This window comes from Cyprinodon tularosa, unplaced genomic scaffold, assembly GCF_016077235.1.
Source record: "Cyprinodon tularosa strain WSP-4 unplaced genomic scaffold, ASM1607723v1 ctg308, whole genome shotgun sequence".
In the NCBI taxonomy this organism is placed as follows: domain Eukaryota; kingdom Metazoa; phylum Chordata; class Actinopteri; order Cyprinodontiformes; family Cyprinodontidae; genus Cyprinodon; species Cyprinodon tularosa.
Genome location: NW_024039017.1, coordinates 204,028 through 445,129, shown reverse-complemented (window position 1 = coordinate 445,129; position 241,102 = coordinate 204,028). Strand labels below are relative to the sequence as shown.

General features: G+C 41.0%; 5 protein-coding genes across 6 annotated transcripts; 2 read left to right on the top strand and 3 right to left on the bottom strand.

The window, feature by feature from the left end:
- The first annotated feature begins 12,707 nt into the window (after nucleotides 1-12,707).
- LOC119788000 (tomoregulin-1-like) lies at nucleotides 12,708-61,540 on the top strand. The gene is made up of 10 exons (XM_038292108.1): nucleotides 12,708-13,423; nucleotides 43,968-44,077; nucleotides 44,273-44,402; nucleotides 51,113-51,139; nucleotides 51,247-51,337; nucleotides 51,413-51,561; nucleotides 57,506-57,553; nucleotides 57,630-57,750; nucleotides 57,960-58,121; nucleotides 61,005-61,540. The coding sequence occupies exons 1-10, from the start codon at nucleotides 13,285-13,287 to the stop codon at nucleotides 61,087-61,089; spliced, it is 1,062 nt and encodes a 353-aa protein (XP_038148036.1). The 5' UTR covers nucleotides 12,708-13,284; the 3' UTR covers nucleotides 61,090-61,540.
- A 6,126-nt stretch (nucleotides 61,541-67,666) lies between these two features.
- Nucleotides 67,667-72,346, top strand: cavin4b (caveolae associated protein 4b). Its single transcript, XM_038292109.1, has 2 exons — nucleotides 67,667-68,236; nucleotides 70,892-72,346. The coding sequence occupies exons 1-2, from the start codon at nucleotides 67,874-67,876 to the stop codon at nucleotides 71,456-71,458; spliced, it is 930 nt and encodes a 309-aa protein (XP_038148037.1). The 5' UTR covers nucleotides 67,667-67,873; the 3' UTR covers nucleotides 71,459-72,346.
- Nucleotides 72,347-74,599: 2,253 nt separating this feature from the next.
- LOC119787996 lies at nucleotides 74,600-219,903 on the bottom strand. The gene is made up of 15 exons (XM_038292103.1): nucleotides 219,587-219,903; nucleotides 216,480-218,229; nucleotides 211,871-212,053; nucleotides 209,422-209,592; nucleotides 129,039-129,042; nucleotides 108,928-109,070; nucleotides 99,810-100,706; nucleotides 97,437-97,669; nucleotides 92,003-93,791; nucleotides 89,804-89,989; nucleotides 88,126-88,299; nucleotides 86,514-86,690; nucleotides 84,862-85,038; nucleotides 81,611-81,784; nucleotides 74,600-74,938 (listed from the first exon to the last, which is right to left on the bottom strand). The coding sequence occupies exons 1-15, from the start codon at nucleotides 219,894-219,896 to the stop codon at nucleotides 74,929-74,931; spliced, it is 6,378 nt and encodes a 2,125-aa protein (XP_038148031.1). The 5' UTR covers nucleotides 219,897-219,903; the 3' UTR covers nucleotides 74,600-74,928.
- Nucleotides 129,058-170,152, bottom strand: LOC119787997 (NACHT, LRR and PYD domains-containing protein 3-like). Of its 2 annotated transcripts, XM_038292104.1 has the most exons (13): nucleotides 170,142-170,152; nucleotides 166,597-166,710; nucleotides 164,533-164,643; nucleotides 160,721-160,831; nucleotides 156,808-156,918; nucleotides 154,421-154,593; nucleotides 148,019-149,795; nucleotides 144,980-145,153; nucleotides 139,992-140,165; nucleotides 136,594-136,770; nucleotides 134,158-134,331; nucleotides 132,073-132,246; nucleotides 129,058-130,541 (listed from the first exon to the last, which is right to left on the bottom strand). In XM_038292104.1, the coding sequence occupies exons 2-13, from the start codon at nucleotides 166,638-166,640 to the stop codon at nucleotides 130,508-130,510; spliced, it is 3,234 nt and encodes a 1,077-aa protein (XP_038148032.1). In that variant the 5' UTR covers nucleotides 166,641-166,710; nucleotides 170,142-170,152; the 3' UTR covers nucleotides 129,058-130,507. The 2 variants fall into 2 exon arrangements, with proteins under 2 accessions (XP_038148032.1, XP_038148033.1); XM_038292105.1 differs by lacking the exons at nucleotides 156,808-156,918; nucleotides 160,721-160,831; nucleotides 164,533-164,643; nucleotides 166,597-166,710; nucleotides 170,142-170,152 and having other exon boundaries at nucleotides 129,383-130,541; nucleotides 148,019-149,791; nucleotides 154,421-154,443.
- hus1 (HUS1 checkpoint clamp component) lies at nucleotides 172,670-181,144 on the bottom strand. Its single transcript, XM_038292110.1, has 8 exons — nucleotides 181,044-181,144; nucleotides 179,804-179,931; nucleotides 178,738-178,914; nucleotides 178,090-178,197; nucleotides 177,902-177,976; nucleotides 176,250-176,349; nucleotides 173,954-174,088; nucleotides 172,670-173,116 (listed from the first exon to the last, which is right to left on the bottom strand). The coding sequence occupies exons 1-8, from the start codon at nucleotides 181,093-181,095 to the stop codon at nucleotides 173,034-173,036; spliced, it is 858 nt and encodes a 285-aa protein (XP_038148038.1). The 5' UTR covers nucleotides 181,096-181,144; the 3' UTR covers nucleotides 172,670-173,033.
- Nucleotides 219,904-241,102: the final 21,199 nt, after the last annotated feature.

Below are 241,102 nucleotides of genomic sequence, written 5' to 3'. Positions count from 1 at the left end.
ACAAATCATTCATGAAATAAAAAAAAAAATGAAATTAAATTCCCTAACTGTAAATAGAACGATATAATAACACAATGTAAATGAAAATGCAGTGCAACTAAAGGCCTGATTGAACAAGGAAGTTTTTTTCATACAGACAGTAGAAGTGATGCTGAAGCCCCCCATTTTTTCCTATTACCACTCAGAGTACATTAACCAGACATTTTGTTTAGAAAAATGATTATTTTGGGGGTTGATGTGACGAAAGATCTTTGTCTGAGCTAACCAATTTTAAAAAACAAAATGGGTGGTGTCAATTTATCCATCCATCCATCTTCTGTCATGCTTATCCCAAGCAGAGTCGCTGGTTCTTATCTCCACTTGTCAAAGGCAACACATTGCAGGGCAACGCAGAGACAACCATTCACTCACATCTAAGGAGAATTTAGAATAACCTAACAGTCATGGACTGTGGGAGGAAGCCAGAGTACCTAGAGAGAATACACGTATGGTCAAGGAGAAGATGCAAAGGCCCAGAATCGAACCTGTAACCTTCTTGCAGCAAGGTAGCAGTGCTACCCACTGCACCACTGAGCCGCCTGTCATTTTATCAATGCCTCACTGCTAAGCTGCTCATTCACTGTTGAAAAGCTGCATGCATCGAAAATTCATGTTACACTCTGTATGACAATAAAGTTTGTGTCAGTCTAAGTTATTTATCTCTGGCACCTACAACCATTTAACACCAACCATTGGAAAAGTATTCTCTGGGAAAGCATAAAAAGTTAAAGAAACTTGTACACTATTATGATAGAAGACGTGAATCAAGGGCTTCATCTTTGGGTTTTCAGTCTCCGTCTGACTGGCACATATAAGATGAGTTCCCCCACCAGTTTCAGGCCTGAGGGGAAACAGCCCTGTTCTTTGCTTCTGTTCATTCATATCTATCAAAATGAAGCGCTATTTTTCCTGCTGAGGTCTGAGCACCAAAGACTAAGTTATTGTATTAATAAATTTCTTCTAATTGTCTTTTCTTTGTGTGAGTTTTTCCAGATTGAAATGCTGCATTAAATGTTTGACTGAAGATTGGTGCAGCTTTGCAGAAACCCACATATCCACTTTCTGCTGGTTCCTCCTGATCACCTGTGGCTCTGTGTAATCACCGCAGCTCGGTTATTATCTGAGCAGAATGAGTGATGGTTTGTTTTTGGTTTTGCAGATTAGTGTGATTATTTCTGTGATGGGAGCGGCAGGTGGAAGAGCTCCGATTTCAGTTCTGTGTCTTCCTTTTCATCACATCTAAAGGTCACAAAAACATCATGTGTTGGTAAAGGATGACACTTGGACGTTTCTGACATGAGTTTTATTCTGAGTTAGAACATTTTACATGAGAGTAGTCAGAGAATAGGTCAATGGAAATAAACCGCTGACTAAATAGAAATAAATCATGTGTTTCCTTATAACAGAGGATCTTATCACTGTTATCAATTTATCAAGACGAAAGGTTTGATCATACAAAATAACTTTGATCATACAAGCATGGAAGGGGATTAGAAGTAGTTTTCTGTAGAACAGGAAATAGAAAACATCTCTAAAAGCTAATCAGGGAGAATACAGGATTTGCTCAGGTGCGTGTTTGATTTTTAAACTGATTTATTTCTGTTTTGATTAAATTTTCCCTCTAAGGCGCCATGAGATAACCTGTGATGTGAATTGGTGCCATCAAAACAAACAGCATTGAATATAAATTTTGGGATCGCAGTAGCGAGAAAATTGATGCTGTGCAATAAGCTGCAGGAAGTGTTGTTTCAAAGTGGTTAACATTTTGTTTAAAATATTAATGTGAGTTTTCCAAAAAAAACATCACCATAAGAGCTCAAACAATATGAAAGTCCATCTGAATCCAGCCCATAAGGCAAATCAGGTGTAAAATATCACATTTTGATTATTTTTTAAGATTTAATTTTTAAAGACATTTATTTATTTTTTGTTATATTTATAACAATATATCAGTGCACTTGTCTTTCATTAAAGAAACTATAAAAAAAACAACACAAAAATTCACATATATGTTTTATTTCTTGAAAAAAAAAAGCTTTTTGTTTGCAAGTTTTTGTTTCTGTAATCAACAGTTGTTGTACCGTCATTAATAATTTGAGGAGTTTTTGGTGTATTTATGTGTTTTGATCATGACTATGTATTTAATACATTTATTTCCCGTGTACATAACCTGGGATTCATTTTCAAATAAAAAAACCCATTAAAAAAAGGCAACAGGCAAAAAAAAGTTAGTTATTTTCTATTTAAATCATACTTTATTTTCTCCTTGTACGTTTTAAACCAAATAATCTTAAAATTATTTCACAGAGCAGAATTCTTCATAAAGTAAAGAAAGTTATGGACAGCAGTGAGCATCCTTTTCAGACTGTTAAACAAGAAAAGAGTGACTTCAGTCAGAGGCTTCTCCAGATCCGGTGCAAGACAGACCTCTACAGGAGATCCTTCCTGCCTACAGCTAGCAACACCTACAACACCTGGTTAAAAAATAACTAATTAGTTACTGCAACATTAATTTCCCTTAGATAATAAAAAACATTTTTTTAATTGAAATCAAGGAATCAGGTCTCACACTGCAAAAAACCCATCTACAGTAGAAATAAGTAAACATTTCTCATACAAAGTGTATTTCCCCTAATATGAGTAGATAAATAAGATGATTTGCCAATAAAATTAGTATTTCTACTCATAAGATACTCATAAGACTTAGATAATTCGATGATATGCACTCTAAGACAATGTAACTGTTTTTTCTTATTTTAAACTAAAATTGTCTTGTTCCATTGGCAAAATGTCTCACTTACCTCAATTCAAGAAAAAAAAATGCACTTATTCTATGATATAATGACTTCATTAGATTTCAATTTTTTGCAGTGTACTGCCAGCATTTGGTGCCTACTGGAAGGTAACACACACACTTTATTTTCATTTTAGTTTTTTCATTTAAGGAATATTGAAGATGTTATTATTCCTGATTGTGTCAGGCTCAGAGCAAAAGAACCCGGTTTTTAAGGTGGAGAGACAGGTTTCAAAAAATGTTTATTTAAAATGGAACTGTAGAGAATGGCGTCTACGTCAAAAGCAGGAACTGCTGCAGGAGGAGAACACAGGTTAGTGACCACGTCTATCTGGAGGCGGATGAGCCAATGCTTAAGTCACTAACCTAATCTTGTGGTTCAGTCTGAGCCCAGAGGACAAAGTTAGTTCCAGCCGGTCGGCTGCTAACTAGACGCAGCATGCGCCGCCTAGAGAGTCCCAGACACTAAAGTCCCGGAGGTCGGGGGGCAGGCAGGAGATCAGAACCGAGCAGATGATGGAAGGCAGGATAATCCAGAGGGCGAAGCCAAAGCTGGCGCCGAGGACGTGCTCAGTAGCCAGGGCCAGGAGATCAGAGATCTGAAGAGGTATCGAAGGGAAACCCAGGACTGTGTCAGGAATCAGTTCCAGGTTCGGTACACAGGCAGAATCCAGCAGGAGTCTGAGGACAGATCAGGCAAACAGACCAGAACATGAACAGGCAGGCTCATAAGGCAGATCAGGCAATCAGAAACACTCTACGCTAGGCTTGAATAATCTGGCCCTGATGACTGGTTGAAGGCTGGTTAAACAGAGGCTGAAGCAGGTGGATCAGATGAACGGTTAAGAGAACTGGGCAGAGATAGGCAGGTGAATGAAATGAGTATTCAAGCCAGTATCAGAGCCAATATCATTAGAGATTGATCTGTAATAAAATATTGTAAACCTTACATTTTGTAAACCTGGTCTGATACTTCTGGGCCCTCAGGGCTTAATGATGATTAAACTTTATTGGCAACTAGGCAACAAAGACATGCAAAAAATTTATTTTTAAGAAACATACATGTACGACGTACATTTGGAAACTTTGTTTAAAGCAAAAAAAAAAGCTGCGGTTCCTTTGTCCGGTTTCAGTTGGTCTGCTCATTGGCTCTTCTCTTATCTTTAGTAGCACCACGTTTCTGCTGCTGTTTTATTTTTTTAATGTTTACATCGGATCCTCTTCTTTTTTTCTGAACTTTTTATCATCGATCAAAAGGGACTAAAGATTGTTCCACAGTTAAATAGATACATAAAAAAAAAGGTCTCCATGATTATGTTCGGGTTATATGCTACATGAGACGTTTTGTTCTCTGGTCTCATATCTATTCCAGATCCAATAACTTTATGTTTATCTAGAAACTGTATCTGCTTTGTGTTCAGTTTAATACAAATGGAAAGGGTTTCTGTTACGGTTTGAAAATATCTGACATTTGATTAAATGTTTCACAAGATTTCTTTGTTTCTTTTGGACATTTTTTGTGTTATCTTGGGTCAAATCAAACTTTATTAATATAATAAACTGTTCAAATTCTCTGTAGAGCTAAGGGGGATGGTGCTTTTCCTCTTAGTTGTGTTTATATAAACCTATTTGTCCCACATGTGGTTTCATGCTGATCAGGTCAGAGATTTTATGCACTCGTCAGCATTTGCTACATTCATAATTAATCCCACTTTCTGCTCGCAGTTTGGTTTATTTACCTTCAAATTCATCCATGTTGCTGCAGTTCACGTTTTGCAAACAAAGCATCTGAACGCAGAAAAAAACACACTAATGGATTTTCTTGTTCATTTGTCCCTAATAGGATCTGACACTGAAATCGCTCTGCTGGCAATAAACTATGACTTTCAGGTAAATGTGAATCTGAAAAGAAATCAGGCAACATGATTTTTCACACTGTGCCTGTGAGTAAATCATTTAGAGAATAATGAAAGTTGGACTTGAACTAAAAAGCAGCCAGAATATAAGAACAAGCTGCTAAAAACTGGAAAACTGTTGACCAACAATGATTTCTTGCTAAATGAAAGGAAAATTGGAGAAAACGACGGATTGATCCAGATGACTGGACGCATCATCTTTTATATTTTCACATTCATCTTATCATTCAGAAAACTAAACTCAGATTCCTTGTTTGTGCACAGAAAACCTGGTGATAAATCCTCAATCTGTTTGTTTGTTTCTGGGGAAACTTTTCAGTCAAGCACTTATCCTTAAACCTTGTCCTTCATGTTTGAGCTCAGAGTCTTATTCTAACTAAAGCAGGCGTGCACACACTCCTGATAGTGTTTCATCAGCGTTACATTGTCTCAGCATGCCTTTCTTAATAACACAGACAATGGGAAAATACCTGAATCAGTGACACATCGGTGTCTGCAGCAGGTGAAGGACAGTTTCTGCAGGAATTCTCACAGTTCAGCTGAAAAAAAACCCCTCCTAAAAACAGTTAGGTTACATCTCTCTGTATTTCTGCACCACTTTAATCATACTGACTGCTAATGACTGCAAAAAAATAAAAAATAAATAAAATATGAGCATCTCCTGAGAAAACTGAGCCTCAAGATCTGTAAAAACCCAATCTGCTGCAGTTATGAGAGAAAATAATCTGATTAGAAAACATGCATAAGCTTAACAAGCAAAACTAGATTTAGATCTAGACTAACAGTGGGATAAAGTTAAGAAAATATTAAGCACTGAAGTGCTTTACAAAATAGAAACGACAAACAAAGGGGGGATATTAAGATAAAGCTGTGAGGAACAATTGATGAGAAGGTGGGTGGAGCTAAAAACCAGCCTGAAAGAAGATCTAAAAAAAACTTTAAAAACATCTAGAATCTGTCTGCTACATCCAGCAAGAAATACAATGGATGGTTTAGATCAAAGCAGATTAATGGGTTAGAATGGTCTAGTTAAAGCCCATGCCTAAATCATGGTCAAAGTCTGAAGCAATACTTGAAAACCAATGGAAATCATAGATATTTATGAACTTTCTGAATGTAATGAACTGTTAGAATTCTCTGCAGAGCTAAATCACAGATCTAGTCTGACTAAACAAAATAAAAAATGGAGGAAACTTTAACTTCTTAGATGTCTGAAGCTGGGAAACACATAAAACTATTTTAAATCCATGAATCATTTTCCACTTTACAATTCTGATATACATAAGTTTTGTTCTATCGGTATAAATTCCATAAAAGTATGCTGATTTAAAAGTAAACTAATTCTTTAGACTAGGGATCAAACTCAGTTTTATATCAGGAATCACCAAGTCTTGATGATGCAGCCGTTTATATGAACATTTAGTTTTTTTCATTTAATTCATGAAGCGCACCCTGCTCTGGTTTTATACATTTATTCCCATTTATTCTGTGGTCTTAAACTCTTTAAATGTTCTTTAAAACATTTGCCTCTAGTTCATGACTAACAGGCCTCTTTTGGCTCTTGAGGGCCAGTGTTCGATCAGATGAGCGTACCCAGTCAGAACAGCACACCCATTGCCAAAACCCATTTATCTCTTTAGTTTAACCCTTTAGTTTTGTATGAAAAATAAACTTTAAACTACCTCGACGGGCGTTATATCCCTTGTAATGTGCAAAAAAAAAGATCTAATTACTTACTTTTTGTTGTTTTTTGAAGCGTACGGCGGTCTGACCATAAATTGTTTTTTTTTTTTGTAATTGACTAAAGGGATACACGCCTGTTGAGGTACTTTAAAGTCTTTTTTTCAAACGGACTAAAGGGATAAATGCAAAATCTGAGGTCTTGCCCCCTGCACATTGACTATGGGTATGCTGGTCTGACGGGGTATGCTCATCTAACACCGGATAAATTGTGAAGGACCAGATTCAGCCTATAGGCCAGGAGTTTGACACATAACTTCTGGGTACCAGAAAGGCTCTAATATGAGCTCAACAACTTTTCATTTCTTTATTTTACAGTATGGTGGACGTGTACACCTGATCAACACAGAGTGTAGACTGTTCCTAGACTGAATGTGAAGACCTGCAGCATTGAAGTTTCCTATTCGATCGTCCTTCAAACCTGCAGGGTCTCTGCTGCTCTGCAGATTTAACTACAAGGTGTCTACATGTGGCAGCTTTGAAGTTCCTGGAGTTCCTGGTTTATTGACTGAGAGCTTTCCTGAGAGGCTTTGACAAAGGAAAAATGGAAAACATGCTGCTGTTAATGTCACATTAACCATTCAGCCACAAAAGAAAATGAAAATGAGGAGAGGAGCTCAGCTGAAGGATTTCACTTGGTCTGTGTCGGATCAATAAGTGGTGTTTATCAGTGGGAAAGTCCTCAGGCTGAAGCCGCACACTCCTCTGCTGCTGTCGGCTCAGATGATCCGGATCGATCCATTCAGGCTTACAGAGATAAAGGCTTAATCCACATTTACAGAGAAGGAAAAACACCCAAAGCTTTGGTTCAGTCATAACCTCTGCGGAGAACCTGACCTGTTTAACACAGGTGAACATCAGATCAGCAGTAAGTAACTACTTACTGTTACTTTAAACACTAAGTAGATAAAGTAACTGGGCAGTTACTTTTTATGATGTAACTTAAACATAAAATGATAAAAATCTAAGCTCTATCCATCCATTTTCCATCCATTTTCTGTCACGCTTATCCCAGCTGTCTAGCGGGGGCGTGACGGGTGCTGCTGCCTGTCTCCAGCTGTCTACGGGTGAGAGGCGGGGTACTCCCTGGACAGTTGGCCAGTCCATCACAGGGCAACACAGGGACACACAGAGACAAACAACCATTCACACACTCACACCTAAGGACAATTCAGAGAAGCCAATTAACCTAATGGTCATGCTTTTGGACTGTGGGAGGAAGCCGGAGTAATAGTACCCGGAGAGAACCCACGCATGCACAGAGAGAACATGCAAACTCCATGCAGAAAGACCTGGGCCGGAAATTGAACCCGGAACCTTTGGATTTTGTGCTGGGATTTTCACAGCATTACATGTTTAAATCTAAATGGACTTCATGATCCTGTAATTGATTAATGAACTTTACTCTAGAACCATTCTGGACCAATCCCACACACTCAGATGCTGTAACATGTGATACATGTAAACAAATCCAGATTTATGAATTTACAAATCAACTTCCTGTTTTCATTTCTTTCATGGTATGAGTATAGCAACAGACAGAGTAGAAATAATATATGTATATTTAATTCTGACTTTGACTCACTTTGAAACTGTATTCACCGCAAAATCAGGTACCTTAAAGCTGGATTAAAAAAAAATTCATTCATACAGGGAAAAAAAAGTAACTTGGGAAGATCTCTTGAAGTAAAGTTAGAATAAAAAAGTAACATCTACATTATCTAATGCATCCAAACCCAAGATTATTTTTTTAATCTTGGCAAGAGCCAGAAACGTTGCACTAAAGTTTAATGTTTACAGTTGTCACGGTAGGGTGGAGGTTTGACAGGACGCAAATACAGACACTGAAGCTGAAGAGGTTTCTTAACAATTTAATAACAAAAAAGGGTAAAAGAAGCAAAAATCCAAAAAACGTAAATACACAAAATCCACAAAAACTGGGAACTAGGAATACTCAGAACAAGGGGGTAAAGAAATGACAAAATAGCAGCCACAGTGACCGAGCAGGAGGTGCAAATATGGAAGAGAAACAAAGACCAGGCTAATTAGCAGATTCCGAGCAGGTGTGGACGGAGGAATCTAGAAGGGAGCTAGGGAAAAGGGGACTGACACAAGAGGGCAACACAGGGCAAGCAAGAAAAACCTAAGAACTCAAATACATCCAGAAAACACCATAAAATAGGAATTAAACCAATAAAATTAGAAAACAAAGAAAAACATGGACCAAAGTGAAACTGAAAACTCAAAAAGAAAACTTAAACAGAACAAGACAGTGACAACAGCTTGTGGATGAATCATGTTTAGGTTTGCAGGTTGACCCAGTCAGGTTCTACCTGTTGGTAAAGTTTCCACAGAATGCAGAGAGGAGTTTAAACAGGTGTAAACAAAACAATACAGCAGACAATGAAGTCCAGGGAAGAAGCTGAAACTTTTTTTTTTTTACTCTAACAAACTACTATGAAGCACTACAGGGAAAAAAATGGACCTGTGTAATTAACATCTTCATTCCCTTTCAGAGAAGAATGGATTGGTTGGAAAAACCTATCTAGTTGGTTAAACCAATTTTAGTGAGATTGACCTATATAATGGTCAGAAACTGACCAAGCTGTTGGTTTCAGCTCAACCAAAAGAATTGGTTAACCAAACAAGCAATAAAAATGGAAACAGATGTGTGTAATCATTTTGGCAGTGGTGTCCGATGCAGGAGTTTGCCCAACTGCAGGATTGATGGTTCAATCCCCTCTCGGTGTAGTAAAACAATTTAACCAATATTTTGGTCAAAGTGACTGATATGTATTGGCTGATCGTTTCCCTCCTGGTTACTTTGACCTTTTTTGGGTTTTATGTTGTACATCTTTATTCACTGTATGTATCTATAGAATTGGTACATTTGTTTATTTGTCTGGTTTCTGGGCCAGACTGACACTCTGGTTCTCATTCAGGTTCTTCTTTTCCTCTTGTTTTAATGTATTTATTTCTGTTTTTACTTAGTTTCTATTGCTTTCCTAAACTTTTCTTTATTTGAAGCTATGGCTCAAAATAAGTGTTTTTGTGTTTTCATGATATTTTCTTGTGAATCTTCTTTGTTAAAAATATGTATACATTTCTACTGACTGTGACGTCAGTATCTTTCTTTAGGTGCTGAACTAGCTGTAGTTGTGGAAAAATATTCTGCTTCACGGTGGCGCCATCTGCTGGCTACAGTCGGTCAGTGTTTATACATGACAGAGAATTACTTCTGTATTTATCTGCTTCAGTTACATTGTTTTGTTTTACTGCAGCTTTATCTTAACTATAACAGCATTAAGCTTAATAATCTTAATCTATTGTCTATTAAGATGCATTTTTAAGATAAATTATGCTTTTTTTTCATCCCTATTTGTGTGATATATTATTCTGATGGAGGGATTTAGACTTTTCTCCTCCTCCTCTGTCTGTTTGTTTGTTTTTACATCCCGGATAGAAAATAAAAAGGAACAAAAAGAAAAATAAATAATTAATGAGCAGAAAACAGAGTCAAATCCTGTCCTCCTATTTTACTGGGATAAGTTTTAACCTTAAATGCATAAAATAAAACAAAGGCCATTCAGTTATCTACATATCCTTCCATATGATCGTCCTATAATCAAGGTTAAATTCAAAAAGCTCGGGATATGTATTTGTAAAAACATTTAGTGTTTCTATCAGATGATGCTTGCCTGTGAGTTTATGGACTACAATACAAACACATATTATTTTTAATGTGTGAAAAAGATGCAGAAAAAAATGACAAATAGATGAAGAAAATTATAATTTTTTTTCTATTTGTTATTTGCATGTCCAGTTAATGTATTTAATACACTAAAGCACATATGTCAAAGTCAAGGCTGGCGGGCCGGATTCGGCCCCCAAATTGTTTATCCATGGCCCCCTGGATGATATTTAATTACCATTAAAACCGGCCCACAGGCCATGGCTGCTTATATGCGCTGCTCTGACTTTGCAGGCTACGGTTGCATTCCTTTTATTTTGGCTTCAATCAGCCTCTGCTGACACCTGTAGTCTGCAGTCTTTTTCTATTCTTCAGTCCTTTTTGGTATTGCTCTGCTTTTTGTTTAATAAATTCCTTTTTTAAAGAACCTCTGAATGAATTCTGGGTCTGCTGCTGTGATTCATCAGAATTACGTTTCTTTTTGCAAGACATGATTTTTGTTTATTTTTATTTTATTTTATTTTATTTGACTATTTGAAAGCAGTGATCTGTAGAACCATAGAGCAGCACAGTAATGCATTTTCGGGTTATAATGCATGCACTTTCATTTATGTATTTATCTTAATAGTTTAGTTTATCAGTATAACAAAAGTTTATTAATAATATTGATATTAATATAAAAAAACAAAAAACAATGTGTTAGCTCTTGGTTCAATAGGCTACGTTCATTTTAATATGCTTTAATAAACATTCAACCAGTCTGGCCCTCGGCTTGTAGCAAAGTAGAAATTAGACAAAGCATAATTTTAGTTAAAAAAGTGCTTCTTGGAAGAAGCACTTATTCTGAAATCCATTATTTATTCTCATAATGTTAGGACCAGGCTCGGACTGGGAACGATTCGTGAAAATAGAAGAAAAATAAATCTCTAAATCTCTAGCACTAATACTCCGTTGTATAATAGAATAGAATAGAGTTTGGTTTCTGGTGCTATTAAATCATTTAATCAAATCAGGGACAAGAGCAACATTCCTCACAAAGATCTTTATAAATATCTTGAAATTTGGCATTTTATGGATTCATTATTTCGGTCTAATGCATTCCGTAGGGAACTGACAGACTTAGAAAATGTTCTGGTTTCACCCAACTATCCAAAGGGTCTGATTTCTAAATTCTATGCACTCTCACTCAGCTCAGTGCCATCAAGCTTTGACTCTGTCAAGCGGCTCTGGGAGCGTGATCTAGATATGCAGTTCAATCCTTCAGATTGGCTTAAGATCTGCAATGAAACCTTTCATCAATGCACTTCTATTTCTATACAAGAACAGAATTTAAACTTTTCTATACTTCCTACTATACCACTGTTCATCTTCAGAGAATGTTCCCCGACCGTTCCAATCTGTGTTGAAAATGTTTTAGGCATAGAGGTACTTTTTTTCCATCTACTCTGGTCATGTGATTTATTAAGGACCTTTTGGAGGGAAGTTTATTTGGTGATTGAAAAGGTTTAGGGGGTTCGCTTCTTTTTGTCTCCTGGGTTTTATCTTTTAAATGTCTCCCCTAATCCCATGGGTGCACACTCTAAATCCTTGTTTACAATTCTTCAATTTCTTGCCAAGAAATGTATTTTGTTACAATGGACGTCTCCTTCTGCTCCCACAGTAAATATGTGGTTCACACAGATATCTGTTATTCTTCCTGACCCACAATCTCAATCACAACTCAGACATTTGGGGTCCCTAGGATTCTATTTTTTTATTATTTTGTTTATAGCACTATTTATGTTTGCTTGCTTCTGTTTCTCCTATCTTGATGGCTAAAGGGTGATGTGGACGTTAGAGGATTGACTCCTTGTTCCTTGTTCATGTGGGGTATATTTTTCCCCTCTCTTTTAATGCATGTATGTGTAAGGCGGCACAGTTTTGGTCTTTGTATGTAACAAATCTAAAATGAATAAAAATAATAATAAAAAATGAACAGAATAGAATAGCAATTGTCACTCAGAGGAAAATATTACTACATAAAGGGCAGTTTAATGCTTCTTAACTGCACTTTAGTATAAAATTGGAAAGATCTAGCAACCAAAAAACGATTTAGTTTATTTTTCATCCTACAGGTGTGACTAAATGAATGCAGATTGTTTTAAATTGTTTTTTCCTTTAGTAACTGGTAAACTGGGCATTTATTTTCACCTCTATTGTCCAAACTGTTCCTATTTGGTGTTTTAATGGTTTCTTTATTTGAATTGGAGATTTTTAAAAGCCTTCCTTACCCGCAGGAATAAGGAGCTAAATCTGCCCAGATTAACTCCAGATTAAAGACTCATTTTTTAAACTGGCTTTAAATTCTTGTTTTATGCTTATGATTTTAGTCTTTTTTATTTTTTGTAATGTTTTTATGTTTCTGTGAAGCCCCTGGCGTTGTTGTAAAGTGCTATATAGATAAACTTTGATGAGGCTGTTCTCTGTGGGGATGATTGTGGCGTATGTGTGTGTGCGTGGGGCTGTGGATCTTCTGTCTGTGGGAGTGGTCTCCTGCAGGTCACATGGTACGGGCCTTTGTTGATGTGATCCGGGGGAGAAAGACCAGGAGCCCAGAGAAAAAGGATAGAAAAGTCCCGTTTCTGCCCACCGATCGTTTCCGTCCAGGCTTCCCCGGCGCCCAGACGCTCCCGCCCGGCCTGGATGCTGCAGCTGCGGCCCCTCCGGAGCTCCACCTGGGTCTGTTGTTCCGCGGCGCCCCGCGGTCGCTTCTTGTGCCCGCCGGTTTGAGCAGCGGGGGCTGGGGGATGGAGGCTGTGTCCGGGCTGTGAGGTGTGGGGGTCGGTGTGTGTGCAGCCCCCCCTCCAGGCCCTCTGCTGCTTTGTTGTCCCTGGCTGTGCTTTAAAGCCCTCCTCCAGGCTTCCTGCAGCCTGCTTCTCCTGGAAACCCAGAGGACCTTTAGGGAAACGAATGGACACAAAGAGGATCTGAGGATTTCATTTAGACGCTGATCTTTTCTTCTTTTTGAAGAACATTCCTTCTTAACCTTTGAAACCAGTTTCTCTCAAACCTTCCCATTCATCCTTCAGTGGATCTCTCCTTACTCCTCCCTCTATCCGTCCATCATGGCTCCTGTGCTCCGGCTCTCCTGGTTCTGCTGCCTGCTGCTTCTGTTGGGTCTCCCCGCAGCTCGGAGCTCGTTCCCCCGGAGCGGTGGCGGCGGAAGCGCGGAATGCGGCCCCGGAAAGACCGCGGATTGTCCAGGTGAGACCCCCACCTCCACACACACCTGAGGCTGCAGGTCAGAGGTCACTGGATGCTGCCTTATTGTTGCTGTTTCCCGATCACGTGAGCCAGCTGTAGTCATCCCCCGGTTGTCATGACAACCAAGGCAGGTTCTGTTGTGTTTGTGGGGGACAGCAGCAGGTCAGTGATGCAGTCAGAGCCAGCAGATGTGTGTGACCGCTCCTCAGTTCAGGCCGGAGATCTGTCAGACCAGCATTCCCCATCAGACCAGCATACCCAATTAGACCAGCATTCCCCATCAGACCAGCATTCCCCATCAGACCAGCATTCCCCATCAGACCATCATTCCCTATCAGACCAGCATTCCCTATCAGACCAGCATACCCCATTAGACCAGCATTCCCCATCAGACCAGCATTCCCCATCAGACCAGCATACCCCATTAGACCAGCATACCCCATTAGACCAGCATTCCCCATCAGACCAGCATTCCCCATCAGACCAGCATACCCCATTAGACCAGCATTCCCCATCAGACCAGCATTCCCCATCAGACCAGCATTCCCTATCAGACCAGCATTCCCTATCAGACCAGCATTCCCTATCAGACCAGCATACCCCATTAGACCAGCATTCCCCATCAGACCAGCATTCCCCATCAGACCAGCATACCCCATTAGACCAGCATTCCCCATCAGACCAGCATTCCCCATCAGACCAGCATTCCCCATCAGACCAGCATACCCTATCAGACCAGCATACCCTATCAGACCAGCATTCCCAATTAGACCAGCATACCCCATCAGACCAGCATTCCCCATCAGACCAGCATACCCTATCAGATCAGCATACCCAATTAGACCAGCATACCTCACCAGACCAGCATACCCAATTAGACCAGCATACCCCATCAGATCAGCATACCCAATTAGACCAGCATACCTCACCAGACCAGCATACCCCATCAGATCAGCATACCCAATTAGACCAGCATTCCTCACCAGACCAGCATACCCAATTAGACCAGCATACCCCATCAGATTAGCATACCCAATTAGACCAGCATTCCTCACCAGACCAGCTACCCCATCAGATCAGCATACCCAATTAGACCAGCATACCTCACCAGACCAGCATACCCCATCAGATCAGCATACCCAATTAGACCAGCATACCCCATCAGATCAGCATACCCAATTAGACCAGCATTCCTCACCAGACCAGCATACCCAATTAGACCAGCATACCCCATCAGATCAGTATACCCAATTAGACCAGCATACCTCACCAGACCAGCATACCCCATCAGATCAGCATACCCAATTAGACCAGCATTCCTCACCAGACCAGCATACCCAATTAGACCAGCATTCCCCATCAGACCAGCATTCCCCATCAGACCAGCATTCCCCATCAGACCAGCATTCCCTATCAGACCAGCATTCCCTATCAGACCAGCATACCCCATTAGACCAGCATTCCCCATCAGACCAGCATTCCCCATCAGACCAGCATACCCCATTAGACCAGCATTCCCCATCAGACCAGCATTCCCTATCAGACCAGCATTCCCTATCAGACCAGCATTCCCTATCAGACCAGCATACCCCATTAGACCAGCATTCCCCATCAGACCAGCATTCCCCATCAGACCAGCATTCCCCATCAGACCAGCATTCCCTATCAGACCAGCATTCCCTATCAGACCAGCATACCCCATTAGACCAGCATTCCCCATCAGACCAGCATTCCCCATCAGACCAGCATTCCCTATCAGACCAGCATACCCTATCAGACCAGCATACCCAATTAGACCAGCATACCCCATCAGACCAGCATTCCCCATCAGACCAGCATACCCTATCAGATCAGCATACCCCATCAGATCAGCATACCCCATCAGATCAGCATACCCCATTAGACCAGCATACCCCATCAGATCAGCATACCCAATTAGACCAGCATACCCCATCAGATCAGCATACCCAATTAGACCAGCATACCTCACCAGACCAGCATACCCCATCAGACCAGCATACCCAATTAGACCAGCATACCCCATTAGACCGGCATACCCCATCAGATCAGTATACCCAATTAGACCAGCATACCCCATCAGATCAGCATACCCAATTAGACCAGCATACCTCACCAGACCAGCATACCCCATCAGATCAGCATACCCAATTAGACCAGCATTCCTCACCAGACCAGCATACCCAATTAGACCAGCATACCCCATCAGATTAGCATACCCAATTAGACCAGCATTCCTCACCAGACCAGCATACCCAATTAGACCAGCATACCCCATCAGATCAGCATACCCAATTAGACCAGCATTCCTCACCAGACCAGCATACCCAATTAGACCAGCATACCCCATCAGATCAGCATACCCAATTAGACCAGCATTCCTCACCAGACCAGCATACCCAATTAGACCAGCATACCCCATCAGATCAGCATACCCAATTAGACCAGCATTCCTCACCAGACCAGCATACCTCACCAGACCAGCATACCCCATCAGATCAGCATACCCAATTAGACCAGCATTCCTCACCAGACCAGCATACCCAATTAGACCAGCATACCCCATCAGATTAGCATACCCAATTAGACCAGCATTCCTCACCAGACCAGCATACCCAATTAGACCAGCATACCCCATCAGATCAGCATACCCAATTAGACCAGCATTCCTCACCAGACCAGCATACCCAATTAGACCAGCATACCCCATCAGATTAGCATACCCAATTAGACCAGCATTCCTCACCAGACCAGCATACCCAATTAGACCAGCATACCCCATCAGATCAGCATACCCAATTAGACCAGCATTCCTCACCAGACCAGCATACCCAATTAGACCAGCATACCCCATCAGATCAGCATACCCAATTAGACCAGCATTCCTCACCAGACCAGCATACCCAATTAGACCAGCATACCCCATCAGATTAGCATACCCAATTAGACCAGCATTCCTCACCAGACCAGCATACCCCATCAGATCAGCATACCCCATCAGATTAGCATACCCAATTAGACCAGCATACCCCATCAGATCAGCATACCCCATCAGATTAGCATACCCAATTAGACCAGCATACCCCATCAGATCAGCATACCCCATCAGATCAGCATACCCCATCAGATTAGCATACCCCATCAGACCAGCATACCCAATTAGACCAGCATACCCCATCAGATTAGCATACCCCTGACTGGACCGGAACAAAACGAGCCATCAGCTCCAGGGCTGGTCCGGGTCTGTAGCCGGCCGGGGACGGAGTGACCGAACCTGACCCGGTGATGGCCCAGTAAGGCTGATTTTGTAATCCCCCCCCCCCCCCGACGCTTTTTAGGTATGAAAAGTAGGACATGTCTGGGAAGAAGAGGACGTCTGGTCATCCTAGTTTATCCCTTTAGCTTTGTATGTAAAATAGGCTTTAAACCACCTCAACGGACGTGTACCGCTTCAGACATGTACATAAAAACTATTTAGTTACTTAGTTGTTGGGGTTTTTTGACTCATATGTCGTCTGTCAGCATGCCCCAGCTCATCTGTGGCTACAGGGTAGCTTTCCACCATCGTGTAGGTATATTTTAACAAAAGAAATTTGTGTTTTTTTTTTCATAACTAAAGAGATACCCACCCATCAAGGTAGGTTAAAGTCTATTTTCCATGCAAACCTGAAGGGATAAACATAAATCTGAGATCTTGCGCATGTGTATTGACTGTGGGTATGCTGGTCTGATGGGGTACGCTCATCTGACAGAACACCGGCTCTATTCTGGGTTTAATTACAGACTGGGAGGAACTGGGCGAGGCCGGACAGTTTTCTGTGACAGATTCATCAAACCGCAGCGCTGCACGCTCAGATTGATGGCTGCATGGCTGCAAACAGACAAGCGGGGCTCACACAGGCCCTCACAGCTTCATCCGACTGAACAGAGTGAAGGACAGGGAGTTAGACTAAAGATGTAGGGAGAAACGCTCTAATTTAGTAGGAGGAAGATCGGTGGTCTTCATCCAATCAGCATTTATTGACCATTGCATAAGAGAACAAAAGCACTCCTGTTTATGCCAGTGCTGCCTGTGAAGATTCAAGAGGCCTGGAAATCCTCAGCTTGGCTCTAATAAACACTATTTTATTGATGCTGCAGACTAACCCTTGAACTTAGGGCAGAGTTCCTTCCTTATCTGTATCTGGCTCCTGCTGGCTTCTGAAAACACTGCCCCTTAGAGAAGGTACAACACAAAGGTCTCGGTTATAAACCTGGCCTTGAAGCTGCAGCATGAAAGGTGAATAATATTTAAAGCTGTACAGAAACCAGGCTGTCTGCATGCATGTTGCAGTTAATGCAGATATGCCCTCGCCTCTTCTGCAGACACTCTGATGCACATCTCCAAAATTGTAGGTGACCGCAGACAGTGCTGCAGACAGGAGTCGTCTGAAGATGGACCAGCTAGAACAGGGGTCGACAACCTGTGGCCCTGGAGCCGCATGAGCCCTTGTGGCTCCCTGGAGCTTTTTCAAAACTTTTTTGAAAATCGATTTTTTTTTTTTTTATATATGGTGTGCAGGAGGTCAAACAAAAATTAATTTATGTTTTCCAATGCTGTAAACATTTGTATTATAAATAAATTTAAATTAATTGCGTCATAGCCATAGAGATCATTGGTCATAACTTGGAACCATCGTGGAGCGGTGCCAGGAAAACAAAGTGGTGGGTCTGTCTCGGAATATGAATCCCAAAGGGAAAAAGTAAAATAGTTGATAAGAAATGAGGATTTAAATAGACCAAATCATTTGTTTTTATTATCAATGCAGAAGGATTGCCTGCATTTTTGCTTTGTAATGAGAGGGTGTCAAAAAATAAAAATAAAAATTTGGAAAGGCATTTCCAGGGAAGGCTAAATCTGCAGCCCACCACCAAGCTGGGAGTGAGAGAAAAAGTGCGATTGCAGGATAAATTAGAGGAGCGCAAAGATAGGTTTAAGAAGTGGATTGCATTTCCAAACTCCACTACTGCTGCTAGTTTTGTTGCGAGGTTGGAAAACCGTCCACAGATCAAACAGGCAGCGCTTTGATGCAGGTATCTAAACTTTCTTCAATTTTTTCCCCAAATCCTAAAAATATTAATCAGACCAAGGAACGATGGTGACAGAGGATGTTGGATTTCAGGGTTAGAGAGCTCTGCTCTGATGTCACTTCCTGCTTGGTTCCTCATGATTCAATAAACTCCTCCTAACAGAAACATGTCCACCATAGAAAGATTTCTTTATTGTGTTTCTATAATTTCATCATTACAAGAAAACTTAAACCGCGCAGTGAAGGTGGTGAAGCGGCGCTCGGTGAAGAGGTGCGCGATGGGAGCATTCACTGTTCCTCCATCACCTCAGGCTACTATGTGACATTTGCTTCAGGATAAACATTTAATTGTAAATGCTTATTATATATTAAGCCCATATAGTCCTTTTCTATAGTGGGATAATACACTTAGAGCCCGTGTTGCTATATGAGGCTTATATAAGGCTTTTACATTTTTGTGGCTCCAGACAGATTATTATTTTTTTTTGGTCCAATATGACTCTTTGAGCAGTTTGGGTTGCCGACCCCTGAGCTAGAAGAGCGAGGTGCACGAGAACGTTGGGACCCTTTTTCCACCTGGATCCCCGCTCTTTTTGGCCCTCATGTCCCTCCGTTGTCGTACAAACTTGCCCCTTGGGTTTTTCCACTTCCTCACTGCTTTGACCGTACCTACACCCACAGCTAGTTCCTCATTGTCTCTCTTACATTGTGGCGTGGAATAATAGCGCAGACTTCAATATTGGGCATACATCAAAAATATCTGCATCATACCTGCGACACACTGCTGCGGGGAGTATAACCAGCCGTTGACTAGGGCTCGATGAGGAAGCTTCACCCACACTGACTACTGATGGTGGTCAGAGGTGGTGTCTCTGTGTATAGTTGCCTGGTTTCTGTCAGCGTGCCCCAGCACATCTGTAGCTACAGGGTAGCTCTCCACCATCAGTGTGGGAATATGTTAATGACTGAATGTTCTATGCTGCGTCTCCTTTGACTAGATAAATAGCTATATAATTACAGGTCATTTAAAAAGAGATACAAAAAAGCTACTTTACGTTTTGCCATTGCAGAGAAATATCAGCTTCAGCTTTGATCAGTTGCCTCTAAAATTCATCAGATTTACTGTAAACAGGATGAAGCATATAGTAATAAGATCAGTAGGATTCACTGAGGTTTTTATCCAATCTGAGCCGATAAAATATTTATTGGAGGACAGTATTAGCTGAGGTGTTAAACCGCCTGTTTAACCTTTTAACATCTTCTTTCTGTTTGGTCATATGAGCACAAATTTCTATAATTTGTTTGGATTGTATGCGGCAAGGCAAAACTAAGTGATGCATAAAGATGTATTAGTTTAAAATCTTTCCCATGTAATAATCAGTTTAGTGTAATTCATATCAATTGGCCTTTAGAGACCAGCTACTGACTTCTTATGACAGACTTTTCCTCACTGAAAATGTCTTCCTTAGCTCTATATTTTTTCAATAAATAAATGTAAATGTATTTATTTATGGCTTATAGTTCTGCAGTATATGGAACCTGTAAAAAAATGTAGACAGGAGTAAATAGTAAAGGAATGATCCACATGTTTGCCATCTCGGCAGCAGGCTGGGAAATATAAACAGCTTTTAATACTAAGATGACCTTCTGGTTCTGAGGTTGTTTTTTTCCTGTCTGATGAATTTATTCCCAGTTCTGGTTTTGGATCAGTTCCCTTATATTTAGAAACCAGCAGCCTTCAAAAAATGCTGAATCCAAACCAATACCAGAGCCTTTTAGAGGTCTCATATCTGAGCTGGAGGGTTTGTACGGTGGCTGAAAGAGCTCAAACCAAAGGAACCATCCAAACACCAACTGATAAGGTGCTATTAAAAATGAGTTAAATGAATACGGAGGCTTTGGGATGTAAGTTGTTAGTAGGTTGTTTAGGAGGATGGTTGGAGGTTGTGACTAGGGGGGCTGGTCAGAGCATTTTAGTGGAGCAGAGCGTGGAGCAAGCAGCGGAGCGGAAGAAATATGGTGGAGGGTAGAGCGATTTTCAATTCAAATGCGAGGATTTTGGTCAACTCCAGTTCGCTCCGATGTGGATAAAATAATCCTAAAAATGTACTCTAACTATACATAACAATACAGAGTGGGTTTACATAAAGTTATTGTTGTGGTTAGAGCCTGTTTTTGAAAATGGATCACATATGCATTATACACTATTATCTCATATCTCATTGGGGCAACATGAATGGAGCGAGGTTGTTATAATTTACCAGCTGTTAAATAAGACAGTACACATGTATTGGTCACATCATTAAATGAAACGCTGTGTGTCCCAGCGCCCTGGCATAATTACATGAAGGATAAATGTAAAAAAAAAAAGCCTCCTGAAAATTTGAGCGAGTGTGGAGCGATTTCGCCGGAGCGGCAGGAAAATTAAGATGAACGCAGAGCGGATTTTGAGTGGAGCTTCCTGGAACGACTTTGAGCGGCGGAGCGAATAAGCAAACATCCTCCTGAGTGGGAATAGCGCGGCGCTCCGCTTTATTCACAATGCTCTGGTGCTGGTGAAGGTTCTCAATCATCCACTCTCAGTTGGACTGACCAGGGGTGTTGGAAAAGTAATTGTTTTGACAATATATCGTGATTTTTGGCTGCCTGATATAATATCTATCTTTTAGTTCCTAGTATCGATTTTTTTTTAAAGCAAAACATTTTTATCTAAAACTAAGGAAAAGTGGGCTACCTTTGTACCGCCACTCTGGCAGGTGGCGCTGTGGAGCCTTTTTGCGGTGCGGTGCAGCACCATATCTGTAGTTGAGGCAGTCACAGTGAAAGACATAGACTGCAACATTGATACCAAAATAACTGAACGATCAATATCATCTTATGAACATATACAGAGGTTGCTTTTTTATCTATACATTCAATTTTGATATTGCAATATAGTGATAATATTGTATCGTGATCCAATTATCCTGACATGTGTCGTATCGCAACACCCATACCCAATACTCACTCCTAGTTGTGACTGTCTTTGTGTCTTTCCAGATCTGGATACATATTAAATATATAAAATAAATAATAAACGGAAAAATGTCTGTATTTCTGTTTTATTCCCAATTCCAAAATCTGAATTTAAAAAACGTCATTACCGTAATATGTGTTTTAATGATATCCTGTGTTGTTGATTTGCTGCATCAGAGGATTTTTGTGTCTTAGTGACTAAGAGTCAACAGATAAAAGCTTAATCGTGTAAAAATCCTAAGCGGAGCAGCTCTCTGCTCTTTAAGCCTCCAGATCGGAGCTGCCTGACACCAGTCCTCCATTAATGTGATCCTGCCTCTGATACCGACCCCCTCCTCCTCTATAAATGCATGTGTTCTCCAGGGAATCCAGGTCTAGATTGTCTTAGATCAGGGTTCACCAATCTACTGCCCCCTAGAGCCACATGAGGCATCCTTCAGCCTATTCTAAACATATCACCACTGACCAGTGAACCATGTCCAAAATGTTATTTTATTCCTTTATTCTCCTGTCTAACATGATGGTTTTAGCGAAGCTGGTGGATTATAGCTGTGCTGTAAAGCAGAATATTCCGCTGATTCCACCTAATTTTGGGTAATCCTTGCCTTTTTGCATACCCAAATGGAAAAACAAATAACTAAAGAACTTTAAGCCCAAATTAAATGTGTGATACATCATTTGAAAATAGTGTGACTAAAACACAGCCTAAACTGCATGCGTTCAAAGTTTTTTTTTTTATTAGTTGTTTTTTTACTAAAAAATAATTGGTCTCTTTTGAATAGCAGTAACAAAGACATGCTTGAGAATAAGCATGTTTCATATTATTGCATTTATTCTGCATCATGTCAACCTCAACTGCAGAAAATTTTAGACTTCCAAGTATAACAGTTCAAGAAATATGGGACTTTTAACTTCTGGAGTCACCAGCATCTCCCAATGTGCCTAATTATTCCAGATTGTGCTTATTGCTTTTTTTTTACTGCACAAAATCACACTGGAGCATTTTAATGGCCACAAAAAAAAATTTCCCAATTTTTTTACATCTTTACTGAGCCCCTCTGATGACATGGTCAAAAAAATTTTTTAATTGTGGCCACGAAGTAGTATTTCGTGGCTACGCAATAAGTATAACGTGCGCACGAAATACTACTTCGTGCCCACGCAATAAGTTTATCGTGCGCACGAAATACTTATTAATAATATTAATATCATCATTCCTGGACAACTGGGTAAGCAAATCGAGCGTGCCTTCTCTAAGGTCTAGGGCGCGCTCGATTTGCTTACCCAGTCGGTCTCCGCCAGTCACATGACATTTGTTGCTAAGGCGCCATTTTAGGTGGAAAAGGCGTAGTGTAAACAACCGCAGCATAGCTAAACGAGGGACTAAAGGCCAGTTTACATAGCAGCCTTTCCAAGATAAGTCATTACAGTTAACATAAGCCTGAAAACAGGGGCGGATTTATTGATATTATTAATAAGTATTTCGTGCGCACGTTAAACTTATTTTTTGACCATGTCATCAGAGGGGCTCCGTACATCTTAGTGTCTAACAGTGTGGAATGATCCAGGATCTGCCTCTCTGCTGTTACGCCCTGCTATATATCCGGGCTGCATTATTCAAATTAGCCATGTTTAGCCTCGTTATAAAGGTAATTTCATTCGCTAGAGAGCCAACCATTGCGCGTGGATATAACCAATAGCAGCCAGACTTTATGAGCCATAATATGAGGGGAGTCATGCGTAAAAACAGCAGCTGAGAAGGAGCGCTTTGGCGCTTCGACAGCTGTCCCGGTGTAGGTACCAGATCTGCTCGGGGACTTGCCCCTTCTTATGACGTCATCATATGGCAACTCCACTCAGACAAACTATGTTGAACTCGTTTCTTAAGGATCAAATCTCTTTTGGAGTTTGAACAGATTATTACCTTTATTTGCTATTATTTTAAATTTCACTGGCAATCTTAAGAAGCTGAAAGTAGTAAACAACCATTGTCAGTCTTGAAGGAAATTACTGCTTTTTAAGACAGACTAACTCTTTTTTTTTTTATTCTTTTTATTAAGATCTAAGGCCAGGGGAGGAGAAATGGAACATCCCAAAAGAATGACTTTCATAGAGATTTTAGATGAAGAGAACAACAGTTATTCTACCTCTAGAAAACGAACGGTTGTTGTTGATACGAATTCAAAAGTAGTGTAGCTTAATGTGGCTAACCGACAGTGCTAAAAGAGGCTAACCTATTAGCTACTGAGCACAGATAGCTTCAGCGCTACCTAACTCCCCCCTTTATATCATGGTCCTACCGTTACTTTGTTCACCATAAACAGATTTTTTTCAGTTTTGTTTTCGATCAGGTAAAACTTAATAGTTCATTAGACACGCTAACGGATACTGCGCGATGTTATTATCCATGTCTGGGCAGCCACTATGTATTACTTCATGTGGCGACATTCAGCCAATCATGTAGCGTAACGTCACTGGCATGAAGCACGACCTGAGCAGATCTGGTACCTACACCGGTGTCAAATATCAAATTGGAATGGGTGGGGACAATTTTGTGTTGTAGGCTAGAAGGTGAGGAAAATAAACATACCCAACATTGAGCGGATTTATCTGCGTAGCCTATGGTAATTAGCAAGATGGTTAGCATTAGCTATAAGAATAGAAATTTTTCTGATGGCAGAAAACGGACATTATGTGGCAATTTTCTCATCATGGAATGTTTTTATTACAAATATGCTGGATTGATTTTAATCTGTAGAGCCTTATGGACGAGTGGCGTATAAACAATTGAAGATTTGATTTGTAATATGACGTCTCAGCTCCTTTGTTTTACCATGCTGCTATATCTGTGTTAATTGTGCTTCGGTGCTCGCCGTGTCCATAATATGAACTTGGTGGTTGAATTGTGGAGAATATATCTTGGTAAAAATTTTACCACATTTTTTTTTTCTGCGTTTCCAAGTTGTTAGGTGGAAATATATGAAACCACTCGCAAGTGGATTTTATGATGTTAAAGGCTCATCTGCTACATTTCTAGATAGAGCAGGTTTCCATCAAGCTCCTGAGGTTGAATCCAGCTGTGGTCTCTTAAGAACACACATTAAAGCCAAGTCAAGCTTTTGATGGCATATGGGAAGAGTATAAAAAAAATTTATGGAAACTTCTAGTCTGGGAAAGTTTGAAATTGAAGATTTTTAACCTGCATTTAGTTATTTTTTTTAAGAAGGCCTCAATTTGACAAAAAAATAGAAAGGAAATTCTCAGATTGAACCATTTAAGCTTCTCAGATCAACAACAGCTGGACAGAACAAACTGTTGGTTCGACCTAAGTAAAGAAGTCCTGGGTCTTCAGGAGTAATGAACACCCTGACTTTTTGCTCCTGTGGTTCTTTCTCTCAGCAGCAGAACCCCGACTGCTTTCAGATGTTTCTGCTCTTAAAAACGCCACCAAATGCTCTGAGGTATTTTTAGTTCTTCCCCAGTTTGCACGGTTCAGCAGATGAGGGAAACTTTCCTCTGAGTTTGGCTTTGATGAAGCTTCTCTGATCTAAATGTAGAAACGTGGAGCTAAAATAACCAAGTTCAGGCTGTGTGACGGAGGCTGGATGTTTCTGAGCTGCTACAGAGACGACGTCCTTAACAGATGTTCCCTAAAAGTACCTTAGATTTTAAGCTGGTTTGGTTTGAGATGAAGAACATCAGGAATGATTTGTTGTGGTGAAAAAAGAGGAGAAAAATCAAAAGCTTTAACCATCTGAGACGTGTGTCTGTGCAAATTAATCTGAGTCATGATAAAAAAACAGTGATTAGCCCATTTTACACTACCCTTTTGAAACTGTGCCGAGATCGGTCCGATCACGGTAACTGAGATATATATTGTGTCGTTTTTGGGACGCAAAACTGACCCGGACTGTGCCATAAACAACTAAACCACGCTAAATTTGTACTAGTTCATTCATGTCATCTCCTTACAGTCAGCATTCGTAATCATGAAATTTCAGACATTCATAAAAATATTAACTTCCCTACCGTGTGACACGATTTCCAGTGATGGTTCTGCTTACCAGTGTGATGCGTCTATAACTCCTGATTAGATTATCGTTTATCCGCTTCCCAAAAGTGACTCTGTTAAGTAAATTCACCAAAGGCTGCCTTCTTGGCCTGACTCTACAAAAACAATGAAATATCACAAATACAACCAAACTTCCTGAATGTTGCGTGCGCCACCATGTTGATTTGCTTGTTTCCGTCTAGACAGATCGCCACTAGGAGGAGAGGAACTGCTCTAGCGTGGTGTGTAATCGGTCGTAAGGAACCGAGCTTTGCACGGTTGACTGGTCCAAGCTCGGCAGGGATCGGTTTTCAGAGGGCAGTGTAAATAGGGCTTAAGATTGAAACCAGTTTCTTTTACTCCATTTTTCTGAAAGACTCAGATTTAAACACTATTTGTTGTGGATTTATGACTTTAAGGAGACATTCAATTTCACTAAATCACCAAGAACCATATACCGTATTTTCACGACTATAAGGCGCACTTAAACGTCTTTTTTTTTTCCTCAAAATGTGCGGTGCGCCCTATGGTGCGGTGCGCCCTATGTGTGTTGTAACTGCGACTTTTGAGACCACCTCATTGAGGAGATGATGAAAGAGTGGCTGAATGTAAGGAGACCAGGTGTTTTTTTTCCACTCATCACCATCGCTGTTAATATGTGACTCCATGCGTGCCCATCTCACAGCTGATGTGAAAAACATGGGGAAACAAATTAACGCTGTGCTCGCTGTTCAACCGCTCGACATCGGTGTGAACCGGACCCAGCAGGTGCAGCAGAAGCAGCGAGTTTACATGCAAAGTCAATGGTTGACGCGCGTATAGGTGCAGCAAAAGGTCCTGCAGCGCGTTTTGAGCTGCAGGAGCGTTTAAGCCAACGCGCTGCTGCTGCTGCTGCTCGACATGGAAAAATTGAAGTTTTGCTGCTGGACGCGCCGCATCAACCAATCAGAGAAGCTGATCTGGGAGCTGACAGCGAGACAGACACAGCGCTCTGATGACATTAACGCAAATGAAAAAGGCTGGAGATGATGAAAGGCAGGTGTATGTGAGGAGACCAAGTGCTTTTTTCCACGCATCACCATCGCTGCGTGCCCATCTCACAGCCGATGTGAAAAAAAGGTGAATCAAATGGACGCTGTGCTCGCCGTTATCCCGGGGGTCTGACAAAGGAACTTCAACCGCTCGACATCGGTGTGAAGCGGCCGTTCAAAGTAAGGCTGCGAGCGGCGTGGGAGCGATGGATGACAGACGGAGACCACAGTTTCAGGATAAGTGGAAGGCAGCGCCGGGCAAGTTATGCCACCGTTTGCGGATGGATTGTAGATGCTTGGAATAACGTGTCTGCTGGCTCTATTGTTCAAGCTTTCGCAAAAGCCAGCATTATTTCTGAGGAGCCGCGCTGCACGGAAAGTGACTGACAGCGAAGAATGGGAAACTGGCATGTCTGATTTAGCGCAGCTGTTTAATTCAGAAACAGAGGATGATGACTTTGATGGGTTTGATTAATACTTTGTAATAAATACATGAATAAAGCACAAACGTACTCAGTTTTGCTCCCGCTCTATTTTTCTCCCTGAAAACTTAATTCAACAGCAGCCTCTGGGCGGGTCTCCTCCTCTTCACCGCGGCTGCTGGCAGGTGTTTTTCATCTAAATAATTTAAACTGCAGGCACCAGGATACCGGTAATAAAAGCGAACATATTCCGTCGGCAGGTTTCAGGATTTTAAGTTAATTTAGGAGTGATCACAGCGCTGTGTCATCTGCGATGTGTCTGTCTCATGGCCAGCTCGCAGGTTTGATTAATACTTTGTAATAAATACATGAATAAAGCACAGTCATACTCAGTTTTGGGCCCGCTGTATTTTTAAAATACGCAGTAGAGCTATTTAAAGGTAGTAGAGGACATGTACCTGTATATAAAAAATGCGCCCTATAGTCCGGTGCGCCTTATGTGTGTGTTAAATACAGAAATGGGACACATAACTGAGACTGCGCCTTTTAGTACGGTGCGCCTTATGGTCGTGAAAATACGGTACTTTGATTTTCCAGTAAATTAGAAAAGAAAAGTTTTATTGCATTTTGAAAAACATTTTACAGTACAAAATTGTAGGAAATCGAGCAAACAGTTTTTCTGATTTTACACACAACTGGAATTTTTTCTGCAGATCTTGAGTCGGACACATTTCTTGAAAAGCAAACACTTTGTTTTATGCAAAGACATGACCTGCATTGAATCAGTTCATTTATCTAAATTATGTTTTCTACCTGCGGCGTTCTCCTGGACGACATTGATTGTCAACATAGTGCCTGTTAGGTTGGATGTACGATAAGGGGCATTAATGATGGGTCATTTTTAAACACGTATCGTATCAAACCAATATTAACACCAGATTTCCATCTAGCTGCAGTTTTTACTTCAGGGGATAAAAGCATTGGGTATTTTGTGTTTGGTCATGTGACAGTGAAAACGAAGCGGGGGATTGTGGGTATTCAACTGAAGCAGAGAAGCCAAATCTGTACTGTCCAAAGGTTCATTATTGGCTCCAACAACATTATCATGTGGGTGCATCCCTAATGCAAGGCTCACCAAAATGGGGGGGATATATCCACATTAACTCCAATGTCACTTTAATTAGAAAAACTGGGCCGATAATGACATCAGATTGTTATTTTTATTATTTCATCAGATTATTATTATTTCCATCCAGTTTCTGTCTTTCAGGATGAGGGGGTGATTGGGTGTGTCAGTTTGTTTTGTTGTGTGACATTATGATGCAGCAAAGGATTGTGGGTGTTTATCTAAAACAAAGGAGCAATGTCAGCACTGTGGTCAAATTATTGTGTTGTCAGAAGGGTAGAGATGATTAGAGTGTCAGTTAATATTATCATCAAATATCAATATCAGCCTAAATTTAATTCGGGCTGCAACTAACAATAATTTTTCAAATCAGTTAGTCTGTCAGTTATGTTTTCAATTAATTGATTAATAATCACATAGTAAAAGGTTCCTTAAAGAAGACTTTATTAAATTAAACAAGGTGAAACTAAAACTTTTCCACTTGAGGATTTCTTGATAGAACATATTGACAGACAAAAAAGATTTTGTATCTAAAAAATTCGAAATGTTTGCATAATTTGTTCGGTATAATTCCTGCTCTAAGTGGGTCACTCTGTCAGCTAAAGGCATGTTTTAGAGTCTCTTTACTCCAGTTAGCGATTAATTGATTACTAAATTAGTTGACGATTATTTTACCAATCGATTAATTAATAACGATTAATGATTAATTGTATCAGCTCTAGTTTTTACATAAAAGGATGTAACATTTATTTATTCATCAACTATATATATGATTCAAATATTAAATATTGCATAAAATATTTTTAAATACACACTAAACATCTAAAACATATAAAAAATTATCAATTGCAAAATGAATACACTTCAATTAAAATTGCATTTTTATGGGGTCTCCATTTGGATGCGTTGTTATTTTTTTGGGTCACAGGTAGTAATGTTTAGGAATCTGTACCCTAGATGGATGGACTGAGGAGAAGGGAAGGCAAGGCAAATTTATTTGTATAGCACAATTCAGTACAAAGACAATGCAAAGTGCTTTACATGATTAATATATAGGAAAATAAAACAGAATCAAAGCAAGTATAAAAAAATGCAGAAACAAAAGATGGATTAGAGTCAGTCTGACCGGATAAACGGATCGGAACATCTCAAAAGCTGCAGTTCTGTTTGGTGTTTGCAGGTTACAGTGATCAGAATCCATAAAACTGTTTCAAGGATGGAAAAATGGGGACCCATTGACACAGAGCCATTAGCAACCAAGGCTTAGTGAAACATGTGAGGGTCTGAACCAAATAGAACCACACATATGAGCATCAGAACTGGAGCATGCCGCAATGAAAAAAGGTGGTTTTATCTATTCGATCATCTTGGTGATGAATGTTTTGATGAGCAGCAGTCACCTGGGGAACCACAGTCCACCACAAAGCACAGTAACAGACAAGGCTGCGGAGGTGGTATGATGGCTTTGTTCTCCTGGGAAAGTGTCCTGCAGTCCATGAGGATGTTTAGTAGGTAGCCTTGGATTAAGCATTGTTGCACCACTTTCACACTCTTCTATAAGAACTGCCGCTAATGGAGGCCACTGCATGTGGTTCTAATGCTCTGCCTGATCATTTTAAATCCCAAAGGAGAAAACCAGAACACCACAGTTTGATTCATTCCTCATCTTTAAAGCTGCATCTAAATCAGCTGCAACATGACAGCAATTCTGCAGGAAGACTAATGTTTCTAAAGCCTGGTGCAAGGGCTGCACCAACGGTAGTGTCTGCAGGGTATCTGTCAGATCTCCACTATCTGAGACCCTCTGCAGAACAAAGGGGAGGACTCTCACTTCCTCTGGATGGGATGGAGGGGGGGAGGAGAACGAGCAGAGCGATAATCTCCCATCAGAGATGCATCCATCGCGCAGCTCAACCTCTGCTCTCTGCTTCAGCTTCAGGCTGACCTGCTTTTGTTTCTGACTGAACTGAGATCAGCAGCTGGCATTAGCACAGGTTCTGTTAGCGTCACGCTGCCTCCGTCTCCAGGTTAAATGGAAACGTGGTTTTATTAAAGATTCAGGAGGTGGGATCAAAGCTGCTGCAGATGTTTGTTTCATGCTTCACCTGTTAAAAGATCTGCCAAGGGAGCAGCACCATAAAGGAAATTCTGGTTCAGATGAAAGCATTAGCTTAGCATAAATGATGGAGGTCAAGGGAAACTTTTAGCATATTCTATGTTGGCTCCATACAAGCTAAAACTGATTAGATTTTATAGGATTGTTTTTTCATACACTAGTGTGCCATGTGTTTGTATCTGGTCATGTTCACTCCGATACCCCTAAATAAAGCTGCCTTCAGAGGCCACCTGGCTAGTAAACACAATCAATGTGTGTAACTGAATCTACTGTAGAGATAAGGGCTGACTGTTTTTTTCCAAAAATCAAAATTACAATTTTTCTAACCAGTATTGCCATTAAAAAAATCCTCTGCACTAACCAGAAACATATTAATGTTTCATTCCAGGTTTTTGCTGCTTTCAGGAGCTTGAAAGCTTGCTTGTGCACCATCCATTGTCACAGGAATTCACAGCTACTGTTCCTTGGAAAAATTTTAACTTTTAGTCACATGTAACGTTCCAGGTATTAGTACCCGGTCCATACAGGCAGTACGATCAGTACCATCAGCTCATTTGAGCATGTGCAACCAGGCATACATCCATAAATAATGTAATTATTAGTGTTGCACCGATACAGTATCAGGTAGGGCCCGGATCCAGCACTAAATGGTGGTATCGGTATCAGTGAGTACCAACAAATAGGGCACCGATACATTTTGAGAGCCAAAAGTTTCTTCAACTATTGTCACCCATTCCAGGAAGGCAATAAAAGGTTCTACTGGATTCACTTTGTTTTAGCCTTTTTCCTGCTTCACAAAAGTAGGCAGCAGCTTGACAAAGCCATGATGGCAAGCTATAAAAGCCAAGTCGGTCAATACTGAAAAGCCAGGTATTGGGCCAAAAAATGGCATCGGCGCAACACTAGTTATTACAATACTAAAAGTACTTATTTCTATCCTTAAATTAAAAAAAAAGAATGTTAAAACATTTTTTATGACCTTTCAGAGACAATTTAAGGATTTCTACATTTTTCTCTGTTAAACTGATGTCATCATCGGACATGCTCAGAGTAGTCCGGCAAATTGTAATTAAACCATTTTTATCTGCATTTTAGTTGTTTTTTTCTTTAGATTACAGACTATACACTATAAGGTTAACATGAAAGGAAAAAATAAAACTCAAAAAGACTAGATTTATTTTAGAATCCAAAGCCTAAAAAGTTAGCACCCGGAAGTAGCGAAGGATCGCATTTCTAGTGCAGGGCTAAGACAACTGATTAAACAGAAAGGATTTAACGTTATTTATTTTCTCAGGAAATACATTATTTACCTTTTAACATATTATAATTTCATACATTTACTATTTTTAAGAAGTGGAAAAACTTAATTTTTTCCAAATGGCCTGATGGTACGGATCGTGCTTCTGGGACGGATCGGATAGTGACAGTGCGCACCAGCTGCAAATCTCTCTTTCCTTCTGTGAAGCAAAAAACACACTTTAACAATAATACCGCCACCTAAAGGCCAGAGGGATACAATTAATGTCTAAGTAATGCTAGATAGAAAACTTCGTATCAATTTGACTGTATGATCTGGTTGAACTGTAAAGTGCCTTGAGATGACATGTGTTGTGAATTTGGCGCTATATAAATAAACTGAATTGAATTGAATTAATGTCTTGGTTCTGTTATATCCAATAGGACCAAACCTGAGATCCTCTGCTATTGGAATTTTTATTTTTAACTCTATTTCAAATGCAGTGCATTGCCGATCCTTTTTATAAATTCACGGTTCTGTTTCTGGGCTCATGTTTGTAAAAGAACACCAGAGAACAACAATAATGCAGACCAACTAACCCGACTGACAGGTCAGAGATGGAAGTTCTGGTTCAGTTTAAAGCAGACATCTTAAGCAACATCTGAGCAGCTCCCAGAGCTCTAATCAGTCCATCATCTGAACATGGAGAGAGGATGGACCCACCGAGTCCAGTGAGACTGATAGACTGGACATGGAGAGCATTAATCAGAGAAACACCCAACAGAACCATGGAGACTCTGGAGGAGCTGCTCAGATGAACCGATATGTTGACAAGACATCTAGTATTTGTGTGCTGCACAAATCTATTTACATTTGTTTTAAAAATTTTATTACTTCTTTAAAAATCCTACACCGGTTTCCTTTTTTTTTTTTTTTTCTCTGTTTGTCTCTCATAGTTGAAGTGAATCTATGATGAAAATGACAGACCTCTTTCAATTATCCAAGTAGGAGAACTTGCACAATCAGTGAATGACTAAATACTTTTTGGCCACACTGTATATGAGCAGGTTAAGCTAATGATCTGCCAACAGATTGATTGTTTTGCCAATAAAATTGGATTATTAGATATTATGCACTAGTGGTTACTCAGGTACCCAGAGTGGTAGTCTGAGTTTTTTAACCAGCAACCTCTCAATGGCGCCAACATCCATCTATCCTAAAGTTTGGCCATAAGAGCTCCTGTATGCTGCATAACGATGCTCTGGTCAGTTAGTCTTTTTTGTCCTGCATGAAAATAAGTTAGGTGGAAATAATCTAATTGGATGGACATCCCAGATGTTAGAGTCTGGCAGATTATTTGGGAAGCTTCTGTTCAGCAGAGACAGGTAAGCCAGGTAAGAGCTGAAGCAAATATCCAAGACATTACCGGACCTTCAGAGGCTAGACACTGAGATGAAGTTTCACTTTCAGCAGGAAATACAACCAGAGATATAATGGAGCGTTTAGATAAAGGTAGATTCATGGGTTAGAATGGTCTAGTTAAAGTCTCGACTTATATATTCATGTCCTGGTTGATACTAATTTAAAATATCTTAGAAAGGGGGCCATGATTCCCATTATCTCTTCTGAGATCTGCAGTTCAGAGATTCAGCTTCTACATTTCCCTAGTGTCTCTAAAAGCGTACTCTCTCAACACTGAGCGTCTCTCTCTGCAGACCCATAACAGCGTGTAAACAATCTGCTGAAATGGCAGTTACTATAGCAACGGTGCAGCATTGTAGAAGTTGTGGCTTCAGGGACGAGTTTGAATCCCTCCAGGGGGAGATAAAGATGCAGAGAGTTTTTATCGGCGATGCTGGAGAAGTTCAGGTTTTATTTGATCCTATTCTCTGCTGAAAAGCGGCTTTAAATAAATACGCAGAAATGAGGGGCAGCAGCACATTTGGTCATGTGGTGATCAGATTCCTGAAAACCTAGTTTGTGCTGTGGTGTGACGGAGAGAGGGAGAGCAGGTGGATGTGGCCGGCTCAGCACTCTGTGGTATTTACTAATTACAGGAGAAGCTGAGGTCATGGCCCCTGTAATTACAGCTTCTAATTGGCCAGCCTGCATGCCAGTAACCAATCAGCTGCCATCAAGAAATTACAAGCCTAGATAACAGAGTTTGTGTTTCTATCGTAACGGCTGGATGGTTTCTTTTAGCTGTTGGTTAGAGGCGACTCCTCTGACTCTGGACTGAATCCACGTCCCCTCAGAAATAAAATCGCTGACATTCTGAGCATGGGCGTAGGTTTGCATAGGGACCATAGGGCCATGTCCCTACCAAGATTTTAGACCGACCTTCTTGTCCCTACCAATAATTACATGTGAATAACATGTTTGTAATTTACAATACAGTGTTGTTGCAGCAATAGAGGACTTCTGGATGGAAAATATTGACAGACAAAAACAATATTTATCTTAAATACAAAATTTTTATATTTTTTTTTTACAATTTTGGTATAATTCCTGCTGTAAGTGGGTCGCACTTTGAGCTAAAGACATGTTTTAGAGTCTCTATACTCCAGTTTACGATAAATCGATTACTAAATTTGTCAATAATTGCTTAATCCAATGAATCGTTGCAGCCCTAGATAAAATACATGAAATGGGTTAAACAGAGTAACTACAGCTTAGATATATAACTTACATATTCAAGTTAATATATTAAATGCTTTTCTCTTTAAATGAAATACTCCCTGATTTTCACATCAAGCATAAATAAAATGAGCATGCATGTTTTTGCATAGGACCGATGACATCATACCAATAGTGTCCCTACCAAAGTTGTAATCAGACTTACTCCCTTCATTCTCAGGGAAATGGAGCAACCTTAAAAATTGAAGGAACTAATTTATTCTACATTTACTCTGCTATTTTCATATAGACTCTTAAAATTTCCAAATCTGTCTTCAAAGTTCCATTTCTTTTCATTTTAGTTTTTTTTTTTCCAGTTTTGCCTGATTTCTAATTTATTTAAAAAGTAGAGAAAGTGTGCTGCAGGGTTCATCATTAAAAGTTTAAACCCATTTGTTGCTCAAAGCTGATGTTCCTAAATAGGGATAAAACAATTAATTGGATTGATTCTAGATTAATAGATCATTTAAATAATCATCAACCAATTTAGTAATCAATTAATTGTTAACTAGTGTATAGAAACTGTCTATGCCTTTAGCTGACAGAGCAACCTACCTTGATCAGCAATTATACCAAAATAGTAAAATAAACAAATGTAAACATTATTCTATTAAGATAAAAATCTTTTCCTCAAGTGGAAAAGTTTAGTTTCACCTGGTTTAATTTCGGAAAAAATTCTCTTTTAAGGAATCTTTGGGTATTTGATTATTAATCTAAAAAATTATGGGAAGATAAATCGATTTGCAACATAATCATGAGCTGCAGCCCTATTCCTAGTTTATCTGCTCTTCACTCAACAATGTGCGAAGGGATGTGTTATTCATTCATTTATTAATACAAACGACCGAGGAAAATTAAGCTTCATTGTCTGATTCTCATCTGTGAGCAACTAATTGGTGCATCTCTGCCATAAAAACATCTAATTATTTGATAAATCCTGCTAACATGGAAGAAAATGTATGAACTGAAGAATTCAGAGAGAAAACAAGATGAGCTGGTAATAAAAAATAGAAAAACAAAAGGAGACATAATTAAAAAAAAAAAAAGAAAAGAGGCAAGATTTATTTTTGAATATTGTCTCTAATGATTCACCTTTTAATCTCACCCTCACTTGTTTACCTGATTGGCTAATTGGTAGAGCACATGACCCATATACTGTTGCAGGTTAGATTCCCCGCACTTCTGACCTTTTCTAAAGGTCTCTCCCCTGTACTCTGACCTAATTTCCTGTCTTCATACTTTTGAAAATTAAAATAAATGCCATTAGAGTCTAAAAACAAAATACATATTTTATTTAGTTTTTTTTGCATCATTTGTGAGACATTAGACATTTCTGTGTAATATTTTCTAGATGTGCTGTTCACTACATGTATAAGTCAGATGATGATGATGTCACTGAGTTCTCACTAACCCATGTATTGAATACGATACACCTGGTTTCGAAGTGTTAGGAGTAGGGCTGAAACAATTAATTGGATTATTGTAGATTAATCGATTATTGAAATAATAACACATTCAGTAATGGATTAATCATTAACTGTAATATAGAGACTCTAAAACATGCCTTTAGCTGACAGTGACCCACTTAGAGCAGCAATTTTACCAAGATTGTAAAAAAATATATACAAATTTTGCATATAAGATAAAAAAACAACTTTTTTGTCTGTCATTATCTTCTATGCAGAACTCCTCAAGTGGGAAAAAAATGAGTTTCAACTGGTTTAATTTTGTAAAAAGTCTTCTTTAATGAACCTTTGATTATCTGATTATTATCATTAGTTGCAGTCATAGTTAGGAGTAGAGGTGGGTACGTATCTCTTTAGAGGGAGTCACATCTAAAGGAGCCGTTCTTCCAAAGAGTCATTCAAAGCACTAAATTGTTGATACCATCATTCATTTCAGGTCAACCAGAGGTAAAGGAAAGAAATCCCTGGTAGGAGTTATAACACACTGTATGGCTAAAATGATTTAGATTTACACAATCCAAAAACATCCTGCTGATGGGACTTGATCTGAAGCATATTAATTGTAATTCAATTTGTTTTCAAAGCAAATATTCTACTTGAGCCCCGACAGGTTTTGATTTAGTCCTCACCTAAAAACATTAGTAGGTAAAAGGGCCGTTCAAAATTAATAGTAAGGAAAAAATATAAAAAGAACATTAAAATCGAAAGTTACGTATGTAACTACGGTTCTATGAATCCCGGATGACCCCCAGAGGGCGGTGCTGAAAGCACTGAATGTTCCCTTCGGGCATGCGCAGTTCGAGTAATTATACCAACAGAGTCACACCTGTGACACCGGATGACCACTCAGAAGTTATATAGCCTGGTGTCATCCTTTGCTCTGCTCCTACAGAATCTTCTCGCAAAAGCAAGGATTCTGAGTGACAGAGAAGCTCTGGCGGTCATCCGGGATTCATAGAACCGTAGTTACATACGTAACTTTCGTTCTATTTCATCCCTAGTGACCGCCAGAGGGCGGTGCTGAAAGCACTGAATGACTAATGCCAACGATGTCACAAGGAATCCTGAGCACATACCTCACAGAGGAGGCCCAGCAGAACCTTGTAAAAGGACCTGACCCAGGGGATGAGGGGCAGCCACATTGACACTGTAGAACCTGGTGAAGGTGGTTGGGGAAGCCCATGAAGCAGCAGCACATATAGCTTCCAGCGGAACCCCTCTCAAAGCAGCCCAGGAAGCGGTGACGCTCCTGGTGGAATGTGCTCTCACACCGACTGGCAGGGAGCAGTGACCTGCAGCGTAGGCGTGGCAGATGACACTCACAATCCAATGGGACAGACGCTGTTTAGAAAGAGGACAGCCTAACCTTGGACCCCCATAGCATAGGAAAAGCTGGTCCGAGCGTCTCAGATTGGCGGTGGCTGCAATGTATGCCTCCAACGCTCTTACTGGGCACAACAACTCCGACTCATTCTCAGTTGTACCAGATTGAGGCTGAAACCGAGCGAGCCGCAATGGCTGGTTACGGTGAAAAGGAGACAACACCTTAGGCACAAACGCAGTATTAGGCCACAGGGTAACACCAGAGCCATCTGGATTCCACCTGATACACCTAGGGCTGACAGAAAGAGCATGTAGCTCGCTGACCCTCTTAGCTGAGACGATAGCCATCAGGAAAGCAGCCTTGCAGGAAAGCCACTTGAGTTCTGCTTGTGCCAAAGGCTCGAATGGAGGGTGGCACAGAGCTGTGAGAACCAATGGCAGATCCCAATCTGGGGCTCGTGGGGCTGGCCGCTGGCACAACCTACAAGCACCACGCAGAAAAAGTGAAACCAGTTCATGGCGCCCCACTGTACGGTTGTCAACAGTTCGGTGAAGACATGAAATTGCTGCAACATACACTTTAAGGGTCGAAGGAGAGCGGCCCTTATCAAGGAGAGACTGGAGGAACTCCAAAATAGTGGGCACCGAGCAGGAAAGCGGGTTCTCATTGTGGGCAGAGCACCACTGAGAAAAGAGGCGCCATCTGTTAGCATACTGCAGCCGAGTGGAGGAAGCCCTAGCACTCAATACGGTGTGTCTCACGGTGTCTGAACACCCAGTCAGCCTCCCAGGGGCCATGCCCACAGCTGGAGACGTTGAGGGTTGGGGTGCCATATCTGTCCCCCCAACTGAGACAGCAGATCCCTCCTTGCTGGAAGACGCCATGGAGTACCGTGACACAGACTCCAAAGCAGCGGGAACCACGGCCGCGCTGGCCAGAACGGAGCTACCAGCGACACTCTGTGGCCCTGCTCGAGAACCCTCCGTAGAGTCGGCCAAACCAGTGAGAGGGGTGGAAAGGCATACAGGAGAACCTGCGGCCATGGATGAGCCAGTGCATCCTGCCTGCCCAAAGAGGTTCCAGATTATGCGCACTACGTCGGGGTGAAGAGACCACTCTCCCGGAGCAGGTGCCTGGCGGGATAGAGAGTCCGCAACCTGGTTCTGCCGTCCTGGCAGATACGCTGCGCGCAGGGTACACAGACGGGGATACGCCCATTCCAGGAGATCCCTCGACACCTTCAAGAGACGTGCTGACCTGGTGCCACCTTGGTGGTTTATATGATAAACAACAGAGGTGTTGTCTGTCCGAATAAGCACGTTCCTTCCCTCTAGGTGGGGCAGAAGGCACCTGAGGGCCATGTGCACAGCCCGCAGCTCCAGCACATTTATGTGTTCGGTGCGCTCCCTTGGGTCCCAGAGACCCCGAACAGCTCTGTGTTGCCACACGGCACCCCAGCCCATGAGGCTGGCATCCGTGGTGACCACCTCCCTTCGACACACTACTAGCCCCATTGGAACACCACTGGACAAAAGGGTCCCGTCTCGCCAAGGAGCTAGGGCATGGAGGCAGCTCCTGGTCACCATTAGCCTGCGATGCCTGTGCAGCCTGGCGTCTAGGCGAAAGCTGTTGAGCCATCGCTGCAAAGGACGCAGAAGGAGCAGCCCTAAGGGCACGACACGAGTGACTGATGTCAGTTTGCCCAGCATTCGCAGGAAGGTGATGTAGGGAAACTCCCTGCCCAGTCTGAATCGACGGACAAGCTGGAGTATGTCGTCCACCCTGTGAACAGATGGACGGGCCATCATGGTAGCAGAGTCCAGATGCATCCCAAGAAAGGTGGTTGTCTGAGATGGAACCAGACAACTCTTTGCCAAGTTGACTTTAAGGCCTAACATTGACACATGAAGTAGAAGCTGGGACGTATCCCGAGAGGCAGCTACCTGAGAGGGAGCACAAAGAAGCCAATCGTCCAGGTATGGCAGAATCCTGACTCCGGAGGCCTGTAGAGGAGAGAGGGCTGCTTTCACGCATCGAGTAAACACCCTCGGGGAAAGGGAGAGCCCGAATGGGAGCACCCGGAATTGCCAATGGCGCCCCCGATAGGCGAACCTGAGAAAACGGCGATGTTCTGCTGCAATAGGCACGTGAAAGTAGGCGTCTGTCAGATCTACTGATGTAAACCAATCTCCCGCCACAATGGTCTGAAGGACCTCTGTTATGGTGAGCATGTGGAAGGGAAGGACCTTCAGGTACCGATTCAGTCCCCTTAGATCTAAAATGGGGCGAAAACCGCCGGTCTTCTTGGCCACAAGGAAGTATGTGGAGTAGTAGCCTCTGGGTTGCTGCAGAGGATCTACAGACTCGATTGCCCCCTTGCCCAGGAGGGCGGAAAGCTCCTGGTCTAGTGCCTGAGATTTCACCGGGTCTGTGATGACAGTCATCTTGACCCGGTGTGAGAGGGGGGGCCGCCGTCGGAACTGGAGCCTGTAGCCATTGGTTAAAGGAGAAGTTCGGGTTTTTACACTTTAAGCCCATTTTCTGTAGTGTCCAGGATGAAATCGAATGAAGGACACCAAAATTTTGACAATTGCTCCTGTCTCTGCTTTTTGGCTCATTTAGAATCAACCCCTGGCTGCTTTAGAATGGCTAGCATAGAGCATGTCCGATAATGTCCTTAAAACAACCTTAAACGTTCTTTTTTTTAAATATGCTACTCACCGTGTCGTCAGCGCTGTTCAATGACGTTCCAAAAAAAGTTTCGTGAAGAAAAAACGTTCCTGTAGTGTTTTATTTAACATTTTGTAAATCCCATTGAGTTCTGTAGGAATAGTCAATATTCCGCTGCCACCGGAAACGGAAATGGGGCCTGTTTACACAGTTGTAGTCTTTTCGCTTCACTCTGCGTACTCCGACGTCGAGGTGCTAACGTCTCTGTTAAACACTTTAAAAAACTCTGAAAATGGAATACGAAAGGTGGATTCTTGATTCTCGACGTCGGAGTACACAGAGTGAAGCGAAAAGACTACAACTGTGTAAACAGGCCCCATTTCCGTTTCCGGTGGCAGCGGAATATTGACTATTCCTACAAAACTCAATGGGATTTACAAAATGCTAAATAAAACACTACAGGAACGTTTTTTCTTCACGAAACTTTTTTTGGAACGTCATTGAACAGCGCTGACGACACGGTGAGTAGCATATTTAAAAAAAAGAACGTTTAAGGTTGTTTTAAGGACATTATCGGACATGCTCTATGCTAGCCATTCTAAAGCAGCCAGGGGGGGATTCTAAATGAGCCAAAAAGCAGAGACAGGACCAATTGTCAAAATTTTGGTGTCCTTCATTCGATTTCATCCTGGACACTACAGAAAATGGGCTTAAAGTGTAAAAAACCGAACTTCTCCTTTAAGGTGGCAACCACCCATGGATCTACGGCATGAGCAGCCCAGAAATTCAGCTGCTGATGGGAAAAATGTCCGACGGCTGGCCCGGTGGCATCATCTTCTATCCCCACGGCCCCTGGGGGCTCTGGGGGGAGGGCGTCCAGGATTTGAGGCCCGGGTCTGTCTAACAGGGCGGCAGACTGGCTCACGAAAGTCCCTTCTCGGTCTCTGCCGCACATCATGGGGATAGGAACCAACAGGTCTGCCAACGGTCTGAGGTCGTGGCTGAACGCTGGGGGTAGTGGCAGGGCGGCCCGAACGCTGGGGAAAGGCAGGTATGCTCCTGCGAAGGCCGGAAAGCTGCTGGCTAGTCTGACGTGCCTGAGCAGTCCGTTCCAGCGCCTCCAAGGCAGCTGATCCAAACAGCTCCCCTGGTACAACCGGGACACCCCTGAGGGTCCTACGGCATGCTTCAGTCAGAGGAGACTGTGCCAACCAGACCTGTCTACGAGCTTGGACAAGGAAAGACATGACCCGTCCAAGCTCTCTGGTCATCAGCGCGAAGGCCTGCAGCGCTGCGTCACTATAACCAATCGCCGCACTTGCACCACCAGTGTCCTGAACAGATGCAGACAGGGCAAACATGAGGTGCGCCAGGGAATTGCCAAGGCGGCCAGCACGCGCTCCTGCATTGTACGCCTTACAGAGGAGGTCATCTGTAACCCGACATTGAGTCCGCGGGCACCGGACATCAGGACGCAGGGCTTCATCTGGTGACACAATCAGTGAAGCAACAGCTGGTTCAATTGCTGGCATACGGTCCAGGCCGGCCTTCACTGACTCATGCATGGCAGCTAATACACGACCATCCGAGGAGAGACGCGACAGCGCTCTCGGTTCCCGCCAACAGGCGTGTAACTCCTTCAGGTACTCCTCTGATGGAGGTACAGAAAAAGGAGTAGGAGCCCTTCCACGTCTGAAAAAAGCACTGCCAGAGCTGGATGCCTCTCCTTGTGGGAGTTCCAGCTGCAGCTGCTTCAGGGCCATAGACATGACCTCCCGCATGGAACCGTCACCGGCCTCTCCAACCGCACTCTGAGATGAAAATGAACCAGCCTCAGAGGCTTGAGAGGACCCTGCCTCCTCCTCATCTCTAAAATGAGAAGCGGAGGCAGCCAGAGAGATAACGTCATCCTCTACAACCAGCTCGGGCATTGGTGGGGAAGAGAGCCCAACCACTGGGAGCGAGGGATCAGATTGCCGTGTCTGCAACAAGGACTTCATCTCTGCCAGCTCTGCTGACAACTGCTCCACCCTTGTGGACAGGCCCTGGTCAGGTTTGGCCCGCTTCCTCCGGGGGAGGGGCACAGATGCTGTGGTCCCACCACGGCGCTTAGAACGCTTGGGGGGAACCACCTGCCCAGAGGGCGGAAGGTCCGAGCCCTCCTGGGGGCACAACTGGGCCAACCGGGCCACCCTCACTGCATGGGGCATAAAGCTGCAGTTCATACAGGGGTTCTCAGACAGCGCCTCCAAAAGGTGCTCATGTCCAAGGCAGGTAGGGCACAGGTCGTGGCCATCCTCTGCCTGCAGGGCAGCCCCACAATCTATGCAGCTGTGAGAGCCATCCATGTCGAAGGCCGACAAGGCTTAAAGAACAGAAAGTTATCGAAAATCGGGAGAGGGGGCGCAAACGCAGCCGTCACCAATTACAGCAGAGAAACGAAAGAGGCTGCGAGCACAAGGCAGCCGATACTGGGAGAGGGGGCGAGAACCGCTACCGTCACCAGGTATAAAACCAATAAACCAAAAAAGCTAACAACGTTAGCTGTATGGAAACTTAAGTTGGAAGTAGGAGCGAACAACGCTGCCGTCACCAATTATAGCGGATAAAACAAGAGAGGCTGCGGACACAAGGCGGCCGATACCGGGAGAGGGGGCGAGAACCGCTACCGTCACCAGGTATAAAAGCAATAAACAAAAAAAGCTAACAACGTTAACTGTATGGCAACTTAAGTAGGGAGTAGGAGCGATAAACGCTGCCGTCACCAATTAAGAGAGCAGACCAACGAAAAGGCTGCAAAAAAAGGTTGATATTGGGAGAGGGGGCGAAAACGCTGCCGTCACCATTTATAATTAAGCAGACCGATGAAGAAGGCTGCAAACAAACCAAAAAAGGCTAACAACGTTAGCCGTCTCCAACTTCGGCAACGAAGTAGACCACACTTGGTTGGGAGAGGGGGCGAAAACCGCGGCCGTCAGTAATTATAGCAGCGCAGACGGGTGAAAAAAAGGATGCAAAAGTAGGAAATATACTGGGAGAGGGGGCGAAAACCGCTGCCGTCACCAGGTATAACACCAACAAACTAAGGAAGCTAACTACGTTAGCCGTATATAACTTCGGCAGTGAAGTTATTCACACTGGGAGTAGGGGCGAAAACGCTGCCGTCACCAGTTCGGAACAAAACAGCACGAAGCTGTAGGTAAAAAGCTAAAGTCGTGAGCCGGGAGAGGGGGCGCGGACGCTACCATCACCAGCAAACAACTCACTTACCTTCCGTAATCTTCAGAATCGACCCGTTGCAGCCCTGGGAGGGCGGAGAATAACCGCAACTCCGGTCAAGAGACAGGGGCTTCAGACAACGGGGAAGTTAGCGAACCGCTTGCGAGAAGAAAAAAGGAGCAGAGCAAAGGATGACACCAGGCTATATAGCTTCTGAGTGGTCATCCGGTGTCACAGGTGTGACTCTGTTGGTATAATTACTCGAACTGCGCATGCCCGAAGGGAACATTCAGTGCTTTCAGCACCGCCCTCTGGCGGTCAGTAGGGATGAAATAGAACTTTCTTCAAGCAGAGGAGCTCTGAGGCAGGTTCCCTAAAAAGAGGCTCATCATTGTGAATCTAATCAATCTAGTCAATAGAGACAATCTAATCAAATTTAGTTGAGTTATTAGAACTTAATGTTCAACTTGCACGTATTGCAATAGATGAATTACAGATCCATAGGTTTTCAAAAGTAAAGCTGCTGTCTGGATGTGTTTAGATGCCAGGGTTGCCAGCTGTGCCTTAAAGAGGGAGCTGTCCCCTATGCAGAAACATTAGGTGTCTAATTTAATTTAGATTTTATTCAAATCCTAACACACTGGAAAAGAATTGAAATCTAAATGAGTCATTTTATCTTAAAATAAGTGCATTTTTTCTTGAATTGAGGAGGAAAGTGAGACACTTTGCCAATGGAACAAGACAATTTACATTTAAAATAACAAAAAAAATATTTCATTGTCTTATTTCAAGTGTATATTATCTAATCATCTTATTTACCTACTCAAATTAAGGGTAAATATACTTAATTGAAGACATTTTGACTTATTTCTAGATTATTTTTGCAGGGCAAAATTAATTCACACACAAAACAAGTTGATACTGTTGGTAAGAAGTGTCACTTCTTTGTAGTTGGCAGCCCTATCAGTTACCTGATCAATAATCTGATGGTGGAAACAGACCAAACCACTCTGACTCCTCAGACCCAGAGACCAGCTGTCACGTTTTTATGATTTAAAGTCCTGATCCTCACTATGACCTGCATTTTTTTTTCTTTTCATTTAGATTTTTCAGACAAGAAGAGTGACCTGCGTGTCTGCGACGCTGGAACGTGTCGTTTCGGAGGGACGTGCCGCGAGAACGGAGCCGACATCAAGTGCGTCTGTCAGTTCCATGTGAGTCTCCCATACGCAAACAGAATGTTCCCTGCAGGCCACAGATAACAGCACTGCTTCAAACAACCATCCAGATCAGTTTTCCTTCATTTCAGACAATGAAGAACAATAGTAGATCTATAGATCTACCAGAGTTAAAGAGCTTATCAAAATGTTCTTCTCTAATTTCCTCTATGTTGTTGTTTGCTGTTTCAGTGCAGTAAGAAGTACGTCCCTGTGTGTGGCTCCAATGGAGACACGTACCAGAATGAGTGCTTCCTCAGGAGAGCCGCCTGCAAAAAGCAAAGAGCCATTAGCATCGTGTCAGACGGAGCCTGTTACCACGGTAACACTCTCATCCACTCATACTCAGTACTTTAACTAGAAGGTAACTGTAATTATACTCGTCCTAAATAATGCATAAGTCGGGATCATCAGCTCTGCTGCTAAATGATCATCTGCTCCCACAGAACATCCATGTAGTTAAATGGGCTGCGTTTCATTGTTTCCCCACAGAAACAGCTGCAGTAGAGATAAACCAACACGTTCAGGAGAAAATTCACAGCAGAAAGACTCATTTACTGAAATACCGCTACTGTTTTCATAATGTTCTCTATTTGGTCCTTTCCACACAGTTCAAATATCTAATACATGAAAATTAGGAAGGATGTAGAGTTTTTAAATACTCTAAATAGAAAATATAAATGTATTGTCCTTAAAGTCTTTTAAAATCAGAGTGAAACACCAGAGACACGATGGCCCAGTTTGGGTTCTTTAACTGTTGGAGAAGCAGAGAAATTAGAGAAAGGGAAGAAGATGAATCCTTCAAGGAAGGGTTTGGTTTTATAGCCATTTTTCATCAGACCAACTCCAAACATTCTGGTTTGGTAAAGAGACATCTTAAAGTTTTTAGCGGCTCCAACTGACCTCAGTAACACAGAGGTTGTCTTAAGGGAGCAGGACCCTCATGACGGAAAAAGAGCTTAATCAGAAGTTCAGCTGCATGGAACTCATCAAACTGTACCGTCTAGCTCTAGCAGTAAGAGTTCTGCTCAGCTGATTCCTGATAGTTTTGAAGTGACGGAAACACATGGCTGATGGTAGGCAGATTGGGACCCAGACAGAAAGCTGCGCTCTGGGTCACATGACTGAGGCTCATTTAGTCAGATTGTAGCTCCGCCTCCTGTTCCTAGATTCTAACCTTTCTGTTTTTATTGGATCGACAGTAGGAGCCTAGATGATGCGATAAAACTAGGACTACAGCTTTCTGGAAAAGAACTACAAAAAATAAAGTTAGTTAAATAAATGTAGTGCTGCATTATAAAACCTAAAACACATGAAGATGTTTAAATAAGCATGTTTCACACAGAGTAGAGTGAAGAAATAGTGGACGTTTGTGAAACTCAAGGATAATAATCTATGCCAGTATGTTAATAGTCTAGTTGTAAAAAAAGAAAAAAAAAAAAAAGGGTGATGGTGATATTCTTTTTTTTCTTTGGAAGCATATATAGCGTAATTAATTAAAGGAATAGTTCACCCAAACCATGATTAGCCTTTATTTTCTACTCACCCCCATGCTGAACAACACTCTGGAGTACTTTTTTGATATCTCAAATGCATCTGGAGATCTGGGAGGCTTCTTGCTGTCTGCTGACATTCAAATAATGGAGGTCTATGGTGACCGAGACAGAAAGGTCCATAAAAGTCCACAAAAAACGTGTCAATATTCCTCCATACTGCTCGTCCAATGTATTCCAAGTGTCCTGAGTGGGTAGCGTCCATAATTTACTCGAAACAAAGTCATTTAGAATGCTTTTAGAGCATAAACAGTAGTGTATAGGATTTCCTAAAAGCGCGCGCCTGCGAGTTCATGAGCCTACGGAAACCGCGGCAGACCAAACCAGATGAAAGTGCGCATTCATAAAAGTCCACAAAAAACGTGTCAATATTCCTCCATACTGCTCGTCCAATGTATTCCAAGTGTCCTGAGTGGGTAGCGTCCATAATTTACTCGAAACGAAGTCATTTAGAATGTTTTTAGAGCATAAACAGTAGTGTATAGGATTTCCTAAAAGCGCGTTCACGAGTCTACGGAAACCGCGGCAGACCAAACCAGATGAAAGTGCGCATTCAGCTCGGCAAAGAACTCATGCTCTTCCTCAACACTGAAGTCCTCAGACATTTTTCTTTTGTTGTTTCTTTCCTTGCACAGGTAAACAGCACATTTCTTCTTCTACGCTTGCATTATCGGCAGAGCAGACGCTGAATGCGCACTTTCATCTGGTTTGGTCTGCCGCAGTTTCCGTAGGCTCGTGAACTCGCAGGCGCGCGCTTTTAGGAAATCCTATACACTACTGTTTATGATCTAAAAACATTCTAAATGACTTTGTTTCGAGTAAATTATGGACGCTACCCACTCAGGACACTTGGAATACATTGGACGAGCAGTATGGAGGAATATTGACACGTTTTTTGTGGACTTTTATGGACCTTTCTGCCTCGGGCACCATAGACCTCCATTATTTGAATGTCAGCAGACAGCAAGAAGCCTCCCAGATCTCCAGATGCATTTGAGATATCAGAAAAGTACTCCAGAGTGTTGTTCAGCATGGGGGTGAGTAGAAAATGAAGGCTAATCATGTTTTGGGTGTACTATTCCTTTAAGTCTATTAACCTAAAGCAACATGCATGGTCTGGTTGTTACATGTCAGGTTCGCTGGTCATTGACCTTGAACAACCTTACAGTAGAGCTGCAGTTATTTTCCCACTAAGATCAGCTTCATGGTCATGGTAGGACACTTCTTTGATTTCATTTAATTTGCTCAGGCAACTCATAAGCCCACAGCCCATTGAATGTTAAATTTGCAATATTATTGCCATTACTGTTAATATATAGTAGAAATTTTTCACATTCAGCAAATGAATGTCACAGAGGATGGTATGAGGGATGCTCATTTAAAAAGGGGGATGTCATCCCCCCTCACCCCCCTCAACTTGAGTACTTGTCATAATACAAAAAGGATTGTGGGATTCCTGTTAGCTTCCAGTTAGGAATGTTGGTAGGTCCCTATGTTGAATGTACTATTAATAGGAAGCCTACAGGTACCTTTTCCTACCTCCTTCTTTACGCCTGGGACCTCAACCAAAGGCCCCACGGGATCTGGAAGGGGTGTGTTTCTACCACGTACCTATTTACACCAAGATTTTCTGTCGGTTTTAGAAGCATCACACTAAAGTCTTGCACCTTAAGGCCTGAAACAGAACAATAAACCTGTAAACTGTAATCTGTAATCTGGCAGTATTAATCATGTCTTACATGCCTGCTCTTTATCTTAAAGTTATCTTCTTTTCTTTGTATCTATTTTCAGGGGACATATTTAGTATAGCTAAATATATATATATATATATATATATATATATATATATATATATATATATATATATATATATATATATATATATATATATATATATATATATATATATATATATATATATATATATATATATATATATATATATATACAGTGTTGGGCACGTTACTTTGAAAAAGTAATTAGTTATAGTTACTAGTTACTTCTCCCAAAAAGTAACTGAGTTACTAACTGAGTTACTCCACAATAAAAGTAACTAGTTACTAGTAAAAGTAACTATTGCATTACTTTTGCATTTCTCGCCCCCGTAACCCTTACCACCCAGCCCCCACCTTCTCGCGGTGTGTTTCCAAAGCCAGCTGAATAGAGCGGACGACAAAGACAAGAACCTGCAGAGAGTTGTGCATTTCTTGTAACTCAACGTAAATGACATCAGGGGGGAACGCCATGTGAAGTTTTTTAACAGGGCATTCAGATCTGGTGAGTTTATGAAATTAATAACTGGGGATGTCTAATTCTGAAATCCTGTTTGTTTGGGTTGTTATAGATGCTGCAACATCTATCTATCATCTATCTATCTAGATCTATACTCTGTGTGTGACATAAAATATGGATCTCCATCCCTGTCACAAAGGCCATCAAATAATGTTTAAAATAAAAAATACAGTAGGTTGAAAAGGCAGAGTATCCATCCATCCATCCATCCATCCATCCATCCATCCATCCATCCATCCATCCATCCATCCATCCATCCATCCATCCATCCATCCATCCATCCATCCATCCATCCAGATTTCTCCCTTTCTCCATATAGGCTATCATTTCTGGCTGTTATCAGGTTCATTTGATCGTTCACGCTCTCCGTAGTTCTCCTGTGGCGCGAGCACAGGGCGGCTGTTGCGCGCCTTTAGCGAGCATGCGCGTTTCCTGTCGCTTGCGCGGTGAATCTTGCTGCCTGCGCTGTGCGGAGATGCAGAGGAAACCGTATCTGATGGGGAAACGCAGCTCGACGTTTGCTGCTGGATCCTCCTGACTCTCCATCTCTCTGTGTTTGCTGTACGTTAACACCCGGCAGCAGAAACACCCACCTACCCAACTGACAGACGGAATCTCACTATACATCAGCCATTCTCATCCTCCCCTCTCTCATGACAAGGCGCGCACCTCTGGATGACCTAAAAAAATAATCTTTAATATCTCTTAAACAAAAGTAGCACAAACAATATTTTTTTCTGCACAAATCTGCACTAACGTTGCACTAACCAGTCAGTCTATTTGCAGAGTTTTTTTGACGTGGGTGGGGTGTCAGCTTCACGCAGCTGCGCACGAGTCCTATCATGAAAAAAGGTTCATTGTGCGACCTGAGTAACGTGCAGTAACGGGGTGTCTGCAATGGTAACTGCGTTATAGTTACAGTCAAAGTAATTAGTTAGATTACTCGTTACTAAAACAAGGTAACGGCGTTAGTAACGCCGTTACTTTCAACGCCGTTAGTCCCATCACTGTATATATATATATATATATATATATATATATATATATATATATATATATATATATATATATATATATATATTTAGTATAGCTAAATATATATATATATAGTATATTATATAGTATTTCTAAGCCAAAACTAGGCTTTGTTTTTTATCCACTTTATAAAGCCAGGAACTCAATGCTATTTTTGACATTTTCAAATGAAAAAGCTTCCTGGATGGGAAGCGAAACATCTTCAAACTTGGAAACAAAGTCTAGTGGATTGTTTTAAATTTTTTTGGAATGACTATGACCTGAATGACTGAGAACCTTCACCATCACGCTGTCCCCACATGTTTCCATCTGCTTCACCAAGGTTGCAGAAAACTGTGTGTCCCTGGCACTAGTGTTTCCTTAGAGAGAGTATTCTTCACTGCCGGAGATATCATCAATGCTCAGAGAAGTGCACTTCTCCCCAAGCATGTCCATTATTTTTATTTTATTTTTATTCCTGAGCAAAAATCTGAAGAGAATGTAGAGAACTTGGAGAGGAGAGTTTCTGTTTAGTGTTCATTAAAGGTCTTGAGCTGCTCTGCTGTAGTGGGTACCATTTAAAGTATGCTTTAATGTTGCTCCTGTGGACTTGAATTACTGGCTGCCATGGTTTATTTTTCTTTTCTGATGGCTGGACTAGCGTCCCCACATACTAATAGGCCTACAGGCCCTAAACTACTCAGCTTAGACGGGTACATTTTAAGTTCAATGTTTAAATGTTCTTCTTAGCGACTTTAATGATTGGATGTTTTGGAGAAGCCATGTTACTGTTTACTTAACTGGTAGCTAAACTTGCTTCCTCACATATTCAGTGTTGTCAAGATAAAAGAAAAGCTGTTTTTGTTGCTTTACTTTTTAACTCTCTTGTTACAGTAATTGTAATACTGCACTTTATTGACTTCAAAGACTTGTAAGCTACAGTTTGAACTAATCTGTGATTCATTTTATCCAGTATTTGCAAGCTATATGCTCTCTGTCCGTTTAGACATATACTATGCAATTTATGTTTTTAGTTTTTGGTTCATTTAATTAAAACCAAGTAAATACAACACTCACAAGATCTCACCTAAACCCCTCTGTCCCTTTTACCCTCCCAAAACGTTTTAAACCGTTTACAACTGATAAATGAGAATGCATGAAAATTACACCAGTAAGATTTTTACCAGTATAGAGATGTTAGACGTCGTTGGAAAGCTTAGATTCTCCACAATTCAACCACCAAGTTCATTTTATAGACAAAGCAAGCACCAAAGCACAATTAACACAGATATAGCAGCATGTCAAAATGTAAACGCGACAAAGCAGCCACAACAAGAAAGCACGTCTTAATTACTGCTGTTCAAAAAAGAGCTATTACTTTCAAGAATAAAAAAAAAACATTGAGTCATGTTTTATGTTATGCAGCTGGGGTATGTTACTCACCCAATGTATAGATTCAGAAACTAGAAGGTGTTAGCTTTCAAGTAATGCATCACACATGTAATTTGGGTTTACAGTTCCTAAGTTATTTGCTTTTCCATTTGGGTATGCAAAACAGGCGAGAATAACTGTCAGAAATTATGGAAGTGTATCGAATTATATCGAATCAAATCATATTGTTGACTGAATATAACAAGATATGTAATATATCATATCATGAGATGAATATCTATAATATATTAGTGTATCGCTACAAGCCTACTGTATATGTTGATTTTAACTGACACACTCGAGTGGATCCACCATGTTCTTCATCAGCTGACTTCCTCCTTGAATGAGCCCCTCTGCTCTAGATTACAGTGGAGTTGGTGCATCGAGCGGAAATAATAGCCACATATTTAAGAGAAGCAGACGGAACTGCAGACACTATTTAAACAGAGACTTGATGTGTAACAGCTGCAGCCTTCGTCTGCCGAACAAAATTGCTGCTTTCAAAGCGCTGGATGGTTCAAAATAACTTTTGCTTCCAGAGACGACTTTATCTACATGGAAAATCCAGCTGCTGAAACATTTCCATCCGTGATCACTCGCTGCTTCACATTATTTATCGCTCCACAGAAAAGATAGATTAAATCATCTGTAAATAAGAATAAACAGATGAATAAAATAATAAACATCAGCATTAGGTCTAAATCTAGCTGCTAACTTCAGATCTGCTCTCTTTGTTTATCAGATGGAGCTTCTGGGTCTGGAGATGGAGGTAAACAGTCATTTCCTGGTTGATTTTCTTTAATAATAAAAATCAAATACAGAACAAACTGTGTTGCTGTAGAGGAGCTCATGAAGTCTCGTTTCCTGTGTCTGCAGACGATGAAGGCTCTGGTCGGGGGAAGAAGGCCTCCAAATGTGGAAACTGCAAGTTTGGAGCTGAATGTGACGAAGACTCCGAGGACTTACTGTAAGCGCTCACCAGTCCAGCCACTGGTGCATAAGTTAGCACACAGGCCTTACGTGTTGATTTTGGTGTCTGCAGCTGCATGTGCAACATAGTGTGCAACGGACACAACGACAACCCGGTGTGCGGCAGCGACGGCCTCACCTACGACACGCCGTGCCACGTCCGCGAGGCGTCCTGCCTCAAACAGCTCAAGATCGACATCAAACATGTCGGACGCTGCCAAGGTAAACCGCCTCAAACACACAGGGAGGGGGGGGGGGGGGGGGGGGGGGGGGGCAGCGGGAGAGAGGTGGGTGGGAGGCGGGATCCGGCTGGGGGGTGAGGAAGAACAGAAGAACAGAAACGTTTCAGTTTATTTATATTTCATGATGACCTGACCTCAATCTACTAACACACCTATCTTCCTGTGAGAACCCACCATGATTAATTCATTACCGGGAATTCAGGTCTAAAAATCCTAAAGTTGGCCTCAGAGGGTCAGAGTCGCCATCATTTAGTCTCGTCCCTCTTTAATGGCGTCCCTGTATGTCAGACTAACCCCACCCTCTGAACAACCAGCTGGTGTCATTTAAAACCAACCTCTTCATTATCTGCTGAGTTTATAAACTGGGAACAATGAGGCTGAAAACACCTTTTTTACGCCTCTAAATATTTTAACATAAATTAAGCACAACTTTGAAGCCGTTCTCCCATTATAGCAGAAAGCTGCCATCAGCACCTGAAGGTGTTTTAATCAAAGAAAATCAGATTTTACATTGTTTGAAATTAAGGGCAGTGGTTTAATAATGAATTTTATAACACATAAACTGAATTTAATGGTTTTAAATGGAATTAATTTAAATTCAGTTCAGTTTCAACACATTTCATCTCAAGGCACTTTACAATTCACCAGATCATACAGTCAGATCGGTTCAAAGATTTTTATCTAAGGAATCCCCCAAACTAAGCATGCTTGTAGCGACAGTGGAGAGGAAGAACTCCCTTTGAACAGGAAGAAACCTCCAGCAGAACCAGGCTCAGTGTGAGCGGCCATCTGCTGAGGCCGACTGGGGTTCAAGGAGACAGAAGCAAAGATACAAAATACAAAATTAGCTTTGTCAACATATTTAGTTGTAAGTAAAAAGTAAAAGTTTTTCACCTTTCAGGTCTTGAATTTTCCTGAAAAATATCTACTTTGTGTCAGACATCAGTAGGTCTTTTAGACAGAATAATTAAACACAGATTCAGCAATTTAACTTTCACATTGGGTAAACGTATTTTACAACTTGATTTGAAGGAGTGAGGATCTGTTTGGTTCATTGGTGGTAAATCAACAATGTCTTTCTTATTATTTTCATTTTTTCCATTGACATCCAGAATCAGGCTTAACATCCAAAACATCAAATACTTGATGCATCTTGCTTCTGTTGGCTGTCCTAAATCCTAAAGTCGTATTACATCAGAACAACGAAAACTACAATATAAGAATCAGAATAAAAGCTATGTACAAATATGGATTCATGCTTTTTATATAAAACAGTCAATGGTTTGTGAAAATAAATGCAGGTCTATGGGGTGTGACATATTTGACCCAGTTTTCCCATTGCGAAGCAAATACTTCCCCTTTGTAACAAATACTGTAATCTTCTCCATTTTATATATTTTCACAGTAATGCTTTGTGTTTGTTCTTCATGTTGGTAAGAAATCAGGATCTAATGAAAGTAGCAAGAAAATTAAGATGTAAAAAAAGGCAGCCAGAAGCAGAGACGCTGAACGTCTCCATGTTGCATCCAGGCTGCTCTGGTTCCTGATAGAAAACAGAGAACCTCTTTTTAAAGCTGCAGTCGGTATCCATAGTTACACCTGATGAAGACCAGCTCTGATTAATTTGTGTTGCATAATTGCTGCTTATACAGGCACCAAATCATTAGAGTGCTGCTTCCGTTGTAGCGTTATTTAAGCAGGAATGAAGTTGTTTCTGAGTGACGCGCAGCTCTTCCTTAGTATGCAGCTCTGTCAGCTCCTTTAAGCAACAATCAGAGGAAATCTTTTATCAGAGCTGAAGGATTTCTGGTATAATTAGTTAGAATAGAGCTGCTATAGTAGTGGCTGTGTGTGAGGTCTATGCAATGTTTTTAGTTTAATCTCCATCCACTGGAATCTTTTTATTATGCAGTGAAGGAAGGTTTAAAGTTTAAAGTTGTTTTTTTTCTTTATATGTATGAAAATGGGAATGTTCAATGAGGTTTAATAAAATCTGAACATTTTCTGAATCTCTTCGACTTTGCAGCAGTTCACTGATTTATTCAAGCTCATTGTTTGTTTACATTAAGATATTTCTGATGTTTAAATTGAACTTTATTGATCTCACACTGGAGAAATTTACCTCTGCATTTAACCCATCCTCTTTGGGAGTAGTGGGCTTTCATTGTGTGGCGCCCAGGGGGCAGTGTGAGGTTAAGGGGAGTGTTGTGCCGATGCCATTTTTTGGCCCCGATACCTGGCTGTGCAGTATTGGCCGATACCGATACCATCTGTTTGAAAGTGATGTGTGTGTATATATGAGGAACTGCATACTACTTGGATGTAAATAATTGCCATCATGGCTTTGTCAAGCTGCTGCCTATCTTTGTGAAGCAGGAAAAAGACTAAAACAAAGTGAATCCAGTAGAACTTTTTATTGCCTACCTGGAATGGGTGACAATAGTTAAATAAACTTTTTAGCTCTCAAAATGGTAACAGTGCTCTATTTGTTGGTACTCGCCGATACCGATACTACCATTTTAGTGATGGACCGGGGCCCCGCCTGATACTGGTATTGGTGCATCACTAGTTAAGGGTTTTGCTCAGGAACCCAGAGTGCAGGCTGTGAGGATCGAACCGGGTACTTGCAACCTTCTCAGAGCACAATCACACTGCTCTAATCACTAGGCCCACATGTGAATATAATATAAATCAGCTTTTAAATACATTAAATCACTTCCATGTTTTATCTGGACTCATCTGAAGGAAAAGTTAACTGTATACAAACACCTCATGGACTTTTTGTTTCCCCCTTTTTGTAGATAGATTAGAGATCTCACATTAGAATCAACACAGCTCGTTTCTGCAGACATGTCCTGGCCCTGAGGCAGCTCTGATGTGTTTGTCAGCTCCTCTGTAAACGTCTCCATCACATCACATTAAGCTGCACTCAGGCCTACATGTCTGTGCTGAGGGAGGGGAGGCTCTGTGCGTTTAATAAAGTCAGAGGAGTTCATCCTCTTGAGGAGCAGATCTGAGATCAGTCAGGCAGCAGATAATGTGACCCAATTCACCTGTAATGTCATCCAACAACCAACAAAGTCAGAAAAACCAGTGAAACAGCCGAGAATCTCCACTTCAGATCAAACAAACATCATAAACATGATCATTTAATGAAATACTGGAAAATACGCAGCAGGCTTCAGAATCAAACTTCATAAAGCAACACTGTATGTTTAAGCCACCAGGGGGCGGTAGAGCTGTCCGGTTTAGCTCTCCTGAAGGCCAAAGGCGTCTCTGCACTGTCTCAGATTGAACCAGTCTCCCTCAGTGTTTCAGGATGTGGTAGCAGGAGCCTTTGACCAGCAGGTAGAGAAGTCATAGAGTTAAAACAAGGCCGCATTTACCCTCTAGATCAGAGACTCCCAAATGTTTTGGTTTCTAACCCACAGAATGGAACCAGGTCTGGATCTCATGATCCAGACCTTTGGTTAGAAAACAGATTTTTCTAATCATAAATATCATAATAATTATAGCAGCTTCAACAACCAATGTGTTGTTGGTTTAGTCTATTTGTAAACTATGTTTTAATATCTTTGAACACATAAAGAAGCTTAATCATTATAATTTCTATTGTTTAGTTACATTTTTATAAAGGATCTCATCAATGGTGAATGAAGAATTTAGCAGTAGTACTTGAGTAAAAGTACTGATACTCATATTTAAATCTTACTCAACTACAAAAAAAAGTTATGTTTAAGTGTTGAAGTACTCACATTCAAATAAAATGAAGTACTCAGAATTCAAAATGACTTTTCATTTTAAAGTGTATTCACTCTTAAGTATTCAAAAATACAAATAAAATGTTCAAATATCAGTAAATTTCGGTATCATTTTCAAAGTAACTTTAAAGAAACTTTAAAGAAACTTTCAGAAACCACCTGATGTACTGATACGTAGAACCACATTCTATAGATTCTACACCACCTGTAAAGGACTTCAGCATTAAAATGCCATAAAAAAAGAACAGCTATTTGGGTCTTTATTTATTATTTAAAAAACAAACCAAGTAGAAAACAGTAGTCTCTTGATTCTCCTCACTCTTTCACTATGAAATACAGGTTTAATATTAAATTTATTACCACAAAGATATAGAATATATAAAATTACAAATAATTTGTAATAATTTGTGCCCCGAGTTTCTTACATTTCTAGAATGTCTTTAAAACTCTCAACAGTGGAGTCCCAATTCAGTCCTAATGGCTGCTATCTGCCATTTTGAAACTGGATTAAAAAGCTAAGCTGAACCAAAAGGGAAAAGGAACTAAGACCTTGAAATGTAGTGAAGCGAAAGCAATCCTTCTTTCCCATCGCCCGGCTTGCCACAGGTTTGCCTGCTGTGTTTAAAAGTAGCAGCAGCAGCAACCCAGACTGACAGCAGCTCATTGGATCATTGGATCACATGTAGCCTGGTGCCGGACACTCTGTGTGGCTTTACGGTATTAACAGGAGAAGTGGCACGAGTGAAATTAGACACTGCTGTCGGACAGCATGCTGTAATTAATAAATATTTTAAATCAGGTTGGGTCTAGATTAGCCAGCAGATGGGTCTGGATCCGGACCGCGGTCCACTAATCTGTGACCTCTGCTCTAAATCAAGAACTGATCAGTAAACCTTTAATATGTTTGTTCAGGTCTGTTTTGTTGACTAACAAAAGTCTCTATCTTAGTTTGATCGGGTGTTAAAGGAATAGTACACCCAAAACATGATTAGCCTTCATTTTCTACTCACCCCCATGCTGAACAACACTCTGGAGTACTTTTTTGATATCTCAAATGCATCTGGAGATCTGGGAGGCTTCTTGCTGTCTGCTGACATTCAAATAATGGAGGTCTATGGTGACCGAGACAGAAAGGTCCATAAAAGTCCACAAAAAACGTGTCAATATTCCTCCATACTGCTCGTCCAATGTATTCCAAGTGTCCTGAGTGGGTAGCACCCAGAATTTACTCGAAACGAAATCATTTAGAATGTTTTTAGAGCATAAACAGTAGTGTATAGGACTTCCTCAAAGCGCGCGCCTGCGCGTTCACGACGCTACGGAAACCGCGGCAGACCAAACCAGACGAAAGTGCACATTCAGCGTCTGCTCTGCCGATAATGCAAGCGTAGAAGAAGAAATGTGCTGTTTACCTGTGCAAAGAAAGAAACAACGAAAGAAAAATGTCTGAGGACTTCAGTGTTGAGGAAGAGCATGAGTTCTTTGCCGAGCTGAATGCGCACTTTCATCCGGTTTGGTCTGCCGCGGTTTCCGTAGACTCGTGAACTACACTACTGTTTATGCTCTAAAAACATTCTAAATGACTTCGTTTCGAGTAAATTATGGACGCTACCCACTCAGGACACTAGGAATACATTGGACGAGCAGTATGGAGGAATATTGACACGTTTTTTGTGGACTTTTATGGACCTTTCTGCCTCGGGCGCTGGGCACCTCCATTATTTGAATGTCAGCAGACAGCAAGAAGCTTCCCAGATCTCCAGATGCATTTGAGATATCAAAAAAGTACTCCAGAGTGTTGTTCAGTATGGGGGTGAGTAGAAAATGAAGGCTAATCATGTTTTGGGTGTACTATTCCTTTAAAGTTACAGTCAGCCTGCCTTAAAGCGGCGCTCTGGGTCCCATGACTTTGGCTCATTCTCAGTTGAGCAGGTTGTAGCTCCCACCTTCTGTTCCCCCATGGACACCGTTCACATGGTCAAGAGTCAGAAAAATAAAAGTCTCAGCAAAAATAGAAACTGTTTCCATTTAAAAACATCCCAACTACTGTATTTAATTAAAATTACAGGCTGAGGAAATCTTTAATAAGTTCAATAAATGTTCTGCTGTTCTGCTTCTCTTTTATTTTGTGCAAAAACAAAACTTCTCCTTTTTTATTTTCAGATAAAAGCAGGAAAGATGACGGCCTGAAGGGAAAACCAGACATCTATGGTGCGTTGCTTCTTGTTGTGTTCATTTGGTCAGCCAATCAGAAATCAGAATTTTATTCTTCTCTTCTTTTATCCAGCTGTATCCAAGCCTGACCAGCGCGATGGTTTTCTGGACGGCGCTTTGCCCTGCCCTGAGGATTACGCCCAGTTCTGTGAACACGGCCAGTGTGAGATGAGACACAATCTGCCCACATGCAGGTGAGTAAACACCTGGAAGTTTTATCGGACCAGTCCAGAACCAGACCTACTCCGGTTCTCCCTGCATCTTTTAATGTCCCACTTTCTAGTTACTTTATTTCTCTTAGCTATTCTACCGCTTCATATCTAGATTTTCTCCAAACAACAATTGTCAAAGTGTGATTCAGCAAATGTAACCATGGTCACGAACATGTTGTTATTTGGACCAGGTGTGACGCAGCGTACGGCGGCCCTCAGTGTGACCAGCTGTTGGATTTTAACATCCTGTATGTGGTGCCCAGCGGCCAGAAGCTGCACTACGTCCTCATCGCCGCCATCATCGGAGCAGTCCAGATCGCTGTCATCGTTGCCGTGGTGATGTGCTTTACCAGGTAAGCACACCTGCTTGAGCAGGGGTCTGCAACCTGTACAATCCAAAGAGCCATTTTTGGCTTCAGTCCAGCTAATAAAACTTGTTTGGAGCAATTTTTTTATTTAACAGATATTCACTACATGTTGCTGATATTCTTGGAGAATCATATAAAAAAATTTAATTAAAATGTTCCAACTCGAAAAAGTGCAAAAATATATTTCTAATATACTAAGAGTCAATTGATTTTGTGAATTGAAAGATAAATACTTCAATGCAGCTAATCAAACTCATTGACAAACATTATTTTACCTTATTTAAACAAAAAAGAAAAATATAATTTATGTCTAATCTATATCCACCACAGAAAATGTGACTGCTTTAAAATAACCACAGTGACATTTAAATTCAAGGAAAGATTTGCAAAAAGAGAATAAATACATTTTCAACAGGTTGCTTCTATTTTAAGAAAATCCTGTTAAAAAACTACAATTTCTTCCTACTTTAAACATAAATTTCATAATCAGAGTCATTATGTTTGGGGTATTCAGTGCAATCACTTACTAGAAAATGCATTTGTTAAGAATAAGCTGACTCTTTATCATCTTTAGCCAATTGAACAAGTTTTGTTGAATGTTTGAAGAGCCGCCTGCAGCTCTGATGCAATTGGCTACCATGCAACAGCAAAAAGCTCATTAAACATTGCTGAGTGAGTAACGGAGCAGGTAGCAGGTCCTGGATTTGGTAGCTGAGAAGGAATTGAACCCTGAAGATTCAATACCATTTGTCTACCAGCAGGGGGCAGAAAACTCATTTCCCAGGAAACAGACCAGATAGTTTGGTTTAAACGATATTAAAAATGTTGGTTTAGAACATTTTAATATTCAATTCATAGGGAAATAATATTTAAATGTTAAATCATTCATGCTTAAAATTTTATATAAATGTACTCTTTATCAGACCATATCGTCCCAACATGTAGAAAATTTCTATTTAAAAAAATAATCCTGTCTTAAAATCTGTGTTTTTTTTGTTATCTTATGCCAGCCAGTTAGTTATACGTCAGTCTGAACACCTAAATTCGGCCAATCATATATCAACGGTCATCTGTCAATCAAATTTTTTCGGTTATAGCATCTTGATTCATATGTTGCAGCTAATATACACAACGGTTGAAATCAGAAATCAGAATCATTTCCTTTCCCATTGAGTTCCGTCCCAGTGTTCACGGGGATGGACGTCTGTGTCTTCAGCAGGCGTAGAGCTAACAGAACTGGCAGCGTTGCGAGGCAAGGGCTCAAACATGTACGGCTGTAAGCCTTCTACACCAAACCAAGCTTCTGCCGCCCTGGCGTCCTCTTCCACAACATCTTCGTCCCCACTTTCCTCCTCTAAATAAAAAATGTATGATGGAGGAGACTCATCCATGACCTCCGACACTAAACTCTCCTCCTCTTGCATGTTTCCTCTGTCCATAGCGTTCCTTGACAGTGTCGTTTCTAAGTCACCAATTTAGTGCTACTTGGTCCCAATGGAATTTCCCATTGGAAACCTGCTAGCACTAAGATGCTAACTGGTTAGCAAGATGCTTACGGCAACAATCAAACTTGCTTCCGCCACAAAATCCCGCCCCCTTGATGATCAACAAATCACATTCACTTTATTCACTCATGTAAAGCCGTGCACCACTCAGGAGAATTCAGAAATGCAACCGTTGGAACAGCCGCTTCTCTACGGCTTTAATAATCCAACGTAGAAATTCTATAGGAATAAAATCTACTCAAACTCTCATTTGTAGCCTTTCTCTTTTTTTTCTTCTTGGTTTGTCTCCAGGATTTCTGGAGGACTTTAAATATTTTTTGGGGGACTAAACATATTTTAACTTCTAACTATATATTTGCATGCAATTTATTAATAGAAATTTTTATTTTTTCTTCCTAAACTTCCTGTGTTTGCCTTTTGAGGATTTAATTCTTTTATTAACTTTGTTTACAAGTATAGAATATACAATTGCAAACAGTCATATAATCGAGGTGCGGGATGACAAATCCACAGAATTTTAAGAGAAAAAAAAAAAAAACTGTTTACATATTAATTGCTTCACTTAGGGTTGTAAGTTTCACAGCTTTAGAGTTGGTGCACTTTTCTTAAGAGTCTAAAAAACATCTTGCATAAGCTCTAAAAAAAGTGAGGTTGTTTTTATTTCTTTAGCAAATTTGCAGGCATGTATGTGGAACTTCGCCAACAGAATAAAAAAGTTTAAAAGATATTCTTTCCCAGACATACTGTTATTGGAAATGCCAAAGAAAACATGTTTGACATTCAAAGGAATAAGTATATTTCATTCTCGACTAAAGAACATGTTGAAGTCACACTGAAAGAGCATTCCCACAATAGGTGGGTTATTGTTTCTTGTTTGACGTGACAAAAGGAACAGCGAGGATCAATATTTGGAAAATATTTATAAATTTTTTAATTCAACACCTGTGTATAATTTAAAGGGACACCTCCCTTACTTTATTTGAAAGAAAAAATGTTCTTGGCCACAACCATGTATGTTCCCAATCAATATCTGAATAAAGATCATTCCAAAAGAAGATTAATGCAGGTTTGCTAATAGTATTCCTCTGAATGATTTCTCTAATTTGTTTATTTCTAGTTTTAATGTTAAGAAATGGATCTGAATTACCAATAAATAACTCTGGAAATCGAGGATATTGGACATGGTCGCTACCTGAGGTTGATATAAGAAATTTCAAACCTGCTGGAATAGCGCCAAAAACAACCGCAAATTTTTAGGTGTCACAGGGAAATTATATTTATAAAGAAATTCACCATAGACTTTTGGGGATTGTCTGCATTCACTTGCTTGCTGTTGATGTGCACTTCCTCTGTTGTCCTGCAGGAGGTGCAACAAGTCAAAGCGCGGCCGCAGACAGAAGCAGCACCTGGGCCATTTCTCATCAGGGACGTCCTCCCGGATGATGTAGCCACTGTCATTTTTTCCCTCATCATGTTTTTATATAAAAATCCAACCCGTCCAATTTTTCGTACCACACAGACAGACTGCAGTTTTATATATCGACTTCCCGGTGCCTCGGTTATTATTTCCGTCCCTTTTTTAATGTATATGAGTTGAGATTTTTTAAAGGGGCCTTATTTGTAAGATTTCCTTTCATATTTCCTTGTTTTTTTCTGCTGATCTGAGTTAACCGTGTCTCTGTCCAGCTGCTTCACGCTCTGAACACTGTGGATCCAACAGGAAGCAGAAATGTATTTATCTGATTGTATCATTACTGCATAGTCATCATCAGGCTTCTTCTGTTTTGCCCTGTGGGACGCATGCTGACGCTGTGTAACTGGGTTGCTTTGCCTTTACCTTCAGAATCGTATTTCTAACTGTTTTTATGGCCTAAAAGAGGCAACATAGTGAAGCTAGGAAACCTTTCATCCCCTCATGGATCAGGTTAGTTAGCAATGGCTAAACACAGATTTTCTTTCACTTCTGTCTGACCAATTAGGATTGGTGGCTGAACCTCACCTGCTCATCAGATTAAAAAAAGGATGCAGATTGGAAATATATGTCATTGACTTTAATGAAACATAAACCTTATATTTTCAGGCCATCTTATTCAGATCCGCTCTGCTGTGTGATCTGATGATAACTGCACTGATGTAGGCCAGTATGAGATCCTCACATTATGCCCAGCTGAAGTGAAAACCAAGAATTCACCAACTAATGGAGTTTGACAAAAATAATTTATTTCTTCATGTTCTCAGTGTGACACATTGAAATGTACACCCCTCATATGTGCCGGCACAGGCGTAACTTTCTGAAGGACTGGTGGGGATAGTCCCCCCACCAATAATTTCAGTACATAGACTTTGGCAATATGTGGGACACATTTCTAAATTAGATGTTGCTGCTTTTGAAGGAGGATATTCACTGATGTAGCTGAAAGGGAAAACTCCATCATTCAATCCACATTTGCCCCAACTTTCAGCCTGATCGTGCATCGTGTAGTGTACCGGAGATAACGAGGGGCGATCAGCCTCTGACACCACCTCCCGATCAGGAATTGTGAGGTCTGCAGAAAATCAAACGTTTGATTTTCAGTTGAACGTCATGGGCAAATTCAGTAGGCAAACAAGGATTCTTCTTCTTCCTCTCAAATGTAAACACAGAAGCATGGCGGGGTGCGGGGGAAATGGAGTTCTTTCTGTAAAACGGACAGACCGTAGTAGCCACATTTGCTCAGCCATGCCTTTGTCCAAATACGTCGTCGCCTTTTTCTTTCTAGGGATTTCAGCACAAATTGCCAAGGCAGAGCGTTTCACTCTCGTTTGGCTTCCGGGTAGACGAGTCCAAAGAGCGCAGACGTGGTTTTTAGACGTACAGTGTGAGCAGGTAGATCGCATCAGAGTGTCATGCTGAACATGCATCGTGAGCTGTGAACTCACACTGTACAACGAAACCCCACGGTTTTGTCGTACAGTGTGAGCTGTAGCTGCGTGCAAAGATTGAAAAATGCACAGTGTATGCCTGGCTTAAGCTAGTTGATCTGCAGTCCACAGCAACAGGTGGGGGAGGGACTGACATGTATTGCATATGGCAGGTCGATCAACCATTTGATCCCTGTATTCCTTCAGTCTATTTAATGCCCTGTTGGCATTAAATCTGGCGTCATTTGTTTTTATTTTAAATCCAGTTTAGAGCAAACAAGAACTGCTGAACTCTCAGGAACAGGAATAATGAATCATAATCCGATTTGGTTTAAGGGAATAAAGAATTAAAATGATTATTTCCATCTTATTAAAACTGGTCATTGGCTGCAGATTTTGTTTTTGTCCATTTTCAGTTTAAATTATTTTCTTCCAGAAAGTAGAATACAAGTTTTTGGTACATATTCCAACAGTTTTCTTTTAAATTTAGAATAAAAACAATATTTGGTGAGAAACTGCTCCTGTAAATCATTTTGTCCAAAGTTTTTATTCCAAGCATGTTGTAAAGCCTTAAATCTCCAGGGGCCACTTTGCATCCGTACCCCAGGGTGGTCAGGCACCAACGGCCCCCTCTGCTGATTGTTTTCTGTGTTGCTGCGTCTCACAGGGTCAGAAATAAATAATTTTACATTTAATGCAGACTTTCAGTTCGTTGTTCTGTGTTTATGATGAGATGCACCTGAAAACCAAAATGCTGTTTTTTCTACTGCCTAAGATTTAATGAGGTACAAGCTGACCTGTACAGGTTGTTATTATTATTGATTGATTTTCAGATATTATGGCTTCATTTTCTTGAAATGGATATGGATGTTTTTGTGCTGGTGTTTGGAGGAGCCGAGGATAATTTAAAATGTTCTTTTTTAATATTCTAAACTTCAACAATGGTACGAAGTGTCAATGTTTAAATGTGTTAGAAGGAGTAGATGGATAAGCTGGCCAGAGGTTCCTTCCGGTGTCGCCGACCTGAGATCAGATGGTCTCTGGGAGGCGGCCCCTGCAGGAACTCCACCTGATTTTGCTGTAGATGTTGCGTCCTGCATGAGCCAGTGAAGTTGTTAAGATTGTGATGTAGCTGAACTAGAATTAAATTATGATGTTGTAACCTCTGTGTCCTGGTTTTATTTTCTTTATCTTACTCTGCTTTAAGGAGTCTGCATTTAAAATGCAAGAGCCGTCCGACTCGGGGTGGGTAGAACATACAGGTTATTTATTTAAATGTTAAGATTTTAAGCATCTTTCCAGTATAACATCTTAATCCTTAGATTGGATGTCTTCACAAGGTGGTCCGCGACCCCTTTGGGGTCCACGGAGGTACTGCATGGGGGTCGCAAAAGTTTTGGTTGAATAGACTTTATTTTTAGATTTCCCCCCGCGATTTTTCCAATAATTGAAATGTCTTTAAATACACATTAACATGAATTCAACACACTGTAGTAAACAGATAAATGGAGGCAGAATATGTCTTTAAAGGGGTGATAGAATGATTCCATAGGGTATTTGGTGCTGGTCTTTAAGGCCTCTGAATAGGGTGTAACATTGGCATATTTGCTGTTCTATGAACCTTAATACAAGCCTGGTTAAAAGCCCTAGAATGAAACGACAGGTTTTCTTCCTTTTATGGTATGCTCATTAATATTTAGATGAGCTGTGCGCTGATTGGTTGGTTTGCAACGAGCGAAGCTTGAAGACGCATCATTGGGTCCGGTTCAGTCAGCCCACCCCCTTTGAGCCAGTGAACCAGTGGGCTGGTCTGTATGTCAATTTTGGGGCGTGACAAAAGTACAGGCCAGAACCGAATAAGGCAACATCCCCAAATTGATGTAAACTTGGTGCTTCATTTTTATTCCCCCCATTTTATGATGGAAGTTTAGAATTGTGAGATTTGCAGAGAAAGGAGGTGTTGATGGGGTTTGAACTTCTCTGTACGTCCGTTTCACCCACTGAACTATCGTTATTTATCTATGACAATAGAAACTCGGTTTTGCATTCTATGACCCCTTTCAGTCATCAATGCACACATTCAGCGAAACACAGGAGCTCTTTCAAGCTGTGTGCCGTTTCATTCACAACACCTGTCCCATCAACCAGGAATCAGAAATACTTAAATAATTCCAAGGCGAAATTACTTTCATTACATGACTCCATCTGTAACAGAGTGACTATAGGACCAGTTTGATATAACAATATTTCATACAATATATATAATTAGGGGGTCACCGCTCCATCAGATTGAGGTCCTTGTTCTGAATATCCCTGCTTTAGATCATTGTCTATATAAAAAAGTGCATGTTTTTCTTTTATAAATTATTTTTCTCTTTACCTTCAACATCTGATCTTGAGTTTGGAAATTCACAAATAACTTTTTCATTATGTCTAAAGAAGTAATCATCTAAGAAGGTTTCATGTAGTTATTTAGGTGAGAAAGCAATACAAGTATTCATTAAAAATCACACAAAACAAAATCACATTAAGCTCTAAAACAGGATAAATGTGTAATGTTATACTGAAAAGACTTTTGCTAAAACTGAGAAGCCATTATTGAACAGAGGGGGAGGATTCAGATTTCAGCTTTCAAACAAAACCTGGAAATCATTAAGAAAAAAAATACATAAGCATTCTCCTCATAATTCAAAAAGCCAAACACAAAACCCATAATTACAAAGGACAGTGATGGTTGGCTTTTTGTTTTGTATCTGAATTAGAATGGTTTTAGGAGGATTGGCCTCCATGCTCATCAAATACATCAGTGCTCCAACTACAGGTTGAACTGGTGCAGCTGAGAGAATTGATAAAGACTCCTGGAATGTTGTGGAAACATTTTCAGACAAACTGAGTGAAAGTCTGGTTCCCTCTGGTTTAAGACTGTTATGGAAAATATGCTTATCTAAAGGGGAAATAAACCACTGAGATTTACGTTTTTGTAGTCTACAAGTTACTCTGCTTAAACACATAGAACTCAAGTAGACCTTTCCATCTTCTGAAATTGAGGACATGTTCAGGTAATTATCTCCAGTTCAGAAGTTTTGGAGAAAGAACATATAAGATCCAGGATTTGGGTTTAAGACAACTGCCTTAAAATAAGCTGTAATGCCTGAGTCCTTTCACTTCCTGGTTCCTGTCATGAGACGTTTGGGTCCACATATCATATAAAGTGCTGGAGATTCAAGGGAAATTACTTTATTTTGCATGTTCCAGCAGGGAGTGTGAATATTTGAATTCATGTATCAGTAGTTAATTTCAGAAGGTGTGTACTGAAACTTTCCTCCAAAACATGAACTCCTGGTTCTGCTCTGAGCTGCTGCTGTTAAACTGACTGCAAGCTTCAGTAAATCAGAAGTGAAATCAGAAGTGAAACCCGGTGCCAATCAACTGTCCAAGTCTCCCACACGAAGGTGGGATAAAAATAGCAGTGAGGGCTGGATAAATATAGGCAGCAGCTGGTGGAGGACTTTAAACACTGGGGAGTCCCCTGCTCTGTCTGACTCCTTCCCTCTTTTCTCAGCTCTTGTTATCCCCCTAATGCCCTCACACCTGTCGTCATCATCTTTCTTCTTTTTACCACTTACCGGTAGCTTCTTTCCACTTTAAAAACCCTTCTTTATTTTTATTTAAACAGGTTCAAATATATGTTTATGCAACGTTTTAGGGAGGAAGACATATGGTTGAGTACCAGAATGCTTATGTTTGAACTTTTATATTCATTATGCTGTGGCAGGAAAATCATGAAGAGTTATAGATTGAGAAACATGATAAAGAGCATTTATGCAGATAGTTGTGGAGTTGTAGTCTGACAATATAAAGATATGTTAAAGATTGATAAGGTAGGATTTAATTAAACAAGGTCAAAATGTGCAGTACCACTAATGGCCTCTAGAGCAGGGCTCTGCAACCTTTACAAATCAAAGACAATTTTTTCACTTCAGTCCATTTAATCTAACCTGTTTAGAGCCATAAAATAAAACATTGCCCTTTTTCCTTTTTCTTTACAAAAAGGGAAAAAAAAAATATATATATATATATATATATATATATCTGATATCAATAGAATTAGAGTCAATTTATGTAGTGAATTGTAAAACAAAATAATGTTTCACTTCAGCTTAACTATTAAAACTCAGTTTACAGTACCTTAAAAGATAGATACAAATAAAAGGTTAATTTATAATTAACACAAGATTTCAAAAGTGTATTTCTGTTCTCGGAAATTCAATGCAATTAGACAGTGGAGAAAATAGTAGAAGATAATTTGTTAGTATATCTACTATATCTGCAGACTACTACTCTAGAGGCTTATATGTCTGGCTGCACTTTTAATACATGATATTTTTAATACGTGATTCTACATAATATCTAAAAATGTCCTTTCTTCATGAACAACTATTAAAATTCCATAAAATCAGATCTCAGGTTCCCACTAAAAATTCGGACTACTTTTAACCCATTTATTATCACCTACTCTAAACAAAGATGGCAGCCTTGGCAGTTATGTGTCTGAGGATGGTTTAATGAAACCTAACCTCTCAGTTGTTGATCTGTTGGAGGCATAAAGGTCTAAACCTGGAGGGATGGATTAAGACAGAAGAAGTGAAAAGGTGTTGGGTGATAGATTGATAGAGCAGGAATACATGGGAGGGGGTTTCCATTGCTTTTAATACTACATCCCTCAAAGGGAGTCACTTTACAACTGTTGTATTTTTAGCTTCAGAGAACACAGAGAAAAAAATGGGATACATGTCGCTCTTTAGCTATCTCTCAAAGATCTATACAAATGGTTTTAGCTTCTGTCTGAGGGCCTGAGAGTTAATTCAATGTCAAAGATTTCACTATTAAAACCCAGATTCAGATCATATTTCAGTTTTTTCCCCACAGTCCTGTTTTGTAAAAATTAAAGATAATTATAAATGTACTTTACGGATATCAGTAAAGTTTATTCATCCTATTAGTGCTCTTATAGCTCATGTTATTTTAGCTTCCTCCTGTCCCCCTCCTTTCTTTTTATTCCCACCAGCCCTCCCTCCCAGGTCCAACAGGGTGGAGTCTTTAACTTGATCTGAACACTTTAAGGGTCAACCTCCAGCTGTAGAGTGGTGATCCGGTGCTTCTGCCTGCTCTCTGTTGGATCCTCCACCGTCACCCTGCTGTGGTCTTCAGCTCCTTAAAGCCTCTGACTTAAACAAACCCCTCAGGGTTTTATCTTTTCATTGATTTTTTATTTTGATAATTGAAACAATCATTTAAAAACCCAGCCGAAGCAGAAGCCAACCAGACAGTATGACAGACAAACCCGGGATGCCAGCAGGAGGCGGAGATGATGCTGGAGGCATCATGGCCTTGCTGGAGCGCGTGGCCGGCCTCATGGACAATGTCCAAGCCACACAGCAGCGCATGGAGGAGCGTCAGCTGGAGCTGGAGAACACGGTGAAAACCATTCAGGCCGACGTCGTCAAGCTCACCAACGATCATGCAAACACCAGCTCCACTGTCAGCCGACTGCTGGAGAAAACCCGCAAGGTCAGCTGCCACATCAAGGATGTCAGGGTGCGCGTGGAGAACCAGAACCTCAGGGTGAAGAAGGTGGAGGCCACTCAGGGAGACCTGCTCGCAAAGAACAAGTTCAGGGTTGTTATTTACCAGGTAAGGTGTACAAGAATGACCACCTCAACACCATCAATACTCGCTGATTTCATAAACCACCTTAAGAATCCTGATCAATCCAAGTAATGATGCACTGGAAAGTGTTTGCTACGAGTAAAACATTTAACAAAGAACATAAGACATGATGAAATTTGGTGAAGATAATTATTCCACTGCACATTAGATAGGTAAAGTGAGAAAAATAACCCCTAAAGGCATTTTTTAAGAAACACCTAAATCTGAAATCACAGTGATGCAAAACCACAGCTTAAACTTAAACAGTCTAAACCACAACTCAAAGACAAACGTCCAGCAAAAACCATTCAGGCCTGGTTCTAGAATGCAGGTTGTTTTTTTTTTTTATATATATATTAATATATTTTATATATATATATATATATATTTTTTTTTTTAATAAAAAAAAAAGACTTCATAACTTCAGCGTAGACGTCAAAGCTCCTCAGAACTTTAGGGCTGCTTTCCTGTTTAGAAAGAATGAGGAGCCACCATCACACTCAATGATCACACAGGACAGTTGCTGGTTTTAAAACTATTCCTCAACATAACCATCAAAACACATTCAGTTTCACAGAAGAGGCTGTTAACTGCTGTTAAAAACTGTTTATGTGAAACATTTGTTAATTTCTTTTAGAACAGGAATCAGGTTTAAGATTGCTCCGGTTTTTTTTATAAGCCTTATCAAAATCACTTTTTCACAATCAACAAAGATATCTTAATTTAGCTAAAAAGTGTAGATCAATTTAAACAGGTGTTGTGAATAGTGAAGAACATAATTTAACATTTGCAATCTTATTTTGAAGCTTATTCAAGATCTTATTCTGACTGTAGAGAGTTTTAGAAAAGCTTGCAGGATATTGTCCTTGTCTGAAAGTCTTTTTAATCCAAATCTGAGTTGCTTTAACATGAATGTCAGTGGGTAAATGTCATCAGGCCGTATTTTACTTCTCTGGCCTCCACAGTCAGCAGCTGCCAACCTGACAGTGACTTGGTTTTTTTAGCGTGGCAAAGCCTGGCAGCATGCTGAGGGGTTCCTGCAAAGATCACAGCTTTAATTCAACAAGTTTTCGTGGGATAGATATATTTGGCCCCTTAAAATCAACCATCCACATGTATTATTCTGTTTCTGGGTTTTTTGTTGTTTTTTTAATCCTAGAATGCTACACCAATGCACATTTTACCAGCATTCTGGATTAAACAGGAGGATACCAGCAGTGTGTCAGACAACCAATCAGTGCTAAAGTGGCTCAAAATACAAACTTCTATATTTAAAATGAACATAGATAAGTTAACATTATGGGCTTTATGCTAAACAATGTTATGGTAATGTCTGAAGTAAGAAACGTGTTAATTGTGTTTATCTGCCTCTTTCATAAATGTTTCAAATCTTAAGGTAGAGCCAGTAAGCCTCTTTTATTCTTATGCAGCTATTCAACCAGAATGCAGCATGTGTTCAGCTGCTGTCATATAAGTGACTGAACCAGCTGAGAGCTGACAGACCAAGTTATTCTGAGTCTAAGCCTCCACCATCTCCTAATATAGCTGTCTGCTCATCCCCTGGTATTTTTTGTCCAATCATGATGCTAGCCACTGATTGGCTACTACCTGCCCAGAAGGCAGGTTTTAGTTTAACTAATTTGATTGGCTTAGAGACATTAGATGATCTAAATTAAGCGAGAAAGACCCGTGACTTGCGATAATCTGAGGTTTTGTAGCATTGGGTTGTACCATTCTTAGCTTAGTTAGCAGGTTTTTAGTACTTGAAATTCATTTATAATGCTAAATATTTGTGTTTATCTCTGGACAATAATGTATAAGTATTGTAACAGGACATGTACTCCAGTCCTCCAAAATTTGTCAGCTACCTTTCGGTTAGTAACTGATGCTGTGTGTTCACTTCCTGTAGCTCAGTTATGGCAGGAATGGTTTCTGTCTAAGGCCTGGAAATGTCAGCCGATCAGGTATCATGTGTCACCGGTGATGCATGTAATCAAATATGCTGACGCTCCCACTGACATGATTCTAAGTCATGGCTTTGTAACCTTTGAGGCTTCACAAGTTTTCCAATAAGATCACAGTGCTGAAAGCAAAGATCTTGTAATCAATATTCCCACATTTCAATATTGAACATAATTAACTGTACTTTTTTGTGGATGCTTTGGAATCAGTCACATTAACTTGCACAAATGATAAACGTTAAATCTGTTGAACAGTGTGGTGCTTGCACTGGTCAGCTCCCTGTAGGAATGAGTGAGGTCTGTTTAATTATGAATCTGGGTTAGTTTGCAGCTAATTCTTCCGCATTTTTCCGTAACCTGATACAAGTTAGTGACAGATAAACATCATGATGCATCTTGAAGCTGAAGGCGCCCCAGCTTTGCTCCATATGCTGCAGCTCACCGATATGTTTAGCATCCTGCAACCCAGCGCTGAGCTGCAGAAACAGGTGCTGCAGTTTATTTCTGGAGGCAGGATCAAGACCTGCAAACTAACCCTTCAAGTCTGGATGACGCATTTGAACCAGTGACGGATTTAAACCTGACATCACTATTAATCTTTTTCTGATGCAAAAAAAGATTCCAAAGGTTAGACTTGCAAAATCCAGAGGTTGATATTATATCCTTTACTGTCTCTCAGGGTGACCAGGAAGTCAAAGCTATCACGCCAGGTAACGAGCCAGCAGAGTCCAGCGGTGCAGCCGCAGCGAGACCTGAGGTGGAACCAGACAAGTTTGAACTCCCCCCAGAATCAGATGAAGAGTACATGGTTGTGGAGGAAGCAGACTCTTCAGCCGCTGGCCGTGTGAAGAAGACAGGGATGACACGCATGGAGAGCTTCAAAGCCACCTTCTCCAAGGAGAACATGAGCAAGACCCGTGAGAACCTGGGCACCAAGGTCAACAAGTTTGGAGAGCGAATCGTAACGGCCGAAAGGCGTGAGAAAATCCGCCAGTCTGGAGAAAAGCTGAAGCACTCTGGTGAGAAGCTGAAGGAGACCTTCACCAAGACCGTCCCAGCAAAGCTGAACCTGAAGAAAGAAAGGACTGTGGCGGAGGGCCAGGAAGGAGCTGAGGGGGCTGCAGACACACTCGCTCCTGTTCCTCCTCCTAAAGGCCGTAAGAGCAGCCCAGGTGCAGCCAGGCCGACTGAAGACCAGGCGGCTGAGTCTGAGGTACCGATGTACGACATGAAGCAGCTGTCGTAATCCAGGACATTTTAAAGGTTTTCTTTGGAAATGAGAGACATTCGAAAGAGAAAAGGAAGGTGATCCTGCTACTGAGCAGAGCTGAATGGATAAAGATTCATATTAAAGAACACTGGAAGGAAGTGAGCAACGAGCAGGGTGGTTCCCCATGACTGGACATCAACTCAACAGATCCCTGAAATCACCAGGATCTCTGTTGCTTTTCATATTCAGAACATTCATCACCAAATCTTGACAATTTAGTTGTTGTTTTTTTGTTTGTTTAGTCCTTTATTAAACAAATGAAGCTGGTTTGACGGAAATGCTTACAGACTTTATCAGAAGCTTCTCATTTCACTCTGCTGCTGCTCACTTGTTTGCATGTTGATGAAGCTGATATGTTGGAGGACAAAGAAGGGATGGGCTTAAGGAACATTTTGCTCTATTATATATTGAAAAAGGGGCAAAGCCCATTAAAATCGGATGATTATTTTACAGGGACAGAAGAGGTAAAACAGGAAGGTTTCCTTTTCCAGAGGCCTTTTTGGATTGGTGGAACTGATGGAAAAGCTAAGAAGAATGAAGACGTTTAGATCTGGAACAAAGAAATGGAAAAAGCAGCCTGAATATAGTTTATATCTTCAGATTTGGGTCAGGATTTGGTGAAAAGGAAATCTGTCTAACTTGTGGTTTCTATAAAGCTGTTGATGATTCATAACAGTCTGATAAATATTGTTTAACCTCCGTCAACATATATTACAGAGGAAAAACAATGCCTTGAAATCTTTACTTACACTTCCAGATGAACTATTTAGGCATGTTTTTTTTTTGGGTTTTACAAATAATTAAAAACATTCTTTAGGAATTTAATGGTTTAATTTAGGATTAAAGCAAGGATGTTCCACTATTTGTATGCTGTATTCTATTTGTAGTCTGTTCAAGCTTTTTCTCTCACTTATTTAATTATTATTGCCCATGGGTTCACCACATATAGATAACATGAGTAAATTTAAAATCCAGTTTACAAAAAATATTTAACTGAACAACAGAAAATATACAGCAAAACCAACCTGCCAACAATTCTTTTTGATGAGTTGAACCAGTTACACCTGATTACTGCTTAACCAATAAAATAAAGACATTACCTTTTGATTTTCCCAACACCACAAAGGAAAGATGAAGCAGCTGGGGCTCCAGTTTCCTGGAGTTAAAGCCATTACCAAAGAATTAAAGAAACCGGAGACCAGTGGTGGACGTCAGAGCACTGGCCAGCCAACCAAAATCACTCCAATAGGGCCTTATCTAATCATCCGGTAATATAGGTTTAATTACATTAAACCAGAAAAACCCATCTATAGCTCTGCAGGTCTCCTGCCTCTGTTTAGGTCCGAGTTTATGATGCAATTTTTAGAAAAAGAGGCTGGGTAAGAATGGCCTCCTTGTGCTGATGAAGATTCTCAGTCATCCAGGTCATAGTCATTCCGTAAAAGTTCAAAAAATATCCACTGGACTTGGTTTCCAAGATTTGAAGACGTTTCGCCACCTCTCCAGGAAGCTTTCTCAATTCAAATGTCTGGATCCGCAGTGAGTTTGAGTCTTATATGGACAAGGCCTTGTATCACTTGGAAACATGTAAATGGTAACCGATGAATGGGTCGTTTAGTTCCATCGTTAGCCTGTAATATCTGAAAGCTGTCTATGATCCCGAAGGTCGGTCATTAAAGGGGGGGGGGGTTGCCGTTAAGGGAGCGAATTGTCTCCTGTAATACCTGAAACCTGTCTATGATTGTTAAGGGTCAGTCGTTAAGGAGGTATTGTTCACCGGCTAGAGCGGGTAGGTGCTTCGTTCCTCTGTGATGGGGTGGGGGGTGTGGTGATATCTGGAAGGGATCATGTCTATGACTGAATTGTATGTTTTTGGAAGCTGGAATCTTCCAGAGGCCTCCTTGAGAGAATTGCAAGCCCAGAACTACTGCTGATGCAGAGAAACTCAAACTAGAAAACTATTCTAGAAAACATTCCTTGAGCTAATAAAACTAAAGTACCATGTATACAAAGAATGCTAATTTTGCAGGCGGAGTAAACAAGCTACATGTCCTATTGCAGAGGGGGGCTCAGCATTGCTGCAGTGAAGGTCACAACTCCAACGAGGCTAATGTTTTTGGTGAATCCTGCAAAGTTAGAGCACTGCCACACCTGGAAGTACGTAAAGCTAAATTTTGTTTATATTCACCTCCCAAAAATAAATCAGGGACTAGATGTGTCTGTAGGAGTGCTGCGGAGACTTTGTAGAGGTGTACAGTTCTGGGGGTTCCCAAAGACTCCATTCTTGGACCTATTCTTTTTCTTTTATATATGTTACCATTGGGGTCAATTTTCAGGAACCATAATCTTTTCTTTTCATTGTTATGCTGATGATGTTCAGATCTACTTTCCTTTAACTTCAAAATCCAACAACTCCATCCAGTCATTTTCTAACTGCTTAAACAATGTTAAATCTTGGATGGCCTCAAACTTTCTGAATCTGAATGAAAGTAAGACAGAAATTATAATGTTTGGTTGTAGTCCAGCAGTTTTTCCCCCTGGCTTCTTGGGCCCTCTTACGCCTAACATTCGATCATCAGTAAAAAATCTTGGTGTAATATTTGATGACAGGTTGAAATTTGATCGCCAGTTTAGTTCGGTTGTAAAAAAATAGCTTTTATCAGTTAAGAATTTTATCAAAAGTGAAAGGGTACCTGCCACAAAAAGATCTGGAGACCGTTATCCATGCTTTTATCAATACAAGATTGGATTACTGCAACTCTTTATATGCTGGCTTGGACTACTCACTTTTACACCGTCTGCAGTTGGTACAAAATGCAGCTGCCCATCTCCTTACTGGCACACATAAACGTGACCACATATCACCTGTTCTAAACACTGCACTGGCTCCTGCTGTGAGAACTGCTTTTGCTGACCAGTTCATTTTCAAGCAAAATATCAGGCAAGCAAAAGCACATGAACATGGGAAACAAAAAAAACAACCTTTATCCTCTGATTGAAGAAACAATATTTTTTTTTACTGAGGTGTTTAGATCAACAGAACAGATGACTTGTGCTGACTTTGCAGAAAACATCTGAAACAGTATCAGAAGCATTAAAAACTTGGAGCAGGCTGAAAACTTTTAAACAAAGCTTTATTTCATATTGTTGGTAACATTTTCTTCAGTTTCAGAGCAAAATGCCTCAAAGACAAAATATCACTAACTGGGAGACACACTAACTGGGAGAGTAAAGGGAAAAGCAACTTGGAGTTCCCTGAATAAAAAGGAGAAATTTAAGTACAGGCCACTTTCAACTTACCAAGAAAAAATAAAGAGCTAAAAAATCTCTAAACTCAGAGTTCATCATCAGGATCCAGTCAGAGTCTCTTTAAACTCAAACTGCTGCAGCTTCAACGTCTGAGGATCATCAGGACACAGATCAGCTTCTCTCCTCCACTAAGATCATCACCTCCACCTGCAGAGAGATGAAAGAGCAACAGAAGTGATCAATGAGTGTTCCCAGCCTCTCTCCATTAGCTGTCAGTCAGTCAGTGATGCTGCAAACCAGAGCAGCTGTGGAGCAGAGCCAGTTTACTTTCACCTCTCATATTAACATGTTGGAGTGAACACACTGAGCTGGATGGTGGGATTAGTGGAAACTTAGAATAAGTTCTGGGATATTTGCATATCCTGGGTCTTGTTTTTCAGAAAGCTGCAAAACCTATTATCACGAGTCAAATTACTACTGTAACTTACTCTGTGAACCAAATCTGGTCAGTAGAAGGATTTGTTGAACTTATCCTGAGTCTTTGGCACATTTGAGCTAAATGCTGCTCTTTAAATCTGTACAATGACCACTTTGCTCTCAATCTGCAGGTTTACTAGTGGTTCCTAGAATTTTTAAATGTAGAAAAGATCTTTTAGTTATCAGGCTCCTCTCCTGTGGAACCAACTACCAGTTTTAGTCCGTGAGGCAGACACCCTGTCTACTTTTAAGGCTAGGCTTAAAACTTTCCTTTTTGATAAAGCTTATAGTTAGAGTGGCTCAGGTTATCCTGACCTATCTCTATAGTTATGCTGCTATAGGCTTAGACTGCTGGAGGGCATAGGGACCCCCATTTCATCATTCTGCTTCATTCTCTCCCTAATCTCCTATTCTGCAGAATCTGTTAGTTCAATCTCTAACGTTCTGCTCTCTCTGCTTTTTCTCAAAGTAGCTTCATCTGGTCTGTTCCTGTTTGGCTGTGACGCCATCCTGAAGAGAAACATCAGCTGTGCTGCTTCCATCAACACCCTTGTTTACAGATGCTGGAGATCGGCCTGTTTTCCAGTGTGGTCCTGTTTCTCTGACCGTGACTGGCTGGATGTGCTCTCTTCATCCTCTGGCATGGGAGCTGGCTCGGAGCTTGTTTGCCTGGCTGTGTGTTTCCTGGAAGAGGCCACCTTTTACAGCTGCTTTTTGTGTCTCTGCTTCTGTCTCCTTGAACCCCAGTCGGCCTCGGCAGATGGCCGCTCACACTGAGCCTGGTTCTGCTGGAGGTTTCTTCCTGTTAAAAGGGAGTTTTTCCTCTCCACTGTCGCTACAAGCATGCTTAGTGTGAGGGATCGTATTTGAGTCAATGAGTCGATGCAATCAACTGGTTTTCCTTAGATAGAAAACTTTGTATCAATTTGACTGCATGATCTGGTTGAACTGTAAAGTGCCTTGAGATGACATGTGTTGTGAATTTGGCGCTATATAAATAAACTGAATTGAATTGAAAATTGAATGGATGTGGGGATCGTTTTTCTTATTTTGTCTCTCATTATTGAATTGAACCAATGACGAAAATTAAACTGTCAAGCTTAGTGGATATACGCAGTTACAGACCCAAATGAAGAGCTAAAGACGCAGAGATGATTTCTTGCAAAACTTAGTGAAGAAGTAGAGCACATAATCCACAGTCCAGAACTGATCTATAAAAGAAACAGAAACTAGGAGACATTAGAGAGGAATAAACCTAAGAAAAGACGGGGATCCAGCAATGAGTAACTGAACAGGAGGTGCATATATGGGAGACAGAATAATGGGGGACTAATTAGTTGATGGGAGCAGGTGGGGGCTGAATTAGAAGGAGCTAAGGGGAAACAAAAGGACACCAGGGGACAGCAAAGAATAACCAGGGAACACAACAGGGTCTAAAGGTAACTAGAAAGAATTGAAATAAGGCTAAAATGGAATAAAACTAATGTCTACAAAACAAGGAATGATAATGATAAAAACTACTAGATAAAAGGAGAGAATAGAAAACATGATGTAAAGATAATCAACTAACTGAAACTAGACAAGGGAACAAACAATACCAATTTAGGAAAAAGAGATAACCACTAAGAGCAAAACTAAAAAATCACAAAAATCTAGAAAACACAGAACAACACAAAGTATACTTGGGAACCCAAAAAGTAAAAACTTGACAGAAACAAAAGGTCTAGAAAGTAAGATCATAGCAGATGTAATGTTTCTAATCAGGGGAACTTACACATTCAAGGGGTAACTAAATACTTTTTTGCTCCACTTTCACATCCTAAACAAATCTTCATTTAATTGAATTCTGTTTATTTATATAGCACCAATTCACAACACATATCTCAAGGCACTTTAAGTTCAATCAGATCATATAGTCGAATTGATTCAAAGTTTTCTATGTATGGAAAACCAGCTAATTGCACTGACTCAGCAACGGTGGAGAGGAAAACTATCTTTAAAAAGGAAGAAACCTCCAGCAGAACCAGGCTCAGGTGAGAGACCATCTGCTGAAGCTGACTGGGGTTCAAGGAGACAGAAGCAGACATACATAAAGAAGCAGAAAAGCCAACTGTAAACCAGCTCCACAGAAAACAAACAGCCAGGCAGATGAGCTCCGATGTCAGAGGATGAAAGAGAGCACATCCAGTTAGTCACTGTCAGAGAAACAGGACTACAATGAAAAACAGGCAGATCTCGAAAATCTATAATTAAAGGTGTTGATGGCAGCAGACCAGCATATATTTCTCTCCAGGGTGGATTCACAGCCAAACAGGAAAAGACCAGATGAAGCGACTATGAGAAAAAGCAGAGAGCATAATGATTGAACAGATTTTGCAGATTGAGAGAATAGATTTTGCAGATTGGGAGAATAGAGATAGAATGAAGCAAAATGATAACATAGGGGTCCCTATGTCCTCTAGCAATCTAAGCCTATAGCAGCATAACTGTGGGGATAGCTCAGGATAACCTGAGCCACTCTAACTATAAGCTTTATCAAAACAAAAAGTTTTAAGCCTAGCCTTAAAAGTAGACAGGGTGTCTGCCTGACGGACTAAAACTGGTAGTTGGTTCCACAGGAGAGGAGCCTGATAACTAAAAGATCTGCCTCCCATTCTATTTTTAGAAATTCTAGGAACCACTAGTAAACCTGCAGATTGAGAGCGAAGTGCTCTGTTAGGAACATAAGGAATAATCAGATCTCTGATATCAGATGGAGCTTGGCCATTTAAGGCTTTATATGTGATAAGGAGGATTTTGAATTATATACTTGCTTTAACAAGAAGCCAATTTAGAGAAGCCAGGGCAGGAGAGATATATCTCTCTGCAGCATTTTAGATGAGCTGAAAGCTTTAACCTACAAATTTTGGACTTCCTGATAGTAAAGAATTACAATAGTCCAGCCTTGAAGTAACAAATGCATGGACTAGTTTCTCAGCATCACCCCTGGACAGGAGATTTCTAATTTTTGCAATATTCTGCAGATGAAAGAAGGAAATTCTAGAAACCTCTTTTATATGGGATTTAAATGACAGATCCTGATCAAAAATAACACCAAGATTTTTTATTTTATTATCTGAGATCAATTTAATCCCATCAAAATGACGGGACTGACTAATTATTAAAAACTCTAACTTCTGTTTTGTCTGCATTCAGGAGCAGAAAGTTAAGGGTCATCCAAGTTTTATGTCTTCAGACATGTCTGTAATTTTTGTAATGGGTTAGCTTCATCTGGATTTATAGACAGATATAGCTGAGTATCATCAGCATAACAAGGGAGATTTATCCCATGCTGTCTAATAATCTGCTGATTGGGAGTATATATATATATATATATATATATATATATATATATATATATATATAGTAAAAAGAATTGGTCCGTCCTAACTGTGATCCCTGTGGAACTCCCAAGGTAACCTTAGAGCATGAGGAAGATTTGTCATTAACGTTAACAAACTAAAATCAAACAGATAGATAGAATTTAAACCAGTCTAGTGCTGTTCCTTTAATTCCAACAAAAGAGTCAAGTCTTTCTAAAAGAATATCATGGTCAACTGTATCAAATGCAGCACTGAGATCTAACAGGACAAGCACAGATAGAAGTCCATTATCTGAGGCCATGAAAATATCATTAGCAACCTTCACCAGAGCGGTTTCAGTGCTCTTAGCCAGACTGAAAGTATTCAAAAAGTTCATTATGGTGTAAGTGATCACACACTTCTTTGGCAGCTACTTTCTTAAGAATTTTAAATTAGATAGGCAGATTGGATATACAGTAGGTCTATAATTGACCAAGTCATCTGGGTAAGAAACACAGTTTCTTAAGCAAAGGTTTAATTACAACAATCTTAAAAGCCTTTGGTATGTATCCCTTTAACAGAGAGAGATTAATCAGATATAAAATGGAGGAGGATATCTAAGAGAATACCTCTTAAATAACCTGGTTGGAACTGGATCTAACACACAAGTTGAAGGCTTAAATGAAGACAATAATTTTGCTGAGAAACTATTGCTCTGAAAGTTCAACTGGATCTAAGCAGTCTAAACCCGGTTTAGATTCTAAGGCTATCTCAGATGCTGCCTCACCCTCCAGAGACAAACCAATCCTAGTTAGAGGAGTGCTATTGATCTTTTTCTTAATAAAATCAATATTATTTAAAATGAATCTTATAATATTATTACTGCTAAGAGCGGGTGGGATGGACGGTTCAACAGAGCACGGCTCTGGGTGAGTTTGGCAACTGTACTAAAAAGATATTTTTATCCTCCTCTATTAATGAAGAGAAATATGCTGCTCTTGCTTTATGAATTGTTTTCCTATATAGCAGTAAACAATATTTTGAGACTAGGTAGGATTTCCATAGGAATGTAGCACCATTTTCTTTCCAGTTTCCTAGCATTTTGCTTTGGATTGTGCAGCTCTGCTTTAAAACAGGGAGCAAGCTTTCTTTTTTAAAGGTTTTCATTTTTTTTAAAAGAAGCTGTGTTGTCTAAGGCAGTTTGCAGAGAACTAGCAACCCCATCAACAAAATCATCAACCTGTGAAGGGGAATAAACTAAGCTTTTGCACTCTGCAGCACTGCTCAGAAACATAGAGGAGAGAGAAAGTGAAACAGATTCTTTAAAATGTATAACATTCTCAGATAATGATCTTCCAAAATGAAACCTTCTTTTGTTGGAGGAGAACTCTGTTAAAGTAATCCTGAAGGGTATTGAAAAGTGGTCAGAGAGGACAGGGTTGTGAGGAAATACTATAATTTCTTCACATTCTATGCCATATGTCAGTACAAGGTCCAAAAAAATAAATAAATAAAAAGCTGAAAAAGTTTGAAAATGAGAATGTGTGGGACTATTCACATTTAGAACAAATCCAATAATGTCTAAGATAGCATTAAAGGCAGCTCTTGAGCTATCATCTTTAATATCAGCATGGATGTTAAAATCCCCCACTATGATTACCCTGTCAATATTCAACAACAATTCAGATAGTAATAAGTAAGGACCTGGTGGTCGATACAAACGTACAAAAAGAATATGCTTTATGGCTTTGCAATTTGGATTAGGGAAACTAATGGTCAATTGTTCAAAAGAGTTGTTATTATTAACTCCCTTTGGAGTAATCAGTAAGTCAGACTGAAAAATTCTGTGAAAATGTAAATACCTTGAAGGAGTTGCCTCTTTTACAGGGAGTTTTAGAGAAAGAAAAATGTCCCAGTTTCTGCATGTTTGCTCTTTTTTCATTTTCAGTCAAGTTCAACTTGTTGAATATGAATAATCATATTTGTTGAAGGATTTAGGCTAAGTACTTCTATTGATAAAACTTAAACATAACAGTAGCTTATAAGTGGACCTTATCAGATTTAATTGTATTTTTATATTTGATCTTGATTTGCTGCTACATGCTTTTTACTGCTGTTGAATCACCATAGACACATTTGAAGCCCACCCACACCCATTAATTATTAGCTATGTTATTGTCATATATTGAGGTAGTATCTGTCAGCTATATCTCCCTTTTTTTGCTCCTTTTGTTAACCTCTTACACCCTAAGGGGGTATAAATAAATTTCTGCCTGACAAAAACACACAAAAGTAAATAACTTATAGCCTCAAAGCTATTAGATTTAAGAAGAAACTTTTGGTACGTCTGTAAAGGTAAGATGTCATAGAATGGTTTTCTGGTGTCAGCACCATTGTAGCTTTGACCCTGCCTGAAATGTTAGGGACAAAATACAAAATATTTTGCATTTTTTGAACCTCGCAAAAATTTTCTTTGAAATAAACATTGCAAAACACTACCAAAATATTATTTATAGCACCAAAAAGTAGTACAGACTTTCAAATCTAAATGTTGTGTAAAAATATACAAAATGTGGACTCAATCAGATGAATCATATTTATTTTAGAATGGTATTAGTGAGAAATTTCTTAGGCGGAGAGGCCGTTTTGGTACATTTATCCATAAATGTCACCAAACTGTGCCAAATATGTTTTTTACATCAATACTGGGGGTTTGGTAAAATTACGAGGTCATGTAGCAGCTGGACCCGCCGGTGGGTCCGTAGGGTTCAAGGGGTTAAATATATTCTGGTAATCCTCATAAGGCGTCAAGAATGTTTTAAGTTCCACTGGTGAGAAATCCACACTTTTAGACTTCTTATTTCCTTTAGCTGCCTTTGCGGATTGTGTTCTATGCATTCCACTGATGAGGGATTCTTATAGGGGGTGACTTACTGCTGCCCTCGTGTCAACTGTTGCTCCATTAAAAAAACAAAAAAAGATCTACATGTGTATCAGATTAAAACTAAAAAGGTATAATTATTTATGTGGTTAGTATGGATTACTCAAACCATTTACTGACCCTAGAGTCTGCAGTTTATAGTCTGAACTTTTTACAAGATTCTCCAGGTGTTGAACATCGGATCCCTTCAGGTTGTTCTTCGTCAGGTCCAGTTCAGTCAGATGGGAGGGGTTTGATTTCAGAGCTGATACCAGAGAAGTACAGCTGAACTCTGACAAACTGCAGTTCTCTAACCTGGATAAAGAACAAAACATGTGACCTGAAGCCAATACATGCATTTTTTAAAAATCAGATGAGTGAAAGAGCTCTCGTTAACATTAACGCTGACAGAGTTTAAGATCTGCTGACTTCAACTCCATCCATACAAATTCAGGTTCTGCACCAAAATAACTCTAGTTTTACAGAAAAAAGAAAGAAAAGATCTGTAGAATATTTGTAGGAAATAATAACAAATATAGATAACGTAATAAAATGTGTCTATTGATTAAATTAGAAATTTCTTCTCACTTCTTTTAAATTATTCTGTTAAATAATAATGGCTGTTAAATAAATAAATAATTATGTATTTGTTGATTATTTATACAGTTTTTATAACTGTTTTTGGCAGACGGAGCTAAACTTCACTTTTCTAAGCTGGGTTAAATCCCATATCACACACTTTACACAAGGTGTTTCATTCAAACCGGGTTCTGAGTTTTTTTTATGAGATATAACATCTTGAAGATACAATTTTTTGACCTATAGGGGCTTTTCCATAAATATGTGCAACCTTAAAAGTTCTTTAGATTATGATGGTTATTCTAATAATAATAGTTGGGATGGGAACAGAATTCCAGCACACTCAATCCATTAAAATTGACCAAGACATAGCCCAACATTTGACCATAATAGTAGCATTCTGCAAGGCTCAATACTTTGCCTTGTTGGTTTTACACGGCTAAGGTACTATTCAGCTATATGCAGATGGTGGTGTTCTTTATACATCTGCTAAGTGGCTTATTTAATTCTAGTTTGCTTTAAAACTATCAAAACACAGCCAGGACACAATTGGAACAGAAGGGAACCGTGAAAGAAAGGACCATATGAACACCTAGCCAGATTTGTGACCTCTCGTACCTCTGCCTATCAAGCACATACTGCAAACTCTTTGATAATGTTTCCTAAAAGAAAGCTGGCTGTGCCATGTGCTCCCCAGTTTCACCCATAGTGATGACTATCTACAGGTGCTGGTCATAAAATTAGAATATCATGAAAAAGTAGATTGATTTCAGTAATTCCATTTAAAAAGTGAAACTTGTATATTATATTCATACATTACATACAAACTCATATATTTCAGATGTTTATTTTGTTTAATTTTGATGATTACAAATGACAACAAATGAAAATCTCAAATTCATCATATCAGAAAATTAGAATATTGTGAAAAGGTTCAAAATTGATGGCCCCTGGTGCCACACTCTAATCAGCTAATTAACTCAAACCACCTGCAAAAGCCTTTAAATGGTCTTTCAGTCTAGTTCTATAGGCTACACAATCATGGGGAAGACTGCTGACTTGACAGTTGTCCAAAAGACGACCATCGACACCTTGCACAAGGAGGGCAAGACACAAAAGGTCATCGCTAAAGAGGCTGGCTGTTCACAGAGCTCAGTGTCCAAGCACATTAATAGAGAGGCGAAGGGAAGGAAAAGATGTGGTCGAAAAAAGTGTACAAGCAAGAGAGATAACCGCACCCTGGAGAGGATTGTGAAACAAAACCCCTTCAAAAATGTGGGGGAGATTCACAAAGAGTGGACTGCAGCTGGAGTGAGTGCTTCAAGAACCACCACACACAGACGTATGAAAGACATGGGTTTCTGCTGTCGCATTCCTTGTGTCAAGCCACTCTTGAACCACAGACAGCGTCAGAAGCGTCTAAAGAGAAACAGGACTGGACTGCTGGTGAGTGGTCCAAAGTCATGTTCTCTGATGAAAGTAAATTTTGCATTTCCTTTGGAAATCAAGGTCCTAGAGTCTGGAGGAAAAGAAGAGAGGCACTTCATCCACGTTGCTTGAAGTCCAGTGTAAAGTTTCCACAGTCAGTGATGGTTTGGGGTGCCATGTCATCTGCTGGTGTTGGTCCATTGTGTTTTCTGAGGTCCAGGGTCAACGCAGCCACATACCAGGAAGTTTTAGAGCACTTCATGCTTCCTGCAGCTGACCAACTTTTTGGAGATGCAGATTTCATTTTCCAACAGGACTTGGCACCTGCACACAGTGCCAAAGCTACCAGTACCTGGTTGAAGGACCATGGTATCCCTGTTCTTAATTGGCCAGCAAACTCTCCTGACCTTAACCCCATAGAAAATCTATGGGGTATTGTGAAGAAGAAGATGCAATACACCAGACCCAACAATTCAGAAGAGCTAAAAGCCACTATTAGAGCAACCTGGGCTATCATAACACCTGAGCAGTGCCACAGACTGATCGACTCCATGCCACGCCGCATTGCTGCAGTAATACAGGCCAAAGGAGGCCCAACTAAATACTGAGTGCTGTACATGCTCATACTTTTCATGTTCATACTTTTCAGTTGGCCAACATTTCTATAAATCCTTTGTTTTTATTGGTCTTCAGTAATATTCTAATTTTCTGATATGATGAATTTGAGATTTTCATTTGTTGTCATTTGTAATCATCAAAATTAAACAAAATAAACATCTGAAATATATGAGTTTGTATGTAATGTATGAATATAATATACAAGTTTCACTTTTTAAATGGAATTACTGAAATCAATCTACTTTTTCATGATATTCTAATTTTATGACCAGCACCTGTACATGTAGGAGGTGGAGAGCAGAGAGCCTTCCTGAAAAGATGTAGAAACATTTTCAAAAGTCTGGTTGCCTTAAAAAATTAAGCAGGTTTTGTGGTTGCCATGACGCAGATGACCCAGAATATACACCGGCAAACTGAGAATATTTGAAGAAATCAATTAATTAACAATTTGGGATTTATTTTTAGTTAAGGGTTAACATTCATGCCGTTAAACATGGTAACAGATTGACAGGCCTCCCTACATTTTATGATGTGATATACTGATGTTCCAAATTTCAATTTATCAAATTTAGTAGGTATGTTATGCCAAAGGATTTGAGAAATTCATAAGTGGGTCTTGGCCTATAGACAGGGTGTGGGGACCACAGAACATGTGCGCTTAGAGCAACTTACAAGCACCGCCTCTCATATCAGATATATCTCTGCTGCTTAGTGTCAACATAACTTTGTCATAAATATTGGCACCAAAATAAAATACAAAATATTACCTCAATGTCTGTAGTTTGCAGAGAGGAATTTGTAGAAAACTACAAAGCTTCTTCACCCCAGCATCTTTTACATGTATGTTGCCACTCAGATCCAGTTCTGTCAGATGGGAAGGGTTGGACTGTAGAGCTGAGACCAGAGACGCACAGCTGATCTCTGACAGACTGCAGAGCTTCAATCTAAACAAAGAATAGACATGAGAGCTAAAGCTAACTTTATACAGATTAAAACTGAGAGATAAGCAAATATATAATAAAAATAAATGACTAATTGAATTGAATGTATGTGATCCAGTACAATAAACGTAAAGCATTATAACAAGTTGATAAAGATTACTAGTTGATTTGTTTTTGACCAAATGTCTCACAATGTGAACACAGGCCACTTGAGGATATTAAGAAACCATTACTGTCCACCACAGTGCAAAATCAGATGATGCAAATATGAATGCAGTGGCACAACCTCCCAGCTTAGTAATGAAGAGGGCTACATATAAAGACACCAACACATTTATTTAATGTACACCTACATTATTCTTTTATCTATTTTAATTAGATTATTGAGACACAGTCCATAAAACAGGAGTAGTAACTGCAAGCCGGTCTGATGTTGGCACCCTTTTAAGACAGTCATCAATATAAGGAGGACCAATATGGCCCTTTTATGAAGAGTCTGCCCTTGTGTTCTTTTCTGGTTTGAACAATGAGCCCACAATAAAAAAAAAAAAAACAAGCCACTCTCACTGTCTGGCTTTTTCTGCAGGTTTTACCAATACTAACATACATATTTACGTGAAAAAGCCAAAGGTTTACTAAATATGTACATTTTTAGGCATGCCTATACCAGATATTGTAATCAATAATTGGGCAATCAAAACTTAAGAGATAAAAAGGTAGGTGGATGACAGATGGACAGACAGATAGAATGACAGATACGAAATGGTTATAGATAATAACTGTAATATTTATTATAATTTATGCTATGATTTCCACTATGATAACTTTTTATGTAGCTCTGCTTCTGTCTTCTTGAACCCCAGTGGGCCTCAGCAGATGGCCGCTCACACTGAGCCCGGTCCTGCTGGGGGTCTGTTTTTGTTAAAAGGGAGTTTTTCCTCTCCACTGTTGCTGCAAGCATGCTTAGTGTAAGGGATTGCATTCGAGTCATTGAGTTGATGCAATCAAATGGTTTTCCTTAGATAGAAAACTTTGAATCAATTTGACTGTATGATCTGGTGATCTGTAAAGTACCTTGAGATGACTTGAGATGACACTATAGAAATAAACTGAATTGAATTGAATGTTGAAGTACGCACATATATATCAAAGTGCATCAAATAACAATAGAAATCCTCTCATATCAGACTGTGTTTTCATACTTTTAGCTGCAAGATGCAAAAAAGAGGATTGTGTTGAAAAGGAATTAATCTTATAAAATCTTTAGAAAGATTTAAATCCTTCTATTTGTAATTTCATAACTTATATCCTCATCCAGGTACTGACACTAAAATGATAGCCAGAGATACAACCAAAGAAACAAAAAGAAAACAAGGCTCCACCTGGATCTGTTGAATATCAGCCATATGTCTGCAGTATAAAGTTAAAACCAATTTGCATCGGAAATATCAGCACTAAACAAAAACATGGTGACTTACTTTAATGTCTGTAATTTGCAGAAGGGGCTCTGTAGAAAACCACAGAGCTGCTTCACTCCAGAATGTTTCAGATCTTTGTTCACACTGAGGTCCAGATCTGTCAAATGGGATGGGTTGGACTTCAGAGCTGAGACCAGAGAAGCGCAGCTGATCTCTGACAAACTGCAGTCCTCCATTCTGTATAAAGAGTAAAACATTTAGAATTAAAGAGAAAATTAATTCCATGGAATGAAGTAAAAATCACAGAAATACAGAGAAAGTAAAACTAATAAAACCAGAATATGTTATCGTATCATTAAGATTAGTTTATTAGTTTACATCACAGAGGTCAGGGCTATAATACAACATATAAATACACAAGTAACATCAATACCAGTAATAGCAGTCCATACCTTGAAACACATTTTATTATTTTATTGCTTTCTGTCTATCTACTGCCAATGAATTAATAATATGCTAGTGGAATGAATAAATGTTAATTTTTAAACTTTTTCATTTATTTTTTATTTTGATCATTTCTCATCTGGCAGAGTACAACTCTGCATTGTTATATTGCTACACTGCCAGGAGAAGCCTAACAGATTCACTTTAACAATTGGAGTATTACGGTGTCTGCTATAATTCCATCAGTCTGTAAAGAGAAACCTTTATTAGAAATGGCTGAGAGAAATATTTCAGGTGGCATTGTGACAGAAGAGAGGGATTAAAACGAATAGAGGGAAGGTGGGGTAAAAAGTTAAAAGAAATAAAGTAATAAATGAACAATAAAGATAATACAAAACACCATATAGGTTTTTTCTACACTTTAGGAAGAGAGAAATAAAAAAATAGTGCAACAAATAACACAAGCATATATAACACCAACATCACAGAAGAGTACAGATTTCTCTATACCCTTTTTCAGGCGGCAGAGTTACAGGTAAACCTGGCATGGATAACAAATTAATGGTGACAACTGAAGATCATTGCTCAAATACAAACCAGGAGCAAAAGCCCTACAGCTGATCCTTAGCCTGCTGAATTTCTAAAAATTGAGCCACAATTATTATGTCCTCTTTAGTAACACATTCTCACTCTCAACTCGTCATATATTGATGCTTTTTCAAAGACTCCTGCGTATCACATACTGACACGTAAGGAGTACCCCACGCGTCACTGTTTGATGAGTAGGTTAAATAACAGGTTGCGGACAGTATATTATGTGGCCCACAGCAAAAGAAAATTGATTGTTAGCCTACAAATTTACTTTGGTAGCTTTAAAAGTGTATAGTTACATGTATACTACTGTTTCTTTAGGTTTAGGGCTTAGTGTAGCCACAGGAGATTCTTCGGGATATGCGTTTTGTGACAGGAGCACCAAAACACATATCCTAGAAAGTTCTGGAAAATGACTGCAACTCCACGGTAATGTTTAACAAGTATTTTTATGTTTATTATTGACATATAAATGGAAGAAAGTTCAAAGAAGAACGAACTACCAGCTGGGCCAACCCAGTTCAAAAGAAAAAAGACATTTAGTTTCTATTAATTGATCAGTATAATATTTGTCATAAAGTTTCTCTAGTATCAAAAAGGCAGAATATTTGCACTAACTTAAGACATAGTGTCTTACCTCAATGCCTGCAGTTTGCAGAGGGGAGTCTGTAGAAAACCACAGAACTCCTTCAGTAGTGTGTCTTGCAGGATATTCCGACTCAGGTCCAGTTCTTCCAGATGGGAAGGGTTGGACTTCAGTGCTGAGCCCAGAGAAGGACAGCTAATCTCTGACAAACTCCAAGGCTCCAATCTAAATAAAACAAAAACGTATGAACTGAAGTGTGGTTGAGAGTGGTAGATTCTCTTATAATAAAACAAGACAATCATAAGATTCTCTTTGGAACGATCACATACTCCCTGGGAAGGAAGCATATTTATTTTCAAATTCCAATGTCATTCAAAAAACAGTCTAGCACATTTCTCTGACACAATGCTTTCAAAAGAGCCCCACCTTTTTTAGGGACTTTTTTAATACCAAATTCCAATATGATAGTATATCTGTGTGCAAGTATGTGTCTGAAGAGTACGTGCTGGAGTGTGTTAAACAATTTGGGTTGTGTGCTCTGTTTTTATCTTTATCCATGTGTGTGGCTAATGTCTATTTGAGTGTAGCTAATAGGTTATACAAACAGACCTCTGATATTGCATGATTAGGAATCAGTATCTACCTCTACTACCAGCTAAGGCTTGAAAACCTCTGCCACAGGTAAACATTAGGACCATTTGAAACAGAAATGAACTAATCCTATGTATGAAATGTTAGAGAGTTTCACAGTTCAGATCAACATTCAAATCAATTCAGATAGGAATCTGTTCAGTGTTGGTGCTTGAGTAAGATTTTTCATATTTTATCAGTTAGTCTGAGTTCCATTAATGTCCATCTCTGATCTATACTAAATAAAGATTACTGGAGGTAAAATATTACCTGCTAATAACCTTTCAAACCCAACATGTCTATTATACTACCAATCCCAAAATGTCATTGTAAGGAATATATTCATAAGCAATATATATACCTTTCTGTGCTTTAGTGAGATTCTGGTGTTGGGGCCTATGTCTTTGTTTTCAGGATGTTCAAGCTAGATTCTGTATGAGCGATGAATGATTACATAGTCTCATCAACCACTTTATTATGGTATGTTCACATCTAACACGAAACCTGTCGGATTTAGGTTTCCCATCATAAGTTAATTAAGTAGTAAAAAGAATGAAAAAATGTAAATGAAAAGGAAGCACTTAAATTATTAATACCTATCTATTATGATGGAATTCTGGCATGATATTTTCATTTAATTTTAGACATCTTATGGAAAATGCTAAAACAACAAAGCTAAGGGTTGATCATGGTGGTACAATTTTCTCATATTTACTGATTGATAAAAGAAGAAAAATTTCAGTTTATGTTATCTTATTATTAGGCTTAGAGAAACAAAATAAATTTTCATAAAAACATCTAAATAAGATAATAAGATATAAGTATAAAAGAAAAGGTGTTTTCTTATTCTCAGATTTTTTTCAAAACCAAAATCAAACTGCTACATATTTTAAATATTTTTGTATATCAATATAAACAATTCTGAGTGCAAATGAAAGCCTGAAATAAGAAAAAAAACATTAATTTACAAAGTTAACACTTGTATAAATAGTTATTCATACATAAGGATGGTGGGTTATTTAAAAAAAGGAAAAATTAATTAGTTATTTAAAAAGTCAAAGTATCAGCAAATTATGTTGGATACACTCAGAAAACTAACCTAAGAATCTTAAGTTTGCAGATTGAACTCTCCAGTATCTCACACAGGTGCTTCAGCTTAGAGTCACCATGTGTTTTCCATCCAAAGATTTCGTATATGTGCAGTTCAGTTAGATGACAAGGGTTGGCCTTCAGTGCAGAGGCGACAATTTCACACTCAGTCTTTGAAAGTGAACAACCAACAAGTCTGTGAAAAAAAGAAACAGTCAGCTTTAATTAAATTGAGCAATCTGTATTAAAGACGCAGACTAAAATAATTTATAGATAGTAATATTTTAATTTCATGAATATCTGGATTTTTGATTAATTTCCTGTGCTTCACTGTGAAACTTTTCAGTTCCTTAGTTAGTTCTTTATTTAATTTGAAGCTTCATACAATCTGAGTGGTGGAGACTAATTTAGAAGATGAGCAAGTGGTTCAAATAGCTCAGGTTATATGTTTGTAGAACAACATTAAGGTTTTAACACCAACCATTCTCACTACTTATTGGTAAAATTCATGCCATGGTCTACTTGCTGTCTGTTGCAGGAAAAATGTGGATTGACAAAAAGAGTTCATGGACATTATCTTGGTTTTGTTTTGGTTCTTTTTTAGAACTATATCTAATCTTTCATGTTAAAAAGCTTTGCAAAACAGATACATTCTGAGATCGCTCTTAAAAGCCTGAACATAGTCAAGGGTACATAATGAGAGTGGGAGATCACTCCAGAGCCTTTCATTCAAAGTTAATTACAGAGTTTGCAGATGGCTTGGCCAGGATCAATAAGAGCCAGCTCCCAAAGAATTATAAGGTATGGAGCTGACAGATAATTCTCTACTCAAGGGTGATGAGGCCTCTGAAGATGTGCAAGGCCCCCTTTATAGTGGCAGACAAGATAGACAAGCTGGCTATCTTCTTAATCAAGAAGTAGCTGGGCCTACCAAGATGTCTGTCAGACTTCGAACTGTTATCAGGAATATGCTGCAGTGGCGACTGCTGTCTATCAGACATGGATACAGCCGGGAGAAGGCCCAATTGGCACTGGAGCTGAGGGAACCCACCGAACAAATGGTGAGAGCAGCTGGCTCCCATTTATGAACAGGAAGGATATGGGAAAGCCCAGAAGGAGGTCTGGCTGAAACATTGTGAGGTGTTGGGTAGAGTCCAAGAGGGTTGTGCAGAGTTGGGGAGGGACGAGGCCCCCTCTTTTGGTTGAAAGCTGCATAGAACAGTGGAGAGTAAGTTGGCAGATGTGGCAGAGGCATGCAGACATGAGGCTCATGACATGCCTCCTGCACCAGTGATGCTGCACATCATCTTCACAAGAGCCAGGGACAACCCCAAACCTGCCCAATGCACATTATCATCAATTCTCCTCTCACCTGGCAGTGAGTGAGCAATGGGGGTCAATCTGGGGAAACAATTTCAGTTTCCCAGGGAGGAAAACTGAAGTTGGAGCCAGACCTGATCTTTTGGTCAGTTCCATGCAAGACTATCCTCCTGGTGGAAGTCACTGTCCCATGGGTACACAGAAAGCAACTACATGCCACATCGAGGTAGGCTGTAGGGAATTTGATGGGTCCTTGGTGGGTCGCCTTCTTTGGGACTTTGGATGCACTGGAGCTGGACGTCCCAAAGCAATCAGGAAATTGGCAGAGGAGGCAGAGAAGGTCAGTTTATGGCTATGGCTATGGAGGAGAGATATGGGTGGGGAGCTTATACCTAGGGCATCAGTAGGGGCTGGCAGGGAGAGATCCCTGTCATTGATCCACCACCAAGAGATGTACTAGGGTTAAAGGAGAGAAACATCAATGACTCATTATCTCCAGATGATGATCAGCTCAAGCCCAGGGGTGTGCAAGGCACACATGTTCAAGGCCCTGGTATAGGTGCATCAGGCAGTAACACCCAGCAGGTAGAACCTCACCATGTATTTTCAACACTGCAATGAACCTTTAAACAGTTTCCTTGAAATTCCCTTTGATTGTGAATTTGTGCTATATAAAAAACAGATTTGAATTAAATTGTTTAAAGTGTCAAATCTCTCTGGTTAATTGGAATTTTAGAGAAAACAATCTTTGGAGGAAATATAGTTTTTCTTCTTGCTTCTTTCCATTTGAAAATAAAATCTAATGAAAACTGGATCTTGATTTCAATGATAAACATATTCAATTATAAAATATTAGAATCAACTAAATAAGAATCACATCTGGACTTACCGAGCCCTTCTGCAGTTTCTCACCACTGGAACCAGTCTCCGCAGTCCCCTTTCTGAAGTGTTATACTTTCCTAGGTCCAACTCATCCAGAACCTTCTCTGACATCTGCAGCATGTATGCCAGAGCTGAGCACTGGAACAAAGAGAGCTCATTTTCTGATCTTTTCTCTGATTTCAGGAACTGTTGGATCTCTTCATGAACTGAGAGATCTTTCATCTCCATCAGACAGTGGAAGATGTTGATGCTTTTGTCAGGGGAAATATCAGTGTTCATCTCCTTCAGATTGTTGATGATTCTCTGGATTGTTTCTGGACTATTTTTGCTCTGACTCAAAAGGCTTCCTAAAAGTCTCCGGTTGGATTCCACAGAGAGGCCATGAAGGAAGCGAGAAAACAGGTCCAGGTGACCATTTATACTCCCGAGGGATTTCTCCATGGTTCTCTTCATGAAATCCTCCAGAGATGTTTCCCTGTATTTTCCTCCAAGGAAGTTCTCCACCACCTCTTTGTTCCTGCTGGTGAAACAGTGGAGCATGTAGACAGCAGCCAAAAACTCCTGGATGCTCAGATGAACAAAGCAGTAGACTGGTTTCTGGAAGATCACGCTCTCTCTTTTGAAGATCTCTGTACAAACTCCTGAGTACAACGAGGCCTCTTTGACATCAAGACCACACTGCTCCAGGTCTTCTTGGTAGAACATGATGTTACCTTTTTCCAGATGTTCCAATGCTACTCTCCCCAGCTTCAGAAGAACTTCCCTTTCAGTCTCCAGTAGGTCTGGAAATCTCATTTCATGTCCTTCATGGTACTTGTTCTTCTTCCTCCTGTTCTGGACCAGCAGGAAGTGTGAGTACATGTCAGTCATGGTCTTCGGCAGCTCTCCTATCTGCTCTCTGTAAAAAAGGTTTGCCAGAACTGTACCAGTGATCCAACAGTATACAGGGATTCCACACATAATGTGGAGGCTCCTGGAGGTCTTAATGTGGGAGATTATTCTGCTGGACATCTCTTCATTACTTAACCTCCTTCTGAAGTATTCCTCCTTCTGGGCATCAGTGAAACCTCGTACTTCTGTTACCCTGGAAACACAGGAAGGTGGGATCTGATTGGCCGCTGCAGGTCGGGAAGTTATCCAGACCAGAGCCAGGGGAAGCAGGTTGCCCTTGATGAGGTTCATCAGCAAAACATTGACTGATGACTTCTGAGTGATGTCTGAAACAAGCAGACTGTTATTGAAGTCCAGAGAAAGTCTGCTTTCATCCAGGCCATCAAAGATAAAGAGAAGCTTCCAGACAGCCAGCTTCTCTGCAGGGAGCTTTTGGAGGGTTGGATGGAAAACATGGAGCAGCGTGAGAAGACTGTGCTGCTGATCTCTGATCAGGTTCATCTCCCTGAAGGAAAGCAGAACCACCACACTGACATCTTGGTTCTCCAAACCCTCTGCCCAGTCTAGAGTGAACTTCTGCACTGAGAAGGTTTTTCCAACACCGGCGACGCCATTGGTCAGAACCACTCTGATTGCTCCATGTTGCTCAGGTAAGGGTTTGAAGATGTCCTGGCACCTGATTGGAGAATCATGGAGGTTCTGGATCTTGGAAGCTCTCTCCAGCTGCTTCACCTCATGTTGGGTATTAACCTCTTCACTTTGTCCTTCTGTGATGTAGAGATCGGTGTAGATCTTGTTGAAGAGAGTTCTATTTCCCTTTCCATCACTTCCTTCATCCACACATTCAAATCTCCTCCTCAGACTGACCTTATGTTCCTCTAGAACCTCCTGCAGACAAGCATCTGCTGAAAAAAAGAAGAAAAGACAACTGTTGGAAAGATACATTTATTTCGGATAAAGATGGAACCAAACCATCTATAAATTTAGAAGGTTTTATCATTTCATCTATGGTATCACAAAATCAGAAGTAAGAGTACTCTCTTACTTCTGATTTTGTGATACCATAGATGAAATTTATCAAAACCCGAACACTGTTAATTTGTAGAACACCACATGTCAATGTCGAAGTGTGACTCATGGTTTTAGCTATTCTCGGTTAGTTCCAAAGTTGTTTTCTTTACCTTGACAGTGGTGTCGGATGTAGGAGTTTGCCCTGAAATCAAAGGATAGACGGTTCAAGCCCCGGCTCCGAATGAGCCCCAGGGCAGCTGTGGCTACAATGCAGCTTGCCACCAACAGTGTGTGAGTGTATGGGTGAATGACTGAATGTAGTGTAAAGTGCTTTGGTCAAGTCTCCTGACTTGAAAAAGCGCTATATAAATACAGGGCATTTACTATTTATACAGTGCATGTATGACTTTCTTTTTTTTTTTTTTTTTTAAAGCACTAGTGGCTCATTTTTATGGATAGTAGGCTGACAGGAAAGGTGGTATGAGAGAGGGGGAGAGAGATGCAGGATAGGACCGGAGGCCGGATTCAAACCTGGGTTGCCTGAGTCGAGGACTAAGGCCTCCATACATGGGTTGTGTGTGCTACCCACTGTGCCACCAAAGCACGCGCATGACTAAATACTTTATTTTGTTTAATGTTTTGTTTAATGTTTTGATTGCACAGTAAGTAATCAGTGACCTTTTTATTGCTGGTTTAGGCAGATGCACTAGGAGGAAAAAAATAACTACAGTGACAGAAGGACAGCCATGGAGTGTCATAATCTCAGCACTGATGTCTGGTCTGATCCCTCATTTCACATACCAGCTTAGCTCTGCACAGTCCTCATTACCCGCTCATCTTATCCAACCAGAACTGTTTCCTGACCACTAAGCCTACCTGTCCTTGTCCAGCCTGTCAACCACACTGTGTACAGCACTTGGATGGGAGCCGACTCTGCCCTGGATTCTTCTCCGGCACCTTATCGGTTCCCTGACCTCCTGGCTTTGACAACCCACAATGTCACCAACATCGGCTTTGGCTTCGCTCTCTGGATCATCTTGCCTACGTCTGCTCGGTTCTGATCTCATACCTGTCTTCCAACCACCGATACATCAGCGCCTGCGACTCTCTGTGTGGCAACCACCGCACCTCATTGGCAGCCTGGAACATCATCTATCTCTGGATTGGAATTGAACTATAGGACTATGTTAGCGGCTCATACGTTCATGATCATTCATTCCCAGAAGATGTGGTCACCAACCTGCGCTCTCCACCCGCAGAGGTTTCTGCCTAAAATCCCGATGCCACTTACAGCAATTCAGTTATCAATACATATTCTGAGAAATCTAACTATTTGCCTGCCTTAAATACTGGGTACTTATGTTATGACCCTGACATGGAGGTGGCCATGGGCAGGGGAGACACCCCAAGTATGGCCCCAGGCAGGGCAGAAACTAAATGGATAGCATCCGGTTCACGTCCTGGCCAGACGCCCTGTGTGTAGTGTGCCTTTCTGTGCTGTGAGTGGTTCCGACCCACGAAACAGGATCAGTTGCTGCCTGACTCCGCTGCCTGTGAGCTGCACAATTTCGTCTAGTCTTTTTGTGTGTGTTTCTCTCCTTTATCCCCATGTGTGTTTCTTCAGTCTGAGCTCACTTATTGCATGCTGCCTGTCTGCCAAGCTGCCATGGAAGGCAGCTTGCTTTTGGCCCAAAAGTATTTTTATGACCCGGTTTAGGTGCTGCCCTGGATAGCTCTCTCATCTTCTTCAGCACACAGATTGCCGAAAAACTGTGTTCTACTTGCTTTGAATCGGAGGAAAAGATGGTCACTATGTTTATCTTCTTCTGAATTGTAGAAAAGACAGTTTGACTCGGTCCAGCAAGCAAAGACTTCTCTGGAGGGACTTGGTTGCTAGTTGCCGTAGCTTTCGGCTGAGAACTGGCATGTCAAGCGCTACATGGCAATAGGCCACTGGCAACAGGTAGTTGACTAGGCACTGTCAGAGGGCAGTTGCTCCTGTTACATCACTGAAATTTGATCTAAACATTACCCAGCTTTAGCTTTGATGATTGAGGGTTTGGGCACAGTATTTACAGCCAAAACCAATTTTATCCATCAAATGAAATAATTTTTAAGGTTCCAGTTGGTCCTTTCCATTGGCAAGTTGATGGTTCATTTAAAGGGGAGTGCTCTGCTTGTGTGAAATAATCAGCTGACTAACTAATTTTATTAATGCATGTTATTAAACATAACATACATTCACCATTGTCATACATTCCCTGGTCATCATATTTATATTAGACTGAAAGGATGTGGAAAAAAAAGAAAAGGTTGTAGGAAAGGAATAAAAGAAAAAAGAAAGGTTCATAGCCTGTTTGGCTTGCTGTATCCGAATGGCGGACGCTATGAGCCACAGAGTTGCAAGGGTGAGAGTGTTGATTCAAGTTGCAGTCCTTTCACTGACATTTGATCTTAACATGAACCTTTTTATCAACAGTATCACCTTCTGTTACACAATTTTAACACAAGTTAGCCCAGGTTCTACATGGCTATAACCTATAGAACTATAACCGAGTATAATGCTACGTTCACACCGGACGAAGCAGGCGCGGCAGAAGCAGTGATATTACATGCAAAGTCAATGGTTGACGCGCGTCGAGGCGCAGCAAAAGGTCCCGCAGCGCGTTTTGAGCAGCAGGTGCAGCGCGTCTGAACAGCTGAAGCAGCACGTCGGGAGCGTTTAAGCATCTGACTCGCGTGACGCGCAGCAAACGCGCTGATCTAGATGGAAAAATTTAACTTTTGCTGCGCAACGCGACGCATCAACCAATCAGAGAAGCTGATCTTGGAGCTGGCAGAGAGACAGACACATCGCTGATGACACAGAGTGCTATGATCACTCCTCAGAAACAGTTTATTGACGCATAAATTAACTTAAAATGCACAAATCTGCCTGCAGAATATGTTCGCTTTTATTATCCTGGTGCCTGCAGTTTAGATTATTTAGATGAAAAACACCTTTCAGCCGCGACCGGGCCAGAGTCTCCTGTTGAATGGAATCCTACTGACAGCGCACCGCTGGTATGTGGGGGTCTGAGCGGCTCTCACAGAAATAATATTGGAAAGTGGGATTGTAATCTGGATGAACTGACTGCATTGATTAAGTTTTCAGGTGGATTTTCCCACTTAAAAACATATGAAAACTACTTTATTCCCACTGATCACAGCAAATATAGCTGCAAGGCAGAGAAAGGATAGTGAAGCTCCGCCCAACGCGCGTCAGACCCATTTTTGCACCGCGCAGCCAGAGCAGCAAAGCAGCTTCAGCCGTGACTCAGAACTAACTGGTACAAGCAGCAAAAATGAAGCAGCAGACGCGATTTTGCTGCTCTTGCTGCTTCCGGTGTGAACATAGCATAATATATCTCATCCTCTTTTGGGAGTTGAATATATCTTTTTCTGTCCCTCTTAAAATAAGTAAAAAAAAATGCATTAAAGTGTAATTGGCTCAATAAAGATACTGGAAGGAAACTCTGATTGTAGATTTTCAGTCTTACCTCCCTCATAGCAGTTCTGGGTGGTTTTCCGCAGTCCTGCTCTAATTCTGGATCTTTTTTCACATTGAGGGCAGGAGGGGGTTCCTGATGGAGCAGACTTGTCCCAGAAAGATCTGATGCATTGTCTGCAGAACCAGTGTCCACAGGTGGTAGAGACCAGTTTCTTCCGAAAGTCCTGACACAAAGCGCAGGACAACCGTTCTGCCACATCAATACTGCTCCTCTCCCTCCATCTGTAAAGACATATCTTCATCACTGAAATGTACTTACTGATCCAACAACGATAATTAAACTACCAAAATGTTCAAACAATAATATTCACGAGGGTCCATCAAAATAAGAGATCAAGCTGTATAATAACAAAATCTCAGAACAATGTTGATGTCTCTTATGTCGATATTAAGGACCAGCACCAAATACCCTATATAATAATTCTATGACCCCTTTAAATATATGGTAGATTTCTAAATGGCCTGTACTTATATAGCGCTTTTTCAAGTCAGAAGACTTGACCAAACTGCTTTACTCTACATTCAGTCTTTCACCCACACACTGATGGTAGCAAGCTACGGCTCACCATACTGAGCTGTAAAAGTTACTCTGCTTTGCCAGAATAGGGTAATGCAATAGGGACCACCAGTATGTATAATAAAAACATAATAAAACATAATTTACGACCCTCAGTCGTAAAATTTTTATTATTTTATTTATTATGATTTTAAATAGAAAGTGTTTTTAAACACAAAATATTGATCAATTAATAACTGTTTTATAGTAGTCAGGCAATACACACATTCAATGTTCAGTTGTACTCAGCTTACATAAAAATAAAAATATATATTGCAATAATTACCTTCAATAGAAAAGAAAAAAATATTCTAAGTCATCACACATGACATCTATTACTCAACATTTTCCCCCAAGTGTCTTTGGTCAGCAGCTTCACACATTGTAAACAAACCAATCAGCTCAGTTCATCTAAATATTTATGAGCATACCATAAAAGGAAGAAAACCTGTTGTTTCATTCTAGGGCTTTTAACCAGGCTTGCGTCAGGGCACAGAGAACAGCAAATATGCCATTTTCAGCCAACCAATGTTACACACCCTATTCAGAGACATTAAGGACCAGCACCAAATACCCTATATAATAATTCTATGACCCCTTTAAATATATGGTAGATTGTAAATGGCCTGTACTTATATAGCACTTTTTCAAGTCAGAAGACTTGACCAAACTGAAAGCTACGGCTTGCTACCATCAGTGTGTGGGTGAAAGACTGAATGTAGAGTAAAGCAACCAAAGCGCCCTGGGTCAAAAAAAAAAATGTTGAACTGTAAATTTACAGTCATTTTTACTATTTTTCAAGGCTACACTTTTAAAAGATGAAATTGTCCAGTGAGCTGTTTCCAAACGAAGTTTCTTCTTTTTTTTTATTTTTTATTTTTTACTGTAAACAAAATGACAAATACAATCTGTCTAAAAATGTCAAAGTCTCACTGACAGAAGCGAGACTGCAGTACACTGGTGCCACCGGGCCAAGGACACAACAACACTGAAACCCGAAGCTTGTGCTCAAACCCAAAACCCTCCGAATTCAGGGCAAACTCCTGCATCCGACACCACTGCATCCGACACCATATATAATCTTGATTAGCTCTGCCATTCCACTCATGCCAATATAACTAATGTAAAATGGTGTTGCATTAATTATATGTGGAGGGGACAAGTCAGAAAGGTTTTGAGCGAGGGAATTTGAGTTGAAATGTTGCACGTCGGTGTCACTGTATGCTCAGTCTGGTAATTGCACGCTCAGGTTGATGGCACAAAAAGTATGCCGTACACGGGTGCTTGTCACTACCTTTCCTGTAATATTATGAGGACCAGACCTTTGCCAAAACAGAGCCTTGATCAGCTGTAACTGATAAGTGATGGTGTTAAGGTGACTTAAGCTACTCCCACCTTAGCAGTAAGGGCTTCAAAATGAGTAAAATTAGATCTGTTTGGTTTCCTTCATTGGAATATTATTACAAACCACTGCAGACAGTCTATTGATAGGTCTATTGCATAAACACTTCTTTTTAATAAATATCCCCAGTCTCCTAATACAATTAATCAGTGCACATATCAATAACTACTAACAAATACTAAAGGAATCAGGGAAATTTCGGTTAGTTCAAACAGTGTCACATTCTCTTTTAACGGCACACAGCTTTTCCTTTAAAGTATACTCTCTTTTCTCAACACCTAGTTTATGTCCCATCTAAACAAAAAACTTAAATTATATTTTTTTCCCTCTGCATCAGTTTCCAGTATAAGTTCTTGGTTCAATCCCCATTTGGGCCCTGCAGATTCATAACCATTAGGTCTTACTTTTGGTCTGAGGGTCCAGGATCATTACTGAATTCTGGAGGGTGTCCTTTGGAGAAGTCACTCCTCATAGATGGACAGCTGGATCCAGGAGATTCTGCTCTTTTTCTGGGGTTCTGGTCCGAGGGTCCAGGATCATTACGGAACTCTGGAGGGTGTCCTTTGGAGAAGTCACTCCTCATAGATGGACAGCTGGATCCAGGAGATTCTGCTCTTTTTCTGGGGTTCTGGTCCGAGGGTCCAGGATCATTACGGAACTCTGGAGGGTGTCCTTTGGAGAAGTCACTCCTCATAGATGGACAGCTGGATCCAGGAGATTCTGCTCTTTTTCTGGGGTTCTGGTCCGAGGGTCCAGGATCATTACTGAACTCTGGAGGGTGTCCTTTGGAGAAGTCACTCCTCATAGATGGACAGCTGGATCCAGGAGATTCTGCTCTTTTTCTGGGGTTCTGGTCCGAGGGTCCAGGATCATTACGGAACTCTGGAGGGTGTCCTTTGGAGAAGTCACTCCTCATAGATGGACAGCTGGATCCAGGAGATTCTGCTCTTTTTCTGGGGTTCTGGTCCGAGGGTCCAGGATCATTACTGAACTCTGGAGGGTGTCCTTTGGAGAAGTCACTCCTCATAGATGGACAGCTGGATCCAGGAGTTTCTGCTCTTTTTCTGGGGTTCTGGTCTGAGGGTCCAGGATCATTACTGAACTCTGGAGGATGTCCTTTGGAGAAGTAAGTACTCCTAGATGGACAGCTGGATCCTGGATATTTTGCTCTTTTTCTTGGGCTCTGGTCTGAAGGTCCAGGCTCATTACAGAATTCTGGAGAGAGTCCTTGGGAGAAGTCCCTCCTCATAGATGGACTGCTGGATCCTGGAGTTTCTGCTCTCTGCCTGTGGTTCTGACCTCTGAAACAAAAACAGGTTGTTATTAAGATTCTTTGTGATAAAATACAGTTTGAACACAAACTGCTGCACATAAGACGTATTAAAGTTCATTAAACATGAATATTATCTTAATCTTTCCGTTCTATCGGTCTGAATCACGTGTCAAACCAACGCCTCCCGGTCAACAAGCTAATCTCATACTTTTTTGTAGTTAATAAGAATATATTTATTTAATTTTTAGAATACCTCGACATTATCCCCTGCTAGTGCTGCAAAGCCATGAAAGTTCTGGACACTGTCTCATTGATCATAACTAGTTTGAGATGGTGGAGATCAGAGGATCTGTTCCCTATTTTCAGAATTAAAGCTGTTCGTTTTGCATGAGGAGCTAATGTTGCCATCATTAATGAACAAAAGACAGAAAGGAGATTTCATGGTACCCTGCAGAGATCCAAGACACCGTGATTTTAGGAAAGCAGCCCCAGAATAGAACAGAGTCTGGAGACTCTGTCTTTGGCAGTATGCCCTGTGGGCTCTGAACGCACCACACAAGTGCCTGAATGTGATTGGTTGTGGTGCTGTACACTGAGTTTCCTGAATCCAATCCCCGCTGATCTTATCAACTAACCTGTTAAAACTTTTACCCTGGTAGTTTACTGCATGTGGGTCAGATCACTTAAGAAAATCATGACGGAACACTCTAGCCACATTGTTGACCCAGCAGAAGCCAGCCATTCAGAGGGCACTTCACCTTCAACAAACTGTAATCTAGAAACATCACAACTTTCTCCATGATCTCAACAGCCAACTGTCAGAGCTTAACAGTCGAGTGGCTGTACGTTTCTCTCTCCAGGCTTCGGGCCCAGCCGGTGTGCTAGCCCCGCCTCAAGCTAACCAAGCAGCTTTTCCTCCCTCTTTTTCTGAGTGTCTGCTGCCCAGTCATCCCAGGTTAGATGGAAACCCCAAGAAGTGCCGGGTTTTCTCTTGCAGTGTACCATTCAGTTGAACCATGCCCCAAGTAATGTCCTTTTGGATTCAAATAATATTTCTTATATCATTTCACATCTTACTGACCGAGCTTTGGATTGGGCCAAGGTCAGATTTTCCTCATCCCCTGTTTATGGATTCATTCCCATTCAGCTGACCATTTCAGGAAATCATACAGAACACATCTCCTTCTAGGTTTTTCCCACAGCTAACTCTGCTTTGATTTTAGGGTTTGAGTGGCTCCATCTCCATAACCCCACTATTAATTGGACAAACAGGCATATTGACTCTTGGTCTGTAAACTGTCAATCTCGTTGTCACAGATTTGCCATGCCGAGTCTTGTGAGGCAGACCAACCTGATCTCTTCTCCGTTCCTGCTGATTACCACGACCTATCTCAGGTATTTTGAAAAATTAAAGCCTGTTCTCTGCCTCCCCACAGACCTTATGACTGTGCTATCGATCTGCTCCCTGGAGCCCCTCTGCCCAGCAGCCGTCTGTTCAATATCTCCAAGCCAGAAAGGGAGTCTATGGAAAAATACATTAAGGAGTCCCTGGCTGCAGGTATTATTTGTCCATCTTCATCTCCTCTCGGAGCTGGATTTTTCTTGGTGGGAAAAAAGGATGGTTCTCTTAGACACTGTATTGACTGTATGATCTGGTTGAACTGTAAAGTGCCTTGAGATGACATGTGTTGTGAATTTGGCGCTATATAAATAAACTGAATTGAATTGAATTGAATTATTGACTACAGATGCTTAAACCAAATTACAGTCAAGAACAAATATAATTAGCCCCTTTTGTCATCAGCTTTTGAGCCTGTTCAAGGAGCCACTGTCTTCACCAAACTGGATCTCAGAAATGCCTATCATCTTCTTCGTATAAGGGAGGGAGACAAATGGAAAACCGCCTTCAAAACTCCCATAGGTCATTTTGAGTACCTGGTGATGCCTTTTGGTTTAACTGACACACCTGCTGAGGCCGCCTTTGTTCGTCTCAAGCACTTTTTTGCCAATGCTCCTGTTCTCATCCAGCCTGATCTCACCAAGCAATTTGTGGTTGAGGTAGACGCCTCTGATTCAGGTGTTGGAGCTGTCCTCTCCCAGATTTCTGACACTGATAACAAGTTACACCCGTGTACTTTCTTCTGTCACAGACTTTCCCCAGCAGAGAGAAACTATGTAGTTGGAGACCGAGAGCTCTTAGCCATTAAGCTAGCTCTTATGTAGTGGAGACACTGGTTGGAAGGAGCTGCACACCCTGTTCTGGTATGGACAGACCATAAGAACCTGTCATACATTCAGTCTGCCAAGAGACTTAACCCACGCCAATCTCTCTGGTCTCTGTTTTCCTCCCGGTTTAACCCCTCCATTTCATTTTGTCCTGGCTCTTGGAATGTTAAACGGGATGCTCTCTCTAGGCAGTTTGCCTCAGAGGAATCGGAGGAGTCTACTGCTGCCATCCTGCCTCCTAGCTGCTCAGTAGCCACAGTCACTTGGGAGATTGAGGACCTTGTCAAGCAGGCCCAACAGTTTGAGCGTGACCCTGGTACCGGACCCCCAACAGAGTTTGTGTACCTGCCCAACCTGCATTCGGAACAACCCTTCTCATCAGCCCCCTACTGGATTGCTTCAACCCTTGCCCATTCCCAAGAGACCTTGGTCCCACATTGCAATAGACTTAATCACTGGACTCCCCACCTCTCAAGGTATGACCACCATTGTCACTATCATTGACCGTTTCTCCAAGGCTTGCCATCTAGTTTCTCTAAGGAAGCTCCCTACAGCTTTTCAAACAGCCCAACTCCTGGTCAAGCACGTTTTCCTGCTCCGTGGGATTCCTCAAGACATACTCTCTGATCGAGGCCCGCAATTCATCTTACAGGTTCGGAAGGGTTTATGTTCGGCCCTTGGGGGCAAGGTCTCACTCACTTCCGGCTACCATCCCCAATCTAATGGTCAAGTTGAGCGTATGAACCAGGAGTTGGAGGCTAGCCTCAGTTACTTTCAGCGTCCAATCCCACTGAGTTGAGCCAGTATCTCCCGTGGGTTGAGTACGCCCACAACGCTCATATATCTGCTGCCACAGGACTATCCCTTTCGAGGCCTCTATCAGCCTCCCCTTTTCTCAGCTGAGGAGGTTGCCATTGCGGTGCCTCCTGTTTAGCATCACATCCGCCGTTGCAGAACCATCTGGAACAGAGCCATGACTACCCTCAGTAGATCTGCCGAACAGAACGGTAGATTGGCCGACCGCAAGAGGAGGGTCGCCCCTACGTTTTCCCTGGGCCAGAAAGTCTGGGACATCCCCTAAAAGGCTATGTCTAAAAAGATGTCTCCACACTTCATTGTACTTTATGAGGTGGAAAAGACCATTGGAGCATCCGCTGCAATGGATCCTTTATCCTGGACCCCTCCCTCATTAGGGACTTCCGCCTTTCTCAGCCCTCCGGCTCTTCTGGACCGCCTGGTGGCGGTCGTTTAGGGGGGGTACTGTTAGGAATCCAGTTTGTGTGGGTTGTGTTTTTGTGTCTTTCTCTCCCTCCACCACCAGGTGGTGCCGTGTTCTCGTTGGTCCTCTCACACAACTGCGGCTGGTTGACTCATCACTGAGGACTATTTGAGCCATGGACTGTCACTACTTCGGCACTAGAGTGTTTTTCCAGTTTTGGGTACATAAAACATAGAAATAGTGTATGTATTCCATAGAATTCACAGGTAAATAAAAATAGATGATAAAATCTCCCCAAAATGGTAACAGACAAAAAAAAGTCAGTACAGCTTTTAAAATCAAGAACTGTACTGGCTGATTGTGTTGATGTATGTAATTATGTATGTATGTTTTTTTAAGCTCCTTTATGAAGTTAAGGTATGTATTTTATACACATATGTTCATCTCTATTTTGCAATAGTTTCCCCTGACAAGTGAGGAAAGAATTTTATGCATTTGATGAGGTATTTGAAGCTATGTGGAAAGAAAACAAAATTTATTTTATGTTGTTTTGCATTTTGTACAACGTATTTTGTTACTTCACAAATGCAAAAATTGTATTCAAACAATTTATGAATATCATGGAAACGTTTTTTTATTTCCCTAATTCTGTTAAAAAGTCAAACTTTTATGAGTTATTGATTACAGTTATTAGAATACTAAAATAATAAAAATAATAAAACATAATAAAACGCCTCGGTTTTTCCAGAAAAAATAAGTAATGTAGAATCACATCAAATCAATATGTCAATCTTCAATACTTGGTTGGTAATCCCTTTGCTTAATTACTACCTCAGTGCAACGTTATTGGTGCAATTAGCCTATGGTATTGCCTGGAATTTATGGAATCCCAGATTTCCTCTGTGTCTGCTGTTGGCTTTTATTTGTTGTTGGGTCTATTGCCCCTCATTTTCTTCTTGAGAATACCCCAGATATTCTCAGAGATGCAGGATAGTGGAGCAGAATTGATTCAAAGCCTTAAGGAAGTGGTCTCCATGGCTTCTCCGAACTCTTCCCATGTCTGAGTTTTTGTCTCAGCAACCAGCCAAGCCGCCTATCGCTTTGACCACTGATACACATAAGTGGCTTACAGAGTCCCACAGGCCAATAAAGCCTGATAGGACTCCTTCTTTGGCTTGACAGCTTCTTTCACCGCTGGTGTCCGCCGGCATGTTTGACTGTGCACCCACTGGCACAACAAAAAGAAGACAACAGACAACCAAGTAAACATATAAAAAAAAAGCTTCAGGAGCAGCAGATATCTCTTAGATATCTATGTGTGTTGAAGTCAAAACCTATGGCAATTACATAATAATATTCAGGGTGATATATATCTGTAGTTGCAGCTTAGTATTTAGTATTAGTTTGTATCCGTAAACATCTGGAACCAAATTCCTGTGGTATGCATTCATGCTTGTATGCATTCATGCATTCATAAAGGATTTACAAAGGTTCTTCAGAAGGAAGGGGGAGGAGGTAGGCCCTGCTCATACTTGGGGCCTAGGACGTTCAGTAGGTGGGGTGGGGTAGGCAAACACCCAACATGACAAGTAGACAGAAACAATTTCATATTCATCCAGTCACATCCATGCAATCCCACCCTTAGACCCACATGGACATATACAATCACTCAACAGAGAAGCACCTAGGGGCAGACACTAAACACATTAAACTCCTTATACAGACAATATCCTCCCAGGCCTTGGGACCAATCCCTCTAGGGCAGGGGTAACCAATAAAAAATCTGCGGGATCTGAATAAAGAAAATCATAAAGGTCCAGAGACATTTTTAATGATCTGTAAATTTAAACTGAATATAACACTGAAATAAAGTTAGGCTTTTATGTATTTGTTGTATACATATAATTTTTAAATAAAAATCTAAAAATAAATAGAACATTTTTCTCTTTTAAAATCTAAAGTGTTTTTTGAAGTTAAGAACAACAGTCGTCAAGTTTGGTATATAGACAATTTCCTGATTCACATATTTTATAAAACACCTGAACTGAATGTTTGTTATTTTTTTGGTCTCTTTTTTATGGCTTAATGAGAGCAGTGGGCTTTAAATAAGGATAGGGTCCGGTCTAGCCAGCAGGTGGGTCTGGATCCGGACCGCAGTCTGCTAATCCGTGACCTCTGATCTAAATCAAGAACTGATCATTGAACCTTTAATATGTTTGATCAGGTCTGTTTTTGTTGACTAACAAAAGTCTCTATCTTAGTTTGATCAGGTTTTTAAGGGACACTCAGACTGCCTTAAAGCAGCGTACTGGCTCTTTTGACTTTGGCTCATTCACATTATCAGTTCGGCAGGTTTTAGCTCCCACATTCTGTTCCCAGCATCCACATGGACACCGTTCACATGGTCATGGGTCAGAACACCATCCTTGGTAGTTAAAGGAACTCTGGAGTGCTGTGCTGAATCCAGACAAGAAAAATCTAATAACGTACCTCAGATTTAGCTGCAAGTGTAGTTAGACACTGTCATCGGACAAAATGAGGTAATTTATAAATGTTTTAAATCAGGTTGGGTCCGGATTAGCCAGCAGGTGGGTCCGGATTCGGACTGCGGTCCACTAATCTGTGACTCCTCCTCTAGGGGGAACAGACCCACAGACTCAGCAGTCCCCAGTGTGGGAAGGTGACAGGCAAAAAATAGAGGGGCCTGAATAAAGGGCCACCATAGGGGAGGAGAGCAGCTGTGTAGCGCTGGACCAGCAGGTCCAGCCTTAGAAGTGACAACCCTGCATAATGGTGCTAGCCGCACTCCCTCAACGGCATCCCTCAAAAAACACACATCTTGTGGCCCTCACTTCACATCTGATGAAGATTATGGATCTTCCACAATCTCCCCAGACCTCAAAGACAAAACACCCTGGACCATTTGCAGTTTGCATATCAGCCAGGTGTAGGAGTGGAGGTCGCCATCCTCTACCTACTACACAGAGTCCACTACTACCTGAATAAGGGAAGTGCCACAGCAAGGATTCCATTCAACACCATCCAGCCCTCCCTGCTCAGAGACAAACTGAATAGCATGGGAGTTGATGCTTGCCTGGTGGCATGGAACTCCAGCTACCTCACAGACAGGCCACAGTGTCATGCTGAAAGACATAATCTCTCACACTGTGGTCAGTAGCACTGGAGCCCTCCTGGGCACAGTGCTGGCCCCTATCCTCTTCACCTTATACGCCTTTAACTTCTGTTAAACCTCTGGGCTGTTTCACATACAGAAGTACAAAGATGACACAGCCATTATAGGGTATATCAGGCGTAACACAGAGGAGGAGTACATGAGTCTGGTCGAGGTCTTTGCCAACTGGTGCCACACCAACCACCCGGAGCTCAACATCTCCAAGACGACGGAGCTGGTCATAGACTTTGGGAGGAATGGACCAAAGACTTAGCCAGTACTACTGGAGGGGGCTGAGGTGTAGGCTGTGGATTCATACAAATACCTTAGGGTGTGCCTGGACAATAAAATGGACTGGTCACACACCAACCACAAGACACAGAGTAGGATGTAATTCCTGAGGAGATTGAGGTCGTTCAACATCTCAAATAAGCTGTTGGAGATGTTCTACCACTCTGTGGATTCCAGTGTCCTCTTCTACACTGTAGTGCACTGGCGGAGCAGCACATCCAAGAAGGACACCTCCAGACTGGACAAACTGTTGAGGCGAGCCGGCTCTGTGATTGGCAATTGGCTGCGTCCTCTGGGGATTGTGGTAGAAACAAGGACACTAAAACAAAATGCTGGACATTATGAACAATGCCAGCCCTCCCCTGCATACTGTCTTCACCACTCAGAGGAGCCTTATCAGTGGGAGATTGCTCCTCCCTAAATGCAGGACCAACAGAGTACTGAACTCCTTTGTTCCTCAAGCCATCAAACTGTAAAGCTCCTCACTTGGGGGAAGGAGGACATAATAGGAAGAGGAAAAGGGGTCAGCACCCCCTCCTTGGACATCTTATGCAAAACATTACCTATTGTCACCCATATGCAATATTCCCCTCTAACTGTGCAATAACACATGACAACTACTGTGAAACCTATAAGCTCAGTACATCTCCGTAGTACAAGTGCAATAATTCAAGTCAGCTATTGTGTAGTCGTCCCTTAGTTCTCTACTGTGCAGATATTTTTATATCTAAGGGAAATATATTCAAGGACATTATAACGTTTTTATGCTTTTTTGTGCTGTATACACTCTTTTATTACTGTCTGTTGTATTTTTATCATTAATGGAATCTTGCTTTGTACACTATATAAGCTACGGGGCCCAGAATTTCTCAGAAGGAGTAATCCCAAGGTATAAATAAAGTTCAGTTTAAGTCTTAAGTCTGCATCTGCCGCCCACAGACACCAGGGCAGGTAGCCAACCCGATGAAGAGCCCACCTCCTCCACGGCCATTCATAGCCGTTCCAGGCCCCCACATCCATATGGTCCCCTCATACCCATTGCTGCCAGGCAATCACATCCCAGGTAGTCTGCCCGCATCTTAATAAACTTTAACTGCCCTTCACATGTGTCAAACTAACACATGCAGGAAAATTTAGTATAACAGAGCTGATGTGATCATATTTATATAAGTTGTTCTAAGAAGAACGTCTAGGTAGTGATTGCCCGAGAGTACCTCTCATATTGTCTCAGTGAACCTATAATGACAATTCCAGACCACTCATCTTTCTAAGTGGGAGAATTTCATTGGTTGATTAAATGTGTCATATAATAATCAAATAATCAATTTGAACGTTTCTTACTGTGTGTCTGAAAGTCCAGGTTCATTACTGAAGTATGGAGTGTTTCGTTTTAATCCATCACTCTTCAGAGATGGACAACTAGATCCTGCAGGTTCTGTCATATTCCCTTTTTGATCACGATCTTCCATCTTCTGGACTTCAGTCTAAGAGATAAGTCAGAACCAGTCATTTCCAAGGGATTCATTTCCAAAGAAGAACCAGTAAATAGCATACAAAATAGAAAACTGATCTCCTGCTTGTTAAAGTGATGCAAGGTTTACATGTTTGTTCACATATACATTTTATATTACTAAGTTATTACTCAGCATTACATCCACACTTTCAAAGATATTATAGATAAGGGTGATTTGTGTTCTTCCAAAAAAGAATAACATTTTCAAAATATGCTACACAATACACTATACAATACAATGAGGATATGGAACTCAAAACAGCTTCTTCTTTTAAATGAATGATGGCCAAACTGCTGCAGTTTATTTAATCAACAAAATGCATTCTTCTACAGTCATATGGCAGTGGTTATTCTTTCCATATAAAAAGGCCAAAATGTGTCAATTCATACATTTACTGTGTAACCTACTTACCATTAAGCCATCTAAGTTTCCTGTCACCAGCACATATCCTCCTTATGTTCCCTTCTTTGTACTAGAAGTATAAAACTAAATTCAAAGAATATTGTTATTGTCCCCTCTCTTCTATTACCTACTATTTATGATGAAAAAAGATACCTAAAGCAATGTATTAATTTTGTACGTTATTTATCTAGGTGTGCGGTCAGTGCCACAGTGGATAACTCTTCTGCCTTGCAGCAAGAAGGTTCTGGGTTCGATTCTCCTCCCAGGGTATTTCTGCATGGAGTTTTCATATTCTCCCTGAGCATGCGTAGGTTCTCTCTGGGTACTCCGGCTTCCTCCCACAATCCAAAAAAAATGACTGTTAAGTTAATTGGCTTCTCTAAATTTTCCTTAGGTGTGCGTGAATGGTTGTTTTTCCTATTTGTCTCTGTGTTGCCCTGCAATGAAATGTCCAGGGTATATCCCGTCTCTTGTCCATAGACAGCCTGAGATAGGCACCAGCATCCCTCGCGACCCAACTTGGGATAAGCATGACGGAAAATGGATGGATGTTATGTATCTGGGAGTCTGGCTTTGTGGAAGAATCGCACATCAAATTTTGTCACCCACTCCTAATGTGAACCTCTGAATCTGGTCCAGAAATCTTTTGTGTCTGTTGTTTTGTTAAACTGTGAACATGATTAAAACATTTCGATGCCAAAGCTTTTTTTATGATTATATAGAGACGTCGACAAAGTAAAAAGGACTCTTAGATAACTAGAAAATGATCAGACATGCATGGGTTTTTATTGTCTGGATGAAGAGTAGACATAGATATTAATGGTGACCTGTTGAGCAAAGAAAATTATTGACTTTTCTGCTGATTATGCAGGTAAACTGTCAGCCAAAACTTGAGGGATCAATAATGCTGTGGACCATCCAGTACTTATTTGGCCTCGCTCTGAGAGTGGTCTTTGCATGCTAAAGACAGGTTAGATATTTGGACACCATGGAATGAACTGTGAATATACTTTAACGTGATCCATAAAAAAAAAAATCAAATGTATGTAGAGACGGACTGTAGTTAATGTGGACATAAAAGAGTAGGGAAAATACCACAACAGCACCTTAAGGCTCTCTGTACTGTTATCCTTAGGTAAGGTCAGGAAGACAATATGTTTACCAGGTCCAGTTGTATGTAGTTGTATTATGGTTAGCAGGTATCCTAATTTTCAGGGAGTCCCAGTTTTAAACAGTTTTCACATCTTTTTCCCCCCGCTCTTTTATTGCATAATTACTTTTCCATATGGATCTCTTTCATCAGCTGGCTATTGTCCTTCCTGAACTCTCTAATACATTTTAGAATAATGCAGAGTCCAACTTCTTTAATCTGCTCCTGGCAGTGGTCCAAATCTGTATCCTTAATTTAAAAGTTATCACGAGGTACCTCGCTAGCTTCATCCATCTCAATTACCTCTGAGTGCATAAACTTATGGAGTGAACGTTTCCTAGGAAGTAGTGATGTATTGTCTTAAAATGACCTCCTAAAAACAATTTACATTAACAGCAGAAACTCAAAAACTATGTTCTCTCCCACGGCAGAAAATTGTCTCACAAATACGTCACCTGTTTTCACATCATGGCAGCTCAATAACATTAACAATAAGAAGATGGTCGACAGACTTCACTAACATTAACTGGAAAACAATATGCAGAAGTGTCTATTCAATGAGATGTAACACAAAAATTCACTTAATTCAGTTTCAGGTTCTTCACAGGATCGACATCACATCAAATTTACAAGATAGGTTGTTTTTTTGCTGATATTAATACTTGCTCACCTTTTCCCTCCCAATAAGATTATTATTTTCATGTATTCTGGCTCTGCAAACCAGTGCAGCAGTTAAAGTATGAACTGGTTAAACTGGTATCTAAGGCCTTGCTCTCTGGGGTCACTGGGTAGATGTACAGGGTCATTGGTGTCAACATCTTGTGGTCAGAAAATTTAGATTTCTCTTATTTCATATGTTGATTTATGCTATTTATCCAGTGTAAAATGTTTTTACTTAGTCTGTTTCACCTGCAAGGCCACAAAATGTCTGAGTGAGGAGTGTTTGCATACCAGAAATACTTATCCCAGAACAAGCCAGATTGTTTTTAAAGGTTTGTTATTGTTCAACCAGTGCTTTGCTGCGTTCACACCAAACGCAGCAGGAGCAGCAAAAACACATCTGCTGCTTCATTTTTGATGCTTGAACAAGTTTAGTTGAGACATGCAGCAGGAGCAGCAAAACTGCTTCAGCTGCGCGTGGTGAAAAAGAGGGTCTGATGCGTGTTGGGTGGAGCTGCTCTATCCTTTCTTTGCCTGGCAGCTATATTTGCTGTGATCAGTGGGAATAAAGGAGATTTAATATGTTTTTAAGTGGGAAAAGTAAACCTAAAAACTTCATCAGTGCAGTCAGTTCATCCAGGTTACCATCCTGCCTTCAAATATTTTTTCTGTGGGAGCCGCTCAGACTCCCACATACCGGCGGTGCGCTGTCAGTAGGAATTCCATTCAACAACAGCCTCTGGCCCGGTCGCCTCCTCGCGGTTTGCCACGGCGGCTGGAAAGCGGTTTTCATGTATGCCATCAAAACTGCAGACACCAGTATAATAAAAGTGAACATATTTTGCCAGCAGGTTTCAGCATTTTAAGTTGATTTAGACATTAATAAACTGTTTCACAGGAGTGATAATAGTGATCTGTATCCTCAGAAGCGATGTGTCTGTCCCCCTGCCAGCTCAGAGATCAGCTTCTCTGATTGGTTGATGTGGCGCGTCGAGCAGCAAAAGTTAAATTTTTTCATCTCGAGCAGCAGCGTATTTGCGGCGCACGGTGCAACAGATGCTCAAATGCCACTTCAGCTGCTCAGACACGCTGCGCCTGCTGCTCAAAAAGCGCTACAGGACCTATAGGTGCACTTTGTCGCGCATCAACCATTGACTTTGCATTAGAGACTGACATTTTTTCGGGAATCCCACGGGTCACGGGATTCCCGTGGGATTCCCGTGGGATGGGAGCCAGTATTAGTAACGATCACGTGATTGGGACGGTACAGGATTAAACATTAACGGGAGCAGACGGGAGCGGGAGCAAACCGATAATAACTAAAAAAAAACTAGGATCGATGCCAAAAAATAAAATAAAATAGAAAGAAAAAAAATCCAGTACTGGCGCGGCGCCGCCATTTTGTAGTTTTTTTCCTTTAAGCCTACACTATAATGCGAGTCAAAAAAACTACACGACCCAAAAACCAACAGTGATTGAGTTTTTCACCCGCGCTCAAAAACAACAAGAATGGGGCTCTGTTCGAAATCCTGGGCTGCATCCTCCAAGGACGCGGTCTACTTAGACTGGATCCTTTGAAGTCCGTGAAAATAAGGAGACCGGAAGAGTTTTGGCTGTGAATTCGACCAGGTCTACCCTTCAGCGGGTTTTATCGCCGTAAGGTCTGTTGCTTAGCAACCGCGAAAGTTGACACACAAAGCAGGAAAAGAATGAAAACTGAAGTTTCCAAAATTGTTTGTTTATTTATTTCTTTTTTATTGTAAAGTGAACAAAGACTGATGAGAATCCAGAGTGGAATAAAGGTTCCAACCACCGGGAGCAGGAACAAATAAAATCAAATGTAATGATAGAAACCTTAGTCAGTTAAATAACCTGCTGCTGTCATTCTGCACATCTCTGATGTTGCTGCTATTTTAAAAATACCCATTACTGTAAAAATGTCCATAGCTGCATATTGGTTATTTATTCTCCAGTTTTATATTGTTAAAACACTTTACAGAATTGTATTGTTTTTTTTGTTTTTGTTTTTTTTTAACTCTTCCCTATTATGTTATTCTTATACATTTTTCTAAGGTCCACATTTGTGTGACCATTTTCAATAATCTTTTTTGTGTGACAAAATTTCCCAATTGTGGGACAGTAAAGGGATTTTCTATTCTATTCTATAAAAGGGGTAGAAAGATATAAGTAAATCTAAAAAACATATCTGCAAAATCTCTAATATTAAACAAGAAAAAAATCTTAGTTAAGCCTATTGTGCAAAACAGCAATAAAAAGATAAAAATCCTATCAGATTTATAGTCCCCCCCCCACCCTGCAGATATATTAGAATCTGTCCTTAAATTACAGCCAAACCCATTTACACAGTAACAGATAAAAACCTTTAGATAAATCAAACATTACTGCCACATATCTGACTCAATAACCATAAAACAACTATTTTCATTCATTTCAGACGGACCTATTCACAGACTGGATTATATTAAACTGAACTTCCAATTTTCACCACTGTTCGGCGCCAAGTAACCTTTCCTCTGATCACGGCTTGCTTGGTCTCGCAATGAATCCTGGGTAAATCAAGGATACCGAGGATACATCGACACCCGTCCTTTAAATCGGGCTAAAAGAAGGATGCATTTTAAGGCCGCATAACGAGGAGTCTTGGAATCCGACCTGACCTCGGCGCCGCACTATGACGTAATCCTAGGTTTTCGAACAGAGCATGGGAGTGGTGCGGGAGCGGGAGTCATTCTGAATGGGAGCGGGATGGGAGTGGGAGTAATTTCACCAGGAGTGGGACGGGACAGGATTTAGATTTTTACTCTGGCCCGGGATCGGGACGGGACACAATTTTTTTCTGTGGGAGTGGGACGGGACAGGAGTGAAAATCCACTCCCGTGTCAGTCTCTACTTTGCATGTAAACTAGCTGCTCCTACTGCCTCTGCTGCTTTAGGTGTGAATGCAGCATTTGTTTCTGACACAACCTTCACAACATTTCCATCATTATAAGAAAGGGAGACAAATGCTAGCCAGATCAGAACAGGGCTGATTACCATGTGTTAAGGGCTGTACGGTGTCTTGTTTTTTCTTTGCAAAGATGTAATCATTTTTTTTCATTGTTTTATTGTCATTACACTGTCATAAGTACAGAGCAAAGACATTAACTCTCTGCATTTAACTCATCCCTTTGGTTAGCCCTGAGCTGCCATTGTGCGGTGCAGTGTGAGGGTTAACACTAGAAAATCCAGATATACGAGAATTTTCGTCAGCCTCCAATCCTACCAACAGTACTTCACAACTCATGAATCCCCTTTCAGGTGTAAATGCCCCATTAGCGCTGTGGCTGGAGAACCATTACACCCGCTTCAGTTTCGGTCAGCTAAAGTCTCTCTCTTTCAGAGTGTTTTACCTGAGAGCAGATGTGGGAAAATCATACTTGTAATTAAATATAACTTGGTCTACGTCATCAGTGTCGCCAACACTGCAATGATTTCAGTGCAGCCACCAGATGATAACTGATCTATACAATGGAAATAGTTGCATGAGCTGGAACGCTGTACAAAGCAACAATATTTATACAATAATGACCATTATTTATATGGAGGGAAATATAACTCAAGCGATCTCTCCTCTCTCTCTCCTCTCTCCTCCGCTGCAGACATGCAGACAGCATCGTGAAACTGCAGTAAAGTTGGCAATATATTCACAGATTCGGCTTTTCCGAATTAATAACTCGTCGGCAGATGATTTATTCTACAAAACAGACACCTCTCCGCAACCACAGCAAGACAGACAGTGAGCTACAACTTAGGTTTGCCTAAATAAAAGATTTAGATATGACTTATCAAGCTATTCCTGCAAAAAGGTCTGATGTTGTAGGGGCAGGTAATGAAAAGTGTTTGGAGCATGCTCTTGTTCTGATGCCAGTTTGTTTCAGCCTTTATCCAGTCTAATGTAGAAGGGCTGCTCATATCACAGATTATTTGCATTACAACAAGGACAGTTAGCAAGGTAGAGTGAAAACACAAACTTGAAGAGGGCAGGGGGCCTTGCAGGAAAACTGGAATTCTCAGGGACATCTAGTTTTAAGGGTCTTTGGTCAGGAAGCCACAGAGGTAGTCCGTGGGAGTGGGGCTTGAACTTCGAACCAAAGGAATTCCAAGCACAATGCCCTAACCACTAGGCCGCCATCCCCCCAAAGCAGGGGTGAAGGGTCTTGCTTAAGGACCCACACTGGCAGCTGATTTCGTGCAGCTGGGATACAAACCCAGGCTTCCTGTTTGCAGGACAGGTTACATACTGTATTGCAAACCACCTGATAGTTTGATTACTACCGTAATTTAAATGAATATGTTTAGATTGCCTATATGTTTGTAAGCTATATCCAAAACCCTCTCCCATTGTTACTTTATTTTGACTGTACCCTGTATTTCAGTTACTGTTGTGTCTGTTACTGTTTGTGCTTATAATAAAGACATAAAAAAGCAGACCTTTAGAGGACACTAAATGAACATGTAAATGTTCTTCAAAGCTAGAAAACTTTAGCAGGCTAATTCACAGCTTTCCTTTGAGGTCATCTGACAGACTGAAGCTGATCCTAATTTTCTGAGAGGCAGAAATTAGTACCATATTCAGCTCCACAACACAAAATGGGGGTGAATCACCTGATTAAGTTTAATGTTGAGGGATAATAAGGTAGGATTTTTACTTTTCAGACCGAGAATATTCCACCTCTGCTGAGAAGTACCGTAAACACTGACTGATAGCTGACATCTGAGGAATCAGAACAAACAGGTCAGTCCTAGATTCCAGCTCAGAGAACAAAGACGTTAACTCAACAGGTAGAGTGCCTCTTGCAGCATAAAAAAACATTGTCTGTTTCCTGTGAAGACGTGAAAAATTAAAGCTGAAGGACCAGAATGAGTTCTGCTTCTGCTTTTCTCCACTGTCAACAGAAAACTGACTAAGAGAGGAAACAAGAGGAATGTGAAGTTAAAACTTATCTCATTCAGATTTTTACCTTACTTTGCCTTTAAGTTTGAACTACACCAGACCAGATTCTCCTGATATTTTCATACCTAACTCAACTGAAGCCGCACCTCTTCTCATAATAAAGGGGTATATAACAAAGTAAAAAAAAATTCAGAATTTTTTTGTCTTTGTATTTTACAGGAAACTAGGTTCTACAGCAACAAATGCAGGTATGAGCTGTCTTTATTATGTTAGAAATATATATGTATATTTTTCAATATAAATAGAAATATTTTGTTAACTTAATGGAAATAAAAAAAATAAAAAAAACCTCCTAATGAAGTTGCACTATAGTGCTACATAACAATATACAAAAAGGAAATCAAAAGTAATAAAAACAGACTGTATTGGAAATACTAAAAAAACAAAACAAAGAAGAACAAAAATTGAAGCTGCATGCAGCATTGTGTGATCAGCAATCCTTGATGGTTCTCTAGCCTGTTCACTGACCTCTGGTTGTGAAACTGCCTCCTCAGCTCACTCACCCTGTTACTCTAATTTCATGATTAAACAATAAATTAAACTGGATTATCCATTGTTTGTGTTAACGGACATCATGCTCTTCCATAAAGCAGATTAAGAAATTAAGTTGTTATAATTTTTGCTTACTTTGACCTTGAGATTATATAGTCATCACCTAATACACCTGTGCAACAGCTCTGAAGAGAAAGGATAGGAGTCATTGTAGGCAGGAACAGAAATATTTGGACCAAAATATACTAAATATACTGACCTAAAGAGGATATTTACAGCTGTTCCAAAATTATTTCAAATAATTTGTATTACATATTACATTCAATAACCCAAATATTGAAGGTTTAAAAATATATATATATATATATATATGTTTTCTTTATATCTGACTATTCACAGGTGACTTTACTTATTGGCACAAAAAGTGGACTTCTTAAATTCAGCTTGGTATTTAACTTTCCAAATTAATATTTGATAAGACTAAAGGTAGCATAACATAAATAATTCAAATAACATTCCTCCCCTGTTAAATCCATTACTCTCTCCATTGCCTTTGCCCCACCCCAAACATGTAAAGTTGAGCATGTTTCCATGTTTTTCATCTCTTTTATACGTGTTTTGTAGTTACTTTTAATGAATAGGGCTGATTTAAAGCAATGTTACAAAATTACCAGCACTGACGGACTAAATATGTAGTGTAAATATTGTCCCAGTCCTTCCAGGTGTCATGAGGCTTATTTATATAAATGTTCTGGTTGCACACAAATTCCAGAGACTTCTTTGTTTCCGGGCAAAAAAATCCCTGATGTCACGGTTATGTAAAATCATGAGTAAGACTAGTAGAAAAGCTGTTAAATGTTCAATTCAACAAAAACAACAACAAAAACAAAAAAAAAATCTGAAGAAAACAAAATGTAAAAAGAGAAAAGTCTGCACTCGCTAGTGTAATCACTAAAAAGTGCAGGTAATTGAATTCTCACACAAACCAGTTACATAGAACCAGCAACTGGTTGAATAATAGAACCACTAACTCCTGGTTCTGGACCTCTCCATACCAACCCAAAAGTAGAAACCCCACTATAAGGAAAACAAGTAACAAGTTAACACTCACCGTGATCAAGATTCTACTCTTTCTTCTGTTAGTAAATAGAGCCCTAACCTGTTTTCCCTGATCGTATACCTGACACTCCTATTTAAGGCTCCTCCCCTTGATAAGCTCTATTTACCTGTTAACACACCTTTACTTTCGTTCCCTCTTCCCTTTGTATTAACTGTAAACTGAGATGTGAAACACTAATATCACAGTTAAGCTGGATTTTTTTTGTATAAGATCTTGTTTTACTACATTTCCAGTCAACAAAACCTTTCTTTAAAAAAAAAAGCTACACATTTCAACAAAGATGTACTGGTGATTTTTTATTTTTTTATTTATTGTATAAGCTTCATCTCCCCCCTGGTCCCAACCCAGTCTGATTGGGTCATCCAGGGTCATATGCTGGGCCCAAAAAATAGTGATGTCAAGAGTTACTCTCTTCTAGGTGGGTTCAATGGCATGCAACCCAGAAAATATTTTGTTCCCTCTTCCCTGCCGGACATTAGAAGCATTATAAACATGATTTTTATATAGTCCTTCTTTTGAAGCTTCCAGTATAATTGAAATAAGTTGTTTCATATTTACTGCAATATTTAAAATAGACGACACAGCCTGTTTACATTTTTATGTTGCTGATTGTGCCTTATCTGTTTCCGCAGCTCTTTAACATATTTGTATCACTATGTTACACAATAGTTCAAGTATCATGCAATTAACATTTATTTTTTTTAAACATATATACAATTCACTGGTACATTATTTTCCATTTATAGTAACTGCTCTCGCTTTATCTCTCTCTTCACTGCTCCTCTTGCTGCTTGGCCCAAAGCTTAGTTTTACTCTGCCTTTTCCTCCCTATCATGTTTTATGTTCATGTTTTTTAGTGAAGAAAGTCAACATTGCGAAATACCAAAATGATAGAAAAGAGAAAAATGGGCCAGTTCAACATCATGTTTCAAGAACATCATGTTTATTAGCCATTTAAACCTGTTTACATAAAATTAAATAGTAATAAAATTGTTTTGTGGGTATGAAATTATGAAGTTGTAAAAATAGCTATAAATAACTTGACGTATAAATATTTAATAAAAAAGATGAAATATGCACATTTATGCAATTATATCAAAATACATACATATAGGAATCATATAGGGGAACAATACATCAGCTGTAATTATTCTGAGGCTTTTTGATGGACCATTATGGTGTTTCTTGAAGAAAGGGCAACATACCATAGAAAATTATTTATTATTTTGAAAATTAAACAAATGCTTTATTTTGTTTCTGCGCATGACTTCCTGTCCCATGCGATATGCTCTGTGGCATCTTGCAGCATTGAGCTCAACCATCTGGCAGAAATATAAAACAGGTTAACCATCCAACGCTGAGAAACCAACGCTGAATATGTCAGGAATCCAGTTTGTGTGGTCTGTTTTTGTGTTTCCTTTCCTCCTCCACCAGGTGGTGCCCCATCTTCATTGGGCCTCCCTGCACACCTGCAGCTCATTGCCTTATTACCTGAGGAGTGCTCTTAAGCTGCTGACTGCCACTACCTCAACGCCACAGTGTTTGCCAATACTGGGTACTCTAGCCATGCTTAGTTTAGCAGAGTCTAACCTGAGTTTTGTTTGCCAGTTTTGGATACTCTAGCTAAGCTGAGTTTTGTTGAGTTAAACTGAGTTTTTTTCTACCTGAGTCTTAACCTTTTTTTGTCTTTGCCTCTTGGCAGGAAGTCATCCTGCAAACTGGATTAGTTTGGACCTTCTCTCTCTGTATGGATCTAATAAGTTTCCAACTGAGCTGGGGTTTCAAACAGGAAGTTTGGATCCATTTTCCCCAAGAGGTTGTTTGAGCTTCACACTGAGCAAAGTTTTCATCTGCACCACAGCCTGTTAAAGTACCGCAGGAAATCTGAGTGGCAGTCAGCTTCTCCATTCACCAAGGAACAACCGCAGTCTGAGTAACCCTGTCCGCCCAACACCAAACAAGACAATCTCTGGAACATTCCACGCAGACTGGATTCCATAAGGGACACCTTTTTCTGGAGAAGTGAGTCTGCAACCTATTCCTTCAATTCTAACCTAAATATCTAATTTCCCACTGAACCTGAACTAACCGCAGTGTCTTCCTGTGACTTTCCATTTCCGGTTTTACTGTGTTCAGAGCAGCACAGGACTCATCTCTTTATACTAAATAAACCTGTTAAACTTTTCCCTGGTCTCTCTGTTTGATCTTCTGCATTTTGGGTCAGACCTTAGTAAAATCATGACAGAATAAATGTTTTCAAGTTCAAGACATTGCTAACATATAAATCGCATAATGAATGTTTATTCAACTTTGGTTCAATGTTTCCTTGCTGTCAAAGAAGCTTGTTGGGCTGAAATATTTCCACATGAAAATGCAAGTTTTTCTACAACTTAAACTGCTCTTTACCTGCATTCTAGCTTGAAGTTCTCGTCTTCCAGTGACTGCCATGAATCACTGTCTCAATGGTGTCTGTAGCATGTGTGACAGCAGTTACCATGGCGACATTGGGTGTTGATGATGAAGCGCAGCACACATGATCAAACCCAGCTATTTTTATTACATAGTCAATCTTGGCTCTTCAAAAAAGGTTATAAAAACCTTGCAGTTTTGTGGGAGACTTAGATCATTGTCTTACAGCCTGTTTCAATGTTTTTTTTTAGTTTATATATCACCATTATGCAAAATATTCTAATGTCCTGTGAGCTTGGAGCAGCTACAAAGGCTGATGAGTAATATCAAGATGGTAAAAACACATCTTTTAATCCTTGTTTTGTGTTAAAGAGTTTATGTTGTGATCTTTTGGGGTTAAGCTAACATCATGCTCTGGACATTGCAGTTGTGTTAAAATTGGCACCATGAGAAGAATTTTTCACCAGTTGGATATAATGGAAAAAAGCATCGGTTAGTTTAGTTGATAAAGAGCCATGCAATTCAGCCCTGGTTTCAGTGAGTTATTTACCCACTGGTAAACTTGCTACAATATTAATATACAAAGGACAAGACCTGTGTCTTCAATGGTAGAAGTGGGCCATACCGGGAATTTTTAATCAATACAATACCAAGTAAATACAGGGTCTGTATCACAGATATCAATACAGTACTGATACTTGTTACATTAAATTTTGATGTATCATGGAACTGCTGATCTTTGTGTTTTTGTGATTCTTATTTTATTGTTACAATGAAATAATACCAATAATGTTCTGTTCAGGGTTTTTTTTCCTAATCTACCTCTTATATAATTAAGAGTGATGTAAGCTGGATGCGGCTGTTGAACTCAAAGGTGAGATGGGATAAAATCCTCAATGTGCACATTTGCTGCAAGGTGGAAAAGCCCAACAAATTCAAAATATTGGATTCGACATATGGAGTCCAGCAACAGACTTTAAGGCAGATGAAAAATTCTGTGTGGCTTGCTCTCTCGGCCTCACCCTGATCAAAACTTTTATTATGGTTGGGCCCAGAGCTGCCGGCTCCCCCCGTTCCTTGCCGCAGACACCTGAGGATGCATTCAGAACTTTAGTGCCAGTTAAACTTCCCATCATATCAAGGACACTGGCCCCTGGACAGCATTCATGGACAAATTGCAGGCACACACTAACACACAAATCATGTTCAAACACCACATAGATTCACATGGGACACTGGAGCCTCCAATGCAACCCTCTGCTGAAATGTTTGACTCGTGTTAAAAGTGTTTTTCTTGTGCTGAGTTTTTTTGATATCTCGAACTGTACTGTGTCAAAGTGTGAAATATGCCTTTTTCCCTCTCCCTCCCAAAACATGGCTCCTATCTTTTCCCAGAGACAAAGGTAGCACCCTAAGGATACTGCCTCACGGTGGGGACCTTAGCAGCCAAAAGAATGTGCCTAATGGCAGCGTTCTCTATCAGGCATGGCCTCAATCAGTAGTCCTCCAGTTGTGGTGAATGGTTTGTAATCAAAGTGTAATCTTGATTACAATATAAATTGTAGTTCACATAAAGATTGATTGATTTAACTACAACTTCCAGTTCCAGTTAATAATATATTCAAAACCTACCTGTAAAATATCACAACACTGTACTGGGATTAAACTCTGATTATGATAATTAAAATATGTTGCCAATAAATAGAGCCCTGGAATCACATCTCAGAGTTTGGCTAATCTCACTTCAGTTGGAAAAAATATGTGTTTTTTACCACAATGATACTTTTTATGATAAAATATCTATTTGCTGAGAATGTAAAAGAACATTATCTTATCACTTTTTTGTGTTTTTAAATCGAAATCGAAAAATAGAATCCTTCATGTGTAAAAACTATGAGTTAAATGATTAACCAGAGCTCCTAAGCATGGCAAACCTCTTTATAAATAAAAAGTGATCAATCTCAATGCATACTGCGCATTTCCTGTTAGTCCAATAAACCTCAATTCAATTATAAGTTATTAGAAATATCTAACTAAAATAGCATTTGCAAACACCCAAATATTTAGAAATAAAAATAATTAAGATTAATAAGGGTGCACAAACGTTTTCATTTGACTGTATATTCATGGCTTCAAATAATGAATATATATCTGTAGATATCCTGTTAGATCTCAGTGCTGCATTTGACACAGTTGAGCATAATATTATTTTAGAAAGAAGAATATTTTGTAGAAATTAAAGGAACAGTGTTAGACTGGTGTAAATCCGATCTGTCTGAACGATTTCAGTTTGTTCACGCTATGGACAAATCTTCCTCATGCTCAAACCTTGCCTGTGCTAGGACCAATTCTCTTTGTTATATATATGCCCCCAATCGGTAGAATTATTAGACAGCATGGGATTAATTTACCCAGCTATATCCGTCTATAAATCCAGATAAAGCTAACCCATTACTTAGATTACAGGCATGTTTTGAAGACATAAAAACCTGGATGACTCTTAGGTTTCTCCTTCTGAATGCTGACAAAACAGAAGTTATAGTCTTTGGACCAGAGTCTTTGAAAAATAAGCTGATAAGTCAATCACTTCATTTGGATGGAATAATTGATGTCAGAGAGTAAAGTAAAAAAAACTTGGTGTTATTTTTGATCAGGACCTGTCATTTAAATCCCATATCAATGAGGTTTCTAGAATTTACTTCTCTCATCTGAGGAATATTGCAAAAATTAGAAATAGCCTGTCCAGGGGTGATGCTGAGAAACTAGTCCATGCATTTGTTACTTCAAGGCTGGACTATTGTAATTCTTTACTATCAGGAAGTCCACAAGCTGTAGCTAAAAGACTTAAGCTGATCCAAAATGCTGCAGCCAGAGTTCTAATGAAAATTAACACTAAAAGTCCCGGAGATACGAGAATTTTCGTCAGTCTCCAGTCCCCCCCCGTACTTATCAACTCCTGAATCCCTTTTCAGATGTAAATGCCCCATTAGCGCTGTGGCTGGAGAACAAATCCACCCCCTTCAGTTTCGGTTTCAGCTAAAGTATCTCTCTTTGAGTGTTTTACCTGAGAGCAGGGGGGAAAAAATCATATTTGTAATTAAATATAACTAGATCTACGTCATCAGTGTCGCCAACACCGCAATGATTTCAGCGCAGCCAGCCGCGCAGCGATCAGACGATAACTGATCTGTATGGAGAGATATTTGTGCCATCGGTTTGAGCGCGCAGGAACCAATCCGAGCGCGCAGTGAGACAACACGCGCGCGCGCAAAACCGGTCTGGCGCGCGCTCAACTCTGAAAAACCCTCTCAACACACTGTTCTCGCGCTCAGTTTCATCTCTGCGCGTGCTCGAATCCGTCTCTGTTCGCGCTCGCTCGACCTGTTCTCTCTCCGCGCTCAACACCAGCTGTGCGCTCAGCTGTTTCTCCGCTCGCTCGACTCTCTGCGCTCGCAACTTCAGCAATGTATGTAAATGAACCATACCATCAGCCAATCACACCCAGCTTCTTTTCATCCAATGAAAGCATTCCTTCCTTCTTCTTCTTCTTTTCTATCATGGCGGATCGCAAGCAACTTTAAGGTGCATACCGCCACCTACTGTTCATGAGTGTGTAGCAACATTGTTTTACATCTATTAAATTCTATTTTTTAATTTTGCATTCTGAAGATAACTAAATAATGCTTTCCTTAATCTATAAACATCCTTTATATTTCCTTTATTTCCCAATAATCCTTTAAGACTCCATTCTTGGCCTGTCATTTCAACTACTCTTCTCAATTTTTCCCTTTCAGGTTCATATGTTTTACAGTTCATTAATATGTAAGCATTCGTTCCAAATACTACATCCGGTTAGATGAAAAAAAATACATAAATAAATAAAAACACAATCAGGAAAATCAAACAACTCTTACAGTTATTTTGTCAACATTCCTAAGATAGTACTATAAAATATCTTGAATTATCTCAAATAAACTTCAGTAAAACAGTTATTAGATCATTGCCTCATCCATCTCTTTTACCTGCTATTGACATGGATTTAAATTTGATGTTTTAAAAGAAAAATAAGGAGGATATTTCAGGTTCCAGTATGGTTCAACAATATATAGATAAAAAATATTATGGATATGTTAAATTTTTTATGGATGCTTCAAAATATTCCAATATTAGGAATGGTGTTTTGTTTTAGTTTCATAATTTATTTTTAAATCGGGTAAAAGAATCAGTGATGGAATTCAGCCTACAAAGGAGAAATGTTTTGGATCATATTGGCCTTACAATGGATTGAAGAAATCGTTCCATTAAGAAGTTTAGTTTGCTCTGATTTTAGATCAGCGACCGTTATATTAATTTAAACGCAATTATTCAGACAGCAGACCTGATCTGAAATTTAACAATTATTATTTAGAAGACCTTTTACAGATGGACTCTAAATAAGAGGGTTATTCTTTATTATATATATTAAAAAGAATAATTTGATAAACAGGATTTTTCAGTTGGTGGCGGTAATTGTTGTTTGCCAACCTCCATAAAAAACAACAAAAAGAAGAAACACCCGCCACAAAAGCTAAGAGTAAGGCCAATATGATCCAAAACATTATCTATATACTGTTGAACCATACTGGAACCTGAAATATCCTCCTTATTTTTCTTTTAAAACAGCAAATTTAAATCCATGTCAATAGCAGGTAAAAGAGATGGATGAGGCAATGATCTAATAACTGTTTTACTGAAGTTTATTTGAGATAATTCAAGATATTTTATAGTACTATCTTAGGAATGTTGACAAAATAACTGTAAGAGTAGTTTGATTTTCCTGATTGTGTTTTTATTTATTTATGTATTTTTTTTCATTTAACCGGATGTAGTATTTGGAACGAATGCTTACATATTAATGAACTGTAAAACATATGAACCTGAAAGGGAAAAATTGAGAAGAGTAGTTGAAATGACAGGCCAAGAATGGAGTCTTAAAGGATTATTGGGAAATAAAGGAAATATAAAGGATGTTTATAGATTAAGGAAAGCATTATTTAGTTATCTTCAGAATGCAAAATTAAAAAATAGAATTTAATAGATGTAAAACAATGTTGCTACACACTCATGAACAGTAGGTGGCGGTATGCACCTTGAAGTTGCTTGCGATCCGCCATGATAGAAAAGAAGAAGAAGAAGGAAGGAATGCTTTCATTGGATGAAAAGAAGCTGGGTGTGATTGGCTGATGGTATGGTTCATTTACATACATTGCTGAAGTTGCGAGCGCAGAGAGTCGAGCGAGCGGAGAAACAGCCGAGCGCACAGCTGGTGTTGAGCGCAGAGAGAGAGCAGGAGAGCAAGCGCGAGCAGAGACGGATTCGAGCACGCGCAGAGATGAAACTGAGCGCGAGAACAGTGTGTTGAGAGGGTTTTTCAGAGTTGAGCGCGCGCCAGACCGGTTTTGCGCGCGCGCGTGTTGTCTCACTGCGCGCTCGGATTGGTTCCTGCGCGCTCAAACCGATGGCACAAATATCTCTCCATAGATCTGTACAATGAAAATAGCTGCATGAGCTGGAAAGCTGTAGAAAGCAACAATATTTATACAAAAATTACCATTTATATGATAATGACCATTATTTATATGGAGGGAAATATAACTCAAGCGATCTCTCCTCTCTCTCTCCTCCGCTGCAGCTGCAGACATGCAGACAGCATCGCGAGACTGCAGTAAAGTTTGCAAAAATATTCACAGATTCGACTTCTCTTCTATCGCGCTGGGAGAATTACATTGGAACCTATGGAAAGCACATTGCTCCAAAAATGCTCCGTCTGCAAGTCGCAAAATAATCAGAGAGAAATATTCAAAAGCGTCACCAAGGAGTGGTGGATTATTATCACATTCATTGGATTTGAAAATAATACATGTCTGAGGACTTTCCAAAAGCCTAAATGACAAATGGCACCTCTATTCTATTATTAGAATAAGTATAAAATGAGCAATGACTACACTATAGATCACTGTACTGCCTTCAAACTTGTAGGATAAACAGAAAACTTCATCTGGATCATACTACAACTCTTACTTTGGGAAGATAGGCCAAACTGATTTTTGGAGATTTAGTCTTTTTTTATTATAGGCATTTAATAGCCAATAATTACACTATAGATCATTGTAGTGCCTCCAAACATAGATAACCCTCATCTAGTTCATACTACAACTGTTACTTTGGGAAAATGTGCTAAACTCAATTTTTTTTCATTGTTATAAGCATATAAAAAGCCAAGAATTACTTATGACTTAGAGACTTAGACAGATTTATCTTGTTATTTTGTATACACAAGTGTAAACAAAAAGAAATGTTGTTTAGAACAGCTCTAGACAATTTCATATTTTAAAGTGCAGCCTTGAAAACAATAATAAATACATTAAAAAATTGTTATATAAACATATGACTGTATATGTACAGTTCTAACATCCTTTTTTTTTTCTTACTTTGGGAAGATAGGCCAAACTGTATTTTTGGAGATTTATTCATTGTTATTATGAGCATATAATAGGCAATAATTACACTGTAGATCATTGTAGTGCCATCAAACTTCTAGCATACATAGATAACCTCATCTAGTTCATACTACAACTCTTACTTTGGGAAAATGTGCTAAACTCTATTTTTTATTTTATTTAGATTTTTTGCATTGTGATTATAAGCAGGCCAGGTGTGCAATCTCTGCAACAGGAACCACAGCACTGAGCGTTGTGTGCACTGCACAAAGTATACCTGTCACAAATGCAGGAAGGACTCATCCTTGGGTTTGTAAAAACTGCTAAATGGGAAAATTGTAGCTTCATATGTAGAGCTTTTCCTTGGTAGAAATAAATGTTACTCCAGTACTGAAATCATACTGTTTGTCATTTTCTAAGCTGAAATGTTGAATGACGTGAAAAGGCGAGACAAGACAAGATACAATTATTCTCTAAGTTGTTTTCTTTCACATAGTGAGCTTTGCAACAATACAAATGAGTCTGTTGGTGAATGGACAATATAAGTAGGCCACGCTGCTGCAGGTCTCACTGTCAACAATGTTCAATTGGCTGGTTGGCTGTTGAGTGTTTTCTAGGATTCAGATCAATCCTGAAAGCCTGACTATGAGAAGGTTTGCCATTTACACTAAGTTACAGTAGTAACATGCCTCGCAAGGAATGAATCTAGCTTTGTGGTAATGGAAAGTGAAGGTTAAGCCAGAAGTGACCTCGCTAATCAATTAATCCTCGTTCGTGGTACAGGCCTTTGCACTGTTTTCCTTTGTTTTTTAATATGTGATCTTGTTTTGAATAGTACAACTATTCAGAGCAGCAAGAGAAATCCCTTCTTGTTAAATTTGTTTTGGGATACCAGACATTGATTATACACCTTCAAATATATTCTGCATTCTGATCAGTCAGGAAAAGGCATGTCCCACTGGCCAAGTAGCTGGGACACATGATCAGTCGGAGGCATAGTGACAGGACTGATATTCCTCTGACGGACTGGCAAGTAGACACGACTTTCACCCTAATGTCTGTGGGATCAAATGTAGCCTGGGCCCTTCCCTGTGTGCCTTCATTCCTTTAATAAAAAAAAAAAAACTATCAGATCTTCATTACCGACCAATCAACACCATACCTGAGCGTGGACTCAATGATTCCACTGCAGGTAATTACCTTCATATTTTCAGAGAGCATTCAAAGGTGTTGATGCCAGAATGTAAATTACATGGCTGTCCAGACCAGAGCTAGAATGCTAGATGTTTTTCAGGCCAATGTTCATACTGATTATTTTCCCATCAGTCTAATTAATATCCCAGATATGTAAAGATGATTTTGTGAGTTGATCATTTTGGTTGTCATTTCTTTCTCATTCTCCATTTACCTGATAAAAATTACAAAGGCACAACAAATGTTTCACAAGTCAAACTTTAAACAACAAGAAATATTTATTAAATCAAAACATTAACAATGGATAGCAATTTATATAGATTGAATGACAATACATGCTCTATTCATAATCTCAAGACTCTGAATGCACTGAGTTGGAGAAAGGATGCAAGCATAAAAATTAGCAAACAAAATCCCCCACAAATAATAGCTGAAATTACAGGCCCATTTCCAAACAAGATCTACTAGCCTCCAGTACTAGAGTATTCATTTCTATAAACATTATATGAAATATTTTGTATTTGCTTTCTTTAAACGGATTCAGAATATAAGCAGAAGGAAACCAAAATTAACTGTAGGAAAACATTTAAACAAAAAAACAAAAACATTTCCAAACAGCAGAACCAAAATTAACTGACAACTAAAGAAAAAACATGGAGGCCTGTTTTTCAGTGTAGTCCTGTTTCTCTGATTGTGACTAACGGTATGTGCTCTCTATCATCCTCTGACATGGGAGCTGGCTCAAAGCTCATCTGCCTGACTGTGTGTTTCCTAGAGCTGTTTACAGTTGCATTTGCTCTCTGCTTTTTCTGTATGTCTACTTCTGTCTCCTTTTACTCCAGTCGGCCTCAGCGGATAGCCACTCACACTAAGCCTGGTTCTGCTGGAGGTTTCATCCTGCTAAAAGGATGTTTTTTCCTCTCCACTGTCGCTACAAGCATGCTTGGTGTGAGGGATTGCTTTCAAGTCAATGAGTTGATGAAAGCAGCTGGTTTTCTTTAGATAGAACACATCAAACCAGTCTAGAGACAATTCAACCAGATCATGCAATCAAAGTGCCCTGAGACGACATGAGTTGTGAAATGGCGCTATATAAATAAACTGAACTGAAATGGAAATGAAGTGCTAAGCTAGCGCAGCCTATGCTAGCTACCCCTAGTGATGGGTCCAGCACCACTGATTCATGGGTGCATGTGTGAAGCCCATAGAGTAAAACACTGTATCGGTGCATGTGTCGCTGTCAGAAAGTCATGTGACCGATCCAGGAGTTTTTTTTCTAACGGACTGAATCACTAAACTGGGTTTAAAAATGTATCTGTCAACATGATGCGTCTGCTAAAAAAAGGAATAGGAACGTTTTAGCCATTTTTGTTTTTCTCATTGTCATTCTTTTCCTCTCAGTTATCACTCAACTTTTCCACATTAAAGTTAATTAGCTTTTTTTTTCTGTAAAATATGATTTAAAATCCTAGTCCACAAGCATCCTCATTCACATTTCCCCCTAAATTTTCACGTTATATGTTTACATAATTTATTGGCTGCATCTAAAAATATCAAAGATATTTTCAATGTAAACACAGTTATGAAGTAATACAATAAAACCTACAATAGCTCAAATGATATCGTTGAACTAGGTCATCAAATCAATTCAGTTTAGTCTGTCAAATAAGCTGCCTGTAGTGTCTTTAAATGTCCAGCAGGTGTCAGTATTCTGTGAGACAGACAATGCAAAGACCACTTAAGTTTCCCCACAAAGGGGAAACCTATTTGGCAATGTGTGGAACCGCTTCAAGATGCCTCATTAACCCATCACTAGCTACCCCTTATTACTACAAATAAAAATCATGTGAATGTGCCATGTAGAAAAGTGAAGCAGTAGTGGTTGTTTTTAAAGTGCTTCGACAGTTAGAGTAACTTAGAGATATCACAGAATGGAGAAGTTCTCAATACAGACTGCCTAATTCCCAGTTACCCAGATGTCCCTTCAAAGTAGTGTATTTGTGGGATAACGGCCTTACACTGTCCACATAAGGTAACAAATACTTGGCCACACATAGACAACCTCACTAGCTTAGGGTTCGTGAGGAAGAGTTAAGGCCAAATTATGGGATTCAGCCTTGGACTCTATTTTCAGTCCAAGCAGCTCCTCCTTAATGACAGCAGCCCTCCTCCACCCTGCTGGAGCCGGACTGGAAGGGCTTCCCGAGTCCATCTGAGGTCCTGGATCGCTCCACACCTGCTGTTTTACATTTACTTTCATTTAACAATAAACTCAAGGTTTGTTAAAACTTTTCATGGTTCTTTTTTAATAAAAAATCTCTTAATCACTTTTAGTCTTAAATATATAATATGAAACTAGACAGCAACAAAGATGAAAAGTACTTAAAAAAAATCTCTAAACTCAGAGTTCATCATCAGGATCCAGTCGGAGTCTCTTTGAACTCAAACTGCTGCAGCTTCAACCTCTGAGGATCATCAGGACACAGATCAGCTTCTCTCCTCCACTAAGATCATCCTCCACCTGTAGAGAAAAGAAGGATGAAGAGAGGAGATCAGTGAGTGTTTCCAGCCTCTCTCTCTCCATCAGCTGTCAGTCAGTGATGCAGCACATCCAGGATAAAGAGCAGCAGGGACTTCAGTCCTGTTCAGATCAGCTGTGGAGCAGAGCCAGCTTCCGTTCAGCTCTCATCTTAACGTGTTGGAGTGAACACACTTATGTTGAACTAGATCATAGTGATGGATTTACTGCTGCTCCATTTAGACACAGAAACTCTGGCTGCTGATCAACATCTCATCCGTTTCTGAAATATCAGCTGACTAAGAAACATGGAGGCTGTCCCTGAACACATCTGGATGAGACTGGTAACAGAAGGACATGTCCAGATGTGCTGAGTGGACTTCAGCAAAGGTTCTGCTCTGTAGAAAGACCACATGGTGACTAAATGGAATGATGGTTTGTGAAATCAGAGCCACTGATTTCCAGGCTGCATTCAGACTGATCTCAGAGCTGTGGCTAAGATGGAACTGATCAGTTGTTTCCTGTTGAAATGAGAGAACAAAGAGTCTGAGATCAGATCTGATGCTCCCACAGTTTGATGGATGAGGACCACTGTCTCTAGACATGTTGGAAGGGTGGCAGCTGGAATCCAGCTTCATTTCCTGGAGACATGAACACAGCAACAACAGTCGTCTTCACATCAACACAAACACAGGAACACAACCAGCTTCTGGCTCCTCTGATTGGCTGATTGGTGTCTCTGTGTCCAATCAGGAAGCCTGTCACCATTCTCCCCCCACTGAGAAGCTGAAGCTTTACTGGAAACACTGGGGCTAATTCTGAATACAGAAATGTGTAGCTTTTAGCTTCTCCCCCTTCACTTTTCATGCGTCAGCAGTTAGATCACTATTGAGGTTAGGACAGGAACTGCGGAGTGCTGTGCCATATCTGGACAATGTTAACTATACAATGGAAAAATATATAGATGACAGCTGTCAGATCCTGGACAGCTGGTTTCAGGGTAAAAAAATGCAAAAAACAAAGTTACATAGATTTATCTTATGACTATAGCTGACATTTATAAAGCCCAAATATATAAAGGTGAAAAATTTATCACACACAGTTCACATGAGGATATGATGTTTTTTCATCAGGTTGGCTGTGCCTGCATTTTCTCGCAAGACATTGTTGGAAACCATATAGCTCCTATTCACCAAATGGGAAGATCCCTATATTCAATGAACTGTTGAAAGTAAATATGCACTTTACTCCTCTTCCACTATCAGCCCTATTTGCAACACAGTTATGGACAATTCAGGCAAACGTACAGTATGTCTTAAGAGCTTAGCGATTTGCTGTATCCAGATTAAGTCAGGATGCCTTCTTTTCATCTTTATTAAGCACTTTATTTTCTTGCCTACTATGTATGCGAGAGCCATCATATGTCCTGCTGCTGAAATGTGGTATATAAATAAACTTGCCTTTGCTTTGATACTAACTGGGTCTAGAACAATTCTGCTGACAGCAGCTGGACATACTCCAACCATCTACTTACTTCACAGTCTTTAGCTCGAAATCTGGACTCTTTACAAGATCCTCCAGCTGCTGAACCCCAGACTCTTTCAGGTCGTTTCTGCTCAGGTCCAGTTCTGTCAGATGGGAGGGGTTGGACTTTAGAGCTGAGACCAAAGAAGCACAGCTGATCTCTGACAAACTGCAGCGCCACAATCTAACAGATGAAAAGGAGAGGAAAACATGCAACAGGAAACATATTAAAGCTATCAGAGAGGACAAGTGAAATTAAAGACAACATGCTGCTGCTTCAAAAATGGAATGTTAATGTGACTTAAAGCTACAGTGTGTAATAATTACAGGGATATAAAGTCAGAAATTGAATATATTATACATAACTATGTTATTTATCATCATCTACGAGCTCAGCCTTTTAACTATAATATTTGCGTTGCCTTAGAATTCGTTATTTATAATTACATAGGAGCGGGTCTCGCAGCCATGGAGGCAGACATCTTTGCGCTACGGCAGCGCAGAGGCAACAAACTAGCGATTGCGAGATCGCCCATTACGCTCGAAAGTAACTACGGCAAGTTGAGAGAGATGAACTGAGACGGTACTGAACAATAGATGGCAGTATTATGCCTGAAAAGCGTTTAGTCTGCCTGAAACCAAAGAAGAAGAAGAAGCAGGTATACTGCGCTTCAGTAACAACAAAGGTGAACAAGGCGGCAGGCGTGAGTGACTTTGCAAACTGTTTGGCACTGTGTGCCCAAACATCAGACGAATGGAGGATCATGCCTACTCTGTATCACAACGAAAAGCGGCGGACACCGAACCCCCGTCATCTAAGAAGCGGAAACACGACGAGAATAAACGCAAGCGTGACAAGAAACGACAAAAAACACGGATCAACATTGGCAAGGCATTTACACGATGGAAGTCACTGATGGAGGAAAAAGGTTTTCAAAGTGACGCTCAAGTCGCCAGTTTTCTGTTGGACAGGTAATTAATCCTACACACACAATTGTCTTTTTATACACGTAATACCCCACCCCCACATCCCGTTTCAACCAAACTATTGTCAAGATGTCAGGTAGCATTACCTAGATAAGGCCACAGCTTTATAAAATTACCACAGCTGATAGTGGCGTGTGTGAGTGTGAGAGAGACAGATATATGAAGCTGCATATTAGCGAGCTACGGATATATACCTCGGTTACTTCTCTCCGGCTCCTTTGGAGATCTTCAAGCCTTTCCTCCACTGCTCTAGTCACCCCGCTTTCACCTCTCCCTCGCCTGGCCCTAGCTGCACACCCACCCCGGCCTCTCTGCCCTCTTTCTCTTCCTCTTCCTCGCCTTGTAACCCCCGTGCCACAAACAAGACTTGGACTGTAAACGGGGAATATATATTCTTCCAGCGAACACAATCTCGCTGTTAAACTAATGACTACAATTACTTCGTCTGTTTATATCACCATGCAAAGCAGCTCACCAAAACGTCACAACGATGTAGAAAAAATAACGGGTATATTTATTATCTTAAGTCTACATGAAATCTATACCCTACTCAGACTAATGAAATACTATCTGTAAAATTATCTATGTAAACAAACCTCATCACTTGAGAAGGTAGGTGATGCGGACATCGTGGAAGACATTTTGTCCCGTAACGCTCGCCGTACTGTTGGGGGGGAGAGCGGGGGGGGGGAGATGTTCATGTTGCTGCAGTCTGCAGTCTGAGCGCTAGATGTCGCTGAAAATTACACACTGTAGCTTTAATATGTGGCTTCATGGTCTCAACCAGCAGCTCAGTTAATAAAAACACATTTATTAACTGTATGCTCACCCTTTTAGATTAACTTTTATATCAACGGGTTAAAAATCATATAGCATAGCATTTTTGTGCCAAACTTAGTGATCAAGCCGTTAGTTTGAGCTACAACTAGGGGTAGTGTATTATCAAATTTCCCTTATTGTGGGGAAACTTAAGTGGTCAGAATGGGGACATTCAATGGGTCCCCAGATGTTAAAGATTTCTTCTTTGAGTTGGGGTGACGATGAGGTATATGTTGATAATAGTTAGGGTTAGAGCAAGGGTCTGGGTTAGGCAGCTATCTCTTCTTACCTCAGTATCTGCAGTTTGCAGTTGAGAGTCTGTAGAAAACCACAGAGCTGCTCCACTCCAGCATCTTTCAAGCGATTCTCGCTAAGGTCCAGTTCTGTCAGATGGGAGGGGTTGGACTTCAGAGCTGAGCCCAGAGAAGCACAGCTGATCTCTGAGAGACTGCAGTTCCCTAATCTGAGAAAAGATAAAAAATGTTAGCTGAAGTTACCAGAGTGCTGGTTAAAAAACATAGACTGCGGACTGGATAAAAAAAGTCTTGTTGAAAGTTACGTAGTACATTTACTTAATAGTGTACTTTCTACTCCATGGAAGCCGTTAGTTACTCGTTCCTTTTTATTCAGCTTATCTTTGCAATCCGATGTTGCTGTTTTTATTTTTTTAAATGTGATTTCAACATGGAAAATAGCAGCCCATAACACTGAATTTGGACTCCACTATTTTAGAGACCTACATGACATTCCAAAAATGTAAGAATCTCATGGAAGAAAGTACTTATGGTTTATAATTTTATGAAGGCATTAGTTGTTTTCTCAAGGCAACAGTCTCAAAGCAGTTGTAGTTTCTTTGTGGTAATAGATTCAACCTTAAACCTCTATTCCATAGTGAAATCAAGACACTCCTGTTTTATTTTTGGTTTGTTTAAATAAAAATCAGAATAGTGGTCCCTATTTTTTGGTGACAAATTTTGTGCTGAAGTTCTTTCCAGGTGGTGTGTAATAGAATAGAATTAAACTTTATTATCATTACAATGTCACAAGTACAAAGCAACAAAATTAACCCTCTGCATTGAACCCATCCCCTTGGGAGGAGAGGGCTGCCATCGTTGGGCGTGCAGGGAGCATTGTGGGGTTTCCACAAGTTACAGGCATCTTTAAAATTACTCTGAAAATTATACAGAAATGTAGTGACATCAGAAAATCTAATCTGTTTCTTTCAATACTTAAGTACTTTTAAATGCAAGAACTTTTCAATACTTAGTATTTTAAAAAGTGAATACTTCAATACTTTAACTTAAGTAGATGTTTGACCAAGTAACTTTTTTGTAGTTGAGTAAGATTTGACTATACACCACCCTGATGTATTAATGTTTCTACTTGAACACACCTGATTCAGATGACAGTTCAGAAAAGCCAGTTGATCTGAAATTTGTTGAAATCAAGTATGTGAAAATGGGTTATTATCTAAATGATGTAAGGCAGTGTGACTGCCTTACATCATTTAGATGTAAGGCAGATGTACATCATAAAACATTGCTCTAAAGGGTTCTCCTAAGGTCACTTTGCTAGTCAATCAAGCAACACTATAGAAATTGGACCAGCTGTTGGTACCTTTGGCAGTGTAGGTTGGCTCCAGGTAGTAATGAGCACAAATCAGCAAACTTCCAAAGAGCCATTAATAAAAATGTTTTAGAACTTCTAGTAACTTTGAAAATCAGCAGTTTATAATAAATTTCTCCTTAAAACAGTTCTGGTCAAGCCTGGAAGGGACTATTAGCATGCAATGGGCTAACTATAGCTATGTTTACATGCACAAAATGTCACGATCAGATTGAAATGTACATGGACTAGAAAAAAATAATAATCCAATTGCAACCATTTATATGGACAAAAGTAATGAGAATAAAAAGGCTGTCATGTAAACATTTTGATAGGAATGTTCTGATAAAGGTTAGGCGAATGTGCTCGTCTAATTGCCTAACACTTCTCAAATAAAAAATGTTGCATGAAGCCCAATGACTGGATGCAATAAGCTTATTTTCCTTAGAAAACTTTTAAGGGTCTAAAAACACAGATGGAATTCATTTTCTGTTGCCTTTTTTTTGCATTTATGTAGTGTGTGAAGGACTGCACATTAAAGCTAGCTGAGAGCTAAAATCTGGTAAGAAAAAGGTTTTGTTTCTCTTGAGATTGATGAAATTAAAATAATTCCTGTTTAATCAACTAACCCAGTGACACAGATGCGTTGCAGCACCTAAAGCCAAGAATACTGGTAAAATGGAGGGCTTTGCCAGTAAGGACTGAGTGAGTTTCTAACTTGTTATCATTTGCATGGATGACAAAACAGTGTGGTTAATACTAAAGTTACTATTCATGAAGATGGATTAGTAACTATATGAGCACTGTCACCAAGTGTTGCTAGGTATTTGGACAAAACATTAGTAACACTGTGAAGCTATTTAAAATGAAAACCATTCTTTTACACCAATATACCAATTTTTAGTGAAAAATTAACTTAACCCTATACAATATAATTAAATGAAATTTTAGATAAAACATGGATAAGAGGTAAACAGGATAAATCTCTAAAGAAAAGACATGACTAAATAATGAAAAACAAAGTTCCAACAAAAAGTGTGGATACATACTTCATGATCCGTCTGCTTGCAGGTGAGCATTAACTCAGTTTTCATCTTATATTTATCTTATGAAATCTTACTTGAGTATATTTAGTTGACAGAGTGAACTCTTTAAAAAACAGCATAACTCCTCAACTCCAGCATCTTTCAGGTCTTTGTTTCTGTTCAGGTCCAGTTCTGTCAGATGGGAGGGATTGGACTTCAGAGCTGAGCCCAGAGAAGCACAGCTGATCTCTGACAAACAACAGCCCCACAATCTAAGCGGAAAAACAAAAAACCTTTGTGTTAAAATTCATAGCAGTCCAACGAGAAAGAGCAGATAAATAACTGTTTTTGACAGAGATAATATTGCCACATGGTAAATACAGCAGGGTCAAAGGTTAGGTTCACACAGCAGATAAATGCAGTGGTGTCAAAAGTACCCACATTTGTTACTTAAGTAGAAGTATAGATACCGCAGTTTAAAAACACTGGTAAAAGTTCAAGTATCAACTGGACCTCTTTACTCAAGTAAAAATGAAAAAGTATGTGGTCCAAAAAAAATACATAAAGTATAAAGTTACCTTTAAAAAAAAAACAGCCAGATGCCACTATATGAATTGAAAGCTCAACTTTCCGACTATTTCTAAAAAGAAATGAATTTGAGATAGGGCCAAGGATGAGGGAGGTCTTGTTGGTCTCCTTTTCCCGATACGCACCCGCCTGTGTCCGACCTTTCAGACATTTCTACAAACTTTTTCTGAATCCGACATTGTAGCATGGCATAGACAATTCACGTTTGCAGTTTGAAGAACACCCTCTTGCTTCTGATGATTTTGTTTAGCTAACCAATTAGTGTTTGCGTCATATGACTCATCCAATAACACTAGTTTTCACTAGATGTGGAGGGCACCAATAATCTGCATTGGATGGTGCACATGATGTGAAATAAATTTCGGGGTTCGAATAAAGAAAATCATCAACCAGTAAAGGTCCGGAGACATTTTTAAAGATCTGTTACTTTAAACTGAATTTAACATTAAAAATAAAATGAGATGTTTATGCATCCATGTTATACACTGAATTTTTAAATAAAAAAAAAATAAAAAGAAAAGAAAGTTTTTCCATTTTAAAATCTTAAGTGCTTTTTGAAGTAGAGAACAACAGTATATAGACAATTTCCTGATTAATATATTTTATAAAATACCTGTACTGACTGTCTGTTATTTTTCTTTTTTCTGGCTTTATGAGAGCAGTGGACGATAGGCTACACTACAAGGCTTTAAACCTGGGTTTGAATGGAGACAAAGCCATTCTCAAGCACATATCAAGGTGCTCATTTTGAGCCTCGATCAATATTTCGTTTTGATTGTGTTCATGGTGGAGAATCCTGCTTCACAGCAGTAGTTTGAGCCAAACAAACTCAAAATGTTCAGGCTCCGCTCTGGTCCAGCAGGGTCAAGATCCTCTATTGCAATCCCACCAAACAGGAAAAAGTACAGCGAGAAGATGCGGTGTGTCAAATTAAAATATAGTAACAACAGTTTGGTAATAACAAATTAGAGCATAATTCCTATATATTTCAAAAAACGAACACCATTTATTAAAAGATTGGATGCAAACTATTGGTACATCAACAGACCAGCAAGCAGATTTCTTATCTTCATCAGAAACCGCACATATACTGGACGCTGATTGGGATTTTTTAAATACGTCTAAGCGTTCATTTCTGCATGTTTTGCTCCTACGGATTTAATGATAATATTGCGCATGCTCTCCTAAAGCTCAGAGGAAGTCGGAGTGCAGAAATATGGAAGGAAGCGCAGAGTCTGGAGGCTTTGCTTTGGGGGATTTCGGGGTATAAGGAGAAGCGGCACGGTCCGCTAATCCTTGACCTCTGCATTAAAGCCAAGATTAACTAGTAATGTTTGTTTTAAAAATGTAAGGAATTGAAAGTAAAGATGCTTGTGTAAAAATGTAATAACTAGAAGTCAGAAGTAGGAAGAACTATAAGTAAAGGAGTAAAGTATAGATACCTAAAAAGTGTACTTAAGTACAGTAACAAAGTATTTGTACTTTGTTACTTGACACCTCTGGATAAATGCCACCCAAATCCCATCATTTTGCCCATCTGAATTTTTCATGGTAGCCCAATTCCAATATTTTCAATAAAACAGATAAGAGCCATTTCCATATATGACAATACAATGGCTGTTTATATGAGGATCTCAACAATCTGCAGACTGAATGGTCGCATCTCATTGCATGTGAATTCGACAAAATTTTCCTAGTTCTCATCACACATATACCCAGACTTGCAACAGTAGCAGTCACTTCTGCACTTAAGGCAAATGATAATAACCGGGCTCAGGTTCCTCTTTCTTTTATTTATCTTCTTGTGATGTGGCAATGATACTTTTGGCTTTCAAAGAAGCTTTATTGAGCCCTACTTTATTGAGCCCTACTAGTTCATTAATTATTCCGCTAAACCGTGTGTTAGACTCTACGTCCGGTTTGCTTTAGTGTCTTGAACTGTTTAGACAGACCGGCCTGATGAAAAAATCCTTAGAAAATCAGCTGAACAAAGATGAATCAGTATAACTGTATAATGCACTGTAGGATCAAAAATAGTCACAAGATGGAGCTAAACTTTTCTTGTCTGGCTAATGAAAATAGGACAACTCTAAACACTGAAATGAAGTCACAGTCCAAATGGTTGTTCAATGATTAAGATAAGGGAATGTTTCTCTTACTATAAGTTTTAGGCTTATTTATGTTATACAAGGTATCATTGATAATTTTGCATATCAAAATATTTAAAAGGGATCATGTTGCATTTTGGGAAAAAAGGAATTACCTTTACAATGGCCATTTTGAAAAGGTGATCCCAGAATACCAGTAAACTATTCATCTAATCTTGGTTGCAGACCAACAAAATCAAGTACCTGTGTGACCAACCCAATCCTCAAACTCCAAACCAGTTCACAACTGGGAGCTGACATTACAAATACTGTTCAGAGGCTAAACCAAGAAAATAAGAGAAATTATCGAGTGTAGTCAAAAAATTCTCGGCTGCAATACCTGCCTAAATGTGGCACACGTTTGTTAGCTTTGTGAAACACAGCAGTTCTATAAAACAGTGGTTATATACAACTAATTATTAAATTGCTAAATTTTTTGATTAAGTAAATATTTGAATGTGTAAAGAAAAATTCAGCCTCTGCTTATACTTTTTTTATGAACAATGTTTATTTTTCTTTAATTTATGTAAATGGATGTGAAGAGTGATATGTTTTCTACATGGTTCGATTTTAAAAATATTTTACAGTATTTCAGATACACAGAAATAAAAACCATTTAAAGAATTTTGAGCTTTACGTATAGTTTCCAACACACTGCTACCGTTTTAGATAACTGTATCCTGTAAAGTAGGTAGTAAGCCTGAGAGTATGGTATAATGGATGTTAAATCAGTCTTAGCACAAAACAGGGTCTCTCACCTCAGTGTCTTCAGTTTACAGAGGGAATTCTTCAGAAATTCACAGAGAATCTTCACTGCATCATCATTCAGTTTGTTACTACTCAGGTCCAGTTCTGTCAGATTTGAGGGGTTGGACTTCAGAGCTGAGATTAGAGAAGCACAACTGATCTCTGACAACCTGCAGTCTATCAATCTGAATAAAAGAAAAATAGGGAAGCAAGCAGAACACAAGTGAAAAATAACATGATATAATACATAAAAACTAATAAAACCAATCCACTAATCAATCCATGAAGCTTATTTCCAGTAAACTAAACATCATGGACAGTTTCCCCATCAAGCACGGTCAATACAGATGGCAACACACAGCTCCCATAAGAAAAAAATATTCACAAACACAATTGTGTCTAATTAGATTTTAGAGAGAAAAAGAAAGCTTAGATGCATGTAAGCCATCTTACTCACTGTAGAGGGAAGCAAGAGCCAATTCCATCCTTAAACAGTTGATGACGCGATATCGACTTAATTTAATTTTCAGTCATACCCAGTCATACCAGGTGGTTCTGAGTTATTATTAACAAAAAGCTTATTTTTACCAAATATATCTTACATTTAGTAGCTGCACAGCAGGCTGATATAAAGCCTGTAAAAACCCAGGGTTTTCTGGTTCCGGGTTGAACATGGTGACATCATAGCGAAGTTTAATGTTCAAACTTTGCCCTATGTGCTCTATCCAGGGAGCAGGCAAACAGGATCAGGCAGAGACCACTTTGGGATACAAAGAGAAACTACAGGCCTTTAGAAGATCTACAGAGATCGACTAAGATTTTGAACAAATTTGGTCTAGATAGACAGCGTCTTTTTGTTTTGTTTTTTCCAGCAGATAACAGGGCGGATAAAGAAAACACTTCTTTAAGTTGTAATCGGTGAATTTGTTTACAGATTCTGACACATGGAAAGGACTGAAAAAAGGTCATGAGGGAACTGACAGTCAGGGGTCATCGCTCAGAGCTTGAAATGAGCTCAAAAAAGTGTGGCAGATGGATATAGTGCAGAATGGTAAAAAAAAATTAGAAAACCATTGATTTCACTATTACACAAGACCTTTCGTTGGAACAATCATGTTTGCTGATGAAGGTTCTCAGTCATCCAGGTCAAAGTCATTCCGTAAAAATTCAAAAAATATCCACTGGACTTGGTTTTCAAGATTTGAAGACGTTTCGCCACCTCTCCAGGAAGCTTTTTCAATTCAAATTCAAAATTCAATTTGAATTGAGAAAGCTTCCTGGAGAGGTGGCGAAACGTCTTCAAATCTTGAAAACCAAGTCCAGTGGATATTTTTTGAATTTTTACGGAACAATCATGTTGGTAATTACTAAGGAGGGCAAAGATGCAACTAACTGTTCACATTATAGGCCTATAAGTGTGCTGAATATAGGTTATAGATTATTTACAGCAATTCTGGCACAATGTATTGAAAAAAATTACCGGACATTATTAGTTTAGATCAAACCAGATTCATTTAACATAGACAAACCCATTATAATCATAGAAATTTAGGCATACTGCAACATATTAGTGAAAAGAAACTAGAAACCTTAATAATAGGAATGGATGCAGAAAAATCATTTGATTCTGTGATGTGGGATTTCTTGTTTAAAACAATTAAGAGGTTTAACTTTCATGAAAGGTGCATTGATGAAGTGTTAGAAATTAAAATACCAACCAGCTTTGAATTTATGTTTCTCGGGAGAGTTGAGATTCTCAATTTAAAAAGAGACAATTATAAATTACTTTGAATTATGCTGTTGGCTAGCAAGAAAGCAATCACCAGAAGATGGTGAAGTGATTTTGAGCCCAAAGTGGATGAATGGATTAATGTAATGCTAACCATTTATAATATAGAAAAGCTAACTGCATCTGTTAAACTGATAATTGACATTAGGGCTGCAACTAACGATTATTTTAAAAATCGATGAATCAGCCGATTATTTTTTCGATTAATTGATGAATCGGACAAAAAATATTTTTTATATTAACCTCTTTATTCCAAAATAAACATTTTAGACAGAACAAACAAGCACACAAGTACAGGTTGCTCATTAACTGTACTGGTGCAATATGAAAAATAAATGTTTGTGTTAAAACTACGCAAACTCACATGAGAAATGTAGCTGTACATCCACAAAATATAGGGTAGTTTGTTTCATAAAGCGCAAAAAAAGACATTTTTGTTTTTTAAAGCCCCTAAGGGGTTCAAACAATAGGCCCCCCCATTTCAACAAATGAGGTTTTTTAGACTAGAAGAGTTCTGCCTTTTAAGACAGGAAAGTATAGCAGTTAAAGTTGCTACTTGAGAAAATACTGAACCATAGAGATAAAAATAGCCCTGTGATTCAAATTATAAATTGTATTTGGAATAAAAATGAGAGAACTAGGGGTGCTAAAGAACACATCCTCCAAAGACAGATATTTACATGGGAATGTGGCATATAATTAATTGACATATTAATGATCTTGCTGGATTTTATGCTTTACTTCCATAAATTGCAGGATCATCTTTACTTTATTTTTGCAAGAAGATTTAAACTTTAAAAGCCTTGCCCTCATAATTTGCAAGTTCATTTATTTATAAAGTAAATATAAACGCTGCTTAAGCTAATTCAAATGAAATTAAAAGTAAAATAAGTAGCCAACCTTATCCCTGTCTGTAACCTATTAACACGGTAAGGAAAGCCTCAGATGAGCTACCTGAGAAACTAACGTTACGTTTCCCCACTTTAAAACTAAACAAACATGGTGATTCCGTGCCATGTTAATTTGTTTTGACAAAAGTTGCATGTCACGACTTTTTTCACTTTAAAAAGCGCAGGCTATTTTAATTATTGTGATCAATTTGCGCCGTCAATCCCGGCGCATGCTTCATTTGCAGTCTGGACGCTGAGGGTGAACATCCTGCTGCTCCGACTGCAGCGCTGAGAGGGACTCCTGCAGGAGCGGGGGGAGGCGCCCCACGGCAGAGTAGGAACGATACATGCTTTCACGTAAGAGTCTCCAAAAGCCGCCAGTGACACCGTAAACAGGCGCCAGATTTGTCGCTAGTCGCTTTTTTGAAAAATAGTCGCTGGAGGGGTCTGAAAAGTCGCTGAGTTGGCAACACTGCACCTGCAGCGCTGGCTCGCTCTGCCGTATTTTTTCTTCTTCCCCCGCTTCAGTCAAGTGGATGTGATGACGGCGGCGGCGGATGACGCATTAATCGCGCGACACAACTAATCGATGATGAAATTCGTTGCCAACGCTTTTAAAAGTCGATTTTTATTGATTTTATCGATTCGTTGTTGCAGCCCTAATTGACATTCCAACACTATCTTGTAAGGATGACTTCAGTATACAAAGCAACATAGAAAAAATTTTGTTTAGGGGCTTGTTGTGAAGGCTGGATGTTTATTTAATAAAGGAGGAACAAGAATGAGAGAAGGACATTTATAATATAAAGATTGTCATTAAGAGTTATTCATACCACACCCCGGCAAACCTAGAATTTTACTTAAATTATTTTATTTACTGTTACTTTTATTTACTACTACTTTACTTTTTATGTTCAAAACCTAATGTCTTATTATAGGGGCACTCAAGGAAAACCTGTTATAACAACCTTAACGTATTGGCCTTGCTTTACCATGTTACTTTGTAAAATTTCATCTGTGAAAGACAATAAAATATAAAAAAGCTAGTAAAAACCTATCCCCCGTGTGCTGACATCAAAGGGAGAACCCTTTTGGAGCTAGCTTACATTTTATAACAGAGATGGATGCAAAAAATTATGATTGTTCCAAAACATCTAGTCAGGAATTGGTATGTGGTTGAACCATCAGGCAGTTCAAGCCCAGGTTAGGTTATTGATGCTGAGGAACACGGAAGCATCACACCTTCCAGGTCAGAACTATTCAGAGCAGACCACTAGCCTACAGAGTCAGACTCTGAGCCGGAGGGTGACTGCCTTTATGATCCCAGCAGCCCCATTAGAAAATACACAGCAATGATGACTGGTACGCCCCTGATACAGATAGTATAAAGCAGTTATTAATTTGTAAATATAATTCAGTAGGTAATACTTTAAATGAACATGATTTTCAAGGAAATGCTGTTACAAGAAATTATCTACCATATATAGCAATTCCTTCAGTTTTTCAGTGCCAGGGTTGTCAGCTCTGCCTGTTTTCAGGCCAAAAATACTGTGAAACTCCACCACTTCAATGAAAAAGCTTTCCAACAACAATCATTCTGTATTTGGCTCATACATCGGATCATTTTCTCTCTGTATCACTGTAGGATGGCTTTTGGTAGCAGCTCACTGTAGTGGTTCACTAAATAACCGAGAGACTCTTTCAATGAGAGGACAAAAAAAGGACTTCTTCAAATGCTCCAAGTACAGTAGAGATGCCATAGAGTCCTCCAACTTCCCCCGATCTCATCTGACCTGCTTCAACCACTTTGAAAGCAGCTCATGAACCTTGGGAAACCTAAAAAAAGCTAACACTATCCTTATGAGGCTTGGAAAAAAGTAAAAACAAACAAAAAACAACACTGTTCCAGCTCTTAGTTGTTATCCTGCATATGTGACTCAAATTTTCTCCCTTGGTCACTAAGTGGAGCCGGAGTTCTCTAAATGGCGGCCGTTTTTTGACAAAACCGTTTATCTTATGCAGGCGCCCTTGAAATTATTACATTGATCATTTGTATTAATGTTTTGGTCTACAAAAAAAAATTAGCAAACTTTAATATTGTATCAGCAACATTTTAAAGGTTTAGCCTAGGTTTTGCATTTTCGATGTCAATGCTGCAATGGAACAGTTTACAACTGCCTTTACTAACATCCTTACACATGCTATTACACATTGTTATTAACAAAAGCATTACATTTTAAGGAATACTAAGAAAAATAATAAATGACACAAACTTTAAAGCTTTAGTTAAAATGAGAAAACCAAAGACAGCTTCACCAACCTCAACATCTGGAGCCTGCAGTTTGAACTTTCCAGTCCAAGACACAGAAGATTTACTCCAGAATCCCCCAGCTTGTTGCAGCTCAGGTCAAGCTCAATCAGATAGGACGGGTTGCTTTTCAAAGCTGAGGCCACAACTTCACAGTGAGTCTCTGATAAGTCACATCTGACAAATCTGTAATTACAGGAAAATCAATGATCAACAGCTACTGGAATAAAAGCATGACTAAAGAATGGGCAGACTATCTTATCCATGATCACACCCCCTTGACTAGGATTAACATTGCACACTTTGTAAGTTGGCATGGGGTAAGTAGTATTTACAGAAAAATAGCATTATCATGATAAAAGATCTAGCTTGAAAAATTGTCCCAGACGTTATTGCAATACAGGTCCAATTTGTTGGTTAGAGACCACTTTAGACTAAAATAATGATAATGGCATTATAATGCAAGACCAACCTCTCGAAGATCAACAAACATCAATTTCTTAAGAGCTTTGAACACTGGAACTATAAGACATTTTAAATATGCAAAATAAATACACAAAACGATTAAATTCTTTATGTGAAAGTAATTTCTAGTAATGGGAAGTTTGCAGTTTCTAGTTGTGGAAGGTTGAAATAGGACACTTAGAAGCCAGAAATCTGTTGTTTGATGACACTAGTGTCCTAATGGCAGTTGCGTTAAACAGTTGTCATTGCCCATGAAAAATAAAACTTCTGAAATAACTGCTGTCAAATATAGATTAAAGTTTAAGGCATTGACAATGGGTGGTCAGATTAGGGGGAAAGATTGGTTTCAGTAATGGACGATCACAGATCTTCCAAAATCAAGAAAAATTAAGGCAGATTGATTGGCCAGTGGATAAATCTGTGCACACCGACATAGTTATTTTATTTTCAATCACAGTTGATTTTCACTCACATTTGACTGTGATTGAGCTCGATTCACCTTTTCATTTGGGGAAACTCCAAGTCACAGTCTTCCCTGTTAACATTCCCAATTTGTTTAAAACCACCTTCCGACATCCGAAAATCCTTCAAAACTGCTGCCATTACCCCAATTCTGAAAAAACCTGGCACCAACCCTTCTCACTTCAACAACTTCCATCCTATCTCTAATCTAGCATTCATCTCCAAAATCCTTGAAAAAACAGTTGCCTTCCAAGTCCACTCTCAACTATCCTGCAATGACCTGTATGAACAGTTCCAGTCCGGTTACTGCCCATGCATTAGCATTGAAACGGCACTTAACAAAATCACCAACATTGCCCTCATGACAGCTGATTCTAGAGTCCTCACCATCCTCAATCTTGACCTGACAGCAAGCTTTTTCCACTTGTATCACCCATATTTCATTAGATGGGTTTACATATTACCTCTCTAGCCACACTCGGTTCAACTCAAGTCCTTCAAATTCATCCTCTGCTCCATCACATCCAGGGTACCAAATCCACCTTGTCCAAAACATATAGCTTCTCTCTCACAACTGATAACTCCACGGTCTCACCTTGCCCATGCATCATCCTTGACAGGACACTATCCTTTCAATCCCACATCAATAACATTACAACGCCTGCCTACTTCCACCTACGAAGCATAAACCATCTCCTCTCCTCCCCTCCTTTACCCCCACACTGCTGCCATCCTCGTCCACAGCCTTGTCACTTACTGTCTGGATTTATTGCAATTCTTTCTTCTTCTGTCTCGTTTACAATCCCGCTGCAAAATTCTCTTGCCAACATTAAAGTCTATCCACAAAATCATTGACCTTATTCCTGTTCCCTCTCCCTCCTGCTCCCTCAGATCCTCTTCTTCCATACACCTGTTTGTCCACTCTGCCCATCTAAATATCATAGGCAGAAGAGCATTCAGTATCTCTGCTTCACATCTCAGGAATTAATTACCATCCCAACTCAGAAACATCGACTCATACCCCCACGTCTGATCACAACTCAAAAGACTGACAGACTGCCTTATCTATCTGAGTCCTAATGTTATTGCCATTGCCGTTGTCTAGTTTGATTTTTAATGTTGTCTTTTAATGCATTTGTGAATCTTTGTATGGTTTCCTCGAGTGTTGAGAATGGCACCTTCAAATAAAATTAATTATTTTTATTAATATTTTTTTCTTAAGTGAGGAGCATTAGAGAAGACATGGAGCTCACCCGTTTACCTGGTGGCTAAATGGAGTGCACCCTGAGAATAGAGCTAATAAATGTAAGCTTAGCTGCTGCTAGATGAAGCACAACCAGCTAGGATTGCTGCTACCATGTCGTGCCATCCAGGATTGATGGGAAATTTATTTTGCTAGATCTAGCTTTGTGAAACAACATATATTCTGCCAAGTTGCAGAGTACATGTGTTTGTAGAACAGTTTCTCTTTAAACTGAGATTTATCTGAAAAAAAGAAATAATGCTTTTTTTAAACCATGTGTTTTTTTGGGCATTTATTTCACTGCAACTCACACTAAACTAAGTAATCTGGTATCTACCAAGGGGATGACATTCTAATCTAAGGAGATCCTATTTGTCTCATCTATTAACTGAATACTCTGCTTCTCTCAGCCTTTGAACCCAAGCCTAAAATCTAGTAAATGAGCCTTGTACTAGGTAGGAAACTAAAGGGACAGGGCCTTTTAGTCTGCGGGTCCTTAGTTCTGGAACAGTTTAGCACAAGTTAGTTCTGCTTGCTTTTAAAGAACTTTATACAAAGAAAACGAAAAATAGTTGTGCCACCAAGCTTTTACATCCCAATTTTATGGTGCCTTCATATATTCTTATCATCTGTTTCTAAATAAATGTACTTTCTTTTAATATGCATCTTAATGTCAGTGTTTTGAATGCTAATTGGTATATGTGAAAGGTGCTTTGTAAATCAACATTACGGTCCTACAGATTTTTATTTGCTATGACAGGTTGCATGTAGTGTTATAGCAGGCCAGATGTGAACAATGGGCCTTAGCTTCATTTCTCATTTAAACAACAGCCTAAGAACATGACTATTAATTTTCCACTAACTAATTAAAAGGCACCCACCGAGCCTTTCTGCAGTTCCTCACAGCTGGAGTCAGTCTCAGTCGTCCCTCATTTGATGCATTATATTTCTTCAGGTCCAACACATCCAGAACCTCCTCTGACATCTGTAGCATGTAGGCCAGAGCTGAGCACTGGATCTCTGATAGCTTCTTCTCTGTTTTCTTCTTTGACTTCAGAAACTTTTGAATTTCCTGATGGACTGAATGGTCATTAATCTCTGTCAGACAGTGAAATATGTTGATGCTTCTGTCAGGAGAAATTTGATTTGTGTTCATCTTCTTCAGGTTCTTGCTTACTTTCTGAAGAATGCCTGGATTGTACTTTCTCTGACCCAACAGGCCTCCTAAGAGTTTCTGGTTGGACTCCACAGTAAGTCCATGAAGGAACCGGACAAACAGGTCAAGCTGGCCATTTTGACTTTTGAGAGAGTTTTCCATGATTCGATTGAGGATGTAATCTATAGATTTTGATTTCCTTTCGCCAAGAAAGCTTTTGAGTACCTCAGAATTCCGCCTGCTGTAACAATAAACAGCAGCCAAAAACTCCTGGATGCTCAGATGAACAAAGCAGTAGACTGGTTCCTCGAAGATCACGCTCTCTCTTTTGAAGATCTCTGTACAAATTCCTGAGTACACCGAGGCCTCTGTGACATCCAGACCACACTGCTCCAGGTCTTCTTGGTAGAACATGATATTTCCTTTCTCCAGATGTTCAAATGCCAGCCTCCCTAGCTTCAGAAGAACTACCCAATCAGTTTTCGTCAGCTCTTGAGGACTTGTCTTGTGTCCCCCTTGGTACTTGTTTTTCTTCCTCTTGGTCTGGACCAGCAGGAAGTGCGAGTACATGTCAGTCATGCTCTTGGGCAGCTCTCCTCTCTGCTCTGTGGTCAACAGGTTCTCCAGAACTGTAGCAGTGATCCAGCAGAACACTGGGATCCCACACATGATAAAGAGGCTCCTAGAGGTTTTGATGTGAAAGATAATGCTGCTGGCCTTCTCGTCTTCATCACTGAACCTCCTCCTGAAGTACTCCTCCTTCTGGGCGTCGGTGAAGCCACGTACTTCTGTTACCCTGGAAACACAGGAAGGAGAGATACGATTGGCTGCCGCAGGTCGGGAAGTTATCCAGATGAGAGCCGAGGGAAGCAGGTTCCCCTTGATGAGGTTCATCAGCAGAACGTTGACTGATGACTTCTGTGTGACGTCAGAAACAAGAGGAGTGTTGTTGAAGTCCAGAGAAAGTCTGCTTTCATCCAGGCCGTCAAAGATGAAGAGAAGCTTCCAGACAGCCAGCTTCTCTGCTGGGAGCTTCTGGAGGGTTGGATGGAAAACATGGAGCAGCGTGAGAAGACTGTGCTGCTGATCTCTGATCAGGTTCAGCTCCCTGAAGGAAAGCAGAACCACCACACTGACATCTTGGTTCTCCAAACCCTCTGCCCAGTCCAGAGTGAACTTCTGCACTGAGAAGGTTTTTCCAACACCAGCAACACCGTTGGTCAGAACCACTCTGATGGCTCCATATTGGTGAGGTAAGGCTTTAAAGATGTCATGGCACCGGATTGGAGAATCATGGAGGTTCTTGATCTTTGAAGCTCTCTCCAGCTGCTTCACCTCATGTTGGGTATTAACCTCTTCACTCGGTCCCTCTGTGATGTAGAGATCAGTGTAGATCCTGTTTAGGTTGGTTCTACTTCCTGTTTCATCAAGTCCTTCAGCCACACGTTCACATCTCCTTCTCAGACTCATCTTATGTTCCTTTAGAACCTCTTGCAGGCTGTCTGACAAGAAAACACAAAAGAAAAGATAGTCAAAGTCATTGTTTTAAGAACAACACAGATTAAACAAAATGTATAACTTTTCATCCAGGTGTCAGTGTTGGGCCATAAAACATTTTAATTTTAGAAATGGATGAACAATATTTATGCTGATATTTAACTTGGCCATTGAGTTGGGAGAATACAGTTAGCTCAAACAAATCTAACTGCTGCACAGCACACTCCCCAAAGACAGTGTCACAAGACACTCCTAGAGGCATGCAGTCCTACCCTCAATGGTGTTTGAGGACAGAAAACACCAAACTCAGAGGATTTCTTCCTCTATCTGGGCTGATCTGGGGCTAGTTCATAACAGAGATGCCAGCATGGAAAACCATGCAAAGGGACAGATGCCAAGTCAGGCCTAATGACTACTTAAAACTGACTGCATCATTTTTCTCCAAGTTTTCAGACATTTTTGATGCTGACTGGAGGTGGGAGCCTTAAGAACAAGGAGCCCATTCCCTTGATGGGTGGCATAATGAACAAAAGAACCCCAGATGTGTGTGCCCTGCTGCTATGCTGCTGAAAAAATTGCTAGAACTCACAACTTCTACATGGAAGTAGGCAGAGGTTTGCAGATCTGGCAGAGTTAGGGACAGATTCTTAACTTAAATATGCCTTCTTAATTATTTTTGATCATTTCACGTGTTATATGTCAAGTGAAGACAAAGCTAAAAAGATGGTACATCATGTTAAAGGGGAACACCGTTTTTTTTTTTAATTGGCCCCTTGATTGTACTTTATTACATCATGTTCTACTCAACCATATGAGTTTTGTGTCATATGGAGCGGTTCTGAAGATATTCCATTTGCGGTTCTGAAGATATTCCATTAGGTTATATCCAGGTAACGTCTTCCTATGGGCAAAATACTTGAAGCACAAACTAAACTGTTCATAATTCATTCTTTATGGTACGCCAGCATTCATAAGATGTAGGCGAATCACTGTCTCACAGATATCCGAGGTTATATTTTTCATATTTATATTTTTTTAAAAACAAAGCTGAGTGTGAGTTATTATAATTACTATTTTTTAGCTCTACTATTAGGTTAGAATACATTTTCTATACCTGCTTGTCCTTGCAATTATTTTGAAGCGGTCGTTAAAATATGCAGGGACAGTTGTTTATGAGTACGTTTCCTAGAGGTCGCATACACTAAGAATATATGCCTTTGAATGAAAAATTTTATTAAATTAAGGTTTTACCATAAAAGTGTACAAAAATTTAAAAGGAGGTAAAAAAAATCTCAAAACAAAGATTATTCAAGTTATTCGAGTTAGAAGAATGAATAGAATTCAGCTTTATAGTCATTAGACTGTCACAAGTACAAAGCACAATTTGAACTGCATTTAACCCACCCCCTTGGGGAGCAGTGGGCTGCCATTGTGGGGGGCCCGGGGAACTGTGGGGTTTAGGGTCTTGCTCAGAGACCCAGAGTGGCAGTCCATAGGAGTGGGGCTTGGGAGCCAAGCACAATGCCCTCTCCCCCACCAATTGGCTGGCCACTTAAACAAGAATGAGCTAGTAGATTGAGTAGCTCTCAAAATTGCCAAATCATTTTGGAAAAATATAAAAGTGCAAGATGAATGTAGCTTCTGACCAGACATAGGAAGGACGGTGAGTAGATGTGCTCAAACAGGCATTTAATCACTCAGAGGATCCTAGTTACAGCCGATATGACTTGTCTAAAACAACTGTGACAAACCTGTCCAGTAAGGTCACAGCATTTAAGAGAAAGCGTCAGACGAGGGCTGTGCAAGTGGATGGGGGAAGTGTTAAAATGCTCCTGAAACTAACCATTCAAACTATCAAAAAAAAAATTTCCTCTCACCTCAGGAGCCTTTTTGAAAGTTTCAATAAGTATTCCCCAAATTATGAAAAGCCAAACAAGTACAACTTGGTAAGCCAGCATTTCACCACCTTTCTGTCATCAGCGCTGCAAGATGCCATGCTTGATCTCTCCTCTGATTACAGACCAGGCTTTTGGATAGCAATGCATCCAGTGGTACATTGTACAGCATTTACTAAAAAAGGACAAATTGTATGCCCTGTTTTTCCCTTGGAAACTTCGCTCAAATGTTAAAAATTTCACAAGCAGTAGATGCTGAAGTTGGAAAAATTGAACTTTTGCTGCTCAACACGCCACATCAACCAATCAGAGAAGCGGAGCTGCGAGCTGGCAGGGATACAGACACAGCACATAGAGAGTGCTATGTGCTGTGCAGAGTGCTATGATCCCATTCTAGTGGCTACAGTTTGAGCCATGTACATGAAAAACGCTAACATCTACTTCAAGCCGCCATGAACAGTAGGGGAAAACTCCAAGAGGCAACCGGCCCTGAGGCAGCTGCTGCTGGGATTACCAGTGACAGTGCACACATCGTAATTTTGATGCCACCGAGCTGTGCAGAGAGAACAATGTGCATCGTTTAAACTTGCACATCCTCACTCAAAACTAGTCTGCGGTGTACTTAAATCTGACCACCTGCTCTTTCCTCCTTCTCTGTGCGCTCAGCTTCCTCTATGCTCTCTCTCAACTCCACAGGATTGACAAATGTAATTTTGTTTACAGTGGTGTTTGACACTTGTTTACTGGGCTCATCCGCCAATCTCTTTGATTTTGCTTGACTGGATCGGTGGAGTCACGTGAGTCTGCACACGCTGCTATGTCTTAAAAGGGAAGGAAATACACATCCCTAAAAAAAATTAAAGGAACACTTTGAAAACACATCAGCTCTCAATATGGCAAAAAGTCATGCTGTTTATTTATACCGATATGGACTGAGTGATGTGTTAGGAACAAAAGGATGCCACATATTTGATGGAAATGAAAGTTATCAACCTACAGAGGGCTGAATTCAAAGACACCCCAAAAATTACAGCGAAAAAAGATACGGCAGGCTAGTCCATTTAGCTGAAATTTCATTGCAGCAACTCAAAATAGTAGTCAGTAATTTGTATGGCCCCGACGTGCGTGTATGCATGCCTGACACTGTCGGGGAATGCACCTAATGAGACGACGGATGGCGTCCTGGGCTATCTCTTCCCAGATCTGGACCAGGGCATCACTGAGCTCCTGGACAGTCTGAGGTGCAACCTGGCGAAGTCGGATTGATCGAAACATAATTTCCCAGAGGTGTTCTATTGGATTTAGTTCAGGCGAGTGTGGGGGCCAATCAATGGTATCAATTCCTTCATCCTCCAGGAACTGCCTGCATACTCTCGCCACATGAGGCTGGGAATTGCCGTGCACAAGGAGGAACCAAAGACCCACTGCCCCAGCATAGGGTCTGACAAGGGGTGCAAGGATTTCATCCCGATACCTAATGGCAGTCAGGGTGCCGTTGTCTAGCCTGTATAGGTCTATGCATCCCTCCATGGATATGCCTCCCCAGACCATCACTGACCCACCACCAAACCGGTCAGGATTAACTATGTTACAGGCAGCATAATGTTCTCCATGGATTCTCCAGACCCTTTCCGTCTGTCACATGTGCTCAGGGTAAACCTGCTCTCATATGTGAAAAGCACAGGGCTCCAGTGGTGGACTTGCCAATTCCGGTGTTCTGTGGCAAATACCAATCGATTTCCACTGTGTCGGGCAGTGAGCACAGGGCCCAATAGAGGACGCCCGGCCCTCAGGCCACCCTCGTGAAGTCTGTTTCTGATTGTTTTGTCAGAGACATTCACACCAGTGGCCTGCTGGAAGTCATTTTGTAGGGCTCTGGCAGTGCTTCTCCTGCTCCTTCTAGCGTAAAGGATCAGATACCGGTCCTGTTGATGGGTTGTAGACCTTCTATGGCGCTGTCCAGCTCTCCTGGAGTAACTGCCTGTCTCCTGGAATCTCCTCCATGCTCAAGAGATTGTGCTGGGAGACAACTAACCTTCTGGCAATGGCACGTATTGATGTGCCATCCTGGAGGAGTTGAACTGCCTGTGCAACATCTGTAGGGTCCAGGTAGCACCTCATTCTAACAGTAGTGACAGTATCCCTAGCCAATGCAAAACTGGTGAAAATTAGTCAAAAAAGATGAGGAGGGGAAAAATGTCAGTGGCCTCCACCTGTAAAACCATTCCTCTCGTTGTTGCCCCTCTAGTGCACCTGCTGTTAATTTCATTAAAAGCAGCTGGAACTGATTAACAACCCCCTCTGCTACTTACCTCACCAAATCAATATCCCAGAAGTTTAATTATCGTGATGCTATACTCTGATTATGAAGTGTTCCTTTAATTTTTTTTAATAAGTGTATAAGCCACCCTCACGCACAGAAAAAATGGCAGGATTAGGTTTATTTATTTTAACAACATGGGAAAATTGTCTGTGGTTATTGTAGTGAATGATGGTAACGGTAAAAATCAGGTTTATTGCCCAGCCCTAATCTCATTTCTTCTTTATGAAATTTCTACCTGAAATTTCTACCTTTAGTCAAGCACACACAGTTCCCATGATCAGAACAAAAGATTGTAACAACTACAAAAAGTTAGCTGCATTCCAACGCAATAGGGTTAGGATCCCAGTCATCAAGGAGAGACTCAGATACATGCCACGAGGCCCAGGAGACCGCCCAAGACAAGTGGGACTACCTTGTACACAGCTCTCTCTGGATTTTTTTCCACACTTGGTGCTGGGACCCAATGGATCATCCTGGGCCGAGTAAGACTGGATGCACCCTGTGCAAAACAAGTGCCCGCATCTGTTAGGGACCGGATCCAGCAAGACATCCTGTTCCTCTTCACAGACACCCCTCTTCCTCCTTCTGTAAAGAAATGTAATCATAGCTTAAAAATAATTTATCCAATCTGCTGATCTGATCAACATGATCAAATCAAATGTAGCATGTCTTCTTATTCACTTTAAAGGACAATAATGAGAAACTAAAATCAGACAATGGATTACATATGCAATAAAGCAATTATAAAATAATTTTCAACTTGCAAAAGTTTGACATTTTAAACATTTGACATGTTTGAACATTTAAGAAGAGTAAGATACTATGGCTATTATAATTACCTAAAGTGCTAGAGTAAAAAAGTCAAGTAGGTTTGCTGCCACACAGAAGGGAAGAAAGAGTTGCAGCTACACCAAAGATCCATGCATCTGAGCAGAAACAATAACTGCAACCATCTATAACATAAAGAGTATTTCTGGATCAGTGTTTTTTTTTTTTTTTTTTTGCCTCCGTGTTATCGAACCCAAATTGAATTTGAACTATATAATGGTTTTTCATCTATTTAGTACAGAATAGTGGGGGAAAGTTTCTCAATAAAGAGTGAAAGACCCTCCTATCCCCGGATACCTTCTCCAGTTACTCTGGGGAAAGTTAAAGCTGTTTCATGGCCTGTGAAGAGACCTGGTCCCTCTAGGCTGGGTGCCAGTCAGAACTTAGTCCCGCCCACAAGGTTTGAGTTCGGGGAAGTTCGGTCTGGCTCTGCTCCATAGTAGCGCGAGTATTATCGCCCACTGTCAGGCGATCCAATCAAATTGTCAGGGTGGACTTTATACGATGATGGACAGATGATCAAGAGTAACGTAATCAACCACGTGACCAAAGCGCGCTAGGGTGACAACAATAATGGCTGCCGCTGGAGAGTTTGGGCGAGTAGATTCTGCTATTAGGTCTGTTCTAGAAGATATTGACAGCAAATTAATTTTAAAAGAGGAACAGAGAAACGCGATCAAGTCTCATCTTCTTATTCTAGGCGTGCAACTGCACGCTTTGATTTTTGTGGACAACAACTATGCCTCGCTTAACATACGTCACGCACTCCGTTGCTCTTATTGGTTGTAGATCTATCCAATTGAGTGCAGAGGCATTTTTTTTCCTGGTTCGTTCGAAACACGCCCCATAATCACAGCTCTATGGAGCAGTATCAGACTCATATTCTGACTAGAATTGAGTCGGACTACGTCAGGCTATGGTCCCTCCAGCTTGGGCTTCCTTCTGGTAAAACTTGCCTGGAGCACCTTCAAAGAGAGGAGTCCATGGGGCACCTTAACCAATTTCTCTGATTGATGGAGAAAAGTCTCCTGGATGGCAGTGCTCCTAACCCTATATTTAGGAGAGTACCTGTCACTCTGTGGAGGAAGCTCAGTTTAGCTGCTTTGTCCAGGATCTTGCTCTTTTAGCCATAATCCAGACTGTCAGTAAGGGCATGAATGTACTCAAACTGGTAAATCCTGAACTTTGCCTTTTTGGTTCATCAAAACTTAAGGCTGGCAGTGCAGAACTGACCCCTGCTCCCCTGGTACAGAGTTAAGATGTCCCATACTAATTGTCCCGAACTCTGTATTCCTAGAGTAACCCCTCTAGGGCAGCTGAGGTTCAACGATCAGCCAGAATCTCCTGTGAAAAACCCTGGCATTTGGCATCCTGGGGAGGCTGAGAAGTGTGCTTCCCCTCTAGTTGGAACAAGCTCTCAAGTCCCATTCTTATGAAGGGAACCACTATCCCAGTGTCCCAGTCGAGGGATACTACAACAGCCTGAAAGCATCCAAAGGCAAAGGCAGATCTCATCCACCCCTGAAGTGTTGCCACCATGAATGATTTTGACCAGCTTGGTGACTTCAGCCTTGGTGATTAGCAAGTCTAATTCCAGGCACCAAGTCTCTGCTTCCACAAGGTAGGGCATTACAGACAGGTTAAAGAAATATTTTAAGGCATTCTTCCAACATCTTATTGGAATCACCAGCACATCACTACCCCTGTAAACAGCATTGGCGAGGCACAGCTTCCCCATCTGTAGGTGCAGGACAATTACAATAATCACTGTGGGTCTGACCAATATTCTTTCTCAATTGCCTCATTGCACTCTTTGAAGGGCTGAGTTTCTGGCTCTGCTGCCACCCAGGTAGAATCATGATGTTAGTAAGGAAATAAATGAATACATTTAAATAAACAACAAATAAGTTCAGCAAAATCTTTAAATAAAACACTATGATCAACAGAATAAAAAAAGAATAGATTTCTTACTTTGGGGGTGGGGATGCATGCTCATTACTAAAGTCTGGGGGAGCCTCTTTGGAGAAGTCACTCTTTATAGAACAACAGCTGGATCCTGCAGACTGGCTTTGGTTCTGGCCTCTGAAAATAAGTTTTATACAAGTTAAAATTTTTAAAGAAATTTAGTCAACAATTCAAATAGTAGTGATAGTACTGTAATGAATAAAACTATAAGTTATTTCCCATTTGAAATATCTATCTGACAAAATTGAAAGAGAGATTTCACCAAGATTTTTAAGTGGGTTCCACTCCTTTATATTTGTCTTCTTTATACATTTAATTTAATTGTAGCAGAATCAAAGTAATTTAGAGTAAAGTGGAGACATTGTTAGACTTTTTTTTTTCTTAAAGTTTCCCTCAGAGGGAAAGGATTTTTTTCCCAGACTGTGCATTTAAAGAGTTATTGCTTTGATCTGATCAAATATATAGATTTATCCTAATAATTATGTTTGCTTTATAATGAAAACAGAAATTCCTTGAAATATATAAAAGGTCAAAGAAGATATAGTATTTAGTGAGAGTCAAAACAAACAAAATCTTTGGATCTGGATAGAGTTGTAAAGCCAAGAAGCATGGAAATCACCATATTTAATGGTTACAGAAATTCCCTAACATCAGTTTATATTACATTCTCATAGGATAGCGTTTAAGCTACTAAATGACCAGAAAAAAGAAAAATACATAGATGTATATGTACATTTATATGTGCTAAGGAATGGAGAGGAGAGTAAACAACGAAACCAAAGTTTGTAGTTTCACTAAAACATCTCTTTTTTATACAATGTATCTATTCTGACATTGGTCTAGTTTATATACTCACGCCTAAATTTCTATTGAGTAGTTTAATTGCACAAACGCTGATTTAGTAAACATTGTATTTGAACACTTGGATCTATATAATTCTGGCATACGGTGCCACCCCTCTAAAAATACTTCTAGTTTACATTTTTCTAGAGCCACCACTAGTTGCAGATATCAGTAATTATTTTGTATTAATTTTATCTTAAAACTGCTTGGTTTATTTTATTCATTTTTATTTATTTATTTTTTGGATAGACAGGACGGGGGGAGGGTGGTGGTGTCAGCTCCGTGCCCGGCTGGCTGGTGGGTCCTGCTGCTGGTCCCGTGCCCCCGGGCTACGGTGGTGAAACTGGTGGGGCCCCCCTCTCTGGAGGGGCTCTCGGGGAACGGGGGTGTCTATTGGAGTCAGCGGGGGAGCTGGCTCCCTGGGAGTGCAGCAGGCACCCCAGTCCTTTGCTCCCCATCCCCGAAATCCTCCCTCTGCCTGCTCCATCACTCTGCCACACATGTAGGTTTTTGGGGAGGGGGTCGTTACTGGAGGGCCACACCTTCTGATGACGTCCCCCACCCCAATTTTATTTTGCATTTTAGACACTTCCATCTACATCATTTTCACAACACACATCTATGTAGGGCATTCTCGGGGGTAGGGGTCAGGGCCACCTGGGGGGGCTTATTTTATGGGCCTCACCACGGTCGGCCTCCTCCATCCCCTCTGGCATCTAGACATTGAGGGCTCAGGGTTGTCGAAGGGGGGGTGTGCTGGCACCGTCTATCTCCTGGAGGGGGGGTGGACTGTGCCGGACACCCCCTCTTGGTACTCCCAGTTTTAATTACATCTGGGAGCAACACGCAACAACACCACATTTGAGCGGGCGCAGGGAGGATTGGGGTCTTCTCACACCCCTGTTCTCCGGCTGCCGCCCGGAGTCTTGGGCCTGGAGGAAGAGCGAGCCACCTGGTCCGTGGCTTTGGCTGGGGCTGGCTGCGAGGCCTAGGTGGCCTGCCGGTGGCGGGGCTGTCACCAATGCTCTCCCCAAAGAAGGTTGGATGGAGGGGCATGAAGTGCCTGGTTGAAGTGTTTTTGTTTTTTTTTTCCAGGGAGGGGGGGGGCAGTTCTGGTTGGGTGGCCTGCGCGGGATGGGTGGGCCCCGGTCCCGGGGGGGGCTCTTGCTGGGGGTGGTCCGGTCCGTGTGCGGGGTGGGGGGCCGGGCTTGAAGCAGGAATGAGAGGGGTTTGTGTGGTGGTGTCGGCGCTCCCCTCCCCCCACATCCGGATGTTAGGTTCACTTATTGGGTCATCCGATAGTCCCGGGACCAACCACCGGTGTCACCGGGTTTTTGGTCCTGGTATTATTGGATGTGAGTGTTATGTGTGAATGTGTGTCCGCGTTGTTATTTTCTTTATTTATTATTATTATTTTTTTTTTTTCTCTGTGGTACGAGTGGGGCACTAGAGAGGGAAGGCATGATTGAGATGGTGAGTGTGGTTTTTTTTTTTTTTTCCTTTACTCTTTCTCTCATAGGTTGGGGTCTCAACCGCACCCTCTCCCAAATACATCTCAAGTCTCTGCTAAGTGCGGAGCCCATTCCCCCCTTCCTGCTCTCCCTCTGCTGGCTGGCGTCGGGGCTCACCGGTGCACTGGTGGAGCGCGGGGTTTGGGGCGGATGCCCGGGGGGCTGCTGGCTCATTCCTGGCGGCCTCTCCGCTGGCCCCGGCCGGCCGGGGCTTTGCTGGGGCTCCTGTCTGGGGGTCGGGAGCCCTTGGGGCCTCGGATCCCTGGGGCCCGGGACTGGATCCACTTCGGGGTGGGGCCGGGTGTTGTTCGGGGATTTTCAGTGTCGGTGCCGGTTCCTGGGCGGTGCTTTTTCCTATGCCGGTTCTGTGGTATCGGTTCGGGGGGAAGGGGAGCTGCACGGCATGGTGAGGTGCGGGTCTTGGGTCTTGTTTTGGGCTCCGGTGTTTCCGCTTGCATTTCTCCTCTTGCATATTTATTTTAATTGCAATTATTAATTAATTAATTATTTAATTAATTAATTAACTTATTTATTCATTTATTTTTTTTTTTTCTTCCTCGGTGGGGGGGAGCGGTTGCGGGCGGGTCGGTGTCTGGTGTCCACTGTCACATTGTGGGGGCTCCCTTTTTTTTTTTTGGGGGGGGGGGGATTGGCATGTCTGTTTTCTCGGGGGGCGGGCGTGCCTGCTGGGTGGGGGTCCTGCTGGCGGCGCCCCGCTGGTGTGTGGGGGTCCGGGCGGCTTCGGCGGGGGTGGTGTTGGGGGGCCGGTGTGGACGGACTGGCTGCGCTGATTGGGTATTCGGGTGGGTTTTCCCTCTTGGAGGCATGGTGGAGCTGCTTTGTTCCCGCTGATCGCGGCGGGTGTGGCTGAGGGGCGGGTGGGGGTTGGAGTGGCTCTGGCCGGCACGCGTCGGGGCCTGGTGCGGGCGGAGAATCTCCTGTGAAAAACCCTGGCATTTGGCATCCTGGGGAGGCTGAGAAGTGTGCTCCCCCTCTAGTTGGAACAAGCTCTCAAGTCCCATTCTTATGAAGGGAACCACTATCCCAGTGTCCCAGTCGAAGGATACTACAACAGCCTGAAAGCATCCAAAGGCAAAGGCAGATCTCATCCACCCCTGAAGTGTTGCCACCATGAATGATTTTGACCAGCTTGGTGACTTCAGCCTTGGTGATTAGCAAGTCTGATTCCAGGCACCAAGTCTCTGCTTCCACAAGGTAGGGCATTACAGACAGGTTAAAGAAATATTTTAAGGCATTCTTCCAACATCTTATTGGAATCACCAGCACATCACTACCCCTGTAAACAGCATTGGCGAGGCACAGCTTCCCCATCTGTAGGTGCAGGACAATTACAATAATCACTGTGGGTCTGACCAATATTCTTTCTCAATTGCCTCATTGCACTCTTTGAAGGGCTGAGTTTCTGGCTCTGCTGCCACCCAGGTAGAATCATGATGTTAGTAAGGAAATAAATGAATACATTTAAATAAACAACAAATAAGTTCAGCAAAATCTTTAAATAAAACACTATGATCAGCAGAATAAAAAAAGAATAGATTTCTTACTTTGGGGGTGGTGATCCATGCTCATTACTAAAGTCTGGGGGAGCCTCTTTGGAGAAGTCACTCTTTATAGAACAACAGCTGGATCCTGCAGACTGGCTTTGGTTCTGGCCTCTGAAAATAAGTTTTATACAAGTTAATTTTTTTAAAGAAATTTAGTCAACAATTCAAATAGAAGTTTAAGATCAATTTTCTTACAGCACTATAATGAATAAAACTATAAGTTATTTCCCATTTGAAATATCTATCTGACAAAACTGAAAGAGAGATTTCACTAAGATTTTTAAGTGGGTTCCACTCTTTTATATTTGTCTTCTTTATACATTTAATTTAATTGTAACAGAATCAAACTAATTTAGAGTAAAGTGGAGACATTGTTAGACTTTTTTTTCTCAAAGTTTCCCTCAGAGGGAAAGGATTTTTTTCCCAGACTGTGCATTTAAAGAGTTATTGCTTTGATCTGATCAAATATATATATTTATCCTAATAATTATGTTTGCTCTATAATGAAAACAGAAATTCCTTGATATATATAAAAGGTCAAAGAAGATATAGTATTTAGTGAGAGTCAAAACAAACAAAATCTTTGGATCTGGATAGAGTTGTAAAGCCAAGAAGCATGGAAATCACCATATTTAATGGTTACAGAAATTCCCTAACATCAGTTTATATTACATTCTCATAGGATAGCGTTTAAGCTACTAAATGACCAGAAAAAAGAAAAATACATAGATGTATATGTACATTTATATGTGCTAAGGAATGGAGAGGAGAGTAAACAACGAAACCAAAGTTTGTAGTTTCACTAAAACATCTCTTTTTATACAATGTATCTATTCTGACATTGGTCTAGTTTATATACTCACGCCTAAATTTCTATTTAGTAGTTTAATTGCACAAACGCTGATTTAGTAAACATTGTATTTGAACACTTGGATCTATATAATTCTGGCATACGGTGCCACCCCTCTAAAAATACCTCTCTCTTGTCATCTAGTTTACATTTTTCTAGAGCCACTATACCTTCAATTTGTTACCTTTTTTAAATGATGTGTATGTCAAGGCTAAAGCCTTCACTCAAATGGCAAGATATGCATATGGTTCATTCAATTAAAAGTTGAATCAGATCATTATCGGCCAATATGCTCAGCAAAGGTATCTGTATCGGAATGAATTAGAAAAAAACTGGATCAGTACTTCTCTAGTATCAAATGGTGCGTTCACGTCATAAGTGAAACCTGTGAAAATCTTGCCAGATTCGTCTGCCTTTGTTTGCCTTGAAATCTGAGTCTGATGGTTGGTTTCACCTCAACATGGCGGTCACGAATTTAAGAAATGATTCAGAGAGCCTTTTTTTTTTGAAAGCCAAACAAAGCTGTCTGTGTCTCTGGGTTCACCAGATTCATAGAGACGGAAACAATATGGAGAATATGACCACCTCCTCCAGAAGCCAAGTCTGAAAGATGGCCCCTTTGAGCGGTACTTCCACCTTTCTGCGACCCAGTTTGGGACCCTGCTGTCCCACAAATGGAGATGCCTCACCCAGAGACAGCAATCTGGCACTCAGACAGGAGCAGTACGAGATCAGTGTGAGGTACCGGTAGAGAGAGAGAACCAGAACCGGGACGAGGAAGCCAGCCCAAACCCCTCTGGAGTTAAAGAACAACAGCTGTAGAGGTGTAGTACACTACTGTTTATGCTCTAAAAACATTCTAAATGACTTCGTTTCGAGTAAATTCTGGATGCTACCCACTCAGGACACTTGGAATACATTGGACGAGCAGTATGGAGGAATATTGACACGTTTTTTGTGGACTTTTATGGACCTTTCTGCCTCGGGCGCCATAGACCTCCATTATTTGAATGTCAGCAGACAGCAAGAAGCCTCCCAGATCTCCAGATGCATTTGAGATATCAGAAAAGTACTCCAGAGTGTTGTTCAGCATGGGGGTGAGTAGAAAATGAAGGCTAATCATGTTTTGGGTGTACTATTCCTTTAAGGCAATTTTCTTCACTCTATATTCTACATTCTCTATATAGAGTTAACAGAAAGCATTGGAAGAACCTCCACTGCTATGCTGATGATACTCGGCTATATTTGTACATAAATTCTTATGAAACTTACCCATTACATAGACTACATGCATGTCTTGGGGCAATAAAAATGTTGATCACTTCATCTGGGCAGAATCAAACTGCTCGCAGATCATAATTTAAAAAGTCTTGCTTTAATTTTGATCATGGCTTGTCTTTTAAATCCCTTATTGGCATCTGGAATTTCCTTCTTTATTCTCCAGCATACTGCAAAAATTACAAATACATACATCTTTTATCAGAGATCTGATTGTTCCTTATGTTCCTAACAGAGCACTTCGCTCTCAATATGCAGGTTTACTAGTGGTTCCTAGAATTTCTAAAAGTAGAATGGGAGGCAGATCTTTTAGTTATCAGGCTCCTCTCCTGTGGAACCAACTACCAGTTTTAGTCCGTGAGGCAGACACCCTGTCTACTTTTAAGACTAGGCTTAAAACTTTCCTTTTTGATAAAGCTTGCAGTAAGAGTGGCTCAGGTTATCCTGAGCTAGCTCTGTAGTTATGCTGCTATAGCCTTAGACCTCTGGAGGACATAGGGACCTCCGTTTCATCATTCTGCTTCTTTCCATTTATATTCTCCAATTCCCCATTATTTGTTAGTTCAACTCCTACATTTATATTCTCTCTGCTTTTCTTTGGCATGAAATGAACATTTCTAATTTCAGTGTAGTTCTGTTTCTCTGACTGTACCTAACTGGATGTGCTCTCTTCATCCTCTGACATGGGAGCTGGCTCAGAGCTCGTCTGCCTGGCTGTGTTTCCTGGATGGAGCCACCTTTTACAGCTGCTTTTTGTATCTCTGCTTCTGTCTCCTTGAACCCCAGTCTGTCTCGGCAGATGGCCGCTCACACTGAGTCTGGTTCTACTGGAGGTTTCTTCCTGTTAAAAGGGAGTTTTTCCTCTCCACTATCGCTACAAGCATGCTTAGTGGGAAGGATTGCTAAATAGTCAACGAATCATGCAATGAACTGGTTTTCCTTAGATAGAAAACTTTGAATCAATTTGAATGGATGATCTGGTGAACTGTAAAGTGCCTTGAGATGACATGTGTTGTGAATTGGGGCTACATAAATAAATTGAATTAAATAAATGTTTTTCTTTATCCAACTATGCTGTTTTTAAAAAGATGAAATGCAGTGTTTTTACCTGTTCTGATATGCTTTTTTCTCCTCGTTTTGAAAAAAAAAAACGGTCTACCTATATAGCGCCCAAAGCACTTTACACTAAATTCACACCTTCATGCACACACACACCAATTGTGGCAAACTATTTTATAGCCACAATTGCCCTGAGGCTCACTGACAGAAGCAAGGAAGCAGTACACAGGAACCAGGCCTTCTCACCACCATCATTAAGCAATGCGGGTAAAGTGTGTTGCCCAAGGACACAACATCGAAAGCCAGGGCTTAAACCAGCAACCCTTTGGTTGCTAGTTAAACCTGCATCCAATGCCACCGTCATCCCCTTTAAAAAGTTTTTCATATTCATACTTCTTTTACCGATAAGTTTCCTTCCATCTACTTGCTTTTGCAAGCACCACACCAGAAGTCCCCGCTGTGGAGCAGTAAAGGTCTTTCCATTTACTCTAAATTCATTTATAATATTATAATATTATAGGACTAACTAGGATAAATTATCTGACACAGACCAATTAAAAAGCTCTGTAGAAAAACATATTGTTTAAAGTAAAATAAGTTATTGTTGTTAATAATTTCATCTTACTCTGGGTGTGATGGCCCATGTTCGTTACTGAAGTATAGAGGTGTTCTTTTGGAAAAGTCACTCTTCATTGATAAACAGCTGGATCCAGGAGACTGGCCGAGGTTCTGGACTCCTTAACACAAATTTATCATTTTTTTCCAGTGGTGTCAAAAGTACACAGATTTGTTACTTAAGTAGAAGTATAGATACTGCAGTTTAAAAACACTCTGGTAAAAGTTGAAGTATCAACTTGACCTATTTACTCAAGTAAAAGTGAAAAAGTATGTGCTCCAAAAACTACTTTAAGAATAAAAGTATAAAGTAACTTTTTAAAAAAAACAGCCAGATGCCGCTATATGAACTGAAAGCTCAATTTTACGACTATTTCGAAAAAATTATTTGAGGCAAATTTGATGTATAGCTAACCAATGAGTGTTTGCGTTATATGACTCATCCAATTACACTAGTTTTCACATCTGCATTGGATGGTGCACATGAGGGGAAATAAATATTTATAAACATTAAACTGAAGCCAAAAGTAACAATTAACGATTGTTGTAAAAATGTAAGGAATAGAAAGTACAGATACTTGTGTGAAAATGTAATGAGTAGAAGTCAGAAGTAGGAAGAAAAATAAGTAGGGCTGAAACAACGAATCGATAAAACTCGACTTTTAAAAGCGTTGGCAAAGGACTTCATCATCGATTAGTTGTGTCGCGCGATTAATGCGTCATCCGCCGCCGCCGTCGTCATCACTGCCACTTGATTGAAACAGGGGAAGAAAAAAATATATATGGCAAAGCGAGCCAGCGCCGCAGGTGCGCAAAGGCTGTTTTCAAAAGGCAGTAATGTCAACTGTTCTAATGACCGATACCGCAAACGCAAGCTGCGTCTCAATTCGCAGACAGCCTGCGCTTTGTAAAGTGAAAAAAGTCGTAACATGCAACTTTTGTAAAAACAAATGAACATGGCACGGAAGCACCACTGTTATGATGCAGCACCTGAAAAGGAAACACGTTGGAGCCTTCGATGGCAGTGAAGATAGCTGATCAGCAGGATGAGCGACCATGTTTGTTTGGTTTTAAAGTGGGGAAAAGTTACGTTAGTTTCTCAGGTAGCTCATCTGATGCTTTCCTTACCGTGTTAGTAGGTTACAGACAGTGATAAGGTTGGCTACTTATTTTACTTTTAATTTCATTTGAATTAGCTTAGGCAGCGTTTATATTTTCTTTATAAATAAATTAACTTGCAAATTATGAGGGCAAGGCTTTTAAAGTTTAAATCTTCTGGCAAAAATAAAGTAAAGAAGATCCTGCAATTTATGGAAGTAAAGCAGAATAAAATCCAGCAAGATCAGTAATATGTCAATTAATTATCTGCCACATTCCCATGTAAATATCTGTCTTTGGAGGATGTGTTTTTTAGCACCCCTAGTTCTCTCATTTTTATTCCAAATACAATTTATAATTTGAATCACAGGGCTATTTTTATCTCTATGGTTCAGTATTTTCTCAAGTAGCAACTTTAACTGCTATACTTTCCTGTCTTAAAAGGCCGAACTCTTCTAGTCTAAAAAAAAACTCATTTGTTGAAATGGGGCGGCCTATTGTTTGAGCCCCTTAGGGGCTTTTAAAAACAAAAATGTCTTTTTTTGCGCTTTATGAAACAAAGTAGCCTATATTTTGTGGATGTACAGCTACATTTCTAATGTAAGTTTGCGTAGTTTTAACACAAACATTTATTTTTCATATTGCACCAGTACAGTTAATGAGCAACCTGTACTTGTGTGCTTGTTTGTTCTGTCTAAAATGTTTATTTTGGAATAAAGAGGTTAATATAAAAAATAATTTTTGTCCAATTCATCGATTAATCGAAAAAAGAATCGGCCAATTCATCGATTTTTAAAATAATCATTAGTTGCAGCCCTAAAAATAAGTAATGGAGTAAAGTATAGATAGCTAAAAAGTGTACTTAAGTACAGTTATGAAGTATTTGTACTTTGTTACTTGACACCTCTGGGTTTTTTTTAAGATCACATCAATTTATAGAAAGGTTTCAAGTCTATAAAAAAATAATGTTTCTTACCTTGTGTCAGGGCGTTGGTGTTTATTTGGGAGCTTTAGAGCCATATTCACCCACAGATTGATATTTAAGGTCCTGTCGTGTCCTTCTCTGTTCTCCACACAGCTTTCCTTCAATCTGAGAAATGAACAAATAACAGTTGGTTTGCAGATTTTCACTGAGCTTTCCTGTAAAGCTGAAAATGTATTGCCATCATGTATGTAGAGTTAGAAAAAACAAATTTAAGCAGATAATATAAACTTAAGGCTTGGAAAACACACATTAGAAATCAGGTCTGTAACCTCATTTATGACAGGAGCAAAAAGCAATGATGACACCTAGTGTTTAAAATGAGAACAACATATAAATGATGTATTTGAGACCATTTCTGGTTAGTTATGCTTGTTGGCTTCATGTTCATAGACTGATGGTGTTTTGCCAAAATAAAATACTCAATGATTTGCTTTGTTTTGGCAGCCTGGGAAATCATACAACTGGTTCAAAGACCAGTTAGAAAACACCACTACACACTGCATCAAAGTAATTCCAGACCATACCTGTAGGTTTTAATAGAATACAACTTTATTGATCTTGAGGTTTAACGGGGAAGAAAAGGTGCATGAAGTCTATACAGTGCATCCAGGTATATACAGTGGATAGAAAATAAAGGGGAGATTTAAGGTGACTTATATATACAGTGTGTTACATACAGTGGTGGGAGGTAAAGTGTGATTTCTGGTTTGTTCAATAGATGAATAGTACAAGTTATTGAAGTGTTATTACACCAGGTTATAGTGCAGTGGGGTGGTAAGGTCTGAGGGCAGCAGGGGTGAATGACTGCTGGTAGCGCTTCTATAAAAGTTAGGTATTTGAGATTTTTTACAGAATTTGAACAGTTGATGCTAAAACTCATTTGAGAAGTTCTGGATCCAGACTAAGCATACTTACAAACAAAAGTTTTTTCTATCTTAAATACAAAATTTATATATACATTGTACAGTTTTGCCTTAACAAATAAGTACTCAATTATTTTATATTTATTTAAATAATGGATTAATCATGATTAAAATAACTGAGCTGAAATCCAAGTGGCAATGTCTGAATTTAACATGACCACATAACTTTAACATGACCTTGTTTGGACAACAAGAATTTAAACTGACACTGATGTGCCTGCATGAAAAAAAGGGAATTTTTGAGATGATTTAAAGGCAGGTTGTTTTTTTCTGCAATATGATATTTAGACAACACTCAATGCAAAAACTTTATAAAGATGTGACTTGATTTGGATTATTGGAGAACAAGATCAAGTTTTTGCAATACAAACAAAATAAATACATACTTAAAATATTTACATTTTGGACTTTAATATGAATGCACTGTGGCTGTGTTCATATTTCAAGTTTTACAAGCTAAAATATAAATAATGTTTCAATTATAAATGCGGTATTAACAAGAAAAACTCATGGAGATATTGTTCAAAGGAATTTACCCTGCAAGAATGTTCTGATAAGGAGTAGAAATTTCATAAAATAAGTGTATCTGCCCTTAATTTGAGTAGGAAAGTAAGACGATCTGCAAATGGAATGAACATTTTTACCCTTAAAAAAGGACAAATAGATATTGTGCACTTGAAATGAAACTACTTAAACTACAGTTGTGTTTTCTTATTTGAAATGTAAAATGTCTTATTCCATTAGCAAAGTGTCTCACTTATCTGCTCAATTCAAGAAAAACTGACTTACTTAGATTTACATTTTGCAGCATAAAGTATTAGCTTAGATTGACCTTTGACCATCTAATGTAAACATTATTAGTTCAAGTTTTTAGTCCAACTTTCATTTTTTAACATTCTTTTTTTACATTGAAAATTGTTTTACTTTGAACCAACTTTAATACGTTGTTACAGCCAACTGATTAGTTTTACTCACACTAGAAAAACGATCTAGAAATAAGTAAAAATGTATTTACCCTTAATTTTAGTAGGTAAATTAGATAATTTGGATGGATGGAATTAGAAACAATGGAATTAGTATTTTTACTCTTAAAATAAGATATTTAGATAAAGTGCAGTTGAAATAAGTCAATACATTTGCATTTTCTTATTTTAAATGTAAATTGTCTTCTTTCATTGACAAAATGTCTATTTTACCTTCTCAATCAATTCAAGAACAAATGCACTTATTTTATGAAAACATCTAGATTTTGATTTTTTCCAGTGCATCTTTAACTCGGATTTGATTAAAACTGATCTACATCTCCTAAAATAAGCAAAAAACGTTAAATTATTGAACCATGAATGTACACTGACATAAATTTATAAGCTTTTTTATTCCAAAGACTAAACACATAATTCTTTTGAATAATAATTAATTACAACTTGATTTAATGACCACAGAGACAGGATTTATAGCTAAGTATATCTAAAATGCTGAAAGTTTGGTTATTACAGATGTAGCAACGAGCAGCGCAGACTCTATCCAATCACAGATTTTTTTCAGAAGCTTAGCTACATGAAATATCTTATGTTTTTTCTTATTGTCTTTATTTGATCTGAAACATTACACACTGTGTTTCTCATTATACAAGTTGCTTTCAGTTAAACTTGTAAAATAGAAGAAAATCCACCCTTCAGTTTGAGAGAAAAGTCTGTCAATTGTAAGCATATTTAAATGGAATAATAACTGATTTTTAAACTCTAAAGCAAAGCTTGTCAGACCTTTCTCTGCTCTGATGTACTCATCTAACAGAACTTAAAGATGAGGCAGAGTCAGACCACAAACTTTATGATACACATGCAATGCTGTGGAATCTGAAATGAGATAAAATCACAGCATTTAGGTTATGAAACAAGATTTTGCAGAAAAATCTTGCATGTGTTTATAACTTGTTTATTCCCAAGTGTCCAACCCAACAACCTCCGACCCTGAAACACTGCTAACTATGCTACATGGTTCTGGTGACAGTATAAACGCAGCCAGATCAGATAAATCCTTCAGTCAGGAAGTAAAGTATCATTTAGTACCGATTATTTGGACCTTCTAGTCAGTGGAAATGGTCCGAACCCGATCAGCATCACGGGTCTTTTGGGGGGCTATCCAGGAAGTCGTTAGCAAAGTTTGTGAATTTACAAATCAAAAAAAAAAAAAAAAAAAAAAAAAAAAAAAAAAAGACAAATCTCGCGATAATTCATCTTGCTTGCATCCAGCTAGAGTAGGGCATAGATATCCATAATAAAGAGTAGGGCCCCGACAAGAGATTGTTCTGAAACTCCAATACCCAGCATGCACCAGGGTTCAGGGCATTTAAGGTAGCCCCAGGTGTCCGGTTGTTGATTACACCGGAGCTAAGGAATAAAAATACCGCCGCAGTTAGCACGTCTCCTCTTCTATTTATAAAATAATTTATTGGTTAGTTCTCAGCCGTCAGTTCACTTCATGCTAGGCTGCTTAAGGATTTTACAACAGCCAACAGAGCAAGACACACGAAACACCCACTAGTTTCAATATGTGATTAACTGAGCTGACATTTGATCTTTTTTATCTTTAATATTTCGACATACCTCTTACCTTGTGAACACAGCGCGCGACTCCGTCCATCAATTGCTTTCAGGTGTTCTTGTTCAAATTCGCCGCCAACTTCCTCTTCTTGGATTTATTAGCGCCACTTACTGGTATGGAGTGTGGTTCGTGATGGATTATATATATATACTTACACTCAACTTCGTATTCTACCCATCTATATCATACATACATTCACACTATAATCACATTCTATGAAATAATTTAGTTTTCTTTAAAAATGGAATAATTATTTGTATAAGTTTACTTACCCAAATTCCTCCTCAACATATCTAATAAATGAATCTTTTGCTTAATACATTCAAACTCTCTCCTCATATATCTTCTCTCGCTTTAGTATTTATGACATTCCAGTATAACATGTTCTATTGTTTTATATTGTCCACAATAATCACATTTGTCAGTAGCATGCTTTTGAATTTTGAAAAGTGTATAAATAAGTCCTGTTTGCCCAAATCTTAACCTTCCATCTTTTCTTTTGCCTACTATCTACTTAATTTTATAAAACCATCTTCCTGTTTTTTCTTCATCCCACCTTTTTTTTGGTCATTTTTACATCAGTTTTTTTTATAATACTCTTTCCCTCTGATTTACTTGTTTTAACTGTAAATCTAACAGGATTTTGAATCGCCCTCTTTGCCATTTTATCTGCCCTCTCGTTTCCTTCTACTCCAATATGTGTTGGAACCTTCACTAATACAACAATCAAACCTATATTTTTTATTCTGAATAATGCATGAAATATTTCTAAGAGAATGTCAAATTAAACTTAACAATGCAGAGCTTGAATCTGAACAAATTACTGTTTTCAATGGTTTTATATCTTCTACCCATCGTAAAGCTAATAATATAGCCAACATTTCCCGTGTAAACTGATAATCCATCTGAAATTCCTTTTCCTACTTTTATATTGAATTCTGATATTACAAAAGCTATTCCTATTTTCCTTGTTATTTTGATGCATCTGTATGAATTTGAATATATTGATAACTGTCTAAATGTAACTGTAATAATTAATATCTACCGTGTACGATTTATCTTGTTTCTTTTTCATTAGTGACTTCTGGTAGAACTGAATTGGTGTCTGAGTGATTTCTAAATTGGTCATTTTAAATTCTTTTATTTCGTTTTCAATTGTTCATCCAAAACTCCTCATTTCTTTCTTTTTCCCAACATGGATTTAAAATTTCCCAAGTTGGATCATCAGAGTTATTACCTAGTAGATTTAACCAATAATTTATTCCTACTTTTGTTCTTCTTAAATCCAATGGTATTTCTCCCATTTCTACTTGTAATGCTGCTGTTGGTGGGGTTTAAATGCTCCAGTATATCTTTTATCTTCTTATTTATCTTTTCTATTATGGCAGATCACAAGCAACTTTAAGGTGCATACCGTCACCTACTTTACATCAAATTCTATTTTTAATTTTGTATTCTGTAGATAAATAAATAATGCTTTCCTTAATTGTAAATATAATTTATATTTCCTTAATTTTCTAATATTCCTTTAAGACTCCATTCTTTGTCTGTCCTTCCAACCATTCTTCTCAATTTCTTCCTTTCAGGTTCATAAGTTTAACAGTTCATCAGTATGTGCTCTACATTTTCTTTTTCTCCACATCCTTCACATTTTTACATCTCTGCATCAGGGTTTATTCACATTTTATCTGCAGCTATTATAAAGGACACTTTCAAATGCATTAAGCTTTAAACTTCGAACATCCCTCAGACTTTGAACAGACTCTTAAAACCCTCTTCTCCTTTAATTTTGCTTATTTTCAGTATTGTTTAGTGTTTGCTTAGTTATTAGATATAATACTGTGTGATTGTAGCTAATAAAGGCACCATTGTATTTTAAACTTTGGTCTTTTGTGTTCATTTTACACAGTGAACGATTTATCACTCAGGCTGGATTCATTCTTCTTTCAGTAGCATCTGAATGAACAGAGACACATTATTTGGTTGATGGTTAATAACATTACTGATAGGCATAGCCTACATTACTAAATTGGTGAAAGACAACTGGATTTTTAACAGTCGGATTCAGGAGTCCAACCTTTAAGGTAAGAGGCTAAAAACCCTGGTAAGCAAATTATAATAATTTCAGTTATAATCATTCAACTGATAATAAATAACTAGTTTTACCCTTGATTTGAATGACCTATTAATTAACTATAACTTCCAATTCTAGTTATTTAAGATATTCTGTTAAGATTTCACAATTGACTGTGGATGGATTAGCCTTGACTGGGTACTGACTGTTCCAGCTATGCTTTTTTTAATGGGATTAAAGTCTGTTTATTGGAATAATTCAGTCATTTTGTTTCTACTTTTATCTCTCTGCTGTCCTTCTAGAAATCAGTTGTTTTTACTATGTAGGTTCAGCCTTCAGGTTAATTCTTCTGAGCTCAGACTTTCTATTCTTTGCATCTGTTGTTATTCTCACTTCTCCCACCTTCAGAAACAGGCCTTGGCCAAATGTTTCTGTTACCACTGACAGATTTCAGAGCAAAATCTTCCTTGTGATTCAAAGGCATCACTTTAGCCTTTTTATTTCAGTACTATGTCAACATGCACCACAGAGCTAAATCAAACCATCCCTCCATGCAGACAGAGGTGGGGAGATAGATCTGTACAGATCCGAACAGAAAGAACTGATGTTTGAATCTCCACATGTTGGACAATGACTGCAGGAACACAGAACTAATGGAGCCTTAGTTCATCTCTTCACAGCAAACGTGGAAACATTGAAGAGCAGCAGAGCTCCACAGGTGACGTCATCTCAGAGTCTTGATGGAGGATCTGAACCTCCTCCTCGTGTTAAGTGGAGAAAGCAGCTCTCACTGAGCAGGACCAGAACCCACATCATCTGCAGAGGATCTAGGCCACAGCAGGGAGGAAATACTGCAGAGACACGTCTTCATGCAGCAGGATGAGGTGGACCACGCTCTGATGGACCATATCTGAGGAGACAAGAGGACCACAGCAATGAGGACCACAGCAATGTTCTGAGCAGCTGGTAGAAGCTGCTAAAATGGTCTGATGCTTTTATCAACCATCTAGATCCAACAGAACCACCACAGCCCTCCTAAATGCATTTGGAGTCATTTTACACAGAAAGAGAGACTGAACTCTACCTCCGTCCTCCTCTGCAACACAGCTATGATGGACCAAATGGACCTAAAAGCTTCTCCTGATGTTCTGGGATGTTTAAAGCAATGAGGTTGAGGGTCGTTCATTGGATCACAACACAACAGCTGCATTTAATCCCATTTAGACAGATATCAACATCTATGGCTGCTCGGATAGAACCCACACCAGAACCCAGCAATAAACAGACAATGCAAACACTGCTCTGAGTTTCTGGGCTTAATGCAGAGGATCTGGATAAAAACTAGTCCTCTGGATCATCCTCCAGGTTTCATTTTAGGAGAGAAATATGGACACAGATACAATCACCTTTTACTTTTCATCTTATTCACAAAAAAAAAAGACCAAAAAAGTGACATTTTGTCATCTAAGGTTGAAAAAGTATCACTAAATGTTTAGGATTAGAAAAAAAATAAATAAACTCAGATGAAGAGGAAGCAGCTTTCCTTTAAGAATCAAAACATTTCCTGAAATCAAGCATCTTTCAATTAGTGACGGTTCTGATTTCTGGACTTTCTGACCCACTAATATTTTCCTTTAAATGTGGATCCAATCAGTGATGGAGAATCAGAGCTGTTGTTGAACCAGTGCAGCGTTTTTAAAGCTAACATCAAGATAAGTGGCAGCATGCTAACGGCTGCAGGACTCACTGCACATGGCCTTGCTGGGGTTGACCTGCTGCCCTGCCAGGAACTGCTGCAGCTTCCTGATGTCCACCGTGACCTCGGCCATCGACTCTGGGTCTCTCCTCTGAGACGGACCTCCGTCCTGGGAGGAGTCCTCGCCTGAAAGGACAGATGGACACTCAGTCTGTCTCTCCTTGATCAGCAGGACAAGATCTTCTCCTGTCCAATCAGATCACATCTAACAGTGAGCAGAAAAAGTTCTGAGAGCAGCACGGATCCATCCATGTTTCCAACGCAGCCTGAACTCTAAACTCTTCATAACCAGGACTAGGACCAGGTCTAATACCGTATTTTCACGACCATAAGGCGCACCGTACTAAAAGGCGCACTCTCAGTTATGTGTCCCATTTCTGTATTTAACACACACATAAGGTGCACCAGACTATAGGGCGCGTTTTTTATATACCGGTACATGTCCTCTACTACCTTTAAATACCTCTACTACGTATTTAAAAATACAGCGGGGGCAAAACTGAGTATGACTGTGCTTTATTCATGTATTTATTACAAAGTATTAATCAAACCTGGCAGCTGGCCGTGAGACAGACACATTGCAGATGACACAGCGCTGTGGTCACTCCTAAATTAACTTAAAATCCTGAAACCTGCCGACAGAATATGTTCGCTTTTATTACCGGTATCCTGGTGCCTGCAGTTTAAATTATTTAGATGAAAACCACCTGCCAGCCGCCGCGGTGAACGAAAGGATTTCTGCTGTCGGTGCACCGCTGGTATGTGGGGGTCTGAGCGTCTCCGACAGAAATAGATAATCTGGATGAACTGACTGCAATTATGAAGTTTTCAGGTGGACTTTCTCACTTAAAAACATATTAAAACTACTTTATTCCCACTGATCACAGCAAATATAGCTGCAAGATTTAGATTATTTAGATGAAAAAACACCTGCCAGCCACCGCGGTGAAGAGGAGGAGACGCGCCCACAGGCTGCTGTTGAATTAAGTGTTCAGGTAGAAAAATAGAGCGGGAGCAAAACTGAGTATGATTGTGCTTTATTCATGTATTAATTACAAAGTATTAATCAAACCCATCAAAGTCATCATCCTCTGTTTCTGAATAAAACAGCTGCGCTAAATCAGACATGCCAGTTTCCCCTTCTTCGCTGTCAGTCACTTTCCGTGCAGCGCAGCTCCTCAGAATTAATGCCGACTTTTGCAAAAGCTTGAACAATAGAGCCAGCAGACACGTTAGTCCAAGCATCTACAATCCATCCGCAAACTGTGGCGTAACTTGTCCGGCGCTGCCTTCCACTTATCCTGAAACTGTGGTCTCTGTCGGTCATCCATCGCTCCCACGCCGCTTGCAGCCTTACTTTGAACGGCCGCTTCACACCGATGTCGAGCGGTTGAAGCTCCTTTGTCAGACCCCCCGGGATAACGGCGAGCACAGCGTTCATTGATTCACCTTTTTTTTCACATCGGCTGTGAGATGGGCACGCAGCGATGGTGATGCATGGAAAAAAACACCTGGTCTCCTCACATAGGCTACACCTCCCTCAGCCACGCTTTCATCATCTCCTCCTTCATCAGAGCGCTGTGCCTGTCTCGCTGTCAGCTCCCAGATCAGCTTCTCTGATTGGTTGATGCGGCCCGTCCAGCAGCAAAACTTAAAATTATCCATCTCGAGCAGCAGCAGCGCGTTGGCGGTGCGTCAGATGCTTAAACGATCCCGACGTGCTGCACCTGCGGCTCAAAACGCGCTGCAGGACCTTTTGCTGCACCTATACGCGCGTCAACCATTGACTTTGCATGTAAACTCGCTGCTTCTGCTGCACCTGCTGGGTCCGGTTCACACCGATGTCGAGCGGTTGAACAGCGAGCACAGCGTTAATTTGTTTTCCCATGTTTTTCACATCAGCTGTGAGATGGGCACGCATGGAGTCACATATTAACAGCGATGGTGATGGGTGGAAAAAAAACACCTGGTCTCCTTACATTCAGCCACTCTTTCATCATCTCCTCAATGAGGTGGTCTCAAAAGTCGCAGTTGCAACACACATAGGGCGCACCGCACCATAGGGCGCACCGCACATTTTGAGGGAAAAAAAAGACGTTTAAGTGCGCCTTATAGTCGTGAAAATACGGTAAGCTAAAGAAGTCAGAAAATCATCAGAAGCTTTAAAGCTGAGCTGAAGGTTGATAAGATGTTGGTTTACAGCAGATCAATCAAATGTTCCAGATTCCTCCTGCAGGAACATCTCCATCTTCTGTCTGCTATCAGCTGAAGTGTTGGATGTTTTTACCCCATGGAGGGTTCCCCAGGTCTTTAAAGTGAGTGCTGACAGAAACCAGGTCAGTCTGGATCTTCAGGTTCATCTCACCCTTCAGGTTGGCCTCCATCACCTGAAAAACACACAAACTCCATGGAAACAGCTGTTTCTCCACATGTTGAACCATAATAGAGCAGAACATTCAATACTATGGATGAGGAGTTCAGACAGTCCTGAAGGATAGAAATGGACCAACAAATAGTGGGAGAATCAGAGCTTTGCTTATAAAATAAACTCAGAACCAGTTAAAAGTGTCCAGATCTTTCAAAATAAAAGACCTTTTCAGAGCGTTTTAACTCCAGCTGCTAATATTCCAATAAGTCAGTAAAGGATGACTTCAGGCTTAAATTCAGCCTCCATTTGCAGGAAAAACCCAGTTAAGGCAACATGTGGTATTACATGAACTCTAAGGGATTGGTTGATAAAGGAATCAGTTTGGGGTCTAAACTGAACCTTATTATTTGAGAGCACCACAGCGTCTCTGGAGAGGAGAACATCTGATGCTATTGATCTGATGGAGACGTCATCCAGGAGAGGAAAAGATTCATTCAATACTTTAGCCGGATTGCTGGACGGACGCAGAACGAGACAGAGGTTTGACATCATCATCCTCATCAGTCTGTAGCTTTCTGTCATATTGACTGATTTCATGAGAATCAACAAGTTAAGAAAGAAATGTAAGTTTGAATCATTACTGATGGTTTGTCTTTGAACATGAAGCTGTTCTATGAGGATATCTGATGCAACAGCACCATCTGGTGGTGGTTGGAGTTACCAGCAAGGTGAAGCTTCTATAGAGCAGTGGTTCCCAACCGTTTTTTGACTTGTGTCCCAACTGATCTCTATTTATTCACTGGATCGCTGATTGCCAGAAAAAAGTGAAGCCACTGTCCTCCATGCTGGTCCTCCCCACTCCCACAGAGACACGCAGTAAAAATGCCTACATGTGTAGCAGTTAGCCAGTTGTGGGAAGTCGGTTCACAGGTAATTTCACGGTCGGTGGACGTCCTTACCAAGAAACAACCCATATATACGCAGATGTATCCTATAGTATAGTATGTAGCGTAACATTATCTCGGACTGACTGTAAGACACTGACTGGGTTAGCCATTGCCACTGTGTCTTTCGTTAGAGAATAAAAAGTAAATAGAAAGTAATTCAGTGTGAAATGTCAATGTAGTCATTCTTTATTCAGTGGATAACGCTGTTGATTTTGTAGTGTTTGTTGTAAATCTTATTTGAAAAGGTTATATGCAGAAAGATATTGAATGTTATTTTAAAGGGAAAAAAAACAACAACTATAGTTTTTTCAAATGACCGGATTCTTTTCACTAAGAGCTAAAGGCTTAATATAAACGTGATGTTGCCTGTTAATTTAACCATTTGAGGTAATTTTGCTGGTGTAGAAACTGGAGCTCTGTGGAGTTATTCAATTGGTTCATTAACTGTCAGATTTGTAGGCTAAAGCACAGACACAGTATGTTTTCACGTTTCCCCCCCTGCAATGCATTGGCGGACCATTAGAGGTACCAGTACCCCTGGTTGGGAATCACTGCTATAGAGGAACAGACGCGGACCTGAACCGCAGCCCAGCCATGTTTACAGCCAGGACCTGGGAATCCTACCAGGAAATTAGAGAGGTTCTTCATCCTGTCCACAACGTTCTTCATGGTCTTCAGAGGAGGAAGGTAGATGCTCACCTGGAGAGAAAATCAACAGGACGTCCTGGAATGAATGAAGGAAAGTTGGAAGACAGAAGGATTGTTTCACTGCTGAAGAAGGAGGAAGACTGAGACTGAAAGGAGCTTCTCACATCAAAGTCTGCCATGTTGTCTTCTTGGAATTCCTGCCAGAGTCTTCGAGGAATCACCTCAACGGGAACGTCGTGGGTGACGACTCTGCTGACGCTGGACAGGGTGGGCTGAACGGGGACACATGGAGGTCAGGGTTCAGTAGAGAAACCAGTGAACTATATTCAGTCTGACTCAAATTTTTTCACCCAATGACAGAGAAAGATGTTGAACTAAAAACGTATCAAACATCAGTTGATCTAAAACATGAGGAAACGTGAGTTTTCATGATGGAAAATGTTGATGATTTGTGGAACAAACTAAATCCTAAACAACAAAAATTTGACCCAGATTTTTACATAAGAAATGACTAAATTAAGACTAAAACTAATCAGCATTTTCCTCCAAAAGCTAAAAGCTGAAAGGCTGCCAGAAACAGCACTGGTCCAAAGCCAAACTCTGGGATCCTAACATGACCTCAGCCAATCAGAGCAGAGATGCTGCAGCTGCTGAATCTGTGAGACGATCCATTCCCTGAGAAGCAGAAACTGAAAGCTACCATGTTGATGTGTGCTTCTGGTTCCGATGGATGAAGTGTTTTAGATGCAGATGTTAGAAGAGAAAAAGTCAAAGATGGAGCAGAATCAGTGCTGATCCTGGCTTCTTCTCACCAGCTCAGCAGAGATGCTCAGACAGGCGCAGTGCTTCTTGCTCAGCTTGATTTTCACCGATTTGGCACACTGGACCGTCTTCAGGGCCCGGGACAAGTTATCTGGACCCACCTCCAAGCAGATCTGGTTCAATTCTGAGGAGACGCCCTCCATCTGGTATTCATGGAAGAAGTTGGCCTGCAGGGAGGAAGACCAGAATTCACATATTTATTACTCCAAGCTGAACAGCAGTTCTCTCTGGGTTTTTTTCTCTGAGTTAAAGGATCATTACAGATGTCCAACATGCTGCCAGAACATTCGCTACTGGTGACAGAAACTCCTTACCCAGTCCTCTGATCTTCCTTCCAATCAGACACAGTCTCTTCAAAGCCCTAAAGCCGTCATGGTCGACACTTTTAAGGCTTTCTGAAGGTTTGATAGAGTTTTCCTTTGGACTTTGGCTGCTAAATAAGTCATTTTATCTTAAAATAAGTGCACTTGTTCTTAACTTGATGAGGAAAGTGAGACACTTTGCCAATGGTACAAGACAATTCACATTTAAAATAAGAAAAACAAACCAGTTGCATTGTCTTATTTCAAGTGCATACTATCTATCTTATTTTCAGAGTAAATAACTCATTCCATTGGCAAATTATCTTGTTTATTTGCCCGTATTAAGGCCAAATACACTTAATTCAAGACCTTTTTCCTTATTTCTAGATGATTTTATCATTTAAAACCTTCTTTTTTCACTGTTAGGCTGAACTTTGAACTGAACTCTCTGGAATAAAAGATCTCAGCCTCAACACTTTTCTTCAGGTTCTGATAGAAATTACTTTCAGACACTGATCATCTGCAGAAGTTAGATCTAAAGGATTCTTTTATCTCAGTGATTCACCTTGTTGGTGTGAGAATATCGCTTTATTTCCGTCACACTTTAGAAACATCAGACTTTCACGCGGCATCCAGTGGAGAAAAAAAACAAAACTCCCTTAAATTCTTTCAGCCAAATCTAACAGAACCAAAGATTAAAGAGCAAAACCAGCAGAACTCTGAGTTCAGATGGAGCAAACATCAGACGTGTGACCTGCAGCAGTTGGCACCGCATGCCGACTCCTCCGTTGGTCACTTTTCCTGACAGGATGAAGAACAGATTGTCTGGAGTCAGCTGCAGGACGCAGGTCTTGGTCAGCTTAGCGATGGTGGTCACCACTCCTGAACACACAGAAGAAAGTCAGCTGCTCATGACATTCTGTTGATCTACATGATGCTGATCAACAACTGTTATATTAAGGCCCTTTTAATCAGACAAATGGATCCAGTTTATTGCAGCTCAGTCAGACTCAAGTACATTAAATCCAATTTCCTTCTAAATCAAACCCAATCCAGGCTGCTTCAGGTGATCATGAGGCACATTTAGCGAAACAGGATGTATCTAAGGAAGTCCAGCTGACTGCTGACTAGCAGCAATCCCTCCTCCTGAACAAGCAACTGCCCTATGGATTTGATCTGCTCCTTTTCTGGGACTTTACCTGTAAAATGCAGCTTCTCTTTGTTTATCTTCTGCTTCTATTTTAAGGACCAATCAGCTTCCCTTCACTGGATTTCTCCTCATTTCCTCCTAAACTCTTATTAAACTAATGAGAAACAGGAAAACTGCCATAGATTTTATTTCTGTATCAGTTTAAAGAAGAATGACTAGACTTTATAAATCTAATCTTTTATTATTTTGATGATAAGAATCCAATAAATCTGCTGTCAGAATAAAATAATGCTTCTATGTTGAGGTTTAATGAACAACAAAGCAGTTTACAGACTAAAGGGTGGGTTAAAAAACAACAACATGTCAACAAGTTCAAAAAACAAACAAATATTATCATTTAATTCATGAATTAACTTTCTTTTTGCAGCAATTTTCCCAGAGAGAGTAAAATGCTGAACAGGTCCATCCATTCAGAAAAGAACAAAAAGGGACACTAGGTAGAAAATATGAGCAGCAGACGTAAACATTTAATATGAAAGAAAAAAACACAAACAGGAAATAATCCATGGATCTAAATTGATCTCTGAATGCGTTTCAAAGAAGGAATTCATCTACAGTTAACTACTTGTCCTCTATTTTCCTGCAGCTCAAACTCAAGTTTAGACATTAGTTCACAACATTTTCATTCAAACATATATCTGATGTTAAAAAACTAAACGGTTTTATCATTTGTTTCTTTGTTTTTTCATAAAGCTAATATCTTCTCCTCTTTTAACTAGCTGATGAAAAGTTAACAAATTAGCATTTAAAGGAGCGAAGATGCTAACAGTTTAAATGGACTCACTGGTGAAATGGTTCAAACAGGCGATGTCTGTTATTTTCCCCCGAAACTTCATCTTTTCACTGGAATAGAAAACATCAACCACTCAAGTTTCGTCTGGTCCGTCTTTAATATGGTCCGGAAGAAACGGCAGCTTTTCTCCACCTGTCAAAGGTTCCTCCAGAAAATGAATGAACCGACTCAGTAATTGGAAGATAATCACGACGAAAACTGTTTTACTATCTTTAAACGATATTATTTAGTAATAATTTAGAAAACATTAAAATATAAAAAGTAAAATATGTTTAAATTTACATCCTGCAAAACAAAACAAACAAATAATATTAGGGCCTACTGAATTCTGTTTTTATTTTTATCTTAAGTAATATTTCTATGTTTAATAATTTTCTCATTGATTTTCCTTTTTAACCCAAATAACACTACTTTTGCTGTATGTTGAGTTTATATTTTAGGCAATCTTTTTATTATCCCTGTGACAGACTAGTGACCTGTCCAGGGTGAACCTGCCTTTGGCCCATAGACTGCTGGAGATAGGCACCGGCCCCACCGGGACCCTGACAGAATAAGCAGGAAAACATGGATGGATTATTTATTATTATCAAACCATCATTACTAGGGGTGTAAATCACATCCATCATAGCGATTTGATTCAGTATCGATTTCCTGACCCAAAGATTCGATTATTTTCGATACTCAAGAATACACCGCGATTCGATTCGATTCGATTAATCAGTTAAATTTTTTTTTTTATTATTACCGTATTATTTTTTTACACCTTACAGGCTAAACAAAGTTTCAAGTTTAAAATAAATCAATGAAAGCTGTAATATCATTATGCAATTTCTTTAGAAATGACAGCAAATAACAGAAGTAGAAAAGTTGCATCAAAAAATACTGCACAAATACTGCACAATATCACAATGCACAATATATGTAATGAGTTCAATGCAATACCTCGGCTCCAGAGAAACTGTCCAATATATACTTTTAGAATGTAATAAATATACTCAGGAAAGAGAGATGTTGCGTAGAGAGTTAGACAGGAATAAAAATAAACTAGATATAAGGGAATTGTTTCAAAGGTCATCTGGGGATGTAGTTTTTGGGAGTATTTTTAATTTTCTAAGAAGAACGGGTATCGGTCTCCGCCAGTCACGTGACATTTGTTGCTAAGACGCCATCTTAGGTGGAGAAGGCGTAGTGTAAACAACCGCAGCATAGCTAAACGAAGGACTAAAGGATTGAGTTTGTTTCTCTGACTATATGGAAAAAAGTAAGCAGAATGCGAAATTACCGTACCGGCAAAAACTTAATAACGAGGCCAGGGACCGTTACTTGTCGAAACTGTCGGATATTAATGGCATAGATCCTCATGATCTCCGCAGCAAAGACTGGAGCTCCGACGTCACTTCACTGCCTCTGACCTCATCAGTGGACATAACAAACTACCTAGTGTTTGGCGTCAGTGCCTACACTTGCGAGGAATTCAAAGCATATAAGTCACTGGAAGCACACGAACAGTTCACAAATGGCTCCTTTCTTGTCTGGTTTAGACAGGGGGAACAGATTATAGCAGGTGGCCTGCTATAATTTGTTCCCCCCTTATAACTTTAAGAAATAAAGGTCAATCAACTCCAAAGTTTCAGGGGTTAGTTGTCATCATAAAAGATGCTTATAAGCCAAAAATGAAAAAGCTGGGACCTTTTTTTTTGTCTGATTTAGACAGGGGGAACAGATTATAGCAGGTGGCCTACTATAATCTGTTCCCCCCTTATAACTTTAAGAAATAAAGGTCAATCACATTCAAAGTTTCAGGGGTTAGTTGTCATCATAGAAGATGTTTATATCCAAAAATGAAAAAGCTGGGGCTTTTTTTTGTCTGATTTAGACAGGGGGAACAGATTATAGCAGGCCACCTGCTATAATCTGTTCCCCCCTTATAACATTAAGAAATAAAGGTCAATCAACTCCAAAGTTTCAGGGGTTAGTTGTCATCATAAAATATGCTTATAAGCCAAAATTGAAAAAGCTGGGGCCTTTTTTGTCTGATTTAGACAGGGGGAACAGATAACAGATTTCATCCCATACTGCCAGTTCTGGCAGTATGGGATGAAATAAAACGGCTGATGTTAGAAGACAAACTGTTTATTAAGGATAGTACAACATAGATAAATTGTATGTTACTATAAACACAAATATAGATTTAAATACTAAATTTCAACCAGGAAAAAATTATTTTCCTTCTGCATATAGTCTTTAATGATTACACGTGCACTCCATTTTCTATTTCATTTTTAGTACAAGTATATGGTTTACAACAGTTTTCAATGGGATGAGAACATTTGGACACTGTGAAACAATGAGAGATTTTTTTAATGAACGTGTGGAAAAGAACAAGGATCTGTTTGCTTTCAGAGGAAGGAGTAGACACGGCTGTCAGCGACCAGCTTTCAATTAAACATTTGTGTTTTATTATTATTTTTAAATCAATATCACTGGCGACATTCTGCTATAACATGTGAAGTAAAGAATAAAACAGTGAAGCTCAACTTTCATACACGTAAAACCTTTCAAATTTCAAGTTCTGCACGTTGGAATTGAAGCGGAGTTAACTCGGGTTGTTCTTCCTACTCCGTGCGGGCTCCCGACGAGGGGATACAAATTTTCGCAGGGATAACTACCTTGGCACGACACCGGGACTGGCAGCCTCTCACACAACACGATCGTGTCATTTCTGGTAAATAATTGTGCCGAAAGAACAGCCGCGTGTGGGTTATCTCGACTTTCCACCTAATATGGTGGTTTTCCCACGATGCACCGCGCCCGAGGTAAACAATTGACGTCACTTGGCGGAGACCGATTTTAGGGAGAATATAATAGTTTGTCTGGTCCATACTCCATTCTGGAAGGTGGCGGTAATGCACCTATAAGTTGTTTGCCAACCGCCATTAAAAAAAAGAAGAAGAAGAAGGCTCCAGAGTGTTGATGTCACCGCCCCCTTGAGAGACGCTCCGCTGCACCTCTCCCAGATTGTAGCCGACCGCAAACAGTGCAGCAGACAGGAGGCCGGCTTGTTTTGTTTTTATGATCGAAATTGCGGAAAATGACTCGTGAAGTTTGACCCGCTAGAAGAGCGAGGTGCGCTAGAACGCTGGGACCCTTATTCCAGCTGGATCTCCGCTCTTTTTGGCCCTCATGTCCCTCCGTCGTCAGACTAAACTCGCCCCCCCTTCCTCACCGCCTCGGCCGTATCTAGACCCACAGCGTGTAGCTCAGACCACGCTTCAATACTGAGCATAATTTAAAAATGTCTGTGTCAAGCTTACTGCAACACACTGCTGTAATGCTGCGTTCACACCGGGGGCAGCTGGCGCGACAGAAGCAGCGAGTTTACATGCAAAGTCAATGGTTGACGCGCGTCAAGGCGCAGCAAAAGGTCCCGCGGCGCGTTTCGAGCAGCAAGCGCAGCGCGTCTGAGCAGCCGAAGCAGCGCGTCGGGCGCGTTTTGGCATCTGACGCGCGTGACGCGCCACAAACGCGTTGCTGCTCGAGATGGAAAAATTGAATTTTTGCTGCTCGACGCGCCGCGTCAACCAATCAGAGAAGCTGATCTGGGAGCTGGTTGGTGAGAGAGACACAGCGCTGATGATACAGACTGCTCTGATTGTGGTGTAATGCTATGTGACGTCTTTTACTTTGAAAAGCAACAGAATATAGAGCAGGGGTTTTCCGGTCCCTAACAGCTGTTTGTAATTTAAGTGTATGTGAGACAAAAGCTGCAGCTCTGTGTGAGATACTTATCACTAAATAAAAGAACAACTTGACATGGTGTCAGAAGTGGGATGCTGCGCATGAATGGAGAAAGATGAAGAAAAGGGCTAAGAGGAGAAATCGTGCATCAAGCGGATTAAAAGAAAGTTTTGCAAGTAGCTCTGGTGACGAGACGAAAGACAATCAGGCAGAAATGGGGCGACCCACGCCAAGCGCAACGTTCACCATACAACCTCCGGAGCCATTTGATTTCACCAAGCCACAAGAATGGGAACGGTGGATTAGGAGATTCGACCGCTTTCGGCTTGCAAGTAATCTAAACGCAACGCCAGAGGAAAACCAGGTAAATACGCTGGTGTATTGCATGGGCGATGAAGCAGAAGATGTGCTAAAGGGGCTACCGCTAACTGCAGATGCTAGAAACAACTATGCAGACGTGAAAGCAGGCTTTGATGCATTTTTTGTACCTAAAAAGAATGTCATATATGAGAGAGCCAAGTTTAATCAGCGCGTGCAATTGCCAGGAGAAACAGTGGATTCCTTCATCACTGCTCTTTACAACTTAGCTGAACATTGTAATTATGGACAGTTACATGAGGAGCTGATTCGTGACAGGCTGGTAGTTGGATTGAGAAACGTCTCCTTGTCTGAAAAGTTACAGCTAGACAGAGACCTCACGCTCCAAACTGCCATAGAAAAGACGAGGCTAGCGGAGGAAATCAGACGACAGCAGTCGGACCTGAGAGGAGAAAATAGTGGATGCTCCAGTGTCGATGCTGTGCATGCTACACCTGCTGGCTACAGAAAGCAGAGGTTTCCGTCCAAGCTGCTACAAGAACAGCTTCCAGGCAGATACAAACCGGCACACGCGCAGCAAAGCACAAGGGCCTGCTATAGATGTGGGAAAATGCCGGTACATAGAAAAGCAGAATGCCCTGCTACTGATGCTGTGTGTCATCGCTGTGGAAAGAAAGGACATTACAGTAATGTATGTAGGAACAGTGCAACCTCTCTGAATGCTGTTACAGCAGATGAAGGGGAAAGTTTTTTCCTTGGTGCTGTGGATGCTGGAAAAGATCCATGGACAGTGCAACTTCAAGTCAGAGATAAAAAAGTGTGCTTTAAGATAGACACAGGTGCTGATGTCACTGCCCTGCCAGTCGAGGTGTACCGTGACATTGCTGGGGGGCTAGATGTGATGCACCTGGCGACATCGACGCGCCCACTGTTTGGACCTGGTGGCAATATACTCAATGTCCTGGGCGTAGCTAAAGAGACACTGCATAGAGGCAAAATGACGGCTGAAGAGGACATTTATGTTGTTAAAGATCTGCACACTGCACTGCTGGGTCGCCCTGCTATTCAACAGCTTCAACTTGTAAGCAGGGTCAACAGCATCACCATGGATACGGTGAAGCGACAGTATCCAAAGCTGTGCAGCGGGCTGGGTCTTGTGCGGAGTCCATATGCACTTAAACTAAAACCAGGCGCAGTGCCCTTTTCTCTTTCAACACCTCGCAGGGTCCCTCTGCCACTCATGGGAAAAGTGAAGGAGGAGATAGATCGCATGGAGAAAATGGGCGTGATCACCAAGATCGAGGAGCCGACTGAGTGGTGCGCTGGGATGGTGGTGGTGCCAAAGAAAGAAGGTACTGTTCGCATTTGTGTCGATTTTACAAAAATGAATGAATCAGTGTGCAGAGAAAAATTTATCCTGCCATCAGTTGAGCATACACTGGGCATGCTAGCAGGTGCAACAGTTTTCAGTAAATTAGATGCCAATATGGGCTTTTGGCAGGTGCCATTAACAAAAGAGTCTGCCAAATACACCACCTTCATCACGCCTTTTGGGCGCTACTATTTTAACCGGCTACCCTTTGGCATAGCTTCGGCCCCAGAGCATTTCCAGAGGATGATGATGACGGAGGTAATTGCTGGCCTAGATGGGGTACTGTGTCATATGGATGATGTGCTGGTATGGGGACGGACACAGGAGGAGCATGACAGGCGACTGCATGCAGTGCTTCAGAAAGCACAAGAGGCTGGCATTACACTCAACATGGACAAATGTGCGCTCACACGCCACACAGTTAAATTCCTGGGTCACATGATCTCAGCAAACGGTGTGAAACCAGATCCAGAGAAGACGAGAGCAGTACAAGGGATCGATCCACCTAAAAATGTCAGTGAACTCAGGAGTTTCCTGGGTATGGTCAATCATCTGGGGCGCTTCATACCTCACCTGGCTGAAAAACACAAGGTTCTACGGGACTTGCTGTCCAAGAAAAATCACTGGTACTGGGGTAAGGAACAACAGGCCGCCTTCGATCAACTAAAAGCTGAATTGTCGTCCCCACCAGTGCTCACATTATATAACCCAAACAGTGCGGTGAAAATATCAGCCGATGCCTCTTCTTTCGGCCTAGGTGCGGTCTTGCTGCAGCAGACTGGTGACAGGTGGTCACCTGTGGCGTATGCATCACGGTCCATGACACCGACGGAGCAACGCTACGCCCAAATAGAGAAGGAGGCACTGGCAGCGACGTGGGCTTGTGAAAGGTTCAGCTGTTTCATCCTGGGAAAACAATTTGAACTTGAAACCGACCACAAGCCGCTGGTGACTCTGCTGGGAGGCAAAGCGTTGGATGAGCTCCCGCCCAGGATCCAAAGATTCAGGATGCGGCTTCTGAGGTATGACTATATAGTCAAACATGTCCCTGGTAAAAGCCTATGGACGGCTGATACCTTATCTCGTGCTCCTCTGAGATCCGTTCAAACACACACAGCCACAAACCTGTTAGAAAACACTGACATATATGTTGACTCTGTCATCAGCAACCTTCCTGTCAGTGGGGACTATCTGGCCAGCCTGCGCGAGCATCTGAAGGCAGACAGCATTTGCTCCACCCTGATTAAGTACTGCACAGATGGCTGGCCTGATAAAAGTCAACTACGAGGAGGGCTGAAACAATTCTGGACTGACAGGGCAGTGCTGACTGTACACGATGGTCTACTGCTACGGGGCACAAGACTTGTCATCCCATCAGCACTGCAAGAAGATGTGCTGCAAAGGCTACACGAGGGGCACTTGGGGGTAACAAAATGCAGAAGCCGGGCCAAGGGGACAGTGTGGTGGCCAGGACTCAGCAGCCAGTTGAACAACATGGTGCTGAAATGCAAAACCTGCATTCAAGAGAGACAGAACATAAAAGAGCCACTGATGCCAACAGCGATGCCCATGAGGCCCTGGCAAACCTTGGGTGCTGATCTGTTCACACTGAGGGGCAAGACTTACCTGATAGTTGTGGACTATTTCTCAAGGTACGTAGAAATTGCACTACTCTCTGCCACAACGTCCACAGAGGTGGTGCTGCAGTTAAAATCCATGTTTGCCCGCCATGGCATTTGTGAATTCTTTAAAAGTGACAATGGGCCTCAGTTCTCAGGTAGCTACTTTAGAGAGTTTGCAGCCAAGTATGGCTTTGTACACATCACAAGCAGCCCCAAGTTTCCTCAGAGTAATGGGGAGGCCGAAAGGGCTGTACAAACTGTGAAAAGCCTGTTAACGAAAGCGTCAGACCCATACCTCGCCTTACTGGCCTATAGAGCAACCCCCCTGCAGAATGGATATAGCCCAGCTGAGCTGTTGATGGGACGCCGCCTCCGTACTACTGTCCCCGCTCTTCCGACCCTGCTGAACCCCGTTTTGCCAGACTATAGTGAATTGGGGGCCAAAGAAGAGGAGAAGAGGAGGAAGGATGCTGGATACTTTAATAAGCGCCACGGGGCAAGGATCCTGCGCCCACTCTTACCTGGAGAGGATGTGTGGGTCACTGATGCGCGAGTCCAGGGAACAGTGATATCACAACATAGCACTCCTCGCTCCTACATTGTTCAGGTGCCCCGAGGCACTCTGAGGAGAAACCGATACCATTTGGTGCCATTGCAGACCAACAACGGATTGGTCGATGCTAAACCACAGGTGGGTGAAGAGCCGCCAACTCCAGAGGCCCCACTTGCGACATCAGCACCTACCATTACAGGGACCATGCGGACCAGGGCCGGGAGAGAGGTCAGACCTCCGAAGAGACTGGTAACCCTATGAGACTTTGAAAAAAAAAAATCGGACATGAAAAAAAAAAAAAAAAAAGAGAAAAAATGAAAAAGAAATGTGATTGTATTTTGTTCTTAAGATGTGAATGCTGTAATTGATCTGCTTTAAGATACTTTAGTAGGAACCGGATATTTAAAGTAAGTATTTGTTAAAGAGAAAAAAAAAAACAAGTAGTTTAGTCAAGTGTTTTTTTTGGTGTTCATGTGTGAATCAGGGACAGAACAGGTCCTCCAGCTAAACTTTTAAGATCTGCTGGTACAAAGGCTGTCTACCCTTTTGTTCCAAAGAAAGGGAGATGTGGTGTAATGCTATGTGACGTCTTTTACTTTGAAAAGCAACAGAATATAGAGCAGGGGTTTTCCGGTCCCTAACAGCTGTTTGTAATTTAAGTGTATGTGAGACAAAAGCTGCAGCTCTGTGTGAGATACTTATCACTAAATAAAAGAACAACTTGACACTGATCACTTCTCTTAAACAGTTTATTAAAGCATAATTAACTTAAAATATATACATCTGCCGGCAGAATATGTTCGCTTTTATTATCCTGATGCCTGCAGATCGGATTATTTAGATGAAAAACACCTACCAGCCACCGCGGTAAACCGCGAGGAGGCAACCCGGCCAGAGGCTGCTGATGAATGGATTCCTTCTGTCGGCGCACCGCCAGTATGTGGGGGTCTGAGCGGCTCCGACAGAAATAATATTGGGAGGCAGGATTGTAATCTGGATGAACTGACTCCACTGATGAAGTTTTCAGGTGTATTTTCTCACTTAAAACATATTAAAACTACTTTATTCCCACTGATCACAGCAAATATAGCTGCAAGGCAGAGAAAGGATAGTGAAGCTCCGCCCAACGTGCGTCAGACACACTTTTGGACCGCGCAGCGAGAGCAGCAAAGCTGCTTCAGACGCGCGTCAGAATTCACTGGTACAAGCAGCAAAAATGAAGCAGCAGACGCGATTTTGCTGCTTTTGCTGCCCCCGGTGTGAACGCAGCATAGTATAACCAGGAAGCACGGTAGGAGGGCAAAATAGGTTTAGCGCCACCGCAGCACAGGAGGGAGAATTACGCCCAGGAGCAACTGGATAAAAATAGACCGAAGGGAAAAAAAAAACATGAATCATAAACATAACAATTCCAGCTCCATAACATGGGAAGAAATTAATTTACCTGCAAGTCTTTAACTGTGTTTATTTCTTTCTTCAACAACAAGCTCTGTGGAGACATTTGATCATTATTTGCCAAAGTTATGAAGGGGAAATCATATATTTTAGCCACCTGATATAATCTGCTCCCACATAACATGGGAAAAATTAAACAAATCCAGTTAATTTTGAAACTGTCATTATTTTTCTATATTATGTTTGAAACATTTATTATTTTATATTTTGAAATCTTAAATAGTTAATAAAAATATGTCAATTCTCAATTCAAAATGTCTGGAATAGCATTACTTCAGACGTTTTGAATTGAGAAAGCTCTCTGGTTGGAAAACGAAACATCTTCAAACTTGGAAAACAAAGTCCAGCTGTTTCGGTTTGAACTTTTCTTTTGAAATATATTTGTAAATTGTTAGATAAACATTTAAACAGAAAAGAAATTTCATAAAGATCATCAAAGGGGAAACTGATTATATCAGGTGGCTAAAATATACGATTTCCCTCTCATAACTTTGGCAAATAATGATTTAATGTCACCAAATCCACAGGATTTGTTGTTGATGATTCAATTCAATTCAATTCAGTTTATTTATATAGCGCCAAATTCACAACACATGTCATCTCAAGGCACTTTACAGTTGAGAGGAATAAACACAGTTAAAGATTTGTAGGTGAATTAATTCCTTCCCATTGAACGGAATATTCCAGGCAGCTGAAATATCCATTCTCTCGTCTCCTCCTCCCAAATGTTTAGGAAATAAACAGCAGCTGTTTCCAAATTCTCAAAAAATTTTATGTTTGATAGCATGTAGTATAGTAGAAATTTCTTTAATCCAGTAATCTGTCATATTTTACATTAGAACGGGATTTACCAGAAAGTCTACTCTCTCATCTTTTCTGGAAATCTTAATTGTTGTGTCAGTCAGCCAGTTTCCGTCCTCTTATATCAGCAGTGAAAAATGATAAATACTTCTGACTATTATTTCTGTCAGGCTTAACTGACAGAAGTTGGAAAAGGACAGGTTCTCTTGGCGTTTAAAAAATAACACAAAACAGCTTAAAAGGACCTCGTCTATTTATTTATTTTACAATTTTACAACAGCTGCTGATTAAACTGGATGTTAAAACATTGAAATGAATGAAAATTAGGGCTGCAACTAACGACTATTTTGACAGTCGACTAGTCAGCGACTATTGAAACGATTAGTCGACTAATCGGATAATTATTACTTTTTTCTTAAATTCAGCATGAAGTTGATTTCATTATGTGGCACATGATAATGAACACAAAAAACATGGTTTCAATGAAAAAAACGTATTTTATTGCACATACTGTTGATTTGTACAAAACTTAAATAAAAATGTCCTAACTTAAATTAGGCACAGTGCTCAGTCAACAGAGACATAACTTCATAAATAAATAAACCTCTGTCCATTTTTTAGGGACAGGCAAATAAATGATTAATAAATTAAAATCAAATAAACATTTTTTCCCCTGTAAACCAAGAACAGGCTCATTAGCAGCAGCAGAACATTAAATAAAACAAAGATGTGCATTTTGTGAAGTACATTCAGTGGTCAACTGTCTGTTGCAAAAGACTGGCTGGTCCAAACATCACATGTCAGTATGAGGGAGCTGCTGACCTCTTTTAGGATCTCCTTTACCTTTAAACACAAAAGTTGATTTTTGTAAAAATTTAAAGAGCAAAAACCTACAAATCAACAGAAACTATTCAACATAAAAGTTTTATTCCAGCTGCTCTATCATACTACCAAAATTAATTCAGATATTTTAATACATAATATGTAAATATGTAATATATTAATTAAATATATAATTGCTTTTAAATGGCGTTTGTGATTGCTTGTATGAAATGTTTGTGTGTTGGTGGGTGGGGATGATTGATTGCTAATATGAAATACATAATTGCTATTAAATGAAATGTGTTATTGCTTATATGAACTCTGTGTGTGTGTATTTTAAACAACTACCTTCAGAAACATTGTACTGTATGTCTGCTCCATCAAGTGGGTGAAATGGGTCCTGGATGGCAGGATATAGTCGGGGTTGAACTAGGCTATCATCTGTTGAAACTCAGCACCGTCAACCATGGAGAGTGGCCTCATATCATAGATGAGCATCTGCAGTACTGACTCAGTGAGGGCAGCCGCCTGCCTCGTTTGCAGGAAGGGGTCCATGGTGCTTCTCTTCTTCAGACTGCGTGCATTTAATTTAAAATATGTTTGTCAGGCAGTCTGGCATAACGCTCAAGCTCTTTTTTAAACACATCCTTCTCCAAGGTTCCAGTTGCTGTGTTAGTTTAGGTCCGTCTGTTCACTAATGCCCAGTTTGGTTCCTAACCCAGTTTATCAGGGGGTTGTACTGATTCTCCAGCTGTGCTGTCGTCACCCATCAACATCGCGGCTCTGCTCTCCTTGACAGTTGGGACGTTTGCTTCAATCAGGACTAACCTAACAGGCTGGTTTAAAGAGAAAACTGCTGGTATTCAAGAACAAACCATCTATTGGTATTAAATCTGGGCTGGATTCAATGTTTAAACTGTCAGATATTTATTCAGTGGAAGATGTGAGCATAGAGGATGATGATGCTCTGATTGAGCAGATGAATTAGGATGGGTACGTCTTCCCCTCCAGGAGCCTGATACTGGTGGAGGAATGGAGGCTGAAGCCAGATGGAAACAAGGATGTTGATGGTGCAGGAGGTCTGCAGCCTCATGGAGCAGAAAAGCCGTTGGTGGATCAGTTCTTTTTAAAGCAGAGTCCTGGATGATGATTGGCCATGGTGGAGGCGTGCACATGGCTGATAGGTCTGCAGCAGTGGAGCAGCAGAGGGCGATTGGATGAGAGAGGAGGCTGAATGAAGACTTTCAGTTTAAATTTTCATTTAAACAATAATGAATTAAGAGAAGTATTACACACAGAAAGTCAAATTCAGAAAACTTCAATAATTTTCAACAGTTGGCTCCAGAGAGATTGATCTAATTTTGGACATATTTGACTCACTAAAATGGAAGGTGTCTCTGCTCTTATTTACCCAGCGTACTCATTATATATATCTGATAAAGTTATTAAGAGAATAAATCAAAACAATATTAATTTAATTTGGAGAAAAAGATGCCATTACACTAGAAGATCTGAAGTAGTGAAATCTTTGAAGGAAGCATTTCTGAATATAATGGATTTTGATCCAATGAACATCAGTGTCAAGCAGCTACATAAGGATGATTCTCTGATAGCATTTTTTTACTATGTTTTTTTAATTATTGGTGGGGTTGATTCCTTGATAAGATGTGACTTGGGAAATATTTAAACTACCAATCAAATGATCAGATTTTCATAAACAGGTTATAAAGTATTGGAAACTTATTTTCAAACATAACTTTACACCATATTGTCCCTCTTTGGAACAACAGATGCATCCTAATAAAACAAAAATAATTTTTCTACAAAGACTGGATGGAGAAAGGCATTTGTTTTATTTTTATTGATAATAGAATTATAATAAGTGAATCATTTATTCACTTATAAAATATAAGTGAATAAATGATTGTATCACAGGATGAGTAGTAGTTTGAAATAATCAAACATAGACTTAGTTGGATGAGCAGGATCTTCAACCTCTCCCTCGTCCAGGCACGCATCCTGTCCTGCCTGGAAACCTCCACAATATTCCCGCTGCTGAAAAAATCTCCCATCAGCAGCTTGAATGACTACCGCCTGGTGGCCCTCACTCGGCTAATCATGGAGTGCTTTGATAGACTGGTTCTTCACCACATCAAGGACTATCTCCCCCGAGACCTGGACCCCCACCAGTTCACATAGCAGGTGAACAGATCCACAGAGGATGTCCTCGCTGTAGCTCTCCACTCTGCACTGAATCACCTGGAGCAGCAGCAGAGCTATGTCTGGATGCTCTTTGAGGATTATTACAGATCTGCCTTCAACACAATAATCCTGAACAGACTTAGATGCTGGAGCAGAGGATACTTTATCTTTACTCAGTTTGATATTTGAACTTCAGAAAGAAGGAAATCAAAAAGATCTGATTGAAAATCCTGAAGAAAAGCTTCGTCCTCTGATTGAAGAAACCATCATTTCCTCACTGAACTGTTTGCAGCAACAGATCAGATGAGCGGGGCTGCCCAAGCATATGCAGAAAACATCTGGAATAGACTCAAAAACATAAAGAAAACTGTATCACAATGAAGCAAACATACAGCCTGAAAACTTTAGAATTGAGCTTTATTTCAGATTTCGGGGTTACAGGCTGAAAATGAATCAGAGAGAAAAAGATCAACTTTACAGTTATCTTTGATCAGATTCAGATCAAACCTCCATGGAGCCACTAAATGGAACTTAGTTTGAATTTCATCTGAATTGTTCCAAAGAGAAAAAAATAGACACTAAATGACAGACAGGATCAAATAAAGAGGAGAAAAAATATCTCAACTCAGAGTTCATCATCAGGATCCAATCAGACTCTCTTTAAACTCAAACTGATGCAGCTTCAATCTCTGAGGATCATCAGGACACAGATCAGCTTCTCTCCGCCACTGAGATCATCGCCTCCACTCCCTGCAGAGAAAAGAAGGATGAAGAGAGGAGATCAGTGAGTGTTTCCAGCCTCTCTCTCTCCATCAGCTGTTAGTCAGTGATTCAGCAAATCCAGGATAAAGAGCAGCAGGGACTTCAGTTCTGTTTAGAGCAGCTGTGGAGCAGCTGCATTCAGTCCAACCATCTACTTACAGATACTTCAGTTTGTAGTCTGGACTCTTCACAAGATCCTGCAGCTGCTGAACATCTGACTCATTCAGGTTGTTGTTCCACGGGTCCAGGTGTTCCAGATGTGAGGGGTTTAATTTCAGAGCTGAGACCAGAGAAGCACAGCTGATCTTTGACAAACCACAGCTCTGCAATCTGGATAAAGAATAGAAAGATGTGAGCTGATCCAACAGGATGCAGGTTAGAACAGTCCAACAGAAGCAGTTAAAGAGCTCTCATTAATATTAATGACAACATGCTGCTGCTCCAGTAAAGGCCTGCTGACTTCAACTGGGAGAAGGAGAAATCACACACAGATGGGCCCTAGAGCAGGGGTCTTCAACGTTTTCCAGGCTAAGGACCCCCAAACTGATGGCGAGATGGAGCGCGGACCCCCTAATTTTATATATTGTATGAAATAGTGTTATATCAAACTGGTTCTATAGTCACTCTATTACAGATGGAGTCGTGTAATGGAACTAATTTTGCCTTGGGATTCTTAAAGTATTTCTGATTTCTGGTTGATGGGACAGGTGTTGTGAATGAAACGGTGCCCAGCTTGAAAGAGCTCCTGTGTGTCGCTGAATGTGTTTGATTTAATGACTGAAAGACATCTTCTGCCTCCATTTATCTGTTTACTGCAGTCTGTTGAATTCATGTTAATGTGGATTGACAGACATTTCAATTAGTGGAAAATATTGCAGGGGGGAATATAAGTCTAATTAACCAAAACTTCGCGACCCCCATGCAGTACTTCTGCGGACCCCTTAGGGGTCGCGGACCCCCTGTTGAAGACCTCTGCCATAGAGCAATGTGGTTCTCCTAACTGGGCAGAGCAGACAGAACCCAAACAGCCCAACCAACCCAAACCCAGAACCTGACAAGTCACCCCGTATGTTGGGAGTTTCAGACAAACTGAGCATTTATTTTCAATAAATGTTCTCCTTCTGAGAGTTGTAACCTGCTCTTCAGATAAAGCAGCCTGTTGATCCTTCACTACTCACTGATTTACCTTCAAACTGAGATTTGTACAGTAATATTATTAAAACAAACTAATCTATTTGTGTCAGGATGCAGAAGGCAGCCCTGTGCTGCTTTCTGCCTTCTCTGCTCTCTCAACAGGTGACCTGAGTTGGTTGGTAGGCGTGGTACACACCTGCAGCTCGTTCGGCTGTGTGTGGCTGCACTATAAGAACACCATCCTGATAGCTGGAGAGCGCCAGAGTGTAAACCTGTTTAGTATACTTAGAGTCCCCTGTCTAGTGACAGCTTACTTTTTCGCGGCATTAAATCCTTGTCTCCTGTGTCTCCAAGGTCGTCTTTTGGATTCCTCTTCTGTGTCATCCTGTAATCTCAAAACCCTAGTCAGGCTCCTTGGCTCTCTGCCCACTTGGTGTTACCAAGCCGGGCAAAGAGACCGCTCTGGACTCTCTGGTTCCTCAAGCTTCCACCGGACCACCACCACTCTGGCGCTGTTTGAATCCCCTCATCTCGGACTCCTCCTTTCCACCCACCGGCCGCTCGGTCATCTGATACCATCTCTGAGCACCTTTCCCCCACTCCTTTTTCCCGGTTCGGTCACAGTGCTCGGCGACCGCTCGAGCCGATCTCCGCATTCATTCCTCTGTGATTTGTCCTGAGGGTTATATTCTCCCTTACATCTGTCAAGCCGATTTCCCAATAAACATCTTAAATCTGCTCTGCTTCTCTCGAGTGTAATCTGCATGTGGTTTAGACACCTCAGAACCATGACACAATTACACTCTGGCCAAGCAGACCCAGCTGACGCTCTCAAGAGAACGCTCTCCGCTCACCAGGAGCAGCTGCAGAGCCTTGGGTTGGCGATGCAAACTACCCAGAGTGAGCTGAAGGACCTCGCAGCTCAGACCAGTCAACTGGCTGACGTGCTGCGACCCACCGTGCTTAACCCCTCCTCTGCATCACCCAGCGTAACCCCTGGGCCCGCGCCCCCTGAACCATCCAAACCTGTCAGCTAGTCCTCCGCTCCCAGCCCGGAGAAGTTATATGGGGACAGTGGGGATTGTGGAGGTTTCTTATTTCAGTGCTCCCTAGTTTTTAATCAGTTTCCCCGTGAGTTTTCTCAAGATCAGGCTAAGATCTCGTTCATCTTGCACTTGTTAATGGGAAAGGCCCTCAGAGGGGTGGAGGCCTGTTTCCCTGGTTGTCAGCAATTTGGTTGTTCTTTAATGAGTTTGTGCAGGGATTTAAAATGGTTTTGCTACCGAGTTGGACCCGGTCCAACAGTCCATTATTGGTGATCAAGCAGAGGGGTCGCCGCGTTTCAGACTTTGCGGTCCAGTTTCGCAATCTAGCAGCCACCGCTGGCTGGGAACTAAAGGCCTAAAGGAACCTGACTCAATAAGTGAGTTAATTAATCTAGCAATTTGTCTAGAAAACCGTCTTAGGAGTAGGAACCGCGATAGGATGGAGAGACCACTGCGCCTCTCTCATCCCCGATCGAGTCCCTTCCAGAACAGCTGCTGCTACACCCCCATCCACGGAGCCTATGCAGATAGGCTGGGTATGTCTTTCCCAAGGGGAAAGGCAGCAACGCATAGATGCAAAACAATGCATTTATTGCGCCCCGCCTGATCATTTCATCCGAGCCTGCCCAGCGCGGTTAAAAGGGGAGGTCAATCGGCTGTAATGGGAGAGTTGGCGGACCCAGTCAAACTCATGTTTTTCCTTGTCCTCCAGTGTCCCCGCATCTCTGTCTTTGAGTGATTATTCCGATGGCTCATGACAGCGTCAGCCACTCAGCTTTAGTAGACTCAGGGTGCGATTTTAATTTAGTAGAGCAGTCCCTGGTCCAGCAAATCGGGATTGAGACTCTGCTGTTAACCACTCCCCTGCAAGTTTCTGCCATGGATGGACGGAACCTTCTCCGGAAAACACATCAAACCAAGTCCATAGAGAATGTTGTTACATGCAACCATTGCGAATGGATCCCGTTTTTCATTTTTTCAGTGAAACATGCCCCCCTAGTCCTCGGTTACTCGTGGTGAAAGGAACACAACCCAAATATATATATTGGGCTGAGCATTAGGTCGAATCCTGGTCGTCTGCTTGTCACTCGCACTGTTTGCTTCCCGCGGTCCCCACCCATCCACCGTTACAGGGGGCTGCGACGAATTAATCCCAGGTGGATCTTAGTCTAATACCCGGGCAGTATCACAATCTTCGTCTCGGCTCCTGGTTAAACATGTTTTCCGCCTCCATGGCATTCCAGTGGACATCTTCTCTGATTGTGGTCCCCAGTTCACATCCCGTGTCTGGAGAGAGTTTGCCACCACCTTAGGGGCCTCCTCTCTCCTCCGGGTACCACCCACAGACTAACGGCCAAACGGAGCTGCTTAATCAGGAACTTGAGTCAGCACTACGGTGCCTGACATCTGCCAACCCATCGGATTGCAGTAAATACCTTTCATGGGTAGAGTACACACATAATTCTCCCACCTCCACTGCAACTGGCTTTTCACCTTTTGAGGTCACCTTGGGTTACCAGCCCCCTCTCCTCCCCATGGATGAAAGACAGGTCCCAGTCCAAACTGTGGAGAGCCACATCTGTTGCTGCCAGCAATTCTGGACAGAGACTGTCCAGGCCGTCCACAGGACAGCCAATCAGAACCGCTGGTTGGCTGACCACAGACGATCCCCTGTCCCCAGTTATCAGGTGTGGTTGCTTACTCGAGATCTCCCCATCAGATCTACCCCACGCAAACTAGCTCCCCATGGACACAGGGCTGTGTGCTAAGCCTGTTTTCTCTACTCAGCAACAACAATGAGACTGCTTATAGGGAGGAGATCAAGTACTTGGCCACACGGTGCACTGAAAATAACCAGCTCCTCAACACCACCAAAACCAAGGAGCTCATCATAGACTTCAGGAAAGATTCAACAGGCACGCACAACACCATCCACATCAATGTAATAGCTGTTGAACGTGTCTCCAGTTTCAAGTTTCTGGGGACCCACATCTCAGAGGACATTTCCTGGTCAACAAACACCTCCTGTCTAGTCAAGAAGGCTCACCAGCGCCTCTTCTTCCTAAGTACACTGAGGAAGAATCATCCTAGAAAGCATCCTAACCAACTGTGTAACAGTTTGGTATGGAAGCTGTTCTGTTGCGGAGCGCAAGGCTCTGCAGCAAGTTGTGAATGCCTCCCAGCACATCACTGGAACTTCACTACCCACCATTGAGCACATCCAGAAGAAACGCTGCCTACATCGAGCCCACAGCATTCTTAAGGACTCATCCCACCCAGCCCACAGACTGTTTCTCTCCTACCCTCCGGCAGGCATTTCAGGTGCCTCCGGACCAGAAGCAGCAGACTAAAGAACAGCTTTGTCCCTAGAGGTGTCTCTACTGAACTCTAACCCTCATGGATAGACTCTACTCTCCTTTCTCACACCTACCACCATTTTACTATTCTGTTTTTTTTACAAGACTGTAATGTTCATCTGCACTCCTAAGTGTTACTATTGCAACAACTGTTTACATGCATCTTGCACTACTCACCTTGACTGAATATTGATTTGCACTGCCGACTGTTTATTCACAGTTCCGATTGTTTACATATACATTTGCAATAACATACTTTAACTGTAATATGCAATTACCTTCCACTGCACTTTAATTTAGATAGCTTCTGTCCAAACTTTATTTATTCATTTTATAGTTAAACCCATCTGTATAAATGCTATTGTACATAACTGTAAAAACCCTTTTTATAGTAACATCCACCTGTATGTACACTACCATTCAAAAGTTTGGGGTCAACCAAACAATTTTGTGTTTTCCTGAATAGTCACACTTATTCACAACCATACATTGTGAAATGAATAGAAAATAGAGTCAAGACATTGACAAGGTTAGAAATAATGATTTGTATTTCAAATAAGGTTTTTTTTTACATCAAACTTTGCTTTCGTCAAAGAATCCTCCATTTGCAGCATACAGCATTGCAGACCTTTGGCATTCTAGCTGTTAATTTGTTGAGGTAATCTGGAGAAATTGCACCACACACTTCCAGAAGCAGTTCCCACAAGTTGGATTAGTTGGATGGGCACTTCTTGCATACCATATGGTCAAGCTGATCCCACAACAGCTCAATGGGGTTCAGATCTGGTGACTGCACTGGCCATTCCATTATCGAATACCAGCTGCCTGCTTCTGCTCTAAATAGGTCTTTCACAATTTGGAGGTGTGTTTAGGGTTATTGTCCTGTTGTAGGATGAAATTGTCACCAATCAAGCGCTGTCCACTGGGTATGGCATGGCGATCCATAATAGAGTGATAGCTTTCCTTATTCAGAATCTCTTTTACCCTGTACAAATCTCGCACCTTACCAGCACCAAATCAACCCCAGACCATCACATTACCTCCACCATGCTTAACAGATGGCAAAAGGCATTCTTCCAGCAAATTTTCATTTGTTCTGCATCTCACAAACGTTCTTCTTTGTGATCCAAACACCTCCAACTTGGATTCATCCATCCACAACACTTTTTTCCAGTCTTCCTGTGTCCAATGTCTGTATTCTTTTGCCCATCTTAATCTTTTTCTTTTATTGGCCAGTCTCAGATATGGCTTTTTCTTTGCCACTCTGCCCTGAAGCCCAAAATCACTATTGATGTTGACACTGGTGTTTTGCTGGTACTATTTAATGAAGATGCCAGTTGGGGACCTGTGAGGCATCTGTTTCTCAAACTAGAGACTTTAATGTACTTATCTTCTTGCTCAGTTGTACAATGCGGCCTCCCACTTCTTTTTCTACCCTGGTTAGAGCCTGTTTGTGCTGTCCTCTGAAGGGAGTAGTAGTTTCTTAGCAATTTCTCGCATGGAATAGCCTTCATTTCTAAGAACAAGAATAGACTGTCGAGTTTCAGAGGAAAGTTCTCTTTTTCTGGCCCTTTTGAGCGTTTAATTAACCCCACAAATGTGATGCTCCAGAAACTCAATCTGCTCAAAGGTAGGTCAGTTTTGTAGCTTCTGTAATGAGCTGAACTGTTTTCAGATATGTGAACATGATTGCACAAAGGCTTTCTAATCATCAATTAGCCTTCTGAGCCAATGAGCAAACACATTGTACCATTAGAACACTGGAGTGATAGTTGCTGGAAATGGGCCTCTACACACCTATGTAGATATTGCACCAAAAACCAGACATTTGCAGCTAGAATAGTCATTTACCACATTAGAAATGTATAGAGTGTATTTCTTTAAAGTTAAGACTAATTTAAAGTACCTTGAGGAAGCTGGGCCTGGGGACTGTGGGCTGGGCTATCCAATCTCTGTGGGCGAGGTCGCTGAGGTGGTAATAAAGCTCCTCGGTGGCAGGGCCCCGGGGGTGGATGTGATCCACCCGGAGTTCCTCAAGGTCCTGGATGTTGTAGTCTACATGTGCTTTGTGGACTTGGAGAAGGCATTCGACCGTGTCCCTCGGGGGGCCCTGTGGGGGGTTCTCCAGGAGTATGGGGTGCCAGGCCCTTTGATACGGGCTGTCAGGTCCCTGTATGACCGGTGTCAGAGTCTGGTCCGCATTGCCCAGTAAGTCAGGCTCATTTCCGGTGAGAGTTGGACTCCACCAGGGCTGCCCTTTGTTACCGATTTTGTTCACTACCTTCATGGACAGAATTTCTAGGTGTAGCCAAGGTGTTGAGGGGATCCGTTTTGGTGGCCTTAGGATTGCGTCTCTGCTTTTTGCAGATGATGTTGTCCTATTGGCTTCTTCAGGTCGTGATCTGCAGCTCTCGCTGGATCGGTTTGCAGCCGAGTGTGAAGCGGCCGGGATGGGGATGAGTGCCTCCAAATCCGAGGCCATGGTCTTGAGCTGGAAAATGGTAGAGTGCCTTCTCCAGGTTCGGGGGGTGTCCTGCCCCAAGTGGAGGAGTTTAAGTATCTCGGGATCTTGTTCACGAATGAGGGAAGAAGGGAGCGGGAGATCGACAGGCGGATTGGCGCAGCGTCTGCCGTGAAGCCGGCGCTGTACCGGTCTGTCGTGGTGAAGAGAGAGCTGAGTCAAAAAGCGAAGCTCTCGATTTACCGGTCGATCTACATTCCTACCCTCATCTATGGTCATGAACTCTGGGTCATGACCGAAAGAACGAGATCGCGGATACAAGCGGCCGAAATGGGTTTCCTCCGTAGGGTGGCTGGGCTCTCCCTTAGAGATAGGGTGAGAAGCTTGGTCATCCAGGAGGGACTAGGAGTGGAGCCGCTGCTCCTCCACGTCGAGAGGAGCCAGTTAAGGTGGCTCGGGCATCTGGTTAGGATGCCTCCTGGACACCTCCCTGGTGAGGTGTTCTGGGCACATCCCACCGGAGGGATGTCCCGGGGAAGACCCAGGACACGCTGGAGAGACTATGTTTCTCGGCTGGCCTGGGAACGCCTTGGGGTTCCTCCTGAGGGGCTAGAAGAAGTGAGGGAAGTCTGGGCCTCCCTTCTTAAGCTGCTGCCCCCGCGACCCAACCCCGAATAAGCAGAGGAGGATGGATGGATGGATGGATGGATGGACTAGTTTAAGGTTATCTTCATTGAAAAGTACAGTGCTTCAAAAATAAGGACATTTGAATGTGACCCAAAACTTTTGAACGGTAGTGTATATTCGATACATGTCCAGTTGTAAATTTAGTTCATAACACTAGTTATCTATATATTATATGCATCTATTAGTAAGATTCTGTTTATAATGGTATTCATCTCTGTACTTATTCAGTAGAAACCCATCTCCTGTATTTATGGAACCATTATTTATCCTGCACTTGCTGCTATTGCACTTCTGGTTAGACCTAAACTGCATTTTGTTGCCTTGCACCTGTACCTGTGTAATGACAATAAAGTTGAATCTAATCTAATCTAATCACTCTGGCCCTTCATTATCGAGTCAATCATCAGCCCAACGGCCATCCGCCTCCATCTTCCTCCACACTCCCGAGACCACCCAACGTTTCACATCTCCCAAATTAAACACCTGCTTTCCAGAACACCATCCTGACAGCTGGAGGACACCAGATTGTAAACTTCTTTGATAAGGTTAGAGGCCCCTGTCTAGCAACAGCTTACTTTTTCCCAGCATTAAATCCTTTTCTCCTGTGTCTTCCTGGTCGTCTCAACTCCTGGATTCCTCTTCTGTGTCTTCCTGGGATCTAACGACCCTAGGCTCCTCGGTTCTGAAATTTCTGGACCCGACCTCTCATGCCAACTTGGTGGTACCAAGCCGGGCAGAGAGACCACACTGGACCCTCTGGTTCTTCCATCTTCCGCCACCACCGCTCTGGAGCCGTTTGGATCCCCTCATCTCAGACTCCTCCTGCCAACTCAGCGTCCGCTCGGTCACCTGTTACCATACCTGAGCACCTTTCCTCCACACACCCCAACCCCCCACACCCCTGGATGTCGATCTCTGCATCTATTGCTTTGCGCTTCGTCCTGAGGGTTAACTTCTCTGTTACATCTGTAAAGCCGATTTCCCAAAAAACATCTTAAATATGCTCTGCAACACAGAACCGTGACCATTTGTATAAATCTTACATCAATATCTGCAGTTTGCAGTCGGGAGACTGGAGAAACCCACTGAGCTCCTCCATTTGAGGGTCCAGCTTCGTTCCGTTCAGATCCATTTCAGTCAGATGGGATGGATTAGACTTCAGAGCTGAGCCCAAAGAAGCCCAGCTGATCTCTGACAAATGGCAGTCCCACAATCTGAATAAAGAATAAAAGATTTTAGCTGAAATCAACAGTATGAAAATGAAAACTTAACTCCATTAAAACTTTCCGGCAAAATATATGACCCTGTCACGTGATAAACAGCTGCCTTCGAAGTCAGAATAAATAAATAAATAAATAAATAAATAATAGATTAATATTTAGGTTAAAAATATAGAGTTCATATAAACATACATTTCTAGTAATAAAAGTTAAATATTAAAAGCATAATTTCATGTATATTGTTTGTTTGATATGGGGGAAGGAGTCTTAATTAAGGGGGGAACCAAAATGTTGCTGCCGTGGGTTGACAGAGTGTTACCTTTGAGGGTCGGGACCTTTGGATCAGTAACGTGATTCTGAACCAAACTATCAGGCAGCTTGCTTGCTGATTTCTCTGCCTAAGCCACCAGCAATGTTATAAGGAAATTTGATAAAGTGCATAGTGCGTTAAAGGATTGAAGATTCTAATTTCCTCTCAAGAGAAAGTCTTAAAATGTAACGCAAAGAATTTCTGTTGAGTCATATATTGTATAGTCACGTTTTGCCTTCGATGGGAAATAATTAGTTTTGTTTACTTTTCTGTCTGTATGTTTTAACGGTTTTCACGGCACACTATCATGCTTCTTGTGTGATTAAAGTCAGTAACTAAAAGAATGACTTGGTTTCATAATTTCGACTTTAGAGGGAATTACACTAATCCAAGGACCATTGGTTATTTTCCTCACTGACACTGTGCTGGCCAAATCATACAGCATCACTGAACACATTCTCTCTTTGGCCATGGTCACTGAATATAGTATAACACCGGTATGCAGTCGCTAGAATCTATGGGACAAACTCTTTATTTAAAAGCCTCCAAATGTTGAAAATTACAGTAAGGTTCGCAGGACAGGGCCTTCATCAGCCTGTGCGATGGTTGTGGCACAAAATTTCATCAAAATGAAATATTTTTATCAAAAAGTAATGTGATTATTGTGACTGTATTTCATATAATCCCTACCTGCTCCACCATAACCTGACTATGATAAAAGCAGAAGAAACAAGACAGAAAAATTGGTATTTGTGCACAGGGGGCACTGCGATTATAAACTAGGAGCTCCATGCAGGGACGCACTGGCAGTTTGTCTTTACTTTAATGGGCAGAACAGCTGCTCAGTCCAGGGATGTGGACATGCCACCATCATTACACAGAAATAAAAACAACAACAACCAAATAACCCTGCAGCAGGAGAACAGGGCTGATTTCAGAGCAGAGGTGGAGCCTGGTGCATCTTCGATCACAGGAACTGAAAGAAACGGATCAATCCAGACCAAAGATCAAGATTAAACCTTAATACTGACTCAGAGCAGGAAAAATGGAAGTTACAGCTCAATCAATGTTTATCTCATGTTTTGGAAATCTCTCATCATAAATAAAATAATCAAATGTGTTTTTAGGATCTGACCATTTGACAAAGATTCAACAAAATCTATTTAATCAGTTTCTCAAGATTATCTTGTTGGGATCTGGAGAAGTTCCACCTTTCTCCAGCAGAGTTCGCCGTGGATCCTCCTGAGCTGAGCCTTCGACACACCTGAGGTGCATCTCATCATCAGAGGATCCTCCAGTATATAACCTGCCTTCAGACCTTGCCTCAACGCCGCAGTGTTTATCCAGTTTGGAATCCAGTTTCCCTTGTAAGCTCTGGACGAGCTTAACCTGCCGAGCCTGCCCTCTGAGCCAAGCCTGAAGACTCTTCTCTGGATTCCCACGCAGCTCTGGGCAAAGAGCTGGAAACCCAAAGCCAAGGTCTACCCTCACGTTAGAAGTAAGACGCTGAAGCGGTTATTGGACTCTGCTGAACTAAACAGTCTCTGGACCCAACAGTTCCTCTCTCAAAGCCAAACCCGGACACCTCAATGTATAAGTCAGAAACTCTCAAACTCGAACCCATCTGCTCCCAAGCTAACTGAACTGTCATCCTCACAGACTCCAGTGAACCTGCCCCCAGGCTTGAACCAGTTCCTGTGTTTATTCCATGTGCTTGTGCTCAATAAACTTGTTAAACCTTTCATCCGTTTCCGTGGTGTTCTGCATACTGGGCTTTTCTGAAACCCATCATGACATATCTGAGTTTAAAAATGTAGGTTTATTGGATGATGATCAGATAAACGTTTTTCTAAATAACTCAGAAGCTTGATGAGCTTTAATAAAAAAGCTTTTCTCATCTTTTAGATACTTAAAAAAATTTAAGAAAAGAAAAAAAGCATTATTTGTAAAACGTTCTTGTTTGACTAACATCGATTCATTGTTAAAGCTGAAACAAAATATGAATATATTTTCACTATCCTATAACAACTATATTGTGTATATTTTCCTGACACAGTTCTTGTTATAGTTCTCCCCTTTGGAGCTTCCTTGTTGTTTCATTGTTCTCTTGTCTCTGGCTTCCCACGCGAGTTCTCACTGATGTCATCTTTTTTTTGGTCATCAGTATTTTGGATTTCTGTTTCAGTTGCCTTATTAAATCTGAAAGACTCACTTCTTCTGGTGTCTGCATTTGGGTCCTCAACCAACCTCCAACTAAACTGTGACAATTCTTTAAAGTGGGAAGATAGAGGGATGGTTCACCTTCTTCATTCCCTCCTATAGAGGGCAGCAGTGATGCTGATTTAGACACATCACCCATTTAGTATTCAGCTCTGGGGTTCATGCCCATTGAATGGCAGCTCCCTCCAGACCAACATGGATATTTTCTATTGATGCTGTAGGATCAGCATCTAACTATTCAGCTGTTGGGGCCAGGAGAGGGACAGCAGGAAAAGCGTCTCCACTGAGAGCATCTATTCCTGTATCCCTCTCACCTTTCAGCTTAAAATCCTTGGAGTTATCCTAGGCAGCCCTCTCCATCCTCTCCATCCCGGTTCTAAAGTCCACTCACTGGACTTTAGAATTTCAACTCCCCTCCTCTCTGTCCACCAGAAGACCATCCATTACCTACAAGCAGTACAGAAGACAGCAGCTAGCATCATTCATCATCTACTTCCCAGCTGTTTATTAACTCCACTGTCCCCCTGTCGCATCCAATAGAAATGAATCCTATGAAAATAGAAGGCTAAACACAAACTCAACTTTTCATTTATTTTTCACCTTTATATCTATCCAAGTCAATGCAAGTCAATGATTTGCTGTGTTTTTATATTTTAAAATACATTTTATAATAAAATGAAAGCCTATAATATATTTTATGTGTAGGTCAATATTAATTTTTAAAACCATCATAACAGTAACACACCAGTGAATTAATAAATCTGTCTGCATTTCTTGATACATCTGCATTTTCAAACAAAACATTTTGGCTGACAATTCTCCTTCTTTCACTTTCCTCCCATTTGTTGGACATGTGTTCATGCAGCATCTTCTGATCAAGCAACCTATTGATCCTTTACTCGCTCACTGAATTACCTTCACACTGAGCTTTGCACTGTAATTTTATTAAAATAAACAAATATACTGCATCTGACCTCAGTGTTTGTAGTTTGCAGAGGGGAGACTGAAGAAACCCACTGAGCTCCTTCATTCCAGGGTCCAGGTCGCTTCCTGCCAGGTCCAGTTCTGTCAGATGGGATGGATTAGACTTCAGAGCTGAGCCAAGAGAAGCCCAGATGATCTCTGAAAATCTGCAGTCAATCAATCTGAGTAAGGAATAAAAGATTTTAGCTAAATTTAACAGATTAAAACTTTTCATTAAAATATTCCACCAGAAAATGTGACCTTGGCTACAGATAGCTTGGATAGATCTATCTAGAATGTCGACTCTGCAGTGGACTCTTCTCTCCTTCCAACTGCTCGAGTCACATGCCAAATGGGCAAAAAAATATAAGCAATGGGATTTGGATGCTTGAATGGCCTTTCAGATTTGTCCACCATCATACCAAAGTTCTTAGGTCTTTTAGAATTGTGAGGTAAAGCTAGTATTACCAATGTATTCAACTGGTACCTACAGAAGCAACCAACCCTGGTATGTCACTGCATAGAGTACTACAACATGGGTGTGCAGGTGGCGCATTGGTTAGCTGGTACGACCCATGTACGGAGGCCTTAGTCCTCGAAGCAGGCAACCCGGTTTCGAATCTGGCCTGTGGTCCTTTCCCACAAGTCTCTCTCTCTCATAACCCCTTTCCTGTCAGTCTACTGTTAAAAAACTAAGCCACTAGTGCTGTAAAAACGTTTTAAAAAAAGAGTATTAAAACATGATGCATGTAGTGAAAAAATCATAGACATTGCTTAGTTTTTTTTATGTTTATATTTTTCACGTTTGTAATATAACTGATAATAGTCAGACACAACGGCAGAAATTAAGCGGTTCGGTTAACCATTTTATTTTTACTTTGAACCACAATAGGATGTTTCTAGGAAGCTCAATGTCCTTCCTGTCAGCTGTTGTCCAGAGTTCAGTCAGAGCTTCAAGTCAGTCAGAAAACATCAGGTTAAAGTCATGAAAACTCATGTCGGTCAGAGCGGTGGGCTCTGCAGGAGCAGAAAGATAGATTTAAATGATGGAAATTTCTGCTGACAATCATTGATCATCCGTTTCATCATTTCATTGAATTTAAAGATGTTGATATGTTGCATCATTCGAATTTGATCATGTATAATAGGATTATTTTCTCAGACATGTTTTCTTTATGGCAGGGAACAAAGTGGATATAGGAGCTTGTTTGATGGAGAGTGGGGGAAGTGGGAGGAGGAGCTCACAGTTTTCTGACCATATTAGGATCCTGTTAATATGATCAGGAAAGATGATCCAAAAAAATTTTGAATCCTGTTTCGCTGAAAAAGTTTGAAATATCTGATGTGGGTTTTTTCCCTGTGTTTTTTAATAAAAGATTACGTTTCCTGGACCCATCTTGTTTCCCACCCATTTTGTTACCATGGAAACAGGAGTCAGCTGTAAATTGCCAGGCATAGTTTGATTGGAAAGCTATACATGCAGTATCAAAGCACAAACGGACTGGAAATCTGTCCAGTGGGAGTGTGGATATTCTGGATTCAAGCTGGGAGGCTGGCTCTAAATGAGTCACGTCAGCCTTCTTAGACATGAGGCCCAGGATCTTAATTGTTCTTCAAGTCATCAAAAAGGCCTAAGCCACTTTCTAACAAATTCTAGTCTTAGCTTTCATGTCATATAGTCATCATGTTCAATATCCTCTGAAATCTAAATGTTGTTCAGCCAGAAATGATCTCTCAGATAGAAAAGGAACAGGATAAAGTTAACAAGTAGAGAACTGGTATCACTTCCTGGTTTCCACAGTCAGAATCATTTACTTTAACACATGTTAACGCCAAACATCCAATGAAATAGGATTATTTTGTCACATCTTTAGAGTTAATCTCATTTAGAAATTAAACATTAAGTTAGAATAAATTAAATTGCTTTAAAAGTTTAACATCTCTGATTGACCTTTTTACTTTAAGCTTTTTCTTAGATGTTAACCCAGAAATAAAACGCACTGCTTTTAGCTTCATTGATGAACACCAATAACAGTTTTATTCTCTAACCCAGAAAGTAACACAAATTCCACCGTTCCTTTTGAATGAAATCACTGGCTGCTTATTTAAAGGACAAACTGTTCTTCACACTGCTTTTTCTGCTTCATTCATTCAACAAATTGTAAACTGGACCATTAATTGGGTTGGAAATGTAATCATGCAGTATCTGTTGATCAAATAGCCTATTAATCATTTGGTAGCTCAGTGATCTACCTTCACACTGATATTTAAATTAGAATAAACAAATATACAACGAATGGATGGATGGTTGGATACAATATCTGACCTCAATGTCTGTAGTTTGCAGAGGGGAGACTGGAGAAACCCACTGAGATCCTTCATTCCAGGGTCCAGGTTGGTTCCTCTCAGCATCAGTACTGTCAGATGGGATGGATTAGACTTCAGAGCTGAGCCCAGAGAAGCACAACTAATCTCTGATAATCTACAGTCCTCCAATCTGGGGAGAAAATAAAATATTTTAGCTGAATTCAACAGGATGCAGATTAAAACTTTCCATTAAAAACATTCAGGCAGAATATGTGACCCCAACACGTGATAAACACTAGTCCAAGGACCATTGGTTATTTTCCTCACTAACACTGTGCTGGCCCAATCATACAGCATCACTGAACACATTGTCTCTTTGGCCAGGGTCACTGAATATAGTATAGCACTGGTACGCAGCTGCTACCAAACTGAGATGTGTCATACTCCCAGTCCTGGGTGCAGGCTGGGTTTTTCCTTTTTTCTCTCTCTGCAGGGCTGGACAGGCAGGTTCTCCTCATCAAGCTGATTCCCACCCTTTTTAAGGAGCTGGAACCAGGAGGAGGGTGTCAGTTCGTTAATGCTCCAGCGTTGGTTCAACTGATCCAGAACCAAGCCTAGCATCTTAGCTTTGCCTGAATCTAACCCTGTCCTCTCTGCTCCCTTCTCCTAGAATCCAGGATCCCAAGCCTAGAAACCACTCCAGAAACCTCTTCGCTTTGGACCCCCGTTAGAGGCGTTTTCAGTCAGCCTCTAGGAACCAGTGAGGCTTCTGGCCTCAGAACCATAAGAAGCCCTCCTGCCTGAGCTCACCTGCCTGTCCACCCTCAGACACCACCATCTGATCTCACCAACCGGACCTGAACCAATAGTCTGGACCACTGGACACCATCCTCCCAAACAGACGCCAAGCCTTCCTCTCTGTGAGTCTCACACATCCCTCACTTCTCTACCTGCACCGAACTGTTTCTCACCTGTCACCAAACCTCTTCCAGCAGTATCCTGACAACCCTGCCTGCCAGTCTCTTCTCTGTACACCACAAAACTTCAATAAAACCCTTAACTGATCATTGCCTCCGTGATTGCTCCTATTCAGAGTCTGAAAACCCAAACATGACAAGATGGAGATAAAGCCCAGAGGAGTTGCTAGAAACTACGGGAACAAAACTCCCTGGACCCAGAGGTGTAAGAAGTTCTCACCTTCTTCACTAAAGTAAAAGTACAGATACTTTTGTAAGAAAAAACTGACAGAAGTCATTTCCTGAAGAAAAAGATAAGGAAAAAAGTTCATTTTCTACTTAATTAGAATTAAGTGTTTGCCTTAAAAGATAAAAATACATGTTAAAAATATGGTTCTTCAAAATAAATTCCCTGGTAAGAAACTTTTGTTGATAGGGAGAAAATAAAAATACGGACTGGATCTAGGTTGGTTCTAGATTAAAATTTCAGACAGGATGATATAGATTGAAATGAATAGAAGTGCTTCATCAGCAGCTGAATCCTTTTAAAGCTCTGCTATTCACAGCATTAAAGCTGAAAACAGAATCCACATGGACAATAAAGGGGGAATTGACAGGGAATGTCTGTGTCTCAGAATCTGACCCATCATCTGTGGTGTTTTCCAGCCTACTGTCTTCATCCATGTCCCTATTAGTGTTTTTCTACAAATTAACTGGTCTCCAACTGGACAGATTCTCTTCCTGATTTCCCCTGTTTTGATTCAGCTCTTCCGTCATGTCCTTATCAATACGGGGAGTGGAAATTAGCCCGTTTGAAGAAAGAAAGGAGTAGGAAGTCCAGATATTTGGGTTCAAATGTAGGAAGTACAAGGAAAAATGATTCTGAAAAATAAATATTGAAGTAAATAAGTCACAAATAAAAATCTGCTAAGTTCAGTAACTAAGTGTTTGTGGCTCCAAGCGACTCTGACAGCTGACGGATTAAAGGGGACGGTTCTCTCTGACCAGCTCCAACAGAACAGCAGCTTAAGGAAAAAGATTTCATGTCTTAGTCTTTTCTTCCTAAACATTAGTTTTTAGGTAATCTCATTTTACTCTAGTTATTCTAACATGTTTGTGGTTCTGGTTCTATTCTAGAGGAACCAAATGTCATTCTAAATGTAAAGATGTGAATCAGAAATGAGAAATAAAGCCATCTTATCTCATCATGTGAATCTTTCCCAAAGCAAACTGAAACATCTCTGTCATTACTTAACATAATTTGACTGATTTTCCTAATTTTTCTCTATCAATCCAAAACAATTGAAAGACAACTGGAAAATGAAGTTCAATATTTAAAACATCTAGAACAGGAAAATCATTCATTTACAAGGTAAAAAGTCTGAGAAAGTGCATTCTGACATTTGTACAGCATCTGTTTTTAAAGAAAATATATTAAAATAAAATGATGAATTAAAATCAGCATTAAAGTGTCAGTGAATGGTTTTGTTCAAATAAACAGAGAAAACTCACCTCAGTTTCTTCACTTTGCAGATTGAACTCTCCAGTATCTCACACAGGTGCTTCATGTCAGAGTCTCCAAAGGATCCATCTCCAAAGATTGTCTCTATTTCCACTTCAGTCAGATTAAGGTTGAACTTCAGAGCTGAGGCCACAACTTCACATTCAGCCTCATAGAGAAAACAGCCACCAAGTCTGTGATTAGAGGAGAAATAGAGTCAGTTCTAATGAAATCAGACAATCTGGATGATAAACACAGAATAAACATGAGCAAACAGTGATGTCATCATCTGATTAACATGTGCTCTCCGCATCAATGTTATGTGTTTGACACCACAGAGAATCTCTTCAGTCACTTCAGGTCCTGGTTCAGCTGCAGACCTGCTGTGTCACTGCTTTGGTTAGAAGCTCCATTGAACCACAGTGATGGAGACAAACAAAGAAGCTGAGCAACAGGTTCAAACAGCTCAGGCTTCATGTTTACAGAACAACACTGAAGGTTTTAGCAGCAGCCATCTTGGCTGCCTGTTAGCAAACCTTCCTGTTTCTTCATGCTGAGCTCTGACTCTCCAATATCCAGATGACCTTCTGACACTAAACAGTCATCAGACCTGAGGAAACCTTGAACCTTCCGCTACATTCAGATGCTACAATATTCTATCAGTCTTTGAAGGAAAGTTTAGTTTTCTCTGCAGCATCTGATAGAGCTGCAGCATCAGAGACTCAAAGGAACTGAAGCAACTGATTAAGAGGCTGATCGAGCTGGATGAAGGACACTATTGATGATTCTAAAGAGAAGAATGGCCTGTTCAGAGGTCTAACTCAGGTCAGACTCCTGTCACTCATTTCATGACTTTAGACTTGATGAAATCATTCATGAACCTGATGAAGGAGACGAAGCGTGAACTGTAATATAATGTCCGATCTTCTACTGTTCAGATGTTGCTAATAATCATCAGTTCCTAACTTCTCCTCTCCTCTCTTACAAGATGTGTGGTTCCCGTTGGGAGGGGGGTTGCCCCTATTTTAGGGTAACTTCACAGATAAAATTCATCAACAGATAATAAAAACCTCAATAAAGAAAACACTAGGGATTTATTGTTTAGCCCAGTTGGAGGCAGGAAGAAGGAAGGTTACATCTCTCATAAACCAATGGAGTAGTAAATATTCTGTAAATGAATCAAAAATCCCTTCATACAGTGTCTTTCACATAGAAACATTTAATTTTGCCCATCAGATGCTGTGGGAAGATGATGCTGAAAGCTGAACTGAAGTCCAGGAACAGCATCCACACATGGGTGTTCTTCTCCTCCAGGTGTGCCAGGCTCAGGTGGAGAGCAGCAGCGATGGCATCCTCAGTGGAGCAGTTCTGTCAGTAGGCAAACTGGAACGGGTCGAATAATGGTGGCAGACTGGATATGATGTCTTCTTTAACCAGCCTTTTGAAGCACTCCATCAGTGTCAGTGCAACAGGCCGGTAATCATTGAGTGAGTTCACCTGAGGCGTCTTTGGGACTGGAAAAATGGTGGAAGACTTGAAGCATGCTGGCACTACGGATCGGTCTAGCGAGGTGTTAAAAATGTCAGTGAGGACCCCAGCCAGCTGATCTGTACACTCCTTGTACAACCGTCCAGGTATGTTAGGCCCTGGGGCCTTCCTTGGGTTGAGTTAGCTGCATTATCAAGAAGCTAATAGTGTAACTCAAAAAGATGGAAGAAGTGTCAGTGATGAGATCACAGCTACAACACTAACGTAGCTCATGGTATGTACTTATACCCCGACACAAATAAACCTGGGTTAGTTTTAGGTACAAGTTAACACCCTGATCTGATACTTATGCCCCCAAAGCTGAATCAAGAGTTTTTATTGTTATTATATCACCATGATAACAGTTTTCTGAAACAGCTCTAAATACACATATAATACAGAGACAGAAGTTAATAATATAATTAATAATAATAATAATAATAATAATAATAATAATAATAGACTAACATCCTGAGAGTAGACAAAAAATGTAAACAAGATCAGATGTTCATGGATTGTAGCATGTAGTATTTACACACAGTGCAGCTTGCAGTTAAATGGGCTGGAGGTGTAGTGGATTTTTAGGAGTGACGTGAGAGGGAGATCATCGCCTTTGCAGCTTTGGAAAATAAACTTTTCTTGAGTCCCCCCCCCCCCCCCTTTTAAAACATGGAATGCCCCATTTTAATCTGTTTCTGCAGCAGGCTCTGCATTAATAATAAACCTGTTTCTAGAACAGGTTTATTATTGTATACAATATATTTGATGTTAATATATTGTATACAATATACACTCACCGGCCACTTTATTAGGTACACCTGTCCAACTGCTCGTTAACACTTAATTTCTAAGCAGCCAATCACATGGCGGCAACTCAGTGCATTTAGGCATGTAGACATGGTCAAGACAATCTCCTGCAGTTCAAACCGAGCATCAGTATGGGGAAGAAAGGTGATTTGATTGACTTTGAACGTGGCATAACTGTTGGTGCCAGAAGGGCTGGTCTGAGTATTTCAGAAACTGCTGATCTTCTGGGATTTTCACGCACATATCTAGGGTTTACAGAGAATGGTTCGAAAAAGAAAAAACATCCAGTGAGCGGCAGTTCTGTGGGCGGAAATGCCTTGTTGATGCCAGAGGTCAGAGGAGAATGGCCAGACTGGTTCGAGCTGATAGAAGGGCAACAGTGACTCAAATAACCACCCGTTACAACCAAGGTGGGTAGAAGAACATCTCTGAATGCACAGTACGTCGAACTTTGAGGCAGATGGGCTACAGCAGCAGAAGACCACACCGGGTGCCACTCCTTTCAGCTAAGAACAGGAAACTGAGGCTACAATTTGCACAAGCTCATCGAAATTGAACAATAGAAGATTGGAAAAACGTGGTCTGGTCTGATGAGTCTCGATTTCTGCTGCGACATTCAGATGGTAGGGTCAGAATTTGGTGTCTACAACATGAAAGCATGGATCCATCCTGCCTTGTATCAACGGTTCAGGCTGGTGGTGGTGGTGTCATGGTGTGGGGAATATTTTCTTGGCACTCTGGGCCCCTTGGTACCAATTGAGCATCGTTGCAACGCCACAGCCTACCTGAGTATTGTTGCTGACCATGTCCATCCCTTTATGACCACAATCTACCCAACTTCTGATGGCTACTTTCAGCAGGATAATGCGCCATGTCATAAAGCTGGAATCATCTCAGACTGGTTTCTTGAACATGACAATGAGTTCACTGCACTCAAATGGCCTCAGTCACCAGATCTCAGTCCAATAGAGCATCTTTGGGATGTGGTGGAACGGGAGATTCGCATCATGGATGTGCAGCCAACAAATCTGCGGCAACTGTGTGATGCCATCATGTCAATATGGACCAAACTCCCTGAGGAATGCTTCCAGCACCTTGTTGAATCTATGCCACGAAGAATTGAGGCAGTTCTGAAGGCAAAAGGGGGTCCAATCCGTTACTAGCATGGGGTACCTAATAAAGTGGCCGGTGAGTGTATTTGATGTATACAAATAAACACCATTACTTGAAGTTTGGATCCTTGTATGTTTACAAAACTATGTCTGATGTGTGACCTCAATCTGACATAGCCTACCTTGTACACAGAGAAAGCAAAAGCCAGATGTGTTTTTAATTTATACCAGTGCCTCAGTTGGCACATTGTGTGCTTATTAATATGATTGCTTTGTTAACTGTTTGATACAAAATACCATTTTTTTCTTTAAAAAGACACTGGTGGCTGGCTTGATTGCTCATTCAATCCACCTGTTTAACTCCGCCCATTTTCTCATTATGCTTATCTGATCCACCTGTTTCCAGCTCCTAAATAAACTGTTTGTTTTCCAGCTGCCAGTGCCAGATTATTCAAGCTGTTTGGTGAGAGTAACTCTATTGTTTTGATTATTGTTCTGATTATCTGATTGGGACCTGTTTCTGTCTTGTGGAATCTGAGTTTTTGCTTTGCCCCTGTCTGCTCTATTAGTCTGATCTGTTCTGAACTGATTCCTGGATTCTACTGGCTTACCGAACCCGGACTGTTTTTCTAACCTCTGCTTGGATTCCCCCATCTGTACCTCATGGGGGTATGATCCTCTGGTTTATGAACTTGGTTCCGTTAGGACTTCAGCTCAGATATTCCCTCTAGGACACAGCTGCTCCTCCGCATCAGTTGGCATCAATTCCACTCATCACCCAGAGCTTATCAGCCATTATTCTTAGTCATTGACCTGAGCTTCTGTTTCTTCAGAGGATCCAGTTTATCTGCTCCAGCTGATGACCAACCTCACACGTTTGTAAATAAAGACTGTTGGAACTCATTCGGATCTGTCTGTTTGAATATTCGGTCCAAGGTTTTGAGCTCTGACAAAAGGTTGTCAAAGAAGAGGAAAAAATAAAGAAATAAATTGGAAACTGTTCAGTTAATCAATAATATTTAAACTGCTACATGGTTTTTTTATGATTTTTTTATTTTATGATGTGTTCTTAAGTTATTTTATGTTTTTTTGTTTAAGTTATTTTTTCTCTAAATTAAACCAGGAGGACAATAGAGCTGAATCAATATCACACCATGAAGACATCTGGACTCACTGAGCCTTTCTGCAGTTCCTCACAGCTGGGACCAGTCTACATCGTCCATGTTCTGTTGTGTTGTACTTCTCCAGGTCTAACTCATCCAGAATCTCCTCTGTCATCTGAAGCATGTAGGCCAGAGCTGAGCACTGGATCTCTGAGAGCTTCATTCCTGATTTCAGGAACTGTTGGATCTCCTGATAAACTGAGAGGTCCTGCATCTCCTGACGACAGTGGAAGATGTTGATGCATCTATCAGTAGAGATCTTATAACTAGTGTTCATCTCCTTCAGATTGTTGAGGATTCTCTGGATGGTTCCTGGACTATTCTTCATCTGACCCAACAGGCCTCCTAAGAGGCTCTGGTTGGACTCCACAGAGAGGCCATGAAGGAAGCGAGCAAATAAGTCCAGGTGGCCATTTTTACTCCTGAGGGATTTCTCCATGGCTTTTTTCATGAAGTCGTCCAGAGATGTTTCTCTGTATTTTTCTCCCAGGAAGTTCTCCACCACCTCTGTGTTCCTGCTGGTGAAGCAGCGGAGCATGTAGACTGCAGCCAGAAACTCCTGGAAGCTCAGATGAACGAAGGAGTAGACTGAGGTGTCGTCCATCCCTCTCTCCTCTTTAAAGATCTCAGTGAACACTCCTGAGAACCATGAAGCATCTTTGATGTTGATGCCACACTTTTCCAGGTCTGGTTTATAGAAGATCAAGTGTCCTTCCAGCAACTGCTCAAAGGCCAGTTTTCCTAGAGACTGAACCATTTTGATGTTTTTAGCAGTCTTTTGTCTTCCATCATACTTGATCATTTTCCGTTCGATCTGAAGCTTCAGGAAGCGGATGTACATCCCAGTCAGGGTCTTTGGCAGCTCTCCTCCATCTTTGCTCTCCAATAAACCCTCCAGAACATCAGCAGTGATCCAGCAGAAGATGGGAATGTGACACATAATGAAGAGACTTTTTAATCTTTTAATGTGGGAGATGATCCTGCTGGCCTTCTCTTCATCTCTAAACTTCTTCCTGAAGTACTCCTCCTTCTGTGGGTTGGTGAACCCTCTGACCTCTGTCACCATGCCAACAGACTCAGGAGGGATCTGATTGGCTGCAGCAGGTCTTGAGGTTATCCATAGGAGAGCCGAACGAAGCAGTTTCCCCCTGATGAGGTTAGTCAGCAGAACATCCACTGAGGTGGATTCTGTAACATCAGTCAGAATCTCATCATTGTGGAGAGAAAGTCGACTCTCATCCAGACCATCTAAGATGAAAAGAACCTGGAAGTTTTTAAAGCTGTCAATGCCTGCATCTCTTATTGGTTCAAAGTGTTTATGAATCAGTCCCACCAAGCTAAACTTTTCCTCTTTTAGAGCATTTAGCTGTCTGAAGGTGAATGGAAATATGAACTGGATGTTCTGGTTGGTTCTGCCTTCAGCCCAGTCCAGAGTGAACTTCTGTGTTAAGACTGTTTTCCCGATGCAAGCCACGCCCATCGTCATCACGGTTCTGATCCGAGCCCTTCCTCCAGATGAATTGAAGATGTCTTCTGATCTGATTGTTTCTCCTGGTCTGTTTTGTTTCCAGGATGCTGCTTCAACCCTTCTGACCTCATGTTCAGCATTGACCTCTCTAGTCTTTCCCTCTGTGATGTAGACCTCTGTGTAGATCTCATCAAGAAAGGTTTTCTTTCCAACTTTAGCAACACCTTCAGAGACACATTCAAATTTCTTTTTCAGAGCCTCTTTCAGGTCATCTTGACATCGACTGACAACCTCTGAATGAAGAGACAAAAACAGATTTCAGAAAAATTAAAGAATAAAAACTATTTGTGAAATTTTCTATAGGGTCTTTCTATTATAATGGCAAGGTATCAAAGTAGGTATGTAAGTACGTTTAATATTATGCACAGAGTTTATGCAGCTGTTACTATGAAACACTGCACTAGAGAGAAATCCTGAAGCTTAAAGTATACAAAAGAAAATCAAGATGTCTGAAGCCATGTGGACACGTCATCGAACCAGGGATGACCCAAGTACTATCAAATGTGAGGCCCTCTATTTCTGCTAATAATCAAAAGTCTTGCTATTTGGTCATCCACACCTGATATAAAACAATTGTAGTTCTGCTATTGCTGTTCCATCTTTAGGCATCATCTAGTGTTACTAAAAGTAATAAAGAACAACAAAGAAATAAAATAGCTTTGAAAAATAAAAGAAACCCTCAATGCCAAATGGCTGCAAAGCTGCTGACACACTAGTTGGCAGTTTTTTTTTTGTTTATTACGAAAAGAATCAATAGCCCTTAGATTTTGCCCTCAACTCTCTCTCTACATTTATATCTCTCCACCTCCTCTGGAAATTAACATGCCCACAAAAGGTTGGATCATTTTATCATCTTCCAAATAAAGTGGAGTCAAAATCTGTTTGAAACATTCCTTGATTCTGGACATGTTAGACCACCCCTAAGTAAACTTAAAGTATCATATTCTGTTGGACTGTTAAACAAATGCTTGTGCATGCTGTGATATGGAGCGATACAAACATATAGACACCTCAGACACCAGAATGTTAGGCTCTAATATAATTTTCTAAATTCAATTTTTTATACTTTTGATACTATGGTCATTTTTGCTGATGCACCTTAATAAGAAAATACAAGTTTTTATTGGTAGCTACTTTTCTTCAGCCTTGGAAGTGCATAATGTGTCAGTATGTAAGGTCAAGCACAGCATAATGCTCTGCTCAAACAAACGGTGACAGATCAAACAGAAGTGTATGAGAAGTTATTTTAGTTCCACAAAGAGCCAAAACATGACCTAAGATGATTGTGGGAGTAAACAGAACCCTGTTGAAACATCTCAGGTTAAACCAAATAACAAAATATGCTGAATTGATGATGAGGACAGAGTAGGAAGAGCATAGGTTCTGCTAGGGTCTCTGTGATTCAGGCTGAATCCTTCAGGATGTGTCCCTGAAAACCTGAGACCTGGGTCAGTTTGTGATAAACATTCTCTGCTTACTGTTGACTCAACATCTCCACCAAGGGTTTGCTCTCTGGAGTTCAGGGGAGACCACCTGCTTTAAAGGGATATTAAGTTCTTATGTCTGAGACTGTCCTTGAGCTGACCTCACCTTCAGCCAGATGCTCCTGGGACTGACCTTTAGCTGACCTTTGACCTTCAGTCAGTTGTTCTAGCTTCTTCACCAGGTCGTTTTTGCCCATCTTCTTAAGAATATTTTCCATGATTGATGAAGCTCCACTGAGCAGGTACTTTTGCACCATCAGGTCCACAACAGTATGGCTCTCTGCCCCCTCCAATTTGCAGTGTTTGATGGGCTCTGTTCCATTCCAGGTCTCGTTCTCAAGGTGCCATTTGAATTTGTCAAATTCTTTTCTTTTCAAATCCTCAAGGATGGTGTCAAGGTTCTCCTTAGAACACATCGCGATCTACAGCTGAAATCAGAGGAAAACCATAAGTCAGAGTTACATTTATTGTTTTTTGTCGTACACTGAGCATGAATGTAGCAACAATGGAGAAGAAAACCTCTAGCAAAATGGGCCTCAGTATGAGCGGCCATCTGCCAAGGCCGTTTGGGGTTCAAGGAGATAGAAGCAAATATGCAGACATCAATGTAAATGAAATAAGATCTTTGGTGCACGGGCCCCAGCAGAAGACTTTGATGCTGTGAATAAACATTCAATTGGATGAGTACTTAGAAAAGTCTCCCCCTCAAAAAAGAAGTTTCCTGGGCCAAGGTAGAAGACTAGAACCTAGAGCCAGGTTGCGAAGGGATAGAAATTAAAGGAGAAGCAGAGCAGCACTGCTGATCATTCTAATGGAGAGGCAGAAGGAAAAACACACCAAGGTGATAGAGACAGGGGTAAGTAGAGACTAATAGAAAGAAAAGGTGAAGGACAATTGCAGCACATGAGGATGCACCACTAATACAGAAAATTATGCTAATGATGATGATAATTATTAGGATGATGTCAGGATGTCCCTTCATCCACCAGGAGGCACCTGGTTCTGGTCCGCCTTCTCACACACCTCCTGATGGTTTCCTCGTTAAACGGAGAGTTCTTAAGCTGCTGACTACCACTACCTCGAGTGTTTGCCAGTTTGGGATACTCTAGCCAAGCTGAGTTTTGCTGAGTCAAACTGAGTTTTTGTCAACCTGAGTTTAACTTTGTTTTTGTCTTTGCCTCTCGGCAGGAAGTCATTCTGCAAACTAGATTTCTTGGACCTTTTCTCCCTGGAAGGATCAACTGAGCTTCAAACTGAGCTGGGGTTCAAACAGGAGGTTTGGATCCACTTTCCCCAAGAGATCGTTTGAGCTTCGCATGTAATGATCTTGGTTCTGTTGTTTTTCTTTAAGTTTTCTGTTTCAAGTTTAACCAGGTTTTTCTTTGTTTTCTAGCTTTTTTGGTGTGTCTGGATTCATTTAAGTTGCTTAGGTTTTTCTGTCTGTCCTCTGCTGCCTCCTTGTGTTCTTTTCCCTTGGCTTCCTCATCAGCTCTAATCACACCTGTTCCCTATCAGCTCGTTAGCTCTCTCTTTGTTCAGTCAGCCATAAATACACTCCCTCTGCAGTCCCTCTTTGCTGGTTCCTCGTCTTACCTTTCCTCACCCTGGCTCCTTGTTGGTTTTTCTCTGATGTCTCCATGGTTCTGGTTAGTGTTTGATTTTTATGTTGGATTTTTGGATTCCTGTTTTTGTTTAACATTTTCTGTCACGGTTTGGTTAAAAGGTTTAGATTGGACCCAAAAGCAGAAGCTGGGAGGCAGAGGTGAATTCTTGGAGGGTTTATTGCAAGATCAGGCAACAAAAACAGGTATCCAAAAATCCAACTTAAAAAATGAAAAGCTAGAAAACAAAGAAAAACCTGGTTAAACTTGAAACAGAAAACTTAAAGAAAAACAACAGAACCAAGATCATTACAGAGCCCCCCACTTAAGGGCGGATTCCAGACGCCCCTTTAACGTCCAAAAAAAAAACAAAAAACAACCCAGGGTGGGCGGAGGGGGAACCAGGAAGGAGGGCAAGAAGCCAAAAACAGTCCAAGAAACAAAACGCAACCCATCCAGAGTGGGCGAGGACAATTGAAAGTCTCTGAAAGGCCGGCCGCAGGGCCGGAGACGAGGCAGAGTCTCTGGAGGGCGGCCGCGGGGCCGGAGCTGAGAGAGACGCTCTGGAGGGCGGCCGCGGGGCCGGAGCTGAGAGAGACGCTCTGGAGGCCGGCCGTGGGGCCGGAGCTGAGAGAGACGCTCTGGAGGCCGGCCGTGGGGCCGGAGCTGAGAGAGACGCTCTGGAGGCCGGCCGTGGGGCCGGAGCTGAGAGAGATGCTCTGGAGGCCGGCGTCTCCAATGCAGCAGGAACCTAGGAGGAGGACGCCGCCTCCGCAGGATGCGCCGAGGAGGACGCCGCCTCCGCTTCAGCAGGATGCGCCGAGGAGGACGCCGCCTCCGCTTCAGCAGGATGCGCCGAGGAGGACGCCGCCTCCGCTTCAGCAGGATGCGCCGAGGAGGACGCCGCCTCCGCTTCAGCTCTGCAACAGGCTCAGAGGGAGCCGTCGACTGCGGCTCTGGAACAGGATCAGACGAGGCCGCCCACCGCGGCTCAGGAACAGGTTCAGACGAGGCCGGGGCCGCCCACCGCGGCTCAGGAACAGGTTCAGACGAGGCCGGGGCCGCCCACCGCGGCTCAGGAACAGGTTCAGACGAGGCCGGGGCCGCCGACTGCGACTCAGAAACAGCCGCAGAGGTGGCCGCCGATTGCGGCTCCACCTCAGGAGCAGAGGTGGCCGCCGATTGCGGCTCCACCTCAGGAGCAGAGGAGCCCGCCGATTGCAGCTCCACCTCAGGAGCAGAGGAGCCCGCCGATTGCGGCTCCACCTCAGGAGCAGAGGAGCCCGCCGATTGCGGCTCCACCTCAGGAGCAGAGGAGCCCGCCGATTGCGGCTCCACCTCAGGAGCAGAGGAGCCCGCCGATTGCGGCTCCACCTAAGATTTCCCAGGTCATCAACCCATCAGCCATACGCCTTCAACTTCCCCCGTCTCTTCGTATTCATCCCACATTCCACGTCTCTCAAGTGAAACTAGTAGTCTCAAGTCCTCTGTGCCCACCATCCGACTCCCCTCCACCCGCCCTGGAAGTCGATGGTCATCCTGCCTTCACCGTCCGCCGGATCGTGGACTCCCGTCGGCGAGGTCGCGGCTGGCAGTACCTCGTCGACTGGGAGGGCTACGGCCCGGAGGATCGCCAGTGGGTTCCTGGCTCTTACATCCTCGATCCATCACTGATCGAGGAGTACGAGCTTTCCTGTCCATCAACATCTTCCGGACCGCCAAGGGGCGGTCGTTGAGGGGGGGTACTGTTGGGAGCTGGAGAAGTACCACTTTCCTCCAGCAGAGTCCGCCATGGATCCTCCTGAGCGGAGCCTCCTGCACAGCTGAAGCTCATCCCATCATCAGAGGATCCACAGTATTTAAGCTGTCTTCAGACCTTGCCTCAACGCCGCAGTGTTTAATCCAGTTGGTTAGCACCTAAGCCTAGTATCTCTGAGAACCTCCGTTGACTTTTGAATCCAGACTGGATTCTAACCTTTGTCTCTGCTTTCAGGAAACCTGTTTTTCTCCTGTGAAGCTCTGGAAGAGCTTAACCTGCCGAACCTGCCCTCTGAGCCAAACCTGAAGACTCCTCTCTGGATTTCCATGCAGCTCTAGACCAAGAGCTGGAAACTCAAATCCAAGGTCTGCTCTCTCTCTAGAAGTAAGACGCTGAAGCAGTTAACGGACTCTGCTGAACAAACTATCTCTGGACCCAACAGTTTCCCTCTCAAGGCTTAAACCAAGAACCCTCAAGGTACAAACCAGAAACTCTCTGAATCAAACTCTTCTGATCAAACGCTAACTGAACTGTCTCCCAGGCAGACTCCAGTGAACCAGTTTCCCAGACGTGAACCAGAACCAGTGAAATATCTTGTGCTTGTGACAATAAACTTTGTTAAACCTTTTACTTCAGTTTCCGTCTCCGTGGTGTTCTGCATAATTGGGTCTCACTAGAGAACCCATCATGACAGAACACTGCGGCCAAACACAAGGCCCAGCAGATCACCTCCGCCATCGATTGGAGGAGCAAGATGCCCAAATCCAGGGACAAACTCAAACCCTCCGTGAGTTATATCGTTTGGTTGATACTCACAATCATATGCTTCAGAGTTATGCTAATTTTATGAGCAATGCTAATGCCACGTCGGCAGCGCAACCATTTCCGGGTCCAGTTCCGCCTCCGAGGTCACCAGCAGTGACGTCATCAGAGTTCCGCCCAAGCCTACCTGAAAAGTTCTCTGGAAATATGAAAGACTGCAAGGGATCTTTGTTTCAATGCCGTTTAATCTTTCAGAACTCTCCAGGCAGTTTTCCCACGGACCATAAAAAGATAACTTTCATTCTTTCCCAATTGACAGGAAGAGCCCTGCCACTTTGTTTTGCTCTAATCAAAGCCTCTCTTTTTCTGCCTTCATCGATTCAGGCTGTGAACGAAATTTAATTGATTCAAACCTTGTCCAGCAGCTTCAAATTGAAACCATTCCCCTGACCCAGCCTCTTAGTGTCTCAGCTATTGATGGGAAAAAACTCCACCAGGTTACCCATCAAACTCAACCTCTCGAGCTACTACTCTCAGGTATTCATCGTGAAACCATAACATTTTTTGTTTTTCCCTCCGCATGCTCTCCCCTGGTGCTTGGATTCGAATGGTTGGAGAAACATAATCCACATATTAACTGGACTGATCGTCATGTGGAATCGTGGTCAACGTTATGTCACAAAACATGCCTCCATTCGGCAGCCCCCGTGGTGGGGTCTCCTAGAGGTGGGGGGGAGATGGACTCTCCTAACCTTTCTTCTGTCCCTTCTGAGTACCATGATTTAACTCCTTACTTCAGTAAGGTCAGTGCTACGTCCCTTCCACCACACAGACCATATGACTGTGCGATCGAGCTATTACCTGGAGCACCTCTACCCAGCAGCAGACTATACAATATTTCCAAATCAGAACGAGAAACCATGGAAAAATACATAAACGAGTCTTTAGCTGCTGGGATAATTCGGCCATCTTCTTCTCCGTTGGGTGCAGGGTTCTTTTTCGTAGGCAAGAAGGACGGTTCTTTAAGACCATGTATTGATTACAGAGGCCTGAACCAAATAACTATTAAAAACAAGTACCCTCTTCCACTACTCGCCTCAGCTTTTGAACCTGTACAAGGGGCAACTGTTTTCACCAAACTAGATTTGAGGAACGCTTATCATCTTCTTAGGATCCGTGATGGTGATGAGTGGAAAACAGCCTTTAAGACCCCCTTGGGCCAGTTCGAATATTTGGTCATGCCTTTTGGTCTAACAAATGCTCCTGCCTGTTTTCAAGCCTTAGTGAATGACATTCTCAGAGACTTTTTAAATGTCTTCGTGTTCGTCTACATAGATGACATACTCATTTACTCTAAAGACCTCTCAGAGCATAAGAAACATGTCCGCCTTGTGTTGCAAAGATTACTGGACAACAAACTTTTTGTCAAAGCCGAGAAATGTGAGTTACATCAGCCTTCAGTCACCTTTTTGGGGTTTGTGCTCGAGGGCGGGCAGGTTAAGCCTTCTGAGGATAAAATAAAGGCAGTTTTGGAGTGGCCGGTTCCTGAAAACCGCAAGCAGCTGCAGAGATTCCTAGGTTTCGCCAATTTTTATCGCCGATTCATCAGGAACTATAGTCAGACAGCTCTTCCACTAACCTCCTTAACCTCAGTCAAACGAACCTTTCAATGGACCCCTGAGGCACAAACCGCATTTGAGAAACTGAAATCTTTGTTTTCCAGAGCACCCGTGTTAATCCAGCCTGATCCATCCAAACAATTCATCCTCGAAGTAGACGCTTCCGACTCTGGTGTTGGAGCTGTCTTATCTCAAAGACTCGACACTGATCAAAAGATTCATCCTTGTGCCTTTTTCTCTCGAAGACTTTCCTCCACAGAGCAAAACTACGATGTTGGAGACCGAGAACTACTGGCCATCAAGTTGGCACTGGAGGAATGGAGACACTGGCTGGAGGGAGCTGAGCACCCGGTTCTCGTTTGGACAGATCACAAGAACCTTGCTTACATCCAGTCAGCTAAACAAGCCAATCCCCGTCAATAAAGGTGGTCCATATTCTTCTCTCGTTTCAACCTCATTATCTCCTACAGACCCGGATCCAAGAATGTCAAACCCGATTCTCTCTTTCGTCTATACACCGTTGATCAACCCGAGACGCCTGAACCTGTCCTTCCCGCATCATGCACTGTTGGAGTGGTTACCTGGGAGATCACCGATCTAATTAATTCCGCCCTGGCTTCAGAACCTGACCCAGGTAACGGTCCTACTAACCGAACTTATGTACCTTCTTCTGTCAGATCTCGCCTAATACAGTGGATGCATGCTGCTAAGTTCTCTGCCCATCCGGGGGTGAGCAGAACCGTCGCTTTAATTTCAAGACGTTTCTGGTGGCCAACTCTTCACAGAGATGTCAAGGAATATGTGTTGGCCTGTTCCACCTGTGCAAGAAATAAGGCCTCACACCAACCTCCCTCAGGCCTGTTACAACCTCTTCCAGTTCCCTCGCGTCCATGGTCCCACATAGCTATCGACTTCGTCACTGGTCTTCCCATCTCCCGAGGTATGTCCACAATCTTCACCATCGTTGATCGATTCTCGAAATCCTGTCATCTTATCCCTCTCAGGAAATTTCCCACGGCTTTTCAAACCGCTCAGCTCCTGGTGAAACACGTCTTCCGTCTACATGGCATTCCCCAAGAGATCCTCTCAGACCGTGGTCCCCAGTTCATTTCCCAAGTTTGGAAGGCATTCTGTTCCACTCTCGACTGTAAGTCCTCTCTAACTTCCGGTTATCACCCACAGTCCAACGGCCAAACTGAGAGGATGAACCAACAGCTAGAGTCAACCCTCCGTTGTCTGACATCAAACAATCCCACCGACTGGAGCCAGTACCTAACTTGGATAGAATACGCACACAATTCTCTCAAATCTGCTTCTACCGGCCAGTCACCTTTTCAGGTCAGTCTCGGTTACCAACCTCCACTTTTTCCCGCAGACGAGAGAGAGATTTCGGTCCAGTCAGTCAACCAGCACATCAGACGCTGCCAACGCATATGGAGAGAGACCATCACAACCCTCAATCGTTCCTCCGAGACTACCAAGCGTTTCGCCGACTCCAGAAGACGTCCCGCCCCTGAGTACTCCGTGGGCCAAGAGGTATGGCTATCCACTCGAGATATTCCCCTCAAGGGAATGTCTCGTAAACTCTCTCCAAAATTCATTGGACCGTATAAGATTTCCCAGGTCATCAACCCATCAGCCATACGCCTTCAACTTCCCCCGTCTCTTCGTATTCATCCCACATTCCACGTCTCTCAAGTGAAACTAGTAGTCTCAAGTCCTCTGTGCCCACCATCCGACTCCCCTCCACCCGCCCTGGAAGTCGATGGTCATCCTGCCTTCACCGTCCGCCGGATCGTGGACTCCCGTCGGCGAGGTCGCGGCTGGCAGTACCTCGTCGACTGGGAGGGCTACGGCCCGGAGGATCGCCAGTGGGTTCCTGGCTCTTACATCCTCGATCCATCACTGATCGAGGAGTACGAGCTTTCCTGTCCATCGACATCTTCCGGACCGCCAAGGGGCGGTCGTTGAGGGGGGGGTACTGTTGGGAGCTGGAGAAGTACCACTTTCCTCCAGCAGAGTCCGCCATGGATCCTCCTGAGCGGAGCCTCCTGCACAGCTGAAGCTCATCCCATCATCAGAGGATCCACAGTATTTAAGCTGTCTTCAGACCTTGCCTCAACGCCGCAGTGTTTAATCCAGTTGGTTAGCACCTAAGCCTAGTATCTCTGAGAACCTCCGTTGACTTTTGAATCCAGACTGGATTCTAACCTTTGTCTCTGCTTTCAGGAAACCTGTTTTTCTCCTGTGAAGCTCTGGAAGAGCTTAACCTGCCGAACCTGCCCTCTGAGCCAAACCTGAAGACTCCTCTCTGGATTTCCATGCAGCTCTGGACCAAGAGCTGGAAACTCAAAGCCAAGGTCTGCTCTCTCTCTAGAAGTAAGACGCTGAAGCAGTTAACGGACTCTGCTGAACAAACTATCTCTGGACCCAACAGTTTCCCTCTCAAGGCTTAAACCAAGAACCCTCAAGGTACAAACCAGAAACTCTCTGAATCAAACTCTTCTGATCAAACGCTAACTGAACTGTCTCCCACGCAGACTCCAGTGAACCAGTTTCCCAGACGTGAACCAGAACCAGTGAAATATCTTGTGCTTGTGACAATAAACTTTGTTAAACCTTTTACTTCAGTTTCCGTCTCCGTGGTGTTCTGCATAATTGGGTCTCACTAGAGAACCCATCATGACAGACTGAAACTCTTCAAAAAGTTAATTATGGTGTAAGTGATCGCAAACTTGTTTGGCAACTACTTTCTCAAGAATTTTAGATAAGAAAGGAAGATTGGATATAGGTCTATAATTGACCAAGTCATCTGGGTCAAGAGACAGTTTCTTAAGCAGAGGTTTAATTACAGCAACCTTAAAAGCTTTAGGTACATATCCCTGTAACAGAGATAGATTAATCACATCTAAAATGGAGGAGGAGATCAAAGGGAATACCTCCTTAAATAACCTGGTTGGAACTGGATCTAACATACAAGTTAAAGGCTTAGATGAAGACAATCATTTTGCTAATTCGGGATGTTCAATTGGATCAAAGCAGTCTAAACCCGGTTCAGATTCCATGACTACCTCAGGTACAATTGCGGATAGAGGAGTGCTTATGATCTTATTTTTAATAAGATCAATCTTATTTATAAAGAATCCCATAAAATCATTGCTGCTAAGAGCCGGTGGAATGGATGGTTCAACAGAGCTATGGCTCTGGGTGAGTTTGGCAACTGTATTAAAAAGAAATCTAGGATTATTCTTATTCTCCTCTATTAATGAGGAGAAGTATGCTGCTCTTGCTTTAAAAAGGGTCCTCTTATACAGCAGTAAGACTAGGAAGGACTCCCGCAGGCCTGTGTAGCGATATTTTCTCTCCAGTTTCCTAGCATTTTGCTTCAAAGTACGCAGCTCTGCATTAAACCAAGGAGCAAGCTTTCTATTTTTAACGGTTTTCACTTTCAAAGGAGCTGCATTGTCTAAGGCAGTACGTAGAGAACTAGCAACCCCATCAATAAAATCATCAACCTGTGAAGGGGAATAAGCTATGGTTTTGCACTCTGCAGCACTGCTCAGCGACAAAGAGGAGAGAGAAAGTGAAGCAGATTTTTTAAAATGTATAACTGCACTATCTGATAAAGATCTACTAAAATTGAACCTTCTTTTGGGGGAGGAGAACTCTGTTAAAGTAATCCTGAAGTTTTTAGAAAGTGGTCAGAGAGGACAGGGTTGTGAGGAAATACTGTTATTTCTTCACATTCTATGCCGTATGTCAGCACAAGATCCAAAGTATGAATATGAGAATGTGTGGGACTATTCACATTTTGAACAATGCCAATAGTGTCTAAGATAGCATTAAAGGCTGAACTTAAGCTATCGCCTTCAATGTCAGCATGGATGTTAAAATCTCCCACTATGATGACCCTGTCAGTTTGTAATACCAAATCAGAAAGGAACTCTAAAATCTTATCTAAAAATTCAGAGTAAGGACCTGGTGGACGATACAAAGTTACAAAAAGAAGAGGTTTTCTTGCCTTGAAATTTGGATCAGGGAAATTAAGGGTTAAATGTTCAAAAGAGTTGTAGGTATTTACTGTTTTGGGAGTAATCAGTAAGTCAGACTGGAAGATTGTTGCTACTCCTCCTCCTCGCCCAGAACTTCTGGGTATGTGAAAATTTAAATAGCTTGAAGGAGTTGCCTCATTTATGCTCACATAATCCTCACTGCATGAAAAGTGGGATTTTCGTCAATATGCGGCACTGTAGATTGTCGTGGAACTTCAGGTTAGCGGCAGTTTACGACAATTTGCAGGCTTCGCCGAAAACTCCCGTAAATTGTCAGAAATTGACGTGGACTCTCTTAGGCAGTGTTCCCCCCATGCCTCCCCCCCATGGAATTCTAGGGGAGGCTTTAACATGTAAATGAACATGCTGTGAGCTATACAAATGCAAATCAGGGTTGCAGGGGGGGGGGGGGTTTACCCCAAGTGACATCTTTCTGGGTAAGAAAATCTCTGATACAAAGAGATCAGGCTTAGTATAGCCTCTTATATTTTAGCTTGAATTGATTTATTTAATTAAAGTATAGAGACCAAAACAGATCTTTAGCTGACAGAGAAATACATTTAGAGCAGTAATTATAAAAAAAAAAAAAATTGCATTTAAGATAAAAAATAAAATGTTGTCTGTCAATATGCTCAATTCACAATTACTTAAGTGGAAAAGTTTCAAGAAATGATTCTGAGATGATTCACTTTATAACATGGCGCATTATCCTGTTGGAAGTAGCCATCAGAAGATTGGTACACTGTGGTCATAAGGTCCGGCCAGGTCAAGATCCGCAATTGCAATCGCACCAAACAGGAAAAAGAACATCGATAAATTCCGGTTCGTCAAATTAAAATATAGCAGCAACAGATCGGTGACTAGAAATTATAGTACAATTCTTATATATATATATATATAAAAAAAAAATCTAACACCGTTTATTTAAATGATTGGATCCAAACTATTGGTTATTCACCAACGAGGAAGCAGATTTCTCATCTCCATCAAAATATTTATTTTATACCGAGGGACTTAAACTTTAATCAAATCCATTCAAAAGAAACTTCTTATTACAGGAATGAAAAGAGATGCTGAGTTTGGGAGTAGAGAACAAGTTCATAAAAAAAAAAGCAGTTTTGAATTATCCTTATCCCCGTTACAAAAATCTACAAAAATATATATATATATTTGGGCAGAAACTGAACATATGCTGGATGATGGTGGGATTTTTTTAATATGTCATATTAAATTAAGCGCTCACAGGGTTCATACAGGAATGAGTGACTCTAATTTAATGCTATTTTAATGCTATTTGAAATGATTTTAATGCCATCAACAAGAACCATGTACACAAGTTATTAGTGTACATGAAATATGAAGGAGCTGTAAGCAGAGTTCCATGACTCCTGTATGTATGTAAACACACACACACACACATATATACGTATATATATATCCTCTAGCTTTTTCTCCGCCTGGAGCGATATAATATATCTGACGAAATTGTTTTTATAAGCATTTTTTATTAAAGAATTATAAATACTTCGATAAACATATTTAAATAATTTTAGTGCCAATTAAGGCCTTGATAAAAAAAAAAAAAAAGAATGATTTTTAAATTATTTTTATTGATCCGCGGACACCCTGGTTCATCTCGCGCATGCTCTGTACGATCTCCAAGAAACTCAGAGCGGCGGGGTCTGGATCCACAGTGGAGGATGTATGCTTTGCTTTGTGCAGGCGGTCTGGAGCGGAGAATGGGGGATTTCGGGGTAAAACTCCTCTTGGACGCGATGGCGACTCTGCATCGAACAAGACGAACTCAAAGAAGAGATGCTAGCGGTAAATATATGTTCGATTACTGCCTGCTAAGCTAAAAGCGGCCTAGCCTGAGCTACGGCTAATAGCGGCCTAGCCTGAAGCTACGGCTAATAACGGCTAATAGTAGCCTTGCAAGAACAAGCTTTATTAAAGTGTATTTTTTGTGATTTACAGGAAGCAGTACGCCGTCTTAACAACTCGGAGACTAATTGAAGGTGCTATGAACCGGAGCAAGGGTAAGATTTAAAGAATATGCTTTCATTCTGTGGTAAAAGGCAATGGATACGGATAGATACCGATCATAGCTCTACATTTTGTTTTCACAGACCTCCTATTTGCTCGATGTTGATAAAGACGACATTGTGTGTAAGTGACTTGTTTTAATGTTTTCTCCTTCCTTGTTACTGTGACTTGCGTTTGATTTTTTATTTATACCACTCTCATTTAATTGTTTTCCAGCTGCCTGTAAGACGTATTTTCAGACGGTACGCAGGAGCTTCAGATATACGCAGCCAGCCAGCACGCTGCATGCGGAGGCAATCTGCTCGGAGTCGGGCCAGAAGAAAGAGGGTAAGACTTTATTTGGTGACTATTTTTCAGGTGCATTAATAGATGTGTTGTGTCCATACGCAGTGCGCTGATTCATTGTTTTTTTTTTTCAGCTGCTGAAAGCGAGGCAGAGTGTGATAGCAGATGAGGAAGTGGAACTCTGGAAGGCCGCCTTCCTCGGCGGTGTCTCTGGATGGATTGTACGGTCGCCGCCATTTCGTAGGCCGGATCCCTCTGAACTCTGTGTTAAGCTGCAGTCCCGGTTAGAAGCGATGCCGAAGTACAGGGCCACGCACAGTAGGCGTCTGCACATCGGACCTGCCACGGAGGGAATGCTGCAGGTTACCTCCAACCCCGAGGAAGCAAACGGACCGTTCACGGAGTTTTAATTTTTAGATACGCATGTGTTTGGATACGCGTTGTATATAGTTGTGTGTGTTTTAATAAAGCTCTTTCTTTGCATAAACAGCTTCCTGGCAAATCTTCATTTCCTGTATAAATTCATTCATGTCCTTGATGGTAGCATAATAATTGTGTAGTAGTATAGGATAACATAAATACACACCATATGAATGAATAAATATATGAATGAATAAATATATATATATATATATATATGAATAAATATATATATGTAAATTTATATGTAAATATATACATGCCAACCAATCACGAGCGACTTTACTTGTTTAAAAAGAAGTGGTTCCGTCCAATACTCAGTAAGAAAATTAAAGCCTGGCGTGGCCACGTGTGGTTTTGCTGCCAATCACGAGCGATTTCATTTGTTTGAGAATAGTGGTTTCAGCCAATACTGAGTAGTTTATTCAAGCCAGACCTGGCCAGCCGCGCGGGTTTGCTGCATTCATATGCTAATTAGGGCCATTAGTACAGCTGATCGCTCTCCACATACGTCAGAGTCCGTTTCCGACAATTTGTGGCACGACAAACGCGGACAAGCACGGGTTACAAATTGTCGGAAACTGACGAAAATCAGGCAGATCTGCGGGAGTTTACGGGGGTTTACGGGGACGAAAATCTCACTTTTCATGCAGTGCCTCTTGCTGCAGCAAGGTTTCTGTAAGGCAACACAAGTCAATGTGATTATCACAAATCAAGTCATTAACTAGCAGACTTTTAGAGGAAAGAGATCTTATGTTAAACAGACCGCATTTAATTGTTTTAACTTTTTCCCCAATTGGAGTTATTTTGATTTTAATTAGATTATCATGATTTACTCCTTTGAGAATATTTGCTAATTTATTAGATTTTGGTCGTGGGCAAGACACTGTCTGGATGGAGTAAAGAGTGGGTAACAGTAACAGAAAATTACGGAGTCCTAAATTTTTTTGGCAAACTTACACACCGAAGCAACACTAATTTTAGTGACCTCCGATCGGCGTAACCGGGTGTCATTACCGCCAGCGTGAATAACAATCTTACTGTATTTAACCTTATCCTTAGCCAGTAGTTCCAGGTAGGATTTGATGTCGCCCATTCTGGCCCCCGGAAAACAATTGACTATGGTCCCTGGTGTCTCTAATGCCACGTTTCTGACTATGGAGCTGCCAATCACCAGAGTGGGCTTCTCAGTGGGTGTGTCACTGAGTGGGGAAAATCGGTTAGAAACGTGAACGGGCTGGTGGTGACCAGTGGGCAGAGATCCACGACTACGCTTTCTGCGTACAGTTGCCCAATCGCCTGGCTGCTCAGGCACTTTTGGAGGACAGCTACGTGGGGGGCCTACTTTAACTCTTGGATGTTCAACAGCCTGAAGCATGGATTCTAACCCTGACACCCTCGCCTCCAAAGCTACAAAAATACTACACTTATTACACATCCCATTATCACTAAAGGAGGCAGAGGAATAACTGAACATCTGACACAGAGAGCAGGAGAGAGGAGAGGAAGAAGGAAGAGTTGGAAAAGAGTCAAGGGAGGGAGAGAGAGAAGCCATAGCAATGCTAAGCAAGCGCTAGCCTAGGCTAGCTACTCCTTGCTATCAGAAATAAAACCGTGTGAAAGTGCTCAGTAGAAAAGTGCAGCAGAAGGTGTTATGTTTTAAATTAGTTTTGGTTAGTTAGAGTTACTTAGATACAGAGATATCACAGAGAAAATAACTTATCTTCAGATGAAGTTCTTCTGGACAGCTGCAACAGCTGCAACACTCAGTTAATCCAAACAGGAAGTGCCTGGTTACATAGTCTCTATAAAGTGCCTTGAGATTATGTGTTGTGAAGTGGCACTATATAAATAAACTGAGTTCAATTGAAATTTAATTTAAGTATTACAGCTTTGGGCTTTTTGTTTTCTTCTCTGCCTGCTTCTTCTCTAGATAGTGACCATATCTGTCACACTGTTATAAATAGCTGCTGCTTTATGATGCACATAATACTATCAAACAATTAATAAGAGCACTTATTTGCTGCTTAATTGGATGGCTTTGCTCTGATCACATGAACATACTTACATCTTTTTGTTCTTCAGTTGGAATTTGAGATGAAACCTGAAATGTTGAAGACAAACATCAGTTGAACAGCAGCAGGTGTTATTTTACAGCACAGTCCTGCACACATCGGAGCATCTGGTCATTATTCATTCCTGGATGTCAATATTTAAATTAAATACGTCACTGATGAGAAATCAGAATCTCTTTATAGTTTATCCTACGCTTAAAAGAAAACTCCATCAGACTATCATGTCTATCATGCTGGTTTGTTCCTCTAGCTGTAACAGAAGCTGCACTCAATGTTATTCCATGTCACTTCCTGGGCTCCATTAATATTAAAGGAGAAATAAGGAAGAATTGATTATTTTAGGCAAGAAGAAATAAAAACTAGAAATGTCAGGAACTAAAGGTATCACCATCTCTCTGTGGTGTTCTCAGGTCTCATGTTTATCAGTCTGACCGGTTGGGGGGATGAGGACTTTGTAACTGTAAAGTTATCAGAGAGGAAAACTTTCTTCAGGTCTTCCTTCTGTCCTTGATGGACAGAAATGGCTTCTTGGCTGATATTCTTTTCTGAAAGTATCCAACGAGCTGTGTGGCAGATGCTCTAACAGCTGCCTGCAGGTATTGTTGACAGAGGTTTGAAGTAACTAAGTAGAAATACTTTATTGCGGAACTTAAGTATTTTTCCAGTATCTGTAGTTTAGTTGAATATTTATTTTTCCTTTTACTCACTACCTTTGAACACATATATCTGAACATTTTCCTCCTTATTATCTCCAAGGCGTCTCATTAATTCTATAATATTGATAAAGACATGATGTAACAGCTGCAACAAAGCAGGAAAATAGAGAATAGAATCTGTCCATCTGGAGCCAAGTTAGGTTATAGAAAAACCCTGATAGAGACATGGATGAAGACAGGAGGCTGGAAAACACTGCAGATGATGGATCAGATTCTGGGAAGCAAGCTTCTTCATCTATTCCCAGTTTAGGAGGTTTTTAATTTACATGTTGATTATGGTTCAAGTTCTATTTTCATTTTAATGCTATTTGCAGCTTTAATGCTGTAACTATCAGAGCACTAAAATATTCAGCTGTTCATCAAGGACTGAGGTTCAGTTCAGTTTACATCATCCTGTCTGAAATTATAATTTAAAACAAAACTAGACTGAGTCAGTTTATTTCATTGCTTCTCTACCAACACAGTGAAAAAAGGAGGAAGAACTCATTATCTGTTTATTTATTTCTTTTAAGGAAAAAAATAATTTCACTCTTCTACTTAAGTCCACTGTAGAGCCTGTACTGTTTTCTTTTTTCTTTAATAAAGTAGTTCAATCAGTAGTTTTGACAGCTCTGATTGTTGATCAAGCTCTGCTCTGGAGGCAGCATGATGCTGCCATTGTTGATCAAGCTCTGCACTGGAGGCAGCATGATGCTGCAGCTTCCCTCTCATCAGAGAACGTTCCTGGAGCTGGATGGACGTCCTGAAGCTTCTTTTCTGCAACTGAACTTTTCAGCTTAAATTTCAGTCTGACTTAGTTTCCATCTATCAGAGGTTGATGATGTTTATTCATGATTATAGCAGCTAGTGACAGATGACCCACCCTGGATCTGCTGCTTTAGGATAATTCCTGAACCGTAGAGGAAGATCTTTGGACCGGTCACTCTTCATAGAAACACAGCTGGGTGATGGAGACTCTGCTCTGTTCTCCTTTGTGTTCCTCCAGATGTTCCTCTGTGTGTTGGAGCCTGAAACCCATCTAAATATGAAATAAAGACTCTTAGTTAACTTGATTCAGTTCCAGTTTTCCCAGTTAGCTGCTGTCTGATCTGTCCTGTAAAGCTGGAAGCTGGTTCTATTCTTTTTAAAACTCTGGTAAACATGTTTTGTTTGTTCCTCAAGTGTCTGAACATCAGTAAATCAGAGAAACAGAGAAGGTTTTAGAGTTTGGGACAATTTGATTGTTGGTTTCTGTTGTAATCAGGGTCTGGGTGGCCAAAGGGAGATTCTGTTTCTGCATTAATAAAATGGGTTTATTACCATCTAAAGGAAAAACACAAATAGTTTCTTCAATTCATTCTTTAGTTTTTGCTTATCTGTGATTTGCTAATCTTATTTTTATACTGTATTTGTCCTCTGACACAATAAATGCTATCATATTTATCACTGATGCTGGTTTTGTTTTTACCATTTAAATAGGCTAAACTCTGACTTAGTTTATACGTATCAGAGGCTGATAGTGTTTCACACATCATCTTAATGGTTAGTGGCAGATTCCTCACCTTTGCTCTGAGGGTCGAGGATCTTTACTGAAGCCTCCAGGAAGATCTTTGGGACAGCTTGAGGATGGAAACTCTGCTCTGTTCTCCTCTGTGTTCATAACTATAACTGATGGTCTCTCCAGACATGAAGTCAATCTGAGAGGAAAACAAAGACTCTCAGTAAATGTGGTGCACCCAAATATGTGCAACCCCATTTGGAATTATGACTATACGGATCAAAAAGGAAAAAAATGTAATTTTTATCCTACAGATGTTTAGTATGAAAAAAAAAACATACGGCAGTAGTCGATTCAAACTTTATCTTACATTTAGGAGATGTTTTCCTGGGTGAATATTGGTGGGTAAAGGAGAGTAAAGGGTAGGTGGAACCTTTGACGCTACGGTCGTTCATTCAAGTTGCTAATTATGGAGGCCCCCCTGGGTCCCCCTTATATCTAACCTTGATGAAGACTTGAGTGTTCCTGTGTTCCTTGCTCTAAGACTCAACCTTTATTTTACAGATTATCTTTGTTACTGTGGTCATCATGCTTGAGACCCGTAACAATTTGTGGGGGCTCGTCCGGGATCTCTTCTCGCCAGTAGTCGAGGAAAGATCCAAGTGATACAAGAACCACAACAGTGACCAGGTTGCTATCTGATCCTAACCAACTAGTGAGTGTCCAAACTGGGATATTAAAGTGGAACTGCACTATTGAAGGAGGAAGCAAAGTGTTCACCAGTCACTAAAGAGCTATTACACGATGCTTGGAAACAAAGCGGAAGAAGAAAAAAGAGGGGATCAAGTGACATGGAACCACATGGAAATAACTCGTATGGTGCATCCGGGGACGCCTGTTTTCCCTCTCCAGCAAACACCTTTTTGAGCTAGCAAAGAGCCTTGCAACAGAAAACAGGGACACATTACAGGTTAGTGAGGGGGACAAAGAGGGCTGTATGGATTATGTCACCTCCTACCTGCAATCCCCAACTCTGCTGCAACTTGAGGATGAAGGCATGAGCCAATTGCTAGTGCTGGAGGATCTAATTGACAGAGTGATTCAAACAAGTGACTCCATTGTGCAATCGGCTGGTGGAGCTGCAACACCAAACAACCTCAGCCAACGCCCGTCTGATAAGCTGCCAGGGCCACCAACTGACAACCAACCCGGGATTCAGACTGAAGCAGACACAGAAAATGAATCAGTAGAGCTGAAGAAAGCGTATGAAAGACTGGGGGAGAGAATACGACTGGCAGAAAAGACAACCCGATTATCAGCTACCTCCAATCATCAGAGTCCCCTACTGTCATGCCCAGAGAGGCCTGTCACCCTCAAAGATCTTGTTTTTCTGTCTCGCAAAGAATCCAAAGTACTCGGAGGGCAAATTGGAGACAATAATTCCGAGCTCAGCTACAACAGTCTCACAAAACAGATCAATGAAGGAATAAAGGAAGGATTTACACCAGCAGAAATTGTGAGGGGTGTCCTAAGAATTGTGAAACCTGGTACTTTCAGGGACATGCTTATGCTCAAAGATGAATTGTCGCTCCCTGAACTCCAAGGCTTCTTCAGGTCCCACCTTGGAGAAAAGGCCGCGACTGAGATGTTTCAAGAGCTAATGTGTGCCAGACAATGTGAACAAGAATCACCCCAGCATTTTTTATATAGGATGATTGGACTCAAACAGAAGCTTATTTTCCAGTCAAAGCATGCAGATACAGACATTTCCTATGACCCAAGAATCATCCAGGAGGTCTTCCTGCATACCATCTATCAGGTCCTGGGGGTTAAGTATGCAGATTTACGACAAAGATTAAGACCTCTCACCTCTGATAGTAACGTCACGGATGAAGAGATTCTTCAAGAAGTTACAAAGATTATTTGAGATGAGAATGAGGATCAGCGGGGTTTAGGCCAAATTTACCGCCAAACGACAGCGCAAGCTCAAAGTGCAGTGTTTGAAACAAAAGAGAAATTAGCTAGAGAACAGACTTCACAGACGATCAAAGAGCTGGCTACACAAGTCGAGACCCTAACCAACATGGTGGCCACCCTAATGGAACGTGGAACTACAGACTCCTACAACCCTTCCCCCCAACCTCCTCAGCCATCAACAAACCAACTTACTACACCCCATAAGAAAACTTCTCTCTGCCAAAAATGCATTGGGCAGAACTTGGAGGACTGTGGCCATTGCTTTATGTGTGGTGAGTTAGGGCACAGGGCAGTTGGATGTCTAAAGCGGCCCAGGATTCAGGGAAACTGGAATCGGCCTATGTCACGGGACAGCCGGAGGCCAGTGCAGAACTCCAGTCCCAGTCAGTAAAGTCTACCTCTGAACAACTTACAACTCGGCGACCCAGGCACAGCAGTAAGCAGTTGAGGAACTATTCTAAACCTGACAAAAGAGAACACTGCGCATCACCTAACCAAGGTCAGGTAAGATGCAAAGTTCCTCTAGTTGGCAAGAAAAGCTTACTTAAATGCCTGGTTGGTGGGTATCCTGTAACAGTGTTATTTGACTCAGGCTCACAAGTGAGCATTGTTGATAGACAGTGGGCCAAAAGATACATTCCTAGCTACCAAGTGAGACCACTCCAAGAGCTGCTAAATGATGATCTGGAAGTTTATGCAGTTAATGGCCAAGTAGTCCCTTATGATGGGTGGGTTGAGCTGACATTAACCTTGGCTGGTCATGAAAACCCAAACCTCACTGTACAAGCCCCATTCCTAGTCACCCAAGTATCACTGCCACAACCGCTAGTAGGGGCTAATAAGGAAGCTACTGGGGTACTCCACGATCTACTGTGCAGAGCATTTGAAATGGATGAAAACCAGGTTGAGGCCATGGTTAACTTCATTCAAGTGCCAGAAAGAACAGCTATATTGAGAGTTGGAAAAGAAAATGTAACTATCCCAGCAGGCAAAGCAGTTCAAGTATGGTGCAGGGTGCCCCAGAACTTTGACACCTCTGACCCCCTTGTAGTATATGAATCTGCTCAAGGGAACGTTGCTTTAAGACACCTAAGTGTAGGAGATGGTCTTTTAGAAATACACAACCCCCAAAGACCTTTTTTAAAAATCCGCATTTCCAACCATTCAAAACATGAGGTGATCCTACCAAAAAGAACAACCCTAGGTACCATTCAACATGTCGCCAAGGTTATTAAAACAGATATGCCAGAGCCAATCACAAACCAACCCAGACAGACAGCAGTGACTGTGGTCGAGAATAGTGAAACAACTTTTTCTGGCAAACCCCCTGCTGAGTCCTGGCTTCCCCCAGTTGACTTGAGCCACCTTAGTCCAGTCCAGTGGCAGTCAGTAGAAAAAGTGTTAAGAGAGGAGTGTGGGGCGTTTTCCCGTGATAGTACTGATATAGGCTGTATCACTTTGCTGCAAATGGACATTAAACTCAAGGATGAAACGCCAGTCCAGAGGGCCTACGTTTCTATCCCAAAACCTCTTTACAGGGAGGTGAAAGAGCACATCCAAGAACTGATAGTCAAAGGATGGATTGTTAAATCTCGGTCACCATATGCAGCCTCTGTCATCTGCGTAAGAAAGAAGGATGGATCGTTACGCCTGTGTATTGACTATCGCCTTCTGAATAGCAAAATAGTCCCAGACAGGCACCCGCTTCAAGGAAGTTCGATATGTTGGACGTCTCGTGTTGGAAGAAGGTGTGAAAGTGGACCCTAAAGACATTGAGGCTGTGCAGGCACTCAAACACAGGAAACCACAAACAGTTGAGGATGTCAGGCAACTCTTGGGATTCCTGAGTTATTATAGGACATATGTTCAGGACTTTTCACGCTTTGCGAAACCACTGTATGACTTACTTCAAGTTAAGCTAGACCCATCATCACCAAAACCTTCAAGGGCCAGAACGAAGGGTGCTCAGCAGTCTTCTCGGACTCCAGCGCAATGGGATGAAGAACACCAAGAGATCCTTAAACACTTAATCAGCATGCTAACCCAGCCACCAGTGTTGGCGTACCCTGACTTCACCCGCCCTTTTATACTCCACACAACATAGATGCTGATGTAGTGTCTCATTGCCCCCTCAACATCGAAACATTCATGAAAGAGTGCTCGGAGGAGCTGTCAGAAGAGGCTGTTGATGCAGTATGGGAAGGAAGCAGGAGGGCCAAGCAAGGGGATGTTGCATGGATTGCAGCTCTCAACCTCACCTCAGCAGGACCGCCCATTGAAGAACCCCTGACATCCATTAGTCATGACGACTTGGTCCAAGAACAAAAAGCAGACCCAACTATTGGAAAAGTCATAGAGATGAAAGAGAAAAACTTAACACTAACTGAAGATGAAAAAGTCAAGGTTGGCACTAACACGAAGAGACTGCTGAGGGATTGGAGTCGGCTACACCTGAAGAAAGGCCTTCTCTACAGAAAGACCACAGAACGTAAGCAGCTGGTTCTCCCTGCTGTTTATAAACAGACCGTTCTCATACACCTCCATAACAATATGGAGGTGTATCTTGAACCTAGCCCGAGATCGGTTCTATTGGCCGTTCATCAAGAGAGAGATTGAGGAGTATGTCACGAGAAAGTGTCAGTGCCTAAAGCAAAAGAAACCAGCAACACATGAAAGAGCGCCAATGGGTAGCATAGTCTCCAACTCCCCACTCGAGCTTGTTTGTATAGACTTTCTGCATCTGGAATCCTGCAAAGGTGGATTTGAATACATCCTACTTGTAATGGACAATTTCACTAGATTCACGCAAGCGTACGCCACCAAGAATAAGGCT

Excerpts from the sequence above, each read along its gene's own strand:
- LOC119788000 (XM_038292108.1), top strand. The coding sequence starts at position 13,285 with ATGGCTCCTGTGCTCCGGCTCTCCTGGTTCTGCTGCCTGCTGCTTCTG. Across the intron at positions 13,424-43,967 it reads AAAGACCGCGGATTGTCCAG|ATTTTTCAGACAAGAAGAGT; the intron begins GTGAGACCCCCA and ends CTTTTCATTTAG. Across the intron at positions 51,140-51,246 it reads TTCTGGGTCTGGAGATGGAG|ACGATGAAGGCTCTGGTCGG; the intron begins GTAAACAGTCAT and ends CTGTGTCTGCAG.
- cavin4b (XM_038292109.1), top strand. The coding sequence starts at position 67,874 with ATGACAGACAAACCCGGGATGCCAGCAGGAGGCGGAGATGATGCTGGA. Across the intron at positions 68,237-70,891 it reads TCAGGGTTGTTATTTACCAG|GGTGACCAGGAAGTCAAAGC; the intron begins GTAAGGTGTACA and ends ACTGTCTCTCAG.
- LOC119787996 (XM_038292103.1), bottom strand. The coding sequence starts at position 219,896 with ATGTGTTCTAAGGAGAACCTTGACACCATCCTTGAGGATTTGAAAAGA. Across the intron at positions 218,230-219,586 it reads CCAGGAGCATCTGGCTGAAG|AGGTTGTCAGTCGATGTCAA; the intron begins GTGAGGTCAGCT and ends CTCTTCATTCAG. Across the intron at positions 212,054-216,479 it reads AGGAACTGCAGAAAGGCTCA|ACTTGGTGGCTGTTTTCTCT; the intron begins GTGAGTCCAGAT and ends CTCTAATCACAG.
- LOC119787997 (XM_038292104.1), bottom strand. The coding sequence starts at position 166,640 with ATGGCTCTAAAGCTCCCAAATAAACACCAACGCCCTGACACAAG. Across the intron at positions 164,644-166,596 it reads CACCAACGCCCTGACACAAG|AGTCCAGAACCTCGGCCAGT; the intron begins GTAAGAAACATT and ends TTTGTGTTAAGG. Across the intron at positions 160,832-164,532 it reads CATGGGCCATCACACCCAGA|AGGCCAGAACCAAAGCCAGT; the intron begins GTAAGATGAAAT and ends ACTTATTTTCAG.
- hus1 (XM_038292110.1), bottom strand. The coding sequence starts at position 181,095 with ATGAAGTTTCGGGGGAAAATAACAGACATCGCCTGTTTGAACCATTTC. Across the intron at positions 176,350-177,901 it reads AGAACCTCTCTAATTTCCTG|GTGATGGAGGCCAACCTGAA; the intron begins GTAGGATTCCCA and ends TGTGTTTTTCAG. Across the intron at positions 174,089-176,249 it reads CCTGGGGAACCCTCCATGGG|GCGAGGACTCCTCCCAGGAC; the intron begins GTAAAAACATCC and ends CTGTCCTTTCAG.